The sequence below is a fragment of the Hippoglossus stenolepis genome, chromosome 15, assembly GCF_022539355.2.
Source record: "Hippoglossus stenolepis isolate QCI-W04-F060 chromosome 15, HSTE1.2, whole genome shotgun sequence".
Classification (NCBI taxonomy): Eukaryota; Metazoa; Chordata; class Actinopteri; order Pleuronectiformes; family Pleuronectidae; genus Hippoglossus; species Hippoglossus stenolepis.
Window position 1 is genome coordinate 19,913,543 of NC_061497.1, and position 231,272 is coordinate 20,144,814.

At 42.3% G+C, this 231,272-nt stretch overlaps 10 protein-coding genes across 12 annotated transcripts; 7 read left to right on the forward strand and 3 right to left on the reverse strand.

Annotated features, from left to right (window-relative positions):
* The first annotated feature begins 4,104 nt into the window (after positions 1 to 4,104).
* Positions 4,105 to 14,681, forward strand: map3k7cl (map3k7 C-terminal like). Its single transcript, XM_035179160.2, has 5 exons — positions 4,105 to 4,712; positions 5,593 to 5,674; positions 8,567 to 8,625; positions 10,985 to 11,100; positions 13,858 to 14,681. Exons 2-5 carry the CDS (start codon positions 5,599 to 5,601, stop codon positions 14,039 to 14,041), a joined length of 435 nt encoding a protein of 144 aa, XP_035035051.1. The 5' UTR covers positions 4,105 to 4,712; positions 5,593 to 5,598; the 3' UTR covers positions 14,042 to 14,681.
* A 970-nt stretch (positions 14,682 to 15,651) lies between these two features.
* bach1b (BTB and CNC homology 1, basic leucine zipper transcription factor 1 b) lies at positions 15,652 to 22,302 on the forward strand. 2 transcript variants are annotated; one of them, XM_035179484.2, is made up of 5 exons: positions 15,652 to 15,840; positions 16,006 to 16,254; positions 16,738 to 18,078; positions 19,663 to 19,869; positions 19,964 to 22,302. In XM_035179484.2, exons 2-5 carry the CDS (start codon positions 16,015 to 16,017, stop codon positions 20,270 to 20,272), a joined length of 2,097 nt encoding a protein of 698 aa, XP_035035375.1. In that variant the 5' UTR covers positions 15,652 to 15,840; positions 16,006 to 16,014; the 3' UTR covers positions 20,273 to 22,302. The 2 variants fall into 2 exon arrangements, with proteins under 2 accessions (XP_035035375.1, XP_035035376.1); XM_035179485.2 differs by having other exon boundaries at positions 15,652 to 15,835.
* Positions 22,303 to 26,274: 3,972 nt separating this feature from the next.
* On the reverse strand, positions 26,275 to 30,598 carry rab38b (RAB38b, member of RAS oncogene family). The gene is made up of 3 exons (XM_035178773.2): positions 30,182 to 30,598; positions 28,431 to 28,708; positions 26,275 to 27,102 (listed from the first exon to the last, which is right to left on the reverse strand). Exons 1-3 carry the CDS (start codon positions 30,408 to 30,410, stop codon positions 26,950 to 26,952), a joined length of 660 nt encoding a protein of 219 aa, XP_035034664.1. The 5' UTR covers positions 30,411 to 30,598; the 3' UTR covers positions 26,275 to 26,949.
* Positions 30,599 to 32,036: 1,438 nt separating this feature from the next.
* grm5a (glutamate receptor, metabotropic 5a) lies at positions 32,037 to 50,783 on the reverse strand. The gene is made up of 18 exons (XM_035179533.2): positions 50,571 to 50,783; positions 49,443 to 49,747; positions 49,234 to 49,367; positions 47,822 to 48,083; positions 47,264 to 47,378; positions 46,333 to 46,582; positions 42,010 to 42,245; positions 41,746 to 41,867; positions 41,545 to 41,669; positions 41,267 to 41,435; positions 39,190 to 39,316; positions 38,610 to 38,727; positions 38,109 to 38,295; positions 36,796 to 36,954; positions 36,580 to 36,705; positions 36,049 to 36,231; positions 35,782 to 35,951; positions 32,037 to 34,609 (listed from the first exon to the last, which is right to left on the reverse strand). Exons 2-18 carry the CDS (start codon positions 49,668 to 49,670, stop codon positions 33,709 to 33,711), a joined length of 3,612 nt encoding a protein of 1,203 aa, XP_035035424.2. The 5' UTR covers positions 49,671 to 49,747; positions 50,571 to 50,783; the 3' UTR covers positions 32,037 to 33,708.
* Positions 50,784 to 54,010: 3,227 nt separating this feature from the next.
* Positions 54,011 to 59,507, forward strand: LOC118122668 (tyrosinase-like). The gene is made up of 5 exons (XM_035179534.2): positions 54,011 to 54,888; positions 56,124 to 56,340; positions 57,584 to 57,731; positions 57,822 to 58,003; positions 59,087 to 59,507. The coding sequence occupies exons 1-5, from the start codon at positions 54,067 to 54,069 to the stop codon at positions 59,347 to 59,349; spliced, it is 1,632 nt and encodes a 543-aa protein (XP_035035425.2). The 5' UTR covers positions 54,011 to 54,066; the 3' UTR covers positions 59,350 to 59,507.
* A 575-nt stretch (positions 59,508 to 60,082) lies between these two features.
* On the reverse strand, positions 60,083 to 70,958 carry chordc1b (cysteine and histidine-rich domain (CHORD) containing 1b). Its single transcript, XM_035179219.2, has 11 exons — positions 70,748 to 70,958; positions 67,640 to 67,689; positions 67,506 to 67,562; positions 67,205 to 67,365; positions 66,481 to 66,581; positions 66,178 to 66,236; positions 64,244 to 64,314; positions 63,900 to 64,005; positions 63,630 to 63,749; positions 63,453 to 63,515; positions 60,083 to 62,050 (listed from the first exon to the last, which is right to left on the reverse strand). The coding sequence occupies exons 1-11, from the start codon at positions 70,809 to 70,811 to the stop codon at positions 61,877 to 61,879; spliced, it is 1,026 nt and encodes a 341-aa protein (XP_035035110.1). The 5' UTR covers positions 70,812 to 70,958; the 3' UTR covers positions 60,083 to 61,876.
* A 115-nt stretch (positions 70,959 to 71,073) lies between these two features.
* Positions 71,074 to 138,391, forward strand: LOC118122614 (protocadherin Fat 3). The gene is made up of 52 exons (XM_035179444.2): positions 71,074 to 71,482; positions 72,348 to 75,346; positions 75,441 to 75,575; positions 75,894 to 76,095; positions 82,204 to 82,322; positions 84,509 to 84,707; positions 90,633 to 90,694; positions 91,739 to 92,053; positions 93,725 to 93,935; positions 95,339 to 95,410; positions 96,990 to 97,126; positions 97,692 to 97,967; positions 98,151 to 98,361; positions 98,491 to 98,705; positions 98,822 to 98,980; positions 99,664 to 99,785; positions 99,916 to 100,098; positions 100,187 to 100,301; positions 100,386 to 100,649; positions 101,184 to 101,534; positions 101,818 to 101,991; positions 102,080 to 102,610; positions 103,698 to 104,062; positions 104,674 to 104,827; positions 105,609 to 105,716; positions 106,145 to 106,328; positions 106,463 to 106,683; positions 107,252 to 107,704; positions 108,019 to 108,153; positions 108,247 to 108,640; positions 109,764 to 109,960; positions 112,329 to 112,482; positions 112,592 to 112,825; positions 113,098 to 113,276; positions 114,588 to 114,801; positions 115,165 to 115,379; positions 115,466 to 115,603; positions 115,757 to 115,900; positions 115,981 to 116,178; positions 116,945 to 117,222; positions 117,347 to 117,909; positions 118,230 to 118,361; positions 118,472 to 118,629; positions 118,740 to 119,265; positions 119,546 to 119,699; positions 121,003 to 121,150; positions 122,157 to 122,567; positions 123,972 to 124,227; positions 129,838 to 129,936; positions 131,146 to 131,205; positions 131,493 to 131,531; positions 136,803 to 138,391. The coding sequence occupies exons 2-52, from the start codon at positions 72,371 to 72,373 to the stop codon at positions 137,543 to 137,545; spliced, it is 14,283 nt and encodes a 4,760-aa protein (XP_035035335.2). The 5' UTR covers positions 71,074 to 71,482; positions 72,348 to 72,370; the 3' UTR covers positions 137,546 to 138,391.
* An 8,523-nt stretch (positions 138,392 to 146,914) lies between these two features.
* Positions 146,915 to 181,074, forward strand: LOC118121735 (melatonin receptor type 1B-B). Its single transcript, XM_035177811.2, has 4 exons — positions 146,915 to 147,877; positions 175,920 to 176,038; positions 176,151 to 176,495; positions 177,544 to 181,074. Exons 1-4 carry the CDS (start codon positions 147,670 to 147,672, stop codon positions 177,970 to 177,972), a joined length of 1,101 nt encoding a protein of 366 aa, XP_035033702.1. The 5' UTR covers positions 146,915 to 147,669; the 3' UTR covers positions 177,973 to 181,074.
* Positions 181,075 to 217,943: 36,869 nt separating this feature from the next.
* si:ch1073-15f19.2 (cell wall protein DAN4) lies at positions 217,944 to 224,046 on the forward strand. The gene is made up of 7 exons (XM_035177817.1): positions 217,944 to 218,126; positions 218,364 to 218,714; positions 219,853 to 219,962; positions 220,161 to 220,317; positions 221,860 to 222,309; positions 222,964 to 223,063; positions 223,433 to 224,046. The coding sequence occupies exons 1-7, from the start codon at positions 218,045 to 218,047 to the stop codon at positions 223,569 to 223,571; spliced, it is 1,389 nt and encodes a 462-aa protein (XP_035033708.1). The 5' UTR covers positions 217,944 to 218,044; the 3' UTR covers positions 223,572 to 224,046.
* A 954-nt stretch (positions 224,047 to 225,000) lies between these two features.
* On the forward strand, positions 225,001 to 228,475 carry LOC118122228. 2 transcript variants are annotated; one of them, XM_035178822.1, is made up of 6 exons: positions 225,001 to 225,109; positions 225,950 to 226,057; positions 226,206 to 226,248; positions 226,417 to 226,517; positions 226,703 to 226,752; positions 227,397 to 228,475. In XM_035178822.1, exons 1-6 carry the CDS (start codon positions 225,100 to 225,102, stop codon positions 227,889 to 227,891), a joined length of 807 nt encoding a protein of 268 aa, XP_035034713.1. In that variant the 5' UTR covers positions 225,001 to 225,099; the 3' UTR covers positions 227,892 to 228,475. The 2 variants fall into 2 exon arrangements, with proteins under 2 accessions (XP_035034713.1, XP_035034712.1); XM_035178821.1 differs by having other exon boundaries at positions 225,019 to 225,102.
* The last annotated feature ends 2,797 nt before the right edge of the window (positions 228,476 to 231,272 follow it).

The following is a 231,272-nucleotide window of genomic DNA, read 5'->3' on the forward strand; positions in this document are numbered from 1 at the left end:
GTCACAGACATCAAACACACACACACACACACACACACACACACACACACACACACACACACACACACAGCTGCACATAAACGCCTGTGATCATGAAATAAAGTGTTCAGAAAAAGGATGACACGTGAGGACGGAAATGACAAAATAAGAAATTTATAATTCTCAGGAGGTCAAAGACAAAACACAATTTCCTCGTTCCCACTTGTTATTTTTTTCCTGGTTGCTGTTTACCAGTTTGAAAAAAGCCTGAGGCTTCTGCCACATTGAGTTTTGCTTCTCTTGAAGTTGTTGCCGTGGATGTTTAACAACTTACCTGCAGATGTCAAGCAATTCATGATTATGATGAATTATGATCACTAGATACAACGATATAAATACAACACATGCTCAATAACATGATCAATTAACAATAATTACAATTATACAACCATTTATTCATGTAGAGCTTTTATCAATGCTCATAAACCCTGAGACATAGACTAAAAATACAGAAAAACAAATAACTAGAAATATAAAAACTAGTATAGCACTCAGGAGAGCACATACATCCCTTAAATTCAATCAAGCTGCACCAAATTTCACACCGACTCGTCGATATCAGTCCTCTTAATATGCAAGATTATTTTTATCTCGATCCATGAATTATTCCTTGGGTAATTGATTAAAATGTGCCCCAAGTCGGAATGATAAAGAAACGCAAAATCCTGGCTCTGCGAGCAGACAAACAAGGCTCACAGTCCCCTTATGAAACCACTTTTAGATTCACTAGATCCTGATTTGTGTGCTCATCTTTGAATTGGATTCGCTGTGGAAGAGGAAGCCAGTGGAAAAAAAGTATAAAAAGTCAGGTTTTCATGTCTATGAAAATTTAATTACAGTTAGATTTAGATGAAAACTACATTTAACTTGTTTTGTCTGCGTTTTAAACTCAATCTCAAACAAACACATTTAAACCAGGCGCATCCTTCACCTGACAGCGGCGTGTGCAGCACTTTCACCTCCGTGGTGCAGGTAATCAGAATGAGGAATGAAAATGCTCTCGGCACAATTAGCCGTGTGCGGCAGGAATGCAAAAAGCATCCATGGCAATCATCGCCGTCTGACTCACACACACGCTACTGTGAAGTGAACGCCACTCATCAGGACCTGCAGCAGAACAATCAGCTCGACGCTCCAGCGCCCACATACACATCAAGCTGACATCAGCTTGCAGCGAAACAAGCGAATGTTGTAATGACGTTAATGTTTTCACTGACGAGTCTTACATCAGATCCACTGTGTTCAGTGCTTCATGGTAAAGTAGAAGTTTGCCCACGTTTTTCCTCAGGTTTGCTTTTGTCCACTGAACCTGACCTCGGGGTAAAAATAATGAGGAAGAAGCTCGTTGACTCTGTGCCACCTCTTACCCAACTTGTTTAATCTCTCCTCCTCCTCCTCCTCATCTCATCCCTCTCTGGGATCCTGTCCTCCTCTTACCCCTTGAGTCTTCCTCCTGCTTGCCCCATGCTCTGTCCGTGGACTGGACGTGTAGCATGTATCCTTCTGGAAAAGCATTTTGAAGCCAACAAGTCACATTTATGACTCAAATGTGCACCTTACTGAATCAGGAATTGCGATTGGATTCTGCAGATATAATTGGCCCCTGTGTGTAAATTGTGGCCCCATTTATGGCCCCTGATTCAGAAAAATCCTACTGGTCCTTCCCTGAGTTTTATGGTGAGCTAATCCACACCTGGAAATGCACAAAAACAGAGTGTGACCGTCACCAGCCTTATTAGAAACTGTACAGAGAAATGGAAAGAAATCTAAATGTCAATGAAGCACCTCAAACATTAGATCGTGATACGAATCCTCAATAATGTACCTGACCTCTGATTCTTTTCTTTTACCGGCTAAACGCGGTGACATTTCAAACGGGGGACGAGCAATAAAACATGTAAATACTTTCTAAATGACTGGAGCCGTAGGTTTGGTTGTGACATTTCCCCCGGTGGATTGTGCGCGGCGGTTTGTGTGCATCCTGAGAGAATTGGACCGAGCTTTTCTTAATCTCCTCGTGTAATGAGTTTTTCTCTTTTTGGTATTCAGATTAATTCTGGGATTGGGCTCAGTCCCATGTAATAGCGTTTGGTTGTCTCTAATCTCCTAACCCCATAATTCTTAATCAAAACCAAAGGCAGTATTTTTTTTTATTCATTATCTAATCCGTCATGAATGAGGCCATGGATTACAACTCCGACCTTGGCTTTCTGCACAGCCGAGCAGGACTCTCAGCTGCTTCCTAACCTGTGAGGACCTCACCTGAACACCACGCTGCTGCAGAACTAATAATTGTCTTCACCTGTGTTCACGTCCTTGTGCGTTTCGCCCTCAGTTTTCCTCGAAACACAGGAGTCCGCAACCTTGGCCGGAGGTGAAGGAGACGTGGTCAGAGATAAGGGGATAGTGGCATCTGTCTGTTTGCTCCGCCGGTAAGACGGTCAGAGGCTGTGATCCATACTTATTCACTCCTGGAAGAGACGGAGGAAAAGGAGATTGAGGAGGAAGGATCCAGAGAAGAAGATGAGAAACAGCTGAGGGAGTCTGTTGTTGACATCTTTAAAATGCTAAAATGGAGCATTACTGAGTTCATGTGGAGGAAAGGTCAGGAAAGCGGTGAAGAGCTAAATTTAGACGGGATTTATTTTGACCACCTTGATGCACGAACCCAGCTGCATTATAAATATATCTTGCAAAAGAAAAAAAACATATTTCTTTGTGGAATCGGTAGAATTCCTCTCAGACGTCACATTTAAATCCCTCGGACCTGTCAGGTCCTGTTCATGTGTCTCTCAACTGTAAATACGAGCACAGACGAAATCAAATCCAGACTATGACTCCAGCGTGAAAGAGTGGCAGACATGTGAGTGTGTCCCATCCATCACAATGAGATGAACAGTCTCTGGGGCTGATAAGCCAGGTCTGTGTCAACAGCCTGTCAATGAAGACAAACGAGGAGGAGGAGGACTCTTGGAAGTGCAGAGCGTAATTTATTTCTCCCTCTCTCTCTCTCTCTCAACCTCTCTCTGTGTTCCTCTGTGTCTCCCCCTCTTCTCCTGCCACCTGAGAGCCCGGCAGTAAATAATTCAGGGGGAATGCTGTCATCTGCTGGCGCGCAGGTGAAGTGGCCTCATGGATATAAAGCAACAGATCACAGCAGTAAATCAGGACATAAAAAACAACCCTGAGCAGTAACTCACAGAGCCGCAGGGGCCGGATTTACGACGCTCCTCTCTCTTTTAAAACCATCCTCACGGGCTTAAGGTCAGTTAAGCATCATTATGATGCAGTGGAGGCCCATTTTAAATTCTGCTCATAAACATTGACGTCAGCCTATAAAGAAAGATGGAAGACAGCGCGAGAGGCCAGTTTTCAAATTGAGATCATGTGAACCGTTTTTGTTGGTTTGTTGGGACACTTGGGTTAAAATGCAAATTGTTGATCTCCAATTAGAACCAGGTATCTGCGAAAGAAAAGAAAAATACCTATGTTAAGTTAAAATGCTTCAATTAGATTAAGCACCCTGAGATTTTATTTCCAACCCACAAACAATAAGAACAGAACATACACAGTGTAGCACTTGCACTGCACTGATAGGCAGTAGGAGTATTGCACAGATATATTAATTTAAACCTGAGTGAGTTGAGAATGAACACATTGTCTACAATCATACACCTTGAGGCACAAATTTTACTGGTCGGCTATAAATTGTAAGTAACTCAGTGTATAAGAAGATATATAAACTGCAAACTTTGATGTACACATGTTTAAGGGAAATCTTATAGATCTATATTCTTTAATATGTTAAAACCGTATTATAGAATTGCACAAAAAGTTTCTTGAAGTGTCATATGTGGAGTGAATGCAGTGTGCATGTTGTTTTGCTGATTTATGTTTTAATATACATAAAGTTTCATGTGAATTCAGCGGACTAGTCCCACTTTACCACTGTGTCACCTGTGTTTAGGTGGGGTCCTCCAAATGTTCGAGACACACACACATACACACACACACACACACACACACACACACACACACACACACACACCGAGTTACTCTATTTTCTTCCTCCGGAGCTATTCTAGTGTGAGACGCTCATTCTGAGCAACTGCCTCATTGCACAGCTATTGCAAATCCAAAGACCATCCCCGGCATGAGCGTGTCACTCAAAACACTGCGCCGGAGCGATGGGCATTTTTGCGGGCTAAAGTCATGTCATCCGAGACATTTAATTGGAGCCGGGCGGCCACAGGGGGACAGCGGACGGCATTCCTGCACCGCCTGCGCCCTGTTGTGTTGCCTCTCGCCGCGTGGCCGCACCAGTCCGTGTGGAGAGCACGTCCGCGTCCGTCCGTGCAAAACCTGAGCTGCTGGAGTTTCCCCCCGAGCGACACCAGTGTGTTGGACGCTTTCACTTCACGGTGGGAAAACTTCTGAGCACAAACCAGTCGAGTTGGGGTCTCCACGGGGGAGCGGAGGTCAGCTCCTGGACGACAGACTTGTGCCAACTTTGCTGGATTTGCGTAAAGGCGCAACGACCGAGAGACGACCTGCGCTTTTTCCCCCCTGAAGTGGTTCCACTGGGAATCAAACCACAACCCACTGAGGACGTAAACTGCTTCATGATTTAAAACTACTCTCAAGTTCCTGGTCCGGGTTCACAGCTGCTTCAGGTAACCGTGACCTGTTGGGCCCAATGGGTCCTTTTCACTGGATGGAACACTCTCCATCATAATGTGAATTATTATTATTATCCTCTTTCACCCTCTGATTGTGTACTTTATTTTGTCACAACACGTTTTGTTGAGTCAGAACAGCTTCATAAACTCATATTTTAACTTTTCCCAACAACAACAGAGAGAGACAACATGAAGGAAAGTGTGTGTCTGCTGGTGTAGAAGGTCACCGAGGTCCTCTGTGTGGGACTGAGGGTTTACCAGGGTTAAAGCAGACATGATATAAAAAGCTTGTACCTTTACTGGAAGAGAGGCGCCCAGAATCCAGACCTCAGAGCCTGTCTGTCAAAGCTCCCTAATTATTTAATCCCACCGCAACTCCAAGTGCATGATGGAACTGCTGTGTGTGTGTGTGTGTGTGTGTGTGTGTGTGTGTGTGTGTGTGTGTGTGGGGGTGTTTACATAGTCACATATGGGGGACTTGAGGTCAAGGTTAAGTTTGGTTAATTTTGGTTTAAGTCAAGGTTAGGCTAAGAGTTGGGTTTAGGTTAGGTCTGGATTAGAGTAAGTCTCCTGGAAATCAATGTAAATCAATGATTGATGAGTTTTGGCTGTAAATTTTCATTAAAAAGGGAAAAATCGTTTGTTCCGTCCAAGTTTAAAACCCAGAGATTTACAATCATCTAAATCCAATAAAGTCGGGAAACTATCACATTTAAGATGCTGGAAACACCTTATTTTCACGGTAGATCTCTTGAATGATTGCAAGTTTTCACTCGATCCACTAATCGTGCCGTTGTTACATCTTCACCGGTCGTTCACCAGGCTCCTGTCGATTGTGCTAACAGCTCTGTTTTGTCCCTGTGGCCTCATGAAGGGATAAATGATCACCTCAACCAGAAGAGTGTCTCCCGATAAATCTGAAGTTAGAATCGCCTTCAGCCTCGAAGAAACCTCAGGTACAGACACACACACACACACACACACACACACACACACACACACACACACACACACACACACACACACACACACACACAAACACACACACCTGCTGCGTTTCAAAAACAAGGAAACGACTCCATCTAAGTTTAGTCACCTATTACTTAATTGACCATTTAACACCTGATGCAGCGTGGAGCTCTACTCTCTCTCTCTCTCTCTCTGTGTTTCCACTATGTGAACACATGCACCACATTCTTCCCACCAAAACAGACCAGGCAGCAGACCCCCCCCCCCATACCCCTTCCCTCACACCCTATCACTGTAACCGTGATCATTCTTCTGTGCTGTAGCTCTAACAGGTGCTCCCTCTATTTCTGTTGGACCACATCACATTAACAAACAAACCGCACACACTCACACACACACACACATACACGTTTGCAGCTGTGCAGCCTCGTGAGCAAACGCACCGTTGCTACTCCAACGTGGATTAATCAATTATTCAATCAGTCAAAAATATGCACGATTCATGTTGTCCCCACACACTCACATACCCAGAGGTCTGTGGTACCTATGGTGCGAGGTGGTTTTACTGCAGTGGGGCCAGGCACTGGGACAGCAGCTGCCGCCCTGCAATGGCAGAGTCAGGTTTCCCCCGCTAATACTAACAGTGTCCCGCTGCCTGATTCACTGTTCAGCTTTTAGAACACTGGCCTATATTTATAAGCAGTTAACACTTACAGTCCTGCTCCACCCATCCTTGATCCCCCGTGTCTGTCTCCCAGGAAGTGAGACGAAGGACTGCGGTCGAAACAACACGCTCACATTTGACTCCGAGCACAGATTCGCTGAACTACTAGTGAAGCTCTGCTTTTGTTTTTGCACGTGCTCCTTATTGAATTCCTTAATCTATTGTATTGATTTTAATTTGTCCTTAAATAGCCTTTTCCCTCCTCCTTAAACATCCTCATTCACTACACATCGATTTTCATTTAAGGCTCATTTATGCTGCCTTTAGAGAAAAAGACAAAAGTCCATTTCAAACGATGTCCCTGTCCCTGCGTCCTTACGTACGTTGACATGGTTGTTTAACAGTTTTTGACAACAACAAACATGGCGACGGTGGAGGAGGTTGTGATGATGCAGCTCTTTAAAATGAGGCCTTGTAAACGTACTTACTCTCCTCGTCTCTCCTCAAAAGGTTTTGCCACTGCTAACATATTGTCGTCTCGCTTGAACTATTGGCTACGCTGCCCCCAATGATATACGGTGGTATTGCTGTTTCGTCTGTATCGTTCTGAAGAGCATAATTTCATCTCCCTAATATATCTCGTCATGCTCCAGTTCACATTCATAAATCTGAGGCACTGCAGAGGATCTGCTTTAGTTGTGACTTCCCTTGTTTTAGTTTTTCATAAAAAGAGTTCCGGCACAATGCGACCTCAACCTCCAGAGTCAAACCTCGTTCCCCAGACGATCGTGTTGTTGAGTCTTTGAAACCCATGTTCTCAGCAGGCAGACTTAGACCTGTTGCACCATCTGCGGATCATCCTCTAGTCCCTCTATGACTTCATGCCGGGCATAGTTATAACCCCACACTGTGTCAATCCCAAGCTTGGGAACTGTATTTATTCTACATCATAATTGGCCCCATGGCTGCAGGCCGGCCCGCTAATGCGCCTGCTTTTAGAAAGTTGCATCACCCCAGGATTCTCCACGTGCTCGGCCTCCCGGGGGGACATTGCTGGCGAGGAGGAGGCCGGTGCAGACAACCTGTCTGTTTCTGTCTGTCTGGCTGTCAGTGGGTCCGTCTGAATCTCTCTCTGTCCATACGTCTGGTCTGTCTGTTCCCTCTGCCCACTGTGTTTATCTGTCTGTGCCTGTATTCTCTCCCCGCGTCATGTCTTTCAATGTGACAGCTCATTACTGCCGTTCAGCAAGAGGACACGGCTCATTTATAAGTGCAGCACTGTGTTGCTATGTTGTTGTGTCATAGAAGAGGCCCCTATAGTGTTTCCTTTTGGGACGTTTTATGAGGGGGAGACAGGCATTAGAGTGACTGCCTGTAAAACAAGTCACTTGGCTGTAAATCAAAGGCTCAGAGCAAACGACTGAGAAGACGTTATGCAGCATGTTGATTCAGCAAGTGATGTAAGATAACTCTGGACCGGAAGGAATTCCTACTTTTCAGACAAACTTTCATCAGCATCCTATCTGAAAATCAACTTGCAGCTAGAGACAAAACTTTATTCATTAAAGAAACTCAGAATTTCATAGCGTCCTTCAACAGTTGCCATTGAAATGATAAATTCCAATGATCCACTGTTTTTAAATGATTCAAACTTAGATTTGACAAAATGATCCATCTTGCACAACTTGTGAGTTTCTGCAGGCTGATTGTCATTGATTACTTAGATATATAAATTTTAATCCATTAAACCATTGGTTGAAACTTCAAACTAATATACAATATATATTAATATTCTTCTTAAATGTTAATGTGTCCATAATATTTAACCAAAAATACTAAATATTCAGCATAGCTTTCAAAAAGGGAAAATTCTGTATAAAATAGTAATCAAGCAACATTAAAGTGCAGGACTTTTGCTTTAACTGTATTTGACAGTAAGAATAAGAGACTTATACTTAAGTAGAAAATATTAATATTTATTCCACCTCTGCATAAAACACAATGTATGCTCTTTGTAGAGAATACGAAATTGTTAACACAAAAACAATAAAAACAGAATTCTTAATATCCTTAACAGAATTGTTTTTGATAGTTCACACTATACATCACAGTAACATCTTTCAATAGTAGTATTCATTCAACATATAATAAATGACATTCTACATATTATTTGTTTTAAAATAATCAGACTAAGTCATGTGTTGTGTTTCAACAGATGTAAAAGATGTGGGGGACCTCGCGAAGACTTTCCCAGACCTCGAACAGCGATTACAGGTAAACAGTTACATTGGATACACAATGTGGCAGAGCAGCACAAAGGAGGAGGTGCATGATACAGAGATGATGGCAAAGAATGCTGATGAAGAAAATATTAGCATTTTACATTTTGAACATCATGTCTGGCTCTGTTTTGTGGTGTTGTTTCTTTTCTTTTTTACTGTGCAATATACTGTACAGTCACGAAAGCCAAACTTTTAAATTCCCCTCTTTTAATTTAGAGTATTTTACTGTACAAACAAGCAAACTGCCATTTAAATACGAAACTACTAATTGAAAAAATAGTTTTAGAGGAAAAGTAGCTGTAAAAATGATTAAAGATTATCAGAAAATTAAAAATAAACCTCACTGTAAAACATAAAAAGGTATAAAGCCGACATCAAGGGTTGATGATATTATTATATTGATGATTTATTGTTACTGAGTTGCTAAATAAGGAGGCGCTCGGGATCAGTTCATCCATAAATCAATGTTTTCACTGTGTGTTCTCACGCTGCTATTATTGTTGTCATTGAATTATCCTTCAGCGGGAGCCAGTGCCAGGGTCACAAAAAGTGCACGTCGGTTTAGAGTATCAAGTGGGAACAGTAGTAGGCCAGTGAATGATCGCTGCCAGACACGGTACTACTGGAAAAAGGAAAAGGGTCACATGGCTTTTGTTTCCATGTAACATTAAATACACTTCTTCATACAAGTGGTATGAATGTAAATAAGATAAGGTTTTACTTGCTGTCACATGTTTTAACAGAAGTGAGATCTGCTGCTAAGTTCGGACATTTGACAAATACCCGAGGACATTCCAAGCCACAGATTGTGCCTCTTATAGCTTCTGCTACTACAAGAGAGGAAATCCTCTTTTTAAACGTGTTTGAAAATCTTTTCTGTATTTTCCGAATCACTGAAGACATTTCTAAGCATCTAGATGAAAAAGAAATTTAACTCTGCCAATAAAACATTTTCTTGACCTTGCGAAGTGGAAGCGTTCCTACCTGTCCTTGGCAACCGGCAGGCCGCCATGTCTCCCGTCTTTGTTTTGATATAGAAACAGAATTTGGGATCCCCTCATGACACCTCTACACAGAACTGGCTGGCCCTCGTCAGCAGAAATTCGTCCGTGGCAGAACGCCACGACCAGCAATAGATCTGCTCTGAAAGACCCACGGCAAAGTTGGCCAGAGGCTTGGGCAGTGAGCTTTATAGCTCCTGTTTATAGCTGACTTTAGTTCAGGATTATCGATGTCTCAACCCACTGTCACAACCTTTGAGTACAGGAACATTACCTAACAATGAAAAAGGCCGGTTCACTTATACTGAAACATGACATTGATGAAGTGAAGAGTTGTCATGGAAACTGTCCTATCAGTAATGAAATTATTCAACACATTTTATATATAATATTCTGTCGACTTCACTTTTAACTATTAACTAAAAAAAATTTAGCAAAATCTGCTTTTACAGCGTATTTATGAAATATTAGTAGATGACAGTATCGTCTGCATATAATTGAATATGATAGATAAAGCATCACAGCATCTGTGGGAGGTAATTAAAAAAAACAGAGAACAACAGTGGTCCAAAATATGAACCTTGCGGGACACGTAAGGAAGTATATTCATTAAAATATGAGAACAGGTCAATTCAAAGAAATCGTGAACTGCAGACAGAGCTGTTAGTTGAAGGAATTGGTAATTATATAAGAATCATTTACAATTTCATTACTTACTCTATAGTGGAGCATTTGGTGGATCTATTGATTTTACTATTGATTATCTTTCAAAATTGTTTAGTGTTATTCAAGTCATTAGCTAAATAGTCTTAACGATTATAGATTTAACATTTCTTTTTTCGGTTGTGTATTTATTTATTTTCTAAGTCTTTATATGCCTCACAATCTGTTGTAGAGAGATTTCCTTGTTTAAAGAGACTTATAAGACCATTAATTAAGTGATTGTCTACCTGTTGTCCACTTTTTCTGTGAAACACTTTTGTAATTGCATAATTTTTCCTTTTTTATTTTATGACTTATGACTGTAAATAGGCCAATTTTCTACAACACAGCATATTTACATCTTGTATATTATACTGATGGTCATTAAGGTGCATAGTTCCCATCGAAGAATTAAAAGAAATTGAAGTCCTCTTGTATAAAAGGTATGAGATGAAACCTGTGCCAATTTATGTCGATTAAATGTTAGTGTTTAAACTGTCAAATAGGTTTTTTAATCGATAATGAATGATAATTGCTGTTAGAGTCACACAGAATACGATCTCAAGAGTAACTGTTGCTTGTGTGATGTTTTTCTCAGCAGCTTGAAATGAATCTGAACTAACTCCACATGTGTTCGACCTCTTGCAGCCAGTTCCCCCCTGCGGGTCTCGGAGAGAGAGTGTCCAGGTGCACAAGGAGCACTGCAGGATGGCCAGAGAGTTCCACCAGGTCAAACATGAGATGTCCCTGCTGGAGGACCGCAAGTAAGACCCCACATGAAGTCACTTCTATGTTGTTCATTCTGGTCCATAAACCCTTTTGTTAAAATTCAGATCAGAGGTTTTTGTGTTAGAGTCATGTCAGGGTCACAGCTCCCACCAGCAGAAACACTGGCACTGGGTGGCACAGTGGTAAAGTGGCTCGTACTTGTCAGTTTCCTCAGCGTGCTCCAGCTTCCTCCCACAATCCAAAGAGATACAGCTTCGGCTTGAGTTAATTGGCCACTTTAAATTGCCCTTGTGTGGTGTGTATCCCACCTCTCGGCCAACTGGGATTGGCTCCAGCCTCCCATGACCCTCGATGGATAAGCAGTATAGATAATGGACAGATGAAGAGCTACTGGTTTGTCGAGGCCAGTCATTAGAAAACTTAATTTTTAGATGCTTAAATGTCCTTAATTGACAATTAGATAAAAGTAATTCAAGGAAAAAAAATTATAATGTACCATTATAATAAATCTAATGTATGATTGGAAATCAAACTTACAAGGTTTAGGGGTTATGGTTAAATTCCCATTAAAGCCACCTGAGCTTTGGCCACTAGATGGCACTTGGCCGTTTACAGCCTCAGAAAATAAACCTTCAACCTTCAATAAACCTATTTTAGCAGTGATTGCATGAGACCTGTGTGTGTGTGTGTGTGTGTGTGTGTGTGTGTGTGTGTGTGTGTGTGTGTGTAAAACACTCACAGAGCACACTGTCCCCTGTGTCCTCAGCAGCTGTGGGTAGTCTTAGCAGATGGATTTTCAAAGCCTTTTACTGTTACCCTACCACCACACCTACACACACACACACACACACACACACACACACATCAAACACACACACACACACACACACACACACACACACACACACACACACACACACACACACACACACACACACACACACACACACTACTTGGCAGTTCCTAAAAAGAGAACAGCAGGCCGACTGATGGGATGAGTGTAGCCTTGGGTTTAGATAAGAACACAATGAGTCAGACCTGTGCAACCCCTTGAATCCGGGCCCACTGAAACACACACACACCCTTTCAGAAAGTTTAGATACAACTAGACACTATGGGGGCAAAACCACAACCTGCTCGTATTCCATTACTAAGTGGAACTTCTCATTAATACTTTTCCATAGAGCGTGAATATTTTTGTGTTGGTCATCCTCCAACAGCAACATGCATGACACAATGAAAGTTTTACTTCCTGTATTTTATGAGGAAGAGAACTCACAGAGAGAAAACGGACATTTCAGACACTTGCATGTGTGGCAAGGATGACAAAACGAAATTTGACAAAATTCACTCACAGTATCAAACAAGAAACACAAAGCAGCATTCATCAGAAACTTTAACTCACATTCATAAATGTCATGAAAGTGAAAGTTATGACACCAACAACAAAAATAACAAAAATGGGTTGGGTTTTTAAAAAGTTGGTCATAGTGGAATAATGGAGTTTTAGAAAAACCCTCTTCAGTGTATTTATAGAAACATTAACTCAAGACTGGAAATTAACCTAATGTTTTTAAGCCTTTTAGCATCACACACAAGAAATAAACTTAGAGTGAAAGAGTTAAGTGGGATTGAGGTTTCATTTTGGTGACATGTGGGTGTCACGGGGGTGGTGTGGTAATTTGTTGTAACTTTTTACTTTGAAAATACATTTGTATATATTTATCAGATTCAGGGTCAATTCTCTGTTTTGAAGAATTAGTTTGAGCTGATCTCTTCCCACTTGTCACATAAACATGCACATGTACAGACGCACACCCACATTACAGTATGTGCTGTTTCTAAAAGAGGAGAAAATCACATCCTCCTGTATCTGAGTCTCTCGTTATTCACTTTAAATCACACTGTGTCTGTGACTGCAGTCAAAAACTCATGGTTAAAAATAACCTGTACTCAATTACAGCAGGAAACGATTTTGAAACCTTTCACAATATGTCCTTGTGTTTAGTATTAGATAATAAATAAGGTTATCCACATCAAATCAGACTAAATTATTCTGATTGGATAATAGTAGGGAAATATGTAATAACTGAATGTAGAGTCACGACATGGAGACACATAGACTCCATCAAATAATTATGTCTTCATTTATTTGTTCATACTGTCAATTGTCAACGATTTACTTTCAGTTAAATTATACAGAAGTCTGTAAAATATAGTGATGTTGTGGTTGGTCAGCGTCGGCTCAAGAATATTTTTGTGGCTCTTAAATCATTATAATAAACAATAAAAGGTGTTTATTCTCCGGGAGAACAATAAATCTGTCGACAGTTCTACACAAAGAGAACCTACACCGCAGCTGTTTTACATTAGACAACATGGTTATGATTTGGATTTTTCCTTAAAACCAACAGATCATATTTCCTTATAAACAGGCAACAACTTGTGGTGAAACTCTATTTGACCCTGACCACCAAACCCCCCACTGACTTATTTCATAGTGGATAACTTTGTTGAAAACAAACCAACAGGGTTTTTTCTCATCTCAGCTATCCCTCCATGTTTGCATTGTTGACATAGTTCTTTAGGTTTCTGTGGTTTCCTTCTATTGTCTAGAAACACAACAGCTGTAATTTCCTCATAGGTATGAATGTGCGTGACCATCATCCTTTATTCTGAAGTGGGAACCTGTTATTAGTGTTTCCCTATACTTTTTTGAATGCATTTTGATCATTTTCTTGAAGGCATGTAAGAACCTGCTCCTAAAATCTCGGTCTCCCTCGTCCATGTAGGCGCAAGTTGCTGGCGGAGCTGGTGGAGGACGAGAAGGTCGCCGTGGAGATTGCCCGTCTCGAGGAGGAGTTCCAGCGTCTGACGGAGGAGAACCGCAACTTGGTGACTGTCCACAACGAGCGCGCGCAGCAGCTGGAGAGGCTCTGCCTGTCTGACCGAACCAGTCGCGACTCCTCCTCGTGACCCCTGACCTCTGCAGCACCTGAGACCCACGCGGGGCGTCCAGCTGACACCGGGGCCAGGGAACCAACCAGAACCAGAAATAAAGGCTCAGGCTGTAGCCCTCGTTCTAGACGACGGCGGTCTGTGAATCAGTTAATTACACAGACAGACGCCGTGTTTGTTCATGTCTGAGTCATTTGTTTGAACCGCAGATGTACTGTCATCATCAGTGTGAAGGTGTTAGAGTGAATCTACCGAGCTACGACACGAGCCCGTCTTCCCGAGTGCACTGTGTTGTTGTTATGTGATGTTCAGGGAACCTTGGCTGGTAAATTCACAATGTCAGCTGCTGTGAACGTGACCAGATCTGTGTGCTACCTGTCTCAGGTCCTGTGGAGACTCAGATCTCTTACCTGAGGTCTGGATGTGGTCCAAACGTTGTGTGATTCCCCCTGTACCTGCCTGTCGGGTTCTTGTTATGGTAAAACAGAAAATGATTTATCTGGGAATTGTAGCCTAATTGTGAGGAGCAGCACTGTTGATTGTTAGGAGTTGTACATTTTATTTCCATGTAGTGTGTCTCACTCACCTGTAGAAGGGGAAGTACACAGCAACTGTTGCTTTTTGTCCTCGACTAATAATAAAATGCATTTTATTTTAACACCAGCGTCGGTTCCTTCCTGTAGTTTCATTTCTCCAGGCTGCCGCTGTTGTGTTTTGGAGAGGTTGTGTCGCTTACTTGGAATAAGGAACTAGATTGTGGGTTTTTTTCAAGAGGAGATTAGCTCATTCGGGAATTATGAAACAGTCATCTGATAAACTGGCTTCAGCCCGGCTTCCTTTTTTCCTCATTCAAGACATGTGACACTGGCCACATCAGTGCTTCCTATCAATGGTTATTCTGCTGTGTTTTACTGCCTGGGAGCCCAGTGCTGTTTATTTTTACAAAGTTTTTATCGTGCACTTTCCCTGTCAGTATTAATGTCGTCATCCCAGCACAGATATTTCATACCTGACACTTTAAAAGCCACAAAATGTTTAAAGTCAGAGAGGACGAATCTTCAAATGACGTTAGGGTGCGTGTTTGTGCTCTTTTACAGCCGTTAACCTATCATACCTCTATGCTCTTATTTTGACGGCTTGAGCTCACATGAAGATTTACGACTTCCAGCAAAGAAAACAACACACAAAATGAAATGACAGGAACCTTTAATCTCCTTCTCTGTTTGATTCATTTTTCACACAACCTGAGTAAATCCCTGCTAATCTGAATCTAAAAGACCTTCCCAGTTCATGATCCTGTCCAAACACGGGGTTAATATCCGATAACCTTAATCTCTGGAATTGTGTTCGTGGTAAATCTACTTAAAGTTTTTTCTTTTTCCTGGGAAGGGCCTTGTTACTTCACCCCCCTGGATCCAAGGGTGGGATTGGTATGGACGGGAAAACCTGCTTGCTCATCCTTTATCAGCAAGACTGCGTGAGTCAGCGTTTGCTCTGTTCCACCCAGAGCTGTTGCAACACACACACACACACACACACACACACACACACACACACACACACACACACACACACACACACACACACACACACACACACACACACACACACACACACATACTCCCTCCCTCTCACATACTCACACACAGTGACATATGACTGAGTCAAGCTCAGTTTTTACTTTGTAAGTGAGTTGAGATGAGGCTTTCTGGGAAGCGTAGTCTGGTTGGACGACATTCCTTTGAGAAATAAGCATGTGTGCTCAACTTTCTCTACCACTCTGCTTGGATATATGTGAATAAAGTCAGCTGTGTAAGGTAGGCACGTTTTTGTTGCTATTTTCATTTATATCTTATTAAGTATGTGTCCTGATAGAGAATTAGTGGTGATATGAATGTGTGTGTGTGTGTGTGTGTGTGTGTGTGTGTGTGTGTGTGTGTGTGTGTGTGTGTGTGTGTGTGTGTGTGTGTGTGTACATACAGACATCCCTAATGGCCATGTCTGCTCCCCGGGCGTCCGTGTTTACCTTTGAGTCGACGGTGCATTCCTCCCATGTGCTGCGCTGCCTTGATGACCAGCGTCGCCGGGACGTGATGTGTGATGTGACCGTGGTGGTGGAGGGTCAGAGCTTCAGGGCCCACCGCTCGGTGCTGGCCTCCTGCAGCGAGTACTTCACGCACAGGATCTCCTCCCTGACGCAGCATGGAGCCGTACTCACTCTGCCACAGGAGGTGAGACGTCAGCTCATGGCTCCACACAGGAGGATAGATGGATGAATACAAAAAAAGTAAACGAGGCAGCGATGTAGCCACAGGTTTTGGATTTCTAGAGCCACCTAAGTCAGCATATTGGATTTTGCTATTTTGCTATTATAAGAAAGACATTTTTGATCTAAAAATCTCTTTCTTTAATTTGTTTTCCACAAAACTGATTCATGAGAATAGGCTGATGATTCATTCATGAGCTTCTTTAAATAAAGGGAACAAGAAAAACTAGATTTCCTGGTCACATGTGAAGTATTTATAACTGAAACTGTAGCAGTCCTACAATGCTGGGCTTCATTTTGTAGATGAATAGCTCTATTTTCACATCTGGACTGTATTCTGTGCATTGTTATCTGCCTGAAAATAATATAAGATGACCTGCTTCTATCCATGACTGTGAATCAAGTAAAATCAAGGATAGACTGTAATGTAATGTGTCCTCTCTGACAGGTGACAGCTGCTGGTTTTGAGCCCTTGCTGAAGTTTGCCTACACGTCCAAACTCCTCTTTGGCAAAGACAATGTCTTAGAAATACGCAACTCATCCTCCGTCCTCGGTTTCAGAGACCTGGACGAGGCCTGCTTTGAATTCCTCCTCCCTAAGTTCTTCTCCAGCACCAAGGGCTCTGCCCTGTGTCCTAGAAAGACCTGTTGCAAGAAGAAGAGGCAGTTATCAAAGACAGGCAGCTGCACAGACTCTGACGCCGTGTTGTTGGAAGAGAAAGAAGTAAAACCAGTTGATTACTCACCCTCTCAGCAGGAAGTGGCTCGGCCCTGCGAGAAATCAGAGGGCAGCAAACTGGGAAGTCAGAAAAGTACAGCCACCCTTGCTGCTGCGGCTGAGGGGGCAAATGACGGCTTCATGCGATGTCCAAAGTATCGCAAGTTCCAGCTGGCTTGTGGGAAGGGTGCTTGTGCTGCAGAGAAAAGACTAACACCAGCCATCAGGGATGAGTGCGGCCTGTCCTGCTCACCTTGTTCCAGCAGCGCGAACAGCAAGAATGAAACTGAACGAACAAATCCTGCCAGACTCAGGGACAACGGAGCTGATCAGCGACGGACAACTGAAATACATGAAAAGACAATAGATGTGGGCAGTGGGGAGGCTGAGAAAAACACAAATGAAAGAGAGGGTGACATTATGAAGATGGAGGAAGAGATGGAGCAAGCCGCTAGGGTCAGCTCTCGGGATAGATCTAGTGTCGAAGCAGTCTCCGTGGGGGAAAGCACAAGGCTGGCTGAGAGGTCACCAGGGTTAATATTGCACCATTGCCCGCTGAGGGCCTCAGCTGAGGCCCCCGTGATTACAAGGTCACAGGGGCAGGAGAGGTTCGTCATGGACCTTAAAGACGACAACAAAACAAGGGAGTCTGGTGGAGAAGAGCCAGTGTCCATCCTTCAAAGGGCAGAAGAACAGGCAGAAACTGAGGGGGAAAGGGGAATCATGGACAGAGCGACCCTGCCAGCGAACAATACCAGAGAGGGGAGCCCCGTGGGGTCTGATGAGGGCTCGTCGGACCCTGACGCAGGAAGATCTTCCAACACAGGGAGCGGACAGCTGCAGGCCACATCTGAGAATTGGGTGAAGCTTCACGTCAACCTCAGCTCCAGCAGCTCGGACTGCCCCTTCCTCCAAGATCTGGACCAGAGCAAATGTTTATGGAAGGGAGCGGGGCTGTCGGAGTGCGCGTCCCACTCGGGGGTATCATCCCTGAACTCGGGGGAGGACGGAGACTCGGAGACGGAAACGGAGGGAGACAGCGAGGCCTACACGAGAGAGAGGGCCAGACAGGTGAGCGGCTGTGAAGCAAGTCTGCTGAGGCTCTACTGTAAAAAAGCTCACGCTGAATGAATGAACCTGCGGCTTTAAGCATCAGTGAATTCACCCTACTTGTAGATTACACTACTCTGTTTGTTAAAGATAAGAGTTTTCAGGTACATTATATCAGATTGTTTGCATTCACGTCACAGAAAGTAAAATCGCTATGGTGCCACGTTAATGATTCACCAATGGTGATAATGATGTGTGTGTGTGTGTGTGTGTGTGTGTTGTGACCCTGAGCATGTGTCTTGCTAATTGGTCCAGAGTCCAACTCAGCTGAGTTTGACGCCTCAGCCCGATGAGTTAGCAGGCGACACAAACAACAACTCTGGGTGAATTTGCTCACGCCACCGTCCAGACTCTTATTCCCCGTTTGTCCGAAAAAGTGCCACCGCACTGCGGCGGGTCTGCAGACACTGAGTTGAGGTCGTTTCGGTGCAAACAGTGGTTTTATTTACACAAGATAAAAACACGGCATGATTTATACTGCTCCTATAAACTGGTGAGTGCACGTTTCCTGTCACACGTTAGCAGCGGCGGCAATAACCCAGCACCCGACCTCTGCTTTTAAAAGTTAACTCGCTTTCTGAGTTAATTCATTAACCACTCGGTAAAAATATAACTATCTGAACTCGTCTGACTTTTGCGTTGCTTTAAAAACAATTATCCAGCTCTGCTCGGATGTTTGACAATTTTCCATTAGCAGAAATCAACTAGGTCAATTTTTCATTTATTTAGATTGAAGAAACAATGATTTGCTTAGTTTTATTAATTTACACATTTATAAAAGAATAAGAATCCAAAGATGCCTCCAGGGGCTTGAAAAGTGACATTCTCCAAATGACAGGAAACAGGTAACAACATTGAATATGCAAACGATGTGTCACAGTAAAAGAAAATACATAGTTTTACATATAGTACTTTGGCAAAAACATATCTCATATAAACTCATGTAAAAGTACAATGAATCAGAGACATTGAAAACACATCTCTAGTTCCTTAGTATACACAAACATGTCAGCAGACTAGGAATGATTTGGTTCAAAATTCTCATCGATAAAAGAGAAAATTAATACACAAAATGGACATCACGCTGTTTACACAATATCAAGAATATTTATTTTATTTTATTATGTTTATTTTCAGGTACAGTGCATATTGATAACACAACTGAAAATATGCCAGATTTAGCCCAGAGGCTAATTCTAATCTGTGGTCCCTGGTCAGGTGTAAAGCTGGAAGCATGAAATCAAATAACAACCAGTTACGTGTCATGATGTAGTTTATATGGAAATCATTTGATATTATGAGTATTTCTTATTTTTTCTTTAGTGCCTTTCAAAACCAGAGTTACAAGGTGCATCACAATATAAAATATAAGATCATGCTTTGTAATGCAAGAAAAATAACAAACTACAAACATCCATAGACTCTTAACATGTCATCTACAGCACGACGTCATATAAAACGATATTCTGTGACTCTGCCCCTTCACTGATGTCGATACTCTCACTGTTGGAGAATCTGTGTAAACGTTCTTCCCTGCTTCCTCAGGTGCAGTTGCCTTTCTCTGTGGACTGCATTGTGAATCTGAGCAGAAATGAGTTCCAGCAGCTGCTGAAGCAACAGGTCTTCACGCAGGAGCAGCTCGAGTTTGTCCACGACATGAGACGCCGCAGCAAGAACCGCCTGGCGGCCCAACGCTGCCGCAAGAGGAAGCTAGACTGCATACACAATCTGCAGTGTGAGATCAACAAGCTGGTATGAATCTTCTTTTAAATCTCGAATTCATTTGCAGATTCTCGTTTGCAGACATGTTAATAAGAGTGTGTGTGTGTGTTTGTGTGTGTCACAGAAGACGGAGAGGGAGAAACTGATGGTGGAGAAGAGCCATCTGAGCCAGATGAAGGTGACAGCACGTCACAGCGTGTCTGTGTTGTGTCACAGGGTCTGCAGCGAAGCCCACCTGCAGCCGGAGCAGCTCCAGGTGTTGGCCAAGTACATGCCTCCAGACTGCCCCCTGACCTCCCTCTTCCCCCACATAGACGCTCTCCTCTCACAGTCCGGGTTGCCGCTCCAGCCCCCGGCGTCTGAGGAGGACTGGTGTCGCTCCGGCAGGGACACGGTCACAGGAGACGGCACAAATATCCACCACAGACACTGAACGTCCACATTTAACTCATAGGTTCATGGAGCTGGAGCTATTAGATTGAACCAAAGGTATATTACCGTGGACTGTGGACTGACAAGTGGCTGCAGGATAAAACAATCACATACGTGATCATAATATGATAAGACGTGAGATAAGTGCATTTATAACGACAAGGGCGGCACACAGCTAACGCTACCATTTTGTTTCAAACCTATATCAAGAGGTTAGGAATTCATTCCTGGTGTCCAAAACCATTCAAGTTACTTTTTTCCCCGACTCTTTATTCAGGGGTGTTGTCTTTAAGTGTGAGAGAAGGACTCATTCATCCAGAATTTGCGACGCTCTCACTCAAAACCCGGTGCTGGCCCTCGAATAGACCCTGCTTGTGCTCGAACTGTGCACTTGCTCTCGGATATTTTGTTGTGCTAGGTGTAGTCAGTAACTCTGAGCACAAGCAGCGGCTATTTGAGTGTGAGCGTAGGCTTCTGAGTGAGAGCATTGCAGAATCTGAACGTGAAATCAATAAGTCCTGCTCTTTATACCTCCCCCTTGGATAAAAATAGGAAAATAGTTATGAAGCATTGATGACCGCCTGTAGCGACTGGTCCCAGCATTGCAAATGACTCACTGAATACAATTCGGTCTGTTTTCTGTTGAGAATAATGACGATTTTTGGCTCTGAAACGATCACAGCTTTATAAATATAAATCAAGTGGGAACAGTGCGTGTTTATGATTCAATGCTTGATTACCTCAGGACGACAAAATCATGTGTGTGTGTACTTTTATTGTTTTTTGGTACAGTTTGATACAGCAGCCTGCACGGCACAGTGTTGGTTCCGCCGTCATTATGTCGACCACACAACCAGACATCTGAACAAAAGGACTCGTCATATTCACCCTCTGGTCGTACGTCTGACTCTCGTGTGTTTTCGGACAGTCACTGTGGTCGGCTGAGGAGGGACGACCACAGTGACACAGCTCCTTCTAGTCTTTAGAGCTCTGATCAACGAAAACACATTTTAAATGGCTTTAAAGGAGACATATGATGCACAGTTTCTTTCCTCTAGTGTGTTATAGGTGTATGTACAAGTTAAAGTTAAAAAGTACATGCCCAACATTTGCATGATGCGCACGTTGCTGCCTCCTATAAAAGTCCGACATGTTGAGGTCTTAAGCTAAAGAAGCTCAAATCAAGTGTTTCAGACAGAGGCTGAAAAGAGGAGCTGCAGCAATGGACAATATTAGGAAAGTGATGTGTTTTCTGCACATTAGAGCATTTAAACATTTTCAAGTACAAATTAAAATTATGAACCTGAATATGAGCAGAATATGTCTCCTTTAAATTGGTGTGTAAAGGGAAAAAGTTGCCGCCCAGTGTGTCTGTCATTGTGTTGTGGCGACTGACCTCCTCTCTTTTTATTAGATTGAATCATTGCCGGTTATTTGATCAAAATCCTCCCACTGACGGATGCAGTACGAGCAGATTGTGTCTTTTTTATTGTGTCTCCTGTTGCCGACGATCAACAACACAATTGTTTGTTTGGTGCGTCCCAATAATTACCCAATTTTCTACAGCTCTTTCTGTTCTTCTCTCCCGGCTCGTAGTAAATCTTTGACACTTATGACAACTTGATACCAGGCTTCACTGTATTGTATGTGCACACTGTATATTTATTGATTTACAACAGTCATCCCAATGCAGCTGCTCTTACAATGACGAGAGTAAAGTATGAAGTTGATACTGTACGTGCAGAAAATGAGAAGATGCCGATTAAGCATATGATATTTTTCCAGGATCATGGATTCTTAATGTGTTTATTGATGGTGGCTAACAACATATTTCTCTCACACACCAAGTCAAAGTCATGCTTGATAACACTGGTGCTTACTGCCCTCTAGTGTTAATAGACTGAGCTGTATGGATGTGTACCACAGGATATGTTGCTTCTACTCATGAAGGAACATGACTGTGCAGAAGGATTCCTTATATTTTTATTATAAGATAAATGTTAATAAAATAATCAACATTAAAATGGAAAATGGCTCCAAACACTAAAACATGTTTGTTATCATCTCCCTCCGCTGATGAATATGAGTAATGCAGTGTTATTAAAAAACAGGAGTGAGGTTAATGAGATGTAAAATGTGCCAGAGTTCAGTGTGAGTGATGAATAGCTGAGCTCAGCAGGTCTGCAGAGAACTCATCCTTCAACCTGGACACGTGTTATTAATGATTTAATACTTTCACTTTGTCTTTCATGTTTCTGCAGTCTCTCTCTCTCTCTCTCTCCTCGTCTCACCTCTGCTCACTCTCATTTACTCTCAGAGTTTCTCTTTCTCTTCACTCCTGCTCTTTCTCTCTCTCTCTCTCTCTCTCTCTCTCTCTCTCTCCCAGGAGGCTGGTTTAATTAGCAGAGACTTATTTCACGTCTCAATTTTCTGTTTATGTGCACAAACATGGTGTCAAACTCCCCAGGTGACGGCAAACCCACACTACAACCTGTAAATCACAGAAATGTTGGTCTCACTCACCGGCTGTTCGTGGCCTTATTATACAAAAGAGAATAGATCTGCAGGTGAGTTTGAATTCAAAGAAATTCACTGTATTATTTAACTTTTTCGGTTTGTTTTCTAAATTAAGTGTTATTGTAATGTATTGAATGTAATCCATATATTTATATAATGTAATAATAATAATAATAATAATGTAAGAATGTAATAATATATGTTTTTACAGGATGACTCAACTGCTTAATGGTCTTGAACCTTAAATTACATTGAATTCTGTGTAAAAATACAAAAATACACATCCTATTGCTAAATGTATGTTTTTGTATTTTTGAAAAATCTGTGTCTAATAACAAAGGTACTTCGTGTTATTTAATGGCAAGTAATACTACTACTACTACTACTACCACTTATAATAATAATAATATTAATAATAACAACAATAACAATAATTTATATAATATAATAATAGTAGTAATAATAATAATAATATATAACAATAACATTATTGTTGTTACATCATATAATAATAATATTTACATAGAACTTCTCAAAACATGGTTACAAAGTGATTCACAAATGTTAAAATTAACATACAAATAATGCAAAACACAACCTTAGTTTTACTTTACTTTTACGTTTGCCTTTTTTTAAATACAGTTAAACGTCGCTGAGGATGTGTGTGTGTGTGTGTGTGTGTGTGTGTGTGTGTGTGTGTGTGTGTGTGTGTGTGTTCAGCATGTCCCTAAAACCATCTTTGAGGTTTGAGGCATCTTATAAATTAGTAAATTGAACTAATCTGTCCACTCAAACAATCTATAAAAGTTCAGTCACTTTAATCACAAGCTATTAAAATTGTTACACTCATGAATAGCATGCCTGCAGTTGACCTTATATGACAACAGATGGCGCCACATGAGCAAGTCTCCTCTGTCATATAAATGCTTGCAGCTGAATAATGTGAGAATCTGTTTCTCTCCATGTGATTTAACTGCTTCAATGTTCTCTGATCTAATGTGGAGCTGTCACTTTTAATCTGCGTCAATCCAGCCGTTCCTCATGATCCTCTCTTTCTGTTTGCGACTCCATGGAGCTAGTCTGGATCATTTTCGTGGCTCTTGGGTCTCACGTCTCCCTCGGCTCCTTCTCCTCTCCCTGCTTCTTCTCCGTTGTGTTTCTGTGTCGCTGTGAGAATATGTGGGTGTTTTCTGGAGGTGGTTCTCTGGCAGCCGGAGCTCCACAACTACAAAGAGCACAATATGTTGAGCTGATAATTCTCAGTAATGAAAGCTCAGATCTGTGCCAGGTGTTGTCTCAGGAGGAGCTTTGTCCCACAATTAATAAGAACGTTCATTTTCATTGTTTTAGGTTTAATTGTGTGTTTTTTTGACACGCACCCCAACAACAAATTGATTTATACCATCATCCACTTATCGCTTGATGAATTTCAGATGACAACATTCTCCCCAACTTGCTTCCACTGCGTTTTTTGGATGGTTTAATGAGTCTTAACGTGAGCCAAGAGCAGACGAGCAAATCTTCTCCCTCAGGCAGAGAATAATCCACTCAGTCATGTGGTTCACTAATGAGAACCTGAGAGTCCTGGATCAGCCCGGAGACACATTTCTCAGTCGAAACCAATAAAACTTGGACGTCGGTTCGCTGCCTGGTTGGTTTTCAGGTCAAAGGTGAAAAGGCAGACTCGTACTTTGGTGTGAAATGAGTTGCTTCACTTCATTCTTCACCACTTTGCGATAAAGAATGAACAAGAACAATCCACAAGTGATGTAATCAGATGTGGGCACGTGGTGGTTTTCCCCGGGTCCAGATTAACTCATGCATCTAGAGTGTGACACCACGCCAATGTCCTCATGACGAGCCAAACAAACGCTGGGGAATTCAAATCCTGAGACGGAAACATTGTAATAATCCGTGTGGATGCAGGACGAGAACCTAACACACAATAGCATAGGGAACCAACACGTCATAAATCATTATACACTCACTGTTGGGCGACACACCACATGATGCAATTGATTTGATCAAGTTTTGCTGCATTTTAAACCCCTGATCGAGGAGTCATACGAGGCCAAGGAAAGACTCGAAGGCCTCAGCGTCGTGCAGACAGACGTGCAGAGTCAAAAACACCTTCATACACTCAATAATAGCTCATCTCTGGGTGAAGGTTTAATGAGATTATAGAGAAGAAGAGGGAATTTAAATGAAAGACACTGGAAGCAGCTGGAATCCAAGAGGAGAAAAAATAATGGAGGATCGAGTGGGTGAGAAAAGGAGAAATATTTTTTGTTTGTATATAGCATATGTGTGTGTGTGTGTGTGTGTGTGTGTGTGTGTGTGTGTGTGTGTGTGTGTGTGTGTGTGTGTGAGTGTGTGTGTGCATACAGCAATAGCTTTCGCGCAGATGTCGGAGGATGCCCATGAAAAAAATGACTTCATCCAGTTACCATGGATACCGAGGTTAGGCTTTGGCAAGTGAACTCATGTCCAGTTTAGAACCAGAAACAATTTCTTCTCTGGTGAAAAGAAAAATAACACACACACAAGCAGCACAGAGTCAGAAACAAGAAAAGACACAAAAATCACTCTTCCATCAACAACAACACACACAGGTTCCTGACGAGCCTCTAAACCTGAACCGCCCACTGATCATTAAAGACTCCAGGGTGTCTCTTTAACTCTCCCTTTCTTTGCAGCTCCCACCTTTGTGTTGCTATAAATACAAATGTATTGTTAAACTGCCTGATTAAACTGGGCTCACATGATAGGCAGCTGGAGGGAGGATCTTCAGCAACATCTATATAAAACACTAACCTAACACGGGGTATTAGAGACTTACTGAAGAAATACAATTAAGAGATTCTTGAAATTTAAATTATAAGAATAAGTTTCTTATTCGTCATTACAAAATGAGGATAAAGAAAAATGTATCCTTAGGGAATAAGCAGCAATCTCATTGTTTGTTGATAAACCGACGTCACCAACAATAACGATCAGTATTTCTTTTTTCGTACTAAAGTTTAACTTAACTTGATGCTCAACATTCCTCATTTTTACCGCAGGTGACGGACTGATCGTCTGATGTTCCTCTTAAATGACACATCGCCAAAAATCACGACTTCATCCTCGAGATCTCAGATATTTTTCCTTCTTTAAGTGGCCCTGATTCTCCATTGTACTAACCAGCATCACACCCACGCATACAGCAAATAACTTAAAACCATTAAAAAACAATGCATGTTCAGTTCACACAATGCAAAGGGTCAACATTACTTTCTTTGGCTCTCGTTACGTCCCAGGAGGGCGGCAGGTCTCCCACACAGTTTGCGTGGAGGTTAAACAGAGAGAACATCAACAACAACACTCACACAGAAGGTGAAAAACTGAGATTAAGTGAGAAAACTTGTCTTTCAGACAGACAGCCAGATGTTTAGGAGTAAAAACCCACATTTAATAAAAAATAAAACTTGTCAATGATTCCCAAGATGTTGTTTTTAAACCCCAAAGGTTTGATATTTTATAGTTTAAACACACACGTTATCGTAAATAACTATAAATTAAAAGAAAACACAAATACAACCAAACATACAGAACTTGAATTAGGATATAATGTAGACATAAATGTTAAATGCTCGTTTATTACACGTTTATTATGTAAAATAAAAGTTATCACATCAGCAGACATGAACATCTGGGAAAGGTTCATATTGGCTGATTGTAAATCGGCCGGGCTCCAGTATTTACTGGTTTATTTAGTTTAGTCAGAGTGAAAAGCTGTTACATTAGAGGAAGTGAGAATAATATCTCAACCATCTTAAAGGAACAGTTCCCAAACAGCGAGGCTGACGTTATAATGCTTTAAATAATCTCGTACATTAATACCAAAGAGCGTCCACGTGGGTGTTCTGTCTCACTGAAGTCAGAAACTTTAACCATGAGTTCCCAAAACTCTCTTCAAACTTGTCCAGCTCCCGAGTCCACGTCGCTTCAGCTCTGGTTTACTGCAGAAAGTGAAAAATGCAGCAAACAATGTTCAACTCCGATTCGGACCAGAGGAGCCGAACTGCACCGTGGGTACTCAGACGTCCATGGAGGGCCGTGTGGTGTGTGTCTGTCCCTCTTTGTCCTCCCGTGACTCTGCTCCGTCCCACCATCACCCCCTCATTGTTTGAAGCAGCCGGAGCAGCTCGTCTGTCTGTCGTCGTCGTACTGCGGTGAGACGGTGTCCGATACCATCGATTTCATGATTTCATTCTCCGTGGCCATGATGTGCTTGACCAGAAAGTTTGCAGCTTCACAGATGTTGAGATTATCCTGAAAAAGAGAGAGAGAGGAACTGGTCTGTAATTTGTTCTTGCTCACGTCGTGGAGGTTGGGTTTTCATCTGCGTTTTGTTTGTCCGCTTGTTAGCAGGATTACACAAAAACTACTGTCCCGAGTTTCATGACATTTTCAAGGAAGGACCAATTAAATGGCGAGATACTTCCTGCCTGTTGAAAATGTGGCTCACTCACACACTGTCACCTTCATGTGAACATGTGTGGAAGCAAATGGGTTTAAAACCTCTTCCTGTAAATACCGTAAACATTTTTGTTTTCTTACTGCGACCGAAGAAGGACGCGTGTCTGTGTTTGCCGACCCCACCTCTGACACCTCTGGCTGAACCTGCACCTTGTAACCTTTGACCTTTCAGAATGCTGAGTCTCGATGGCACGAGGATGACAGAGCACTTTGGCTGCACCCAACACGCCAGTGTCAACAGGGGATGTGTGAATGAAGACGTTTGTAGAATTATTGGCTATGTGTTAATAATGCACTAACGATATAATTAGAGTAAAATAAGTTTGAATTCTTGTAAAGATCCCTCGACAGTATATTTCATTTATTGCTATTACCATAAGAATACATGACATCTTTGATTTTAATGTTTTATTTTGTCAAAGTGTGATAGAGCTTCCACGACATGTTGGATTGAGCATGAACAAAATATATAAACCGATGTGATTCGGTCTAATTCTTTAACAGAACTCCACTAATGTTTTTAACTGTTAATCTCAGTGGCCTCTTCTAACCCTGATGTGTAAAATCTAACTCATCGAGCCACTTTCCACGAGGGCATGAAATTCCAGTCGGGATGTTTTTCTCTGACTGAAGTGAACCTAACGGGAGACGACTCCACTGAGTGTGTCAGACGCCCACTGCTAACGGGCAACACTCAGGCCGCGTCATCGTCACGTGGACGATTACAGAAATGGGAAATACACTCATTCACATTCTTGCTGAGAGTTGAAAGAGAAGATACAATCAGCAGCTGGAAACAGCCCCGAGACATCACCCGCTGGTTTGTGAATGAACCTCATGCTGTGTTGAAGAGAAACTACAGATTAAGACCATAAACTCCTTAGGAAAATTATAGTCAGTTTCTCATAGACTTCTATAGAAATTGACCGGTAGAGTCGTCCTCTGGTGGTCATTTGAGAGAATACAGGGTTCGGGCACTTCCATATTGGCTTCACTTTCTAGACCCGGAGTCTATGACCTATTTTATCCACAGTCGACGCTTTAGACAAAGTATTTCTTGACTCGAGCTTCAGAATTACTTCACAGACCCCGAACATCGGGAAATAATTCCGTCATCTCACCTTAGCTGAGGTCTCGAACCACCCGACGAAGCCGTGGTCTTTGCAGAACTGGTCCATTTTCATGGCGCTGTTGGTCAGCTCTCTGCCCTGGTCAGACTTGTTGGCCAGCAGCACAGTGGCGATGCTCTGTCCATTGTCAAGCATCAGCTTGGAGTCCAGGTCCTCCTTCCACTTGATGACCGCCTCGAAGGTGGTGGGCCGCGTCACGTCGAACACTATGAAGGCTCCCATGGCTTCACGGTAGTACACTCGCGTCATGTTTCCAAAACGCTCCTGACCTGTGACAAACACACACACACACATTCACATTCATCAGCACAGCTGCACTGATGAGGAACTCTCGTTGTTCCCCTACATTTCTGCGGTGAAATAACTGAGTCTGCAGTTAGCGGCGCCTGTATTTCATGAACCAGCACATTCCTGCAGTCTTACTGTCACGTTTCACCAAACAAGATCCTCAATGCAGGAGCTTGTTCCTGCTTATGACAGGCCGACTTTAAAAATGAAAATAAACTTTGACCTACGGTTGATAAAACATATCTGTGAGGAGTCAAACATCTGACAGGTCAAGAACAGCTGAACACACACTGTCGTCTATTGTGACTACTTGTGAGTCCGAGCCTGAGCGTGAAGGTGTGTGCATCCTGTTTGTTTAACATGACACGCCCTCTCAGCAGAAAATTAAGTATTGGCCAATAGATATGAATCGACTTTCGTCTTTGCTAGATGTCCCTGGAGTCATTTCTCGTGGCCCCCACGAGGGACAGGAAACGGAAAAAAGGGTGGAGAAGTTCCTCTTTTTGTGCAAGAGAATGTGTGAATGATTTTCCTGAGTCACACGGAGTCGTCATCTGCAGCAGTGTGACAGCAGCTCCAGACAGACACGTCTCACAGGTCACCTGATGCACCGTCATTCGGTAAAGATGGTGCAGTTTACATGACCTTTAAAGGCAGATAACCTTCTATAAATAAGAGCAAACACACCGTCCTGACTTAGTTTAACCTCACTCCTCAAAGCCATGAATTTTAAATAGGTAGAGTTGACTGAATCTAATGGAATTCATAATTTAATTTTGTGGATTCAAATTAACTGCTTAAAGCACGTGCTGGCATTTGTGTGTGTGTTTGTGTGTGTTTGTGTGTGTGTGTGTGTTGTTGTGTGTGTGTGTGTGTGTGTGTGTGTGTGTGTGTGTGTGTGTGAGAGAGAGAGATACTCTGAGCAATGATGTTTTGCTTTTCGTTTAGGCCACAATGACGCTCCTGTGACTGGGCTTAAAATCTCCTCACATGGACCCAATCACATGATGCAGCCCCATACCTAGGATGAGTGAATGATAGTGTGCTCATCCCGAAGCAACACTTAGTGTGTGCGTGTGTGTGTGTGTGTGTCATCGGAGCTCTCCACAGTGACAGTCCATCCTCATGTTTCACAACTTTACGAGTCATGTCACAGTGTCACTTTGAAGATAAACTTAATAAATCTCCTCTCATTATCATCTGTTCAGGAACATTCACAGTCTCACTAAACAACTTTTTCCCCTTTTTTTTCAGTAATGGTTTGGAAAAGTTTCTTGGTTCTTGCTGATTTTATGCGTAAAAACACCCAAAATGCTTCATTACGCATCAGTGAGTTGACTTGGATCCTGCACATGACGTCAGTATCCACTTGTCTCTCAGTTACAGTGACATCCTGACACGATCCCCTCCACACACACAGCACATGACAGACATTATGATCCCCGCTGTCCCACCTGCGATGTCCCACAGCTGGAGCCGCACAGTCTCCGAGTCCCAGTTCAGCACCTTCAGGGCGAAGTCCACTCCGATGGTGGCCCGGTAGTTGTTGGAGTAGGTCTGGTGCACGTAGCGCCTGATGATGGAGGTCTTCCCCACCCCGAGGTCCCCGATCACCAGCACCTTGTACAGATGCTCCTTCCGGAGGCAGTGCATGCCGTTAGCCTGTGAAGGGTGATTGGTCATTCCCCCTGTCGGCTCTCAGACGCGCCAGATGTTCGCTTCCCCTCGGTGTGAGTCCGGACTTCTTCTCCCCTCGCGTCCAGCTGCCTCGCCAGTGTCTCAGCCTCTCTCCGCCCTGCCTGTGGGTAAGTGTGATCCGCTGTAGGGGCAGTGCCTCATGGGAACTTGTGACCTCGCCACCCAGGAGCAGTGCGCAGCAGTGCGCACGGTTCCATGTGGAAAGGGTCTGGTGAGCCTCTAATGCAATTCACTGTAAACCACATGATGTAACTGTTGCCATACTTTAACCCTTTGTGTGGTCAAACCGTCACGTCCTTGCTTTGGTAATAAAAGACACAGATAAGTTATTGAACATGAAAAGAGCTGCACACAGTAAAACTTTCCATTTCATCCTTAAATGTCTGTTTACATACAGTGATGGAAGAAGTACTCACACGTTTTACTCAGTAAGAGTATAAATGAGATACACAAATAAATGTAGTCAAGCACAAGTGCAGTAAATGTGACCACCGGTTACATGCAGCTGTAAAGTGCAGCCATAATGCAGTTAAAAGTAGTGATGTCAGCAACTCAGATGCATGTAAAATCTATACTGTGGTTCAGACCTTTACACGACATCCGACTGCTGGATCAGGACTGACACAACTACAACAGTTTCTCTCTAGTGTATTTAACCTGGAATCACATCTTGGCATGTGCTCTACAAGGTGGATTATTTTATTATTATTGTAAAAGTTGTCATATTGTCAGTTTGAGGTTGGTTCCTGCATAAAAAAGACAGAAGTTGTGTGAAGTTGTTTTTTTTACACTAATCAAATGATGTCCCACAGAACATGAATGGAACTCTTGGAACTAATTGGAGTGATGCTTTAGTATAATGTGATTATTGTATGTATGCAAACACATTAAAGTGTCAGAGAGCAGAAACACACGATTCTTCTGTTGTTCGCTTCACCAGCATGAAAGTCACGACATGAACTGAGGCCTGTTCCCAGAGCAGCGTTTACCGAGGCACCAGGGTGAGTTCTCTGAGTTCAATCAGAGTCACATGAGGTGTGGAATTTACAGAAATAAGGCAAGTTCACCTGATTGCTTGACGATATCCCACAGATCCAGCTGGAGGGCTGAGCTTTAGACAGATGCTGAGAAGCTGCCGGTCTCTTTATCTGGATCTTCAGGAGCTTGCCCACAGAGAAATACATGATATTTATATCAGTGAAGATGGACCATAAGTAATGCAACACACCGCAATTAGATTTCAAGGATAAACAATGAGTTGGTCCGTTGGGGCCTCTCTCTCTCCCTGGGCTCGTCAAAGCTATTACGCTCTAACTATGAATAAACTTTACCCACATATCTCGCGACTATTAATTTCATTTTGGTCGACAATTTACGGCAAAGGAAATTATATCACGGTATTTAATAGCGAGTGCCCTAGAAACCCTATTTCTCGGTTTATTAATTATCGCACAGTGATTTGACACAATTATCTTCTTATTTAGAGAAAAGGTTCATAAGTAACATCAACTTAGGACGTGTAAAAATAACGCTGCAACCCGTCCACGTCTTCCAGCTCAACTCTGAATGGTGAACTCAGGCGAGATTGAAAAGATAAGACGGAGACAAACGTCCTCTGGAGATTATATTCGTGAACTATTGGCATCAAGCATCGTATGCACCTGCAAAAGTTTGACTGGCACAAGATTGCATGCAAATGTTTATAATGATGTCTACATTGAAAACCAGTAAAAAAAAACACTGCACATTTCAAAAAACATGAAAACATTCTTTCCTGTGTAAACATATAAAAAAACAAGGAAAGAAACCTGATAAACATAAATAATCCTGCTCCCATGTGACAATCAGAACATGGAAGATATAGAAGATGAAAACCTGCAAACCATTGAATCAATACTATCAATAATGCACATGGTCAGAGAGGCCCGAACTGTAGATGCAATATATAGTTAAAAAAAGAATTAATAATGGTCAGGCATAAGAAATGTCATTAAATATTATATCAAAAATAACAACCTCCATACACTGATATAAGAAAATTGTTGGATCAAATATAAAAACACCGAAATACATTAAAATTGTTGAAAATTAAAGTTATATTAACACAAAAATGAACTTAATTCATTTAGTTTTTCCGTTTTTTAAATTTGGTAAAGTATTTTCTTTTTTCACTGTGTGCCTCAAAAGGTTTTGGAGATCAAAGATCAAATAAAAAGCCAGAATGGAAACATTAGAAACATCTGGCACACATCCCCTTACCTCTCTCCTGAGACACATCAATACCACAAAGAGTATCTTTACCTTTTTTTCAACTATATCTATTCATCTTAACTGAACAATATAAAAAAAAAAGTAATTGATTACAAATATAACTCAAATCCTGACATCATGCAAACTAGAAACATGTGGCGCCGGCGGCCGACACATCCTGAGGTGGAAGATCATTTTGGTCCATTTCACACGAGGACACGTTATCGTACATTCATCTAAGTCATATGTAGAGAAAAGAATTAAAGAAGACGTCCAAGCAGTTCACGGATCAGACGATGTGGCGTCCATTCAGACAAACGTCTTACATGGGTTTCATTAGAATTGCTCCTTGATTTGCAAAACGCAGGATCTCCGTAAGCAGCTTGATACAAATGACGCTGAGTTCATCTTCCAGGATTGACAACAAATTAATGTTGCAGGGAAAATGCATCTTGTTTGACTTTCCAGGAAAAGTTATTCGAGCGGTTTTTCGTCAATGTCGATATCCAAACTGTCGCAAAACTCAAAATGCTTAGATCAAATTATCAGTAGTAAAAACATTAAATATGCAGAAAGTAAACAGCAATAATACAAAGAATAAAAACAATCTGCGTTCATGAGAATATTAATGCAAAATATACAAATTAAATACAACTACCCTTATCATTCTAAAACCTGCACTTTCCTAGAATAAATCAAAGAATCCAAAGTAACACTGAACTTAAAGATTTGGTAAACTTCCTCCACTTGTTATTGATCAACGTATTTTCTTTGGAATCTGAAAAGTTTAAAACAGAGTTAGAAACACGAGTCAAAAGTCTGTAAAATGCCCAATTGTTTTGTTCCGGTTCATCACTTGAAGATGTAAGACGAAACACTGACAGGTACTTTTCTTAAAAAATAACATTTTAAACATTCAGAATATTCAAATGTAGAAAGACAAGAGTTGGGTCCAGTCTGTTGTCGTCTCCTGGAGGTTGAAATACTCCAGTTGGAGGGTAAACGAGGGACTAGAGGTGCAGGACGAGCAGGTTTAGAGGGAGGACGAGCTCTGGCTGAAGTGTCTGAGCAGCAGCTGGTCGTATTCTGCCTCGGAGGCCGGGGACAGCGACGGGTCCGAGCTGCCGTCGGAGCTCAGAGATGAGTCTCTGAACGGGGAGGGGGGCGTCAGAGCCACCAGCTCCTCCATGTCCTTCGCTCGTCTGCTGCTCACACAAGTCCCGGCCAGGTGCTCGTAAATCTTAGCCGCTGGTCGGTTCTCGCAGAAAGTGGAAACAGCCGCTACCTCTGCGTAGGTGGTGACGGTGGAGGGGCCCTGCTTGCTCCTGGACGCCAGGTACTGAGGAGGGCCAGGGGCGGCATCTGGGTCTGCGGTGGTGGAATCAGGGGGGACGACGGCCCCCCCCGGCAGCATCATGGTGTTGAGCTCACTGATGTTGGCAGTGAATCGGTTGACCACGCAGCTGATTTGGTCCATGATGGTAACGCCCTGAGTTTGACCGCCAAGCAACCCCGTGCCGATGTCGCCCATGCCCACAGGTATGATGCTGATATCCCCACCATCCAGCAAACCTTGGCTGCCGTCCCCACCTCTTCTTCTGACCCCGGCAGCGTGCTCGGGTACGTACGTGGGTAAAGCTTGTGGCTCCTCTCCCCCCTGGAGACCCCTGGCCTTGGCTGCGTGCTGGCTGACGTTGAGCAGAGGGGACCGAGAGGGCGAGCAGGCGAAGGGCGGAGACACCAGTGGCTCCTCGTACTGCTCTTTGACGGTGGCGTCCACGGGTATATCTCCTCCTTTAGAGAAAGGCTTGATGATGGCCGTCTGGTTTGCCTCGACTGGGTCTTTCTTCTTGACGTGGAACGACATCCTCTTCCACAGGTTCGGTCGGTAGCTGCGCTCACTCTTTGTCCAAGTCACTGATTTCCCATTGGCACTAGGAAACGAAGAAGAGGAGGATAATTAGTTAATTATATGATACTGTTAACCCGCAAAATCCTTGAAGAGATAACTGTGTGTGTAGTTGCAGATGTGTTAACGCTGAGAAAAGAACCTCAACCATCTACCCTAAGGTCCATGTTCTACTTCTTTTTCTAAGTGTTTCTTCCATCCCCCCCATTCTATAATTTGCTTTCTGTGTAATTTTACATCTTCCTCCATTTTCCCTTCATCTTCCCTGGAAAGAGAAATCCTTGAAGGCAGCGGCTCTCCTGTGGGAGGACTTAACCCAAATGAGGAAACCGTTTCTCAGCTCAGGGAGCAGTTATTTTCTTGGCTTCACATTCAGCCTGTTGCCGTGGAACCAGCAGAGCTTTCATTTCTATACATGGGCCCATGGACAGAAACCATTAGAGGATGTGGGTGTACAGACTCTGTTTAGACTCTCAGTGCATAAGATAAGTAGTTAGACTGCCGTGTCTCTTTCTGTCTGCAGCTGTCCTCTCTTAGCTCTTTGTCCCCCTGTACCCGAAAATATACTTAATAGAGTCTGTCGCTACCGAAAACACTAGTATTCATCCTGATTACATGAATTTGGAGTAATTAACCCCAACCCTAACCCTAACCTTAACCCTAACCCTAACCTTAACCCTAACCCTATATAACCAGGAGTGTGTCTTTAAATCTTGATGTGGTTTTATACTATAGCATTTCTTTTTCTAGCACTTCAAAGATCACATGTGTTTTGTGTGGGTTTGTTTGTTTTTTAAAACACTATAACACTATCGTCGGCACTTTACCCATCTGTGTATATGTGTATATAATTGTCTCTGTTGGTCCTCATCGCTCCGAATAACACTAGATACTATCATCACTATTATTTATTTTTGCTGTTATATTGTTATTATTTATTTTCATATTAACATGCTTGATTTTTCTTATGTAACAGTCGTGGAGGAGGCCTCGGAAGTCAGTAGAGTTTTCTTCTGTTTATGGATTTTAACCAATCAATTGTTTTAATGAGGGACCTTAGAACCCCAACCGCACCCTGTAGAGAAAGAATGAACCTTATCCTGCTAAAGTTCTTTAATTTGTGTTTAAACAAATTAACCACAAAACCTAATGGAATTGTTCCAATGAGGAGGTAATTTAATTTACTCCCCCACATACCTCACGTCCTCCTGAGCAGAGCCACGACGTCGAAACAAGTTGGCCATGCTGCTGGAGGACTTGGTGGTCTTGGCAGCTTTTTTGGCGTCGCCTACGTGCATGCGCACCACCGTGGACGTCGTGAAAGCACTGCGGACGTTTTTCTCCGGCTTGGCGAGCATGATGTAAACCTAACCATGAAAATAACCAACACACAACCATCAGATCACACGTGAAGACACCAAAGAGATGATTGGGACTCTGTAAGAACATATTTTCTTTTCTTACCTTCGGGACAAACATGCAGCAGAGAGCCACGGTGGCGCTGAGGCTGACGCTGAAGCACATGGTGATGATCTTGTAGTTGGAGCCAAAGTAAATGGGGACAAAGGCCAGCCAGATGATGCAGGTGGTGTACATGGTGAAGGCAATATACTTGGCCTCGTTAAAATTAGCCGGCACATTACGAGTCTGTGGGAGAAAAGGAGGAATTACGTTTTTTAAAGCAGCGTCAAATGAAGCAGAAAGAAAAGACTAGAAAGAGCCTCAAGGTCAAACAGTCCCCTAATGAAAATGCACTTAAATTCACTAGATCTGCACCAAATTGCACAAACTGATAAATACCAGTCCCTTAAATATGCCTGATTTACTTTTTTCATCATGATCCATGAATCCTTCTCTGAGAAATCAAGGAAAACGTTGAAAATACCACATCTCACATCCATCCACCAATTGTTGTGGAAATCTATCCAGTAGTTTTTGTGAAAGTACATAATGGGACAGGTTGTGTTTTATTAACCGATGCAATGCTGCCGTTACCTTGAAGGCATAGAAGGTGCAGCTGAGGATGAGCAGCCCATTGTAGCCCAGCGGCGCCACCACCCCCACAGTGGTCAGATTGCAGATCAGGTGCACCTCTCGGATACTGGGGTAGTCGAAGATCACCTGACGGGAGACACGGGTCATTCTACGTGTATAACATACATGTAAGTGAACATATACCCAACACACACACAGACACACACACATACAGACCTGTGGTGGCTCTATGACGAGAAGAGCCACAATAATCCCCAGCTGAAGCAGGATGAGTAGGAAGGCGATGACCAACTGTGCGCAGGCGGACATGAAGCGAGGTTTCTTGGTGCAGATCTTCTTCTTGCTGCCTGCCAGGATCCGTGCTATACGGTTGGTCTGGGTATAAATAGATCAAATGGTTATGCTGGTAGGCGTCACTTATAATACAGCTCGCTGTGATTCATAACAGCAGTCCCCCCTTTTTGTCCGTCCTCAGATCTTAAACATCAACCTCAGCCCACACACAGATACGTTTATCATGCCTTCCCTTTACAGCTGGACATCACCCAATCTCTGACAGGAGCTCCTCTGCTCCTGCTCTTCTCCTCAGATGCCCTTCTCCTCATGGTTTAAGGTTATGGACATTGACGACCACTAGATGTCGGACTAGAGCAATCGCATATTGGACCAAAACAAATGCTTTGTTAGTTGTAAAGGAACAGGAGGGACTCAGCTTTTTGGGTATATTAATGTTTAAAATATCATAATAGAGCCTGAAAAACACGAAATAACAACAATAATAATGCTAATAATACGTTTTTTAATATATATATTTCTCATATTATCACTCAGAGGCTGATTTGAGCAGCGCACTCGCTCCTCAGACAAAGGCACTGACATATACTGTAGTAAACTATAGTTTTCTACCTCCACCTCCTCTGTAACTATGTGTGATGAAATATATGAATCATCTTCAGCAGCTACAGTCACAGAACATTTTGCACTCCTGTTCTGCCGACCGCTGAACCCTCTTTTCAAGAGCATCTTGATCCCAACATCCTGTTTCACGTGGAATACGTCAGAAAATAAAACATGTTTAATCAAACCTTTAATGAAAGCGGGTCTAGATGACTTTTCACTTTGTGGAGTAGTTTTAAACTCTGTGACCTTTTAAAAGTTTAAATCATCCCATGTTCAGTTTTCTATTAAATACAGAGGATTTCTCCACAGGGTCATTGTCCATGTACAAAAATAGATTTGATTTGCAATGAAAACGTGTTCTTCTATTTTATATTGTAAATATAATCTGTATTTATTTTCCCGTTATACTAGTATATGTCAAATTTTCTCTTGAATACTATAATATATAACTTATATTGATGATTTAGCATAAAAGCAATAAGTGGATTTTATTTACCATTACAGTTAAACCAAACTAAACTAAAACTAAAAGAAAACTCAATTCAAATGAAGCTGATATTGAAACTAAATGACTCGAAATGTTGAACGTTTGTTTCTCTGTCTCGTAACGACACAGAGACGGGCAGCACCTTGGTGACCAGGGCGGAGTAGCTCATGGCCGGGGACAGGCCGATGCCGAGCCGCTGCAGGTAGCAGTAGATGATGTGGGGCTTGGCGATGAGGCTGAAGGTGCACAGGTAGCCCAGACATATTCCAGCCAGGATGATGTAGCAGAGCTCACGACTGGACGACTTGACCACGGGAGTGTCCCAAAATCTACAGAGTGAGGAAAAGTCAATCTACTGCAGATCAGAAGAGTAATTGGAGCAGTACAAAAAGCTCAAGTTTTGCCTTCAAAGTGCCACAAATTTCTTGTTGTACAAAACCATTTGGAAAAGACATGAAAAAACATATAATATTACTATTTTAAACCTTGAAACATCAGCTTCAGAATGAGTAGCTCAGTTAAAAAGACTTAGAAGTGATTAAAAACCAAAGCTTATCTCCAATATTCAGCAGGAAACTTTAAAAATATGAAGAATTCGTTGATTTTTAAGTTCACTGTGAGTAAAGCTGTTGGCTATAATTACTTGATAAATACTGAGGTAACAAAAAGTGTAGCCATGAGGCCCAGACAGGAGAAGACCACCGCAGCGATGGGCTCTGGATCCCCCCACCGCACGTACTGCACCTGGATCCGCTCACAACCTTCAGGGATACGGAGAGAAAACAACACACAGAAAAGGTTCAAGCAAACTTTTGATTGGCTCTGAAAGTTTGATAGTGAAAGGATGTGTATTCATAAGACAGTATTTACTGTAAAATGCAAAGAATAATTTAATCATTATGTGTAAAACCTTCAGTGTGTGGGCTCATCAGAAGTGAAGCAAATTTATAGCGAAACATTAAAAGAGATCTGCAAAATGGAAAACTGCTGTTCTCAAAATACAAACCTCAAAATACAAACCAAAAAAGGTGTTTAAGCATGAGATACTTAATAGTAGGAATATATTTACAGTATATACACAACATATGTTTGTTTCTAAAAGGGGAGGAGAGGGGTTTCAAATAGTTTTTTCGTAGATTCTGGAGTTAAGAAATCTAAGCTTTGGCCAAATCCTGAATTGTGGCAGGAGACCTTGTTACCGGGGACATAAGGAAAGTGTTTACCGGTGAGGTCGTCTGTCGGCCAGGAGCCCAGGACACAGGCACGACAAGTGTACTCGTCAAACACAAACTCATTGTCCTTGCAGGGAGTGCAGGTCCAGCAGCAGCTCACCTCTCCTTTACGGATCACCTGGACGCACACACACACACACACACACACACACACACACACACACACACACACACACACACACACACACACACACACACACACACACACACACACACACTCAGTAACATGAAGGGGCAGAAAGGTCTCAAAGCTCCAATGGCCCTCTTCTGTAGCTAATCTTACACTGTGTTCGCCCTGTAAGCAGAGAGATGAGGATTTCCTCGTCAGGGGATCAGAGGAGGAAGAGGGTTTATACTGTAGAATCTCACTGGACCTCATTAGTGAGAAGAAAGTACCTTTGCCTCAGCAGAGCTTCACTGGAGATGTACAGTATGAACTAAGTTATTTTCACATGGAACTGTAATTTCTGTCGACCTTACACGTGTGTTAATGATGATCGTGCACATCAGTACATCTGATCTCCAGGGCAACGTGAATCCGGTTTTATTACGCTTTTTACTGCTGATGTCTTTTATCATTGAAATGCAAAACGTATTAAATGAATAAATTTAGGGAGAGAATAGGAGAGGTTATGTTTATTACTTTATTTATTTACCTGTCTATCAATTCCCCAATGTAATTATGTCTAATGCCACAGAAAGAGGTGCTTTTTAAACAACGTGAAAAAATAAAGCTTAAAAATAGAATCATCTTTTTAAGAAAGTAACTACTGCGTTTAAGTACAACTTTGTAGTTAGTATTCCATTTCGGAGTAACTGTAAATACAGTATAGTGTTCCACAGATACAGATAATACTCACTTTAGCGATTCATATTTCAAAAAGTATAATGTCCACAGAAAATATGACACACTCCACCTCAACCAACTTCCACAAAAATGCAGTTTGCATATTATAATATCAGTTATAATTATGCAGTGTTATAATAAATTACTTTTTTTTTAACTTACTGCCCTTATTTGTTACTGTGGAACAGTCTCCCTTCCCACATTATCAATAATTATACATCTAATTTAAAGGATTCCCTTTTTAATCTTGCTTTAAATTCAGCATCATTATATAATTTTATTTTTGTATATTGTCTTCTGTGTTTTTGATTTATCTTTCTCTTCATACATACTCGTCTTTGTTTTTCCTTCGCTATGATTGTAAAGCACATTGCCTCAACTCCTGTGCTTTGACTCTGATGAAGAAAATAGGAAACGGAGTGATGGTGTTATTGGGTATTACAGGGCTGTGGTGTCTGTCCTGAACTTATGGGCTCGCAGATCTTCTCCAAACCTTACAAGCCTGGAGTTTTGAATTCCCTTCAAGTTGTCACTTCGCAGGGAGACGTTGTGACGTGTGTGGGGTCGGTTTAATGTTTGAGACTTTCGGGATGATGAGGAGGAGACAGGCCATTCTCTGAGATGTTGAGAGGCTGAAGGGAGTTAGAGGAGCCCAGATGGGAGATGATGAAAGTCTGAACAAAGAGGTTCACTCAGTCCCCCCGTGGAAAACTCAAAGATCTGATTGGACCCATGTTGAGGTTTTAACCAAGTGGGATCTGTGTGGGTCCTGTTTGATATATTCACTGGTGTAAGAAACCACGTGTTGGAGATTATCACAGAAACTGCATCTATCCATCCATCATCCATCCATTATCTATACATCTATCCTTTTGAGGATGGAAAGCTGATGAGATCTATTTTTATTTGCATGGCTTTATTTTAAATTTGATTACAATTTTTATATATTAAGTAACAATTATGATAAAATACCCTATTTCTAATTGTTTATCAAATTCTTTCAATTTCTGTAAATCATCACATCGTTGTCTTGCACCCCCCTGGAGGTACCAACTCCTAGTTTGGGAACCACTGATTTAGATAATGTCTAATTTATGCTCTATTGTTTGCATGCAAATATAATTATATGTTCTGTTACCACTGTCACTTAAATGATTTCAACTACGTTGTTGATTTTGCATCACATTTATCCCAGCAATGAAAAGCTCTGTGCACACGTACCTTGATCTGTGCCTTCTGGCAGGGCTCCGAGCAGACTGACTGGATGAACTCGCTGTTGTTGCTCCAGATTTCCTCATCATTCATCTTTAAGCCGCCTTGATCCCAGCTCCCCACGTGGATGTAAGAATACTCATCCTCGCCGATGTGCTTGAAGTTCATGATTTCATACCTGAGGCACATGAACCCGGTTTGCATGAGACAGCACATGCACACCTTCAATGTTTCTTTCTACTTCTTAATTTCCTTTTCTTTTCCTCCTCCCCCAGTACAATCCTCACCTGCCCGGAGAGTCTCCGTTCTGGTCAAAGAGGATGATCTCCCCGGAAACACCAGTAAAGTTGGTTTTCATCAGGAAATCCAGCAGCTTGCGGCCATCGATGGGCCTCATGGACTCACATAAACCCTGGAGAAAAGTCACAAAGTCAATACTTTCATGCTCAATGTGAAACCACAAATGTGCCTGATATTTACCATCATACCTTATATCCTGGACAGAGAGATTGCTGCATGGCATGTAGGCCGTACGCCATGGAATAGATGGCATTAATGACAAAGCCCATCTTGGTGTCTTGGGCATACTGATGACGCAGAGACTCTCTCCCTGTGGAGAACAGAGACCTGCTCATAAGAAGAAACCAATCACCACAGTCTGTGTAATCTAGATTAATAGTGAAACCCTTTAAAACAGACTGGATGACGTGTGAAACGTGCATGAGGACATGTGATCTCTGTGTTGTACTAACAGGTGCAGGTGCGGTTGAACGCGGTGTTCTCCAGCGGATGACCCCTCAGCCTGCACTGGAAGCGGTGCTGCCAGAACTCAGGGAACCAGGGGTTCCTCTGGTTGGCGTCCGGCTTCAGGTTCAGGTAATAATCATCGAACCAGGTCACGTAGGCAGACTTTAGCTTGATGGTGATTCCGCCAGCTGCCTCCCTCTGGTATCCGTCTGTGACGTCGTACCGGTCGGCCCAGCCGTCACTGCCCAGGAGGAGGAGAGAGGCAGAGACAGAAAAAGATGCAGCAGGTTATTAGAGTCAGGATTTTTATTTCTCTAAATCTATTGATTAAATCTGCCATTTAAATTAATTGCTTAAACATCTTGCAGTACTGCAGCCCACACAAAGACTTAGACAACACTGTCGCCTCAGCATGACTTGAGGAAAATTATGGTTATTTTATAAGAAACAGTTTGTAAAGCAGACACAGATAAAGAAACAATAAAAATCTACAACTGATAATGACCATTAGAACATAAACATGTTTTTAAGGTCTCTCTCAGATTTCTTTCATTGCTCACATCGCCAAGTGAACCTGGAAATACAGGAGAGACCTCAGAGCTGAAGAGTGGAAACATCATCAGGATTATGAAGTTGAACTTTCACCTCCGATCTGACACTGTGTTTATACCTGGTTCACAATTAAGTTTCAAAAAGCATATTATTTTTTGCAGTTTTCCAGGGATTGTCCACTGAGCACCACTCTAATGGTTTTATAAAATAAAAGTGGCACTTTGCCTGTTATGGTGGTGAATCCTTTATGTGGCCGGCTGTAAAATGTCCTAGTTGGTGCTTATGATAATCTGTTATAACAATATGCAGTATAATGTACTGGAGGTGGCAGGTGGTACCTTATAAAATGAACGTAATGAAGAGTCCCAGTAGAATAATCGCACTCTCAGGTTGATAAAAATAAAAAGTATTTGCCCACATATCCAACCTGAAGAACTGTTGAGTGGAAATGTTTAATTACGTTCATGTGCAGAGATAATTTGTGATAAACCTCCAGGGATCAGAGGTCGATGAAGCTGAGAGAACTGGGCTCGTCGGGACAGAGAGACCTGCTGTGTCTTTTAAAACTGTGTTGAGTTGTATGATTGTTTAAATATGTATCACTTCCACAGTCACATAACTTCAGCTTGTGTCTGACTGTGGATTATTAGATCTCTGTCGGCTCATTATCTGTGAGGTCCATTGAGACGCTGCTGTAAAGAAGAACATATGGATTCGCTTTACTTTGAAAATAGGACTAAATTAGAAATGATAAATGTATGATTGATTATTAAGTTTGCAGAAAAGCAGTTTGCTACAACACCTTCTGACGAGAGTTACACTCTGATTCCTAACAAACCAGACAAACACCAACAGCGTCTGCAGACATCTGATCTGCTGCTTATTCAAAAACACCGTGGGCTCGGATCCAATAAGCTGTGATCAGTGAACCGTCTGAAAAGGTTTCTGTTCCGTCTATTATTACCTCTCCCTCCGGACACTGGTCTACAATCAACCCAAACAGAAGTGTGATTACACCTCCACACATGTGCACACATGTAAACACGCTCACCTCACTGACACACACAATCGCACTCTTCTATTTCTGACCGACAAAGGGAGAAAAAAAAGCATAAGAAGTCGGTTTTTTTTAAACTTCGCTAAGCGAGCCAGAGTTACACAACAGCAGCGTGGGTGTTTCGTGATGCCGGGTTGAGGTAGGAGATCATTTCATAACACATCCTTAGAGGAGCGAGCGCAGAAACTGAACGCTGGCATAAAAAAGGCAGGGCTGGATATGAAAAGCATGGAGGGCTTTGACTCGGGATAGTTTGAATCACTCCAGAACGAGAGCTCGGAAACCCACACAGCGACCTGGGAGGGCAGCGTGCTGGAGATGCAGCTCCACCACCTACGAGCCTGAAGACACACAAGGGCTCTCGTTTCAACTCGTATGCCACAATAATAGTTGCATTTCCATCTGAGTGGACACTCTACAGCCCTGCAGCGCCTGGACCAGCGTCCGTTTTCTAAAATGAACCAAAATATCAAAGGAGAAACAATGAAACAGTTGTCTGAACGGAAGAGAGGAAACGCGTTCCCACGACCTGCGATACCTCGGTTGCTGTGTTTCCGACAAAGTCAGGTGAGCACAAATGAAAGCGCTCAGGTGGGAAGCCGCTGGGGGATCATGCTGCTTTATTTGAAGCTCAAAAAATGTAGTTGGTTTGGAGAAGGGCTCGGATACACACCACAGTGTAAACCCTGCAGAGGAGTGGAGCTGGTCAATGTAGGTAGAGAGGGAAAAGGATGGAGTGGAAATAACTTGAATTTAGAAGGTCACTCAGGGAGCAGATACCTCTGCTGAGGCCCAACAGTCCCAATATTATCAAATTCAAATTCACCAGTTCTAGATATTTGTTTGGATCCACACTCGTAAATATGCTCCAGGAATTATTCTGTGTCACAATGTTAAAGAACGTGAACAATCTGCCCCTGATCCAGATTCACACCTGAATTTAATGTTTATATCGATATCTAGCAGGTATATAGTTGGTACAATGTTCACTGAGGTTTTCCAATTAGCTTTAAAACACAGCAAAAAGGTTTAAGAGCCAATTTGGATTCAAGTCAGGATGGTTGATCTTCTGAGGACCACGAATTTCTACACAGCATGATAATAGCATCCAACCAATAGCTGTAAAGACTGGATCTAAGTGCTCGACCATGCACCATCCCCCGAGCCACATACCGCTTACAACAGGGTAATAACAGAAAGAGGGGAACGCTCATGTGTGACCAACATATTATAGCCTAAGCCTCATGCAGCATCTTCGCTCTGAGGCATAATTCTCAAAGAAATCTTTATTTTCTCAGTTGATTTCTATGTAAAAAACACATCATCTGCTCCCTCAGATACCTCGACTCTCTCTTTCTATAAGTGGAAGCTCAGAATACACCACATGAACACATACATATATATATCACACATCCTCCAGGCTGACACGGTTTGTGCAGGTAACAAACTGGATTAACAAGAAAGACGAAGCAGCCAACACACTGAGGTCAGAACTCAGTGATCGTGTCAGTGCACGTGCATCAAAATGAGACATGCACTGTATGAACCACCTCCACGGCACAACTCAAACCTTATAACCCTTCGTCTTTATCTACACAGCTTTACAAATCGACAATGATTCATAACATATATATTATTATACATGAATATGGATTACAGAGCTTGTTTTTTTTAGAGCTTTTTTTGTGTAATATGTAGTTCAAGGTTATTTCCTGTTTCCTGCTGTCAGATTTGAGCGACAGCCTACATATGTGGCTCCTAATGAGGAAAGGCATTTATAGAACAGCATGCAGGGAGGAGAGCGAGCCAGAGAGCTAAACCTTAAAATAAAACCTTATTCTCAGAGAGGCTGAGTCCTCCTGATAAATCAACCCCCTCTTATTTTCCTTCCCTCATGTTTTTAATTGCATACGTTCTCTCCTGCACATTATGCCCAGTCGTTAACATGCTCTCTGTTTAAAGTAACATAGGAATGAGCCAATACATAGCATGCAAGCATTTGAACTGGGGTATTTCCACAATGTCATATTCTGAAGGATGGAGTGGGATGTTGCACATAATCACATTCTTATAGACCATCCCTGCTTTATCTATTAACTGTGACCTATGACTTTATATGACGTCCAGCTAGACCTCGTTTTCTTGAGTGTAATGTAAGAACTTCCAATAACACTATTAATATTGATTCATGATTAATTTACTGTATTTATCTCCATAATCGATCCGATTTTGGGCGTGAATATGCCTGAAAATGAGTTTTCTTGGTGAAAAATATTCTTGCAGACGAGACTCAGCTGCTCTAATAAAAGATCTGCATGAGTGAACAGTATTTGGAGCAGTAAATAAACACAGAGCAGCCTAAAGTAGTTTTTCTCAATAACAAATGGTAATAATAATCTCATTTAATCTGATTTCATGATAATGACATAGTGTTACTGTCATATAAATACAAAAGGAGTTCTTGAAAAAATACCTTGAGTTTCCTGGATCACCGTGAAGTCGAGGGATGCGATGAAGATGATAACAAGGATGATGATGAGAGGAAAAAGATGGCTGCCATGACAACAAACACACCTTGTCTGACCTTGTCAAGCATCTGAAGAAAGTCTGGATCGAAAATCAATGCATGACACTGAAACCCCTGATGCACAAATCATTTAGACGTCTTGTAATCACAGCAAAAAGAAATGCACTTATGATACGAAGATTCGCTTCTCACCTTCCAACCAGCAGAAACTCTCCCACCAGGCCCTGTCGCCTCATGGCCATGAGAATCCCCCGGACCGTCATGCCCTCGCAGAAGCAGGCCACCACCCTGGCTTTGGGCAGGTGGGCTCGTAGTTTCTGCAGCAGCTTGTCGAAGCTCCGTTCCCCTGCGTTGCTGTAAATCTTGTCCGAGTGGGCGATGCAGATTCCTTCCTTAGCTGCCATGTCTTTAAAGGCCTCCATACCGCTCTCTCCATAGTTACCTATGGACGGAAATGGATTGTTGGTCATATACACAATCCCCCAGTGTATTGTTACCTTGTGCTTTAGAATTTAAAATTAAAAACACAAACTGCACACACGGACACAGGACAATCGAATACACAGATGTAATGCAGCCCAGCACTGGAGAATCTGATGATTTAGTCTCTGTTATGGGAACTGTCAGGGGGGAGACTCCTCTGTTTTTGCTGGAAATGAGGTCACCTAGTTTCTGTGGCTTTGCAAGTTTACTCTCAGTCTCAGCACGATGCTGTTTGAGGCATCGTTTTCACTACTTCATGTGAGTTTCACTCCCATATGTGACTTGCTTTCTTAAATCATAACAGAGCCCCAATTTCTTTTACACTCTAATTGTACCTCAATTCATCTCCCTCTGACTGATGATGCAGCCGTTTCTGACTTCATTATAAATATTGGTTGATATTTATTTCCTCCCTTCTGAAAATCCTTTTTACCTGAAGGCGATATCTGTTTCTTTGAGGTAAGAATTGAAGATCAGACTTATATCTCCATATGAAAATATGACAAATATAACAAATGTCAAATAGGGTAACTGTTCTTTTAAATGATGACAAATTTAAAGCAGCAAAACACCTACACACACACACACACACACACACACACACACACACACACACACACACACACACACACAGTATTACCCTCTGTGTGTATTGCGGACACGTAGCTCCAGTTGTATCTCTTGACGATGTCCACCATGGCTCTGGCTTGTTGCATGTCTGAAGGCACCACCCTCATGAAATATTTAAACAGGCTCTGTGGGGACAAATTGACATGTTCATGTGGACGGATGGATGGATGGATGGATGATAGATGCATGGATGGATTAATGGATGGATGGATGGATGGATGGATGGATGGATGGATTAAAAGATGGATGGATGATGGATGATGGATGATGGATGATGGATGATGGATGATGGATGATGGATGATGGATGATGGATGTTGTTCGAATGATGATGGATGGATGGATGGATGGATGGATGGATGGATGATGATGGATGGATGGATGGATGGATGGAAGGATGGATGGATGGATGATGGATGGAAAGATGGAAAGATGGAAAGATGGATGGATGATGGATTATGGATGTATTTTTGCTGTTAAGGCTTTTGCGTTGCTTGTGAAGACATGTTTGCAACCATGTAATTAAATGTAAAAGGTTCAAATGTTTGATGTTCATGCTCTCGTCCTACCTTGTCACTCAGATCCATGCTGGTGGCGGAGTAGGCGATCTGTGGGATGTTGAAGAGCTGGAGGAGGTTTTGCACCTGGATGGCCACGGAGCTGGACCCTGGTCCGATCAGACCCACGATGGGCTTCTTCCCCTGGGGCAGCGAGCTCCCTGCCTCTGCAACACACTTGCTCTGGCTCTCCTCCTCCTCGTTGGACACCAGAGTGTCCCGAATAAACTCGATGCTCTGCTCCAGAGCCACAGCAGAGTGCCAGCACGAGTCCCTGGTGTGGGCAGATTAAGTTCACGTTGTTGTCTTGGCGAGCAAGGCGGGAATAAGAGGTGATGATCGCCTGGAGACGCCAGTTGGATGCTCACACAGCCTGTGCCTCATGCTTTTGAAAAATCCACTTAAATTTGAGTACATATAACTCTGTAATTACCTCAGCCAAGGTGGTTATGTTTTACTGTCTGTTTGTTTGTTGGTTGGTTTGTTCGGAATCAAGTTTATGCAAAAACTACTCTGGATCCACATATAAAGATTTACTCTATTTGCTTGATTTTCACCCAGAAAGGGCCAAAACTACTCAATGGATTTCTATAAGACTTGGTCGAAGGAGGGGACACGGGTCAAGGAAGAAGCAATTAAATGTATGTGAGTATCTTTCTAGTTTCATCAGGGTGAGTGAATCAAATCAAGCTTGAATGTTTCAAAGTATTTTAGTTAAAAAATCCCTTTTTGTGTCAAGAGACTTCCTGGTAATTAGGTTTGTAGACAGAGCATAAACCAGCAATGTCAGCCTCCATATTAGCTTCAGCTGAACTTTAAAATGACTTTTGTAGACAACATGTGGTCCCTCGATTCTAAAAGCTTGGCTCAATCAGCCCTCAGCCATCGACTCCTCCAACACACACCCTATAGGTTATAGAATTATGCTTTTTAAGGCGATATCTCCTCCCGTCCTTTTGCCTGTGTCTGACATTCAGATTTACTGCCTCTCTGGTTTGCACAACATGTAGTTTCGTGTCGTGTCTTGTGTCCTGATTCCTGCAGCCACTGTTCGGTCTGCAGTCAGCGATCTTCAGTGGAAGATTGCCTCCAATCTGTCCTCCCCTGCTGCCGACTGCCACCTCCCCCATTTACTCCCAGACCCTCGGCTCATTAATAGCTCTATAAACACTCCGTCTGTCTTATTGTGTCTCGTTCTCGTACGAATCACAAACACCCTCAGTCTCACAGAATTTAACACCCAATTAAAGCAACATTTCTTCATATTATTTGACTATGTAAAATAAATCTTGATGTGCCAGTTATCACAGCTTTTTATATGTTTTAGAGAGAAACAAAACCAATGGACCTCAGTGCATGGTTGGGAATTAAATTAAAATGCACACATAATGTATCATGATATGATTGTGTGATTGGTGTCTGACCTGATCTCGCAGCCCAAGGTGATATTGGGGAGGATAGTGGGGTCTGCATTGATTCGATCCAGCGTGTTCATCATGGCCTCGACTCTCTGGATCCCATACTGCTCCCTCACCGCACCACACTTCCGCTCGTGGACCTGAGCGAAATGTAACGCGTATATTTATCACGTGGACACAAGGAGAAAGCGATCAAACATAAACCCAGCATGTACCTTATCTGCAGGTGGTTGGTGGTGCACTGAGAACAGAGCTCCTATAATGATGTCGCCGGGGATGTGTGCCAGCACCCGTCTCTCTGTGTTCTGGCCGTTGACCCCAACCCGCTCCTTCAGGCCGAGCCAGCTCAGATCAGACCCCAGCAGCACGACCACCGCCAACAGCCTGACATGAAACCCTGGTCCGCTCCCCATCCTCGTGTTGCTCCTCACACCTCCTGCCATCCTCTCACAGCTGAGGTTCTGATGAATGGGATGTCTTTGGCGTGGTGCTTGTAGTTCCAGGGGTAAAGGTTCGATTCCTGCCGCAAAAGGATCGGGATGGGAAGTGAATGGGCTCAGTGTTTTTTCAGGAATTGCTCATAGGCAACTGGAATTGCTTGTGCAGACTATAGCAAGTCTGATAATCTTTACAGGTAAACTCACTGTATCATTCACAATCAATCACAACCAATCACGATCAATGCACAATGCACTAAGCAGTGGCGGATCTAGGATTTTTCTAAATCAGGGGCCATAAAGGGGCCACTGAGGGGGGGCAATTACATGTCCAACATCCATGCACAATTCCTGATTGAGCTAGTTGCACATTTAAGTCATTCGGTGTTTAATGTTAGCTCCACAGTTTTGAGCAAAGAAACACATCATTAGATATATTTAGAAAATTGCTCCTTGTTCGAGCACATTGTGTTCTTCAAAACGTGGTTGTAAATCAGAAAATAAATTATCATAAATTATCATAAATTGTCATATTTATTGTTAGTAAGTGTTTTTTTAACGATTTCTGACAGAACAGGGGCCAATCAGATTTTCAGCTGGGGCCAGTGCCCCCCCTGGCCTCGCCCCTGGATCCGCCCCTGACACTAAGAAGTCCATTTCAGCCAAGTTGATATTTCAAGTGAAATGATAAAATATTTAGAATTTTAGGAAAAGAAGACACTGATATTGACAAATCCTCCTCCTACAAGAAAATGATTTCAAGTTGCTGCCATGGTGATGAAATGATGTTGCAGCAGCATCGTGCCACTTGGGTGAAATCGATGAATGCATTAACGATCCATATATGAAGCTCACTTATAAAGTCATCATCGTGCGCTTCACATTATTCAACGAACTTGATCCTACCTGTTTTCAGCCAGTTGCCTCGCAGGTGTCATTCCTTCTGAGAGCGTCTCCATCACTGAGGAGAAGAAACGCTCCGGCTGCAGCGCTCTCTCTCTCTGCAGCTCAGCCTGGTGCCTGGCTACAGCAAACTGCAAATAGCAGCAGATGATATAGTCCGTTATTGGAACATGTTACTTACTGACGCACACGGCTGCCCCCCCTCCCTCCTCTCTCTCCTCCTCCTCCCCCTCGTCCTCCTCCTCATCCTCCTCCTCCTCCTCCTAAACAGTGGAAAGCGTGCAGCAGCCACAGCGACTGCATCTGTGAAAAGCTCCATGAGGCGAAACCACAAAGACACATTGTAGAGTATGAGGAGAATAACACAAATATGTGAGGAAGCAAATGAAGAATAAAGGGTGAGAATGGATATAATTAAATGTCAACAACAATTTTTTCTGTTTTTTTTAATAATTATTTTTTTACTGTTTTGTTGTGACCCCAATTCTTTTTTGACTCACGCTTTTAGTGACGTATAATAACATTTATTTACATTTATTTACAAGAAACTAAGGCAGTATTTACGGTATCTACAGGTTGACAAACTGTATTTACATGTGATAATTGCAGTAAGCAAAAATATATTCTTTTAATTCTTTGCACTTTCAATGTGCATGTGGATCATTTGAAACGTTTTTGCGTTGTTTGTTTATTTATTTATTTATTTTTTAAACATTTTTTAAAACATTTTCTTAAATTCCCCGGAGAATAATTTATAAAACAAATATCTGTTATCAAGCAGATTTAAAAGTACAGAAGAGAACCAGGGCCACACATAAGAAAAAAACAATCAAGTATAAAGTCAGAACGTTGAACATACATTTTAATTAAATCAGAAAATCAATATTAAGAATAATGTCGAGATGCTGAGAATAAACTTGATATTTCACGATTAAAGTTGAACCTTTAAGATTACATATTAAACTACTAACATTGTGTGGATCAGCTGATGGAAACGTTCTTCATAATCAAGCTTTGTAACAAGGAAATTCTTTATCTTTGAGTGCATTGAAGCAGTGGATTTTTCTTTATGTGGATTAAGATGAATCATCAGATTAAGACTTCAGTCGTTTGTAAACTTGCAATCAGAAGGGAAAGTACCATTTAACATCCAGTTTCAATATGTCCAGTAAAGAGAGAGAGTCCCACCACTGTCACTTTCAAATCCAAATGGTAAAACTGTAGAGACATGTTATTCTGAGGCTGACCCTCCTGTGCTCCAGGTTGATTTGACCCTTTCTACTGTTTATAATCTAAAAACATAAACTCTACATCTACTCAGCTCGATGCATCATGGCTTTTCATTAAATCTGCCGCTGCCGTCTGTTTGCTCAAAGACACATGGTTCGGGTCAAATGGAAAATAACAGAGACCACAAGATGGAATGAGATTTTAAAATAAATTGTACTTTCATGCACCTCCAGTGAATCGCTGCCCTTCTTTGCTGTAGGTCACAACGATCCAGAACATCATCAAAGGTCTGTATGTTATTGTGTGTGTAAAAAAAAAAAAAAGGATTGTAACGTCATAAAGATCAAGCGATAAGATGAAAAGCAGTAGATCTTTGTCGTAAGTATCAAAGGACAAACTCGTGATTTGGAAATATGTTCGATTTTAAATATTGTTAATAAAATTTGTTTACAAGTCTATGCACAGTCCATGTTTTTATTAACTTTAATATCCCTCATTTTATTAATATATTACGTTTCGTAGCATGAGTTCTTGTTATGCATGTTTTCAATTGCACATGTCAATATAAGAGTGACCTTAATGATGTTTCTATGAACATGAATATTCTCTTTTCTCTCTTTTCTCTGTCCCTGTTAAATGAATTAACAAATAATTGTACACGATTTGATACAACTATGGAATCAAATATGTTTATGAACAAGTTAGAAAATGCTCTACAGGTGTAGTTCAGCTGATTTAGTGTAATATCCTGTTTTAACTTAGAGAACATACAACACAGGTACAACAAATCCATCTATCGTCTACATCACTGTGATTCATTTACATTTAATGGTTTCATCCGAGATCTGTTGACGCTCCAGATATGATCAGATATGTGAGAGGTTTCTTAGAAAGCTCCCAACAAAGTCACATTTGGATTATTAAGAATGATAAGAATGCTTTTCACTAAGACCCGTGATGCAACAACAAAAACATCTTTGTTGCCAGCTATGTTTTGAAAGACTAATAAAACAGAGGTCAGATGTGTGACTGACGATGTTTCCTGTTGGTAATGAGAATGAAGATGGAGGATTTTCTCAGAATTTGTGATTTTATCATTTGCCTGAAGAGAAAACCAGCTACAGCCGAGGTGAACTGTCCTTTATGGAGAGAGGATTTCATCAGACGTGGGGACATGGCCCCCTCTGGTGGAGACTCCCTCTGCTGCCCTGAGCTTTATGTCCTGTGATCATTAAACTGTGGATTGAAGGCCTCATGTTTTGTCAGTCATGTGAGACACTGGTGCCCAGAAGGTGACAAACACTTCAAAGTTCTCTTCTGACAAACAAATGCAAATAGCCCAGAATATTTCTTAGCCACAGGCAGAGTCTCCTTTTTGAGCTTCACTCGTTTTCACCTGGTGACGGCAAGAAAACACCGTTGAGCCCAAAATTCACTGCAAAACAGCAAATTAAAAAAACTTCGACTTTCATATAATCAACTCTTTTAATTAAACAAATCTGAAATCTCATTTTCAATCAGATCATACCTGGTGCCAGTGTTTAAACAGTATTTTGAAGTTTACTCATTTAACAACCTTACAACTTTACCTCCTGTTATATTAGGGGTAAGTATATAATACAGTATACTTCACATATTGTTCATTTGAGATGTTGATATAAAAATATGACAACATGGCTGATTATCTCTCTCCTCATCCTGATGTCCCTGTCTCTCTGTGGACCCAGAATTATCACGGTGGTTTTCCTCCCATAATGCCAGGAATAATAGTTTGCTTTATTTGTGGCCGTGTGTGTGCGTGTGTGTGTGTGTGTGTGTGTGTGTGTGTGTGTGTGTGTGTGTGTGTGTGTGTGTGTGTGTGTGAGTTAAATGCCTGTTTTCCGCTCAATTAACAAAATAAGAGCCTATAATGAGGTGATATGTTGCCTATTCATTTGAATGGTATCATCAGGCAAATAATACATTTTCATTAAGGCCCATAAGGACTTAAAAACTCCACTAAATGTGCACAAATGTCATTAGATGAAACTTATTTCTTCTTTGGCTGCAGTTTGCTTTGGGACTGATTTCCACCCACATCAAGTGAGCTTCACCCTGAGGTCATGCAGCATGTGACCGGCTCTACAGAGAGAGAGAGGGGGGGGGCACCGCAGAAATCCCTCAAGTATTTAACCCTGAGAATGGATCACATGGGCTCCACCACTTTGGCTATAATTTCGCTGCGACTGCCTGTATCCACCGTGTTCAAAGTGTGAACCCCCTGGTTGTGATGTCGCCTCTGGTAGTCCTTACCTTCATGTTGTGTTTTGCGCCCGGCTGTGCGCAGTTCCCTCGGCCGTGCGCCACCCGGGCAGCTTTACGCACCAAGGAGTGCTGCCCGCTGTGGGACGGGGACGGCTCGCCCTGCGGAGCCAGCTCGGGCCGGGGCTCCTGCGAGGACGTGGAGGTGTCGGAGCAGCCTGACGGGCCGCAGTACCCCTTCTCCGGGCTGGACGACAGAGAGAAGTGGCCCCTGGTGTTCTACAACCGGACGTGCCAGTGCGCAGGGGACTTCATGGGCTTCAGCTGCGCGGACTGTAAGTTTGGCTACTTTGGGGCGAGGTGCAATGAAAGAAGAGAGTCTCTCCGGAGGAACATTTTCCACTTGTCCAGGGCGGAGAGGGTCAAACTTGTGTCCTACCTGAACTTGGCCAAGCAGACTGTCAGCAGGGACTATGTTGTGGCCACCGGCACCTACATGGAGATGGAGAACGGCTCCAACCCGCTGTTCGCTGACGTGTCTGTGTACGATGTGTTCGTGTGGATGCATTACTACGTCTCCAGGGACGCGCTGCTAGGAGGCCCTGGCAACGTGTGGACAGATGTGGACTTCGCGCACTGGGCGCCTGCCTTCCTGCCCTGGCACCGGGTGTACCTGCTGCACTGGGAGCGTGAGATCAGGAAGCTGACCGGGGACACGAGCTTCTCCATCCCGTACTGGGACTGGAGGGACGCCCGGGGCTGCGAGGTGTGCACGGACGAGCTGATGGGGGACAGGAGCCCCCAGGACCCGAGTCTCCTCAGCCCAGGCTCCGTCTTCTCTTCATGGAGGGTAAACACACACACATGCAACCTAACATCTAACTTCTCTTTCTCCAGTGATATTTATTCATGATAACTTACATTACAGTTGAAATAAAATGAGAATAAATATGATATATTAGTAGTATAGATGCTGCAGACATTTATTAATTCTAACTTGTAAACATGCACCTTAATGGATATTCTATAGTTAAGTGTAATTCATCTAAATGTTCACTCATTCACAGACTGAATCTTTTCTCAAGTTAAAGATATTTGTTCATCACCATTATACAATAGTGTTACAGTTTTCTTTTTTCACTTTGATTAAGTTTTTTCATGAATAAATTGCCATTCAGTCAAAATATAACACATATAAATACAGTTTATGTATTACACAACTATACATACTCCATGGATATTATACAACTCAGTGTAATTAATATAAATGTCCACTCATTCACTGTGCAGGTAAAGACTAATGACACATGAATGAGTAAAAGAAATCACAAATTGTACTTTTGTGTAATCGTGAGGATGAATTGAAAGGACTTGATGAAGAAGAATTTGATCTCTTTCTATCTATCTGTCTGTCTATCTATCTATCTATCTATCTATTAACTATCTATCTATCTATCTATCTATCTATCTATCTATCTATCTGTCTATCTATCTCTATCTGTCTGTCTATCTATCTGTCTATTATCTGTCTATTATCTATCTATCTATCTATCTATCTATCTATCTATCTATCTATCTATCTATCTATCTATCTATCTATCTATCTATCTATCTATCTATCTATCTATCTATCTATCTATCTATCTATCTCTCTATCTATCTATCTATCTATCTATCTATCTATCTATCTATCTATCTATCTATCTATCTATCTATCTATCTATCTATCTATCTATCTATCTATCTATCTATCTATCTATCTATCTATCTATCTATCTATCTATCTATCTATCTATCTATCTATCTATCTATCTATCTATCTATCTATCTATCTATCTATCTATCTATCTATCTATCTATCTATCTATCTATCTATCTATCTATCTATCTATCTATCTATCTATCTGTCTATCTGTATGAAATACCTGTTGATCAATATGATATAATGATTTTATATTATTTAGTAAATACTCATTTCTAATTTCTTGTTATTTGTAAGTAATAATTTGTACCAACAATCTGTCTGACTGTTCACTTTCTCCCTGTCACCTTCATGCTGTGTTCTACATGTGTCTCCACCTGCAGGTCTTATGCTCCCAACCCCAGGTCTACAACGACAGGGGCGTGTTGTGCGATGCCAAGGATGAGGGCCCTTTGCGTCGTAACCATGGAAACCAGAACCGCACTTTGGTGGAACGGTTGCCGACTTCGGCGGAGGTGGAGTTCACTCTCAGCCTGAGCGACTATGACACCGGGGCCATGGACCGCGGCGCCAACATGAGCTTCAGGAACACGCTGGAAGGTCAGATATGAGTCTGAAGAGTCTCTGCTCTGCTGCTCCTCCATCTCATGGTCCGCCTGCAGTCCCTGCACTGTGCTGCTTATGTGTGTGTGTGTGTGTGTGTGTGTGTGTGTGTGTGTGTGTGTGTGTGTGTGTGTGTGTGTGTGTGTGTGTGTGTGTGTGTGTGTGTGTGTGTGTGTGTGTGTGTGCTCCTCTGTATGTTGTTAGTAACTCACATGACATTTGCCGTGTGTAGACGCAGATGAAGGGATACTCACCATTTTCCTTAAGGCTCAGAATCAATAGGTCTGAACATCATCTTTATCATAAGAAACCTCAGCAACACACCAACATGCTCCTGTTGTTTGGTTTATGTTCATATCCTGTGTAATATTAGTGATTTATGATGCATTCATCAATGATTTGAAGAATAAGTCAAAAATAGTAATTTACCATTGTTATATTCAGAGTGAGGTGAAATCAAGAGAACCAGAGTAGTATCCAGTATTTTTTGTCCTTGTTTCAGCAAGAAAACTAAGGTCAATATATTTATCTCACCTCTGATTGTGTTATTTGATCCATAAACAACAACAATGCAGCGAAGATAATCTAATATTGCCGTTGGACATAACCTCAGAGTTGTCCGCTAGAAAATCTGGAAAACAATACAAATTCTACCAAAAACAACGACATGTTGGACATACAGTATCTCGTTCACCAGATTATTCCTGTTTGGCTTCCATTCACTGAGACTCCCTGACTCCGTTGGCGAGGCCCTGTGGGACGCCCGCCTCCGCACTCTAACAACCTCTGGCCTGTGGCTGATATCTGTGTATTTTTTTATCCCAGAGCTGGAATTAAACTTGTACTCAAGATGGTAAATTATGTGCAAACTCTGTTATTGTAGGAAAGAAAAAAATTATAAATCAGCGAACTAAATAAAATGAACATCTACTTTTTATTGATAGTAGATTGTATATCAGGACTTAACTATCAGATTGGAACATTATAATATAGTCGACAGAAGAAAAGCTTTATGGAATCACTATAATACATAGTACACATAATTTCTACAGAAACAATCCTAATCTGTTTAAATTATTTAATTCCAAAATGCTGTTCATATCCACGTTGGTGTTTCCAAAGTAAAATATCCTGTTGTCAGTGGAAACCTGGGGGTGAGGACAACAGGGGGCTTTTGATTTTCTGAACACAACAAGCTGCCATCTTTGTCAGTGCTCATGAGACACGTCTCGTCCTGCAGGGTTCGGGGATCCTCAGACCGGGTTTGGAAACAGCCTTCATATGGGCATGCACGCCGCCGTCCACGTGTTCATGAACGGATCCATGTCGTCAGTGCAGGGCTCAGCCAATGACCCCATATTCCTGCTCCACCACGCTTTTGTTGACAGGTGAGAGACGGCACACGCAGAGAGATACACACACTCCATCCATGTGCATTTACAGAAACTGCTGTATCGGTTTTTCTTTTTCCATTCAAGCATTTATGAGCAGTGGCTCAGGAGGCACAGGCCGTCTCCTTCCCAGTACCCAGACTCCAATGCTCCCATCGGGCACAACAGTGAGTACCACATGGTGCCCTTCCTGCCCCTCCACAGAAACAGAGAATACTTCATTTCCAGCAAGGACCTCGGGTACGAATACTCCCACCTGCTGGACGCCAGTAAGTGGACATCTGAGGTTTTTCTATCTTTGTATTTGCGTCTAAGGAAAGGCTGTCTCTGGTTTCCATTATCAGTGTTAATTTATTTCTCATCGACCCACTGAATGTACTTAGCAAACTACTGTGGTACTTAGTGGAGCGTGTACTTCTGCCAAGGCTAAGCTGCACCAAATTTCACAGACTTGTAGATATCAGTTTCCTAAATGTGACGAATTCCTTTTATCATAAATTATCCCCTGGGAAAACAGTGAAAATGTTGAAAAACACCCTATCTCGCGACTTTAAAGACAGGGAATCCTGGATCTGCCCCCTGATCCGGTTCCGCATCTAAATTTGATTGGTTCTTTTGTGACCCATAACGTCCACTTCCACCAAGATTTGTCCATCCTGTGTTTTTTGTGTAATCTTGATCACAAACGAAAAAGATTCCAAATCTGCACCACATTGCACATCATCATAAAAATCTGTCCCCTAAAGATGCTTGATTTGTATTTTCAAGTTCCAGATGCTTAATCCAAGAGAAATCATGAAAAATGTTGAAAAATGCCCAGAAACAAACAAACAAACACACAACTAGAAAGAGAGAGAGAGAGAGAGAGAGAGAGAGAGAGAGAGAGAGAGAGAGAGCGCGCCTCCACCTCCACCAGTCACCTCATGAAACCCCATTTAAATTCACTCACTTTTTGCATCAATATCCATGATATATTCTGTGAGAAATCAAGGAAAATGTTGAAAAATCTCCCAACTTTAAAGAAAACGGGACAAAATAAATCCTGGATCGGCCTCTGATCCGTATCTACACCAAACGGATTAAAGGATTCTTCCTTATCCCGTTCTGCTTCCTTCCACCAAGTTTCGTGTGAAACTGTTCAGTAGTTTTTTGTGTAATCTTACTTATAAATAAACAAAGCAGGGGTGTAAACATAAACCCCTCAGCTGTGGTAAAAAGGCCTAAACTCCAGGTCTTTATCTGTGAAAGGATAATTTGGTTTGATATCATCTTTCTTTTATTCATAACTTGTGAGAGAACACTAACGTTTTCTCTCCTTCTCTGCGTCCTCTCATGTTTCTCTCTCTCTCCAGATCTGAGGCTGGCAGAATCCATGCGTCCGTTCCTGCAGGCGTTGCAGGACGTGTGGCCCTGGCTGCTGCTCGCAGGACTGTCGGGGGGGATTGTAGCGGTGGGCGTAGCTGCTGCCGTCTTCACTGTCAAACGCAGATTCGGAGGTTCAGCCTGGCTGCACGGGGGGAAGTGGAAAAACTTATTTGCTCTCCCAGAACGACAGCCACTTATCCGGGGTGATGATAGTGAGGACGGCCACTCTAACTACCAAACAACCATGTGACAGCCACAGCCAGGACCTGTACAGTGACACACACACACACATATGAGTTTTAATACCAAAGATCTTTGTCTCTTATACAGTATTTTCACAAAGTATTTTGACATTGTAACTCTGGTTTGAAAAGGTGCTTTAAATAAAGTTTATTATTGTTATTTGTAGTCGTACAACCTTCAAATTCAGTGATTTCAACTGTGTAGCATCAATGTAATTACTACTCAACTGTGGGATGTGACAAGGTACATATCCTTCATTAGTGTACTTGTACTAGATTTTTTATGGGATACCTGATCGCCTTGTTTTCTTTTTTAAGTACTCAATAACAGAGGAATTGGTCTCAGCCATAATGATGTATTTGGTTTGCAGTAATATGATACACTCGGCAAGTACTTTAATACTTTAAGTATCTTTATAACCAAGTACAAAAGTTAATGTGGTTCTTTAACTCAAATTAATTAAATAAGTTTACAGAAGCCTCAGGCGACTTATTATACATACGTAAATATAATCTACATATATTTTATATTTCTGTATCATTTGGTGTTTCTCTCTTGGTTAAATCTCCTTCCTCCTGTTTTACAAATACAAAGTGTGGAGAAGAAAAAGGAAAAGACAAAATACACTGACCATGAAATAAATAAAAATCTTAAGAAATCCAAAACTGAAATAAGCAAATACAGAACTATTACATATCTATAAATTCACTCGGATTTTGAATCAAACTGAATATTTACAATTTTGCAAAAATCAATATCTTTTATTTAATCTTTAAACATTTCACAACAAAAGGGACAATAACAATGTTTTTTAATTCATTTTCTTTCTTATGACATAGATGATTAAATTATCTAATTGTCCAGTTTCCACAGTCGAAGTCTAAACACCAGATCTCAGCTCAACACATAGAAATCTTTGCTTTTTAGACAGATGATGTACAACATCGTTTCTGTGACAGTTCAGTTTTTACCATTGTAAAAATATACAGTTTTGGTTTAGTCCATCTATTGTAAGCTCATACCATAGTTCTGTGGAAAGAAACGTATATTATATTTATGTGGCTGTTGATTTAACCACATTTTGAATAACACTTAAACAGATTCCTCTTTCTTGTTGAGATATTCTTTTGGAAAAAGCAAACAGTTGATATTGTCTATTAAGATGTCAAAGTGTGAGACAAACCCACAGCGTCAGGATGTACAGTACTTCACTATTTTACCTTAAAATCATGTATTAGTTAAAAAAAAAAGAAGCCCTGACATTTGTAAAAGTCATTACAGTCCCAGAAGTTTTGGTTCAAAACCTTCACTGGAAAGGTCACGTCTACGTTAATGCAAAAAAAGTGTTTCATTTCACCAGGTCCCAACAGTTTGAAAGAGTCGGTCGTTAATACAACTCGAACAAAGCTTGTAGTTCTCAGTTTATACAGTACAAGAAATACTCAGATTCAGGCCATCACACACATACATACATCACCCCAAGTTTAAAAGTTCCACTCTGAAGTTTATTTTTGGTAAGACAAATGGGTTCCTCAATAACTTCACCCTCACTTCGTGGTCTCATTCAGCCAAATTTATTTCATACATTCCGAGCCTTGACACATGCTGTCTATAGCAGAGCATTACTTCTTTTAAATAACACAGTACTTTGCTTCTAAATACTTTGTATTCAGTCGGCATTCTCCGATATTACAGTACATTCTCAAAACGGTGCCATGTTGGTTTGACCAGAAAATTAGGAAAAATCTAGCAGCGACCATTTGAAAGGAAATTTTGTACAAAATGTACATTAGATTTAATCATGTTAAAAGCAAATCTACATGTGAAAAAGGTGGATCATCTTATTTCTATGTTCATTTATTCAGAATAAACTCCATATTACACAAGAGGGCACATTTTAGAGATGGAGACTTTCCTACTCGGACGACATGGAGCAGCTTCATCATCACACACAGATAAATATCTAAGAAGACAGCATTTAGTCTGATGTGATTCTGGTGGACCAAACAACGCACCATTTTACACAAGTAATGAAACCAAAGAAAGGAATGAAACACATGACAACGTACAGATGGAATCCTCTTCTTCTCAAGGTTGTTGGAAGAGAAGAAAGTCACAAGTGGGATCCTTTGGGATAACGTGATGTCATCGGTCCATGTGACGAGACACAGGAAAGGGCTTTATGGGTATGAAATGGAAACATGGTCACACCGGACTCTTTGTGTTGATCAGTGCAGTAATCAAGTGAGTCATTGTCTGATTGTAGATCTATTAAAAGTCAGAGCGACCCCCTCTAATCATGCAGTCCTTAAGTGAAAAGAAAAGGCTGTAAAAATACTTGTAGATCTTTAGAATAAACGTAATGACGTCAAAAAAAATAAAGACAAAAATTGAGAAAAACTGGCAAAATCAAGGAAGGTGGCGTCTGAGCGTTATTAGCTGTAAATGTTGAGGGGAGACCGAAATCCCACGTCAGCGAAAGAGGCGACTCTATAAAGAGGTAAAGAAAGGACTGTGTGAGTTGTAAGTCCTCATCATTCGTCTTCGTCTTCGTCTTCACTGTCCTCTTCTGTCTTCTCTTCCACCTTGGGTGGCGGGACGGGGGGAGGGAGGTCCAGACGAGCCCATGACATGGCCTCGGACTTCCTCATGGCTATCTCGATCTTGGCCGCCATCATGTTCACTGTAGTTTTACTCACATCTATCACCTGCGAGGAAAAAAAGGAGGAGTGTGTAAAAAGAGAGAAACTGGTGGTTTAAGGCAGAAAAATAAAACGTCCATGAAAAAGCCCCAAAGCGACATAAAAAAAAAATCCTACTATCATACAAATCTAAACAATTAGAGGTTTCTCAGAATGTTTCCTTATCTTTCCATCCTAGGGGGTAGAAAAACAAACCAAACCAAATTGATGGTTTCTTACATTTACCAAATTAAGGGTGTGCACTTGTAGCCCATGGGAGATAACTAATCCAAACAAGGGAGCAAAGCAGAAAATTGTGTGAGAAACAACAGCAGCACAGTTCCCCCAGTACAAAGGGATCACAGATAAACTGGTCCGGCAAACAAGACTCAGTTAGGTTTTCAATTAGTCGTATATATTCAGCTCCTAATTAATTTTTCTGCTATAATTGCTGCCTTTTTTTAATCCTCACTCCAAAGGTCCCTGGTCTGTTAGCATATAAAATAACATGACTTTTATACTGGTTATTTAATAACGAACAATAATAACTAGTATATTATACTGCAGTAACTTAAAGCAACACTATGTCACTTTTACTGTGCAACAGCGCCCTCTGCAGCCACACAAGGTTATTAATTCTGTTGGGATTGGAGTCCGAGCAGTTTAATATCTCAATGTACTGACTGTGTAGTTCCAGTAACGGAACTGAAACACAGCTGAACGGTGGATATTACCCATGATCCCCGGCTTCCTGAACCAGAAGAGCTGCTGCTAAAACAAATCCACCAAACTCTTTAGGATTTAGAAAAGTTTCCTGCTGAATATTGAAGATAAACTCTGTTTTTTTAACATCTTCTCAGTCTTTTTACTGACCTACAGTTCAACATTACTCTGCAACTTGCTGGACCGGATTCTGACAATTGAAGCTGTCAGTCAGTTCCACACTTCTCACAGGAGATCGAACCGACTCACCAAAGTTACACAGAACGAGAGAAGGTGTCCGGGGGGGTAACCGGACTACATCTACTTTACTTACAAACTTTGTATTTCAGTCATGCATCTCGTTCAAATGCTGCCAGCACAGCTGTTGGGAGCAATTTGCAGTTCAGTGTCTTGCCCAAAGGAAAACTTTGACATAAAGACTGGATTGGCCCGGAATTAAACCACCGACCCTCTGATTAGTGGACAACCCGCTGTATCTCCTGGGCCACAGCCACCCAGTGAGATGAGGAGGAGGAAATAAAGCGGCACCATCCTCTATATTCAAAGTCAGTGAACCATCAAACTAATTTTGAAGCTGCTATTTTTAATGTAAAAAGTTTCATAGTGTTGCTTTAATTATTTACAGAGCCAGTATACATTTTTTTAAACAGCACATATAAAAGATAACAAGACTTTTACATGAGGTTGAAGATGATGCTGTACTTACCCCCCACAAGCTGAATTTCTGCGCAAATTCCTTTTCCCCTTCAAATATAACATGTATGTCGAGCTGAAGCAGAGAACAGAAATAAACCTCAGATTGAAATGAACAAAATGGAAAAAATAAGCAGTTTGGATATCCAGGGAAATTAGTTTCAGATATAAAATCCCTGAAATCCCTCACCGTGATGCTGTTTGCATCCACGTAGCTCAGCTCTGGGACGGCGTTCTTAGCGTAGATGGAGACGATGACCTGCGTCCCAGTCTGGTGCCAGTCAAACCGACACGGAACTACTTTCTTACCCTGCAGGGAGATTCCACACAGACTATACATAAAGTCAAAGTCTCCACCACCAAATCAGTTCCTTCACCGCACAAGTGTTTACCAGACTCCACTAGATGGAGTCACAGCCGCGGCTCTCTCATGCAGACTCACACACATCATCACGCCTACCTCGTCTTTTTTCCTCCATAGATGCGTTCCCTTGGTGCAGCCCTCCTGAGAGAGGAAGGTGTTGAAGTCAGAGGTTTTCCTCTTGCAGCAGCTCCAGTATTTCATCCTGGAGACATAGGAAGAGAAACAGTCGATAACTCGTCACTTGAGAGAAATGGTAAACAAGTGGAGCAGGAAGAGAAACAGGAAAATCCTCCTGTTGCCCTTCACGCTTCTTTTTTTTTTTTACAGTTTCCAGAGAATATCTACCATTTCATGTTGATACAGTGAAACACAGAGATGGAAGGTTCAGGGGTTGAATACTAAATAACTCCATTATATAAGAATAGATGACAAATACTAACCCTTCATGGAAGATAGGAAATCCAGAGTGGAAGAAACATGCGTCGGAATCACTCGCAGGTCCTTCAAAACTCTAAAGAGAACGACAAACAGATTCGGTTCAACAGACTGAAGGAGATTGTTTTTATTATCAAAAAACATTTGGGGATGAATTGAGAACAAACAGTAAAGTAGGTTCTCTTCTATGATTAGTTATTTGAACTGAAGTCTGAGATTATATTTCTCCAGAATTGTCATCTTTTTGCAGATGAATCGTAGCATGCAGGAGGATTCCTTAAAATCTATTGCCTTTTAAAGCCAGTGGCATATTTTAGAATATTATTGAATATTATGTAATGACAGACAAAAATTTGACAAAACACTAAATTCAAACTCTACCATAACCTCAAATGATTTTTCTACTAAAAGTGAGCAGCCCTTGAGAAACCATGTTATGGCTTTCAATCAAATCAGTCAAAGTACAATTATGGAAGTTGTTCAAGTCTCACTTAAAGCTTCTTATAAAACCCTGTCAATGTAAATTTCTCCCCTCACACTTTATGTTCTAATCTCGGGGGGGGTTCTGCTCTGACAGGTCAGATTAGCTGGAGCAAAAAAAGTTTGGTTTAAATCCGTCTCAGCACAAACGAGGAGGTTAAGTGGTGGTTGAGCTTTTTGGGGAGTTAAATTCTAGTTTGAGCACTAGGTTGGAGTAACGTTATTTTTATTTAACTGCAACTATAAATATTTTGAAGATTTCTTCCAATACAGTCAAGGTTGGAAGTATTTGGATGGTAAAATTGTTTGGGTTCTTCAGGTTCTGAGCTTCAGCATATTCAATTGGTTACTTAGTTTATTGTCCTGAAACGTTGTACAATCACATTCAACCCCACAAACAACAGAGCAACACCCGGTTCACATCACTGAGCAGCAACAATACCAAACAAGGACATCTCAATAACATTAAACTTCCACCGATAGTAAAAAGGCACCGAGACAACAGCTGGCGAACAGCGGGACCATGATGTCTTATTATGTGTCGCTGTGGCTGCAGGTATTTGCCATTTGCCGAAGCCTGTTGCCTCTTATCGACCTGTATCTGTGTCCTGAGGGGCATTGTGGGAAAGTGGCAGTTGAGTGGGTGAGTGATGTCCTGTGTTACCGAGGCAGGGAAGCAAGTGACGGCCTCAGAGTTCGGCTCTGAGAGGTCAGGTGTGGGACGACCTGTTATCTCTGCATCAGTGTGGTTACGCATGTTTATTTAGTTTTGTCTGTGACAGTGAGCATGTTAAAGAAACATGTAGAGCAGAAGGTTAAATGATGGGAGTTAACACAGTCCTTTAAATTTCCGAATGACTAGGGTGTGATTTGGACATTCAATATTAATAAACTTTTAAACAGGGGACCAGCTCTCTGTAGCAGCGGAGGCTGGGACTCATCAGTGTAAATGATGTTGTCCATCAGTGCGTTCACAGCAGAAATGACAACTAATTCTCCAGTTCAGGGTTCTACCTCCTGAGTCAAGCATCGCTGAACTTTGAATAAACAACTCTTTGTGCGGCAGCGGTGGCTTCAGGGTTGAGTGGACCAGTAGTAAGTCTACTTTAACAATTTCAGAATGAAAAGCTGCAACCAGCATCACCACAGGATGAGCAAACAGTCCATTACTAACAGGAAGGTTTAGAACAGGCACTGACCTAGAGAAAATAATTTCGGAAAATCGGATACTACCAAGTGCAAAGTCTCTAATTTGAGTAGGTTTAAGCCAGAATTGAAAGAACTGTACGGGAAATGCACATAACGCCCTAAACCTTAATACTAGTAATTTGGTTCAGTAGTGTAAACATTAAGCTGTTGTGGTTGAAGCCCTCAAAAGTACAGGATTTTTACACATTTCAACACCACAAGAATTTATTCCACAAGGTTTTTCACGTGATGCAGAGACACTTTCACCTACTTTGGTACAGCCTCCATTTTTACAACACGTTCCGATCTTGATCTCGTCGCTGTCTTCCTCTATAAAGACAGAGACACAAGAGCTGACTTTCAAAGAGCATCAAACAAGTACTGCATTCACAAATATGACACATCGTCCCGTCCCTGTCAGCTGTCAAATTCCCTGTGGCCGTCCATTAACTTCCGCTGTCAACACGACCTTCCCGGCTACTATAACAAGAAGTGAAAACCTGTGATGAAGAGGAAAAACAGAAAGACGGACGAGTAAAGAAGAGACGAGAGTGGATGAAGTTCGGTTCTTCACCTTTCTCCTCTGCTGTGTTTTCAGTCAGCTTCAGTTTCTCCAGCGCCTGCTTCAGAGAAGTAGAGACTTTATGCTGCAATCTCACCAACGGCTCGTCACCACTGCAACAGAAGAGATAGAAGATGTTTTTGTAACTAAGAACAATTTGGAAGCGTATTTGGATTTTTAATTTAAGTAAGGAACACATTATTGGCAAATATCATTTAAAAATTAGCACTCTGGTATGAAGCCAGCCAAAGACCGATACACCACATGAAAGGAGTTTCACTTTTCAGAAGTTATCACTTCATCAGTCACTTCACCAGTCCACTTCCTTTTGAACTCTGGTGGGATGTACCCTGGGTAAAAGACGAGAACGCCTCTGTATATGTTTGATGATTTCAGGCTGATTTCATGCCTCTGAAACTGTACCTATCCTTTTATGCATTTGATACTGAACCAGAATAATTCAGAGCAGGATGTAGTCTTTGGAGCCATATACTATATTATTATTTCCGTATTAAACGGAAAGCCCTGTATTGAGCGGAGAAAAACTTGCTCGTCTAATCGTGTTTATCTATTTTTTCTCAAAATGCCAATAAAAAGTTTTGACATGATCAAATAAACTTTTAGTGAAGGCTACATCATGTCTGCTTTAATGTGGGGAAACTGCACCATTAATAGGAGCTGAGGGTATTCCTATAGTATCGATTAAAAAATAAAAAATACAACGTTTGAAGCGAACCTCGGTCTGCGAATCGCCTCCTGAGGTATTGGTGCGGAAATGATGTACTCGTTAAACTTTGTTTTTTGGTCGTCTGTTTCTTTCCCTTCTCCCGATGACGTCACATCTGGTTTCACCGGCTCAGGAGGCTTCTCTTTGTTATGGGGACCTTTGGTGCAGCCCTGCGAGGAGAGGGTGATTGTGTTGGACAATGAAGGCTCAGCCAAATACGGCCACAGCTATAAGGCGGCAGTCAATGCTTCATGAAAACAATAGACAATGAGACATCGGAGTATGGATTAGAACATGGACATGGACTCACAACAATGCTGAGGAAGTCAGAGAAGTCCGTGGTTCTTCTCTTGCAGCACGACCATCCCTGGAGGAAGTTAAGGAGACATTAACTTTAACCAGGAAACAGGACACGAGCTGACTGTGCATTTTCAGCCATTTTACCTTCAATGCATCATGGAACACAGGGACTCCCGGGTGATAGGTGCAGCCATCTGTGAAAAGAAAACAACGCTGATTAATTAAGAAGAAAAGTATGTGACAATATTGCAAATGGTGTAACAAAAGCAGCATTGAATAACATTAACATGTTTACAGGCTTTTAGCTTTACTGGCATACTTTATAATTAAATCTACGTTCATAAATAATTAAAACTTTCAGCTTTCACAAGAAGGATTTCAGCCTAAACTGCTCAGCTTGGAAAAATGCCTTTTTTATAATAGAAAACGCTGAGTTAAGTTGTCAAAGGTTTTGAATGTTGCACGACATCTAGAGAGTCAACAACTGCAAACAATCGAGTCACTTTCAGCTGTTTTAATGGGACCATGCTTTTCTAGGTAAAGAGCATGTCAGTGATGTCAGTGATGTGGTGCATCTGTCAGTGGTCAGCGGAGTCTGACGCTGCCTTCACAGGTCAAAGTGACGTGAACCTCACAGAGAAGCATTGAACAAAGTAAAATTAACTAACTATAGATGCTGGTTATCGCAGCAGCATTTCACGTCTTTATGGGGGTCACACATGCCACTAACAATATTTATCATAAAGTACTCAGGTGGTAAATAATGACTTTAAGGGTAGGACTAAAATGCTGATATTAATCAATGCAAAGTAAGTACAGAAGGTAGATCGCCAAAAATACATTTCAGTAGAGGTCTACTACAGGCCTGGCAAATCAAAACATAGAGTATAATATAAAAGATGAAAAGGAAATAAGATTTTATAGATAATGTTCATTCTTCATGTAAAAATAAACCATAATTGTCACTTCCTTTTACATAAAACGCATCAAACTATTTGCATTTGTCCCTGTAAAGAGCAGATTTAAGATATTTTAGAACAATAAGAAATGATGACAATCCATTAGTTTAGTTTTGCTTTAAACGAAAAGGACAGCATTATTTTTTTGAATGTCAATTTTAGGGAACAGCCCTGAAAAGCGAATCAGAGTGGAATGAATAAAGAAATTCAGTCGGGCGACACTATAAATGAAGCATTTTCCTCCTTACAGTGCAGCCGGAGCTGTGGCCATTCCATGCTAATGTGAGAGATACACATCTTAGATAGAAAGGTAATGATAATATACTCCAGTGTTATGAAAAGAGGCATCCTATTAAAATGGAAATTGGACTTGACTCCTGCACGGACTATCTGGCACCGCACAATGTCGTATTACCTGAAGACAGAGAGGACGTTTCTAACAAATGAAAATAAGTGACTCGCTGGGGTTTTGTCGAAGGAGCTGAAGACAATGTCCCTGCCTTCAAATTCAGATTGTGTTTAGATTAGTGGCTTCGTATCAACAAGCGTCTAATAAACAAAATTTATCTTAAGTAAGAAAACTCAAGATGAAGAAGTGATGGATGAAACCGGATGAAAGTTTCTTTCCATGTGGTTTTGTTGGGGTCGTAAACCTCTGAATTATTTATTTATTTGTAGAGAACAATAATCTTTAAATTATACATCAACAGTAAAATGTGTGGGGAAATAATAAGATCATTTTCATATAATAAAACACATAATAACATGGTGATAGATAGTGTTTGCCATACAAATTGTGCTATAAACAGGAACTCAATCATGGTCTCTTCTGCACTTCTGGAGGACGCGTATGTCAAACAAGCTTTTGATGATGAATAGTGTTTAAATTGTCTGTTACATAACATGAAGTGCTTTGCCATTGTCTTGAAGAGGAATAACTCAACTAAATAATAAATAATGTAAGTAATAAAATAAAGAAACATTCCAGATAAATCAGGATTGATTCCTAAATGTAGCAGGTGATTATGAGTATCGTCTCTGCAACTGCAGGGAATGAGGCTTCAAGATATACTCTGGCTTTCCTCAGGCCATTGTGGTAGTAAAGAAAAGGATTAGCTCATAAATATTTACATTGTGTTTCCTCATGAATTTGTGCTCCTGGGTCTGAAATGTTCACTATTCTTTGTTTGCTGAAGGGCAGACGTGCCATAAACATGAGGTTGGTAATAACAAACCCACTAAACCTACTCAGGGCTGTTAAAATGTCCTTATAACAAATATAAAATCCTTTTCCAATTCTATAAAACAGTGGTTATTGGACACTTAAACATGTCATCATCTAGAGTAGTCGGAAAAAACTGTTTTATTATTTGTTTTCAATTTTTGTGCATATGTGGGTTTGGCTCTAACCTTTATGTCCTTTTGCTGGATTGTCTTTATATACTTATTTGTACTTTTGTGTTGTCCATGTGTCATTATCCTTGTTTACTTAAGTCATTGGTTTTAATAAATCATTTAGGTGTGAGCAAATCTGCCACATTTACATGTTGGACCCAGACAAACATGTTATTAAATGTGCGTTGTCCCTTGTAAATGAATAAAGAAACATGAACATGGACTGTGAGCATGTTGTGGTGTATTGGGAGGCAGTAGTGATCCTAACATCTGTATCCAGATGTTAGGATCACTTCAGTTGTGATTCATGACTCGTGTCTGTGTCCTAGGAAATTTAAACTTGCAGGACAACTTGGTGTGAGGGTGGATTGTGATCTTTTCAAACACATCTAAATGCTGCTGACACATCTGCTACTTTAATGATTTAAAGTGAAAGTTTAATGAACATTTTAACAGCTTTACATCCAGTTCATTGGAGGAACAAGGTGGCTGTTGCTTAACGAGATGAGTGTAACTGTGTTAGACATGTGTAACAGCACAGTTGTGATTATGGAATAACACTGAGGATTGTGTTGTGTGTAATCTACGTGCAATAAGAGTAAATACACGTAATACACCGTTGACTGTAACTTGTAACAGTGCTAACGGCTCAGTGAAGTTTGAGCCCGCTGCTAATCACAGTAGCTTAACATAATACTAGCATCGCGGTAAACAGCCGGCTCCACGTGTCGTTACCTAACTGAGTCACTGTCTTTATCTCTATGGATGAATGGAGTTTACAGCCCCAACACCAGGTCAGCTACGCGGGCCCAACGAGCCCGGCCGCCGGCTACACAAACTTCCAGAGGAACCGGGGTTAGCATGCTAGCATCCTGGAGCTAACTGACACTCTACTCACCCTCCGGGTTGTTCTCTGGGTCAAACCTCTGTCCGCATCCCTTATTATAACACAACACAGACATGGCGACCCCCCCAGTGGAACTAGTTACACTGGTCACCGGGCGTTGAAGTAACCAGTGACGGGCTCGTGTGAGCGTGTGCGAGCCGCCGTCCGAAGCGCAAACTAGCTGTGCATCGCCCCGGTCTCACTTCCGGGTTGTGCTCGGCTGCGCTCGGCAAACATCGGCGCTCGCTCGCCCGACCCGCCTCCTCCACCTCCTCCTCCTCCTCCGCCTCCTCCTCCATCCCGAGCCCCGCGCGCGGCCCCGCACCGGCCACAGCTGATGCGGAGCGCCTCCAAAAAAAAACTTGCGTGAAGCGACACGTGCGTTTGAACCACCTTTTCATCCCGGACTCGAACCTCTCCAGGACAGCTGACTGTTTTGAAGACAGTTTGGTGTGAAACTCCTGCAGATGAAGCCCCCCCCCCTCTACAACCCGGGTTACTGTGGTCAGGTGCACGGGAACTGGGGCAATAGCTGCTGTGTAGTTTATTTTATTTATTTATTTTATTTTACAGAGGATGGCTGCAGCCTGGTAGACAACGGATTTGTGCACATGCATTTGTTTAATTCCCATTTCGTGCATCAGCAACGATTTCTGCACCAGTTTTTTTTTTTTTGTGTGTGCAGAATTGTCTGTGGGAGACGGGATGGGGAAGGATTTACTTCCACTACAGCTGTTTCGTCTGAAGGTAGGAGACCCAGTGCGATGTGTGAGAGAAGTCTGAGTACAGGAGAGTTGATGCAGCTGCAGACTGAAAACTCGTGGATTTTGCACGGAGCTCCACTGGTTCTGCATCAACACAGGAGGCAATGAATGCAGCCTAAATATCTCCTGTCTTTCTGAAAAGCCTATTTGGTGTTGATTATAATCTATATGCATGTTCATATTTGCAGCATAAATAGGCTTAAATGTTCATCATCACTTATTCTATTCTATTTTTTGTCGAGATCAAAACATTGCTTCAGTATAAGGTGAAGCATAAAACACATTTTAGTTTTTCCCATTTCTATCTGGTTTTCAATTTGCATTTGAATTTACTTGATTGCAACTTTTCCAGGCTGTTTCCAAAAGTGATTTGTGCAACCGATCCCTCAGAGCGTGCTATCTTCTGTTCCAGTTACATATTCCTCTTGTGAAAATGTCCCAACCCCGGTCACTGGCTAAAGAATAACAAAGTCCTGTGTGTCTTTTAGCCGAGTCTTTGTGACAGTGGCAGTGATTGTTCCCGATCGCTGTTATTCTGTGTGGTGACACGATATGTTTCACTGCAGCTGTGTAAGTGCACTGTGCCTTAGATGTGCTTGTTTAAAGACATGTCAGTCTGTGCTACAGAGCCTTTCGGGTGCAGTGTTCAGTGCCTGAGTGCAACCAGCCTGCGCTCAACATTGAATATGCTATCATATCCCCTTAGTGATCAGACGTGCCCCTGAAATGTCTCAGCAACTTTTGTCTCACGCTTCTCTATCAAATTTTCAGCATGCACAGAACGTGTCTCTAACAACTCACCAACTGAAGCCGGATCTGTCTTTCTTTGGTTTTCTTTCCAAATATAGGGTGACTGGGTGATGGAATAGTGATGAAGGCTAATCGGTGGGGAGAAATGCTTCCTCTACCCGGCTTCTCTCTTCTTTTCCATTTTATTTTATTCTTCCTCCTCCTCTTCCTCCTCTGTTTCCCCTCAACCCGTGCCCAGTTCCTGTCCGAACCCCGGGCAGGACAAGGCCTGCTGCTCTTCACCCAGCCGGCCTATAACGCCTCCATCTTCGAGAACTGTGCCACCCGAACCTATACCAGAAGTGAGGTCAAAGTGGGCATTTTTCTTGCTCCGCCTCGGTCTTTAGACATTAAATATTCTGTTGCGTCTGGAGACAACGAGGGAATCTTTCAGGCTGAGGAGTTTATAATGGGAGATTTTTGTTTCCTCCGTGTTCGCACTAACGGAGGCAGTGGTGCAACATTGAATCGGGAAGTACAAGACAATTACACACTGACAGTTAAGGCATCTGCTCAAGGAGGCCTAGAGGCCTTAGCCACTATTTATATCAAGGTCTTGGATACCAATGACCTCCGACCTCTCTTCTCCCCAACCTCTTATTCATTTGTTGTCCCTGAGACTGCCCCTCTGGGTGCCAGCATCGGACGTGTAACGGCCACAGACGCCGATGTGGGCTCCAACGGGGAGTTCTACTACTTCTTCAGGAACAAAGTTGAACTCTTTGCTGTTCATCCGACCAGTGGGGTCATCACCCTGACAGGTCAGCCCCGGGTGGACAAAGAAGAACGATTTGAGCTGGAGGTGCAGGTTGTGGACAGAGGGATGAAACTCTATGGGAACAATGGTATCAGCAGCACTGCTCGGCTGATCCTAGTTGTACAGAGGGTTAATGAATTTAATCCTGTTCTCAGTGCAGTTGCTGTTGTTCCATCATGGACGGACAAGGACCCTGTCTATGCCGTAGTGACTGTGGAAGATAAAGACGAGGGGGTATCTGGAGCAATTGAGTGGGTTTCCATCATTGAGGGTGACCCCCTTGAACAGTTTGTAGTTGATAGATCGCCTGGTGGGAATGAGTATAGGGTGAGAACATCAGAAATCATTGACTGGGACACATTCCCGTATGGCTGCAACATAACATTCCAGGCTAAAGACAGGGGTATACCGCCAAAGTTTTCTAATACCCAAGTTGTTCAGCTGTTGGTAACAAAGCCAGACCCAGTTCTAGCGAATTTCGAGAAAGATGTTTATGTAGTCAAGCTGAGTGAAGTAGCTCCCCCAGGCACTATTGTGGAGATGGTGAAAATCTCCCCAGCTTCTCTGAGTGTCAATTACAGCTTCAGCGGCCTCTCAGATCCAACGTACTTTGATATGAACCCTCTGACTGGAGTTATTATGACCACAAGGCATTTGACGAGAATGTCGCAGGATTACATGGAGATGGATGTAGTTGATACTATCAGTCAGAGGCGAGCAAGGGTCAAAATCACCATTGAGGATGCAAATGACAACTCCCCGGTGTTCAATAGGCCGTTTTATGATGTTGCAATCAACGAGAGTTTACCTGTAGGCACCGTAGTTCTTGTAGTGTCTGCGTCGGATTATGATAAAGGAGAGAATGGGTTTGTAACCCATACAATCAGTGGCCAACAGTCACTTCCATTTGTTATAGACCAAGACTCAGGTCAGGTCAGGATCACAAGAGACCTGGACTTTGAGTCATCAGATGATATCTATATTTTTGCAGTGCGGGCATCTGACTGGGGTTCACCCTACAGACGGGAGAGTGAAGTAAATGTTACCATTCGTCTGATAAATATCAATGACAACCAGCCTCTTTTTGAGATGGTTTCCTGCAGGGGGATGATAAGCCGTGATTTCCCTGTCAGTGAGACTATTGTCACCTTGTCAGCTGTAGACATGGACGAGCTAGGAATGGTGAAGTATAAAATACTGTCTGGGAACGAGTTACAGTATTTTGATTTAAATACAGACTCCGGAGCTTTGTCACTGAAAAGGTCATTAGAAGTCGATCATTTAAAAAATGGGATATTCAACCTTAAATTGGTTGCAACAGATGGAGAATTGTTCTCCGATCCTACATTTGTAAATGTATCTGTGGTGAGGGGCAGGATGCCAGCCAGGGGGTTCAACTGCAGAGAGACCAGGGTAGCTCAGCTGTTGGCAGAAAAAATGCTGTCCAAAGCGTCTGCCATGGCGAGACCAAGACCTGACGTCATAAATACAGACCTTTCCTTTATGAACAAACAGGCTCCACAGTTTGAGGCCTTGCCCACGAGTATCCTAGTGAGAGAAGACCTCGCCTCTGGCGCCAGCGTGTTTCAGGTGCGAGCACGAGATGGTGACACAGGCTTCAATGGCCGTGTCCTCTTTTCCATATCTGATGGTAACAAAGAAAACTGCTTCAATATCAACATGGACACTGGGTTGATAACTGTGTTGCAGCCACTTGATCGTGAGCGAATGGATCGTTACTTCCTGAACATCACCATCTACGACCAGGGCATCCCTCAGATGTCCAGCTGGAGACTGCTCACCGTGATCATCGAGGATGCAAATGACAACGACCCCCAGTTTTATCAGGACAGCTTCTCGGCTCTTGTGTCTGAAAACACTGCCGTCGGCGTGCAAGTTATTACTGTCACTGCGTTTGACAGAGACACTGGTCAAAATGGACAGCTCTCCTACGTGATGCTGACCTCGGTCCCTCAGTTCGGAATCGACAGTGAAACCGGAAGTGTATTTGTGGCGAGCTACTTGGACAGAGAAGCAGTTCCAATGTTCATTTTGAAGATTGAAGTGAGAGACAAGGCTGAGAGAGGCACTCGACGGTCGTCAGTGACAACTCTTAGTGTAATACTGGAGGACGTCAATGATTGCGCTCCAGCTTTCATCCCCAGCAGCTACACTGCTCGAGTACTAGAGGACCTCCCACCAGGGGCAGTGATTACCTGGGTGCAGGCTCAGGATCCAGACATGGGCCCCAGTGGACAGGTCCGATACTCCTTGATTAATGACTTCAATGGCACTTTTGAGGTAGGTCCCCATTTATATGGACTTTACTACCATGTATGCTGATCCCCTTTTAAATGCCAGAGTGTGATCCAGGTGCCTGTGACACTTTGTACAGATCAATCTCGTTAGTGGGATCCTGAGGATTTCCAAGGAGCTGGACTTTGAGAAACAACAGTTTTTCAATTTGACAGTTCTCGCTGAGGACAGGGGCATACCAAGCCTCAGAAGTCAGACATTTGTGGAGGTGGAGGTGGGTAGCACACACACACACACACACACACACACACACACACACACACACACACACACACACACACACACACACACACACACACACACACACATTGGTCGTATTAGAACATTAGCTTTCAATTCTTGATTCAATTAAATTTAATTAAATTCAGTTCAATTGACATCTGCTGAAGCAACCATTTAGGATACATTAGCAAGTATAAATTAATAGTTAATTTGCAAAAATAATAACTTGTAAGGAAATCATGTCGCTAGTAGCTGCATGCCATTCTTTAAAAAAATAATAATCTTGAAGTGAACCTCTACATGTCTCCAGGTGGTGGATGTCAATGAGAATCTGTACGCACCCTACTTCCTCGACTTTGCCGTGCGAGGCTCGATAAAGGAGAACTCTCGTGCAGGCACCAGTGTCCTGACAGTCAGCGCTAAGGACGACGACAGGGGACGCGATGGCGTATTGAGGTACTCCGTCAGAGGAGGCAGCGGACTCGGCACTTTCACCATTGACGAAGACACAGGTGTGACACAAGATCCATTTTGAAGCCTATTTATGTAAAGTGAAAATCCAATTATGTGTAGTGCCATGATTGGAATTTCAACATGAGTGTTTTACTAATCATTGCATATTGCATGAAATCAAATTTCTTGGCAGTCGGTGAGGACATTCACTCGTGTGTGGTTTTTCCTCAGATCTCTGTTTATATTTTATTTGTGCCACTGTGCCAGAATGATTTGCAAGTTAGACAGCATCACCAGTTGCATGGTTGCTTTTGAGTGAATGTGCATAAGATGGAGAGAGTTGAAGCGAGTGTGAGGTACAGTCAAAGTCAGTGTGTTGATGTGGCCTCACGTGGGATCTGTGTACAGGGAGATCATTACTGTAATGAGGGCAGCATGGCCGCTCAGTACAGCCGATGTAGTGCTGTGTGGATAACATTGATCAAGGCTCTCCTACAGCGGCGCCGTCCCTTCCAAGCGTAGTGAAATCACTTATTTAAGGAAGCCTGACCCAAAAAGACTCGTAGTTGTGTCCAACTGTCCTACAGTGTCGAGCCAAGGCTAAAAACAGGGTGAGCCAAACAAAAAGCCGCTACTCACTCACCCGGGGATAAAATTAATCAAATAGCCAGTATGAAAATAGGACAGTACATATTCATCTCCATTCTGGCTCATGTTCAGAACGAAAGGGCCAATATATATATATATGTATATCATGCCATATAGTAATATGACTAGCTGGATAAGATCTTGGCATATTCTATATTTTCATTTCCAGCAGAGAAATGGGACTCTTGTGAGCACAGGGATATTGGCTTGAATCTGAGACCTCTCCAATTGACAGCTTTGCAAATAGCAAGACAGCAAAGTGTGCATATTTTAAATTTCCATGGGAACAGAGGAAGGTGTAACTGAGAGCTCCGACTTTCCCATCAAGGCTCAGCGAGTCTCTGTCTCCACCCATGGTGCCGAAGCCTTTAAGGCTAATCTCTGTCTGTGTGTCGCTCTTCATGGCGCTGAAGCAGTCAAACCTAAAGCTCACTCCATCACTCTGTCACTCACTCTAGTCTCTCTGCCTCCCTGCATGATACTGCAGGGTACTCCTTAGGGAGTTCCACTGTAGTACTGTATTGCATATAAGGAAAGCTGAGAACTGTGTGAATTTTGAAGGCATAAACTGTATATAAAAGTCTATATTTTACTGCTCTAGTGCAACTATTCTGCCTGTTAACAGTCTATACTGAAATTTAACCAGATACTGTAGATCCCAACTATGCAATAAGGGCTTTTAAATCAGTCATGTTAATAATATTTTGAGAATTGTATTTACGCATCCTCCTCATTACCCCCCTAATGCATCTTCACTCCTTTTTATTAATCAGTAACAAAGAAATATTGTTTTAAAGACAACTTGATTTTCTTATATATACTTTAAAAGTTTTTTCTTTATCACTAACCGCTGCTTACAAGAAGGGGCAGCTTTTCCACCAAACACTATAATTTAACAGTTAACATTGCTTTTAAATATTTGGCAAAGTCAAATTTGTTGCATGAATAAAACAATTGTTTTTATAAAACTTCCACTAGGCGAGAGACTTGTTAGCATTAGTAAAGTTGTTGACACTTTTGATATTGCACCTTGAGAAAAGTGGAAAAATTGTATTCAGACCTAAGATTTTATGCATAGAGCATTAATCTATGGTGGAGCAACGAGTAAAATCAATTGTCAATTTTAGCAATGAAGTGATCAGTGGACTAAGAGTTGTCATTTCCTCCCTATCATAAAGTTTGACTTTATATTAGGGAGGAAATGACAGCACTCCTCTCTCTCACCTCTCGTCACACTGGTCCCTACTGTACATGACTCGCACTGGAGGCCTGTATTGACCTTTAACTAGGCTAATTAGTATTGACAGTATAGAAAGCGAGAGTGGAACAGATGGACGGACAGAGAGAAGGTCTCTTTCCCTCACTCTCTCTGCATCTCTGTCTCTTCGTAGATATAACTGTGTACGTGAAATAAACTAGACAACATTCTCCTTAAGTTCAATCAAGCTGCCCCAAGCTGCACACACTCATAGATATCAATTCTTTATATGGGCCTGATTGTATCCCTGAATTATTTCCTGGGTAATTGTTGACAATGAAACCCCCGATCTGGGTCCACACCACAATGTAATGGGCTCTTCCCTGACCCATACTGTGTCCTTCCATCAAGTTTCGTGCTAATCGGTCCAGTAGTTTCTGAGTAATTTTGCTTAGAAACCAACCAACCAACCAACAAACAGCAGACAGGGGTGAAAACATAACCTCCTTAGCAGTGATCACTATGTTCTGTGTAAATACTCACTCATTGACTAGAAATGTGTGTACTACATAAATAGTATTACATAGTATTCTGTGATAGTTCTTTGCCCGCTTTTATTCGCTTTAGTATTTTAACCTCGGTAAGGAGCATCACAGCCAGAGAGAAAGTTTATAGAGTGCAGATTTTCCAGGGGAAATCAGAGTGCTTGTTAGAGCAGAAAGTGAAGGGAGGGGAGTGGAAGTGAAGCGAAGAGTGGAAGGAAGAGGATGCAGAGGAGTCTGGGGTAGATAAAAAAGTGTCAGAAGGAAACACTGCTTTCTTCCTCGCAGACATCTTTAGATTTTTTTTATTGTAAAGTTCCAGCTTTTGTTATTTTCTTTTTACTAGTATAACAAGCAAATGAGAAGTCTCTGACCAGTGCCCGTTTGGTATTTTGAGAAATACTCAAAGCCCGTGCCAAGTATTCCCCTCTTCGAGAGTTTCACTTCTTCGTGTAGCGTAGAAGTAAGTGTTGTCAGGCGTGGACGGAGCCGCACCGCTGTCCTCCCACCACGCATTGGGCCCCCCTGTTGAGTCGCTTTGTTCTCGCTGCTTGTCAATCCGTGGCTTTTAGTGCCAAGAAAAATAATATGTGAAGAGAGAGTGGAACAGATGGAGAAACGGGACAGAGAGAACGAGAGAGCTGCACGAGAGAGAACTTATGCCTCTGCGTCCCCTGTAGTTTGTAAATTGGCTCTATAATGCATCGTGTCATTTGTGAATTCCACCCCTTTTCCCACATTTGATATTAAGATGTTTAAGACGCGACACTCCCGTGTGGGTGGAGAGCACAGGGGCTATCTATCAGAAAAGAACGAGGATCTCTGCCGGCTCAAACCCTCAGAACTCCCGCACTTTGAACACAGATTGGTATTCTTGTCATTGGTGAGGGGGGGTAAAGCAAGCCCTGCAATTTCTCATTGAGCAGCTGTCAGAAGCCCCTGCTCCTCGATTAGTGGGTTTGCAAGCTCCAGGATTTGTCACACTCGGGATGGAGCATTCTTTAAGTTACACAGCAACACACATTTAAAAGTAATCTATTCCAGATTTGCTAAAAAGAAATTAGCAGGCTACAAAGATGCAGAGAGTGTTTTCCCATCAATCACGTGATTGATTATTTGGCGGCTTTAATGAGGCAACGGGACCCTAAAACCTTTTTTTTCCTCAAGAATGGAGAAGTTAAATAGACACGACAGATGAACGTAAACCTAAGCGTACTGCGAACTTCTAGATTAGAAAATATGCCGTGACCACTCCATTTTTTTCCGTGTCTTTGAAGTGTGTTATTTGTGGTGAGAATGGATGCTGTCGAGTCAGATTTATATTGAATTCACTGAATGGTGCCTGTCGGTCTTAAAGTTCAAAGAGCTTTTGAAACAGCCAGCTCTGGTTTCCTCGTCTCTCTGTGTCGACTTATCTGACGGAGATGAGATGTGCTTTGAAAAGGACATGGTCAAGGACGACAGAGCAGGGATGTGTTTTTTTTTTTTGCAAACACTCTTGCTTTGCTCCCTGCACGCCCTCGGGAAGCTACTTACTCATAATCTGACATATACACACGCTGTCTGGTGATAAGGAAACACCTTCGCCATGCAGCTGAGGAAGTCGCAACAAGACGGCGTTAAGTGTGGGAAATGGCCAGACGGTCACACCTCCCGCCGCTGATTTGTATGCGTGCAGGACTATCGCTTGAGCATGTGGGGCTTCTGGCTAAGTGGAAGTTATGGAGGAGCAGACGTCTGCTGCGTGACAGCGAATCGAGTTAATTTCTCCCAACAACACAAAGGGATTTATACATGCATGAAAAGATCAATCTTTGTCTTTAAAAAGAAATCTATTCAGAAAAGATGATTTCACCGTAAAGTCTCAGATTGGAGGATTTCCACTGAACAATATATTTTATGATCTTTTTAATGAAGGGACGGCCGAGGTTGGGCACGGACTAACGTCTGTTTCCCCCCAGGGGCCTAAAGACGAGGCTGAACTGTCTTCACCCTCTCTGCCTCCCTGGAGTCCATCATCCATTTGTTTTGGTCAAACTAAGGAATTCGCCAATATGGTCTTGATATTACACTGCATGGAGAAACACAGTATTTTATAAAATGTGTTGTCTGTGTATGCGTCTTGTTTGATGCTCTAATTTTTCAAGTTGAAATTACAGCGTTTTAAATGTTAGAGGACGTCAAAAGCTGCCTAGCAAGCGCCTCACACATTATGGAGCAGCCCCGTACACGTGCACTCAAATGCATATCATAATTGATCTCCAAATTAATTGCTGTTATCCATTATTACCTTGGCATTACTTATAGTTTCATTATTCCTTTTTCTCCGAGCCTTTACTATTATAGAGGAAATCCTGACATGTTTAATGTTCATTAGTATAGATAAGGAGTGACAATAGGTCCATCTGCAGCCATAAGACCCTTCAGCCACATCAAATATTACTCAAATGAAATACCGCCGGCTCTAATACGTATTCTAATGGTAATTCTATCACAGTTTAAGTCTTTGCAAAAGCACAAAGCTGCACATTGAAGACAGTGATCTCACTCAGCATCAATCAGTCTTTAATTTTAAAAAGTGGGATTGAAGTTTTAAGGTTTAAATGAACATATAAGAGCCAAAGTAAATAATCAGTCGCTCACGTTCAGCTCTGTGTAGCATTTGGTTTGAGTTAATTGTTTGTGTACTCGAGCACAGATGTGTGTGCTCCGGAAGCGTCGGTGCACATATGCACATATATCTTCGCACGTAATGAGTTTCCTCTCCTCCGTTGAAGTCGGAGACTCATACATTCGTGGGAATAGCCGGCTCCATGAACTGCAGCAGTTTAACAGAAAGACTCGATGAGAGTTTGCGCTCGCTGGGTGGAAATCGACTGCTCGCCTCCGATCAGCTCACTCCATTTATCCCAGTTATTTTCTGTGGCTAGAGATGATGCAGCTGTTTATTGTATATTAATGTGGTCATTTTTATCCTAAATTTGATTTTTGTTAATCAAAAGCGACGCTTGTGACCTTGCTCCGTTGTGCTTCGGTGCTCTTGACAATGTATGGACACGACACGCCAACTGTGAGGCTAATATTCAGAATGTGAACTGACATATGAGTGTGTCTGTGTGTGTGTATGTGTGTGTGTGTGTGTGTTTTCCTAGTGTTTACACAGTCCTGCATGAATGATCTTAAAGACAAAAGGCGCCCATGTGTCAGCCACTGTGAACATTGTCTTTGTCCCTCAAGAGGTCACCAAAGCTGTCGGCTACTTATCTTCCTTAAGGCCACTAAATGCACGCCACTCAGTGTGTGTGTGTGTGTGTGTGTGTGTGTGTGTGTGTGTGTGTGTGTGTGTGTGTGTGTGTGTGTGTGTGTGTGTGTGTGTGTGTGTGTGTGTGTGTGTGTGTGTGTGTGTGTGTGTGTGTGTGTTGGTGTAGGGCAGTTCAGGGTACGTTTAGCACTAAGCAAATAGCAGTGGGAGCAGTTTGGTCAGCTGTGATTAGCTGTAGAGGAGCTGAAACATTGAAGGTGACGACAGCGCCGCTGCTAATGCCTGTGAATGTCACTGAAGCCGGGACACAAAGTTTACTCGCAACTTCTGTCCTTGCCTCCGGAAACTTCTAAGACTTTCCACGATGAGATGTCTTAAGCTTGTATTCTGGAGACGAAACCCTTTCACCCCCACACACACACACACACACACACACACACACACACACACACACACACAGGTAAAAGATCAGATTCTGAAATAACGACGACATTAATCTTTCTCTCTGCTTCAACAGGCGTGATTTACACCGCCGGTATCCTGGACTGTGAAATCAAAGACTCCTATTGGCTGACGGTCTACGCCACGGACAAGGGGGTCACACCCCTGTCAGCTTCCATAGAAGTCTTCATCCAGGTACACACACTCTGCTGCCAACATTCACATTATACTGTGCATGCAGAAGAGGCCCTGTACAGAGAAAACCTCTTTTGATTTGACAGAGATCTGACGGAGAGATATGCGTGAACTTGAAATGCAAAGGAGACATTTGCCGTGTAGGACAGTGGTCAGTTTGGAGATGTCTCTGATTAAGATTCATCAGCGGAGCCTTGATAAGTCACAGAAGTAGACGTTTAATATATTATGATATTTACAACAGTGTTATAATAGATGTTATATTTATAACTCTGTTAATCGCCAGTGGTTGGATTCTGAATTTGTCCCAGATTAGTCAGCAAACAGTGGTAGTTTGATAGAAAATAGTTGAAATCTACTTTGAATTACTAATTGGCCTTTGCAGATTAAACCACACTAAAAGATTTGAGCTGCAGCTTCTTGGGCTTCACACGCTGCAAAGAGCAGAGCTTTTATTTAAGGCTTCAGGGGGATGATTATTAAACACTTGAAAAGATGCTTTATTTCCACCACATCCGACCAAAGTTTAGATTTTACTGTACATTTATTTATGCTCTATACACGATGCAGATTTCAAACATGCAACTTCTTGCATCTTTTTACTCCAAAAATTACGAATTTATTAAAGGAGACATTGACGCTTTTTCTTATATGTAAAAGGTTCTGCAAAGTTAAAAAGTCCAAAGTTAATAAGAGATATTAGGAATAAAGTCAAATATGTTATAGCTAAGTTATGTAATGTGTGCACATTTTTCCTCTAGGCTGTTATATATAAAGTGTCACGTGACATCACGATGCCCCATTTTGCTTCACACACTTAACGGCCAGTCTGGCACGCCACCTAACAAAGATAAAGCGAGAGCAGACGCAGGGAGAGAGATTTCCTCCATGCGCGGGAAGCGGTTGACCAATCACAACATTTCCTTTATCGGGAGGTGGGGCTTAAAGAGACAGGAGCTCGAACCAAGCGTTTCTGACAGAGGCTGAAAAGAGGAGCTGCAGCAATGAGCAATATTATGAACCTAAATATGAGCAGAATCTGTCTCCTTTAAATGGTGCTGCCGACAGATTAGTCTCTATCTGTCATTGATAAAGTTCTCCGGGCGGCCATCATTACTCTCTAATGACGCCTACAGACTGAAGTGTGTTGCAAGTCCCGCTGTGACAGGGATCCAATAAACGTGGGTACGATGTCAAGTTTGATATATGTGAACAGTATGATGGTAGAAACATTGATGAATCGCTGCCTACGACGGATATAATTATACAAGAATTCAACGTCATTACCTCGTGTCACCCATCTGTAGTTGTAAACAATGAAACCAGGCAAGAATCACATGGTTTACCACCATCTATTATGTTTATCTGGGTTCGGTTCCACTGATAACGCTGCATTCCTATTGGTTGGTTAGTAGATGTGGGTCGTAGCAGTAGTCACACTTCTATCTCAGACTATATGTTTCTTTCATGCTGGTCGCAGTGTGGTTTGCAATAAGAGAGTTACAGTCTCTGCTCTGGCCCTGGTTTTACTCAGCACTCAGTAATCCACTGTTTAAACACTCAAACACACACATCACTGCTACAGCTCCACTCCCCCTTTGGGGAAGGGTTCAGCGGCGTATAAAAACACAAACAGCCTTTCCTGGCTCCGGGACATTCAGGTGCGGTGGTGTGATCGGGTGCTTTACTCGCAGCCTCTTCATCACAGACAGAAATAGGGAGATTAATCAGACCCAGGTGCTCCTCATTCACCGGCTGAAGCGCCTTGGCTCGGCGTGCCTCCCAGCGAACACTCCATCAACGCCCTGTTTGCCATAAATATTCTAGATCTGTGCTGAAAGAAGGGAAATTAATTTGCAGTGCATTTAAAGTGTGACATCTATGACATTTTTCTGGTTAATACATTTCCATTTTCTGACTGATGGCGAATCAACCCTGAACCCGGTCCGTGCTGCATTTCCTCAGTTGTTTGGGGTATTAAAATCAGCAGAGAAACACAACAACGCTATACATGCTGATTTATCAACGCAACCGTTGCCAATTCAGATCCATCTCAGAGACGGAGGACAGATAAGATGGATGCACGCAGCGCTGCCAAATCCTGTACCTCACCCAACCCTTCCTTCACTCCCTTTCTCCTCTTTGTGTCTCCTCTTTTCTCCTCCCTCCCCATCCTCCTTACTCAGGTAGAAGACGTCAATGACAACGCTCCCCTCACCTCGGATCCCATCTACCACCCAGTCGTGATGGAGAACTCTCCAAAGGACGTGTCCGTCATCCGCATCCAGGCGCAGGATCCCGACCTCACCGCCACACCGAGTCGCCTGAGTTATCGCATCACTGCCGGCAACCCGCAGAATTTCTTCTCTATCAACCCCAAAACAGGTAGGACTCACAAAACAGACGAGTATAACTTAGTATCTTATCCTTCTGAACAGCATCTAATTACCCAAACCGATCGTATTTATGTGTTTGTCTCTGAAATCGCTTAAATTCTCTTTCATCATTTCCCTCCCACTTCATTCTTTCACTTAATAAAAGGCTTTGATCCCCACACACAACAAATTAAAGAGACTTCTGTGCCCACACTGACGAACATGTAGGACGCTGACGAGCCGTGCAGACAAACTTCATCGCAATCAAACATTTCTTCTTCAGGGGTGTAAGCTCTTTCTGGGAAATTAGTGCAGTTTTTTTTTTTTTTTAATAAGCCCCCATGTGGGTGAATATCTTCTAATCGTGAAGGAGATTACATTAGTCAGAGCAATTTTCTATCCCATTAGCTATAGGAAAGGCCAAATAGGGTGTTTTTATCCATTTTGTGACCTGTAGTCATATGAAATGAAAAAGAAAAAACATGCTGGCAGGAGGTTCCAGGAGTATTAGCTGGGATTTGGAACGAGGTTTTTATTTAGAAGACCCTGCCAACTTCAAAAATCCCCCCTGCACCACATGTGGGATCAAGATGGAGCCTGAAAGAGGGTGAACCTGTGAAAATGAGGATCTGACAGCCTCTGGTCGTATATTGCCTTTTGTGAGCCTGCATGTGGGGAAATACTGCGTGAGAAGTTAGAGCCAGAAAGTTTTTTAATTAATGTGTGCCTGCTAAAAAAAACAACACCTGTCTGTTTCTGTGAATTAAACCTAAATGGACGGCAACACTATCTTTCTCATTTACATACAGGAGGTAGGTAGTTCTGTCTCAGTCTATTTGAAGTGGGCGGTAAAGATGTGATCAGACTTAGTATCTTTAGAGACCTCACTCATTCAGCATTGTACTCCCTCACTGTCGGACTCAACACTGATGCAGCAGAAGCAGAGATGTTGTATCTTCTGTCCTCATGGAAACCTTTCACCCACATTAACCCACAATTCAACTCCAATCCAATTTAGCTGGAGAGTTGCTTGTGTTGCGTTTGTAGCTTTTGGTGCGGAGCTTGTGATTTTCAGTTTAGTCTGAAAAACAATAACGATTCGGATCAAACTGAATCATGATTCAATTCGTTTGCAGAGTGAAAAAACTTTGTTGGACAGTTTTCGGACTTCCGGACCAATCACAGGAAGTTGAGGCCGCATTAAACGATAGAAGAAGAATTGCAGGATTACTGACTTACCTCCGAGGATATAATGTCCGAATGACAAGCACGAACAAAATTAACAAAGGAAAGACTACTTTTTAATGGATTTTATTAAAAAACATTTGTGAATACAACCAATCAGAGTCAAGTATCTGTAGACGCAGCCCACATTGGTGATGACGACATGACGTACGTATGACAAACACATTTCTAAGTTCCTATTTTACAATGTGAGACAAAAACTAACCATCATCAACATTTATCACAGGTTTTTCACATTTAAGATCTGCAAACAGACTTTAATGTGTAAACTTATTTAATCTTCTCCTGTTGGAGCTTTGCACAGTTTTCTGTTTTTAATCAGAACTCAGAGATTATGTTCACAAACATATTGCTTGTTTTGTGTAATCAGATAATCTGTGTACGTGGTGATACTTTGTTTATACATTCTCAAAAGGATTTCAGACCCCGACACTGTACATCGGTCAATTTTATGAACTATCAAAAATCTATTTTTAGACATTTGCACATTTCATTTAATACACATTTTTCGATGTTTTACAGCTGCTGCCTGTGAGCTGAATGTCATCTCACAAAGTTAAACCCAACGGTCATTTCAAACCTCACAAACCCTTAGACCCCGTGTAAAAGACAGGATCCCTGTCAGCGCCAGGGGTAAAATAAAGAGTGTTGTTTAATGATCACATTTTTCAAGTAATTCCGATTAATTGACAAAACGTCCCCTTTTTAAAAAATGAGTCAGATTATGACTCTTATCTGCACAGAATACAAACATTATTAAAGTGAGATGTGTTTCGCTTCATGCTGCCAAGTGTGACGTGTCGGGGGGCCCTGTGCTTTCTGATGACAAGCTTCCATTGAAGAATTATTGAAGAGGTGAAATGTTCTATTCAAATCGGGATTAAAAAAAAACTGAAAATGATCGAGAAGTCTTTGCTTTCTCTGCCCCAGATAAAGTTACGAGTGTGTCAGTACAACAACAAAAGGCTCCAGTATGTACATTTCAGCTCTTACAGGGACCCGCATCCTGATGCAAAGACATGTCAGAGTGATGATAAAACAAACCTGTGGCCCGCATGTAATATTCAGTTCTGCAGGAAGTGATTCCCTCATGTTGTGCTGTTGCATGTTCCCTCTGTCTGTGAATCAAAGTGGCTTGTTACATTTCTCGTCCTCTACTCCTCACTGAATATGTGCTTGTAGAGTCACAGATGTGTAACACTGACATGATGCAGAGAAGCAGACTCAACTCAGGCAGGGGGAAGAAGACTAATATTTATTCTAATAAGGACGAACTGGTCCTCGGTGACATGTGCACTGTCTCAAACATGGAAGGATGTTGTAAAAACGTTTGTCAGAGATGTTTAATACCAAAGTCTCTTTAAATGTCAAACCCGGTTTACTTGGGACACTGTATATCCAAAAGATTCTGAGCAAACCTTGGTTTTTGGTTTCAGTTGCTGCATTATTGAGAATGTGGATGAGGTAGCTCTGGAAAGACGTTGCAAAGGGCAACCAGAGAGACTTTGCTTTACCTGAAAAGAATCGTAAAGTAGAATAGCAGCTTCTCTACGCCAAGGGGCCGACAGTCCCTTATGTAACCTCTGCTCCATCCTGATTTATATTTGGAGCACATTTCACACACTCCCCTAGATATGCCTGATTATTTTTTATCAAGATCCATGAATTATGACCTGAGAAGTCAACAAAAATATAGGGGATGTCTGTTTTTTTCCAGCCGCTATTCTTGTTCATGTTTCTTGAGGGGACGTTATAATAATATATATAATTTTCCACCACCTGACCACTTCCATTAGAGTCTATGAGAATAAAACATGATGCAGGGCCTTGTTCATCTTAGCTGTAATAATGACTTATTGTGTCGCTGCATCTGTCAGATGTAAAACTCATTAATGGAGTCGCAAAAATTATATGGAGTTGATTTGTTCTACAGCTGATTAGAATACACATCTAACAGCTGAGTGTGTGATCAATGTGTGTGTGTGTGTGTGTGTGTGTGTGTGTGTGTGTGTGTGTGTGTGTGTGTGTGTGTGTGTGTGTGTGTGTGTGTGTGTGTGGCAGACAGATTGAGAATGAGAGTTTGTGGCTGTTTAATCAAATGATTAATTGGTTACAGAGGACAGAGCTGCTGCCGTGAGTCGCTGATGATGAAGATGGTGCTGCCTCACACTGCAGGAAACTCACAGGAGATTGTGTAACCACATGTGTTCATACATCTCTGTGTGAAGAGCAACATGCACATCTGTGTGTGTGTGTGTGTGTGTGCCGCAGGGGAGAGTTTTTAGCCATCTGAGCCCCGCTGCCTGTCTCAGAGACCCAGACCCAGTATTTTACTATGTGTAAATCATAACTCCGTACAGGGGGAACTCGTGTTGATGACTATCTCGTTGATGCCGTGATAAATGAACTGTCACTATAATACTGAGCAATTGGTTTTGAATATTTCATGCAATCGTCCCCATGCAACGGCTTCCACCTTCTCATTGAAGACCAGTAAATAACAAGAAAAGTGTGGAAGATTTCTTTTATTTCATGGGTTTTCTGTCCTGCACTAAATCTGAATACAATCATTGCAGTAAATCTGAGAGTAATGGAATCGGCAGTGCAGGTCTATTAGTTAGGTAATGAGACATGCGCGAGTGAGAGATGAATTCAATATGAATCACTCTTCGCTGCTTCCCCAGTCAGAAACTTTCCATGCACCAGAGCGAGTTCATTGGACAGATGAATAAACAAAGCCCCGGCTGATTGATTTGCTTTCACGAAGCAGCTGCCTGCGACATTATGACCTAAACCGAAAAAGCGGCGTCAAGGTTCAGATCGTTTTTTTTTTCAAATCCACATCTGTAGTGATACACATTTCTGAAGTTCACTGTGGAAGTGTCAGTTTGATGCGTTCGAGGTAACCCACCCTGCATCGAGGCAGAACCTTTGAATGAGTGCGACGTGTTTGAATGTGACAGCTTCACGGCGCCGCCTGTTCAGTCTGCGGGTGTGTGAGCGCCGCCGACCTCCATCGGGCGGAGTGAAAAAGATGAGTGTTGACACGGGGTGTTGTGTTATGTGGAGCGCTTCTTGTGCGTCTGTCGTGGCGTCACGGTGGCTGCGTGACCTTTTAGCACCCTCTGTTTGATCGCATTGATTCTGCTGTACCAGAACATAAACAGTAATCGGCTGCGGATGTTTGAGTCAATGTGCTCGAGCGGCGATGAGCAGGAATCTGAAAATGATTAGAAAACCTTAACCTGGTGTTTTTAATCTCACTCCAGTTAGAAAATGTATGAGAGCTATTCGCCTCATGAAGAACGAGGCCCAGTTTAAATTACTGACACTATCTCTTAAAGAGGTAAAGATTGGAAACAGGCCACTGGACCATTACATGAAATTTCATATGCATGGGAAGTTGTGGGTTGGGATATTTTAACTTTTTTTTTTTTCCCGACGTCCAATTAAAATGGAGGATTGTCCGGCTGCAGTTGTGCTGCGAGCTGTAGATCATTGATTTTTATCAGAGCTGTTACTCACGCTGCGCTCTGCTGAACAAGCCCCACCTCCACCCTCTCCACCCTCTCCACCCTCTCCACCCTCCCGCTCTCTCTCTCTCCTGCAGCTTGTGGCCGTCGCTCTGGATTTGCTCCTAATTTGCTTAATTGAAGTTAGCCTGCATAGCAAGCTCAAGGTGACACTGCGATATGTGCGAGCACGACAGCGAGCGTGAGAGAGTGCACGTCTCTCCGTTGAGTGTGGACCGCACAGATATTTGGAGCATCCAAACTAATCCTGCTTTGCTGCAATGCTTCATTAGGCTTTGACAAACACGTTCGTGCACATTCAGTGTTATTCTGCATAGAAATGCACACAGAAAACACATCAGAGTTCATATATGTTTGAATTTGAGCCTGTGTCTGTGATTCTTTGCATTTTCTTCTATAAGAAAAACAAAATTATAATATTTCAGTCCTTGTATCACTGCAGCTTTGTATTTACGACCTAGGATGAAATACTTGGATCCCAGCTGAGATGTTTCTCTGTGTTTCGTCTCATGAATACTATTCAAGGACATTCGTTTCTCTTGGACAACAAATATCTGTGTGTTGTAAAACTAACACGTAAAGGGCTGAATCTGCCGCTGGATCAATGTCTGTGTTTCCCTTTTCCCTCTGATAATGTCTGGAGAGGTTTTTTTTTATTTGTTTAAAGTTTATGCTGAGGAAACCTTGAAATTATCGATCAACACAATCTGCGTCAGGGGAGCGAGAGGTGGCGTCTTTGCTCTTTGGAGAGGCTGTGATTTCTCATGCAGCCGGCAGTCTGCTCAGCGGAATAATCTGGCTCGATCAAAATGTTATCAATAGCCCTGCTCCTTTCCCTCTGTCCTGGTGGCACGCTGGCCAACTGAGTGACCCACAGCCATGTGAACATGTGCCAAATGCCATCGCCTCTGCCAGAGCTGCAGGCTGTAGTTACAAAGAGCAATATATCATCTGCGTGCATGTGGGGATTCACGTGCGCACGGCCGCTCATTCTTCACTCTGATTGGAAGTTATTTTGGCCTCATAAAACTTTACACTGTTTGTAAACTTAAATATATTGCATGATGTCGGGAATCCAGACACTAAATGTAGCAGCAGATCCTCATCCACCATGCGTCTGTCTGTGTGATCGAAAGTTTCTCTTTTGTGACTTTTAGGGCTCATCACGACGACGGCGAGGAAACTGGACAGAGAACAACAGGCGGAGCACTTTTTAGAGGTACAGTAAAAACCTTGACAGCCCTCATTGCTTTATAGTATTATTATTTATCTGGCCCTGCCACCTGCCACCACTCACTATTAACAGAGACACGGTGGAGGACAACCCTGGCAGGCCCTCAAGGCTCCATAAACTGTGATGAATGGCTGCAGTTTTGGGCCCCAGGTTTTAGGATTTTCTAAATGTAATCATTCATCACTGGTTATCTTCTCAAGTCAGGAGGAGAACAGGGGAGGAGAGGAGTTGGTCTGCCCGGCATTTGATAAGCGCAGACATTGGGCATACAGATAGCTCGGTGATTACCATTTCACTTGCTCCTGTTGCTCTGCATGCAGATGAACCTGATAATCACAGACTCCCGACTTTAGAGACACAGGCAAACTTCTACTTTCCCAGACTTTTCCTTCAACTTATTAAAGTCAGTGGAATCTACGAGCACTTTGCCCCCTCGACAAAATGGAATGAAATAACCCGCGGTTGACCCACGGCACTGCTGCGCGGCGTTGTGTTGCTGTATTGCCAGCGGACTTGTCCAGGCTCTATAAGTCTGCTTTGTTCGGCTCCAGGACTTAATAAGAGCCCAGCTTATGACAACACACGAGAAAATGAAGGCAGCAGACGTTAAAGAAAGTCGCTCACATCTATCACTTCGTATATACTCGAACATTCACAGCCAAGAAGAGTTTAAAATTGGGGGCAGGAGTGTTTGTTGTCTCCTGTCTCGTCCTGAGATGTCAAGCTGGAATGCCCGTGCATGCACTGCATACCACAGCGCCTGTCTGTAATTACTAGTCTAGAGAGCGGCCGAGCTGGCAGCAGCGGTGTTCGCCCTGATCTAATCCAATTGATCAGTGATCAGACCTCTGCCTCTGCCTCCAGGGGATCAATAATACAAAGAGATTTCTCGTGAGCTCGGCCCCACGCGGCCTCCTGCGCTCCACAGTGACATTCATACAGTGGGAGATGTTAATAAATACACGCCCTCACAAATGAACACCCACCAAAAGTAGCTCAAGGGACTAAAATGTTTCCTCGTTCCCTCAGGTAACAGTTATAGACGGACCCGTGACCACCCGCCAGTCCACCGTGTGGGTCATCGTTCACATCGAGGACCAGAACGACAACCCGCCCACCTTCCCGGAGGTCACCTACCGCATCAGTTTGCCAGAGCGAGACCGCAACAAGCGCGGTGAGCCGGTATACCGCGTCTTTGCCTACGACCGCGACTTGGGACCAAATGGCAACATCACCTACAGCATCGTGGACGGTAACGACGACGAGAAGTTCGGAATCGACCCCAGGACAGCGATGGTGTCGTCAAAGAAGGTGGTGACGGCCGGAAGCTACGATATCCTCACCGTAAGTTAAAATATGGTCATGAAAGGTCCTGTCCTATTAGGCCTTGTCTGTCTGTTTGTTTGTCAGCATTTTCACAAAACCTCGTGCAAGGATGTGACGTGGCCCAAAAAATAACCTATTAAATTTTGGCGAATCTGGATGTAGTGGATTTAAATGTTGTTTCATAGGGGGGTGGCTTTTTTTGAGCTGCTGTTGGGTGACAAATTGGGCTTCAAACCTGCAACCACCAACATTGTGTAGTTGAGGTTATCTGGATTCAGTCAGGAATCAACAGTTTATATGCATCTTCAACAGTTTTAGATCTGTTCTCAAACGAAAGTGCAGAATTTAAGGGGCCTCTGTGGAGTCATTAAGCTAAGATTTGGCTAAATGAGACATTTCAGTTAACCTCACTAGAGACGCTCTAAGACTGAGGCCTCTTTCAGGGACGGTCCCCGCTCACCACAAGTCCTGCTTTTCCAAATCCTGTTTCTTGTTACAACATAATTCGAAGCCTTTAGGGAAGCCATCAGTAAATTGTGCTCGGCGTCAAGCAAGTGCAAAGTGGACCAAACACCTTGGCACGAATCCAGATGTTTGAGCTTGTACACAGTCGCAGTAATTCCATGGTCAGTGAACTAAAAAATGCAGAGGTGGATGGCACAGCTGACATTTATACACATCAGGTAACACAGTGCACGTCTGATACTCGGGCCTGAAATTGGCACTTACACGTCGCCTTCCCTGGACTTCATCCAATCCTTAAGTCCCCTATTTTAGAATATAGGACAAGATGGTGAATATCTCTTTTACGTTCGATGGTCTTCTGCACAATTTAACTTTCCAACTACCAGTAGATGTTAGCAGGTGTTAGCAGCCACCAGCGGATGTTAGGGACATAACTTCAGTTTTGCACCTTGACGTCATCGAGAGTTTTGGCCTCGTGATCGACGATACATGCTCAACTCGAGGGTCTATGAGGCTAAAGGTAAATCTGAGTGGCCACAAGCCATGTATGTCTGATTTCTTATCATCAAGATTCATGAATTATTCTTTCAGAAATATAGGAAAATGTTGAAAAACACAAAATCTCGCAATGTTGAAAGAATCCATCCTGGATCCGTCCCCTGATCCGGCGCCCCAGCAAACTTTAAAGGTTTCTCTCCTGACCCACAATTCATCCTTCCTCCAAGTTTTATGTCAATCCGTTCAAAAGTTGTTGCTGCTTACTTAACAGATAAGAAAACATTACCCCCTTTGGCGGAGATAATAAAGCGTTCGACTCGCAGCTTCTTGGTCGTCAGTGAACACGACACTTTACGATTCACTCCAAAGATTTGTCTTTGATTTATGACGTTCTCGCTTCGATGTGTGAAAGTGACGAGTGAGCAATTTGAAGTCAGACAGGGCCGGCCGCCCCGTGTAAGTGCTGAGATCAACTGTTGAGGTTAATGTTAAATATAATTCATGGATGAAGCGCAGTTGTATGTAAATGTAGGGGGATGGTGTCAGTGTGGAGGAGATGAGTATAGATTTTATCACTATTGTTTTGACAGGGAGGCTTGAATTCTAATAGACTTGACGTTTGCCTGCTTGGAATAAATACACATACTCACCCCAGATAATTCATTATGAATTTACTTCCTACACCAATGATGTCTAATGTTAAAATTATTTGTTTCCCTCCCTCAGATAAAAGCGGAGGACAGCGGCGATTCTCCGTTATGGTCGACTGTCAAACTCCACGTGGAGTGGATTCGCAAACCCGTCCCCTCACCCCTGCCCCTGGTGTTCACCCAGAGGTACTACAACTTCTCGATTTCGGAGTCGGCTGCCGTGGCTCAGCCGGTGGGCGTCGTCGCTGTCAGCCAGTCGAGCACGCCTGTCTGGTTCAATATCGTGGGTAAGACAAATTAACGTGCAGCACCGAACAGGCCAGAGAAGGATCCTGTGATTTCAGGTTCATTCAAATGCATTTATTCATAGAAATGATGTGTATTATTGTACTTTAATGTAAAATATAAACAAAATAATATTTCAATTACTCTTAATGCTGGTATCCACCTTTTTGAATTGACATGTTAAAAAGAGGAACTCTGATTTTATTACTGGAAGCATCAGACTTGTGAGTCAGATTCAGACAAAACCATTTAAATCCTGAATTGCCTCTCGAGACTTGAATAAAGTGTTTTGAATTGAATTAATTCAACCATCTGCATAGTTTCAGCATCATAGTGTTGTAGAGATGTTGATTGGCTGTTTTTGTTGGAACTGCATGAGACAGAACCAACACTCTGGACGTCATATATTTAAAGGAGACATATTGTGCTCATATTCAGGTTCTCAGGAATTGGGGCTTTATAACTTTGCAGGACATTTACATAAAAAGAAAATCTATACAACACACTAAAGGAAAGAAAAACAGCAAAAGCAAAATAAGTTTCCTTTAAAACTAAAATGTTGCCCACGTTAAACACAGCCTGATTCAGAGCGCAGGCTTCCTCCCAGTCCTCAACAACTTTCCCGTAACAGGCACGTATTTCAGCTCATTTCTTTTACCTCTCATTAACCTCACAATCTAAATTAGCTTGTTAAAATCAAAATGCCACCGGCACATTATGTAGTGGAGATTAATTGTAAACAGGTAAAGGGCAAAGTCTGTTAAAAAAAAAAGCTATGTTGCTCTTGAGAGTTTATTTATTCAGAAGCAAACTAATGACAATTAGCAGCGGCTGCTGCTGCGGCTGCTGCTGCTGCTGCTGCTGCGGCTGCTGCTGCTGCTGCTGACCAGCTCGGTGCCGTTACCTCCTGATTCAAGCCTGTGAGAGAATAATCCGTGAATACTATAGATAATTACTGCTTTTGCTATTCGGTAGTTTTTATGACAAAAAAAACAAAACATTTGCAGAGACCCAGATCCCTCACTTAGAGGTTCTTTAAAAGATACAGAAAATGCTAATGTGTGATGCCTGTGGGGTAATTGTACAGGAAAAGCTTTTTAATATTTAATTTTCTTGTGCTTAAAGTGCAAGCGGAGTGATGAGGATATTTTCTCTCAAACTTCTGGAGCTGGACTCAAATTATCATTCACGACTGAGTCACATTTCCTCTCCTGTGCTGAATTATTCTGATGAACGGTCTGCTTACATTACTTAATAACACTCATGACTGTGAAAACTGTCGACATTGCAGAGCGGCCGTATATAAACTGAAAATGATGCAGACTTTGATCAGGAGAATATCCTCCAATTCTTAAATATTAATAATCTCTGTTTCTAACTTTATCCCTCTCACCCTCTCTCCTAGGTGGACGTCTAGCCAGAGAAATGTTCTACATTCCACAGAACGCCTGTGGAAGGAACTGCTCACTCGACACAGGTTTGGTCAAAGCTTAAGTTTCGCCACAGCTCTTCCTCCAACGCCTCAGGTCTGGAGGAAGTCAGAAAACGCTTGAAATGCAGCGTGTAGCACCGGGGCCTTGTTTCGCCAATGGCAGAACATATTGATCCGGGTTTAAAAAAGGATTCACATACAACTTCACACAAACAGCGCTAATTTGTTATCTTTTTCCATGCAGCGCAGGTTCATGCTACTAGTTCAGCTTTGGAAAGTTGAAGAGTTTAAAGTTAGTGACCAGCTGCTGAGCATATTAAAGCATTTAGCGTTTAAAGGGACAGATATTTCCCTCAGGAGTTGGTGGAGACCAAAAACTGAGCTAAAAGAGCGCAAACATTTTACTGAGAAACGCCTGAAACATTCATTCAAAGACACAAATGAGGGACAGAATCATCAGGTTTTCACTCAAGTTCACATTAGCTAATAAATCTGTTATACCACATTTGACAGGAAAAAGTAAAGAATACTGTGTCCGCAGTACTGCAGTAGTAGAAAAGATATATATATATATATACATACATAGTTCTTGAATTGTTGGGTTGTTTATGTGTATTTTGTTTAGTTGCTGATAGAATATGTGATATAAACGAAACTAGAGAAATATGATCGCTGTAAAACACCACTAGAGATCATAAATTCCACGGGGCACCTTTAACTTATTAGTCATGCCTGTCACTTATGTGCTGACAGCAATCAATGTTGTTATCTTTAATTAAGACAAATGTGAAAGAGTGTGATATTTAATATGAATAATGTTCTAATGAAAAGGTTTATGTGCATCATTATTGTGTTAATTTATTAACTTAACTACTCAGTTTCTTCTGCAGACACATAAACATCCAGTACCTGGTCCGATGTTAAACAGATGCTACTGTTCCAATAACACTATAACAACCTGTGAAATATCTTCAGACAGAGAAGAAATAGGACAAATGTTTTATTTCCATGCTGCACATAGAAATTTGTGTTTTTCTTAATGCTGCGAGACAGCTCCCCCGTAGTGTAATACTGACCAACCTACACACAAAAACACAACAACAACAAAAAGCACAAATCCCTGTGGTCTGCTCCAACTCAACACACATCAGTGCTTCTGTGAAAAATGCCCAATCAGTATTCATATGCTGAGGACAGCTCCAGCTCCCAGATATCTCGAGAGAGGGAGAAGCTGAAGTGAGACGGAGGATGGTGCTGAATACCTAACGCGCGTCAACCCTCGCCCTCGCTCTAATCAAACATTAAGCCTCTAAACTGTACACTCACCGCCTGTGGAACAGACCCGGCTGCAGGTTTTTTGATCTCTGAGATGGGTTGTGTTTTGCAGTGATAAGACGGATGTTTGTGTGGCTGTTAGCAGCTCTCAGGCTGCCAAGTGGGCTCGCCGCTGCATTGCACTGCATTTTTTTTGCTTCATTTTACGTTATTTCACAGACCCTCCAGCTCCAGACACAGGCACCTGGCCAAAACAATTACACAGTAATAACTTAGAGCACCTGAGTTTAGCACACAAAGTGAATACTAAACCGCTGAACCCCTGTGTGATCTGTGTGTGTGATTCCAGGGAGCTTTGACATGCAGTATGACCTTCAAGTCGGTGTGGGTACTCTAGTTGTGGCCAAGCCCCTGGATGCGGAGGCGCAGGCTGTCTACAACATGACTATTCAGGTGACGGATGGAACCAACTTTGCCACGGCGCAGGTACTCACACTCTTGATTTGTTATGCTCTGGCACTGCCATTTACACACTCCAGACCCACATCAAATTAAATTATTGTTACCGCTTCCGAGAGGAGCTGTTTACTCTCATCTTTCCTCCCTCCGACACTTGCACTCCCTTTTCCCCAAATTATCTCTTGCTGACTATGAAATATACTCTTGCCTTTGACATTTCCGGTGCTCCCGCTGCCTGGGCTGCCCCACTGGGTCTGCCTTGTGAGGGGAATCCTCGATATCACTGGATTAATGGGATTAGCCCGGGCAAGGAAAGGTCAAGTGTTTGTGTAAATTCAAAAATTGCCCACATCCCTCTTTGACAACACACCCTACGGCTCTGAGAAGGGACATAAATATTGCCTTGCCTCGGTGTGAAGAGACAGTGATAACAGTTTTAAAGGTATTTCTACCAGGGATGACAATACTACCCCACAACTATATAAAGTATTATCAGCTGCCTCTACACCAGCACTCTCATCCGCGAGGAAAATATACTGCGCACGTTTCTTCTCTGCACCAACTCCACCGACTATTTGTAACCCTTTCTCAGGTGTTCATCCGAATACAAGACAGCAACGACAACCCTCCGGTCTTCTCGCAGGCGACGTATGATGTCAGCGTCTCGGAGGACGTGCCGGTTGACATGGAGCTGCTGCGGGTTAGAGCTACAGACGTGGATGAGCGCGCCCGTTTGAGCTTCACCATCTACGGCAGCGTGGACCCCGCCAGCATGAGGTTGTTCAGGGTCAACCCCGGCACCGGAGTGGTCTACACGGCGGACAGGCTGGACTACGAGGCCAGAACGCAGCACATCCTCACTATCATGGTGAGAGGACGCACAACCACTCATGTGTGTTTGTTAATGTGTGTGTGTCCCTGTGGGGTCGTCCAAGTAATGCACCTCTTGGCAACTCCCCCTGCCAAACTTGATTTTAGCTGGTTTCCTTCATTTATAGCCTCCTGCAACACCATCCGTATTCCTCTCTCATTTTCCCTGATGCTGCTGTAGGTCAAGGATCAGGAATTTCCATTTAACCGAGACCTGGCTCGTATCCTGGTGGCGGTGGAGGACTCCAACGATAACATCCCGTACTTCACTAGCACCGTCTACGACGCTCTGGCCTACGAGTCGTCTCCCGTTGGCACGTCTGTGCTTCAAGTGACGGCCTTAGACAAAGACAATGGGATTAACGGGCAGCTTACGTACACCATAGATGCAGGTGTGATGCTATCTGAAAGTTTTATTTCTCTCTTTTCTTCTATTTTTCGTCAGTTTCACAAACGGGGATTAAGATTCAATTTTGTATATTAACCAGTAATGGAGTGTTTAACCTTTACTCTGCTTCCAGGTAACTCCGCTGGCGTGTTTGGCATCGATAATAAAACAGGGCTCATCTTCATCACCAAGGATCTGGATCTCACCTGCGTGGGCTTTTACACGCTCACTGTTCGGGTCACGGACAGTGGATTTCCTCCGCTCATGGCCACAGCTTCCGTCCGCATCTCCATGATTCTCTCCGACTTTTCCAAACCTACATTTTCTCAGAAGGAGTATCAGGCTGAGGTAAAGACAGAGCTGAGAAGTCGGGTGTATCGGGGGATGATCTCTATATTTAATAGGTTAATACAGGATCACCAGTGGACTTTAACTCAGCCTAAAATTAGACTTTGTATTTACAGATAATGGAGAACAGCACCGTCGGGACGTACGTGACGACCGTCAGCGCCCTCAGCCGCTCAGCTCTCATCTATGACATCAACAGGGGGAACGAGGAGAGCTGCTTCTTCATTAACCATCACACCGGTGTCATCAGCACACGCAAACCACTTGACTTCGAGGTATGTGAATGATCTTCAGTTCAACATCCACCTGCAAGTACTCGTTGGAGATACTCAGGAAAAAGTTTGGGCCAATGACGTGTTGATTTTTGAAGTGAACAGACGTGAAAACAAACTCTGAAGCTTTTTCTTTGAATATTATCACCGTGTTGCACAATTGCTGTTTGATTTTCCTTCAAATAAAAAAGCAGTGGTGCGTTAACATTTGAAGAAAGCCTCATTTGAATTTTGGTTTCCTGCAGTTTGTTTTTCACTTTTCACTTAAATCATGTACAAACCAGAGTGGCACTCAGGAGAACACATACCTCTCCAACGTTCCCCTTATATTCAAACAAGCTGCACCACATTTCACACACTCATAGAAATCAGTCCCCTTAAAACGCCATATTTTTTTCATCTAGATCCATAAATTATTCTCTGGTATATTAGTGAAAATGTGGAAAAACTGCTTATTTTGCGATGCCAAAAAGAATGAAAAACCTTTCTGCATCCGCCCCCTGATCCTGATCTGCACCAATCTTTAATGGATTCTTCCCTGACACCCTTGGAAATCCGTGCAGTTGTGTTATCTTGCTGACAAACTCACAAATAGACAGGAGGGAAAACATAACCTCCTCGAATAATAACTTTCACTTGCAACAATTATAAAACACAACAACTTTTCCTCATCTTTGTTTTGGCAGCAAACAACCTCCTACTTCCTGGCGGTGCAGGCTCTGAGCATGGCTGGAGTGGAGGCCAGCACCTCTGTCGTCGTCCAGGTGGGGGACGTCAACGACAACCCGCCTGTCTTCCAACAAATCAGGTATCAGTGGAAGCTAATTTGCCGAGTAGATAGAAAGTAGAGGTTTGCTGCTGACATGTCACATTGAGAACTGACAGTTATTATCGTCTGGAGTGATTTTTACACGTGACGTTTCCCTCTGTTACATCAGGTATGTGGGTGAAATCAGTGAGGCTGCTCCAGTCAACAGTGTGGTGCTGGGAGAGGATGGAAACCCTTTGGTCATCCGGGCGACCGACAGGGACCGAAACCACAACGCCCTGCTGGTGTTCCAGATCATAGAGGACACCGCTCGAGCGTTTTTCAGCGTGGATTCTGGGACGGGATCCATTCGGTCAGTGACGTTGATGCTCTCTGATTCACCTGCTCATAACGCGATATAGCTCGTGATGTCTGAGTAAATGAACTGTTTTACATTTTAGAACAATCGCCAGCCTGGATTATGAGACCTTCTCTGAGTTCGTCTTCCGGGTTCATGTCAGAGACGGTGGTCAGCCTCCTCAGACGGCTGACAGCCCAGCGGACGTGGTTATAAAGGTACATCACTGCCTCATACACCACTTTAATTCCTCCTGTATGACTTAAAAATTTAACAAAATCTCTCTTTCTGCCGCTTCTCAGGTGATCAACATCAACGACTCGCCTCCGAGGTTTTCCCAGGACGCGTACGAGACAGTCCTCCTCCTGCCGACGTACATGGGAGTGGAGGTGCTCAGGGTCGAGGCCTTTGACCCTGACACGACCTCGGACAAGTCGGTCACCCCCGTGCTGGTTTACTCTCTGGTGGACAACAACGTGGAGCACTTCTCGGTGCAGCGCAACACTGGAGTCGTGACCGTCATCAATCCCAACCTCAATAAGGATCGTTACCGCTTTAATGTGAAGGTAAAGTGATTGATCCAGTGGACAGGGTGCTCACGTGATTAGAATTTCTGTGTGCGGCCTTGTCTCTGGCTTTGATGATCAGTATGCACTTGGCCTGGATGGTAATTATTTCCCCAGGGAGGTGAGAGCAGGGGGTCAGCTGTAGAACAGAGCCTCTGGTTATTCAGTGTCTTGATGTAGGACACTTCAGTGCGAGGGGTGGTCTGCAGCTCTACATGCTTCAGGGTGGAGACAAGAAAACAGCAATGCACGCAGCATTTTTTTAAACCTCCAGCATCACATTCTGTGGATAAGTCTGCCCTGAGTCAGCTGTTCTGTATATGTATAGAGACGTTTCCCCATCTGAGATGAGTGCGAGGCGGGGGTTAGCTCTGACCCCTCGCAGCAGGAGGGATTGGTTTGGAGCCCGGTTTGGTCGGGGTCTTTCCGTATGGAGTTTGCATGTTCTCCCTGTGTTTGCGTGTTTTATATAGATAGATAACAAATTGATTATCATTAGGCAATCTCAGCCTTATTATATTTGTCTGTTTCTAGGTATGGGACGGACGTTTCTCCAGCATGGCGTCTCTGACTGTGGTCGTCAGAGAAGCGATCGACAGCGGCCTCCTCTTCACCCAACCCCTCTACTCCGCCTCCATCGCAGAGAACGTAGCCAATATCACCGTGGTGACTGTTGTCAACACAGTCGGCCAGCGCCTCAACGAGCCGCTCAAGTACACTCTGCTGAACCCCGGCGGACGCTTCATCATCCGGCCGACCTGCGGAGTGGTGCTCACCACCGGCGTGCGTTTTGACCGGGAGGAGAAGGAGAGTTACGAGCTGGTGGTGGAGGTCAACAGAGAGGACGAGATACTGAGAGTGGCCAGGGTGACTGTACGAGTGCAGGTGGGAGTGGAAACTTGTGTATGGAAGTGTGTGTGTGTGTGTGTGTGTTCATGAGGGTCTTATTTCCCACTTGCATGGATTGTGTTTTGCCGATTGTGTTTTCTTGTTGCTCACAAGTTCTCACGGTAGCTTCAGCAGATGTACAATATAAATGCTAAGCTACACACAAAGACATTTTGATCATTGATTATCAATAGTATTTTCTGATCCTATCACCCAACGTAAGGAGCTTATTCTTTAAGCCCTCAGTTCCCCCATACATTTGTTTTTGTCCTCTCTGTAGGTGGAGGATGTGAACGACAACGCTCCAGAGTTTGTGAACCTCCCGTACTACGCTGCTGTGCAGGTGGAAGCAGAGCCAGGTTTGGCTATTTTCAGGGTGTCGGCCATTGACCAAGACCTCGGCCTGAACAGAGAAGTGACTTACAGCCTAAAGGAGCAGCACGGGAACTTTCAGGTGAGAGCTACATCTGTCCTGAAGGAAGTTTGGAAATCCATGGGTTGTCTCTTCATGGTACAAACTACTGCTTCCATATTGTGTGCAGGTGAATCCAGTGACAGGAGAGCTGAGCTTGAAAAGAGCCTTTGAGGTGGATTTATCTAACGCAGAATACAAGCTGGTCCTTGTGGCCACCGACGGCGGCCTCCCTCCTCTGTCCAGTGAGGTGGAGCTGCCCGTCACCGTGGTAAATAAAGCCATGCCAGTGTTTGACAAGCCCTTCTATGGCGTCACCGTCCGAGAGGATGTGGTCGTCTCCACCTCGGTCCTGTGCATCAACGCCACCAGCCCTGAAGGCCAGAACGTCATCTTCAGCATCACGGACGGAGACCCGTCGCTCCAGTTCGACATCGGCTTCGACACGGGAATCATCGGCGTGGTTTACCCGTTAGACTACGAGACCACGCAGTATTTCCGCATAACGGTGAAGGCTACAGACACACTGACCGGGGCCAAGTCTGAGGTGGACGTGGACATCGTCGTGCTGGACGTGAACGATAACCCGCCGCTGTTCCTGAACAACTCCTACTCCACTGTGCTTCCTGAGAACTCCATGATCGGAACCACAGTGTTACAGGTGTGTGTGTATTGTGTCTGTACAGTGTGTGTACTCTCGCTGAATGATTGTTTACACTTACACCTCCCTTCGGCAGCACTGTGGATGAATATTAGATTCCAAATCATTTATGTATGAGCAGATAGTGCCATATTTCCCTAGAAATTTCCCAGTGGAAGCTCTCGACCTTTAGCAGATAATAGACCAGGGCTGTTGTCGCCCTGAGACACATTTTGTGCAAGACAGTTCTAAGACACTGCTTTTTTGAATTCATTGTTTTTTTGTGTAATAATATCTGTAGTCAGACAGGTTATTGGCCTTATTTGATTGTTCTTGTATTCAAGAAATCAATTTAAGAATAATGGATCATATTATTATGTGCTGTAGCTTACAATACACCTGGGCTTGAAACTGCGATGTAGTTCACCTCATTGGTCAAACTATGTAATTTTATTTTGTCAATGCAGCTCAAAACACTTGAGATTAACAACAAAAAAGTTTATCCTCCTACTTACAACGTAGTGTTAGGATGGTGTATTTAGGACCATATGAAGAAAATATTCGGAGATTTCGAAAATCGTATGAGAATAAAGTAATAATAGTATGTGAATATGTCGTAGTTGAGAAGAAAGTCATAACATTGCGAGAATAAAGTCGGAATTTAATGAGAAAAATCATCATAATAAAGAGAATAAAGCAAAAAGAAAAACATTCATCAGGAAATGTTTAGTAGGAGTAACAAGATGCTCTTCATTTCACATTTTAACACAGACTCTTCTGATATTGTGCCTCTAAAATGATATGTAGCCTAAAATTATAACCTTTTTCTCGTAATACTTCAACTTCATTCTCGAAATCTTAAAAATCTTATTTTTCCCTTTAAGTGACAATAACACTTCTTCATTCTTTTTGTTGTTTGATGTTTAACTATTATTTTGATCTGGTTGCGATGTGACTGTGTCGTGATAAAGTCTCAGTAAGACCCAGAACTTTATCTCCTTTTTCGAAGGCCTCCGCAGCCATATAGAGTCTATCAGGGCAAACAAATCAGACCTTATCTTGAATAATTCATAAGGCGCTGAAAAGTTTAATGCTTCTCTCACTGTAGGTGTTTGCTCAGGACCAGGACTCGGAGAAGAACGCTGCAGTGAGTTACCAGATCTTATCTGACATCTACAACAGCAGCGACTACTTCCACATCGACAGCAGCAGCGGGCTGATATTCACGGCACGCCTGCTCGACTACGAGCTCGTCCAGCGCTACAACTTCATCGTCAAGGCGACGGACAGCGGGGACCCGGCCCTCAGCAGCGACGTCAGCGTAACTGTGACCGTCACCGACACCAACGATAATCCACCTAACTTCAGCCAAACGCTGTACGAGGCCTTTGTCAGCGAGCTCGCTCCCCGCGGACACTTTGTGACTTGTGTTCAGGCTTCAGACGCCGACATCTGTGATGCTCAAAGGTTGAGGTAACACAAGAGAAAAACTCTGGAAAGTTCTTGTTTTCTTGGCTTTGCAGTAACATTTTGTACCATGAATGCAGATGTTGACCTTTGTTCGTTGTTACCTTTTAAACAAAGGTCAACTTAAAGATTAATTTTGTTCAGAAAACCTTTTCTGTCTTTTTTTCTTAGAGAAGACGTGTAATGTTTTTCAGATTCTTTCCTCTAGTGTGTTGTATATGTTTTTTTTTATGGATGCAATATTAAAGTTAAAAAACAGAAAGTCTGTGGCACAGGGAGCTCCTCTCCTCCACAGAAAACACAGAAACTCACAGAAAGACCTTGTTAGTCGTCCGATCAATAATTCTGCATCTTTGGGATGGCACATGTGATAATGCTCCACATTTGCATAATGTAGCCTAATGGTTAGTTTGGCACGTTCCCTAACGAAGCCAAGAGGAGCAGCAGGACAGTGTCAGGAAGGTGATGTGTTTTCTGAACATTAGAGCATTTAAACCTTTTCGAGTAACAACCCAAATTAAAGTTCTAACTCGGCACTTCTCAAGAATACTTTGATTTCCAGCAGCTTGTGAGCAAAATAATCATCAGCGCGCTCATTTGTCTAAATTCTCCTGCAGGTACAGCGTCGTCTCCGGGAACGAGAGGATGACTTTTATGATGGAGCCAGATACAGGAGTGCTCCGTCTGTCTAACAAGAGGAGACAAGGCATGAAACTCTCGTATCAACTCAATGTGTCCGTGTCAGATGGAGTCTTCACCAACACTGCTCAGGTGAGGCGGATTCACTGCATTCACAATTTACTTCTGTCGACTGATTTGCTGTCTTTTTCCTGTTTTTTTTAATACTCAGCAAGCTGCGTGACCTGCTTTAGCAAACCCTGCTTCAAATTTATTACAAGCACTTTGCAGCTATGCAGTTCGACTGCAGCTCTTCGCTGGCGGCTGCTGAGCGGCTCCGCAGTTAGAGGTTAATGTGTGTTCGTGTCATTTCTAATTTGCTACGAGGATGAGCTGCCAACTGGAGAAAAAATGGTCACATCTGTCTCTTAATGTAAATTACAAGCGGGACATGTGGGATTTTTTGGCTCAGTTTCACCACATGTCTGATAAACCCCATGACATGGTGTAGCAGTGGTAACATGGTGTAGCAGTAATAACATGGAGTAGCAGTGGTAACATGGAGTAGCAGTGGTAACATGGAGTATCAGTGGTAACATGGAGTAGCAGTGGTAACATGGAGTATCAGTGGTAACATGGAGTATCAGTGGTAACATGGTGTAGCAGTGGTAACATGGAGTAGCAGGGGGTGGTTATAGGGTGATAATGGGGCAGTGGTAACATGGGGCAGGGTAACAGATATGTAGGTGTGTGGTGAGCAGTAATAACGCAGTAATAACACAGTAATAACACGTCATCCCAGTTTTTGTGTTTTTTTGGTGATGATGATGAGGATGACAGTGATGATGATGATGATGTTTGTCATGATGATGGTGATGAGGATGATGATGATGATGTTGATGATGATGATTGTAACAGTGACAGTGATCCACAGGTGATTGTCCGTGTCCTCGGAGCGAACCTGTTCAGCCCAGTGTTCAGTCAGAGGTTCTACCTGGCTGAGGTCCAAGAAAATGCCCCTCCAGGGTCAAAGGTCATTCAGGTGAGTTTTCTTCATCACTTAACAGTCTCCCTCCATCAATGATGCAGTGGGATGTTAAAAATGAACAACAGCCATTATGGTAAAAACACGTCAGGAGAAGGTTATGGTAAAAAGATGGGTCTTAATGTTTCTTTTGAAAATCCATCCATTATCTATAAAACTTATTTTTTTGATGGAGCCAATCCCAGGAGGTGGCGTCCGCTCTGGTCAGGTCACCAGTATATTGCAGGGCCAACATGCAAACCACCATTCACACTCACAGCTACAGACATTTCACAGTCTCCAATGAACCAAAGCCCAGGGCAACGGAGAACCTGAAGAAAACCCATGTAAACTTCACACAGAAAGACCAAACTGGGATTCAAACCCGTGACCCTATTGCTGCGAGGCAACATCTCACTTTCCTGAATTTCTGTGTCGACCTCCAGGTTCGTGCAACAGACGAGGACTCCGGGCTGTTCGGCCAGATCACGTATTCATTTATCAACGACCTCGGGAAAACTCAGTTCAACATCGATGCAGACGGAGTCATCTCCACTCTCCAGAAGTTAGACAGAGAGAATCCTCTGAACAAGGACATGGTGCTGACCGTTATGGCCCTGGACGGTGGAGGTATAGTAGTGGACACAGATTTATGAATATTTAAGTTATACATACTACAGTGAACTCAACAGTATAATCATTCATTTCTATATTTAAATTATACAAATATATATGTGCTAAATCTCTACATTTATTTTTTTCAGGCCGTGCATCATTTTGCACAGTACGAGTTGTCCTCGCTGATGAAAACGACAACGCCCCCCGCTTCAGGGCTGTGGAGTACCGCATGAGCATTAAAGCAAATGTTGCCAAAGGGTCTCTGGTCACACAGATCCAAGCTACAGACCCGGACGCTGGGCCTAACGGAAGGGTCACCTACTCCCTTTATAGTGAAGCTCGTCTGTCGCTGGTCGATGTGCTGGAGGTCCGTGTATTTCACTCGTCACTGTTTGTCACTTGGCTGCTTTAATGGAGTTTCAAACGTAAATGAAAAAATAAAGTTTAACCAGATCCAAACTTCCACAAATGTGTTTAACGAGAGTAAACCATGTTTCCAATTAGAGCGATACTGATTCCCCCCCTTTTTCAATTAAGAGATAAATTCTCAGCTGACCCCCCCACCCCCTCCTCATTTGTGTGGATTAACAACCATCTGTCAGCCGTAGATTATACGACTCTGCTCATCAAATGAAAATGAAGCTTCATGAAGATTGATGCCTCAGTCAGTCTTTACTGTTTAAAAGGGAAACGCAATTAAATAACGAACAAAGGACTAAATGAAAATATAAAAGGCTGTGTAACATAAAAGGTAGCATGAATAGATCAATAGTTAGATGGACGGATGGATAGATAGATAGATAGATAGATAGATAGATAGATAGATAGATAGATAGATAGATAGATAGATAGACGGATAGATAGACGGATAGACGAATAGATAGATAGATTTTAGGGTTAGAGTATAACAACAGTGTGGTTGTGCTGGTATCCAGGTGGAGCCCGACAGTGGTTGGATGATGACTAAAAGCACCGTGGACCACCTCCAGGGGACGGTTCTGTCCTTCTTCGTCAAAGCCACAGACTGCGGCTCACCACCCAAACACTCCCTGGTGTCGGCCTTCATCCACGTCGTCCCTCCAGACGCGTTCGTGCCCTCCTTCAGCCAGCCACAGTACTCCTTCACCATCCCCGAGGACACAGCGGTAGGGACGGCCCTGGGGTCCGTGTACATGGGCCCCGGACAGACGGGCTTCTTCACCGTCGTCAAGGGGGAGACGCTCGACAGCAACCAGGGAGGGACGTTCCTCGTGGAGAGGGAGACGGGTCTGATCCGTCTGGTCAAGCCGCTGGACTACGAAGAGGTCAGCATCTTCCGCTTCAAGGTGTCAGCAACAGCACGGAGGGACCTGATCGAGTCCGTCACCACCGTGGACCTGGAGGTCAAGGTTGGTAATGCAGTCAAACATGCAACCGACGTTTTTTGCGATTTATGCTGCATCATCGCCCATTTTCTCTCTTTTCATTTCACACGTGCACCATTGTCTCAATAAAGACAAAAGGCTAAAGTGACAGTTTTTCCAAATTCAATTTTTTAAGTTAATTCTCATTTATCTACATTTTTTAAAATATATTTTACTACTTTTGTGAACCTATGACTTTGGTGAAACCTATTTCAAGCTTCACAATAGACGCTCTCGGTCAAATGGGAGCTTCACTACGGACAAAGCTGAAAAACCATGTTATTTTTGTGATTGTGCAGATCCTGGATGTGAATGACAACAAGCCGGTGTTTGAGACAAACACTTATGTAGCCACAGTGATGGAGGGAATGCCTGTTGGGACCAGAGTGGTTCAAGTGCGCGCCCTCGATCCCGACTGGGGCTCCAACGGACAAGTGTGTGAAGTACAAATACTGCATCACTCACTAATGAGAATAGTAGATTCAGACGTGTATTTGAAAAGCTGTGTATTCTTTGATACATTTCAGGTAACCTACAGACTCGGGCCTCTCCTCACCTACAACGTGGACTTGACGAAGGACGCGCTCTCCGCCAGCGGCCCCATCACCACGAGCTCCGTCTTCGCCATCGACAGTAAAACAGGCTGGATCACCACGGTGACTCAGATGGACCACGAGGCGTGCTCCAGCTACAGCTTTGAGGTGGTGGCCTCTGACTTGGGCGAGTCGAAGTCTCTCTCCTCATCCACGGTGGTGACCATCACCGTGTCGGACGTCAATGACAACCCGCCGCGGTTCGAGAGGGAGCTCTACCGGGGAGCGGTGAAAGAGAGCGACCCCCTCGGCGAGGTGGTGGCCTCTCTGAAGACCAAAGATCGAGACGGCACGGATCAGAACCGCCAAGTCAACTTTTACATCACAGGTGAGGAAACGCGGCGAAACACTGATGATGTAGTTCAACAACTTCCGCTGCGATAAGTTGGTTCCCTGAGATAACGTTGAGTCACACAGATGTGATTATTAAAGGTCAAATCTTTAATAAATTCTAACTCAAATGTCAAACCTTTTATTTTTTATATTATCTTTTAATTTGACTGCACTTAGGTTTGTATTATCTACAACATTTCAAGCAAGGGCAAAAAGAAAAGACAGTTTTTTATTTTATTCCTTTAGTTTTCAGTTAATAACAACCAGCCTGGAAACTTTTATGATTCTTTATCATTTTTTCTTTCCTCTATTTTTTGTGTATTTAAAAGCAGGGTTTTCACATGGGCCCTAAAAAATATAATCTGAATTTCAGGCCTTAAAAAGTTGTAAACATCTTAGAAAATTACCTACTAGGTCTTAAAGGTCGTAATCATATTAACGTTCATTTAACGCCACTTCTGTCGCACTTTATTATTAGTTTTTTTTTTAAGATGGTGTCGTGCACAGTTTGTCGTGTCTCAGTTCGTTGTAGATATCAGCAAACGGAAATAAAAACACAAATAAGACCACCATAAAACTGATAACTAAACGCTGCCTTATCCTGCAAGACGATTTTTACGACTCGTCTATGAGCCGGAGATTCCAAAGTAAGTGGTCGTTTTTCACAGTCACGCATGACTTTGTGTGGTCGCTTCTTTTTTTATGGCAGTCGTAAAAAACTCTCACCTTGATGCTGAGCTGGATGTTTTCCATTCCCGTCGCAGCGTCTGATAATGACTGAGGATGATACACTTTGGCTCGGCCGCTCTGGCATTTACAGAAATACTGATTGGCCTAATGGAAGTGTTGTAATAAGAGGTCAGATTTTTAAACTTCGAAAGGCCAGTGGCTGCTACACCAGCCGCCTGATTCTACACTTTGATGATAGATGTTTATTGATTGCACCAAATGCGGATGTTTGTGTGTGTGTGGGTGGGTGGGGTAGAGGGGAGGGGGGGGCCTGGTGTTTATTGATCTTGTGGAATAATACAACTTCTTGTTTTTGTCACAACACATCTTCACCTCTTTCTTTGCCCGGTAGTGTCAGCAGTTTAATCCTTGTTCCTTATGATCCGCAGGGGGGAACCCGCGGGGCGTGTTCGGCCTGGCCCCGGTGCAGGGGGAGTGGAAGGTTTATGTGAGCGGCTTGCTGGACCGTGAGCTGCAGGACTGGTATCTGCTCAACATCACTGCCAGCGACGGCCTTTATGTCGCTCGCACTGCAGTGGAAGTTACTGTAATGGACGCCAACGACAACAGTCCCATCTGCAACCAGGTCAGAGATGAAAAGACACGGAGACGAGTGAAATGAGAAGCAAACAAAACATCGAGCCGACTGGGGCGAGATGAACTTTTTAATTTTATTTGTTTTAATACTTGTCTTTAATCGCTGTTTGTTTCCAGGCGAACCACAATCCAATTAGTGTTTTGTGTAAAATCACAACCTAAAAATACAGTCAGTGACACAGTTAGTGTGCAGGAAGAATTAGGAACGTGCAAAAATCAAGGTTTTTAAGCTGCACTCAACTTTATTCTTACATCACTTTAAAGACGCACAGTGGAACGAGGACAAACACACAAAGTCATAAAAACAAGAAGAGCCTGACTGATATGGATTTTTAATGGCTTATGCCGATACTTATATGAGGGCGTAAACGTTTTCAGATATCAAATTATATATTTTACAAAAATGGCAATGATTCCTAGATTTCATAATAGAATTCTTATGATAAAGAAATGTAATGGAGGCTTATTTTTTTTTTACAGTTTGACCATAAACTTTATTATGAATAACTATAACTAAAAAGAAAACACAACTTAATATATAGAACTTGAACTTAAAAACATATATTATTATTCTGTAGAGACAAAGTTTTGATAAATGCAAATATGTTTGTGAAAGGCTCATATCAACTGATTTCCTGTAGTTTATGATAAAATAATGCAAGTGTTGGAAACATTCAGATTCAAGAGCTGCTGAGCACTGCTCTTTAAATGGAAAATAAGACGCAGACCAAAGTATAAGTCATTAAAAACCAATCAACTTTAGCTCATTGAACTGTTTCCTACCTTGCAACTTTCGGAGTCATCCTAAAATGAGTTTTAATACTGAGGCACGAGCTGGTGCATGGGAGGAAGATCCCAGTGAAAGGGGAAGATAATTGGACAGCGCGGTCTTCGAGGAATATCCCTTTTCATTTAGGAGAGTTCTGCAGTTCTTCAATTGCACATAATTAGTTGAGAAACTTTCGTTCTCACTTTAAACTCGTACTAATTCTCTTTGAAATCAATTCTCGCCGTCTCCCTGTTCTCCTCTTCTATTCCTTCTGTTCTCAGATAAGTCGGCACTGGGTTTCACAAAGTGGTTTCTCTGACTTTAAACTGCATCGATTGCATCTAAAGACGCTAAGTGTCAGACTCTGTACAGTAACTGTGCTGTTAGCACTTTGTTCACAGCTTTTTTATATCATTATTAATGTGGTAGTAGTTCTACCTGTTGATTTCGTAGTAAGACGGCATGTTAGAGAGCATTTATCATTGTGGAGACAAAACAAAAATCGCAGTAGTAGCTGTAGTATTAGTAATAATAATATTTCTAATAGTAAATTGGATTTTTATCGCAGAGGAAAACAAATAAGGTTAAGATATAAAACGAGGCACTTTACATGACTGTCTAGTTCTTATTGTAGGATGATAAAAGAAACTCTCTTAACAATGTGAATCTGCTCGAGTGAAATAAACTTAACACAGTGTTAAATAACAACATAAAAGATATCAACCGGAAAAGCTGCAGTTTAAACTGTTAAAAACGTAGAACACCGAATTTATTTAAAGGTGTGAGCTCACTAAATACTGCAGATTTTTTTAATCAAGATCCATTATTCTCTGAAATGTCAAAGACAATCTTGAAAAAGCTCGATGTTACTAAGAAAGTGGAAATAAATTCATGGATTTAATGGGATCTTAAACTAACAGGCCAATGTGGCAGTGCAGTGATATCAGTGTGTGTAGTGTGTAGTAGTGTGTAGTATCAGTATTGGCGGTATTACAGTAGTTCTACTACAAGCCATATTAAGAATGTTAGTGTGAAGCAGTAATCTCAGTGACTTCAGTGATAATTGCTTCATGACGATTATTTAAAAAGTTTTAAGGATGTAACATGTATTATTAATCAGTTGAATATATATGAAGTGTTTAGTCTATAAAATGGCAAGATTCATTTAATTCAATGTTCTTTTTGTTGTTCCCTTTTTCCTAATGTCCAGTGTCTTAAACTTGATTGTTCTCCCCCCCAACAAATAGTCAAAATGCAATTTTCTTCATTTCATCTCGTACATTAACTCATTAACAGGATGTGACAGAGCAGAAGCAGCCGGCTGGGATGTGCAGCACTGAACTTGGACACAGTGCAGTTAGGAGCTGTGTGTGTTTGGTGAACTCGTGCGGGCCGGAGAGGAGCAGGGTCACAAAAGGCCACTTCCCCGTGTTGTGCCCGTTCTGTCAGCCGGGATAATGGCTGCAGCGGCCGACACGTTAATGTGTTTTTGATGTGCTGGACGGATGTATTTTATTTTTGTCAGGAATTGACGTCCACTGTGTTTGTTTGTTTTTGTGTGTTTGTGTGTGTGTGTATCTTGTGACAGGCGGTGTACAGCGCCTCGTTTCCTGAGGACATTCCTACTAACAAGGGCATTCTGACAGTGGGCGCCACAGATGCTGACTCAGGCTCCAGTGCAGAGATTCAATATTCCCTGTTTGGCATCGGGGTCGAAGATTTCTACATGGACGCAAACACCGGTACATTCAATTATTCCTCCTCTTCGGGTTTGTCGTTAATTAAAACACAAATTAACACCCTGTCCCCTCCCACGCAGCTTGTCACGTCTCCCTGTTTGTGTCCTATAAGGTGATCTGCGTACGGCCACCGTCATGGACCGGGAGATGACACCCACCTACAAGCTCATCGCTCAGGCAACTGACGGGGGTGGCCTGTTCTGCCGCTCTGATATTTCCCTCAAACTGTTGGACGTGAATGACAATGCCCCCTCGTTCTCCTCCCCTCATTACCTGGCCAGTGTGTTCGAGAACGCAGCCCCCAAGGCCCTGCTCACCCGCCTGCAAGCCAGCGACCCCGATGAAGGTGAGCTGCTGCAATGCAACGCACGGTTGCATGTGGGGTGTGTGGCCGATAACGAGCACAGGAAGTTTCCTACGTGCAGGGAAAGCAATCCACGAGTCACGGAGCAGCCAAAGTGCTGACTAGGACATGGGCGAGATACTCCATTGCAAATGTGTCACATGCAATTAGTGCACGTATCCATCGTCTCTCTCTCTCTCTGATGGAAATAAGGATTCACATGAACAGGAAGGAGAACGTCTGTCTCCTGAACGTTTGTCTCCTGTCGTCTCCAGGTCTGAACCGCACGGTGGTTTATTCTCTGCTGGACTCGGTCAACGGTTTCTTCTCCATCGATGCCGTGTCTGGGATGGTGATTCTGGAGAAATCTCTGGACCGGGAGAGCAGAGACTCTTATCGCGTCCGCGTCCAGGCCACTGACCAGGCCGGCCAACAGGGGGCACTGTCCTCACAGGTATGTCGGGGAGAGACACAGATCTGGTCTCAGTATTTTTGATGCTGTTCAGTTTATCAATTAAACCAAGGGAGAGTTCTTATGATCCCCAAAAATATAAGTAGAAAAATAATTCTGAAATAATATAAAGGGTTTTTTAATGTATTTTTGGGCCTTTCGTGTTAATTAAAAAGTGACAGACATGTAGGGAGAGAAGAGGGGGGTGACATGGTCCAGCTGACGGAGGGGTCAACCCAGTGACCTGCTGCTTAGGACATGCGTTTCCATTTAGGTCACCGCAGTATCAATCCATACAGTACATGTTAAAGTGCAGATCAGTCAGCGGTGGAGTCATCAGTGATCTGTACACGCTGTGTTTCCGTCTGTACACGTCAATAAACGCATGTTGTTGACTGAAGAGATCAGATAAGGAACCTGGTAGATTTTAATTAAGATGAAAAATTCATCTTGGAGCTCTGTAGTTGTGCAGTGGGTGAAATGAGGAAAGATGGGGGGGGGGGACAGAAAGTGTTGTCTCGCTCACACCCACTACGATGTTAGAATACACTCAAAACTGAAAATAACTTCCTAACATTGTTTTTAGACTAAACAACTGTTTTTCAAATATGATAGAAAACCCGTAATAGAGATAGATTTTGTAGAATTTGCTTCGATCAGCGCAGCCGACTCACAGGCAAATGATTCAGTTGCTTTGTAAACACGGCACGGATCCACGTTATTAGTGTAGCCGGAGTATAAATGTCATAAAATGTCACTATGCCTGTGTTTCGATTGAAAAGTGGATCATAGACGTCACGCCTACTGGTGGTGTTTCTGCACTTGTATTTCATGGTGAAATATGATTTGACGGAACCATTTGAATCAGGATAATCCCCTGCCATGATTAGCATGAATTATTGACTGTGCATCTAATTTACAACAACCTCAATGAACAGAAATCAAATGTGTTGCACCAAAGACACAAATGAGACAAAACCAGGACACAAACAACCTCAAACAAGACAGAAACTAATCTTTTAGAAAAGCAGAGACAACGTGACGGCGCCTAAAAGGTGAAATATTGACTTGGATTCCAGCAGAAAACAACATTTATCTGACTCACTAATGCCACAAATCGTTCACATTCATCTAGTGGCCAATGAAGTCTCGCTCAGGCTTTGGTGGACGCAGACTTGGATTGATTTTTGTCCGTCCGCTCTTCTCTTAGTGAGACCTTTAGTATCTCCGCTCCAATTCATATCTGTGAGATCCCTGTTTGAGCCTCCTACACTGACAAAATGTCCCTCTACCGTCTCTTGTCCTTCCCCTCAGGTTGATTTGACCATCCTGGTGCTGGACGTGAACGACAACGCTCCAGTCTTCCAAAGGCGGGACTACGCCGTCACTGTCCCCGAGGACGTAGCCGTGGGAACCGCAGTGCTGCGAGTGTTGGCGACCAGCGTCGACATCGGACCTAATGCGGATGTCACGTACAAAATCCGGTCGGGCAACGAGTTGGGAAAGTTCAACATAGACAGAAACCTGGGTGAGCACAGGTCCTCGTAGGTGGTTTGTTAATTTAAAGATATAATATCACTTCAATAACAAACAACGTACGATGCGCTAGCTTGTTATCTAGATCACGATTATTCAGCTGTTTGTTGTCTAACGTAAGTAAAACTTTAATACATTAATTCATCTCTGAACATGATTTGCACCTGAAGACTCATATTCCGACGCTGCTTCACGATATCATCAAACTAGGTCTTTTATTGTTATGATTTGAAGACCCCTGGTGGCCGAGGTTACATACTGCACATTTAATCGCTAAGTGCATCTCTATCCTGAGCAGTAAAGTTAATTAAATTAATATTTCTTGTATATAAACTGAACTTTGTGTGTGCGTTAGGCTCCATCTCTGTGGCCGATGATCTGGACTTTGAGGTGTGTAAGGACTTCTACCTCACTGTGGAGGCCTGGGACAGCGGGAACCCTCCTCTCAGCACCGCTACCATGGTCATCATTGAACTCATGGACGTCAACGACAACGCTCCGGCCTTCACTCAAGACATCTACAACGTGCTGGTCAGCGAGGACACGTCTGTTGGTCAGACAATCACAAGGGTAACGTTCGCTCCCTCGTATTCTTTTATCTTTTACTTTTCATATTGTTAAACTTTGGATTTTATTTTGTTTTTAATGCTGTGCAGGTATTGGCAGAAGATTTGGACAGTCAGGTAAATGGGCGAATCACTTACTCCATCCTGAAAGGTGACCGAAGTAACCACTTCTGGATTGACCCCGTAGCCGGACTGCTCAAAGTCAACAAGCGGCTCGACAGAGAACTAGTAAGGATGCAGCTTCGAGAATCTCATACATAATCAGTTGTGATTTTATGGCTCATGAGCACAGACAGTAAAGTATCTCAGGTGTTTGGCACTTTGCCTGATACGAGCATTACAGCTGCTGGGGGACACTCCTTCCTTTCTGCTCCACTACAGGTATCCAGGTACTCGTTGTCAGTGCAGGCGTTCGACAGCGGCTCCCCTGCCATGTCCTCCACGGTCATTATCAACATCGACATCTCCGACGTTAACGACAACCCTCCCGTCTTCAACCCTGCCAACTCCACAGCCGTCTTACAGGTTAACAGTCTGTGTGTCTTTGCTTGGATTTGTGCATTTTGGTGCGCACGTCATCTCAACTTCTCTCGTTGTACTCGCAGCTCAATCAAGACCCTGGCACCACCCTGCTGAAGCTGTCCGTCAGCGATAAGGACTCACCCAGAAACGGCCCCCCCTTCGAGTTCCGCGTCGTGTCAGGAAACGAGGGAAACTTTCTTTCCCTGGACCAGACGGGAACTCTGAGGACCAACCGTGTGATTGGCCCTGAAGCCCCCAGAGAGTTTGTTCTTGTAATCCAGGTGAGGGACTGATATTTTATTTAACAGTTGACTGTTCGGTTCCTCTCACTGTGTTTAAGCAACACAATGTAGCTGTTACTGAGCAACAGCGCCCCCTGCAGCCACACGTGGTGATTCATTCTGTTGGATTCCAAGTCTGAGCAATTAAGTGGTTTTCATGAAGAGAAAAAACTAAATCTGTCAGTCTGGTGACTGGTAAACTGAACGGTGGATATTACCCATGATCCCCGGCTTCCGGAACCAGAGGAACTGTCTTGGAATTCTTGGAATTCTTCAAATTTTAAAAGTTTCCTGCTCAATATTGGAGATAAACACTTGTTTTTGATGACTCTTTAGCTGATCTACAGTTTAACATCACTCTTCAACTTGTTGGTTTTGGATCAGACGTTAATGTGAGGAGTCATTATACCATGAAACTACAGCCTCACTTATATAAACACATTTCTCTCTTGGAGAAGCTTTTAACACCATTAATAAGGTGGAGTTTGAGGGTCTGTACTAATATTGATGCTGTTAGTGATTTTCTTTTATGTTCTCACTAAATAGCTTCACAATCTTTGTCTCTACGTGTTTTTAATGTTTGGTTAAACCGATGCCAGGACACAGAGTGAGACAAACTTTTATTTTCCTTGAGGCTCTGTAACTACTTTTTTTTCCGTCTTCCCCCGTAAGCAACGGAGCAACTTAAAGCTCAAACTTTTAAATCAGTCCTTAAATGTTTCCGAGTGACTGAATATCTCAGTTTTCGTTTGTTTTCGTCTCTTAGGCAAGTGACTCTGGGAGGCCGAGTCTTACCTCCTCCTCCTGGGTGTTCCTCAGGGTCATTGGAAACAGCCAATACAAACCCGCGGCCTCCCCGCTGGAAATCTTCATTGTCATGGTGACGGATACATTCCCGGGCGGCCCGATTGGTCGGATATATGCAACCGACCGTGATCCCAATGACGCTCTGTCGTTTACCCAGAAGCCTCAGCCCAAGAGCATGTTCACGATCAGCAGGCAGGAAGGCAGCATCGTGGCTCTGCCGGGCCTGGAACCTGGCAGGTACACACACACACACACACACACACACACACACACACACACACACACACACACACACACACACCAACACACATACAATATAAAGATAATATCCTGGTTCAAAATACAACCTGTTTCCTTGTAGATACCAGATGAACGCCACAGTGAGTGATGGGCGCTTCGCGGTGATCGCCGATGTGTCAGTCCAGGTTGAGCAGGTGACGGATGTGCTGCTGCGTAGCGCCCTGACCTTACGCTTCAGCTCCATGTCCCCGGAGGACCTGCTCGGTCGTTACCTGAACCAGATCAAGCTCAAGTTACGTGGTCTATCTGGCTGGAAGTGGTCGCCAGGACAACAGGATCCCCTCCATATACTCGGCGTGCAGCCGGCGATGGGGACGCCTGATGTGGACTTGCTCCTGGCCATGGAGCGGCCAGAGACACCAGGGTTCGGACGGATGGGCGGGTTCTACTCCCAGCAGGAGTTGTCGGCAAAGCTGGAGGACGGAGTCGTGCGGGGCCAGATTCGAGGCGTCCTAGCCGGGGCGGTGGTGGTGAGCAGCGCCTGCTCCGGGGAGCTGGAGTGTGGGGACAGGGTGTGTGAGCAGATCCTGGTGATGGAGAGCGACTCGCCGGTGACCTACAGCACAGAGAGGGTCAGCCTGGTGTCGCCGACGTTCAGCCGCACGGACACCTGCACCTGCCCTGGTGAGGACTTACAATCTAATCTCAGCTCCCATTGTCAGTGTCCTTCACATCTGTCACAGTTATACATCAACAAATACATCATCAGTATTGATATATAAAATCTATAAATTACTGTCTAAATGAAGATGAATTTTACTACGTGTACACAGATGTTTTCTCTTGCAGATGTAATCAAGAGACAGATGTTTTGGCACAATGATGCTATACATTAAAGATAATAAATATAAAGGATAGGGAAGTATAAATATTTCATCATTTGAAGACAGATGATATCCTGACGTGTTGAAGGGGTTCTTTCTCATATCTCTGTGTCTGAGCAGAAGGATCATGCCCCACCCCCATGGAGCTCTGTGAAGGTCAGTCCTGTCCGGCAGACATGCAGTGTGTCCGCACTGGTCCTACAGCGCCATCTGTCTGCCAGTGTCAGCCTGACAGACTGGACGAGTGTGCAGGTGAGATTCCATCCTCATGTCTGAAGTTTGGAACCCTGCACATCCAGATAGTGTCTTTGTTTTTACTCCCTAGTTCGAATCCCGTATCTCTTTGTTTTGTGGACACGCAGGACAAACCTCCCTGAGCTTCTCTGGAAACAGTTACATCAAGTACAGAGTGACAGAGAGCGGCCAGAGCGGAGAGATGAGGCTCAGCCTGAGGATCAGGACGCTTCAGAGGAGAGGAGTCATTATGTTCACCCGGGTTAACCCCTGCACCATGCTCAAGGTCAACTCACTGTGTTGTTTCCAAACGCCTGGTCCGCTGAGCTAAAGCTGCACTGAAAGGTGGTTGTGTCATTTCTAAACATACAATTATTCTCCCTTTTCTCTCCCCAGATTGAAGGGGGTCGGCTCTGGTTCCAGCTGGACTGTGACAACACCCTTGGCATTATGGGTATTTCTGGCAGACCAATAAACGACGGCCTCTGGCACGCTGTTGCCTTGGAGCTGACGAGGAACTACACCCTCCTGTCGCTGGATGACAGCTATGTGGAGCGCCGCCGAGCAGCCCGAGCACCTGTTCGGCTTTGGCCCCTGGCCCCGGACTCGTCCTTCTTCTTCGGGGCCCAAGTGAGGCCACCGGCTGGGCAAGGTGAGGGGCCGAGTCCGGGGCCAGGGAGAGTCCAGGGAGGAGGGCCAGCACTCGGAGCGAGGGGCACGCCGAGAGCCCAGGACGGCTTCCAGGGCTGCCTGGGCTCTCTAATGCTGAACGGTAACGAGCTGCCGCTGCAGAATAAGAGGAGCCGCTACGCCGAGATCGCCGGGCTGAGCGAGGTCAAGCTGGGCTGCGTGCTTTACCCAGATCCATGCGTCAGTCAGCCCTGCCTCAACGGAGCTATCTGCAGCAGCCTGCCCTCTGGAGGTCTGTGCACACTGGGCATGTGTGTGGGTGGTAATAGACTGTTTACATAGGAATAAAATTGAATTTAACAGTTTTTCATAGCTTGAGTGTTAGTGTCTGGAATCTTATTCTTTAATTAGATAGTGACCATCAAGCTGCATGTGTTTTTTTCACTCTACGACACTTCACAGATAAGATCGAGAGACATTTCCAAGATGATATATTGAAATCATGTATTAATATGTATGATCACGCACGTTATTATCACATTCAACACATCCTGAGTGTCTCTCTCCAACAGGCTTCATGTGCAGTTGCAGCGCCGACTTCACTGGGGGGCGCTGTGAAATCGAGTTGACATCCTGCATGCCAAACCCCTGCCAGAACGGTGGAGACTGCAGGCCTGTCGGCGGTGCCTTCCTCTGTGCTTGTCCTAGAGGACTCGGGGGACTTGTGTAAGATAAAACAGCTGCAATCACACACTCACACACTTTTAGAGCCTTAATTACCGTGTGAAAATACAGAGCTAACGGTGGCTGCAGCGATTAACATCTGCATCTCCCTTCTCACACACACACACACACACTCGAGCATGAATGAACATGCGTTGGAAACACACACACATACATCATTATCCCACATTAGCACCCCCACTGAGTTGCTTTAGTTGTTATTGTGTGTGATGAATTAGTGTTTCTAATTCAATTCTGTATCATTTCTATAGAAAAGCCTGTAATCATTCTCTTGCTGCTGTTTTAATTATATCTCTGTAATTGCCTTTGAAACAAACTCGGGGCTCCCGTGGTTGTTCAGCGGAGTCACCACTAGAGAGCAGGTTTCCCTCAAAGGAGAAAATGCTTCTTCTTCTTTCAGGCTTTTTAAATATAAAAATAATGCTTTCAAATTTAGCTGATTGACTATAAAGATAAAACTAATGATACTTTTTCCAGACAGCAGATTGTTTAGATCATTATCAGTTCATGGTAATGATAAACAGACTGAAGTGTTAAAGTAGATATAGTCTGCAACAAGCCAAAACAGCTGCTGAGTGTAACCGGCTGTGAAATTGTTTATCCTGCTGATCTACAAATGATCGTATCAAACTGAAATAAAGATGTGAACTCTTCTCTTTAAAAACTGAATCATAGGCTCGTAGTTCAAATGTGACACAACTATTTGAATCCAAGCAGTTTGTTAATTGAGAATATTAATGAGAGAACATCACTGGCCAACACGTCCAGGCCTGTTTTTAAGTTTATACAGTTATAAAGCGAAACTTCAGATGGTCGTGCAATCAGAAATGCTTTTTCTTCTCACAGAGCGTCTCTGTTGTAGTGTGTTGTAAAAACACCATCAAGAAAAAATGTATCGAAAAGAGATCCCGCACAGCAGGACGCCAAGTTTCAAATGACAAGCCAGGGACGAGCACGTGGGTGTGTTTGTGACGTTCTGTCTGAATTGACGTCTTTATCTGAGCGTCTGGGTGTGTTGCTTGTGTGTTGTGTGTGCTTGTGTTTTGTGTGTGCTTGTGTTTTGTGTGTATTTGCTTTCAGGCACATTTCTTGAACTCAAGAGCCACATAAAAGGCGAAATCAGGGCATCTGTGCAGATAATCTGTTCATTTAGCAAAGAGCAAGACCAAAGTATTTATCCTCTTTCTTTGTGTCTTTTCATCTTTTATTCTCTCTCACGGACACGAATAATCTCCCCCCACCCTCCCATGCATAGTAATTTTTCTGACCGTGCCCCCCCCTGCAGATGTGACGAGGACGTTGACGAGTGCGACCAGGACGAGTGCGGGAACGGAGGCGAGTGCGTGAACACGTTCGGGTCGTTCTACTGCAACTGCTCCGAGGGGCAGTTTTGCGCCGACCAGACGCCCGATGAGGCGGAGGATGACACGCAGGTAAAGTATAACACCTGACAAGCTTGAATGAATTTATGTGAGAATAATTCCAACAGAATATACTCAAGTACAATCAAACAAGGGGGAGGGGGGAGAGTCCCAGCTCTTTGGATTGCTTTTTGTGCTTTCAGCTTGCTCCTAATTAGACTTGGCATGCTCAGTGAAGCTGCGGAGAATGTTGAGTGTGCAGCGGCCTCCCGGAAGGTTTATTCACCAGTCTGGTATCTCCGTCTCCGCCGTGGATGAATGAAAGTGTGGTAATGGGTAAATCATGGTTTCCATTTGAAGTTGTCATGCTCCTGACTTCTGGGAGAGTGCTACTCACCTTGTACTGAGACTGCAAGCTCAATTAAGGCTGCACATTGTTAGGCGTCTGTGGAGGTTCACAGTTGCTCAGGTTGTGGTTTTCTATGGAAAGTTGAATTTCCGTCGTGGGTTTCCCCCTCTCATCCAAGAGCCCTCTTCGGTTCGGTGTCCCTGGTGGGGGGACACTGTTTAACCTCTGCGGGGCCACGTGTGAATGTGACGTCTCCTGGGAGGTGATGAACAGACAGAATCGTAGGTGGAGGACAAGTGGAGCCGTAGACCTGCTGCTCCGTTGAGGGATGGTTTGTCTGCTTTGCCGTAAATGATCCTTCACTCCTCTTTCTAACGCTTCCAGGACAATTAGATACCTCAGCAACACAAATGTTTTTGGGTTTTCCATGCATCACTCTTGCGAACTCGATATCTCAAGAACGCCTTGAGGGGATTTCTTAGGTCAGAGGTAAAGTTCGCTGTGACCTCACAATGTTTGTTTGTGAGAAAACTCTTCGGAACACCTTGAGGGAATTTCTTCAAATTTGATGAGTTCAGTTGTACTCGTAAAGTTTTGGAGGTTGAAGTTCAATGTTTCACAGATTCACTACATTGAAAAGATCGTGTTGTTTATAATCTGAGTGAAAATGAATCCTGAACATGAAAATCCCCTGAAATGCCTTCCTGTGTTTCTCTTCTTGTCGTCCAGGCGGAGCCGCTGTCTTACGTCGGACCAGGAGAGATAATCGGCATCGGGGTCTTAGCCTTCGTCATCATCCTCCTCCTCATACTGTTCATCGCTTTCAGGAAAAAAATCAAATTCCGTAAAGACTCAGACGTGGACCCAGTGACTCAATCTGTGATGGGCGTCTCAGCCATCTCCACAGAAACTAGCTACATGCTGCACAAGACTGGCATGGGGGCCGAAGGGATCGAATTCAAAGCTGTGCGCTTGTCGGGGTCACCGGGGGCCACGAGCACCTACGGTGAGGTGGGCGGCAGCACTGGAGGCCCTCCTCAGGTCATGGTGCGTCCCACCGCCCACTCTCCACTGCCGGGGAGTCTCAGCAGCCAGAGCATGAGGGGCGGAGATGGTGACAGGACCAGCGAGGGCAGTCAGGTTTGTACATGGGTATGTTTGAACGACTGGACTTTATTTTCCTGTCCGAGGCAGCTTCAGCTCTGTTAAAATCACACTGAAATAACTTGATAGAGTCGTGTGTTATTAAAAATCTAATATTATGACATATTGTCTCACGAGCTCTGACAGAAACAAGCAGACGTGTGTGTAGTGTATAATTGAATTGTGCTGCCGGTCAGGGAAACATTTAAGTTTCATTGTGATAATACAATAATAAAAGTTCCATTTTATATTATATCGATATTAATGTTTTGTCAGCATATCTTCCAGCTCCTTAATTTGATGATGATGCATTTCTGTAGTTCAGCCCTGTTCATACAAACAGCAAAGGTTTTACTTTTCAGTTTTACTTCTCTGGCTGGAAGTAAGAGAGATACAAATTACAGTTAAGTCAAAATCACCTTGAATGAAAGTTTTCTGTCATTTAAAGCCACAATTTGTAAAATTTGAAAATGTCCACAAATATATTACAGTAGACCCCAAACAACGATTGTCCCACCACAGGACACTGAGCGCAATGGGCTGAGAAACACATAAGCTACGTGATCTTTCACACAATCTAAAGCTGCCTTCACAAATGGAACTCCTGAACTTTTGTGTGCTTGGTGTTTGGGCAACACAGACACTAATTATAACGTTACTGTCGGCATAGAAGCCTGCGAAGGGTTCAGCGAGCTGGCAGGCGGGTGACGTGACACAGGTCACAAAGGAATAATGACAGAGGGGAAAAAGATGAGATGAGACTTAAATTACAATATATTAACTCACCATCGAATGAAAACATTATTCAGAAAATGTTGGCAAACCCGTCAAAGTTCATGAATACCATAAGACAAGGGGGGGTAAAGACATAGATTGTATATTAAGATGTTCGACACGAAAGCTCCGCAGAAGTGAAGCCAAATCGTCTTGATCAAAACCTGACACATCGTGGCTTCAAGTGCACCTTTGAAAAAAAACATATTCTATAATTTTTTTATGAATCTCTCTCGTTCATTCTCCAGTGGAGACAGAAAATCTTTGGTCACAAATATAAACATTCATTCAAAAAAAAAAGCTGAGCTCTGTAGTTTTATGCAAACAAAGCTGAATCGGGAATTTTTAATGTACGTTTTTTGGGGTCACGGCCGCAGGTTTGGTGCATCAGATCGAATGAATGGGAGCAGAACAAACTCCAGGATCTTTATAAGAATAAACATCTGACCCATTGATGTTTTTAATTGTTTTTAGAAAACTACGGCACAGAGGGAATCGATCCATCAGTAGCTGACTTGTTGCTCTTCTCACTGAATTTGCTGACAATTAGAAAACATATAGAATATCACCTCACGTCCTGAAAGGGTTTCGTTTTGCATATTTGCCTGTTTTCCTCCATCCCTGCAGCTGAGCAGCTTCCTCTCCGACATGTCCAGCATCAGAGGCGTGGCCAACAGGAGGGGCATCGCCGTGTGCAGCGTGGCGCCCAATCTCCCCTTGGCGTCGGCGTGCCACTCCGAGCTCAGTCCGGCCCACAAGGTGTCCTGGGAGGGCGAGGAAGCGAGGGGCGAAGGGCCGGACAGGGGGAGAGATGAGAGAGAGGAGGAATGGGGGCAGAGGGCTTTTGAGTTGGAGAGAACACAGAGAGATAACAGTCCACAGGGTAAGACTGCAGCCACACACACACGCACACACACACACACACACACACACACACACACACACACACACACAGTTTCTAACCTCTAATCAAACAGACACAGATTACACAGGCCGTGAACTCATTGTGTTCCACCCAAACCATCATCTCGACGAGAAGAGCTTATTTCACACTGATCTCTGCCTTTTGATCACGCACATCAAAGCAAAAGGCCCAGAGTAAGCAAGGGTGCTTAAGAAGTCGTATTTTTTATTTTGCTATCATTTCATTTTACTATTTACTTCCTGGGAGGAAATAGTAAAATAATATAATATAGCCTGTTTTTCTGTACCTCTGCTGAAACTGCCGATGACGTCCTCCTGCATCACCTCAGCTCTCAGACACGTCTGGTGCACTTCTGTGTGAATGCTCAGGGTAATCAGCCAGAAGTCATGTCCTTTGTTCTCATCCTGTGTTTTTGTTCAAAGACAATAAAAAAAAAGTAAAGGTTACATGAAAACGACGGCAGCTGGAAGACTTCCGCTCAAACAGAGTCTGTTTGCGTCGCTTGTAGCTTCAGACAAATGAGAGGATATTAACCCCAAGGGGCAGTGGTGCGAGTTGACTGATAATTCGACGTCAGTCTGGATGTTTCCCTGCCGACGCTGTCGACAACAGCAGCAGCACAGTTCACAGGTTGTTCTGGATTAACCACATCTCAGTGTTGAGGGCGACGTCAGATGTTTCGATTCTCTGTCCGACTTGTTGTTTGAAGAATTCTGCCTGTGGTGGGAACTTCCTCCCTGTTAATTATTGATTCCGTCCTGTGGGAATGGGAAATAGGATTTTTGCTGTCCTGCTGAGTGTGTGTACAAAAAAAAAGAAAAGTATGCACCCCTAAGGTTCACCGTTACATTTCAATCCATTAATTATCACGACATTATGCTCATGCTAATGTCCTGTTTATTATGTTAATGTGTGATTACAGTGTTAACCGCCGGTTTAATTATTCAATTGGAAACAGTTAAGTTGTTTATTTGCACCACAGCAGCCAACAACAAGATTAATAATTAATATTGCAATGGATGGGCACCAGTCAAAACGTGAGCTACTAACTAACAAGGAGACATATTTCTGTCACTACCTGCTGCATCATGCATAAATAAAGAGTTGTAAATAATTAAATACTTTATAAACAAATCAGGTCCCTCAGATTTTGGCTATGGTGCTCTCATAAATACTAAGTCGTAAAATAAGTGTATCAATCTTCAAGATGGTTTGCAGAGAAACTTTTAAATGAAGATTAAATGACTTAAGCTGCTTTCAGACATGCACTAAAGTCCACACATTTTCCTGAAATTTTCCAGAGGAGCTGCTCTGGACACTGCAGAACTTTTCCTGCAGCCCCCTAGTGTCCGAGTGAGTCTAGGTGAGAATACAGCAGGAACATGTCGAGTGTGTGGGCGTGTTAATGACGTAAACAAAAACTGATGAGACCTGACCCCCCCTCGCCCCAATGTTGCGGATATTTTCCTGTTGCGAACGTTTCGGACCCAGATAATCTCCTGCTGCGTTTGTTCATATGCGACCAACAAGCTCAGAAAATGTTCAATCCCAATTTTCCAGACATTTTCTGGAGTTCATGTCCGAAAACGTCTTTTTGTCAGTTGAGCACACGGCCCAACAGTCCACTTAGATTCAATCAAGCTGCACCAAATCACACACACGCATCGATATCCGCTCCAGGAATCATTCTGCAACATCTGCAAAGTGCTAGATGTTTTTGGAGCGGTTGGAGGTTATAGGATCAATCTCCAATTAAAAAGTTGTAAGCTGTCTTGAGTGGAAACATTTTGAAAAATAATGAGCAAAGTGAAAGGAGCCAAAGCAGCTGTTACTTTATTATATCCTCTATTAACGTAACGTAACAGAAGTGAGAGTGTTCTTTGTTGGTAGTTTGAAGATGACTCTCACAACAACAGGAAAAGTGTAGGGGATTTTGAAAAATTTGGTGCCAGGATGAGAATATGGCTTGGCAGAGTGTCAGTGGTAGGATTAGAGCAGGGGTCGGGTCCGTCACCTCAGGCATGGCTGCCAACGCTGGCACACGGCGGGAGAGACACTGGCAGAATAACAAGTAAATGTGTGAGGAAAGAAAATATAAAGAAGAGAATAAGGAAAGATAAAATATATATATCTTTACATTTTTTAAACTCTGTTATGTCGCCTGCATGCTGAATAAGAGCAGGTTTTCTGCTTCTCTTATTTTCGTTTGATTGATGGCGCTGCCTTCCTGCTCACATTCCCTCAGGTGCGCTTCACTTGTTTCTGCACACAGCGGACCATGACCACCTAGCCCGGGCTGAGCGAGCTGGAGTGTGATGGCCAGACACCGTGGCCCTCATGGACAGACTGTGGTTTTGGTTATGAGATGGTTTCAAACCCTGACTGCTCTCTGAATGCTCTGAATGTCCAGTCTATAAAAAGCATCACTTTTAAAACCGATATGTTGGAAGATGTGACAGACAAAGAGTTCTAAAGACAGACAGAGGTTATTAGAAGAAAGATGCAATCTTAAAACAAACCTTGCAACACTGGCAATGGATTTTTTGTTTTGTTTTGCAAAACAAGAAAATCTTTTTACTAGTGGTAAACACACAGGTGCTGTTGAAAGAGGCGGAAAACAAAGCAGCTCAAGATCAAGCTGCACAGGATTTTTGGAAACAGCAGAAAACAAAGGTGTCGTTTTGATTGTTTTTCTTTGCCAAGGAGGTTATTCTTTCTCTTCTGTGTTTGTCTGTCTGTTTGTTTGCTTGTTTGATTTCAGCAGCTACAGAATGGATTTCCACAAAACTTAGTGGAAGGCTGGGACGTGGGCTAAGAAAGAACTTAAATGATTGTGCAGATGTGGAAAATACGTGGATGATGCTTGACCGAGATTCTACTTTCAATTTCGTCTGTATGTGATGTTTGTCTGATGAGCCCTTCCAGATAAATGTAGTAGTATTTAGTATGCGCATATACTATATAATAATAATAAATCCTGTTGAGCTGCAAAAATATCAAAAGAAAAAGTTTGAAAAGTTTCCAGTGGTGTAAGAGAGGGAAAAGTTTCAGCTGCTGTATGGTAACAAATTGGGTTAGAAACCTTTAACCAACACAAATGTGTAGCTGAGATCATGTGGAGTTAGTTGGAAAGCAACAGTTTATATAGTTTTAGAACTATGTCCACATGAACAGATTTGGGCCTTGGAGGAGTTATGCACTGTATTGTGGTACTGATACCAAAATGACAAATAATAAACATATTCTCTAAGCAAAGTTGGGATTGAAATAAGTGTAAATATTTGATGAAGACTGAGAATCCAGAGCATTTAATACCAAAGTCAATAATCAGTCAGCTTTACACATTAAGGTCGGTACTTAAAGTTTATTGAGTTTCATCTGACGGGGCAGTGAACTGCAAACTGCTTTTCTCTTTCCGCTCCTTCCGTATTTGTTCCACCCGCAAACATAAAGTAACTGACGTTTTGCCCAGAGTTTCTTTTAATCACATCAGCAAAGCTGCCAGTTCTTATATCCAAGCAGCTTTATATTCCTGATAGAAGTGTTTATTGAGCCCATACCTGAGTGTCTTTCATCAATTTGAACAATAATGTGAAACCGGGCATTTTATTGCTGCTAGATTAAAGCCCCTGGCAGAGCGGCGTTCCTGTCTCTCTCGTTAACAAACTGTCTCGTCAACTGTCTTCACGGCAAAACGCTGCAATCTGGAGTCGTTGTGACCCAAGAGTAGCCGCTCTGCCCCTCTGGCACCCGCTTGACAAACAATCACTCAGAGGCAAGTCTTGAGTAATTTGAAAGAATACAAACCTTGAAATAGCAGCTGGACAAAAGGAAAATAGTGTCAGGGATCACAGCGACTCGTTAAGCATCTATTTATTTGCAATGTTTGCCTCTTAAGATGCGCAGGTTAAGGTTAACTGGAGGCTCCGAGGCTGGCAAGCTTTCCTCCAAATGAAATGTAATCTTGTTTGTGCAGAGAAAATGTCAGGTTGTAACTGGAGAGAGGAAAAAAAAAACAAGCTTTGATTGCTGCAGTGTCAGCAGGACGACCAGACCAGAGCAACTTTTAAAGATCTGTTACGTGACCGGCTGTACTTTTGTCTGTTGGGTTCCTCATCTGCTGCATTGAGCTACATTCGATCCTCGCCCTCCTCGACTCCTCCAGCTGCTGCAGCTGGTTGGGAGTGAGCGGACCTGCAGCTGCAGTGGCTGCACTGGGATTTATTTAAAAAGGCTGTTCTCTAAAGCAGTTAGGCAAGCCCCTGAGAAAAGACTGAATTTCATTTTGGAAGATACTGCAGTGTTCTGCAACTTATTAGCCTCTAGGTGTGGAGGGTTGTGTGTGTGTCCATCCATCCCTCAGCTATACCATTTATCATTTAAGGGTCGAGGTGAGGCTGGAGTCGATCCCACACACACACAAGAACATGCAAACTCCAGAACCTTTCTTATTGTGCTAAACACTGCACCACCGATTGGATAACATCTATTCATTACCCATACTGCTCGTCCTCTGGAGGGTTGCAGTGGGAGCTGGAGCCCATCCAGTTGACATTGAACAGGTCGCCAGCACATCACCGGGCCAACATATAGAGACAAACACTGTATCAAGCTCAGGGCAAAGTCACACATATGCATATGCAGGCGAATGTCACAGGTCACCAAGCTTGAACTCCACGCTGCGGATTTGCTTCGTTACAGAAAGTTTTTTTGGCCTCCTAGCTCGCACTTTCCCTTGTGTACGACCGTGCCCTTATTTGCCTCCTAGCTCGCACAGATTGGAAGTGAACAGGAGGCAAAGGTCCGCCTCCGCTGCATTGACGTACGTGTGATTGACAGTTTAGATGGACTGTAGGTGGAGAGAACCCACACAGACCTGGGGACCACATGTAAACTCCACACTGAAAGACCTCAGTCAAGCCGGGAGTTAAAGCAGGACTGTGTGGCCACTGCTCTAACCACTGTTCCACTGTGCCGCATTATGTGCGTCGCCTGGCAATATGCGGGTGCCCATTTTCCAAAGTGTCTCATTACCCAGCACAGCCAGCCAGAAAGAGAATAAATGGACGATTGAAAGTGTGGAAGTATGATGGACACTTTTAAAGATTGGTAAGGTTTTGTTCATAAGTGAAAAAATGTCAGACTTCTCTGACAATGTAATCATTTCTCCTGTCCAGTCTGATTCTGAGTAGATCCCTTTTGTGAGAAACAGGGAAATCGGCCGTTCAGAGCAAAGGCGTGTACCGAAAAGTCTTCTACTCAAAGTTCACACGAGGCTTCAGTTGATCTAAATGAAGCATCGACTTCAATCGAAAGGCCACAGTACAAACTCTCTTGATTCGTCAAAGTCACACTGATGAAGCCTCATTAATTTAAAGTCGTGCCAGGAGAGGATCTCTGCACAGCCAGGAGGAGCAGGAGCAGTGATTACACCACTGACTAATGTCTTTAACATAAAGATATATGGGAGCATTGTATTAGGATTTGACTCAAGCACATTTGTATCGGCTTCATGATTTTGAATTTGAGTGCAAGATGCTGATATGAATATGAACGTGTGTTTGTTAGACGTGTCGGAGCTGGTGGATGACATGGCCTGTCTCTCAGACTCCACCTCTGATGAACACTCCCTCAGTTCCTACACCTCGGAGTCATTTGATGACAACGGTAAGACTTAGAGTTACGATAACTTTCCCACTTCTCACCTTCAACGTTTTATGTAACTTTGGTGGGTGGGTACAGTCTCCTGTGAGAAGTGTGGGACTGACTAATAGTCGCAAGTTGAATAAGTAATACTGAACAGAATTAGAGTTTATGTCCACGTTCAGCCAGAAAACTTTTAAAAATGAATAATTCGAAACAGACTTTAATGGATTTTTCTTTTTTTGGCACGGTTTTATTTATTGAGATTTTCAGGGGATACAAATGTCTCCACATTTCCAGTTCAGGTTAAAATGCTCTCTTCTGGGCGGGTGAATAAAAATGCTCTCAATGGATTTTATACATAGACTACAGACTACATATATTAAGATGGATGACATGAATGCTTCCCCAAAGTGACGGCCCCTGGTGGTGGGCTGTAGTATAGGTCATAAATATCAGATGGGACAGCCTACAACATTAAAAACATGTTTCCACACAGATGTATGTTCAACGGTTCAGTTTTCCGCTTCGTTTGATTTCAATTAGTGATTTAATGCTATGAATTTAATGAACTTTACACATTTCTCTGTATTTCGGACTCACGAGCAAACAACTCTGGGAACCACAGACATGGTTAAAGTTCCCTAATGTGTGAATGGTGGACTTGCAGGCATCTCACCCATTAGAGGTTAATGCCCAGATGTTTAGAGGAAGAACAACTGACTTTCTTTTTCTTGGAATCTATAGGGTGTCTTTTTTCCCCCAGATCACTCAATACCATTGATCTTTCCCTAATGATCGTGTGTGTGTGTGTGTGTGTGTGTGTGTGTGTGTGTGTGTGTGTGTGTGTGTGTGTGTGTGTGTGTGTGTGTGTGTGTGTGTGTGTGTGTGTGTGTGTGTGTGTGTGTGTGTGTGTGTGTGTGTGTGTGTGTGTGTGTGTGTGTGTGTGCATGTGTGGGTGAGTGTGTTACTCGGAGACAGGGGAACACATGATGTAGATTCTTTGTTTCCTGTCTAATTAGTGCAACCGCAAAGAGAAGAGTGCACTCTTTCCCCTCCCTAACCCTTATGGGACGCACACACACTAACACATGCAAACAAACGTGTTGGCAACTCTGTTAACACACACATGATCACACACACATTCTCCTCTTGGCTGCACCCAGCACATGAAACCCTATTCATAAATGCTCTGACTCTGTTTCTCCTCTTTTCTCTCCTGTGTCTGTCCAGCCTCCATAGTGACAGTCATACGTCTTGTCAATGATGCCGTGGATGATATTGAAAGTGAAGGTATGAAAGAATATCTTCTGTTATCTCCTCTGTGTGTGTGTGTGTGTGTCTCTGCTGGAGCCACAGTGTTTGTTCGCAGCACTAACACGTAATGTACAGCATCCAGCCAAGCGTTTGCCGTTCACTCTCTTTTCTTACTTAGAATAAAACATCCTGCTTAGATTCCTGATATTTCCTTTTGTCAGCTTCTGACACTGGATCTCTCTGTGTTTCATTTTCCCCCCTTTGGTTTCTGTGTTGTTTGTCTCAGTCTCTCTCTGACTTTCACTCTCTCTCTCCCTTTGTAGTGTCAAACATGGACAAAGAACAGCAGCGGAACAGCCCTGGTGAGTGAGATGCACAGCAACTGAAAAACATCTTATTAACTCACCATCCCTTTGGCTCATTTCTCAAGCTGCGAATCCCAAAAAACCCAACCCTTTGTGTTCTTTACATTATTTCCTCTGAATACTTTAATCTTTCCCCATACAGCACAGATTACAATTTCTGTTTTTTTTTTTATTTGAATGTAAATGTAGCCTCGTTTTCTCGTTATAACCCAGCAGAACAAAACATTTACGTACGAGGCGTCTCATCGTTGTCACTTTTCATCCGTGAAAATGATTGAATGTATGAGCTGTGGCTGATTAACAATAATTCCAGAGCAGTCGTGCAAAGTCCTGGCTACAACTCAACAATAACTAAAATATCATTAGATTCTTATCCAGAAAGCCTGTTGGCTGCAAAACACAATTAGGCAGATATGAAATATCAATATTACCACTGATTTAAAAAAGAACCGATATCAGTCAGGCTCCTCTGTCGTTTAATGAAATGTAATCAAAGGCCACAATGAGACAGATTCAGCTTTCTTATAAAACACCTCTCTATTATCCTGAGTGCTCTGTGTGTTTGTGTAGTTTTAAAGACTGTGACATCTTTTTCTATCTGTGAAGAGTCTCTGTCATCCAGGTCATGGTATTTTCAGGAGTTGTACACGTACGTAGGCAACTGGACTTCAAGAAACAAAAGTTAGTCCAGTCGTCTCTGTACATGGACAACTCTTGAAAGAGTCAGTGTTAATACTCAGAATCTCTCATGTAGTGTTCATAAATATATTAAATCGATATTATTAATACATTTCTTCAGTTTTTGGAGCCAGTAGCTTGAGAATCTTTTGAACAAAAGTAAATCAGCTACACTCACAAGTGTTCACTTTGTTTTTATAGCATCAAATAACTAATTTAAACCTAACTTACCTACATAAATATATACAGTTGAAAAGTGTGGAGACATTTATTTAATATGTAGTCTACCTTCACTTTTTGGTTTAGTCTATGTCCCATCTGCTAACATGGAGGAGGAGGTTGAGTACCTAAACTGCTGCCAGCAGCCAGAGAGCCATCCAGATGTTTCAAGCTTCATTTTCTAAACAGTTAACGTGTCTGATATAAAGTCAGCACTTCATCCTGTGCTGCTCATCTCGTTTCCAGACAGGTTGTGTTTAATTATTAAAACTGTTAATTAAGAATTAGGCTTCCATTCGAAACTCTAGTCTCTCGGCTTCTTCAGCCGATAAAGCAGCTAAAGATCTCATTTGAATATTTTTCAATCAATTGCTGTTTTTAATTACAAACAACTATTGAAGGCTAAACTGAAGTAAGTTTGACAAAGGGTGTGAAAGGATATAAACTATAAAACAATCAAATTCAAACCTCAAAATGAAATACTGCTTTATAATCCAATAGAAACATCAGGTGATGTTAATTTTTTAAAATGTATGAAAGCAATTCTCTCACCGCAGGTAAGAATTCAACTCGAGCAACACAACTACTGCAGATAAATAGTTAATGAGGCTCATCTGAATAACGCTGACACTTTAACAGCTCGGCCAACTTTGGTGTAGTGGTCCTCACTTCAAGCTCGGCGAAGCTTTCACCCCGGCCTTTCAGAGGGTCTCAGTGGATTTTAGGGCCACTTTGAACCGAGCTTGACATCCGCACAGAATAGTACAAGAGAAGGCAGCTTCAAACGCGCTCTTTCTTTCTCCCAGTAAATGGGGGCATCATTTACAGGCTTAACGAACTCGCGGCTCCTGCTTAAACAAATTCAACCATCCAATTCTATCCCAGGAAAATCCAACCCTATGTCTTTATGTTGTCAGTTTGCGCCACGGTCTTCAAACCAATGTTAATTGGCTCGTAGTTACCGAGTCTGTTTGTTGTCAATTGCAGTGTAACTTACTAGGTCTGCCGAGCATTTCATTACTGACTCAGAGCAAAGCTGTGTTTATGCCCCTGTCACTGACAGCCCACTGGAGCACGAGGAGCTGCGTTTCAGACGGCGGAGAATTAAATGATGAATGAAATTTTTCATTCAGTCGTCTGGTTTCAAATAACCAATTGGATTTAGAGTATTTATGTTGGTGTAACACAAACATTATGTATAAGGACAATGAGAGCGGACGTGCAAACCAAACACTACTGCAGATTCATGAAAAGAGAGGAATACAAAATACCAATTCATAAGGTTAATCATATTCGCTTTCAGTCGTCATTATTGCTGCTTGCATGCGATCACATTATGCACTTGTGTGCATGCGTACGTGCAGTGCATCCTATCGGGAGTTTAGTTTGTGTGTCCCCCCACCGTATCATCGAGTGTGTTCTCTTCCATGCCGTGATTCACCGCGCCTCCTCTGCATTCACTGGTTTCCACGAGGAGAGCATTTCATCATCAAAGGCTTCTTGTCCCATGAGATATTTGTTATGTTTCTCCACTTCACTGACAGCGAGTCGCCACCTGCAGAGCAAAGATGAGATTTGTGTAGAGTTCATCAAATAATACACTTTGGATTGTAAGAAAAAAAAAATATTATATATTATACCTCCCTCAGCTCCTCCTCCCCCTCCCCCCCATTCCAGCCTCAACTATTCATTTGAAAATATTTCAACCACAAATGTGGATATTTCAGCAGCAGCCTGGCATGCAGCTGGAACTCCCACATGTTGTGTGGTTTGCTGCCAGTCTATTAGATACCCCTGTCAACACATGTGTCATGCATTACATACCAGGAGCCAGCGCTGCTAATGAAGGGTGCTCTCCATCCCACACAGAAGGTGACCCCTCTGGCTCCTCTCTCTTCATCAATATGATATATATATTCACGCGGCTCATATCCCAACCATGAATTATGCAAGTGGCATGCTGCACTTTGTAGGAAGTAGTGGACTAGTTCGGGGCGGCGGCATAGTAACAGTAAGGCTATGTCCACACTAACTCTGCTACAGAAACACCTGGGGCTTGCACAACAAAGGGAGTTCCACATACCCAGGATATCTTTCCGATATCCGGGTGAACTTCACCTAACAGGTTAACCTAGCTGGTTATCTAGTCGGTAAGTTAACCCAGGCTGTCCGACTCTAGATATGAGCGTGTGCACAGGAAAGGAGCGTTACTGCATATGACCAATCACCGACATGGACAAGTGAACTGGCAGCGGAGACGCACAAACGAGGATCAAATTGTCATATTAGAAAAATAGGAGGAAACACAGTTACAGGAATGCAGGAATAACGGCTGCTAAATCATCTCTGGAAAAAAATATATGACGTGGCCACGACATAATAACGCGTGGGATTGAGATAAATAACTTGGGGCCACTAGATGTGAATCTGTTCTTTCCTCCCAAAGGCCTGTGGAACTGAACTGAAGAAGCCTCTTGGATGAGAGATGAAACGTTTCACCTGATCACATGATGAAGCCTCTATAATGAGCTTTAGTTGGACACACTCTGTCTGCACCGACTCTGAGGACACACTGTGGTGGAAATGTTTGGCATTACTAGTCAATAAACACATATGGACCTATTTTCGGTAAAAAAAAAAAAAGGGAGAGATTGAGATGTAGTGGGAGTGTTAGCGGCGGGGACCAGACATTGTTTTAAACTTCCCTTATCCTTCCCTTTAAGGACAGTGCGCACCGCAGTCTCCGAGAGAGAGAGGGGAGGGAGGGATGGAGGCTGTCACAAGGTAAATCTGTCAACTATCTATCCCCGATTCCAAATAAATATTTACTTTCATAGGATAAACCAACTTAAAGAGAAGGATAAAAGTATAAAACTATGTCTGGTTATCCCGCCGCTAACACACCGACTGCATCGATATCAGTAAAGGGACGTAGTGCGACGCAGACAGTCCGTGTTACTGTGAGAACTTTGCTCCTACGTGTCAGGTTGGTTGTGTTCGGCTCCAGCAGCTGACAAATGTTTATCATTCCCTCTGATGAGGATTTATATCTTTCATTAAGATACTTATTGAAGTAGGTGAAAGGATCTTGTGGGTCTCTGAAGACCTCTTGTCCTACTCAGATACTCTAACAATCCACACCAGCTCCACGGGATCCTCGAAGAACAGTGATGTAATGTTTCAAAGGTATTGATTGGTCAGTGGGCGGAGCTTTTATACGGGTCGATCTCCAACTTAACCTGCTCTGTTAGCCGTTCAGCACAAGTTACCGTGGTGATACAAAGTGAGCAAGCTTCTTAGGACCAGTAACCCTGAACTAAACCTGACGTTACCCCGATAAGTGTAAAACCTGCTTCGTAATACAGCCCCCCCGGTGTCCACACTACTCAGGAGTTTTAGAGCAGCTAAAACAGCGAAGTTTGGAAATGCTGCTTTCCTTTTATTTTCCGGAGTATTGTTTTTGCATTGAGATATTTGGAAATGATGATGTAGACACTCACAACTCCTTTCAGGCTTTTCAGACTTTTCAGTCACAACATAGCCTTTGCTGATTCGTCAGGGTTCAATCACGTGACCTCTTCCGGAAAACAACAACCGACATCAGCCTCGCTACAAGTGTAAAACCGCAAACTGGATAATCAATTACAAGCTTTTCGGTAACAGCTGTTGTGCAGTAAAATTCTGCATGGCCACAGAGCTCAGGCTTGTTATTATAGACGGGGATTAGAACTAATACAGAGACAAAACACGAGTGTTGACAAACGGTTTAGTTGAAAACACTGTTTTCCAACAATAATAAGTAGAATGGATGTAGCCTTAGAAAGCCAACCAACGATAAAGCTTGTTTATTAGGTGGCACCTCATGTGTGTATTTTACACCTACATAGTTTCAGGTGTTGTTGCTTTAGCAGGGAACTTGAATGTTGAGTGATGTGAGCCATCGTGAAGATCTTCACATCAGTCCCTCCCGTAACTGATGCATATTCACCGGTGTCACCTCGCTCCCCTTCTGCTGACAAGATGGCGATGATACTCTTGTCTCAGGAGTGAGGTGATTTATTGATGTGGCACCTTTTGCCGGCTGATCCTATTAGGTAGATAATCTCATTGTCACACACACTGTGCTGTCCAGAGAGGCTGTAACATAACTACGACGTTCAAACGAGGTCTACTGTACACACATCCACGGATTTGGCAGCACTCATTTGTCCAGGGAATAAAGCCTCGTGCTCCTTACACGAGATGTAAACTCAGATTCCTCTCTTACTCCCCCTAACCTTTTCCATTAAAATCACACTATTTGTCACTGAAACTACTTCAAACTGGCTAAAATGATTTATCCTCTGTAACCGGCTTCATTTTCTTTTTCAGCGTATCTCTGGGAGTCCTCCAGCCACAAATCCAGCTGGCTGTCGCCATCACGTCTGCGTCCACCAGAGGTAGGATCCACCTACGACCTCAGTGATACCCAGCAGAACATCAGACGGGGGGGCAGCACGCGCTCCCTCCAGCTGGACTCCAGAGTCGTGGGCTTCAGCGAGGACAGGGGCCAAGAGCAGGGACAGGAGAGCGGGAGGAGGACCTTCCAGTGGGAGAGGAATCAGTCGGGTGAGTGGGAGAGGAAACGCATCCTGGACAGAGATGAAAAGAGGAGGCAGGACGGGGACGGACAGAACACGGGCAACAGGAGCAGAGACATGGGGGGGCAGCAGGACCACAGAGACGACAGCTGCGAAGGCGGCTCCTCGCCTGTTTATGAGGAGTACCGAGAGTGCAGCCACGACCCAGAGCAGAGAGAGGAATCAGAGAGCCTGTATGACACTCTCCCCCCGACCAGACGGGCCTACGCAGGATACCCATCAAGCCCCCCGGGCCTCAATCTGCACCCGGCTCAACTTCTGCCCCCCCTGAGGGCGTGGGATTTACAGACAGGGGAGTTGAGCGATTCGCAGGAGGAGAATCGTGCCGGACTCGACTCCGGCGGCCTGGCAGGTTCTGGGGACGAGCTGGAGAGATTACTGAACCTGGTGTCGCTCAGAGCCAGGAGAGCCACGCGGACGAACAGAGCGTCCACCGGATCTGAACCCTCGGCAAGCTGGGATGGATTCAAATGAGCACACTAGTACTGTTAAAAACAAAAAAAGATTTAATATTCCTTTATATATTCCAGTGGCATCAACCCCCAGTTCTGATTAAAGCTGACATTTATAATACTGCACCATTGATCTGCCACCTAAAAATAATTAAAAGAGAATATTACCATATATACTTTTATTATCCCACATTATTATCCTGCTGTAAGCAAACGCTAATCCACCAGCAATCCCCCCCGGCTCTTTTCTAAACTGGAGGAAAAGAAGGGGGGAATATGTGCGTTCTCAGAACACCTCCACCTGTGAAGTATGAGAGTTAGACATTGGCTGAGAATCAATGCTATTACATTTATTATTTATAGAACCACTGGTGCTTGGCATTTATTAACAGTGAAATATGAACGGAGCCAGTGTGTCTGTGTTGTAGATGAAAACAGTGTTGTGTACTTTGTGTTACTGTGCATTTCGCACATTGTTCTGCTGGATCACACACACACACACATACACATGCAACCAAACATGGTGTAGTTATTAAATTAATAAGTATATAATAATTAAATGATTAAATAAGGACCCCCTGGTATCAGCTTGTGATAATCCTAATAGCATCTGTGAGGCTATGGCAAGGACGTGGGCGACTGGTTCTCTCCCAGCATGTCAATTTAAATAAGAAATGAATTAATTGCTTAATTGATGTGTGTGTCTGTGTGTGTGTGTGTGAGTGATCCAACAGAATAACGTGTTTGTCCTTTGGAGAGAATTGTTATAATGGTGAATATGTACGTGGTGTGTTGTTGCAGGTGAGCTTTATCTCAGCGGAGACTACATGAGATAAATAATCCCCCATAAAACATTTAATCCTATCAAGTCAGTCTCCTCACGCCTCTTATATGTTTTTCTTTCCCCACCGACTGGAATCTGGCAGATTCGTTTAGCCGAGCTTATAGTCATCGACGTCCCGGGAAGACACGAAGGCGTAGAGAGAAGAAGAAAAATGAAGAACGTCTTGTGGAATGTTAAGTGCATAAACTTCATTCTCAGTGGAAGAGGTGATGTTAGTTATAAATCTTGTCAGATTATTTGAGGTGTTGTGATCGTGGCTTAGATTTCTTCAGCTCTATACGCTGTCAACAGTTGAGTAGATTTTCTGTGTAATCTTCTCTTAATGTCCTTTTTGTGTTTACCCCAGGAACAGATTTCATTTCTGCCCTGAATAGATGTTTTCAGATTATTGTGATTTCCTCCTTTTTACCTGTGTGTGTGTGTGTCTGAGTTTATCTCTGTCTTGACCCTGTAGGATTGCATCATGCAGAATGTGCATCTGTACAAAGCGTGTGTCTGTGATTAGATCAAACTTCTGCTGTCTGCGCAGCCATCAGCCACACGTTTAAAAAAAAAAGAAAACCTTCCACAGCCTGGGTTTGTGTTTAAGTAAGACAACAAGCATGTCTGCAGAGAATCCAAATGAATGAAGCTTTAATTAACGAACGTTTCGCGGCGTGTCAGCGAGTAAGGTGACATTTCTTAATCGCTTCATCTGCATCCTCAAAAGGTGGCCGGTCATTACTTCTTGATTGGTGACAAAAGGTTGAAGGCAGACGACGGTCGGTCAGCGTGCTCCACGTTTGCTCTCCACACTTACTCCGACTGCAACTAACGAGAAGACGCAGCGAGGAACCTTTGCAGTTCTTGATTATTTCCTCTGCCCCCCCCCCCCGTGGAGTTGACACAAACTTTGTCCTTGTTATAATCAAACCCTCCACATCTCAACAGAAAGCATTCCCATGGCAACCAGACAATCCCCTTATTGTTTTTCATTTTCTCTGACACATTCAACACATTTTGGCCAATTAAGGGGCACGGACGTGTACGTGTGTTTGTGTGTTTGTACCGTACGATGCCAGAATGCCACATGCAGAGCTATACGGCGGCGGAGAAGTCCATTAATTGCAAACATGAATGCAAAAAGACACACTTCTTGTGGTGCTCACGACATCGGAATTTGTGGGGACGAGTTGTGAGCTGTTGACATTTTCTGGAATGATGGAGGTCATGAAGCTAATATGTTGTCATTCAAGTTATGTCGCCTAAACTTTACAACCCCTCTGCAGAAAATGAAAAATTATATTCACCAGTCTCATCTTTGCAGCCTGTGGTTACATCTGCGTTATGTTCTGCAGTGCGGCGTCAACGTTGCCGTCGCTAACTGCTCAGCGTGATAAAAACTTTTTGTTCACAGCCTGAAGGGAAAATCTGGTCAGGCCAGTCGCCACTTAAAATGTAATGCTTGTGTATTGGAGGTGTTGAGGTGCAGGTGTTCTGTCACACCTCAATTCGACAAGCATCTATATTTAAGGGGCGACTTTTGTGTCGAGGTTTTCACCAACGACGACTCACTTGACTCATACATCCATGACAGTCTGTTCCATTGTCAACATCCATTGTCGCTCGCTTCTGTTGTGGGTGCGTTTCTGTTGTGTGGCTTTTGCATTTGTGTTTTCTGTTTATTCCCGAGTGCGAGACGTCTCCGCCACTGTAGAGAGCAGAGTTGACACAAGAACAAGCACTCGCCCACTCCTTAACTTATAATATGTGAGTGTGGTGCCGGCATGGACCGAGATAAGTCGGGTTTCAGTGGTAGCATGTACAGTGGTAGTGTCTTAGTCAAGAAAAATTACCTTCAGCTTATTTATAAATGTCAAGAATGTGTCGGTCCGATTTAAAATGACTATTTGTAAAGTGTGGGTTTTCTGATACCCCACCAGTCGCAGCAGGAGCTGAATTTCCAGGACACTTTGTCAGAGTAAGTGTTACATCGTTCGAACAGCAGATATCATTTTTGAGCGAAACACTTCATGTATGTTTCAGTGCACGCCAGTTTGTGTCAGTGCAAAAGATGGAAATAGCTCATAGTCAAATGTCGGGCCGGCTTGTCCCAGTTCTGTTCTCTCTCTCTCTGCAGGAACCGTGAACCATAAACCACTCAGAACAGGTACAGGGGCACGTCTCAAATCTCTTTAGTTTTTCCGCATCCAAGGGAAGAAAAAAAAAATGCACTTAAGAAATTGACGAAACTTGTCAGTGCGGGAAGGAGACATTTGCCAACTTCTATTGCTAAACTTTACGGTCTAAAAATAATCAGCTTGTTTTTGCTCCGCGGTGTGATCACGACTCCTGATTTAATGTTGGGTCTGTTGCGTCTCCCTGTCACAACAAGGCAACACGGAGAATAAGATTTCTATCAATTAGCATAATGTGCGAAAGACGTCTCCAGTGATGGCAGCCAGAGGTCTGGAAAAGGAGCAGGTGGCATGTCAGCTTCCTCTAGGTCTACCCATTCATTTATGTGGTTTTAATGTGTGTGTGTGTGGTGATCCTGCCGTCAGTTTAGGTGCTCAGAGGGAGGAAAAGAGGAGTCATTACCCACAGGACATGCTCCCTCACTGACGAAACCTTACATAACATTACTTCTGCCTGCAGCCATACATTTCCCTATCACCGAGAAGAAAATGCAAAGAGCTCACCACAGGTAGAAACAACATCCTGCTGTCTGGACAGAGGAGGGGGGAGAGCAATTTATTCATCCAGATTCATAGCTTATTAAATTATTCTGACAAGGATTATGTAACGTGTCCCAATAACTTCTAATAAGTTGGCACAGTCATTTTTACGGCCATCAGGCTTGTTTAAAGAATTCTGAGCATGCTGGCTGTCCCGGCGACAGACACAGGGTCAAAGCAAAGGCAAAATGAGGGCGTGCGAGGGAAAGGAGACAGAAAGAGAGAGAGGGGGGGGGGGGAACAAAGTGACTGTTGTGTTTATTCATCATGCATCAGAGGAGCCTGATGAGGACCTGCCAGTCCCTTTAGCTCTGCTGGCTTTTCATTGGACCATCTGGCATTTACACCATAGAGTAAGCTAAGCCACTTAAAACCTCTTTCTGCTGCCTCACCCCTGTTGTTTTTTTTCAACCAGCCCTCCGTCTTCTTTCTTTCTGCTCCATTTTTCACAATATCTTTTTTTCCTCCAGATCTGGCTGTGTGGACGTGGTGCTGATGGGAAAGGGATGGACAGAAGGATGAAGGGATGTTACATAAAAGGAGGCGGGGAATGGAGGCATGAAAGATGAGAGGAGAAGTAGGAAAAGTGAGAGAGGGAGTGAGAAAGAGAGAGAGAGAGATTACCATTCCCTCGGTTCCTTCGTATTGAGGGGTGGCTGTGTGGGTGATTATGAATCCACGCTGTTCTCAGTAACACCAGGATTACACACAAGCCAGACCTAATCTATGTGTCTAACATCTGCCTCGGATGACACACACACACACACAGGCACAGCCACATATACGTGCATGTAAACATGATCATAATGGTTACCGATGCAGTCAGTGTCTCGAGTAATTTGATCACATGAATTATTCAGGGATACTTTTAGGGGCATAATCAGAAGCAAATGCCTCCGCTGCTAAAACGAAGCTATACGGAGTGATGGAGGGGGAGGGGGGGGCAAATTGAGCGGGAAGGGGTCACGTCCATGTATGACGTTATGAATTCACATCAGAAAGCTGCCCCGAGCGGAGGAAGCTGTGTATACCAACCCTCCACCCATCACCCATCACCCACCCCCTGCAGCGTCCACAGATTATTACTAAAGCAATCCTGTGACATATGCCTGCAAAACTGCAACGTGTGAGACGGGGACGTCAGCCGCCCACACTCTGGGCTTCATTGGAGTTTTTCTTATACAATAAAAGTGCATAAATGTCATTGGATTATGTTGCATTAACGTGACATTATTGTATTTTTTTTAGGATTCGAAGGATACTGCATAAAACGCAGTGAGCACATTTACATTGATAACAATATTCCGATTGACCCCATAAAGAAGAAGACATTATTTTTGATTATGGTGTTTACAGGAGTTGCGAATAGAATATTGTATTTATATTCCCGTTAACGTGTTTCAGAGCCGACTGAAATGAATCAAAGAGAATTATTTCATTATCCACACATATTTCTTGTGAGAATAACGAGTCTGTAGCTGCAGAAATCATAGTAGTCGTATGAGACTGAAAGAAATGAAATCTCTGGTAAATATTGCACAGGTTTCAAGCGACAGTGTTGTTAAAGGATGAACTTTGAAGAGGAAGACCGTCCGTTTTCCACCTTGGAGTTCGAACCTGGAGAAGACCTGGATGGGGTCGAACAGCCCTCGTCATGTTGCTGCGGCTTAATTTGACTCAACACGGGAAACCCTCACCCGGCCCGGACACGGAAAGGATTGACAGATTGATAGCTTGTGCATCTTGTTAACACCCAGGGCACGTGTCGCCAAGCAGTTGGTAACTGACGTATATGTTAATGATTCAAAATGCTGTGAGAACTCCAACAGGACGTAATAATGCGATAAACGTGTTTTCATAATGTGACTAAAGTCAGAATTCTCCACGTCTTACTCTGAATTCTGCTTATTCTGAGTAAGACCTTATTCGGGTTAAGGTAAACAGAAAATGCCTTGATAATGTCTTCAAAGGGTTAATATCAGAATATCTGTGTCCATGTAAACGTACGAGAGATAAAAAGAACCGAGTCCCGTTATCTAGTATGTGTTTATCTTACCTTCAAAAAGTCTTGGTCTGAGCTCTGATGGGCTGATTTGACAGGGGCTGTCAGTGTAACTGCTGCTGGTCTTTTATTACAACGCTCCCCGCTTTGTTCTGATCTCAGTAATAAAATGCCGCCTTTCACGGAGGTGAGAGACAGAATGATGGATCAGAATGTGGAGGAGAAATCTGACCTCATCACGGGCCTCGGAGCTCAGCTCGTTATCTGCCTCAGCTCTGAGGAACCGGTGAGCCGTCACCCTCAAGACTGCTGAGATCCCATTTTGGTGAAAGAAAGGAGGTCTGCTGCATATTGTGCTTTAATCATCAGGGGGGGTTTTTTATTATGCTCGCCAGCACAATAAGCGTCTTAATTTGCTGAAGGTGCGACAACTGTGAGACTTTTATAAGATCCTTGTTAAATTGTGTAACTTGTGATATCCTGTGGTTGTAACCTTTATAGTGGAGTGTGTCTCCAACACACAGCACAAGGGTGGAGACCGCAAACCTCCAAATGAGATTCTTGCTATTACACCTGAAATATGCCACTTCAGCAGTTTAAAATAAAATTATTTTACTGCAGATGTACCACTGAGATCTGCAGCTATTACCTTTGTCCTAAACATCTTTGACCCTCTGTCCAAAAGGATCATCTATTGTCCAACTTCTCTTTGGGTTTGTCCTATTTCCACCAAATTAAATACATCGTTCACAAGCTTTTCAGACTTTCATAAAATGGGTTGATAGATAAACCAATTGTCATACAGTGAATGTGATTTCTTATGATTATTAAAAAACAATCTCTCACCACTAAAAAACTACAGTATGTCCCAAATCAAGGAACATATGCAGAGGGATTATGAACTTTTTATCTTCACAAACTATCTTTTCTGCGGTTTAGTGATGAAAATGTTTCTCTTTTACATTTTTCTCTAAAAAGCTTAGTCAGGGATTTGCAGAAATAAATGTCAAATCATTCACATATATAGTTTAGAACAGCTGATTAAACTGGAAGTTGGAATAAGCCCAATTTGGTCCTGACATTCTGCAGCTCCTTCTCGGCCCATTGGAGTGGTCCTCTAATGAGGAGGTGCAATGACGGAGGAGGATCATCTGAAAATGGGTTGTTATTCGTTGAATATAACTGAGCAGTGGTAAATGTGGTTTATTTACCTAAGTGTAACACAACAGTAGTAAACGTCTGCAGTAATCCTGGCAGCTCTGGGAGGATTGACTCTGGCACAGCAACACTTTCATCCCAACGCCATGTGGATCACCGGGATGAGGAGGGAGAGATTCATCCTCTGAGGACCACAAACGTCTTTGTCTTGTGATCTTGCAATCTGTCATGGAGAGACATTTTACAGGATGAGTGAAAACACTGACCAGCTGGTGGCGCTAACGCAGAGGTAGGGAACTGCCAGCGACTCTGGACTACAGCTGCAGTTTTTCTGCATAGCCCAAGAAGTGATGTTATGAAAATTCTAATTTCCCTTGATAAAGAGTTTTCTCATCATTGTGCTATTAAAGACAATGAAAAGTTGTTGTGATCATTTTAAACGGCAATAGAGGAAATATGAGGGAATCATTCATGTCAGGATTCATCCTCTGAGGACCATGACAATTTATTGGATAGCTGTGGAGCTGCGGTGGTGAATGCTATAAACCGATAGACCAATGAAGAGGATCACGCTAAATAAAAATCCTGAAACATTTTCACACTGTTACAGAAAACACATGCTCCAAACAGAACACAGCAAATTATTGCCAACAATTAAGGGATTATCGTTGTTTCCTCACACAGATTTGAATAGTAGCAGAATTTCAGTTTTGCCATAATAAACTGCAATATTTTCAAAAGCTGTATCCTTCCTGAGTCCCATTCAAGACTGCATCCTCTTTCTCCTCCAAACCTGTTTCTCATCTCAATAAGGTGTGACACTGAAAGATTAGATGCCTTTGTGTCCATGACTGCAATACAAATAAGGTTATTTTCTCCAAAGGCACTCTCCAAAAAAGGAAAAGAACTATCCCCACAGTATTGCCGGGCTTTTTTTTCCCCTTTATCTTCTTTTGCAGTTTATTCTCCAGACATTTTTTTTGTTTGTTGGTACCATCTGGTGATTTCAACTAAACTCTCTGCGGAACGACGGCTCTGAGAGGGTTGGCCAACAAAGACTGCACCATCAATTACGATTAAAAAATAATATCTTTCCCCTTTAGAGGTACGGCTGAAACAGCACAGGCATGTGGAGCAGCCACATCACTGGGTTCTTGTGGAGGACGCTGTCGACGGTGTTTTATTTCCACAAGAATGTGCTCGAGTGCTTAAAGATTGTTAAAGGTTCTTTCGGAGCAGCCACAAACACAGAGAGTCTGTGAAGCATGTTCACTACTGTCAGCACAGCATAAGCTTTGTCATTTTTCAATTAGCAGATTTATGTTTTGGTTTTTTTTGTACCATCAGTGCTTTTCTTAAAGTGTGAGGTTTTTAAGCATTCGCTCAGTGTCTGTCCCTGCTACTGAGATTGTTTCAAACTGTGTGTGTGTGTGTGTGTGTCGCTGTGTGCATCAGTGTGTGGCTGTGTGTGACCTTACAGCCACAACTGTCTGTCTCTTTGGTCATCACATCAGGGCCTGTGGAACATATCACCCTGCTCTGAGGCTGACACCGGGCTGCTCTAATCTGTTCCCACTGCTGCTGGGCTCCGGGGCATCCGCTGCAGCCATGCGACCATGCAGCGAGGAGCTGAGCAAGTGAATTGGCGCTGGCCTCAATGTGTCACCACCGGCACTGACGGTATCGATGACAGATGAATCCATTGGATCTGATGGAGAGTTTGAATGCATCACTGCCACCAGTTACCCACATCAAGATGAATGGGATTAGACTGTCACCTCCACTTGCTCTGACTGCACTGCTGTGCACAAAGTGAATCATAGTCCGGAGCCCAAAAATGGCACCAAGGTAAAAACAGTGTGATTTCCTCAGGTCATCACTTCCATTCTACTCAATAATTTTATTTCAGGGCGCCGTGTAACAGATGACCATTAGCTTATAGGCCGCGGCTAACTTTGACTCGTTTACAGTATTTTGTCTGTTGATTCTGCATTTCCCAGAGTTCATTCTGTGGTGGGGGCGTCTGTCTGTGTGTGTCTCTCTCTCTCTCTCTCTCTCTCTCTCTCTCTCTCTCTCTCTCTCTCTCTCTCCACAACTGCAGCTGAGACTCTGCATGCACTTACTCTACTAGTGCAATTCATTTCATTTATTCAATTTCTGGAAAACGTCTCATGGCTCAACCCACTGTTGTCTCACTACCACCCAGTGGGTCCCGAGCCCTAGATTGGGAACCACTGAAACCCAGCAGAATTACAATAACCCAGTCAAGATGAAATAGAAGCATGAATCACTTTTTAAAAAGGTTTTAATGAACCCCTAAAAGACCAGTGCTATTGTTGTGTTTCATTGTTGATCTCAAAATGTCCCCCTGCATGTGAGAAGTGCTCCACATAGAGCCCAGAGCCGCTGATTGGACCCACCACCGTGTGTACAATTAATGCCCCTCGGAGCGTCGAGATGAGATCAAACACAGATTGTGGGGGAGTCACGCTGGGAGCAGACGGTGGGACATCGGGGGAAGTCGTTGTTTGCACGCAGACCTCGGCGGTGGAGCTGGTGGTGGGAGATGAGAAAGTCGGAAACAGTGAGAGGAGAGGAGAGGAGGGGAGAGGAGAGGAGAGGAGAGGATGGGGGAGAAGCACAAGTCGGAGGTGTGTGAGTGTTGTTGGTGAGAGGCTGATTCTCTCGCTCCGTGGGCTCCTCCACATCCCGCTGCGCGCCTGACTGAGGGCTCCTCCGTGAGATTTGCCACAGAGCCGCCTCGCCACGCACAGCGGCGCCGCGGCTGCGTCGTACGGGTCCGCGCAGAGGAAGTACGTCTCGACTGGTTCAAGAAGAGAATTAGCTCCTGGTTCGGAGAACATCAAATGAAATCTGAGAGTCTCCCGCGGCGGAGAGATGATTTGACATTTAAAAAAAAACGAGGGAATAGCCGTCTGCTTTTTTTGGTTTTTTTCCATCCCTCTCCAACGTGGGCGCATGCGGACTGATGGGAGCTGGAGATGCCAACCAGCAAGACAGGGACGCGTCGAGAGGATGGAGACTTGACGTATGACCGGTCTGCACCTTCTTCTATGGAACATGCTCTAAAGGACAAATAACTACATCTTCCTCACCGGGGAGGAGGAGGAGGAGGAGTGGCAGCACCGCGTGTCCGATCTTTGCGTGTCACATGGATGGATGACTTTTGCGCGGAGGTAAATAAAGCCAAGAGTGCGTGTAACTTCATGTAGGTCACGCGTGATCTCCACGCAAATATCAAGTAACTCGAGTTGGCTTTAAGTTGCGGATTTGCCTGGTGGAGCTCGGGGAGGCACCCAGGTGCGCTCCATGTTCCGTCCAGGACACACCGGTGCTGGCTGTACCTGCGGGACGTAAACGCACAGTTGGGACTCGGGCGAGCAGCGTGAGGCTGCGGGCCAGTGATGCCGGACACATTCACGCTCATAAGGAACCGGACAGAGCCTCGGCTGGGGCCGCTGGAGCGCACACTGGCCACGGAGGGGAGCGCCCGCCCCGCCTGGGTCATAGCCATCCTGGCCAGTGTACTGATCTTCACCACGGTGGTGGACGTGCTGGGGAACCTGCTGGTGATCATCTCGGTGTTCAGGAACCGCAAGCTGAGGAACGCGGGTAGGAGCTTTTGTACATTGGCAATGATGTAGCTTGAACTTATATAACCACAAGGTTATATAAGTTAACCTGCTGATTAGAGATCACGACCTATAACAACTCGTATTTTGGGGAAAGGTGGATTTTTCTGTTTAACTTCCACATGTTCTGTACTTTGAATTTTCATAATAATGTTTGTCACGTTTGTTTTACTTCCATATTCTTCCTATAAGCCGCTATTTCACATTTCATATTTGGACCTTTGCACACACTTTGCCCTCATCAGCAACAAAACCCATCCCCAAACAACTTTGTGCATTTTGAGCATCTTTCAAGTTAAGTAATATGGTTTCGGCTAAATGTTGGATTATTGTGTCAACTTGCTCCTGTCCTCCACATAGACAATCTTCTTCTTGCACTGTGGGCATGTGAAGAGCATCTTGAGAGGACACATGGCTGCTGGTGGACCTGCTGATAGCCGGTATCTTTAGTGTGATGGAGGCTCGTTGCTCTTGGTCATTTACGTCTTCACAGTTTCATCAGACCATAGGAACAGCTTGATAGACACCATGTCTTAGAATACCAGGTCTTCTCTTGTTTCTGGTGAAAGTTCACACTGACTCACACCTGCTGGTTCATTAGTGCAGGTGAGTCCCTTTTAACAATGCCGTTGATGAACCCATTCAGATGCAGATGTGTGAAATTACCCAGGAGGCTTCCTGCAGCTACAGTGAAGCATGAAGTCGAATCAAAAAAACATGGAAGTGCTCTTTCACAGAACCGTCGCTTCAGGTAAAAAGGAAAAACTACTCCTGGGGTTGTAATTCAACTCTCTCCTGATTAAACATTAAAGCCTTTCAAGGAAACCTTATTGGTTTAGTGCTTCATTTTACCCCTCGTCGATTTTATATACTGTATACTGACAAATTATTGAAATAATTCTCCCCCTGATTTTTAAGAAAATGCTTGAGATTGTAAACTTCTCAGGATGGATGTTTTATGCATTGAACTCTGCTGACTGGCTATTTCAGACAATAATTAGGCCAGGAAACATGCATTTATTAGCATTTTTCTGTAAAATCAGGATGCATCCAGAAATCTCTCTTCCTTATTAGCAGAAGTGTAAAATTCCCCGAGGACAAACCAAAACAACTACAATCTTTCATCTGAGGACATTATGAACCATCCCGTCTATTTGTTCTCACAGGAAAACGTTTTTTCTTGGTTATTTAGATGTAATTCAGTCGTGGATGAGCACCGTGATGGCTGCTGCAGCCCTGTCTTCAGAGAAACACTCCCACATTCTGCACCCTACATCGAGTGGGTTTACCTTTTTTTTTAGGTTTAGGTAAGGTTCAGTTTTTTCACAGCTCTGAACCGCCTTGAACCAAGGTTATTTATTTATTGAAGCTGGTAAAAAATGGATTTCACAAAGTTAAGAAGGAAGGAATGAATTTGTAAGTCGGGAGCAATATGTCAAGTGTGATTTCATTGCTGTGCACAATCTACAAAGTTCCTTTTTATCAGTATTTGTGTGCACAGCGACAGGATTTTTCTCATCTCCAGTGGAAATAACAGAGAATACGTGTTATTAAGAAACATAGTTGGCTGTTTTAACCAGAGAGCACATTTAACACCTTTATCTCTGGCTGCTTTTCATTTTCAGTCCTGCATAAAGACAAGTGAAGCCTTTGGAACACGTACACTAGAGTGAGACAGCTACATGACCTCTGTGGGAATCCAACAACTGTGGCAGGTTTTGTCTTGCACCGCACGCATTAATACTCTTCTACTGAAGTCATTATGTTGGATAAGATCATACTCTGTACCGTGATCACGTTTACCCTTTGGTTAAAAACACGCTTGTGTTTTCACAGAGCCTGATTCAAGTGGCTTTTGTGTTTTGAAGAGGAAGCGGTCGTGGCGCGGCTAATGGAGAAAAGGGTGATAATGTTGATTTACTTTTTTGCTGAATTAGAACCAAAGGGCTCAACAGTAAATTTTGCATTCCAGAATAGTATACATGTCTGCACACCTGAGTTATCTTTCATTTAATCATGTCTACAGTTTGCCCCACAGAGAACTAATAGACCAGATAAGACCACAGTTAATTATTTAATTTTACAGCCTAATTAAAAATCTTTGAGGTATTCTTAGAAGTTACGGGTTATCTCTTCCTGTATCTATATATATATCAGTTTCCTTTAGTGGACATCATCAGGGAAGAGTGCCCCTTAAACATATACTGCCACTCGCATTGTGCTTCTCTGCCTTGAAGCTGACCTCTCCCAACTCAAACTGCCCACTCAGTGGTTCAGAAACCACGCTGAACCCACAGTCGTGAACTCAGAGGACGGCTGTTGTAGATTGAAACAACCCACTCAACAGTTTGGAAAAAACAGAAAACACCTGACTTGACAGCAGTGTATGAACAGTGGCAGTAGGAGCAGAGGGTGATGGCGTATTTACCCACTACTGCTGTCGTAGCTTTGCATAAGTCTCTGCTATGGCAGAGCGGGTGAAGTAACCTGCTGCCGCCCCAATATTTCATCAGATGCTGGGTTTATGGGTGATGACTAACTCTGCTTATTCTCACCTACCCACAGTGGAGATATATGCAAACTCTACACTGTTTCAAATATGACAGCGTGCTGGTCACGTAACTGAGCTGAATTAGGATTGCACATTATCTTCCTGCCCTCCCCCCCGTTATTATTTTCAAAGATCTCAATGTTAAATTGAACAATCTCGCTGCCTCATCATGGGCTATTGTACAGCGACGAGCGGTGCGACGCACATGAGCCATTAGTCCATTGAAATTTAAAAACAAAAGCTTTGACAGGTGCGTGGCTGCCATGCAAAACCACATAAAGCACATGCAGCAAAGTGCAGTGCCATATATAGACATATCTAATTGTGATATTGTGCTTTCATGCGCAAAACAAAATGTGTGTATGACTGTGTCACAATCACCCGGTACAGGGGTGTGGGGCAGAGGTTTCTGTCCCCTGACATTTGTCTTTGAAGGAGCTTAGGTGTTGCAAACCTTCAAAGAGAGTTAGACAGGATCACACATTACGGAGACTCTCTTCAAAGAGACTTTATTTACATGATATCAGCCCCCGCCCCTCCCGCTCTCATTCCCTCTCCAGGTACTTTTCTCTAAAGCCTCGCTACAAATATAATGAATTAAAAAAAAGACGTCCTCACCAAATGTGCAGTGTTTCACGTCCGGCCGCTGCCGCCTCTGTTCGTGGTGCTGAAACCAGTCTCTTCACCTGACTCTCTCCAAGGTCCTGAAACAATCAAACCAAGGCCTGTTTTTCACAATTTGTCACATCGGCACAAGAACTGTTTCAAACCTGCTGCAACACCAAAGCAACATCCGTGCACCGGCCATTTAATCAATAACAACTCAAAAGCCAAGGGACCGTTCATGTAAAGAAGCATCCCAGAATGCATCTCACACAAACCGAGCAACAGCAGAGGATCTATTCCAATCTCTGTGTCTGAGTGGTCGACAGTTGTAGTAAAGTGAATCAAGTTTCGATTTTTCTTTGAGGAGAGAAAGTGAAACCATTTAGAAAGTGACCAGTTTGCTCCGGTGTGACCAAATGAGACCAGATGAGACAAGCGGGCTCACGTCCATTTCCATCAAAGCTGAGAACAGTTCTCTCTTGAGAAGCCATTCGGTTATTTCCTCGGATGTCGTGTTTCATCATGCTGTTGCCTTTTGGAAGGTAACTTTTTTTTATGCCAATGTGTTTGTGACAGTGATTTACGACAACACTGCCTCTATTTATTCCTATTTTTCACATATAGAAGTATCTCACCATATTCTACAAAAAAACAAATAAATTCTGTATATGCTGAAAGTAAATCTAACAGAGACAGTGTTGTAGATTTACTTTGGAGCAACAGTAACAGTTACTGTATTTCAGAGTCAATCCAGCTGAAATCCCCCGAAAAAACTTTTTTCCAACTAGAAAGCGTCTGTTGGCGAAGCTTTGAGTCGAGGTATCTTGTGACAGAACAGTTCAACAGTACAGTTGTGTTGAAATGTGCTCTTGTTACTAAAGCCCGGCTGAGCTGAGTTTGTCAGCGATGAACGCAGCAGCTGCATATTTGAGCAAACTGTATTTTCCTGTTCTCGGTGCATTGGCTCCTTCAGGGCCCTGGGGGGGGGGGAACATGTCGATGGGCCCCCTGTTGACCCTCACTGTACATGGCAGTTTTTCTCCCGACACCCCGAAACCACACAGTACACGAGATCTGAAAATGGCAACAATTTTAGATTTGATACGTGAGTTTTCAGCAAACTGAGTTTTTGAGTAATCTTGCCTGATTTTCTTGCCTGATATTTGATGCGGGTGTGGATGCATCAGTCTTTAGCAACTGATTCATGGTTCGAATCACGACCATTTACTGTAAGTCATTCTTGTACTCTCTCCTAGTTGAGTTATGTTTCCATTATGTGGAGCGGTGCCCACTTGACCTGCTTGATAATCCACTCTTTGGACTTCAACTTGAAAATAGAAGTTTCAAAAGGCCAAGGACCTGAATCAGAAAACTTTGTACATTGAAAGTTCTCCAGACACTGACGACAAAGAGCTGAAACACTCAAATCAAGCCTCAGCCTCGCATTTGTTATCTAACCTTAAAATGATAGTAGGTTGCAGTCAACTAGGTCAAGTTTAAACAAGGGGGCCCCCGCATGCTCAGCAGGTTGCGTGGGCCACCCCGCGCACGGAGGCTTGAGTCACGGCATCAAACATTGAATGAAACAGATTTAAAACACATCACAATAGGATTCAGGAAATTACACAACGTCAAACGTCATCGTATTTAAGTTCAATATACTCGCATCCTCAGAGTCTAACAAGTGTAGCAGAAGTCTGTTGCTCCTCCTTCACCCAAGAAACAAGCTTCTGCAGTATTTGAGGACTTGTTCGACCTGATGTGCTGATCATCATGTACCCTGATCATCAACCTCTCTGTTTGCCAGCCACGCTCTGACTCTGGATTCCTCCCCTGCCTCTGAACTAAGAGAACTGATTCGGACCTGGACTCTTTATTAGTCAACTGTGTTAGAGTAAGAACTAAAATCTAGAAATCGCTTTGTTAAGCCCATCTTTGAATTTTTTTGAATTCTTTGAAAACCTTGGGCCTCAGTTCTGGTGTTTCTCCATTTGAGTCCAGCCACTTTACCAGTAATGGACTGGAAATGACTGTGAAACAGCCTCATAGCAATATAGCACCTGACAGAATAATAAAACTTACAGCTGTCGGAGTAATCAAATGTACACCTGACTGAATTATCACTATAATGAAAGCAGAGCACAGAGAGTCTGGATGAATCATAAAACGAAGAGGCGCCTCCTTCTATTTAAAAAGAATTCCATCGAAACTCTGAGTTAAACTGAAGCTAAAACAAAGTCTATAGGTTTCAATTGGTCACTTTTCACTGCTCGAAGCGTGTTCAGCAACCGTGTGACCTTTTTGAATCAAAATATAAATGGTTATAGTCAGAGATATATATGCGGCTCAAATAGTATCACCTGATCTCACAGACTCTATAATGATGCGTTTATTTCTAAAAGCACAAAAAGTGGGGAAGCAATGCAGTAGCTCAATCTGCCCCATTGATCAGGAGCCTCTCCACGTCTGTGTCCGATCGGGTTTGATACTGTGATTAATCCTTTAATCACAGGCCCTTAAAGGTGAGGATATGGCTTGTGACAGCTGCTGTTGACGACTGAGGAGGCAGATTTATTTTCCATCCAACATCAGCACCACGGTTACAAATGGATTTCGAGTTTCTGTAGGTAAATAGTGTTAGTGGGAGCAAAAATCTGCAAATAAGTTTGAATGCGTGACTGATGAAAAGTGAGAAAGGTGAGACGGAGAGAGAAATTGAATTGCTGTCGGGCATTATCGGCTTTTTAGTTTAGTCACACGGTTCCTTGGTTTATCTTTCACAACTTTACATTTTAGGCATTCAGCTTTCCAAGAGCATCATGGGACTTTCATCTTGCTGAGGTTTTGCTACAAACTATTAGAGACAAATCTGAAAAGCAACAAAATTGGATCCCACTTCCGTCCTCTATATGTAAATTATCACGTACGTCATTTGTGTTGAGTGGTAGAGATAGAGAGAAAGACAGCGAGCGGAGTCAGGAGGGACTGAATGAATGAATGTGTGCAGCTATTAACAAAGATTTTACTAATTTATAAAAGGTATCAATCATTATGTGGTGGTCAGGGTTGGTAGTTTGGCTACAAACAAATCAATGCATGGACACTGAGAAGCGTATATATATGTTTAAATCGTAGCGGGTCAGAGACATCAGGTGAGCAGGTGGTCCTTCATTTATGGCCCTGGACAATTTTGCAACTACACAGTGAAAGAATGTGGCCACGAACATTCAAGATCACCTCCGAATGGGGTTTGAGCAGATCTCAGGACGCAAGCAGGATGCATTTGGATGCATGGACCATTTACAATCATAGTTTGGTAGAAAGCCCCTGATTCTGATATGGAACTTCTTCTCAGCACTTGAATGGATTTTAATATTCTGCTCATTACTTTTAAAACATAGTTATGCTCCTAATTTTCACCATGGCCCAGTAGGCATCCTCAGATCCTTGACTCTTCCTGGAATCAACCCATAATTTATGCTCTTGACCAAGGTCTTTTGCCATGGGGGCCACAGGGGTGTTTGATTTTAATTCATTAAAATCAAAACGGGACATCGGCCAACTGAACAGGTTGTCAGATCAGACCTTTCATTTTTAATCCTGGGGGAGTTTTCTCAGCTTTCCGATGCACGGACGGCTCGTACCACGCACCGCACTGGAACCTTCTTTATGAGCATAACAGAGGAGATGGAGAAAAGGCAGCAGTGGGGAGAAGTGAGGAGATCACAGTGCAAGAGGAATGAAAATAGAAAGTGTTAAGCTGTAGCTCAAAAAGAAAAAAGGGGAAGAGATTAGACACAGGGGCTCTGTTGCTACTTTCATTCGACTTCATCAATGTATTTTGATATTGAATCGTTTGGAATTGCGCATTGAAAATTGAATTTGACATCTCGTTATACATCCCATTGTGGCAAATACTGGCCACCCTGGTTTCATCATGTAGTTTTGTGTAGAATCCATAGGGGAGCGGAGTTGCCACCGATCTATAATGCATGCGAGGAGAGCGTCTGTGGGGCTTTGGGGGATTTTCTGTATGTGCTGAGGGTTTGCCATATAATTCTTTCATCATCTGGTCTTACTGTTTTTCTTTTTTTTGTCTTGCTCAGTGAGTATTTAGACAGAAGTGAAGGTCGGACATGACTACTGGGGATGTTTTCAGCAGGTTTAAGTGCTCAGAGAGTCTACTTCTGCCTGAACTGTGCCCAGACGCTGTCCCGTATCATCTGGGTGAAGCATGACTGCTGTAATTCCTTCAAATGAAGACAGCTGGAAAAAGAAAACAGGAGGAGCTCCGACCGGCACAGGCAGAGAGTAGCAAGGGTATATAGAGAAAGACGCAGAAGGAATGGGTTGGAAGGAGTTCAAAAAGAGAAAAATGTCCAGGACGCAGGCTATAAAATAGAGGAAGACAGCCCAACATTTAGATAATAGAGGAAAAGGACAGAAATCCCACACAATGAGAGGAAGGAGAGTGATGCTGCCTTTTAAAGGGAAGAGGCACAGCCGAGACAATGTAAGAACTACTGTCATGTGTCATCAGAATCACCCAGTTGTTATCAGGACTTTAGTGCTGCGACGGGGGATGATTCAGTAGCACAAGTCTGCACATATCAGTGCACACACACACAGCAACTGACAGAACAGTTTTCTTTAATCTCAATAACCATCAACACGATAGATTGAACGGATTTAATCTGCAAAGCAAGTGATCAGCAATTTCGTCCCTTTATTCCTTATCAAAGCCTCACATACACACACACAACCCCCATCCCACCCCCACCTCCCTGTATCCATAATACATGCATTGTGATAATTTGAAGTGCATTATGTAACAGTTTCTGAAAACCCTCAGGCTGCAGTGGGTGAAGAGGTGGAGGAAGCGAGGGATTTACTGCAAGAGAATGAGACGGAGGAGGGAGGTGAAATGTAGAAGATGGGGGAAATCAAGGCCAATCTAGGATGAGAAAAAATGAGAATGGGATGAGGAAGAGGAGGGGAGGGAGGGAGGTGTTGCATGGATGTGCAGGAGTGAAGTCATGCAAACAAAACCGCAAACATAACAGACAAACAGCACGTTTGTTTTCGGGCAAATGCAGAGAGACAGTGAAGCAGAAGGAAAGCTACGTCCTGGACAAAGGCAAAAGGCTGCGAATGTGTGTTCGGCTTTAGAGGGCAAATGTGAAAAGTATAATCCGGAATATGAAAAGCATCTGAGAAGTTATTTCAAATTTAATCTATCTTGTGTTCAGATGGCAGATTAACTTTGATGGCGTTTTTTAAACTGTTTCTCACAGCACGACTGAAATCGTCTCACAAAGCCAAATAAATCACAATAAAATGCACAAACTTATCTCAAAATATGTATAACTTCTTGCTTAATATCAGTAGGATATTGAAAGCTACACTTTGATGCGTCGTAGCCGAGCTCTGCTCAAATCATTCAAGTGTTTCCATTCAGCTAGTTTTCTCTTTATTAAAGAGATGTAATCTGTCCTTTCAGGAGAAAATCCGTTGATTGAAAACCTATGTGTGAAAAAGGAATCTGACTGATTTAAAATACATCGAATTTAAAACCAGATCTTATTGGTTTTGACTGATACATAGTCAAGTATTTCAAACTCGAAGCTCTCCAAGTCAAAATGGAAAATCCCCTTATTTCCGACATGAATACATTTTCCCTCACTTTCACCAGTGGAAACTTATAAAACTTCTTCTTTATACTTTTGTTATTTTTGCAGGTAAACGTCAAAATTCATTTGTGTGTTTAAAACTAGTTTGACTGTAATTTAGTCAATCTGGAAAAGCTCATCAGACACATCACATGCAGACTAACATGAAACTATACCTCCACTCAAACCCATCATTTGTTCATGTGCTTCCCAGACTCCCAGTCAGAGCCCCGTGCTTCCAGCCCTGGAATAACTTGGCAGTGCCGACAGACTCAAAACGCTGTGCATCGAAAATGCCAAGTATTTCCGATCAAACACAGAATGCCCAGAGAAACCAAAGCCCTTCAAAGACTGCTGTCGGTCAACTGGGTCTATTTCTGCAAGTTATGACGTGGAAAGCGCAGGCAAACATGTTGCATAACGGAGAATGGCGCCTGGTTTTGATGGTTTCATAATCAATAATGTCAATAGTCGTTTTCTTCATTTGTGCTGCGCTGCTTTAATCTCGACTTTCTATTTTCCCAATGTTCACTGTTGTAATGACGAGCTAAGACAAGCTTTCTGATTTAATCATCTGCTTTGCTTCACAGTTCAGTGTGCACTTCAAAGGTCAATCTCCCAGGACTAAACAGACTTAATGTCGGCCTGCTGCACTCGGTGGAGGAGCAGTAAGCCACAGGATCGCAGGATAATGTGGGTCCAGCGTGAAAATATGTGAAACAAAAACTGAATCGCAGACACAGTGTAACACGTTACTCAGAATCTAGTGACCTCCTCACCACAGCGCAGGCCGGAGAGAGTTTGTTATATAGCTAATATTTTACATCTTTGCTTTCAAATCAGAAAGAATATCTACTTTGCACGACCCTCTGTTTTAGATTTACACTTCCCATCTGGATGTTAAACTATAATATAGCCACAGTTGACTTGGCAGCACAGGCCCCGTCAGACTGAGCAGAATGGGATCGTTAATGTGAAGGAGTGGAGGGGGAAAACAGACAAGGCCTAGTGCAAGGCATTCTAAATATGGGGAGTGTTTTGGAGAAGTGAGGGTAACGGAGGGCTCCGGCTCGCCTGAGGCAAAGGGAATTGTTCATGGAGTTCATCTTGGCAGACGACGACACCATCAAGTGGTTCGTCTCCTTGTGACGCCCCACTAGCGCTTTCCTCTTACTGTAAGTTCATTCACTGTACGAGACGCTCTGTGCAAGGTTCCATCTGGTTTGAGAGGCAGCTTGATCTGGATTAACCGTCTCGGGCAAAAGATAAACAGTCGGCAGCAATATCTCTGTTTCCAGTGTAGCCTTCGAGAATCTGACCAATAACTTGCCTCTCTTACGTAACAGACAGACATGTTCTAGTCCTATAAAACTCTCCAGAGGGAAACAAATGGCAGAACTCGTTGCTATCACACATCTGTTGATATATAACATAACAGTGATGTTATATTATTTCTGTAATGCACACTAGTAGATGGTTTTATTATCTTAAGAATAATGTCAACAGTATTTCTCCTGTATTAAAAAGAGTCGGCTGGACAAGTTATACAAGTTATTCAGATGATGCCAGACAGGCTGTTTCTTTTTCCATTGGAGCGGATCGTGGTTCGAGGCCCCGTTCACGCCTGCTGTTTCTCAAAGCACATTGTTTATCATCCAACCTCTGGGACCACGGTCAATATCTTTGGATTTCCAGTGCAGACAGCAGATCTTCAGGCCGAGAGTCAGGTTCCGTGAACCATCGACCGTTTACAGTCTGATAAGTTTGTTTTATCACTCAAGTCAAATGTTTCTACACACAAAACACAGTGATACTTTTTGAAGGTGTTATATTATCAGGTGTCTATATGAATGTAGATTAATTTAAAAAGCAGATAGCTGATGCATTTCTATCAATGTGTTCCACCTCTCCACATGGACTGTTTTACCAAAGCCTGCTCGAACGTGATTGGTCAAAGTAGAATAACAACCAAAAGGCTTATAGCCACAAAAACATGTCCTTCACCTACAGATTCTGCACATTCACATGCAAAATCAATTTATAGAGATTAGTTCGGACAAAAAGGGGGTGAAGTTGGCTCTTACCAAATTTTATTATTTGCCAGGTGTTAAAGACACTTTTGTAGAATCACATTGATCATTTCAACCAGTCGACCTCAGCCAAAGAAGCTCACGAGAAGAAAGAAAAACAACAAGAAGTCGGCTGCTCTCAGGCAATTGGCACTATATGTGGCCCCGTTGCATGTCGGGGAGACAGGATGTTTAATTAGACCTGGTAGAAAAACAAATTTGACCCTTGGAAACCTGAAAACAGAAGGACAAACACCTGAGCGTTTGGACGTCAGTGCTGTGTGAACTCACACCTGAGGTCAGGCCCCGAGCAGCAGCATCACTAATGGTGGCATCGCATTAAAGAAAGAAATTGAAAGACGCCGTCAATGAACTGAAAAAAAATAAATCTCATAAACCATTCACGGTGCCTATTAAAAAATTTGATGCTTAAAGATGCTACAGCTGCAAGGAAGAGAAATGGGTGGATATGATAAGTAGATTAATTTATCACTGATTAAACCTTCAATTACACTTGTGGAATAAACATACCTCGAAGGCCGAGAGAGCAAAGAATCAGAGCTGGTATATTAACACTGTGATTCATTGGGGGGAAGAAACTTTCATCTTTTCCAGCTTGTTTCCTTGTATTCATCAAACTGCCGACATGTTTATAGGTTTGTTACGTTTATAAGTCAACAGTAATAGGAGGCCCGAGGCATCGCTGAACCCAGCAGTTAGTTATGGTGCCACAGAAACCAGGGCTCCACACACAGCATTAAGAACACAGGGCAGAAGTTGTTTTGTCAACTATTTTCTCTGATTCTTCTTCAAATATTATTGTTATTCTGTTCAGTGATTTCAAAACTAGTGTTTGTTTTCGTTTGCTGCTCTTATTACCAATATAAAGTCCCTGTTTTTGCTATGATTAATATTTTTACATGGATATATAATACGCTGCTGGAAGTAGGGGAGAATATTCAACCCACATTTTCCCAGAAATTACTTTTCTATAGATTAAAACTGCAGCAGCAAACACTTTTTATGTAGAGGATGGAATGACTGGCTGGATTATGTTCAGGGGCAATTTCTTGAATGAATGAAGCGCTACATTCATTAACAGCAGTGGAGTCGCCGGGAGGTGATTGGGGTGGACGGCGAGCGCACAAAGCTGTCAGCCCAGAGACATCCGCAGTCCCGCTTGTGGTTCGGTTTGGGCAACAATGTTACTTTGGTTAAAGTTAGAGAGTTAATGTACATGAACACGTCCCTGAAGTCATTGTGAACATTGTCCTCTTTTATTCTGTATTTTACACTTTGAATGTGAACATTTTATTTGTTTTTGTGTGATCTAGTTTACAAAGAAGCGAAAAAGGGGAGAGAACAACCTCCGTGGTGCTTTAAACAGATATAATAAGAATTTACTTGGTTCATTTTCTTGTCCTCCTGGGGGTTTTAAATGTAGTTGACTGTTCCTTTGCACTTTTTTGCAAATTCCAACTGCAAAATGTTTTCTTTAGCATAACTGTCCTGCACATCAAGGACAGAGATCATCTTTCATTTAATCTTTATACAGCTGATTTATTCATGACCACACTAATACATGTTCAGGTGTTCAGTGCAGTGGAGTGGTTAAGTCGATCTTTCCATACAGGTCCCTAATAAACTTGAGTGGACTCCACTGAGGACGTCTGTCCCCCTCTCACTGAAGAGCATTTAAGATTATTGTTGTCCTTGTAAAACCGTCTGTCTTATATCAGAATCCTCTGCTGAGGCAATGCAGCACAGAGCGGCAGAAGAAGAAGAAGGAGGAGGCCACTGAATGTGCTGCAGCGAATGGTTGGACGGTAGCAAGCTGAGTTGGTGAGCTGTGGTTCCATGGTGGGCCAGCAGCAACATCACCCCCTATAGCCAGGCTGATGAGGATTGAACTGCTGGGAAAGGCAAGCGGGGGTGAATGGCAGGATTTGCCCTGTAGTTGCCAACTATTGCCAACTCAAGCTACAATAAATCACTATGACTTGTTATTTATCATTAGATTGTGTTGCTGACACCAGCATGAAGAGAAATGTACCAGTGTGACAACAAACTTTCCCTCAAAGATAAACTGAAAGAATAAACTAGTGCCAAGTGGAAGAAGGCTGCCCCGATAAGGAGCTGACACCAGTACAGCCATGGACACTTCCAGCCTCCTCGGGATGGTTTATCTGGTCTTCTGGGTTAAAGCTAAGAACTTATACAGGAAAATATGTCGTGCCAAAGTCATTTTCAGCTGCATCGTTAGGATGGCAGTGTTGTGGGCTCGGACTGAATATATTTTCAAATCCTGAATTGATTTACGTGACATTTTTTACAGATATTCCAATAAGGATCAGAGCATAAACTCAGTTTTACAAAATTCCCCCCAAGTTGTTTGGTGCGAGCATCCGCTGCTGTGCCAACAAGCAAAGCTACGATGATGAACATAATAAACATTATACTGGACATGCTAAACATCAGCATGTTAGCATGCTAACACAGGCATTCAGCTTGTAGCACTGCTGTGCTGTAGACTGGTTATGATTTCTAATAACTCTTACTTTTGTTTGGGTTACATACAGTTTCAGATGTTCTGGTCTTTTATTTGCAAAATAAGATGGGATTGGACAGTTGGATTGACGAGCTGTATGACTTTGTGGTCTTCACATTCACATTCACAGTTCATAGTAGCTTCTTTATACCACAGATGTCCAGATGTTCACCCCACCCTGACCAAGTACTTTAAAATATTTAAAAGAAGTAAAAGTAAAGTAAAAGCGGTACTCAGTGTACCATGGGAGTTCTCCCAGCGGTCTAAGCATACAGCAGCCTAACTAAGGGGGTGGTTCAGGGCCGACTAAAGGGGAGAAATGAAGTTCTCTGTGTACCACGGGAGTTCTCCCAGCAGTCTAGGCCCACAGCAGCACATCTAATGGGGGGTGCAGGGCCTACCAGAGCCAGCTGTGACTATAAACTTCAACAGGGAAAGTTTTAAAGCTAACTTTAAATGTAGAAAAACGATCTGCCTCACGGATCCAAAGCTGGATCCACAGGAGAGGAGCCTGGTAGCCTGAGGCCCTACAGAGGCTCTATGAACCACAGGCATGCATCTAGAGTGCAACGGGACAATAAGGTACTACGAGCTCTTAAGGATACGATGTAGCTCCTTCATTAAGGGATTTGTACATGAGGGGAAACATTTTGAGTTCTAGGATTTTACAGGGAGCCAATGCAGAGAAGGTCATTTGGAAGAAATCTGATTTGCTGCAGCACAAGCAGCAGTGAGAATCAACTTTGTTACTGAGTTAAAAACCCATCCTGATAATAACAGCAGTCTAGTCTGGACATAACAAATGCACAACAGTATTTTTAACCTTTGAGACAGGATGTTTTTAATTTTCATAACGTCACGCAGGTGGAAGACGGCTGCTCCAGGGACTTGTTTCATGTGCGAGTCACGTGAAGTCAAGGACACAACCAAATGCAGATGTGGATATGTTTCACTCTTTCCATTAACACTGAACACAATGGACTCATTGTATCACTGGCTGCTCATCTGCCCGGTGATCCCCAAAGAGCTGTCTCTTGGACTTTGTCACATCCGTCCCCCGTCACTGGGTGTGGGGTGTTTTTAAAGAGAGCTGGAGACAAACTGGAGCTTCCTGTCTGGGCTGTGCGCGTCAATGCACCCGACTCGTGTCTCGGATGAACTTGAACTTTGCGACACAGAGTCCTTGAAACTTTGGATGTTTCTGCTGTTGTTGCCCTGATCGATACCACACTTCAACTCGACTGTAGCCTCTTAACTGCTCCATTTCACAGATGTGTTCTCATTATCTTGAGATCCTGAGGACTCCCTTTCTCTCTCGCCCTCTCTTTCTCTTTAACGATGTTCACATTCAAGATTGAAGATAACACACTGGCAAGCAGTGGCCATCACAGGTCAACAGCTACATCTGACAACAGGGCTGAATGTCTAGTGTCTCAGTCTGAGAGGGACAGTGTTCCCAATTTATTGAAAAATGCAGATTTGTTTTAATTGCTTAGGTTTTGAGCAAATTTCTGTTTTTATTCATTTATTTTTACGTAGTCACAGAAGTGACAAAACACACTGTCAACAGTTTTCATAAAGACTTTAAATGTCTAGTTCCAGTGAAGTGAAGTGTAAAGGCCTTTCCTATACGTTGACATGGTTGTCAAGCAACACTTCTGCAAGTGTTTCTGATAACAAACATGGCGATGGTGGAGGCGGTTGTACTTCATGAGATGCCTGTAGTTTCTTCCTCGTGTCTTAAGGTTATCTCACATGAACTATTGGCTACATGGTGCTGCTCTGGTTCGTCTGTATCAGTAAAACTTTAAGGAGACGTGCAGAAATATTGAGGTAATTAACGCAGAGTATGGACTGAAGGCTTCGTCCCTTTTCATATATCTTATCCTTTCTTTATTACCTATTCTTTTTACTTCGATTTCGTGTTACAGAAAGTCATATTATTCTGTTTTTTTTATAGTTTCTATTATTCTAAAATCGCTGCTTTTACTTAATACCACTGAGCCCCCAGTGTTCATCTCCCTCTGATTTTGCCTTTAAGTTCTACTAAAGATTTAATCTGGTGTTTCTTTGTGTGTGTGTGTGTGTGTGTGTGTGTGTGTGTGTGTGTGTGTGTGTGTGTGTGTGTGTGTGTGTGTGTGTGTGTGTGTGTGTGTGTGTGTGCGCGCGTGCGTTGGCTCCAGTGCTCTTTTGTAAGCCGATTTTCTCCTATTGAGCAAATTTCTCCCAAATCGTGTTGTCTTCAAAATCATGAGAAATAACTTGAGAGCGTTTCACATGGACTCTGGCTCATATCACATCCACACAGCCGAACAAAAGACATCACATGCACCATGTAGCACACGGAGCGGCACCGAAGATACTATTGCATCATGGGAGTTTTATGTTATGTCATTCGAGACCAAACCAGTCAAAAATTTTACAGAGAAAATATTTTAGAAATTATTAAAAGTTATTAAAGCTTCCAACTTCAAGCACAAATTACATTAAAGATAGATGCTTACATGTATCATATATATTATGATATCATGTATTATTGTCAGTGAAGTAGGATCTATTTTTAAAACCGTAGTGCTACATACTGCAGGGTTTTATATTCAGCCATTAGTCTGTCAGTCCTACACTGCATTGTCTCAAACTGTTTGACCAACACCGACCTTATCGATTATAGCTTTCATTTATGTTACAGTAAAAGTATTTTCCAAAGTATAAAGACACAGTTTTGCCAAAGGACAGAGTGGGTAGAACACTCCAAGTTATACATTTCATATTTGCGAAAAGTTCTGGGTTCCAACTGAAAGAACAAGATGGCAAATAGAAGCGGTCGAAATGAGTTTTCTCTGTCGGGTGGCGAGGCTCAAGGTTAGAGACGGGTGAGTAGTTCAGACGTCCAGAGGGAGCTCCGAGCAGAACTGCTGCTCCTTCACATTGAAAAGTGACAAAAGGTGGTTCAGGCTATGTAATCAGGATGCCTCCCAGGCCTCCTTCCATTGGAGGGAACCCTGGAGTAGACCCAGAACTCCCTAGAGGGACTACATTACCCATCTGGCCTCACAACAGGCTCCATATCCCCCAGGAAGAGCTGGAAAGACCTTCTACCTCCATAACCTGAGCTTGGATAAGCTGATGGTTGCTGAAAAAGAAGAAGAAGAAAGAATTGGCCGTGACACAGAAAAGCATTTTGCTGAACAGTCCCCCAGACTTTTGAGTTTCAGTTTGTTGAATGTCTCCCTCTTGCAGCATGAGGCCTGAACTGGCCGAACCAAGAAGGGCCCCTGAGTACATGCCTGAGCACAAACCTGCCAAATATCCAGGCAGTGCTAATTATGCAATGGCCAGACACTTTCTTTGAAAGACAAGCATTGTCTCCCGTCATTGTGCTTTAAGACAAAGTAGCTGTCAGACAGGGGAACAATTTACCATGTCTGCCGCGACAAAAGGAGACGTTTTGATTTGACGAAGGTGCTGCAGACCTCAAAACTGGGAGATTTTACTCCCAGTCCCTTTCTCTGAAGTCTCGCCAACTCTGCGTGCCCTCATGTATATGGTAATAGAGTCACATTTCTCCAGCCATCACATCCAGAACCATCTGTCTACTCAAGGCTTCGCACGGTGTAACGCTCACACCATGTACTTTCCTGTCTGTTCTTTTTCTAATGCTCATTTCTTATCTGTTAGTTTATCATTTTTCTTCTGTACATTTCATATACAAAGACCTGAAGTTTAACTGACACCTGTTCAGGTTCATGGTAGATGTTTAGTTTATGTCTTGTTCACTCAGTCTATTCCAGTTGATTATTCTCCTGCTGACTTTTTGGTCTGAATGTTAACTTTTATATTGCTCATATAACTCTAATAGTATTGCCCACGGCTAGAGCAATAAATAATTATGTCCATAACACTATAAAAATACAATTATTTTTTTTCCCAATGTGCCATAATAATCAAGCTCAATATTTATCATTTAAAAACAAGTTCTCATTCCCATTTGTCAGAGAGATGATGCATGGTAAAAAAAAATAAAAAAAAGAAGATCTAATTAGTTCTGATTTATATGGAACATTATTCCAGGAGCTTGTGCTCTAAAGTAAATGTCTGCATACGCAAAATAAAATCTTCCTGTTCCCTTCACACACATATCAATGTATTGTTATTAGAGCTGAAGTTATATATCAGTCGGTATGAAAACTTGTGTTACAGAATAAGAAATACCCAAAAAATAAAATGGCCATTAATGTTTCAACTTAACGTAAAACAGGCTTATTTGTGTTGTGTGACAAGCTAAATGCTAATGCCAGCAGCTAACATGCTGAATATTATCTATCGTTTGTACAGAAGCTTTTCACTGTTGGTGAATTTGCACATGTGCCAGCAATACACTTTCGAGCTGTACAAATTCACACACACATTTCACTGGCATAAAGTGTACAGTTGGATAAACAGTTATAACACAAGCAGCCCACACTGATGATGGTGAAGTTAGTTTCAGTTTTGCCCTTTGAGCATGACAGCGTGAAGGGCAGTGAAGTGACCCTTTGTCACAACAAATGAACACGACTGAAGTTTAATATGCAAATGGTCCGTGTGCAGGGACGCAGCACATCGGTTATTTGCATAATAAACTTTGTGCAAAACTGTGGGCAAATATTGAACATTTCTCTAATGACAACACGCACGAGTCAATACGAGAAGTGGATTGAAACAAGTGCCTCTTTACTGAAGTTTCACACATTTAGTTTTACAAAGTTTATATTATAGAAATGAATTGATCAACATTCCATAGATGCTGTGGTTGTTGCTGTAATTAAAATAAATGTGAGAAACCTCCTTGATGAGAAAATATCTTCATCATTCATGTTGTCATTTGTGTTTCAGTTGAGAAACGGCACTTTATCATTTTACGCCTTCGTTCTTTTAATTTTCTCTGCCTGACTGAGCACGATCAGTATGGAGGAGATTTACTCAGCAGTTCCGGTTGATTTGCATGTTGAGGTAACAATGCTCAGCAGTTCCTTTAATTGGTTCTCATTTAATTAGTGCACAGAGCAAAGCGTGAGGATTGTGTTTGTGTTGTGGTCAGTGTGTTGTGTTAACTTCAAACCCCTGTAGGTATAAAAGTAAAGTGATGTGACAGGAAATCAAATGGAAAAACTTTGTCCAAACTAAATAAAGAATAGCATGAAAATACACATGTGAATAAGTGCCAGTGGAAGCCAGAGCTGAAGGCATTTTGTGTTCAGGTTGTCTGAAGCCTTGGAAATTTGGTACGAACATTCACTTGGACTGAAAGATTAACTGATTTGATTTCTGTGGTCAAAGGTCAAGGTTTCTGAGGCGTCACCAAACTTAATTGTTGCCTTGTGAACGCAGTATCTCAGCATCACTTTGAGGGAAGTTCTTCAAATTTGGTACAAATATTCACTTGACATCAATGATGACCTGATTCAAATTTGGTGGTCAAGATATGAAAGGTGAATGCCATGGCGACCATATGTTCTTTTGAACGTGATATATCACTTAGAGAATGTCATTACCTCTGGCACAAACATTCACTTGGAGTTGTTATTTACTCGAATTTTGACCAGTTGTCATTTGGACTCAAAGATTAACTGATTACATCTCAGAGGTCAAAGGTCAATACAACTACAGAGTGGTAATTCTAGTTTTTAGTTTTTGCTAAATAATCTACTAATGTGGATTCATGTTTTTATTTAATATCTTAGAATTCATCATTACGCTGTAACATTACTGACGTACTGACATAAGGGATTACCGCCAGTGTTTACTTAAGATGAATGCAATTTATGAATGAAGCCACATATTGGGAGCTGCACATTGTTTACACTTAGTTAACAATCTGTGCTGATGCCTCTAAAGTCAAGAGAGTTGATGGAGTCAAAGGGAGAGACCCGAGGGAGGCAGCGAAAGGAAGAGCTTCTTTGCAAAGCTGGTTTCAAAGCAGAAGCAGACGTACAGCTTGAGGTGCTGGTTGCATAAACTTTCATGTTTCCATTGAACAGGAATCCATTATTAAGAGGGTTCCAGAATATAAATATCACGGTGTTTGGAAAGATAAACTCATATTCAAATACCATATAGATAGAAGTAAAACCAACACTTCTTTGCTGTGTAGGAAAAGGATATTTGCTGTTTTCCCTTCTGTTCTTAGTTATGATGATGTGATGTTGTATGCCTCTTGCTGTTTATCGCTCTGCCCTCAGGTGAATCAGGGGTGATCCTTACAGTACTCATCGTTGCATGCTGTATGGAGAGTTTGAGTCTTGTGCTCTGTCCTATAGATGTGATAGACATCTGTAACTGCTCATCCACAAAGGCTTTCATTGGAGAGCTGCCGTCATATAACACGTCTATGTTAGTCTGGTGTTCTGGAGAATATCTAACTTGCCCTAATGACTCCTACACATCCCATGTGTCTGTGCTCAGCTCGGGAAGATCTGCTTTTAGTTTCTATGCGCTGAACTCTTTTCACAAACCCTTAAATCTGTTTATAAACCATTCAGCCTCTGTTTGTACCGGTTTTATGTATTTGAATAATTGTTTTTTAATTTACTTTTTCAGTCATTTTAAGCTGTTAATTGAAATCATTGTCAATTCAGGAAAGCTTAGGATGTAAAATTTAAATCACTACTCAGTAATTGCCTGAAGTGAAAACTTTTAGGTTTAGTCGACAACACATCTCCACTTCCTCCCACTATCCAGAAATGAGGCAAAAATATCCCAGATACAAATAAAACATGTTATTTGATATGTACATATTTTTCTGGTTATTCTTTGAACAAGCATACACACATATATACAGTATATAGTCTTATATATGTTGGATATAAACAGGTTTTGTATATCCACGTAGCTTTTTTTATTTGATTTTAAAAGTAATAACGACTTCTTGGAGGCATTTTATTATTCCACTTACATTCACTGCTGTTAGTATGCAGCAGTGAATGTGGAATATTCATTTTCATTAGCCATGTAAACAGCTTAGAAGGAATATTGTATTCTGAATATTTTTTGTCCGTAACACATTGTAATTGTCTGCTCTGTATAAGAGCGGAGTCAACTGTGAACTCGTTTTCCATATGGATGGGGAGGAGGCTGATAAATTGTCCATAAAAAGGTCATTTTCCTCCCGTAGTGGTACAGCCCGACAGGCTTCCAATCCATTTCAGACCTGCTGCACGGGCTGACCATCCACCTTGCTGTCTCTGTGTGCGCTCTGTCTCTTTTCTTCGCAGGGAAAATACATCCAACCTCTGAAAACAAGGCGAGAGGAGAAAAAAAACAAGCCGCTGCAGTGAAAGCGGGATCATTAGGGAGCAAGGGAGGAGGTTTATTGGGTCGGAGCATTCAAAACTCACAGTCGCAGGCTGAGAAATGTGAACAGCAGCTGAGAGAATAGACAAAAAGAGATAGAGCAGATACCGGTGGAGGATGCAGGAAGGTTTTCCTCTGGATCAAACTGATATATATGACCAGGCAGTGAGCAGGTCAGCAGAGAGAAGAAGCTCCGACATGTTTCTCTGTGTGCTGATGAAAGGGCCTTGATGTGTAGTGGTGATGACATGTTTCTTTTATCCATCCATCCATACATCCATCCATCTTCTTCCGCCTATCCGGGCTTGGTATGTGAAGCAGGGTCTCCCAGAGATCCTCTCCCCAGCCACCCTTTGTTTCGTTCCCAGGTCAAATGGGATATATCCCTCCAAACCACCTCGACTGTCCCCATTCGACCTGTAGCAGCAGCGGTTCTACTCCGAGCTCTCTCTTGACGTCCTAATTCCCCGCCCTATCTCTGAGGCTCAGCCACCCAGTGGAGAACATTCATTTTGGCTGCCTATATTTACCACCTTACCCTTCCTGTCACTAACCAGAGCTTGTGACCATGGGTGAGGACGTAGATCAACCAGTAAATGGAAAGCTTAGTGGCTCAGCTCCTTCTTCCCTACAACAGCTCTTTATAACACCTGCATTGTAGCTGACGCCACACTCACCCATCTGCTGACCTTTAACCTCCCTTTTTTAATTTTTCCTAATTTTGTTGACAGCCTTCTTCATTCATCTCCGCAGACCGAGTCAGATCTTGTCTTCTTTTTTGTGTTTGCGAGATGTTCTTCCACAGATTGAAGGAATGACCAGAGCTGACAGCTTCATTATAAAACAACACTGCGGTTAATTGTCCTGATCATGTCTGGAGGGGAAATGGTATTATTTATTTACCCCTGTTAAATGAGATTTGCCGTCGTCTTTCCACATGAAAGTACAGCTTTTATCATCCCCGACCACTTTGTCTTCCACATCCCTCCCTTCTGGAGTCAATCCCCATTCCTGTCATTATTCCCACAGCATATTTTTCTTGTCTTTTTTTTTGGGGGGGGGAGGGTTATTTGGCCACCGTTTCCTTCACTGAAAAGAAATTAAATGCAAGCAAGGCAAATCGGCCTATAGCATGTCCTCCCACAGGAGAGACGTTTAAAATAAGCAAACGGGAGGAAAATCATTGCAATCTCTTTCCCTTCTGCATTTCTTACTGACGACGAGGGAAACTGCACAAAACTGCACTTATTCGGTTGATCACGGTCATAAATATCTGTCAACATTACCATATGCAATTAACACTAAGTGCACAACCTTGTGAACAGTTGTCCAAACTTACAATTTTGCAATTTAAAGACATTCAAATAGAGGAATAAACAAGCAGCAGTGTAAACATTTGCTGTTAACTATGCGACACTGAATAAAACTTTGTGCACATGCTCTTATGTGGAAATCCTCTAATAAACTCAACCCTTTCTGGACAGTTGGTCATTCAACTTATCCCCCGGTTCCCATAGAGGCTTCTGGGTAAATGAAGTTGGTTGTAGCCTAAACAAGATGAACACACTCAAGCTCAGAGTCCATTCTGTGAATAACGATGGGATGTGATCGTCAGACGAGTCCATGGCTTTGTGAACAGATGGTTCAGAGGTTCTCACAGGTGTGTCCGCAGTGAGTGTCTGTTCGATTCCCACATGTGAAACACTTGTTTGCTGCTCTGTCAACTGCATGCTGCTGCCTCTCGGGCTGATGGCAATGAGAACCAAGCAGCCGGCTACTACCTCTTCCTCACACACACAAACACACACAAACACACACAAACACACGCACGCACTCCAAGATTCCCTGGGTCCATTCCAAAGCAGTGCATGTGAAGTAATGGCTGATTATCCACTCCTCATGCATTAGCATTATCGTATAGTCGGCGTAGGCATAAACATCTGCGGTATTTATCACAGAGAGGATTTCCCTTTTTTGCTTTTGTTGATAATTACGGCACCATCTGTTTAGCTGCTCTCAGCAACACCAACACACGTCCGCTGGATGTGTGTCAGCGTAAACAAAACCCCAGAACACCTCAGTTCCTTTATCTCTGCCTCGCCTGTTATACGACGCCACTTCTAATAATATTCGCTCAACAATGTGCGCAAAAACAACTTTCCTGCTCATTACCTCTCAAACGAAATAAACAACACTCTCACAGTCATGAATAAACATCCCTGCACTTCCATGTGATTGTCCGGTAAGCGACGCTTCAACGATAACAATGAAACCAAGTTTAAATTTATCCGATTTATTAATTGAAATCTGGTTTGGTGCACAGTTGAGGCTGAGCTTGTAGGGAGAGTTTCACAAAGCCAGTTATTTACAGTGGAGGGATGTAACAAAGTACATTTACTTGATTACTCCTTTTTTCCATGTATATGTACTTTACTTTGGTAGATCTGGTACTTTCCACTTTTACTCAACGACATATGCTCGCAAATATCTGTACTTTCTACTCCACTACATTTTTATAAAGCATTGCTTTACATGTTCACATAGTAGGCACGGTGAAGTATGTAGTAGACCACGTTAGGGAATCTGCAGGTACTTTTACTAGTAGAAAAGTAAAGGTTGTACTTGTTCTTTGAGTTCTTCCTCCACCACAATTATTTCTCATGAGAGGCGACGTCGTGTAAGTGCAGTGTAACTACTGGGTCATTTGTTATAGTTCAGGCAGCATTGGAACATTGTGGGGTTTCGTCCCCTTGTAGAGAAAACATGGCTCTGACAGCTGTGTGATAATTGTATGAATAATTTAACAGTGAAGTGAATGCAGCCCGGTTCTAAACATGCTGCACTCGGTGTTGAAGGAGACCGAGTTCCACGTTTTAAGATGGGAAAAAATAATGTCTGTAATTATCAGAAAACCTTTTCTTCACAGTCATTTCTGATTCTGCAGGAAAATGGGGCTCAAGGTTTCACCTCATGAAGTTGGGTCAAGAAGCTCTGGATGAATCAGAGGTAGAATTGCAGCAGCATTTTCCAGAAAACATTTATCAGGAGGTGTTTTTTGTCCGGCTCTTCCTTACATTACAATAACTGTGACATTACAATAACTGTGAATGCATAGTGGCTAATTATGGCGAAGTTTTACTGTCGGAAAAAGCCATTCAAATCACAATTAACAAGATCTCCCCCTTGTGGCGAGCTGCCCATCGCACACATTTATTCCAAGTAAGCCTCGATTACCAGGAGCGTACATTTGGAAAAGCCCATGTAAAAACTTTAATAGTTAATGTTAATGTTAGTAAATGATGGTTAATGATCCAAGATGTGGGCAGTAAGTCTTTACTGTGAGTGATGTAGCTGTTCAAATTAAATGAGAGAAAGTTTTAAAGGAGACATACGACTCTCTTTCAGTTCCTCTAATGTGTTATAAATGTTTTTTGTGAATGTAAAAGCTCCGCTCAAAGTCTGTGGTAAAGGGAGATCCTCATGCACGCCCCCTACAGGCTCGTTTATGCTCAACATTAGATACGTATGCAGAACTGGACGGAGCCTTCTGTCAGTACTATCGTGTTGGGACTGTGTATCCAGTAGTTGAGTGACATGACCATAAGACACGAGGAGGAGAGTTTAACAATGTCAACAAAGGAGAGACTTTAACAGTTAGCACAGGGAACATACGATGGCTCAGAGACAAACGGTTGCTTTTTGGTACAAATTGCTTAACAACCAATGCCAACGTGATGCGTGGGCAGTGACACTTACATTGCTTGAAACGATTTAATCTCCTTTCGTGTATAAAAGGCAGCGTTACGTACTTGCCGACATTTCCTACAGGTGCTGGAGGCGGCTGACCAATCATAATAGAGTTGGGTCAGTTGGCCAATCAGAGCAGACTGGGCTAAACAGAGGAGCTGCTGTGATGACAGTGTGAGGAAAGAGAGCATGTAAATAATAATGTTTAAATAATATGTGTTTATAACTATGTCATTAGATATAAGATACATATTAGATATAAAAAGAGATAGAAATAATGAACATGGACATTTCTTCCAGGTGGATGTTGAAAGAACCAGTAAAATAAAGTTTTGCTGTGCATATAGAAGCTAAAGTTTGCTTCTCAAATCTCTTCAGCAAAGACCCCTCGAGCAAAGCTTATAGCACAAACAGCCTGTGCTTCTTTTGCCTCCTTTGCTGATATACCTCCGTGTGCGTGTGCGTTTGTGTCTCTTTGTTTGTTTGCATGATTTGTGTGTTGAAAGTGGGACACGCATGCCCACACACGCACAAAACAGCCCAGTAATGAACATCAATCTGTCCCAACTGAAGAGATCAATTCTCCTCTACAATGAAAAGACTCTTATAAAGATTGGGTTTTTTTTTAAACGGTACATAATGTCACCCCCTCCTTTTTCAGTGTATAGTACGTTCTTTATCCACGCTGCATACATTCAATTTATATTCAAATACCCTGGAAAAAATGAACCGTATTATATTATGAACTCTTAATCTTGAAGATGCCGTGGTGAATTTGCCGTAAGCCTATGCATAAGTAATCGTCCACACTCGTGCATTTCTCAACACACGTATATATATGTGTTGCTTGTGTCTGATTTAGACTGAATGCTGTGATTTAGCAGCTAATCTTTTAGACAGAAAGGCAGACACGGGCATAATAAGCTGTAACTGTGCTAAGTGATTATCACACTGACCTAACCTAACTTGTAGGCTGCATGTTTAATTAAAAGCATATTCTATAACCTGGAGGCTGTTTGGAATAAAGGAATATGGAGCCAAACGAAGCAGGGGAATATCAAATAATAAAGATGTATGTTAAGTGAAACAGTGAGTTCATACCAGTGTAGAAAAACGACAACCCTTTAAAGCAGCCTCAAGGAAATTGGACTCTAAATACAGTCTGGGTTATTTTCAATGTAGTTGAGGATGATTCACAGGAGCATTTGGCATTTAAATTAACATGAAATAGTTTGGATACGATACCATTGTTGCATAGTTATAGGGAGGCCGAAGATGACACAGCTTCCGGTTGGATGGGTCTTTTATACGCCTTTGAATACCAGTCAAACACTTTAGTCCAAACTCCAGTGAGCGAGGGGCCGGTCCAGAAGGTGTGAGACGGTGAGACAGACGGATGAATACGTGCTGTATTGTTAACATCAGATATCTGGAATCATATCTGAATCATGCAATGGAAGATTTTTTCATTTATCAGTTGAAGTGACTTGGTGATGACCAGCCAAACCCCCTCAATTCATCTTTATCAGCACTCAGTGACACTCAGTGACACTCAGACAGTGATGGACGAGTCCAAAGTGATTTCTCCACAAAAAAAAAAAGAGGGGACAAATGTCCTTGTATACAGGATGTGTTGAATTACTGTCTTCCCTTTGCGCATCGCGGGGCACAGTGACAGTTCTAGGTTAACAGCCACACACCAAAGCCACATGTGCACCCGCCGCAGCTACAAAAAAATAAATGTGTAGAAACGGTTCATGCTTTGGTGAAGCTATAAATAAATCTCCAATGCAGTTCTCGCGATGCACTTGTGACACAGCTCGAGCAGATGGATGATACGAGATGAGAGGAGGCGGACACGCAAGAGTGAGGACTCCCTCCTCTCCAGACCTCAGCACCAAGGTCTGGGGTCCCTGCAATACTTCAGCTCTGTGCTGATGAACACAGGATTGATCAGTAGTTTCTGTTTGTGCATCGTGAGTTTAAACGCTCCCCTGCAAACGACCTTCGCAGGCGTCTGTAGGCGAAACACAAGGTGAGCCACAGATATGAGACCTAGATGTTGCACGACCATCCAGACCTATCATCTCTGGATGCACCTTCACAACAGACCTCTGTGTTGTTTTGGACAAAGACAGAAACATGGCACATTTCTACACCTCTTTGTGCAGCACCTGCTTAGTCAGGGTCTTGTGTATCAAAAGATTATTTATGGCTGCAGTTCGGGAACCGCGGAGCACGCTTTGGATTTGGCTGCACATCAGCTAGATGAAAAAGGACCTGCGTGCCCCAGTGCCACAGAAGCTCAAGGGCTGTGTCCACACGCTTGTCCTTCCACTCTGTCAAAACACAGCGACTGGCATGCCCGATAAAACTTTGTCTGGGCCGAGGCAATCGGCTGTGAGGCAGAGGCTCAAAAACCTCTGGTATGTAATCTCAGCCCACTCAGCCAACAATCACACCAAGCTGGTAATGCTGAGATAGCCTGTTACAGCGCGCTGGAAATTGCATACCATTCAACAGTGTAGTGTTTACCCGACTGGGGAAATGCCCAGAACACAGCAACGCAATGTAAACTGCATTTTATGATAACTTACCTCACGTTAGGGTCATTGTAAGAGAAAGAATAATTTCATTATGGTAATGCATTGCCGTTTTAATTGTGTTATGGAAGTGAATATGAACACTTCTCCCACCGTCTGTGGCAACGTGCCACCGCGATCGAATGAGCTTATCTTGACCGGCTGAGCAGCCGCAGACTAATTCATTATGCTGAGAGGAGAAGGTGAGAGGTGAAACCTGTACTGTCACATTCAAGGGTGAATCCAGTGTTAAAAGAGCTGTTTCATTAAGGTCTAATTTGGGCTTGATGATGTGAACAATAAATATATTAAGATAACGATTTTACTATCAATATCACATTATTTTTTAATGAATGACAAAAAGATTTACTGATCAGAGGTAGATCATCATATTTCATTGTACACACAAGAACCTGCAGCTTGTAATTCGTGATTTATTAACTTTTTTTATTGTGGTTTGGCTCAGGGGCAACAGCAGAGCTTCAACTGGTAGTAACACGTGATTTAAAGCAGGGAAATGGGTGGAAATGTGGAGGTGTTGAGATTATTTGTCGGTCAAACAACTCAAAGTTGTGTCTTTATCATTTTAAACTCTTCTATCAAATACAGCCCAGAGAAACGTGCAGTAAAAGCATCATCATCATCATCATCATCATCATCATCAGATACATGGATAACACTTTGACCATGAACTGTTAAAATGCTTGATGTATAATAAATTCGAATCCAAAGATATGATCAAGATATAATGTTATAATATTGATTACAGTGCGTATAGGATTACAGTGTGTGTTACTCTTTTACTTTTGATAAAAAATGATATTCTATTGCAATATTTATTGATATTGTTTTATTGCCCAGCCCCGGCTATATAATAAAGAAGTAAAACATTGAAAGTGTTCATGTCTCCCTCTGCAGGTAATGTGTTCGTGGTGAGTCTGGCGTTTGCTGACCTGGTGGTAGCCTTCTACCCGTACCCCCTGGTCCTCTACGCCCTCTTCCATGACGGATGGGCACTGGGAAACACACAATGCATGGTGAGACTCCCATCAGTACCACTGCACCTCCCCTGACTCCACTCACACAGCAGTCTGACAACAACACTGCAATCCTCTCTCTCTCTCTCTGTCTGTCTCTCTCTCCGTTCAGGTCAGTGGTTTCCTTATGGGGCTGAGTGTCATCGGCTCCATCTTCAACATCACGGGGATTGCGGTGAACAGATACTGCTACATCTGTCACTCCTTCTCCTACAGCCGACTGTACAGCTACCGCAACACCCTGCTGTTTGTTGCCTTAATTTGGCTGCTCACGGTGCTGGCCCTCGTCCCTAACTTCTTCGTCGGGTCGCTGCGCTACGACCCGCGGGTCTACTCCTGCACCTTCGCCCAGAATGTCAGCACTTCCTACACGGTGGCGGTGGTGGTGGTGCACTTCCTGGTCCCCATAGCGGTGGTAACATTCTGCTATCTCCGCATATGGGTACTTGTGATTCAGGTCAGTGTTCCTGCCTCTCTACATGGTTGGTTATGTCTTTACAGGCACAGAAGGTTTTAAAATGGTGCGACTTTATGAATAATAATACACACACCAAGCAGGAAACATGCCTTCAGCTGAGAATCAAGCAGAAAAAAACCCTCAGGCCAGAAAATAACGAGATCATTTCAACCTTACAGAGTTCCACTAGTTCTACTTCATCTACAATGGACTTGAAATATATCAAATAAAGTAATTGAAGTTTTGAAGTTGTGACTTTTCAGTGCATCTTCCTGTTGATTCCAGAAATCTCTGTCTATCTATATGTGGAACACGGATCTTCAGAACCGCTCATCTTATTGGCTTCATACGTGGCATGTGGATTATAATAGGGCCAAAGAAGTGCAGAGTTCAATTAGGTGCGATTTGGACGTGTCATATGTTTAATATTTATAAATTCTAATGCTCATCAACTTAAGTGATGTTGTTGATCACGACAACAGCGAGTAAAAAAGAAGCTTGTACACGACAACAGCAAGTTTAAAACAACGGTAACGACGAGTTCTGGTCTTTTCCTTCTGACTAGATCTTCACCACACTTTGAATCAACAGGTAAACAGCTCCTGGTGCCGCTTCAGGGTTCTGTGAATCAGAGAGTCCAAAGCTGCAACCAGCATTTCCACAGGCCGAACAAACAGCCCATTCCAAACTGTTTAAAATGGACAGAGCACTTTTCTTTTTAATACCAGAAACACTGAGACAAAAACATGTCATCCTGCCATTTTATATTCTTTTTGATATGAAATATTTTGCTCTAACACAAAGATTTGGCAAAATCGTCATCTGTGATTCCAGCTGAGTGATCATGTTTGACAAGCACGTAGATGGACCAGCTCCCTGGAGTGGTTCTGCAGCCTGTGTGTGTGTGTGTGTGTGTGTGTGTGTGTGTGTGTGTGTGTGTGTGTGTGTGTGTGTGTGTGTGTGTGTGTGTGTGTGTGTGTGTGTGAAAGCAGCCTTCTGGCATCATTTACAGCCTAATTCCCATCTTGTATGTTTCCATTTTCTCCAGGTGCGACGTAAAGTGAAGTGCGAGGAGGGCCCCCGCCTCAGACCAAGTGACTTGCGGAATTTCATCACCATGTTCGTGGTCTTTGTGCTGTTCGCCATCTGCTGGGCCCCGCTTAACCTAATAGGCCTGGCAGTGGCCATAGATCCATCCCGTGTCGTCCCCCGCATCCCCGAGTGGCTCTTTGTGGTCAGCTACTTCATGGCCTACTTCAACAGCTGTCTGAACGCCATCATCTATGGCTTGCTCAACAGGAATTTCAGGAATGAGTACAAACGCATTGTCACCTCTGTGTGGGTGACCCGGCTCTTCGTGACAGAGACTTCCCGAGCCGCCACGGAAGGCAGGAGCGTGAAGAGCAAGCAGTCGCCGCCGCCGCCGCCGCCGCACAACAACAACGAGTCAGTAAGAGAACACGTTAACAAGGAATGAAAACTAGATCCTGGAGCCTGTAAAATAGTAAATTAGTAAATCCTGTATTTATGTGAAATCCAGACGGTTGTGCAGCTAAAGAGTCAAGGAACAGGTGAAACTGGAAAACAAGGCTTGGTTTTCTATTGGCACATGAACACGTGTTTATCTCTGGATGTGTTATTTTGCAGTTTGGAGAAAGAACTGAAGTTTATATCATCAGTAGAAGAATCTGCACGTTTTTTCTCTGCAATTGATGGAGCAGAGAAAACATTTATTAGATGTTACATCCTGTGAGAATGGAGCCGTGCGTTGCAGTTTCACCTCGTTCTGATTCTAAAAACAATCTGAATGCTACATTAATATTACATTAAAATGTAATGTCCTTTAATGTCTGCTGCTGTAGACTCTCAGACATATTCCACACTGACTGGGTGACCACTGGTAAACAGACACTTCTCTCTTTAGTAACTTCACAAGCCTCAAACGGTGCAACTTGGCTCACCTTAAAAGCCAGATTAGTAAAAGTGGAGATGGTGTCGGTCTGTGTCTCATGCACAGTGTACAGATCTGCACGCGAAGCATAGAACATGGCCGCAGCATATTCTCTGTGCTGCCCGGTCGGATCCTCTTGCACAGGAAAGAACAAGTGACAAAATCTTAGTAATAAACATGATCAATCAATTCAGGAAATGAAGTCGCTTACGACAAAACAAGCAAGATGGAACTAGCACCGTGTTACCACGTCCGAGCTGCCAATCAATACGGGTTGTTTTCAGTTTCTGAAAGTCTCAAAACAAAAATAGTGTGTGTCGTGACGCAGGTGGACAACACCTGAAACATCGACTATCGCTGCTGTGTCAGTCTGCATATCACCTTTACTGCTTTGCTTTATTATATGATAGCACTTATACTTATACATACTTATCACTGGAAGCTGCCCTTGATATTTGAAATAACAAAGATGAGTAAACATATTGTGGGACATAACTCTTCAAATGTCCCAAATATTCATTAACTTTACCACTTAGATTAAAAGTGATTAGCAAATTATCATAGTCAACACCATTTATAATGTGTTTGAGGTTTCTGCTTTAGAAGCTTTGTTAAACTTTCATCAGTTCAAACCCAGTGACAACACAGTGCAAAGGTAAGAGGTAAATTGCACAAGGTGAAAAAAAGATTGAACTAAAAGCTTTTCTGTGGGAATGAAACCACAGTTACTCGAAAATTCACTAGATCTGAATTTGTATTTGGATCTGCACCAAATTGCAGAGCGTCACAGATATCAGTCCTGGTTCCACCCCAATTCAGATCCGTAACTAAATTTTATTTAAAAAAATAAAATGCCCCAAGCCTCCACAAGATTTCATGTAAATTGGTCTTGTAGTTTCTTGTTATCCTGCAAACAGTAAATAAAGGACAAACAGATGAAAACCGAGCTCATAAAGCCTTTAAAGTACTGTGTTCCTGCACCTTTTACAGTATATTATATTTACTTATAATATAATGCAATACGTTGTTCAGTTTCGCCAAATTGCTGATGCAAAGCGTAGACGTTTCTCTATACAACAGTTTGCTCTGCAACTGTGAACAAAGTCAGTGTCACGATCCAAGACATCAGTTGCATCTAAAATAAGTCAGATCCATTCAACTTAGTACATCCATAGTTTAACGAGTGTCACAAATCTTATAAATAACTTTAAATGATGCAGCTCTCCAGGCCACACAACAGCAAAAACACACAAAAGCTTTGACACCCCCCCCAAATAAATCCACTTCCTGAATGTGCAGCATGCAATATAGACTGAAAACAGGTTGCTCCCTCTCTCTTCCTACATCATATGCAGCAGCAGTCGTCGTCTCATGCAGCGGCAAATTCTTATTCTTCACTCTGAAGTACTTATGCAAAATGTCAGCTTTTCATTTCATAGCTAATAATTAATGTTTTTTTTCATCATGAAAGAATAATAATTATGATGCTTTCACTGTGGAGCGACGCTTCTCCGGTGTTGGCCGTCGTACCGTCACTTCATCACACTTACGTTGATGGGAGAGTGATTTTTATTGCCTCTGATTTGAACTGTGTTTTTTTGTTTTGAAAGATGTAGATTGTCGAGACAGCGCAGCTCATATCTTTATTCCCATCTCAGGGTGCCTACCAAACATGTTGTCGTGTTATACACTCGTCTAAAGCATTTGCAGTTTGTCGGCTGCCATATAAAAAGGAGACTGAAGACATTTCAAAGGGATATTTTGTAAAAAAAAACTATAAAAATAAAATAAAAAACAAAGTGCACATCTGTATCACGGTGCGTCAGAGGGAGGTGTGACTTAAAAAAGAAAAACACGAGGGGAACTCCCACACGCTCTCCCTCGCTTACTTCTGAAATATTTATCAACTCATAACGTTGAAGTCGTATTCCAGTAGTGAGCAGGACTGAGTGCGGGAGGGGGGGTATTTTGTAAATTTGTGTCAGTGTGGTTTTTAACTGTGGTATCTTGTTGTTGGAAATGTATAAAAAAAAATGTGCTTAAGTTTTTAAATATATCTGAAGCTCAATAACCCCACACAATTAACAGTTTATTAAAGGACAACGCTTAACCACTCTCTACTACAGCTGCAAAGTGCATCTAAGACAAACCTCTCGCTAAATTGGCATGTACATCGCGTCATTAAAAAATACTTTACTTACTTTACTTCTCAGTGTTGAGTGTATAATAGCAGAAATTAAATATCCAAGAATCACAAACATGGTCCTCATAGTAAATTTAATGGTTTTGGGGCTTTTTTCCCCTCTTCTTTAAATTGACTTTAGTGGCAAATTTCTTGCGCAGGGTGAGAAATGTGCAAAGCCACAGATCAAGAATGTTAAGCAATGAGTCGTATTATGAATATTGATGGGAAAATTAGGAAGTTTTTGTTTGAAGAGATGGGGTTTGAAGAGGTGTGGGAAGGTCCTGTGACCAGTGGTGGAAGCCGGAGCGTCGCCCAGCTCACTGCTGGGAGGGAGAAATAAAATGATGTTATGTTACAGAGAAAGAACTTAAGCTCAGATGTCTGGAGAATGTTTTAGATGCACATGACGGGAGGCAAAGACTTCAATTCAAAACCAAAGAAATGGGCACAGCTTCGGGGGGTCGGGGGGTCGGGGGGTCCGCTCACTTTGATAAGCTATTTGCGGGTGGGGGGACACCTTGGGTCCTTTATTGTTTTCCATTCAGGGGTACTGCCTTATAGTTCATGCAACAGTGTCAAATTTTAAATATTACGGCAAGTGCCATATTTTTTACATATATTACAAATGAATCTTATTCTGCAGAGCTGGTTTGCATTCATACTGCTTTTTTCTTTTTTTCTTCATGTATTCAGGACAGTCGTTTATAGAAACTTGTCTCAGCACCAGACACAAGTTCACATGCAAACCTCAGGCAAGAGACTCAATTGATGAAGCAGAAGAACAAATATTACCTTCTCCTTCCTTTGTGTTTTTCTCTCTGGACGACCCTACAGCCAGATTGTGTAACTACGTTCACTTATGTTCCCTTCGCTCACCGTCTGCAACCTTAACTCTCGACCTGTTCCTCCACGCAACCGAATATGAAACCTTGCTTGTCAGATCAAAAGAGTATTTTACCTGCACTTAATTCATGTGCTATTTCCCATTATGTACCACCTGGCTACACACTGAACAATTTCTGATTTTGAAACTTGCAAGTTCTCACAGTCCAATAGCATCATTTAGCCACACAAATCTTACAATTACTCCTTTTTACAAAATTGAAAAGTGTTGAAATACTCAGATAATACAATCCTTTTTATTTCTTTTTTTTACTGAATTGACAGAAAAATTATAAGTAAGCTGTATGTTGGCCAAAAATACGAATCAAAGCAAAGTTTGAGACGTTCTTATTACTGCGTAGACCTGGTTATGCAGTGAGCTTCGTAGTTTCTAAACAATCAAAACATGCATCCCTGTGGATTGATTGCTGAGCTGGAATGTGTTTACACCAGGTGAGACGCAGCAGTCGGATCCACACAATCCACTGTGCTGCTGCGTCTGATTATCATAAAGTGTACATTTAACAAAAGCAACATTTATTTTACTAGTGTGAATACAAGCCTGCCTTCGAAATGAACACATGAGGAAGTAATGAGTGAAGGTCGTTACTGTTTCTCTTTGGAGGATGAAAGCCAGAGTTTCTAATGTGCTGCTCGTTAACAGTTTAATTTCTAAATAAATATTCTCCCTGATCTGTGGAGTAACACTACAGCAGCTCCTTTTTTTTTGAATTTACATTTGAAAAGGTTTTTATTCTGTAGCTTCAACAAACACAATTAACTTATTTTGATGGAGACAGTTTTGCAATTACAGGCCACAGATCGCCAGATATTCTCAAACCATTGACGGCCTGTCCACACCAATGGGAGATGTTTTGCATAACCCATTTTTCCGTCTGCCTTTGAGCCTGTCGTCCAAAACGCAAACTGAGTTTTGAGTCATCGAAACAGAAATATTCACAAGCACGGTCCAAAAGGCAGATTACATCACAGCTTCCCTCGCCCCGTGCCCACTGGTGCTTTGTCTCATGAGAATGCAGATTAGATCACTGAGACATTAAAATTATAAAAAGTTAATATAACATAACATAATACGTTAATCAAGGCTGCTCCTTTGCTGTAATGTTTGATTTGAAATGCAACACAGCCCAGTTTATTTAATCAGTGTTATACAGTCTGCTGTGCAAAAACTTTGCAAACTCTTGAGCAGGTATAACATGGAGGTGATTTATGGTTGTCTGGTGGCCGAAGGGTTTGAAGTGCATGTAGCACGTAACATCACTGGTTTGATTTGGATGTTACACTCGTCTTTCTTTCCCTCAACATTGAGCTCAACAGCTTTGTTCCTGAAGTAAAAAAATCCAATACATTTTCCTCAATAGAGCTTTTAGCGATCAGCCGTAATATTTTAACCATCCAAGGTAGACTTACCTCAAGCTATGAGATGTGAAAGAATTTTATATGCTCCTGTAGAAACTACAAGTCTATGTGATATCAACTTTGTTTCGAGAGGAAAGCAATGTCAAGAAGACGTCCTACACTACCCACAATCCTGAATAACGACGTCTCTGATTGGTGGAGCTCGCCGTTAACGTAGAAATGTTTATCATAACCGCAAAAATCATGTCAGCTACGATCATATCATTCAGCGATACATTATTTTTACCACAGAGCAACCATGATTAACTTTATCCAGTATTTCCAGTACATGTATTTCTCAGATTTTAATGTTTTATGGTCATGATTAATCTCATAGTTCGCCAGCGTGTTTCCATGATTTAAACTCTTTTCATAAGGATTTTACTGAAACGTCAATGGAGAAGGTGAATGGGAAATTTACTTCAGGAACCAGAGCTGTTCTAAAAGTGTGCAGTCACGGTTACTCTGTACTGCTTGTGTCTCTGAACTGTCAAAATAAAGGCAGAATAACAGTAAAGCAAAGTAAAATAAATATCCTCTGCAGCACCCATCGACTTTGAGCACAATTCAAAGTACACATATCCTGACTCGTGTAATAAGAGAGTAGCACAGAGCTACAGACAGAAAAAAGGGATGTGGCAGCACTGACCGAATTACATGCAAGGTACCTTTTCTAAGAGGAAAATAATAATGAGCCTGAGCCTTGGGAACATAACTGAATGCACTTACAGTAAAGTACACTGTCATAGGAAATACGATGACAAGCCACACACACACACACACACACACACACACACACACACACACACACACACTTCAGTTACGTATGCACTGCCTACACTGTTTACAAACAAGAAACCAATCCGCACATTTGAGACTGTGATGATGAAATCATTAACGAAACAGCATCTAAAATGTTTGCAAAGCACAAATCCCTCTTTTTCACCTGATAAATATTTACACGTTGTCGCCACTTATTTGGCCGCAGCTCATTGGACGCAGGTGGGATCTCGGTTCCCCCCCCCCCCGGCAGCCTCAAATCTTTGAGCAATGAATTAATACGGTGGAAATATTACACCAGATTTTTCCTGTTCGTGCCGACTTGATGCTGTTACACATCACACATACAAACGATGTGCGATTCACAAACAGCATTTTCTTTCATTTAATGTGGCAACTGAGTGTGTATCTTAATGTCTTTATCAGCTATTGTGTAAAAAAAAGAAGAAAGAAAAATGTAATGTATTTTTTGGGGGGGGTGTAAAGAGGCACCAGATAAAAAATAAAAATGTTTTTATAGAACGTGAGCAAAAAGCTGGAAATAGACGACTGAACTTGCATCTCAGGCTTTTAGCCGGTTGACTACATGTGTCTTGATAATTGTCTTCTGTTCCACAGGCTGTACAAAAAATGTGCATGCTTGTCTGATGTTGTTTATGACCGATGTTCATTGACAAGAATTCACAAACGGGGGCAGGACGTGATGCCCAGGGGACGACCCGAGGACCATGAACCAAAAGGGAAATCTGTGGAATGTAATGGAGTTTAACATTTTAAAAGGCTCGGCTGTGACGCAGAGTCTCATCAACATGAACTATGTAAAACAAATTTAAAAAAAATTAAAAAAGATATGCATTATGTGTACAGTTCTCCTGAAACATGATGTTATGGACAATAAAAACCGAGGAATCACACTTTCTGCTATTTGCTCATTTGTGTCAGTGTACAAAATCAGCACACACGAACAGAGACTGGATGTAAAAGTCAGGACGCTTTGCAAAACAAACTTTTTCCTCTCAACACGCACATTTTAAGTCACTAAAACGAAGATTAATCCAAACAGGTTTCTGTGTATCTGTATGTACGGAAAACGGATCGTTTGGGTTAATATGACGTCACAGCTTTACTAAGCGTGCTCCACAAACAACAACAAAAGGTCGCTATAAACTGGTCGACAGGAGAATAAACTCACCGAGCATGACAGATCTGAGATGTAGAATTTGTCGCCACCTACTTGCCTTCGCTTGTTGAAGCGTTTTTGCGTTCTTGCAGAACAGAGATATTTTGTAAAGAACAAAGTTTGTGTGGGCGGAGATAGATATGAGTATCGAGGATACCAACTCCGCCATCTTGCACATCTGGAGGCAGAGTCTGGGGATAAGGGGACAGACACGAGCTAATCAGGTCACGCTAATACATCACAAGTCGATTAGCTCTCGATCATGATGTTTGTCCCCATTTTTAGAGCATAAAATAACCAATTAAAACCAAACTAATTGTAAAACATTGGAACTTGAGCATACATCAGTGTGATAAGAACTACCTACAATGACAGAAACATTGAGAAAAATGTATGTGACTTGTACTTTGTCTTTTAGTTTGGCCCATGTCCCAACCTATAACATGGAGAAGGCAGGATTCCTAACCTATACTGTAGTCAACCACTAGGGGCGGATCAAGACGCTTTGGCTTAACTTTTTTGGGGAGCTGTCTATGATCAACAAATATTAAAATTACTTTTCCAACTTTGTTCCTCACTTTCTCATCTCTGTGTTTCATATTCAACACCTCACTTAGTGGTGAACATATTTTGTTAAAGCCCCAAATTCACCTTCATCAACACATTCCTCATCGTGGACAAGGACGCTGGACATTTTTAAGTGTGTTTTGTCTGAAAGTTTCCTCTTAAGGCTCAGAAATGCGTTGAACTGGAGCCAGAGAGCTTTTTCCAAATGGTGCGCTCTGATGTCACCAGGTCCTGGTGGAGGGATAAATCATTTATTTGGAAAAAAAATTCTCCTGCTCTTGTTTATCCATGAAACTTTAAATTACATTTATTTTTTAATCAAGGTCTCAGCACTTAAACATTTTAAAAAATGAATATCAATCGTAAGTGTTTTTAGCTGTAGCTCCCCGTGTGCTTCCTGTGCTTCAAATCAATTTATAGTCATAAATAAACATTCTACAATTTCCTTTCATCAATCAACAGCGCGTGTGAGAGATGAAATACACGCCGGACAGAAGACGACGTTCGGGAGATGTATAAATGCAGATTAAATTCCCACAGACAGCAGGACGTGGACAAGTGGATGGATGTGAAGCGGCACTAGAGGCAAGGATTTTGATTAAGAGCAGAGGATGTGGTTAAGATAAATTACTGCTTGCTCATGATGAATAATTGTGGAGGATGATCTCCAGATGGTGGTCTCGACTTATCCCCATAATCAGACTCAATGCTGTAATGGGAAGTTAGAGGGAAAGGACGATCAGTCGAGAGGGAATAAATTCAACAAGCGATTTCCTCATGAAATACGATGTCCACATAAAAAATGATTTAGACAGAAATGTAAAAAGGTAATTTCTGGAAAATTGGATTATAAAGATTTAATAAAAAGTTGGGTTTTGTGGGAGTGTATATTCTACTTTAACCTTTATGGCCTCGCACAACAAACCTGTGCCCTTTTCATTCAAATGAGTCGAACCTCGATACAATCTGCTCTTTCTGTTGCTGGTTTTCATATCAAGGCTTCACTGAGCGGCTGTGTTCGACCCCTTAATATTTCTGATTACCATTTAAGATGTAATGGGGGATTTTAAATTGCATCCAATTCATGAATTAATTAAAATAATCCACGAGTCACATTAAAGCAGATGTTAGAGGTTTCTCTTTTATGAATTTTCATGGGTTCACTTAATCTATTACGGATATTACGTGGTCAATAATGTAGAGGTGGGTTTTTTTATATAAAGTTTGATTTGTGAACTTTACTGATTTGTATCAGACTCTAGTTTTGTGGACAGTAAGACGGAGAGAAGGAGAGATTTGGAAAACGTGAGCTCTAATCTCGTTTTTCCCTTTTGACTCAGGGACTCCTTCACATTGAAGACAGAGAGAACATGTCAGATTCGTCCCTGCTGAACAGGACTCAGAGGGCTTTTAGAAAAAGACATGCAATTTATTCATCCTGTAATAATACATACATGAATAAACTCATACTGTATGAGTAAAAACGGATTATGCATGGATGGCATGGTCTTAATCATGATTAAGAGTTTAATAAATCATCAGTAATACATATCTTTAGGTTTAAAATTGGCTAATTCCACACTGCCTGACAATATTTCTTCTTTTTCAGCTCGGTGCAGCTCTTCATTAAAGCGATATGATGTTGCTGAGTCAAATATTAAAACTCAATATGATGATAAGGGCTGAGAAAGTACATCAAATTAATCTGTATATATTTATGCAAATTCCAGTAATTAGTTTGAATATAATTTTTTATTGCTAGAATTTGACGTCACAGGTGCAGGTTTGATTGGTGTTGAGCTGCAGAGCATGAGTTTGGAATGAGTGAGTGAGTCACAGCTTGTTGAGGGTTGACGAGTTCAGAGCTGTACCCATGAAAAGTTCAAATTGTGTAAGAGTTATGACCTTTTACTTCACACCGGTAAATTAGTATTACAATTAGTAAGACGCTCTTAATTTGAAAAAATGGCTTGGGTCTTGGTGTTTTTAAGTTTTAACGGCCGGAAATAAAAAGTTTTTTTGTTGGTGCAAAGCTCAGTTCACATGTTTCCATCGGAACTACAGCTTTTGTCCTTGCTGCCGAAAAGCTGCTCTCCTGTTCAAGAGAAGCAATCACGGGCAAATCGCTTCAAACACAACCAATTACTGTCCGACTTGCAGCAGCAGTCCAGTGTCTGCACTTTGTCGAGGACCAGACGTGGAGACTGCAGCAGAAAGTTGCTGAGGCCTCCGGTGTTTGCTCTGTGGGTGTCATGACTACAGATGCTGCAGATGCTCATCAGAAATTAAAACCAACAGATGCCAAAGCAGCCGAACGTCTGTCTGCGAGTTGGGCGGTGGAGAAATTAGGTATTCTAATTTTTCATTTCATTTTTCAGCCTCTTTTGCTCTTTTCAGCTGAGAACTACACCGATCACACATTTTCCATCTGCTAATAAAGTCACATGTTGTCCTCGCTGGAATAAAGTTTGTGATTTTCTCCAAACTATAACATACATAATCTCCAGGCCCTTCACATAGTAGCACCACCTGGTGGCTGGCTGCAGTATTGTTCATAGACCCCGCCTCCTCCGTGTTATTAGATGGGACATGTACCAAACAAAAAGTTACCACAACACAGACACAAGATGGCGTCGTTCTTACCTGGGATATTTTAGATTGATGGAAGACAGAGAGCTGTGTATTTAAGCATTGTAAATAATGATAGTGAGAGATAGATGGATAATAATAATGCTAACAATAAATAATAGGGTAATACTTCCACCACTGCATCTACAACTGCTACAACTACTACTGAATCCATCAATTCACTCCTCTCATGTGCGTATGTTGTAGCAACCTACGTATGGTTGGAGAGCAGAGCAGTTAGGCTGTTGGTGTGTGTGTGTGTGTGTGTGTGTGTGTGTGTGTGTGTGTGTGTGTGTGTGTGTGTGTGTGTGTGTGTGTGTGTGTGTGTGTGTGTGTGTGTGTGTGTGTGCTCTGGAGGGTTTCCACCTGGTGAAACATTTCCATCTCACAGTCCAGTGACACACAGGTCAGGTGAAATGGGGACTCTGAATTGCAGGTGTGATTATGAGTGCGAACGCGTTTGTCGGTGACAGACTGGGAAACCGTGCGCACGGTGGTCGAGAGGTTTTAACACACTCCCCTTCGTCCACTTCTGAAAGGTCCCCGGTCTCATGTGGCCCCGAACAGTGAAAAGGACAAGTGGTTTAGAAAGTGTTGGAAAGGGTGTTGTATATAAAAAAAAAACAAAGCAGTGTCTTCGTGTGTTGTCCACGTTTTAAATCAAACAAGAAATTATTGGTGGAATCAAAACCATAGATATGATCTCATAGTTCCCACACGACACATTTCCATAATGTGCTGCACAATCAGTTTAAGTAGCTGTGAAGTCAAATAAGTGACGCATCACTTATGGTTTGATTGCGAACATTTCTGTGCCCCAGGTGAATCATTCTAAGGTCACAGGGATTGTTTGGTGCATTGATTGTCATCAAGCTCAGTCTGGTGTCATTACTGATTCATTAATTTATTCAAAAGTGAATTAGTTTAGTCTGTAAAAAGCTAAAAACTGACTTTGAGTTGGGCTAAAACCAGAAAAACAATTGTGAAGCTGTAAATACAAACTCTGTGGGTTTTTTCCCTCTTCATTGAATAACATGGTCTTTCAGTTTGAGAGCAGGATTTTACATTCAGATTTTGTAATGCCTTCACTCAAAACCACATGCATGCACTCAAACAGCCCCAGCGTGTGCTTACATCTGCTCTGCTTGTGCTCAAACTGTGAGCTTGTGCTCTACTTTGTTGCTTCGACAGATTTCCTGTGGTTTAACTTCAGCACACGGTCGAAAAGGCGGTTGTAATAATAAAGCTTTGGAGGGTGAAGTGCATGAACCCGCTTAAAGTAGCTGCCCGTACGGGACTCTCAAAGAGGAAAGGCTAACCCACCCACAACAAGGCAATAAATCAAAGCAGGGGCTGTTTGAATTTTAAGTGAAAACATTACAAGGTCTGAACGTGAAATCAACAAGTTCTACTCTCAAACTGAAAGACCACACTCTCAGTCCTTGGATAAGGTTTTTGCATCTGCACACAAAAACTTCCCATCAGTAAAACTGTTGCTCGATGTCATCTCCAGATACTGTGGTTTACCATCTCTTCACACTTACACTGTCAGCTGTCAATCAATCACGCACTGCTGCATAGACTTTATCACTTTAAGTCACAAGATGTCAAACACTCAACAGAAAACCGACATAATTCTTTTACAGTGAACTAAAGGAGAGTGTGTGAACATTTGATGAAGTTGATCTTGAACATCAGGCAGCGAGCACACAACTGGTGAAAGAGGCTTTAATGTTCGCTCGGCTCTTTTGTCTTCTTCGCCCTTTTTCCCACTAGAAAAACCAAGATAAAGTTTTTACAGCAGTGACTGTGAGTGTTTAGTATTTCTTCAAGGCTCCTCAAATCAGATGCACATGACTGAGCTCTTTGCAGCAGTTTATGCAGATCACAATGAAGTACATGATTTATTTTTTTAAATTTGTAAATTCATTATTGTGTCAAAATGTCAGTAAAAAGTCACTGAGGTCATGTTATGAGTGCTGCTGCACACTAGAGGATAATCGGTTGATTTTAGACCTGATCTGCTCCTTCAGAGAATCACGGGGACGATCCCGAGGTCAATCTGTGGAGATTATCTGCCCAAATGATCCTGTGTGTGAAGTGTGAGGGGTTTACAAAATAATCTTAATGCTGCTGATCGAGTCGGAGCTAAGGAAATGCTAATGTAAAGGGTTTTTATCGCATTTGATAAGGATACCGTTAAAATGTCCAATATATTGTTTAAGTGCTATGGCTCATTGGATCTCTCATTAAATGATTATGTTTATTGGTTATTAATCAATATTTAATGAGGTTAAACTTGTGAATCATAGTTTATTAATTTTACAGATTTACACAGGTCATACTTACTTTAGTCTATGTAACCATTACATAACTATGAATATAACTTAAACATACTGCAAACGTATTCATGTTTATTTACGACCCTTATTTTGAAAGCCCTTTCACGATAGCCGTTTCATATCTTGGCGTTTTTAAAATCCTATTTACAGGCTAAATGCTTTTATTTACTTACATAAGCGGTAAACAAAAACCATTCAATCATTATGTTCCTGTTCACCGAGCAGGCATGTCGAGGGCCAGTGGGCGTACGTGAACCTACGGGACGATCTCGACGTCTGCATAGTCGGCATTTGAAAGTAAATGTGAAATGGATAATGGATTTCTCTTCACTCTGTCTGTGTCCCAGATGAACCAAGGAACTCTTGACGCATTTCAATTTTGAACTTGACTCCAGTTCCCACAATGTTCACATTCTAGTGAGGCCGCTCTGCGATGGCACACAGTCTCAGAGTAGCAAAACTGCAATTCACCCGGCTGAACACATAAACGCAGTCCGGGTTAATAGGCTGTTTCCTGAATACATGCGAGTCTGTGTTCACATGCTGAACATTCGCAGGCAGGCCCAGCTCTCCTGATCCAAATCCGCTCTGCAGAGGCCGTCCAGAAGGCGTCTCAGTTGCCTGACTGAAAGGATTAAGGATGTTTCCAAACACTAATCTGAGATCTGGTCATTACAGCTGCACTGATAAAGAGGAAATGTGAGTGATACTCCTTGAACAGAGAGAGGGAGCGTCTGACAATCCTTGAGTTGGATCAAATCGCCGGAATCACACACGATTCATAGACTGTATAGAAATTGGGACGGTGCTTCTTTACTTCCTCCCTTTACGGGAACCGCCATCTTGCACCTTTGAGTAAGTCTCAGATGTCAATCATGACGTTTCAGCCCATTTCTGAAGCATCAAATGAACACAAACATCAGTGTGGTAAGAACAACCTAAAATGACTTAATACATACTCTGACTTCTTTGTTTGGACCATGTCCCATTCACTAACATGGAGGAGGCAGGACTTATGACCTAGACTGTAGCCAGGCAACATGATTTGGCTTCACTTTAGGGGAGCTGTCATGGTGTCCATCGTTATAAACAGATTATGGTTTGAATCATTACGTAAATAAACAGTTTCAATTGTTACTCCTCACATGTTGTAGTGCAAGTCCATGTACGTATCATTATGCTTGAGTGCTAATCCAAAGTGTACCTCCGACAACGCCAAGTCCCCTCATGAAACCACATTAAATTCACAAGATCCACATTTTCATTTGGATCGGCACAACATTGCACACATCCGTAAATATGTCAGATTTTTGGGGATTGATATATAAAAATGTCCCAATCTCGTTGTGCCAATGTTAAAGAAAGCGACACTAGATGCCTGCATCTGTCCCTTTGTCCCAACCACATAACCCACTATCCAGACATAAGGCTAAACGACATAACCACAATGGCAAAGGAAACAAGACACAATAGGAGTCGCTTCCTCTTTTGTCTCCGTCCACAAATCCTCCTGTTCCTGCTTCTGTTGCAAACTTGTGATCCACCCTCAGTGACTAATACGATACAATGTGCTTTTACAAAGTGAAGCTAGTGTAAGAAGATTCGTGTATTCAGGAGCGCCTCAGACAATAAACCACAGACTGTGGAGTAAACATGTCATATAAGGGGAAAAAACAGCTTCCAGACTGGATATGTTATATAAGGACACAGATTTCTTGTGCACCAATTAAGGGGCAACGTCAGTGACTCTTTTGAACATGTGCACTTTTTATAAGCACCTTCAGGAGAGAAGACTGAGCAGCAGACGGAAGGGAACCTGGATGTTCTGCATTTGTATTTTTTATCCGTTTGGACATTGGACCGCAGAGTATTTTTTTCCTAATCTGGGCCAATTGTTATGTGGCTGCTTGAGTAACTGGCTGCAGTTCACAGCTGTTTACTGCCCAGACAGTGCATTACTGCCCCTGGACGGCCTCACACGAGGGTCTAATCACACAGCTGGCCTGACCTGGTTTCTGAATTAGTTAACCAGTCAGACGGAGGTTTTTTACTCTGGCCAACAAGTTAAGCAGCTTGTCCCTTCTCCTCTTTGAACGAGTCAAACCAACTCAAAGCCCCATGGGAAGCCAATCAAGAGACTGGACACGTCTAATCTCTTCTCTGCAGGAGCTAAAAAACTGAGTCAGTGTGATGAGCAAGATGGAAAAACCCTCCCACAGCCACAGATTTCCGTATGGCGAGTGGAAAACAAGTCTCAGTTTATTGAGGAGCCGATTGTATTATTCCACGGCCAAGAAATATGACAGAGCAACACTTAATAATCAACTCATCATCGGGGGAAATGGCTTCTTTCACTCTGTTCAACATTGTCCAACAAGCCCATTTAGCGGGGACATGTTTGGCTTCCATACAGAAACATTCTCCCTGTTTCTGTTTCCAGCAACCACCAGCAGATACTGTGAGATGGCTACGAACCAGCAGAAGTGGACTCAACAGAGGTTGACCGTCAACGAGTCACGACATGAATACAGAGCACAAGTGGATGATTGAGGGCTGATGGAAATACAGCATTACACAGATAAATTAATATAATTATTTAAATAATAAATAATAAAAGCCTGTTTGTGGGTCTCCAGTTGTTGTCAAAGATTGAGTGTTGCGATGTGTATCAGCTGGAGCATGACACAGACCGACTAGCCTCCAATGTCCTTGAGCCTCTTCTTTGCCTTTTAACAAAACTGATAATATAGACACTGATAAAATAAAAGGACAAGACTTTAATTTCCAATTCTCCGAGGCGTTAGACGGGAGAATACTCGGGCATGAAGTGTGTCATCTGCTCGTTATATATTTGCAACAGGGAAAGAAACAAGCCGAAACCTGTAGAAAGAAAATGAAATAGAGGGATAATTTGAGCTGCATGGACTCAAGATGCCCGTTCTGTGAAGTTAACAGAAATAACTTTTGTCATTTCTTCTGTTTGAGATTATGTTAGTGTGCATGTTTGTGTGTAAACAAAACGAATGCTCCTTATGTATTCTGCACCGCTCCTGCAATTACAACACGAAACATGAATCAGCAGACATCAGACGTCAGACTTGCCATCAGCATGCTCCCGGCTGCAGACAGGTAAAGGTGTTTGATCAATGTAGTTCAAAAATAATGTTGAAGTATACTTCAGCTACCTTGATCTTCTTCGTGTCTATAGTGTCAGTTAACAAATTAAATAATCATTTCAATGAAAGGTTGTTTTGTTTCCCACTTGTAAGCAGTGATTTTCCTGAGACGACTGCACATTTCTAACTTGACACCACAGCAGTTGAGCAGAGTCGACTCGAGCGCGGACACCACACTGATCATGTTCTTCAGTGATGGTGAATCTTTGTACTGTCCGGGACCTCACACAGAAACAGCAGCACGCCCATCTGATATTCAAAAGTGCTGGAGCAATAAGCAAAGTCGGGATAATAAAATGGAAATATATTCATTTATGTCAAAGACGGACGTGATCGCGTGTGAAAGAAAAATGACTGGCAGCGAGTGACAACAGGGGGCCCCATAAGGAGTGGATTGAGTGTGGAGCTGGTGGAGGGCATGTCAAATAGACATTAAAAGCACCGAGACCAGTGACCACCGAGGGGCACTGGGAAAAACTTTATAATTGATGCCAGTGCCCTCCTGTTCAAACACACAGATGTTTCATTCTAAACCACTTACCATGGAGGAATAGAAAGTGAGCCAAATAAAAAGCTGATCTTCCTTGAGACAGAAAATGGAAAATACTCACTTTGTCTACACTTGTCTCCTGAATATCAGGAAACATGAGTTGGTCCATTTACCAAAAGGCAACACAGGCTCTGTTTGGACTCAATTATCAAGCACGGACATTCGTTTGCTGTGTGGATGATGTATCGTTCTGTACGCACTCGTTTCATCAGGTCTTTGGACAGACGCACGGTGGTCCCACCTATAGGATGTGACACTACAGGCGTTGTAATTGATGGGTCTTACACCCTTCAGACTGAAAAACAACTCGCCCAGGGTTCTGGAAGAATTTCTCAATTTACTTTTCTTATCATGCAACAATAGGTCGCTTCCCTATAACGTGGAACAAGACTGATGTGCCACTTTTTCATGTGAAGAGCTGTTTGAAAAGTAGTTTCAAGCCCTCCAGAAGTTACAGCCTCACCCAATTCCAATCCGCCACCCAAACTGCCTCACCCCTCACCTCCTGTCGCACTATATAGTCCACGCTACTTACATCCTGAACATTGCCACCGGACATAAATTGTAAAGGTACAGGATTGTCCAATATGGACTTGTGCTGTGACTGCTGTTATTCTGCTGTCCTCTGTGTCGTCCTCTGCCTCCAGCTACAGGAGCTAAGACTTTTCCATGCATACTAAACCTATCGTCTTTCCTGACTCTGCTGATCTCCGCCCGTCCCCTCAGATACGCCCCCGACCATTCAGCTTGACCCTAACCTCATTCATGAACCTAATCACATTCTGTCTGTGCCTTCAACTCACCAAATGTGACCTTTCCACAACCCTTAACTGGGACGGATTATTATCGGGACCCTGGTGACAAGAGTCCCATAATCTTAAAGAAGTGCAAAATTTAGCCCGGACCTGCCCCGAGCCTGAACGCTCTTATTGCCGTTGAAGTTTCTAATTTGTGTTTTGTGGAGAATCCAGAGCAGACTATTTTTCTGTGTTGTTTTGCCTTTGTTTGAAAGGGATTAGACTGCCTTGTTTTGGGCTTGTGGGGAAACCTGGAACAGACTTTCACAGACTGGACTCTGTGGGATACACACACACACACACACACACACACACACACACACACACACACACACACACACACACACACACACACACACACACACACACACACACACACACACACACAAACTCACCCTCATGTTCATATTCCTTGGTTGTTGTTTATGTCGGGTGAATTAACTTTTGAAAAGCGATTTGTTGTTGTCTGTTATTGTTGCCTTGCTGTCTTTTCCTAAAACTATTTAATATCTGGTTATTTTCTCCTTGTTTTGAAAAGTTTGACACAACTTTTTTTTCTGTTTTAATTACTATTAGTCAGACTTGACTCTGACTGGCAGCCCATATAATTAAGCTGCTTCAAACCCACTACAAAGTGTTGTATAAATGCAGGCTATAAAGTCCATCACCATCCCTTCCTCTTTCCGTCTCTTTTCCCCAATCTTCTTCTCTCTCACTACAAACCAAACAGGCAGATAATTACAGCGATGTGCTGCTAAATATAAGTTAAGACAACGTAACCAATGAATGTAATGAATTGTTCAATTTGTCAGGGAACACAGGCAATTACATTAAGTGCATTCAAAATCAAACCTATGGCATAAAACTCACTGAGCACTTTCCTGGAAATCTAATTCTAAAACAGCCTCAGTTCTTCACAACATTGATTCTACAAGATTTTGGATCTAAATGTTGACAGGACTGTATTCAAATCATTCCGTCATGGCCATGAAACCAGTTTAAGAGGACGTTTGCCCGGTGACATGATTCATTATCATGCAGGAAACAGCCATTAGAAGATGGTAGATTGTGGCAATAAAGGGCTGCACATGGTCAACGAGACATGCTCAGACAAGCTGTGGTATTCAAACCATGATTGATTTGTATAAAAGGATCCAAGGTCTGGCAAGAAAACGTTCCCCGCACCATTATACCACAACTCCCAGCCTGGACTGTTGATGCAAGGCAGCTTGGGTCCATGAATGTATCCTGTTGATGCCCCATTCTGACCATCTGGGTACCTCAGCAGAATTAAGGATTTATCAGACCAGCCATCATTTCCAGTCTTCACATGTCCCACTTCGATGAGCCTGTGTCAACTGCAGCCTCAGATTTCTGTTCTTGGCCGACAGGAGTGGATCTATGTGGAAATGTCTTGTGCTGTTGCGTTTGATCAATGCTCGTCTTCTCACCGCGGCTGTGAGGAGTGGTCATCAGAGTAACTGCAGGTTTTCTGTCAGCTCCCACCAGCCCGGCTGCTCTCCCTTCACCTCTCCCAGTGCTTCTGTCTGCAGAGCTGCAGGGGTGGGGGTGCCCACAAGGAACTGTTCTGTCTGTTGTGAAACCAGCTGCTGCCCATTTCACCAGGTAGAGATTGATTTGCCCCGAGGTGATCGTGCCACACTTGGCTGAAATACCTATTTTGTTCATTTGTGATTACAGCTCCTTGGTTTCGAACGGGGCCGTTGGTAACATAACTCGAGTCTACTGTATGTTTCATATTCCAAGATTGATAGACCTGTCCTGTGCCCCCCCTCCCCCCCCCTACCCCTACCCTTTACCTTCCAAGCTAAGTCCACATGAAGATTGTAACGAAACAACTTTACGCTTTGTTACTCCAAACCTGTTTGTTGTTTCAATGGGGGCATGTTACTTGTTGCTTATTTCCATGAATGTCATTGAAGTATGTTTAGAATTTTCAGTTGTTGAAACAAAGAGTAAAGACTTAGATTCAAGGATCAAACGAATTTAAGTTTGACCAGTGAAGTTCTGACCTTTAAACTTCAGAGCTGTGAACAGATTTTGTATGTAAATCTTATTTTATAGTGTGTATATATATATATATATGGTATATTATGTGATTTGTGTAAAATGAAGCTGTTCTGTGTCACCTTGTAGCCGTGTGTGCTGTCACTGCATTTAATTTATAACATATAAAAGAAAAATATTAGGTAAACTGACATGTAACTGAAAGTTACAAACACTACATCAGAACCACAATCAGCAAACAAAATTGAGTCATACGTCGGGACAACGAAGACTCCGACACAGAAAGCAGCAGAATTAATGCTTTCGTTACATCTGTAGAGCTTCAATTACCGAGATCGTCACTCGTGAACTAGGTCACTGTTGAACCTCATTGTGCACAGCACCTCTAAATCAGCAGATGACACACTTTGGACAAAATGGCTGTCACATAATCAGTTTGGATGGAAAATAGTTGATTGGCCGTAACTCCGCCGCCATTATTTGCCAGAGTGAATCAGCCCCTACGTGAGAAGCTATTATGAACAGCGCTGTGTTATGGAGTCACATGCGGATCGTGTTCAAGTCCAGCAGCATTTTGTTTTACCTTCAGTTTTGTGTCTGGCCTGTTTTTCTGTGTTTACAACATTGAGAAATCTCAGCTCAGTTTAGTTTACCAGGACTTGTGAACCACCCTCGATGTAACTGCTGCAGACTAATTGGTGGATTAGACTTCTCAATGGTTTTATTTACATCCCTTTTATCAGTCGTGTCTCTCTGAACACTGGTTGGTGTTGACTTTTCCAAAGCACATGCATATGGCATTGAAATATTTGTTTTGTTTTGTTTGTAAACTCTCTAAAGCCCTTTTCAGATATGAAGTCCGGAAAACTTCCAGACAATCAGAGATTCCAGAGATTCTCCGGACTTCGCCTTTCACATATGAAGAACCCATCAGGAGATTGTCTGGGTCAGACGTGTTCACGACAGGAAAACTACAAAATAAAGAATAAATTCTGCTTTGGAAATCCCGTGTTTTTGTTTTAACAGCACATCAACACCGCCGTCGCTTCTGGTCACTTAAAGGTCTTGAATCGTCTTGTTTTTCCAAGTCGACATCTTTGTCTGCGTCTTGTTTGTGTGTTGCACCTTTTTATCATCCTGAGATTTTCTTTTTAAAATCAGTTTTGCATCCGTCACGTTAGAAACGTCATCAACACAACAACTTGCTCTCTGGAAATTCTCCGGACATTTACCTGCTGTATTCTCACACGGGCTCACTCAGACATGAGCAACACGATATTTGGGAGCTGGCAGGAAAAAGACGGGACAATGTCTGGAGCAACTAACTTTGACATCTGGAACTCTGGAAAGTTTCAGGAGAATGTCCAAAGTTCAGAGCATGTATAATAATAGTATGAGAGAGACAGTCTGTATATTTAATATGTAACAAGAAAAATCATCTCCACTGTGCCACAGGTGAGTAAATTACTTTTTACAACCTTAAACCTCTGAGGAAATTCTTTCAGTAAAGTCATTGGTTTAAAATAATATCTAATCACACAAAGCAAATGTAGTGATTACAGTTCGTGGATAGTTCTGCAGAATTTAATCATTGTCATTCTCTGCCTGACAAACGTTCAGACATGAGCATGAAAGAGCAGAAACTTTTCAATGGCGAGACTTGACCTGTGAAAGTTAACATTTCCTTAGAAATCAATATTGGGCTCACGTCTCTTACAAAGGGCACTTAGGACAGAATGTACCTTTTTAAATCTGAATTCAAATTTAATCAGAAGATCAAATATAAAGGATACGTAACATGCACTTGTTCCTCTATCTTTGTGAGGACCTACTTGAGTTATACATTTGTTTTTTGTGAAAATGTACTTGTAATGGCTTTTTAAGGGGTTAAGACTTGGATTACGATTACCTTAGATTAAGGTTAGAGTTAGGTAATTTAGTTTCGAGCATTTTATTCTGATGGTTAGGGTCAAAGTTAAGGATCCATAGAATGAGTGTCAATGAATGTCGGACGGTATGTGAAGTATGTAAAGTGTAAAGAGAAGTGTGTGTCTGACTGGAGACTGCTGGGAAGCTTATTTTATGTCTGTCTGTGTGTGTCTGTGTGTGCATAGAGGGGGGTCTTCCTGGGGCCTATTTATACAGCTCTTCTTCTACCCTTCTTCTTCTTTTTCTTCTTCTTCTTCTTCTTTTTTGAAGTAATTTAAATCCCATAAGCACCCAGAACCTCCCCAGGTCATACTTTATGAACAGCTTCACCACCTCGAGCCAATATTACCATGTGGCCCATGTGATATTTGACAAAGTCTAATCTCCCTCGGGGGCAACAAGTTCAATCCTCAAGAAAGGCCTCACATTTATCACACAATTTTCCATGGAGATATTTATAAAAACCTTTGTTATGTTACATAAAAAACACCCGAATGAAAACCTGGTGATGCAATCATTGTATAATGATTAAATAAACCTTATATAAGAAACAATTTCATATTAAATGCACCACTATGCACCTGTTGTGAGGGACGGTGGGCCTGAGAGCTGACACACTATAATTTAACCTTCCTGTTGTGCTCAAGCTTTCTAACATTAATCGTAACAGCTATCTAAACATTCAGAAAATGATTATGTGTTGTCAAATTGATGAAGACATGTTTTCTCTATATGTGTCCTCTGAGATTGCAGAGTATCGAGCTCTCAGGGCCCCTGTACACGTTGCTTCATGTGACAACCACAGCCCGACACAGGATGCTAGTAAAAGTAAGTTGTTTGTGGTGAACATGGGAAACGTGCTGTCAGGGTTTTGCTGAGCAGGTGGACCCAAGATGCAGAGGCAGAGGTTTAAACAAAAAGTGTCCTTTTAATGGGAAACACTAGGAACTTACAAGAGACGGCGACGATGCAGAGGACGACAAGCACAAGAGACAAGGCATTAAGGACACCGAACCGACCAGGACAAGGGGAAGCACAGAGACTTATATACACAGGGAAGGCAGGGCCAATTGAACACAGGTGGAACACATGAGGACTGGTGCAGACAAACCCAAGGGCGGGAAACGGGACAAAGACAGGAAGTGAAGAAAGAAAACACAAGGAGCAGAAACTACAAAATGAAACAGATCACAGGGAAACATGAGACACAGGAACAAGTCATAGACAAACATAAAAACAGGGATGGACATGAAACGCAAGGAGGTAATAATCGAACTGAAAATAAAACAGTCCGGAGACAAAACCATGACATGTGCTGTCATTTCGTAATGGTACAAATTCACTGGATCTAAACAAATGGGACAAAACATGACATCCTCTTTTTACCCTGGGTCTCCCACGGCTATTATCATATTTCTTCTATTGTCTAATGGATACATGTGTATTTTATGAGTTCTGTCACAGACTGGCAACCTGTCGGAGATCGCCAGCATCCCACCAAATGCATGCTGGAATAGGCTGTGACCCTGAAGAGGAAGGGCAGGTATAAGGGGAAATGGGTAGATAGATAGATGGTGTGAATTTGTGTCTAAATTGTAGCCCTGAATATATTTGGATCTGCACACGTATGAACAGAGGAAATGAAAAACAACCGTACAACCTTTAACAACTCCAAAGGCATAGATCATCAACATGGTTCGATTTCTTTTCCAATACGACTGCAGAGCCTATAATACATCTTTTAAAGTAACATCAGACGTGAGGCTGTGTGTAAAATCAGGGGGGGCTTTAAAAAGTGTAGACACCCGTTTAAAACATACACTATTTCCTCAAATTAACTTTTGCACATTTGTATTATCTGTACAACTTCTCCTTCTACTGTGTGTAATTGGAAAGTATTTTTCACTAAAATGTGACAACATCAACAAGTTGTTTATGGAAATTTATTCCACTTGGAAATTAAAGGTGAAGCACAGAAGGACAGCATTATTCATTTAAGTGTGCATCTTTTGTCTGCCTGACTATTTTACATTGCAAAATGTATTCCTCCGCCTGCTTGGAAATACATAAAAAAAAGATTAATGGGAGTTGTAAGTGTCTTCTAATATTCCCTGTGGAGACTCACATTGTGTTTTTGCCTTTTTAATTCGCGGACGCGTCACTTCTTGCCCTTAAGGACAAACATCAATTTTCCAGGAGCTTTCAGCCTGGTAACCAGTTTATGTTTGCAAATTGATTTCATTCAGCTGGAAAAGCAGCTTTGATCCGTGGAAATTTCTCCCCCTTGTGATTTCATCCCGTAATAACGCACAAATATCCACAACGGGGGAAAAGTTTCTGCAAGAACAGATTGATTTATTGCACAAAGGACATAACTACAGGAACGTGGAGAAGAGACTCCATAGAGGGCGTTGGAATTAAATGTTTATTGTGGCTGATTAGAGATTGTCTGAGGCCGACACTGGGCCGTCACCAAACTGCAGGTAAACACACATCGAGGTGCGAGTTGTTGTTCTGTCAGGTGCAACAAGATAAACACAAGATCCTGCGAGTCATCAATCAAGTGCAGTCTAAACACGCCCTCAGCCCCATGAGGTCCAATCATCCCAGAGGAAAGTGGAAACACTTGTGGGCGAACTATTGTTTTGTGTTTACCTTACTTTCCTTTTTCACACCAAGACTGGAATTACTGCTTCTATCTCCACCAAGGAGGTTGTGTTTTCAGCAGAATTTCCTCAGAACATATTTCCATGAAACCTGGTGGAAGGATGGATCCTTGGCCAAGAAAAAAACATCACATGTGGTGCGGGTCAAGACAAAGAAGTGGCTCCAGGTTTTGTTTAGTTTTTTTATTTCTCAGGGAATAATTCAGGGGATCTTGATGGAAACAATCAGACACATTTAGGGAGCTGATATGCGTGAGTGTGCAGTTTGACTGTTGGGCCTTGTGTGTTTGGTTGTTGGCAAAGATGATGCAAAATTTCCACCATCCCTCCACTAAGTACGCGGATTGGGCCTCGTCCCTGGGGAAAAAAAACATAAAATGTTGGTGTGAATGCGGATTAAGGGTTTGGATCCTATTTCGTTTGTTGTTGTTTTTTTAACCTTCTTTAACATTTTTTTTATCTTTTAAAGAAATAAAACGCAGATCTTGATTTTAAAAAATCCGGCGTGTTGGGCTGATATTTATGAGAAAAGTTTTATCCAGTTTGAAATTAAAATCTGAATCCAGCAGATTGTCATATTGTCATTAGGGGTTTCCAACTGTTGAGGACTATATTTTATGATGAATGGATCATTTGGTTTATCGGACCACTTTCTTTTTTCAAGGATTGTTTGGCCTTGACATTCTAGTTTTATAAACGTCACACATGGAGAACTTCAAATTACTTTCCTTAAATGCATTAAAACCTAATTTAAAACACAACAAGGGGGGGGAGGGAATGAATCCTCACAGTTTGTGCATTAATATGGATATAGTGATGCTCGTGTATTAGGTCCGTAACGTTCTCAAACACCGGCTTCTAAAGAGTTGTGTCTCCTAGAGAAATGTCTTAGAACCTCATATTGCCTCAGAAGCTCGTGCACAGAAGTCACGCACTGCCGGCAGGTGTCATACTTTAATTCCAGATTAAGCTTTGAAGCAAGGTTACTCAGTGATTAATCTCAGAAGCTGTACATCATTTGGTATGTATCCATCAGTATTTCACTGAGGCTTTCAATTCCCCAACCGGCAGAAAGTGTCCTCTGAAATGTGAGGACGGATTACAAAATCGGACTCATTAATGATACATCGTTACGCATTTGCCCCAGTTTATTATACTTCTCCTTTTTATCTCACTTCTTTAGAATTCTCTAAACAACCATCACAACGAAATGCTTCATTTTTGATGCTTGCAAAGGCAGAAAATTGTTGGACTTTAAGAGATATAACAATGTTTTCTTTTGTAAATATATTATACGGATTGAGCATGATTTGTTTGTCAGCAGGATTACACAAAAACTATCATATTCATTTCCACGATACTTCTTTTAAAGACGGGACATTGGCCAAAAGAGAACCCATTACATTTTGGCACGGACAAAAGGGTGGATCCGGGAATTTAGTTCAACATTGCAAGATAGGGAATAATTTAAGGCTCTTGAAATAATTTTGATTATTTTGGGGGCTCATATAAATGAATGTGTGCAGGGTGGTGCTTCTTGATTGGATTTAGGGGACTGCTGGGCCCTGGCAGCAGGTATCCACTCCACTAAGTGCTATTCTAGTTCAGACAGAAGGTAATAACATATTTTCTTTTTTAAATAAGCTTCGAGTTTCTTGTTTGTTTCCTCCTGTACATGGAGGATATATCTTAACAAGTGTTTAGCTACAGCAACGTGTGTTAATGTGTGTGTACAACTGAAAATGTGTTAGAAGCTCGCTTAATGTATTTTACATATCAAATATACTCTATTAAAGCTAATCACAGCGAATGTGAATAGGAAATTGTTAATTTTATATTATTAGTAACTATAACATCAGGAATTCACCAAAATTGAATCTTCCTGTGAGAACATAAGAAGGTTTTATGAGGTGGTCGGACAAAGGCACACAACACGCTTCATTCTTTTCACAAGTTCAATTCTAATGTTTTTAATTGTTAAGAAATATCCTTGTTATTCATCTAACGAATTTGATGTAATATGCAGTCACTTATGCACTTTTCCTTTGTCCTCCTGTTCTTTTCAATATCGAGTGAAAAGCTTTTAACAAAAGTGCCCAATTATATAATAATTGAGCTTGATACTAATAGATAGGTTAGTCAGTGCAGGTACAAATTATTTTTGATTTGTTGTTGGTGGTGGTTCCATTGTTGTTAGTGTAAAAATGGAAAACTACACTATATACTGTATGTTCCCAACATGGGTATTATTATTAAAGGTTTTACAACAATAAACGGCTGAAGTGACCTAGTGCTATGGATTTTGTTGATTCAGTACTTGTTGATATGGATTCATTTTTCATGTAGTCATGAACACTTCTGCCACTGCTTTTTGTGACCCTGGTAATCAATAAACAATTTCAGGCTGTTTTTGGTTTAAAAATTTGTAAGCATGCGAAAAAATGGAGCTGGTTCTAGGCGCTTCAGAAAAGAACTACTTGTGTGATTTTTAAGGTGACAATCTGAGTGATTCGCCTGAGGTAAATATAATATGGATCTGGAAGCTGATGGATTATGGTGATTAACTCTCCATAAAGTCTTTCCTTCGTGTAGTGCACTGTTGGGGTTCATGTGGCAATGATCTGACCGGTAGGTTTTGACCATTTACACCAATACATTACATTAAAATATTCAGCCTGTCCATTAACTAAAAACTGTCCAAAAGAAGAAAGAGAGGGGCAAACAAACAGACAATAACACATTGGATTAGACATGTAATTCTAGCAAACGTGGTGATGAAAGAGCGAGAAACACTTGAGGGTTTAGTTCACACTCAGCGTGACACCTTCGACTCAAGCTGCCTCCGACGTATGCATGTTTAATCCTGACACACACAGATCCAACCTCCCTCCCACCACTTGAATGTCTCCTACATAATGTGTAGAATTTAAAGTGCCTCTTATAGCGTGAATCAGAAGCCATTGTGAAGCTGTCCGTGACCAACATACGGTATAACAGCCACAGGAGAAATTCATACACGTACCGCCGCATGTTATAATCACGCTTACACACACAAACTCACAGTGAAGACAAAGAAACAAACCGGGACACACGCATGCATCTGGTTACGGCGTCACAGTCAATTTGGGCTTTTATCAAACTCAAGTCTTAACCAAAGAGACAGTACAATTCCCATTTGTCAAATTAAAACCCAGCTTTTCTCTTGGAATACTTTCTAAAGGGACAAAAATAAACCCTTTTCTTTCTCACAGTGTAGAAACTCTTTTTGTGTAAGATGCAGTAATTGAAAACCATCGTCAGTTGCCTCCTGCACATTATCGCTGACCTAAATTCAGAAAAAATGCGTGGTCAGTACGACATCAATGATAGTGGCCATGATTGCGGGTGAAGGCTAATACCTCTGGGTGACGCCATGATTCTCTTTCTGTGACAATGAAATTTGAATTAATGGATTTTGCAACCATGACACTGATAACCTAATCCTAAAAAGATTAATTTAAACGTTGACATGCAATCGGCTCCAACATCTATTTTTCTTGTGCTTTTGCATTCGGCACAAAACTGGAGGATACAGATGAAACAGAATTTTTCTTAATAAAATATTACTATATTACGTTTATAAATATATTTATAGCAAAAGTAGCCTCTTTGTCGTTGGCTGCCTTGATGAGCTTCTGTTTTTTTAATTCATGCAGACAAAGGTTTCATTGCAAATCTAAAGTGCAAATTTTAAGACACATAAAGATCACTTTATAATACAAGCATTGTTATAACAATAGCTTTACGAGTTCATAAAGATCTGATCATAAACTATGAATTAAGTTGGAAGATGGCAGCATCTGTATCCGAGATATGTTTTCTTTATTTTTATATAATGGATGCAGTAAATATTTCAATGTAAACTAGCCAAACACAATCAGTAGCTACTTGAGATAATATGATAAATGATGATCCTGTAGCATTTGTGAAGAGTTTGGATTTATTTGTTACCTTTAAATCGTTAATTAGCCATTTATGATCAGGACGTGAAGACGGAGAGGAGGGTTTGTTGAAGATAATAAGAGATAGAGGTAAACAGAAAACACATACAAACCTAATTAACCCTAATTAAAACAGACAAGTCTTGAAAATGTCACAGTGTCTGCGTCGGGAAAGTCTGAACCCTGGATTAAACTCTCGCCTTCACCTAAAGACTGTAAAGTGCATTCAAAAGGATTCACCAGTTTAACTGTGGAATCTAATTAGAACGAAAGACTTGTGGATCAAGTTCAACTCCGCCTGCCGCGCTGCATTCACAAAAAAATGGAAAAGGAGGACGAGGAGATTGGGTGGATCAAGTGAAGAGGAGGGGGTGGGGGGTGGGGAAGGGTCTTTGAAGAAGGGATGTGTGTGCTGGACCATATCAAGGCTCTTGGTTTCAGAGAGTCTGGCTCACTTGTATTTCACTCACTCCACTTTGGTAAAATATTCCGTCACTGTTACCTCACCACCCCCCCACCACCCCCACCACCACCACCACCAGTCAGATAGTTGTATAATCCAAAATAACAATATACGGCAGCATTCATCTTTATACAGACAAAAACTCTTAGAAGTTGCTTGGTGTGAAAATATCTTAGTTAGTCGAAGGAGGGAGGCAATTTCAGGAGATCGGTTTGAAATAGATGAAAAAGAAAACATCTGATGAACAAGAAAGAGATAAAGAGAAGGACTGATGATCTGTTCAAGAGAGAGATTTAGTTTCCATGTCCAGGTGACAGAAAAAGGCCGGAGCCGTAGCTCAGCCTCTGATCTGACTGAGGGTCTCTGGTCCACATGTGACACCGAACATCCACTAACATCCCTTAATGGACTCCGGGCTCCTGGTGGATTTAAAAAGACATAAATAGGGCTGATGTTGGGATGGAAAACTGAGCGGTCTCCCCACTGCAGATGATTCTGTTTGCAAAAAAAAAAAAAAAAGATTAAGAGCTGTGCAATCGATTGAAGAAGAAATTATTATCTCCACACTTTGAGCCAAGAAACAGCCTCAGCCGTTCTCTTGTTTTTCCTGCAACGTTGACTCTTCAGTGTTCGAACCCTGTCACCGGATGGTCACTGAACTGATTTGGCGAGACGCGACAGAAACGTGGACATAACCACACGAAGTGCAAACATTCAGAGCTTGTGGCTTCGGGGACCAGAGAGTAACTGGTGCTGCGTTTTCACCCCTTACAGCTTATAATAGACCAGAAGCTGTTACTGCAGGAACAGGAAACAGGTTATGTTGACCGTAGCTCGGAGATGTTTCCCATTATCACCCTAAATTTGATGCTCTATCACAGGTTATGAGTGTAGTAATTTCTCTATATTTTATGGTAGTTGAGGGTCTGCAGATGCCAGATGTTCCAAAGAGAATGGTTCAAATAAATAAAAAGGTAGCATACTCTGTTTTAGTCATCGTCATGTTTTAGAAAGGACTAACTCCTGCACCCCTGATTGAATCTGATGTGTTTAATACAAATGTGTTCATAAGAGAGTCGTTCCTGTGGAAAGCATAGGCAGACACGGTCAGGGTGTAATCGTCTTAAGTACATGAGAAGTGAAATATACGCAGCTGAAAAGGGAATTCAGTTCAAGAACTAACTTGAGTAGCAGCGCTGAGAGTCGCGGAGGAACAGCTGAGAGAAGCAGATCGACAATCACCCCAGCTGCACAGTTCATTAAGACTTATTCTGTAGCACAGGGTTATCCCAGGAGTTAAGTGAGGAGGACAGCTCGATCGTGCCCTCGTGGAACAGCAGCACCGAGTGCATTTGGGACCGCGGTACAACAGCCAGCTTCTGTCACACCAGGACTTGTCACATGATGCTTCCAGGGGCCGCGGAACCATAACACAACAGCACATTACGGCATCTCAGGAGAGTTTGGTGATGTGCTACAGTGGAAGCTTCTCTGTGGAGCCACATGCCAACGGCGTGTTGTGAGCGGCTCCGCAGAGACGAGGCACTGCTTCACAAATTCTACTTCTGAATGAGGCCTCAGCTTCTATTAGCCTGCGCACGGCAAAACTTGCCTGCGCAACGTTGTCTCTGTTTAACTCAGTTTAGCTGCATGTTTTCTTCCACCGAGGAGGTTATGTTTTCATTGCTGTTTTTCTGTCTTTTAGCAGGATTATGCATTTTACAGAAACAATACCGTACAAAGTTGGTGGAAGAGTTTGTTTTGGGCCGAGGAAGAATCCACTTTGTGCCAGATTCTGACATTCAGACCCGTTTTTTCCACGTTTTCACTGATTTCCCCGGGAAGAATTCATGGATCTTGACAATGTTTGAGAGGACTGATATTTATCAACTTGGTGCAGCTTGATTAGATTTAAGGAGACTATTTGCCCTTGGAGGATGTTTGCACTCTTTGGGCTATTCTAGTGTTTTCATTACAGTTTGTCTGTCTGTTGGCATGGCTACGTAAAAACTACAGAACTTATCCTCTGAACTGGTGGATGGATGGAGTATGGGCCGGGGAAGAGCACATTAAAAAAATGTTCACCTCATATCTAAAGTAAAAAAGGGTGATATTTATTCAGCTGATGTATGGTAACAAATGTTTATTTCAGCTGTATCAGAAAATTGATATTGTGCCTGTGTTTAATATAAACAGTTTGCAGAAAACTCCTGTGTACAAAGTGTATGTGTCTGATCTCAATTCATGTATATGCAATAAGATGATAAAGTGCCCTATCTCCCTCAAAGTAGGAATGCTGGTTTGTCTTTTAACTTCAAAATACATAAATAGAACTAAAAAATAACTTCTGTTGGAAACCCCGAAAACATTCAGTCACCACGATGCTTGTCAGCGATGACACATACCAGCTGTCACAGTCAGCCAAACAGTGACCTGATAGACATACAGCTGCAAGGGACCACCCTCAAGAACGTGTCCGCCTACTAGTTAATGTTTGTCTTCTTTACTCGCAGAAAAAAAAAAGAAGAATTGCAGTCATTGCATTTGTTTGTCATCTCAGCCAGAGGTTCCCCAGCCCCTGGTTCAGATCATCACTTTCTTACGTAAGACGAGAGGGCAGATGATTAGGAAGTGACAGCAGCTCTGTCTTGCATGATCAGGTCTGAGGATGTAGCCGATTGTAAATGATTTTTAGTAGGAAGGTTTTTGTTATGTAGTCTTTTTAAAGCACACTCTCCTTCTGGATGCTGCATTGGCATCGAGCCCACAGTTCAAATGGAGCAGCCAGCCAAACAGCTGGGGGTGAGGACGCACGTACCACGGTGTACTATTTCCTCAGCGTGTGGATACCAGAGCTGCTGCTGATGTGCTCTTCTAGCACCGACCAACCGGCTGTTTGCCTGAACAAGAACCGTGGCAGTTGCATAATCAGGCTGGATGTGGGCAGAGGAGCCAGACACAGATCCTGCTTTGTAATACCGAGATGTCTAATGTGTAATCGTCTCTGACATCTCATTTGTGTAGGTCTGTATCCAGAGGGTTATGTAATCATCAGCACATAAGGCGCATGCTGCTGTGTTTACTTATATTGGTAAAGACTTTGCTTTGTTCCAGACATTGTGTAGAAAGCTCTGTGCCAGCTTCGGTAATTGCAAACTTGCTGAAGCTTAAATTGAAACAATTAAACAAGAACGTCTTTCCTTTTCTATACTCCACTTTAAAATCTTCCTCTCAACCTCAAAAGTCCTCACATGCGCATTTAAACTCTGCGTGCTTTACATTACTGCCAGCTTTTTTCCCGAAATGTACTTTTTTTAGTTTGATTGATTTCCTATATTCTCCTTTCCCAGAGGAGACATTTAGGCCAGTGACCCTTCCACGGCAGGGAGAGTTGTTCGCAGCCCGGGAGAACACAAACCACGGAGAGTAGCTGTTGCCAGTGTTGAGGAAAATGATTCTGTCAAAGTCTGTGAGCATAACGGCTGAAATTCCACTCTGCCTTTGCCCACTTTCTTCTCTGCTCCAAGCACAGGGAACTGTAATTGTGTAATGTGCAGGCAAATTTGAGCACTTGTGCCTGAAGCTCATCAGCGATGTGGCATGGATGCAGGAACCTACAGTGGGAATAACATCCTCTCTGCGGTGAGGAAAGCACAAAGGGTCATTGCATAACCTTGGCTCTGATGAAGGCAGGGTTCTTGGCAGTGCACTGCCAGGGTTTGGGGATGGAGGTGGAGGTGGAACATAGCAGTCGTGCACAAATACCTTTCATGTATACCTGCTGATTGAAGGGCTTTTGTGTATCTGTGGCAATTTAATCATGAGCAAAAAAACGGTCCCTCTTTGAGAACGCTCGCACAAAGCGGTGCAGGGAGAAAACCAATACCCTTCAGGGCTCTCCGACACCAAAGACCATGAACTATTCCACAGGGAGGATATTGTGGAGGAAATTCTAATTTACAGATACTGTGAAAGGGCTTAAAATGTGTTTTGAGAGAATGATCATAAGGTGCAGGTTATTCAGAATGTAGCATTTCACTTTTTCAGCCACATGAGTGGTGCGGCTCTTGGAATGGCAAAATCAGGAACTGTAACTGAAATATCAATAATCTAGAGTGGCTGCAGACGTTCCCGGATGAATCCATCTGACTTCCATGGATGGAACAACTGGATGAATTTCCATTAGAAATATAGATATTCATGGAGCCCAGAGGATGCGTTGTAATGATCCCTGAGTTTTCATCTTGCAATGGGAGCAATTAAAAGTTTCACCTATATCTTGACATTCATAGTTTCGAGACAATCTCAGGAGGAATTATCTGTTTACTGAATATCATCAAGCACCATTATTAGGTCAAATTTGTAATATTTGCTAATGTTTTTATTACGAGCAAATACCTAATTAGCGAACATTATCATGTTTAACTAAGATTTGTGTTGTTGTATTTTTTGTGAGGTTTTTCTCCAGAGTCTCGAGATTCAGTTAAATCTAGTTCCCTTAAGTCAATCATTCAAATAATTTTCTCTGAATAAATGACTGTATGAGATGGATATTAAGCATCAACAAAAAAAATCTACAGCAATAGAAAACTGTACAACTTTTACATACCCAAAATGCACAACTATACAAAAACTACTGTGGCCAGAAACATGTTGAAGATGAATCACATGAAAAAAAAGAATCAGACTGAATATAATTTATGCGATCGCCGTCTTTTTGATGACTTGATGTGTCTGACATTCTAGCAGTTAATTGGTGATTAAGAATATCTTGATGCCAGAATCTTGACTTGTTTTTGAATTGATTTTGAATATTTTTCATCCATAATTTCAGGGGAATATAAATGAATGAAATAAGAAGTGATGAACATCTTTTGCAGGCATTAGAGTCCAGTCATCTGAATTCTTACTGTGACTGAAACAAAGAAGTACAAATAACATTCTGTTGATCCCTTTTCAATAGTTTTGAATTCGTTGTGATATTTACCGTTGAACTTCACGGAATCAGTGAATACGAGAGGAGGCTTAGCTGTGCTCTCAAAATTGCTCACATTAAAAAATGGTTGCGTGGAGTGGCACTACAAGATCAGTCAGTCAGGGGGAGCTGAAGTGGAGATAAACACGGTGACTAACAGCAAGGGATGTTCAAACAAGTGAATGAGAAATTAGCCCCGAGGATAATGAGTCACGTCTCAATGTGACTCCGTGGCACGCCAGCACCACTTCACTCCGAACGCTGCTGCCTCGTTGGTAACCCTCTGCTCGCTTCCCTACAACAGAGCCGACCACAGAGCGCTGAGTCGGCAGTTTTTCACATATCAAGGAGCATATGATTTGTCTTTGGGTTCATAGTAACTGGCCTTCATTACTGCAAGCGAGTGAAACACCACACTTCTGTGCTTGTCTGACACTGAATACATCATTGAGTATTTATATATATATAATGGTTATAAAAGGCAGTGTAATAAAGGAAGAATAAATAAAAATGAAGTGAGTGGAATGGGTTTGATTCACAGGTCATGTGATCTGAACAGAGTTGTTATCGTTACAATTATGTAAACTGAAAAAACTAAATTCAATCGGCACCAATATTGAGAAACACTAAATTCTAAATAAACTATTATTATAAATAAGTAATTTTTAATATCAAGGTGTGAAGATTATTTGGATATTGTAGGTATTTCATTTTCATACTTACCAGAAGTACAATTACCACCATATGTGTGATAATTTCAGCCTCTGTACAATCAATAATTCAAAAATTCCTGTAATGTATTGAAACTATAATTTAGTGATAGTTTTAGGAATTATAATAATCAGAACAGTAAAATATGGATCTTGGTCTGTGAACATGGATGGTTGTTGTGATGATGTACGAGAATATGGACCATGCATCAGGTTTTTTACTCCTCGGTTAAGAGGGGGGGCTTGAACCAGGTTTTTTCGTGTTGCTAGTTTTGAAAAATCGAATAATGTGTTTTATATAAAGTATTGTTTGCCTTTAATTTATTTGTTCTTTATATGTTGTTATTGTTTTCTTGGATATGACTCGTGTACGATAATCTTCTAACCCGAACACTCTTAACTTTAAGCCTCTGGTAAGATACTTTTTTGCCATTTAAAAACATGAATGGGAAAAACAACACGTTTTCTTTGTTTATATCTCATATTTAACTGAGTGTGCTTCTCTTTCTACTGACAGTATAAGATGAAACCATTTACTTGCACAAAGGACACATTTCTCCACACTGTTATTACAGAAAGGTTTGTTTTTGTGTTATGTTATTTTGGACTGGCTCCTTGCCTCTCCTCAGTTGTTACTGCCACTGCACTCTGAATACCAACTGGGGAACATTAAGAGATGATCAAATATAAGTAGCACGCGTAGGGAGCTAACGTGGTCGTAGAAAATAATTGTCTCTATGATTAAGATTAGGATGAGTTGTTTAATCGTCCTTTGCCCCAAAAAACACATAACAGTGTACATTCGAGGCAAGTTGAAGAAAGTTTAAATTCCCTCAAGTATTATTATAGATAACAGACAAAACACCTCACTGTGTGGGACAAAGTGTGTGTGACTCTGTGTGTAGATTCATGCCTTAGCATCACAAAGTGCTATTAGCTTGACAGACTCTCTGTAACTTTGCTTGAAGAACTCAGGAGTCCACAAATCAGCCCACATGTTCTGGGTTAAAGGTTTTAACGGACACGTGTAATGTCATTTGCACATGTGGTGCAAAACAAATATGTATACAAGTCATTTTACGAGATGACCTCCAGACGGTATCAAAGCAATTGAGCTCAGACATTATCCAGACTTTGCATATTGAGAACGCAGCAGGAGACTGTCCGGGTCAGACATGTTCACAAAAACAGGAAGATCTGTGGAGCGTTCAGGTGAGTGGTGGCATGTGGGTAGAGCATGCAGCAGGTAGGAAATCAAATGGGTTGGTTTTACAGCACATCATCGCAATATCAAACAACGTTATCGCATATCGCATGTTCTCCTAATATCGTGCAGGCAAGTGTGAACATTTTCAAATTTTCAAAATGGCTTAAAATGCAAGTATATTGCGAGTATAAGTATATTCACTTCTCACATTCTCACTTTCCCAATAACTGTTTGAAGTCAGTTAGTGGTGCACATGAAGCAAAATAATCTAGCACTACTCCAACAACAATCTTACAAAGTTCAAAGCTGTGACAGTCATTTAATGGCCAGTGTTTAAGCAGCAGCTTCACTTTTACACACCCAGCAGGCACAGGGTGACATAAGCAAATCTTATTCTGACTACATTATACATTTAGGTCCAATTTTCACTCTCATTTTATTTGTCAACTCCTGAATACGTGGATCTTCAGGTTATATTGTCCATCTGCCATTTTGTACTGGGCAGGTAGTTAGAGTACAACTGGCTTGACAGAGAAACTAAAAATGGCTGCCTGACACTGAAAAAATTGGCTTGATGAGAGCATTCCAATGTAACATACAGTAAATTTAGAAGAGGCCAAGAGTCTCCACAGCTCAACTGAGTCGTCTCTGTGGATTCTACACAATAATAAGTGACTTGTTCCACATTGCACATATTCACTTGTTGCTTATTTTAAACCCATTTCACTCATCGTTGTGGATATTTTCCACCTCACAAGATTAGCTGCCTTAAGTAAAAGCAGTTCAGCTTCTCCTGAGAAAGGAAGCACTTAAAATGGTCATAAATCAGGGCCCAGGTTCAATGAAAATAAATTACTGCTACGAATAAATTCCACATGTGGGTACGAGCGTCTCCGGAGAGTTGAGGGAACATTCAACGCTAATCAATGGATGCCGTTTCAGAGCGAGACAGCAACTGACTGCTGATGGAGAAGACATGAAAAGGTACGCCGGAGTGCGGGGTCGAACACGGCATGGAGCTGTGCATACCATAATGGGAATGAACAGCTGGAGCCGGAGGATCTCATCTGTTGGGTTAATTCTTCCTCGCTGCTTTAAATCACTTTCCCAGGAGACGTATTCCAGAAAGAAGCCCGGAGACAATCATGTAGAGGGGTTTTTTTTCCACTATCATCACGCAAAAAATGGAATAGTATTGTGGTACTGATACATAAATTGTCAGCTATTAATATGGGCTATGGTCGTAAATCGATTTACAAATTCAAATTCCAACCGGCTCTAACTCGAGCCCACAAGCTAATAAACAGAGGCACAACCAAACGAATTTGGGAAAAACCTATTTGTGCTGTCGGAGATCAGTGTAATTCCATGAAACAGTAAAAAAGATAAGGAAGTAAACAAAGGCTAAGACAATTAAGATAAACAAAAGAATTTCCACCAAGAGGAAAATCTGACTTGAAGCTGTTGTTGGAGCAAGTTTATGATTATTTTACAGATTTACCACAAATAATCTCCTCTTCACTACTGGAGGAAAGTGGCCGGGTTCCATTTCTTTTGTTGTGCAGAACAGCGAGGGAATAAATGAGAAAAAAATATTTCTGCCTTCACAATTCTCCATTGCCTTCACAGTCACTTTTATTCACCTTCTATTCTTCGTTTCAAAGAGATGTTTCATGCATCCAGGGGATAATTGGGGATTATCAGCTCTAAACCAGCCTTTTGATGGCTTTGAAAGAACACGGATTTTCTAACTTTAGCTTCATTTTGAATGTTTTCTGTGGGTGAGGGAGAGATTGTGAAGTGTGGAAGGAACTGACAACAAACTAATGAGTTTTCTTACAATCTTTTTTGGAATTGTGTTATATGTAGATGCATTTTGTAGTTTTTGGTTGTATATATTCGATTGTTTTGTTTTTCTGTCACTTGTAGATCTTGATTGTTGCATTATATTTCTGTTTATATCTTCAGTCTCTGTTTCTCCTTATGAAGTTTCAACTATTTCTTCTCTTTCTTCAGTTTATCCTCAGTGAATTTAAGATCTAATGGAGTCTATCTATCTATGAATGATCTCATATGATTACCCATAACTACCTATATCCCCCTAGACCCCACTGATAAACTTAATTTTCTTTTTGTGTTTTATTTTCCTGTCATGCACACAAAGTGCCCGATCTTCACGGGTTTACAAGACACCAAAAGTACACTTGCAGTGGTCAAACATTTCAGACGAATTTTACAACTTTGTCTTGAAATAAAATGTCCCCTCCTGAAGGACAGCTCAAGTTTTTACCATCATCCAGCCAGAATAATGAAACACAAATAGAGGACATTTCACTTGAGTCATCCTCGTAGACGGACGAGAGTAAAACAAAAAAACAAACATCATCTCATTCCGTCCTTCTCTGGAGCGGCATTAAACCTGGGGCTGATGGTAGTGTTCCTGAACTTAGCTGTGCACAAATGGGTATCTGACTTGTATTTAAATTACATTATGCATAAAATTCTACACTCTATTCTTGTCTGCAAAGGAAATGGGCCATCTGAATGTTTTAAAAATAAAGGTATAAAGTAGTTAAGTAGAGTGCAGGTGCATATTACTATGTTTATAATGTGCCGTTGTAACAGTGACATATAGAGCTACTGGCCTCAGACCAGGTCAACCACTCTACCACAGTCTGCAGCCTCCACATGCAAGATATGCACCTGAATCCCACCTTATGTCAAGACTAAAACACCCGTGGGTGCTCAGATGGGTGCACGTGCATTTGAAAAGGAAGACACCCTAAATGAGAACTTCACTAACACCTGGCACTGCTCAGCTTTTGGTAGGAAAAGTGCAGCGATATCGAGTGCAGGTTAACCTGCTCTGCCACTCTTCAAGAGTTCCTCTTTAATGAGGTGACCACATAGATGCCCTTTAACGTTATATAGGGTCGTCCTCACAGTTTGAGATCCACGTGTGGCACAATCAATACTCTATGATGTGTAGGATTCATATAAAAGCCCCCTCGTTGTCATTGGTCAGGAGGTTAGAATGTGAGAGTGGTATTAAGTCACACTCGGTCATATTTAGCAGCAGTACAATCGAATAGTCTCCTAAGGCTTTGACTGGTTTGTAGTCTGTTCAACATGCCTTGATTTTAACATTACTTTACCTCTACAAATGTTCCTTGTTTAGGGAGCTAACGCCGCGCTAAAAGGAAATCTGTGCGTTGAATGTGGCTAAAAGAGCAGTGCATAATGTGTGAATGTGCGTTAACACTGGTTGCACAACCCCCTTCAGGTCAGTGGACACATCACACGCACACAGAGATAACTAACGTCTACACACAGGGTTCACAATCAGTGCTGTGGTGCGATATGCTGCAGGTCACACAGGGATCTGTGAACCCTCGAGACCTTCAGAGCAGCATGGCCTCAGCGTGGATCACGTGCGTGCAGGAGGAGCGGGGTGCACCAGCGGGTCGCGCCACTTTCTTTCAAGAGAGGAAAAAGCAGCGAGAAGAGCCAGTAATTCATGTTCATCATTATTATTTGATCTTGAAAGAGAATAATTCCCATTCACAGTCTTGTGTCTGGAACATTGTCTGTGATTGGAAGCTATAACGATGCTTTTCGGGGCCAAATGGCTTCTTGGACCCCTGAATGAAGTCGTCATGGTGATGCTACAGTCTGTCAGAAATCCTTGAGCATGACTCCCTGGGGAAATGATGCTGCCCTTATCAAATGGAGCAATGGAACAAGGCCCCCTCACAATCGAATGAAACACTGACAGAATAGTGATAGAGATCTCCCAATGGATAGCAGACACTCTTCCAAACCCTAATTTAACTTATAAAAGGTCATACACAGGATAGAACTGTAAAATGATCAATCATTTAAAAGCCGAACGCCGCCTCTACAGGGACGATTCATAATAAATGAAGGGGGAGAGCTCATAACAGGTGAAGGAGAGATGGAAAGAACGAAAGTTGGACGAGCTGTTTGGGAAACGAGATTGTTGTTTTGTGATGCTAATAAAAGTTAAAATTGGTTTTCTTTCTGATCGGCTGATGAAATTAGAATCTGAAAAGCACCACTAAGAAGAACAGAGGACAAAACAACACGAGACGGAAGCCCAGAGAACATTATCTATTAATATTATCTTTATTACATATAAGCAAGTTTAACAACGCACGTGTCTTTCCTCTGATAAACAGAATAAGGGCAGACGAAGATTTCAAGGATCTATTGTCTGTTGAGTATTGATCAACAGGTGAAGCTAAAAGAGTGTAATAAATCCCTTATGAGAACACAATGACTTTTGAGTTAACGCAACACTCTGCTGCTTTTTTTTTACCTTAAAATTGCAGCTTCAAAATGGGTTTGATGGTTCATCGACTTGAAATAGAATAAAATGGTGTCACTTTCATTCCCACTTTCCAGAAACGACTGATAGTCTCTGTTTCAATCCTCAGAATCAGACCCAGCAAGTTAAAGAGTAAAGCTGAACTGTAGATCAGTTCAAAAGACAAGTTACTAAAAAAACTGTGTTTATTTCCAATATTCAGCAAGAAAACTTAAAATGTCAATATCCACTGTTTCTTCTCTAAGTGAAAACTACTATTAATCGCCTGGATACAGGACCCAACAGAAGTAATCACCAGGTCTGACTGCAGAGGGCGCTGTTGATAAGGTTTAATTCCAAAATGCAGTTCATACATTTCTACAAAAATAATTTAATCTCAAGTGATTTTATGATTGTTGAACCTGTGCAGGACTGGAATCAATTCAGGAAAGAGAAGTTGATTTAGAAAGATCATTGATGTGCTCCCGCTGCATCTTTCTTAAAGAGGATTTCGATGTAATCAGTAAAATAACCTGAAATCAAACGAGTCTCTCCCTTGGATCGTGTTATTTAGCACTGACTAAAAGAATACATAATCATAAGCACTGCACCTCTACTGCAAATATCTGCAGCTGAGGTTTTTCACCACAAAGCTGCAGCACAGAAACTGTGTCTGAGTGGCTTCCTGTGGAGACGGGTCACCCTGTTCACTGTTTCAGTCTCTGCTCCACACTTCAACCTCAGTCGACTGTCTACTGTTCTGCCTTTTTGTTGAATCCCTCAATGGATTGAGCCTGATTGATCGTAATGAGTTTGGGGAGCTTAAACGTGGCTGGAGCAGCACTGGGAGCGGCCTTCTCACTCCTCCTCTGTGCCTCGATTATACAAGGTAATCATGGACCACATGTGCTGTCGTTCATATAATATAACAGCCAAGATGGGATGTTCACCGTGGGTTTGAAAATGCGTATTGGCTTCTGGTGTGATAAGCTGCCTCAGTATAATTCTATGATTTTATCTGCCTGCATCCCAGCGGATCGCAGTCTGTATTATCAACTTCAAAGTAAGCGATTTCGTCTCCTCACTCTGTTTTGCTTCCAACACTATAAACTGATATGCTTAACAGGGTTCCGGCTGGATGTTGAGAGGCCACGTTTTGTCACAAGAGAAGCCGTGGTGGGCCAGAACATCACCTTACAGTGTTCCGTGGAAAACCTGCCTGACCTCAACATTGTCAATATTGAATGGAGGAAGAAAAACAATGAAACCAAGCTGGCTCTGTTTGGCGAAGGCCATGGAGTTCGTTTATTTTGGCCTAATGTCACATTTACATTACGTTATGAGAATGCAAGCAAGTTGATGGTGTCCCATCTACAGCTTCCTGCGGTGAATAAATGGGACAGCGGCATCTATATTTGTGATATTGGAACTTTTCCATACGGCTCCTTCAGGTGGGAGACGGAGCTAAAGATTAAAGGTAAGAAGACGAAAGGCAAGTACATGCAAAGTCGCACATGCACACCTCAAACAAACTCTGCAGTCCTCGTAGGATTCAATATTTGGATAAGGCTTGCACAGCTACCTTCCGTCTTATTGTCAGGTGCATATTTGTCATGTTACTCCAGATTGCATCAGAGCGTCGCTGCTCTGCCAATCTCCGCAGTTATTTACTTCTGAGCAAATGTAGAGATGGGTGACAAATTAAAAGGGAGAAAAACCTGAGCAAGGTGTTGGGCCATCACGCGCCACCAGAACATCCTCGATTCTCCATTGGTTCCCCCGTGCGTCTGAACCCCACTGGAGGGATGCAGCACCATTCTTCCAGGAGATATTCCCACATTTGGTGTTTTGACAGGAGTTGTGTCTGACGCTTCAGTCAAAAATCTCTTGTAGATGTTCAATTTGTCCCATGTCCTATATGGATAGGGGCGTCGCCATACTATTTCTCCAAAAGATCTCTGATATAACTTTTCCCTTTTCGATTATCTAGTATCGGCCAATGGCGAGCACTGTTCCGATACCTTTACATTTAAAAAGATAACTTATATTATGTATTTTAACACTACTAATCCTGTTTAGAGAGTGATGATCACTATCAGTGTTGTACAGCCTATTGCTGGAGCTGTAAACGGCAACACTCGAGCCACCACTCGCAACTGAAGTCTTGCATATGGTGCACGTCGCCATTTTACTTGCTGACATTTTTATCTATGGCCAACTCTACACTAATCTCTACCTAATCTCTGCATGTGAATATGCAGAATGCCCAACCAGACGTTTCTGGCAGTATTAAAAGGCTGATATTGCTTTTGTCACATCTCTAGATTGTCAGTATTTCACATTTTATAATTGCAAAAAACTCATTTCTGCTTATTTTTCTCACGACTCTACACTATACAATACACTCTTCCCTTATTTACAGCTATAATTGAACTGAAGGGATGTTATGATCGTAAATAGAAGCAGAGGACAATGAAGGTGTTTGTATTTGTGTATCGCGTGTGAAGGCAGAGTCGTCAGAGTCGTCTTTAGCAGATACCACCCACAGCAAATGTTTTCCAGAAGCTTTCTTGTGTTGACCGTGATTCATTTTAATCCTCCATTTTCTCTGTCAGATGCTGTTGAGATAACGTGTGACACCAACAGCAGTTTGGAAGTGGGTAATGGACAGAATGTGACAATTCACTGCCGAGCTTCCCCTGATGCACAGTACAGATGGACCAAGGTAACAGACGCCATCAAATAAAGGGAATCACGCCATTTACCCCATTCCAGTAGATTTCACTTAAATTATTTTGTTTATTTATTCAATTACACATCCAGTGAACATCAAGATGATTTGATTACCTCTTACATCAAAAACCTACATTTCCCAAAAATGCTCACTATGATTTATGTGCTCCGTAATGTTGTTTTTCCACAGAACGAGGAGCTGTTGTCACAGAATGAATCTCTGGAGCTCTTGTGGGTGACTGATGCTCACGCAGGAGTTTACACGCTGACTGTCTCCACAGGAAATGAAACTGTGCATAAGGAGTTTACCATCGCAGTACAAACAGCAACCACACATGCAAAGACAGGTGAGCTTCTCCATTTCTCTCATTGTGTCGCACTCAATTTTCCACATTTCCTCAGGGCTGGATTAACCATCTCGCAGAGGGCCCAAGAGACTGACTTACTTAATAAACTGCACTGGACCAGAGAGCTCACACTTGACTTTTGTTATTATCCTGTAGCTCACTCAATTCTAATTTTTAATTAGCTGAGAGGAAAGAGAGAGAGATTTTCCAATCTGCCAGCCATGTTATGAGAAAGCAGCAGAAATTGTGAATAAATTGGGAACTAAAAAACAAAAAAGAACTCAATTACTTGCTGGAAATCAATTGCCCCGTGGGGTTAGGGAGAATACTGAATTATGCTAAGATAAAACAGTGTTCATAATTTTAAATTACAAAAAACCAAACTGCATATTGTTTGCCCCCGATGGTGACACAGGTTGGCGCGGTGCAATGAGTGAGTGGGCTGTAGGAAAAATAAACCCCCCGTCGTCTGCTTTCTCATCCTGTTTCTCGTGAGAATTATATTAATATGAAACGAAAGGAAAAAGAAACGCAAGCCACACACACATGTCAGAAGTCACGTCCTGTTCTGTCTGTCTACTTTCAAACCACAAGACAGAGCCTCTTATCAGCATCAGTCACGGCGTGGGGTGAGAGCACAATCTGTTGGACAGTTTGGAGAAGTACAGCCTTGAGGTTTGAGAGATACTGAGATAAGCTGCTAGAGACACGAACAGCGTTTTCACAATTTAGAAATATGCTAGTAGATCAGCTAAATTTGACGTAGTTGCAGATGCGTCTTTTTGGCAACGGCAGCTGAGAATAAGGAAGTTCTGGTGTAAGCATGGGGATAAATATGGTAGACAAAAAGATACACAACAGATTAATTATGGACATTACTCATGAGTGTATATACAACTGCACCGCTGGATTTGCAATTCATGCAAATGAAAATTTGTATCTCAGGAATCCGTGTCCATGACTTTGTAAACCAGGATCTTGAATGAATAAGCGCTTCCCCCCTAATTGTATCTATTGATTATGCACATTGAGTGCTGATAAATGCCAACTTAACCCACGTTTTAATGATGTGTTACCGGTGCATCGCTTGCAGTAACTACTCTATATTCAGCTTTACAAAGCTCCAAACATTTCTGAGAAAAACATATTAAAAGAAGGGTTTTAAAGGACGACTGCTTCAGATGAAGAAATAGTTCCAGCTCATTGCTCCCGGAGAATCCTCCCTTTTTAGTCAAAGTGAATAATCACACTATAAAAGACTGTACATAATGGATGACGTGTATTCTGTGAAATCACACTGTGGTGGTTACTGGAGTCCAGAGCCCAGCCAGATGTTTGTTTCCAATCCTGCAAAAACTGCATCTATATGACTGACATCAAATTTCTCATTCAACTCTTGGCTATGAAAGGTATTTACCTACATGTCCAAAGAGGCCATTATCTTTTAAATTAACTAAATAATGCCGCTGGCAAGTCACTGTTTGTTAAGCAGTGTGCAGTTTTCCAGCTGTTTCATGTACACTTGCCTTTTACTTCCTTCAGATCCCACAACAGTGTCGACTCAGTCCTACGTAACGGAAGAGAGTTTTTCGGTACCTGCGGACACCAGCTCCACCACATCCCCGACCACTGGGCTTTTAACCACTGACGCCAATGTAACTTGGACCACGGCTAATGTGAGGGACGATAATCCAGATGCGACCACAGCCGGGGAGGACGTCACCTCTTTTACAAGTCCTACACATTTCAGTGTCACAACATCCCCTGTCACACAAACTGACCCCTATCCCTCTGCTACATTAAGTCCTGGTGGTGCAGTGTTCACGTCCACACAGGAAGCGGCCAGCGACAGGAACTACGAGTACGAGGACATTTCTTTATCAATCAGGCCACAGGGTGAGTCCAGCACCTCTGGAAAAAGTACAGAACAGTATGAACGCCCCGGTACAACCCCGACACTGAACACTGGAAACAATGGAACAGGAAATAAAGGTAATAACTTTCACAAATAATGGAGAAATACTTTCCCCTTTCCCTCCAAAAACGCAACATTTCCAGGATAAGATCTGTGAACGCTAGCCCAAAAAAACATGATGGTACAATTAAAGGAAGAAAAACTTTCTATGTCATCACCAGTGGGTCACACTATGTATTACTGTTGTCTTTAGCCTGTATCTGCCTTTCTTGCCTTTAATTGGCTTTTAACTGATGCTCTCAGATTGATCGTAGAATCTGCTCTGGGACCTGCGGTGTTATTAGCTTTATTTGCAGTCATCAAGGTGAGGCCAGCAGCAGCTTTAGTGCCATGAGAGAACGGAAAAAACGTTTAAAAGCAGCAAATACAAACCACAAACATTACGAGACTCCTTAAGAACTACAGATGAATATTAGCCACAGTGTATTGACCTTCGCCCTCTGCAGCTTTATGGATTCCAGTTCTCTCTGGCCAGATGCCTTTTGGAGAGAACTGCGAGACACTTTTCTGCCTCGAGGCAAAAGTTTTCACCTTGTAGTTTTTACATTTTTCTTTATCTGTGTATGTTGGACTCATAGGAGCAAACTGATCAATATCTGAGAAACACATGTCTAAGCTTTTGCCACAGAACAAATGGACAGCGTTCCTCTCTCTCTACATCTGCCTCTTAGACGCAGCGCGGACTCATCTGGCCGTGTTAATAATCGTTCCAGTGCTGGTTCTGATCGCCGTGGCTGGATTTCTGTACCGGAGACGAATTATAAAACAAAGGTAAATCTCTTGCTTGCATGTATTCAGCAGTGGGGGCTAAAATAACTTAGCACGTTGACCGATTTGCTTTCAAAACGGAAAGCAGCAAACACCATTAGCACATTGTGGTCTGGGAAAGTAAACAAGTGAACTCAGAAATGCACAAGGTGTTCTAATAATAGAAAGGACATCAAGAGACCACAAGATCCCACGACACGGGGGGGGGACCCTGAAAGACCTGGGGAAATGTTGGCTGTATTTTCTGATAGATGCCCCCGACTTGTGACACTGCTTCCTGGGTACAGCTACCTTTCTAAGAAATGCAAATAATCAATCTGTGCTCTCTCTCTCTCTCTCTCTCTCTCTCTCTCTCTCTCTCTCTCTCTGTAGGATGTCCCTGCCGCCTCCGTTCAAACCCCCCCCCCCTCCAGTGAAGTACTCAGCTGCAACACACCATGAGATGTACAAACAGACCGTACCCACTTCAAGGTGCAACTCGGGAGCGGAATTTGGATCAAATGTTTATTAACGTATAAGCAGTTGATAAATTGGATATTGGGTTATTATTCTTAAGGGTACAATAACAAGATGTATTATTAAGAGTAAGAATTAAGAACTCGTAAAATTTGGGGGTGACTCCCGTCGAAGGGGAAGAGCCAGGTTGTTGTTTTTTTTACTTTTTGTGACATAATAAGTGGATGATAATTCAAAAGTTTGGCATATTTAAAAGGACTGTGATTTAAGAGTGTGCAGCTTCATGTGTGTCGGCGGAGGTTTGTGGTCCACTGGGTAACATTCAAGTCGTCAGATGTGATGAGTTTCAACTGCAGTTAAATGTGGATAATGTATCATGGGTGGGTGGGGTTGGTTCTATGCTTTCGTGTATAAATAATATTTGAATGCTTGGTTTAAAAAAAAGCCTTTTTTCTGTTGTATTAAATGTATTAAAACTATGTATGTACAGTAGATTCTAAGATGTGAAAATAAAAGTTGGTTTCATTTGATTCTGGATTCGATTTTTACGCCTCAGCTGCTTGTGTGTTTCTCTTCTGACATTCCTGAAGTTAGCATACTGTGCTAATCTGTCTTATAAAGCATAACACATGTATTTTATCTGCATAGAAACATTTACACTGAAACATATAACTGTACACAAGTTACACGGCTGATTTAGTCTCCCTGACTTAATGAAGATCTGCTGATTCTGCAGTTTAAAGCTGTAACTTTCAACTGATGAAGGATTATTTCCTAATTGGAAATTGGCCTTTATCTCAGTGTTGTCCACAGGTACCACAGGCTGGTATGCAAGTTGACCCAGTGGGCCTTAAACCCCAAACCACTTGGGATACCAAATGTAACACCCACCAGATGACATCACATGACAGTTCCAGAGACACTTACTGGAAACTTTGATGGTGCAGCTTTTGATATTTTGGAGAATTTTATGCTTTTTGTTTAATTCCAGTGTGAAGACAATTTAAAGTTATTTACCATATTTAGATTTTATAAAAACTTAATTTCGGCTTTTTAATTTCCTCACACTGTAAAACACATTTACACACAACAGTGCAATTGAGCTGCACAAAGAAACTTTTAACTACTGCAACTTTTCTTCTGCTGATTTTCCAACCACAGTAGCATAAAAAACCACAATGCACTGGGTATATCCAAGTTATAAATTCTTGATGTACATAGCTCTGAAGTTTGTGCACAAAGAAAGATTGACCTTTTTTGGGTGCAAGTCTATATTCTTTTCAGTGCAGACATTTTGAAATGTGCAAATGTTCACGTTCATATTAAAAGTTCCTTACAGATATCCGTATGTTAGACAGTAGAAATTGTTTTTCTGCCACCTAACAGACCGGGTGCTTGAGAATGAGGTTACATAGCTTCCTGTTTGTAACTGAAGAGCAGCCAGTTTGCAAAGCACTGAGAGATAACTATGGGAAGGTAAAAATAGACTACAGTGCAGCACACCTCACTGACTTAACACACCATGCCCTGTAGCCTGAGAGCAATCGTGTCAGACAACCTGCTTTGTTCAAGACGGCTGGAATATGGTACGAGGTGAGATCGGAGCAACTTTTTAAACTTCTCAAATTGTGTTTTGGTTTTCAAACTTTAAACATTCTGACAATGAACATATCTGTGTAAATATTGACTTTATCCCTTCGTACGAAAAGTTGATTTTGCCACATAACATTGTTTTTTCTACAAAAACATTGTTTCCTAAGCTACATTACAAGAAAATTAATAACTTTTTTATTTATTTAATGGTCTATTCTTTATCTATTGTAGTTTAGCATATGCACGTAGCCTTATTTAATTTGTGTTACAGTACGTACGTTCAACAATTTTGGTTTCCAAAGCACTTGTGACACTTTTTTAAAAAACTATTTGAATTTCTCTTTTACTAAGAAATAATGATTTACTTATAGCAAAGCCGAGGTTCCAATATGAAGAATGAATTTTCTGTGAAATGTGTCAACATTGTTAAGATGTCAGTTGAGACCAATTAACAGCAAATTTCTTATATTTCTCACAGTAAAGAAATAATGACTCTCTGAATGATGCTGAGTTGTAGATGTAAAATTATTTTGGAAACAGTTATGGGTAGAAATAATTGTATTATATATTAATAATTTTATAATGACCGTAAAAATGTTAATGGTGAAACAGTTTTTCTTCATATTTTCCATCTCTTAGAATTGTTAAGTGAAGTTAAAACAATTGAGTGAATGTTCATCATGCGTCGTGACACATGTTAAAAATGTTTCATCCTTTCTATTTACGGACGGAAACTCCAGATATTGGCTGATAAAAGTTTCCTTTTGAAATTCACTGAGTTTTTTGTTGCGTGTAAAGATGTTGAAAGATGATAATAGTCTGTTTGTGTTTTTCTTTTAGATTGTATGCTTGAACATATAGGTCTGGTGCTTTTATTTGTGGCCTTGATGATCTCGATGATTCTCAATCTCATTCTCTTCATCAGACGAAGAGGCTCTTACTGCAGAGGTATGATTATATGTAAAATATATATATATATTCTTATTTGGCATATTTTTTGCATTTTAAAAAGTAGTCACTGTTGATATCAAACTTCTCTCAGCTTTTACAAGGACAACAGGACGTTCTCTAAATGGCTTTATGTTTTTTTATACAGAAAAAGATGACTGCTGCTTCCCACATATTTATGAAGGAGAAGGGTATGACATTTATTTAAAAAATATTTAATCAGGCTTAAACACGTCAGCCGCATATTACTCAGTCCAACACATTTTAATTTGTAATGAGTAAAATGTTTTGTCTTATCTACAAATACCATCTACCTGTAGAAATAATCTGTGAAATTGTTTCTCTGCAACCTGTTGAAGCCCGCCACAGGACGAAGGTCGTTTTTTTCCTGACCAGCAGGAAAATCCCCACTTGCAACAGGAAAATCCAATCTATGGAAACATCAGCACAGTGAGAACAGGTGAGCACAGGCCTGACTTCAATACCATGTAGATTAGGAAAAAAAATGTACACACTTTTTAATAAACATTAAGCTGTATTGTTGGCTGTCAATAATTCAGCAAACAATTTCTTAAAAATCAACGTTATTATTCTTTTTTTTCATTCCTGTGCCGATTGTAAATGTTACCTGTTCACGTTCTGTAGAGGCTTTCACCGAGATGATGACCACGCAACACACAAGACATCGTACGGAGGTAATTGCTATAATTGCATCGCTCTATTATAATTTCCATGGGTGTAGTTTTAAATAATTTCGATTAATACTGTACGTAATGTTGCCACACACTGTGTTGGTATATGTTTTATCTTACATTTAACAGCTTGTGTAGAGACTATACTCTTATGGCAGAACAGAAATATCCTCGCTTATGCCTCTGTGCTCTGTGCTTAGCTCTGATGTGCATGTGTTGTTCTCAGGATATATTACATTATTAACCTCATTGTTAAAGCTTTGCATTTCCAATACAGAGGACGACATGTGGACATAATATGCACTTTAAGGCCAACAAATTTAAAAAAAAGTTTGCAAGTTGTTTACAATGCAAATGTTCCCGTTTTAGAATATTCGTTGTGTTTTTTTTATGGCTAAAAATAACTTAGCACGTTGACCGATTTGCTTTCAAAACGGAAAGCAGCAAACACCATTAGCACATTGTGGTCTGGGAAAGTAAACAAGTGAACTCAGAAATGCACAAGGTGTTCTAATAATAGAAAGGACATCAAGAGACCACAAGATCCCACGACACACACTACTTCATTTAAACTGGTGCACAGTGCTGCAGCACATACAAATGTAGTATTTTAAACCAACCCTCTTTGTCTCTGTGTCTGAAACCAGCCTTTTGAGACTGACCTGAATTACGCCTCATTGGATTTGAAGATCGCAAAGAAACGCAAGAGGAAGTATCAACATCAGCAAGACCAGTTTCGAAGCAGCCGTCAGGATCAGCTGCCGGTTCACCTCCCACCCCCCATGAATAGTTTCTTGGAGGTGGAGAGAGACATGGATGCTCATCTTCCTCCCAGAGACACCAGCACCATGGTCTCACACACCAGCATCTACCTGAACAGCCAACAGATAGCCCAAGAGACGGAGGAGTTGGCCAAAGAAAGGAGTATGAACTGGGAAAGGGAGGACGTGGGGTGGGGAGGAAATGAACAGCAGGAGGACGGGGGAACAGCGGACTGGAGAGGAGAGGAAGAGAGTGAGGAAAGAAAAGATAGAGAGCTGGGTGTTGGGAATGGGACTGTGTGTACACATGCTACTCAGAGAGATTCAGATAATTTCACCAGCAGCATCTGCCAAGATAGTGACCGACAAAGTATCGTATAGCAGCCGTAATATTAAAGCAACACTATGCAACTTCTTTACCTTAAAATAGCAGCTTAAAAATCAGTTTGCTGGTTCACTGACATTGGAGCAAGGAGAAAGTTTCCTCCTTCATTCCCACTTCTCACCCTGAACATCTCTTCTTACTCTATGTAACTTTTCTTTGAGAAGCAAGTGACTTACAGTGACGGCTTCAATTATCGGAATCAGGTCCAGCAAGTTGAAGAGTCATGCTGAACCGTAGATCTGTTGAAAAGACTAAAGCCCTCTCCACATTACTGCAGACATTTTGCAAAACTAATTTTACAAACACCGCACAAACTGCATGCCCTCTGTTGTTTTGTCACTGCTAGGTCTTATTACAAATGTTCAGCTACATTTAGGTGTCTGCTTCACCCAATGTGGCTTGGACCACGGCGTTCTTCTCTGGTATTTGGTGGATCACTGATGTAGCCTTTATCGCCACCTACTGGCCCAGGATGCTTGTGTGAATGTTACATATATTTTTGTTACTAATTATTTTTAAAATGTTCATGAATAATTTTTCTAAGCAAACTGGAAAAAGTCAATAAAATGTACTAAATACATCTGTGTCTACGAGAAGGAAACTTTGTCATGTTCAGTTTTCAGCGAGTTTCACACAGTTGAGCAATTTCCTTTTTGATGGTAATCAAATCTGCCTCTCGAAATCTTAGCATTGAGCAACCGAGGAATCTTTCTGTGCAGAGGAGGAAATCAACACAGAGGAAAGACTGTGTGTGACATTTAGAGGTCAAGGGGCCACGTTTTCAGTTTGTTTCGCAAAAGACAAGAACATCGTCAGATCGTCACGGAAGACGAGGGAGACGTCTTTCTGTTTTGATGTCTCAGTCATACGTCTCAGAAAGAGGTGTGAAAACCTTTGGCCAAACAAGAGACAGTATTTTATTGAATAAATTTGCCTGGATTTAAACATGTGACACTGTTTCTCAGTCAGGTTACATCTTGAATAATATTAAGATAGAGATAAAAAGGAGAAAAGGAAATAGATGATCATTTTATTTTCCATGTAGGCAGCTTGTTATGTCGCATCACAGAGGATGCAAACTGTGGTTATGATAATTATCTTTAAACTCTATTGACCTGATGCACCATCTGACTAAATGATCCCCGCCTTTGTATCCTCCTCAGTCTGGAAGGATAATTTACTGAGGTCTGAAGTGAACTGAGCAGTCGGAGGCCGGCAGCCTTCTAACTGTGTGTTGACAGCTTTTCAATACCTGACTCCGGCCCACTTCCCCTCTATGGATTCATTTCTTGACCTCAGGAGTTTTAGATCCGACTGTTGCAGACATAAAGATGCTGAGTACAGAAAAATACAGAGACACAGATAACAAGGCACTATAAACAACTGTCGATTCTCCAACGTGTGATCAATACACATGTTGTTTGCTATTTGACATTTTACAGTATAAACCAATCAGCTGGACTGTACAGGATGTTTCCTTGATTTGTGTCCAGCTCAAACAGAACAGAAGCTTTTAAGGTGTCTTCTAAAGGCTGATGGATAAAAGGTAATATCATTTCTGTTGAGTTTCTTTCCCTCGTTACAAAAAAAATAAGACATATGTTGGGGACTTTACACAGAAATGTATTAATTCGCAGTTGGAAGTTGGTCCTGGAGAAACACAGTTTGTCCCAGAGTTGAAAGAGACGACAGAAATCCACAGGACAAACCTGGACACGTCCTCGGGGAGCACAGCTGTCCTCTCCGGTCAGTAACCGCGTCCTGTCATTAGCTGGTGTTAGCATTAGCATGCTAGCACAAAAGCATCACTGTGTCACTGAGTCAAAGTCTCTACCTCCATGTTTCACTATCACACTACATCACTATTCGCCGTTGAGGTCCGCCATGTTTCTCACATTCTCTCTTTCTCTTCACTTCTCTTCTCCTCAGTGCTTTTACCGTTAGCTCGGTGATTGCAATTAGCCCCGCCCACTCCTGTTTGCGTCCTGACCTTTTACCACAGGTGAGTCATGATTGACAGGCACGCAAAACAATCAAACTTTTTATTATTTTTCCACCATGACGTCAAAATGTAACACATGGAAGAACAAAATATACATAATATACATACACTCCTCTATATATATATATACATACACATATATACATATACACACCCACAGACATAGGTATATATACACACATATACAGACTAAAATCAGGGAATGCAATACGACACAGTAAGTTTCAAGCTTTGATTTAAAGGAAGCTACCGACTCAGTGTGATATATTTCCTCAGGCAAAGCAGACAAACAGAAACACAAATTAAAGAAGTGACAGTGACACCTCGAGCTTTCTGAACTCATATCGTTGTACTTCTGTGTACCCGCTGTCTTGTTTGGGCCCGATGCAGATCTAAATGTCATTAGTCACGCTTGAGTCCATACATGGTTCTGCCAGAGGTCCTGACATTATTGGAGATGACACATTCCCCTGTCTACACATAACACCAGCTCTAAAAATATAGGCCAAATGCCAACTAGAGAGCAGTGAGAGCCATGTGTGCTGCCTTGCAGGAGAGAAGGAGCCCCTCCCTGCAGAACCGACCAAACTGTGTATGATTCAAATGTTTTAAGTTAGTGTGGTCAGAGTCATAGTTTATGGTTAAACTGTCAAACAGGCTGGATTTGTAAAAGAGGTTATTTTGCTTTCCAGACTAAACTCAGGGGAGTAGTCACATATGTATATCATCTTAAAAGTTGTCGACTTGCAATGTCAGAGATTGGACGGCAGTAAGAGTTGATTTACAATATATAGATGACAGCAGATATTTTTCTCTAATTTGAACCATGTGTGGGGCCTGTAGTCAAGATGAGACTGAAAGAAAAACCTCAGATCATTTAACTTCATCAAACTTTAACTCCCAACATTTTAAAAATATGTAGCTTACATGGCAAATTATTTATAATAGGACTGGGTAACAGCAACATATCACATTTAAATAAATAAAAGAAGATAGTAATTACCATTTATTTGAATAATTTGTCTGTAAAGGTTTGTCTTTTATTTACTTATTTCAGAGTATCTCACTATAAGTAAAGGAAAGTAAATATATTTAGGTTAAATATTCAGCCAAGAAGAATAAATCCCGAGATCTTGCAGATAAAAACTAATTTCACAAAAATACATGACATTAATAATAACAAATAATATAATTAGACATATAAAGATAATATAATATGATATGATCTTGCAGAATAACTGTGGTGATATTTTTTTAAGAATCATAGGGTCACTCTGTCTGATTGGCTATTCCTCTATATAGCATACATGTGATCAATCATGTAAAATAACTTTTTATACTCTTACTTAAATACTTTTAAGTGAAACTCAGAAGT

What these genes read in the sequence shown, in the direction of transcription:
- chordc1b (XM_035179219.2), bottom strand. Translation starts at nt 70,811, where the DNA reads ATGTCTGTGTTGTGTTATAATAAGGGATGCGGACAGAGGTTTGACCCA. An exon ending in AAACACAGCAGAGGAGAAAG is followed by an intron (nt 66,237 to 66,480) that starts GTGAAGAACCGA and finishes CTGTCTTTATAG; the next exon opens with AGGAAGACAGCGACGAGATC. An exon ending in AGAAATTCAGCTTGTGGGGG is followed by an intron (nt 62,051 to 63,452) that starts GTAAGTACAGCA and finishes TTTTCCTCGCAG; the next exon opens with GTGATAGATGTGAGTAAAAC.
- LOC118122668 (XM_035179534.2), top strand. Translation starts at nt 54,067, where the DNA reads ATGTCGCCTCTGGTAGTCCTTACCTTCATGTTGTGTTTTGCGCCCGGC. An exon ending in CCGTCTTCTCTTCATGGAGG is followed by an intron (nt 54,889 to 56,123) that starts GTAAACACACAC and finishes CTCCACCTGCAG; the next exon opens with GTCTTATGCTCCCAACCCCA. An exon ending in CTTCAGGAACACGCTGGAAG is followed by an intron (nt 56,341 to 57,583) that starts GTCAGATATGAG and finishes CTCGTCCTGCAG; the next exon opens with GGTTCGGGGATCCTCAGACC.
- LOC118121735 (XM_035177811.2), top strand. Translation starts at nt 147,670, where the DNA reads ATGCCGGACACATTCACGCTCATAAGGAACCGGACAGAGCCTCGGCTG. An exon ending in CCGCAAGCTGAGGAACGCGG is followed by an intron (nt 147,878 to 175,919) that starts GTAGGAGCTTTT and finishes CTCCCTCTGCAG; the next exon opens with GTAATGTGTTCGTGGTGAGT. An exon ending in TGGGAAACACACAATGCATG is followed by an intron (nt 176,039 to 176,150) that starts GTGAGACTCCCA and finishes CTCTCCGTTCAG; the next exon opens with GTCAGTGGTTTCCTTATGGG.
- grm5a (XM_035179533.2), bottom strand. Translation starts at nt 49,670, where the DNA reads ATGGCAGGAGGTGTGAGGAGCAACACGAGGATGGGGAGCGGACCAGGG. An exon ending in GTCCGCAATACACACAGAGG is followed by an intron (nt 46,583 to 47,263) that starts GTAATACTGTGT and finishes TTCCGTCCATAG; the next exon opens with GTAACTATGGAGAGAGCGGT. An exon ending in GCACCTTCTATGCCTTCAAG is followed by an intron (nt 36,232 to 36,579) that starts GTAACGGCAGCA and finishes TTTCTCCCACAG; the next exon opens with ACTCGTAATGTGCCGGCTAA.
- si:ch1073-15f19.2 (XM_035177817.1), top strand. Translation starts at nt 218,045, where the DNA reads ATGAGTTTGGGGAGCTTAAACGTGGCTGGAGCAGCACTGGGAGCGGCC. An exon ending in AACCACACATGCAAAGACAG is followed by an intron (nt 220,318 to 221,859) that starts GTGAGCTTCTCC and finishes TACTTCCTTCAG; the next exon opens with ATCCCACAACAGTGTCGACT. An exon ending in AGACGAATTATAAAACAAAG is followed by an intron (nt 223,064 to 223,432) that starts GTAAATCTCTTG and finishes CTCTCTCTGTAG; the next exon opens with GATGTCCCTGCCGCCTCCGT.
- bach1b (XM_035179484.2), top strand. Translation starts at nt 16,015, where the DNA reads ATGGCCATGTCTGCTCCCCGGGCGTCCGTGTTTACCTTTGAGTCGACG. An exon ending in TACTCACTCTGCCACAGGAG is followed by an intron (nt 16,255 to 16,737) that starts GTGAGACGTCAG and finishes CCTCTCTGACAG; the next exon opens with GTGACAGCTGCTGGTTTTGA. An exon ending in AGTGTGAGATCAACAAGCTG is followed by an intron (nt 19,870 to 19,963) that starts GTATGAATCTTC and finishes TGTGTGTCACAG; the next exon opens with AAGACGGAGAGGGAGAAACT.
- rab38b (XM_035178773.2), bottom strand. Translation starts at nt 30,410, where the DNA reads ATGACCAATCACCCTTCACAGGCTAACGGCATGCACTGCCTCCGGAAG. An exon ending in CCAGCTGTGGGACATCGCAG is followed by an intron (nt 28,709 to 30,181) that starts GTGGGACAGCGG and finishes TGTTTGTCACAG; the next exon opens with GTCAGGAGCGTTTTGGAAAC. An exon ending in GGTTCGAGACCTCAGCTAAG is followed by an intron (nt 27,103 to 28,430) that starts GTGAGATGACGG and finishes TCTCTTTTTCAG; the next exon opens with GATAATCTCAACATCTGTGA.
- LOC118122614 (XM_035179444.2), top strand. Translation starts at nt 72,371, where the DNA reads ATGAAGGCTAATCGGTGGGGAGAAATGCTTCCTCTACCCGGCTTCTCT. An exon ending in AGCCAGCGACCCCGATGAAG is followed by an intron (nt 112,826 to 113,097) that starts GTGAGCTGCTGC and finishes TGTCGTCTCCAG; the next exon opens with GTCTGAACCGCACGGTGGTT. An exon ending in ACCCCTGCACCATGCTCAAG is followed by an intron (nt 118,630 to 118,739) that starts GTCAACTCACTG and finishes TTCTCTCCCCAG; the next exon opens with ATTGAAGGGGGTCGGCTCTG.
- LOC118122228 (XM_035178821.1), top strand. Translation starts at nt 225,039, where the DNA reads ATGCCCTGTAGCCTGAGAGCAATCGTGTCAGACAACCTGCTTTGTTCA. An exon ending in AAGAGGCTCTTACTGCAGAG is followed by an intron (nt 226,058 to 226,205) that starts GTATGATTATAT and finishes TTTTTTATACAG; the next exon opens with AAAAAGATGACTGCTGCTTC. An exon ending in CATCAGCACAGTGAGAACAG is followed by an intron (nt 226,518 to 226,702) that starts GTGAGCACAGGC and finishes CACGTTCTGTAG; the next exon opens with AGGCTTTCACCGAGATGATG.
- map3k7cl (XM_035179160.2), top strand. Translation starts at nt 5,599, where the DNA reads ATGATCACCTCAACCAGAAGAGTGTCTCCCGATAAATCTGAAGTTAGA. An exon ending in CAGCCTCGAAGAAACCTCAG is followed by an intron (nt 5,675 to 8,566) that starts GTACAGACACAC and finishes GTGTTTCAACAG; the next exon opens with ATGTAAAAGATGTGGGGGAC. An exon ending in TCCCTGCTGGAGGACCGCAA is followed by an intron (nt 11,101 to 13,857) that starts GTAAGACCCCAC and finishes TCGTCCATGTAG; the next exon opens with GCGCAAGTTGCTGGCGGAGC.